Genomic DNA, 243793 nt, shown 5'->3' with positions numbered 1-243793 from the left:
AAATACCATTATATTTGTATATATTCACCCTATTGTTTGGAATATTAAATAAGTTGGGCAAATACTCTTGTTGTTATTATCTAATGTTTTACCCATCCACCAGTAAATGTCCATGGGTGCTAACATTAAGAAGAGAGAAGCAGCGTGGCCTAGTGGATGGAACATGACACAGTATGAAGTGTCGAACACTGTACTAAACAGTGGCAAGATGCAAGATCGTCAGGTTGGACACAGTCCCTGTCCCACACGATGCTCACAATTTAAGGAGGAGAGCAAACTGGTATTGAATCCCCATTTTACAGATGAGGAGATGGAGGCATAGGAAACTGAAGGGAGTTGCCCAAGGTCACACAGCAGACCGGTGGCAGAACTGGGGTTAGAACCCAGCTCAGGGAGTCTCAGGCCTGTGCTCTTTCCAATGGGCAGTGCTGCCTTCCTGTGATACACTCCTGCCATCAATATAGAGGGACGATGATGCTAATTCTTTCAAGGATTCTTCTATATGGCCCCAGGAGGCTAAAAGGAGATCCTAAAGAATAATGTAAGGTGATGGACTCCTCACATCCCTCCTCTCAGGCAAGGGTAACTTTGTGTTCCTACCAAAACCAGTTTTCTGGGATGGTGAAAGACAACTTCCCCCTTTTTCTTTCTGTCTTCGCCTGGTCTTTCACCAGTAGAGTTCTTCTGAGGTAACTGTTTAACTCTAACCCTAAAGTAATCCTCTGTGCCTTATCAGCTCAAACACTTCAGAGTTCAGACCAAGGAGCCAAAGTCAATTTTTGCAGAGTCTTTTTCAAGGCAAAACCACAAACACCAGAAAGGGCCGTCAGAGGGGGTGGAACGGAACCAAGGGCAGGGATAGGAGTGGGAGACGGGAATGAGGCGGCCGGGTTGGAGAGATGTTTTTGGGCTCTGAGAGTGAACTTTAACCTTAAATCCTTTGTCAAGGGGTGAGTCCTCCCTTCCGTCATAAGAGCAGCATGACCTAGTGGAAAGAGCAGAGCCTGGGAGTCAGAGGACTTGGGTTCTAATCCCTTCTCTGCTGCGTGTCAGCTGTGAGACCTTGGTAAGTCATTTAACTTCTCTGTAGTTGTTCCCGCATCCGTAAAATGGAGATTATGCTTATGAGCCCCACGTAGGATATGGACTGTGTCCCACCTGATTAGCTTGTATCTACTCCAACATTTAGTGCAATGCCTGGCACACAGTGAGTACTAAACAAATCCTTCCATCCTTCCTGTCTCACAAGCCCATAACTTTGGCATTATCCTTGACTCCTCTCTGTCTCATTCAACCTGCTGATTCAATCCATCACTAAATCCTAACGTTCACGACACTGCTAAAACCCACCCTTTCCGCTCCATCCAAACTCCTTGCTGACCTCCTTGCCTCCCATCTCTCCTCACTCATCCATGCTTATCTGTGCTGCCCGGATCATTTTTCTACAAAAATGTTCAGGACGTGTTTCCCCACTCCTCAGGAACCTCCAGGGGTTGCCCATCCACCTCTGCAACCAACTCTTACCTTTGGGTTTTAAGCACTCAATCACCTTGCCCCCTCCTACCTCACCTCACTACTCTTCTACTACGACCCAGCCCACACACTTCACTCCTCTGCTGTTAACCTTCTCACTGTAGCTCGTTCTCATCTATCTCGCCGCTGACCTCTTGCCCACATCCTGCCTCTGGCCTGGAACGCCTTCCCTGCCTCATATCTGACAGACAATTACTCTTCCCCCCTCCCCAACCCTCAAAGTCTAATTGAAGGCCCATCTCTTCCAAGAGGCCTTCCCTGACTAAGCCCTCTTTTCCTTTTCTTCCATTTCCTTCTGCGTCACCCTGACTTGCTCCCTTTACTCACCCCCCGCCTCCCAGCCCCACTGCACTTACCTACGTATCTGTAACTTTATTTAGATCACTGTAAGTTGTTGTGGGCAGGGAATATGTCTGTTATACTGTTATATTGTAATAATAATTATGGTACTTGTTAAGTGCTTACTATATGCCAAGCACTGTTCTAAGTGCTGGGGTAGATACAAGTCATTCAGCTTGGACACCGTCCCTGTCCCACTTGGGGCTCACAATCTTAATCCCTATCTTACAGTTGAGGTAACTGAGTCTCAGGGAAGTTAAGTGACTTGCCCGAGGTCACACAAGACATGGGGCAGAGCTAGAATTAGAACCCAGATCCTTCTGACTCCTAAGTCCGTGCTCTATCCACCACTGTACTCTCCCAACCGCTTAATACGATGCCCTGCACACAGTATGCTCTCAATGAATATGATTGACTGACAAACAAATATATATATATATATATATTTTAAAGGAGCAGATATCTGAAAGACTGTCATCTCCCAGCAGTCTGATACAGAGCAGTTCCACCCATTCCTCTGGGTTTGGGACAGGGCAAATCCACCAGTGGTATTTATTGAGCACTTACCATATGCAGAGAGCACTGTCCTGAGTACTTGAGAGAGTACAGTACAACAGAATTAGACATTAAGTGTTTACTATGTGCTTACTATGTACTATGTTTCCTTCTCATAACCAGTTTACAAGTTAGACTGATATTCTCTTCGGGGGGTGTCCAAACAAGTCCTGGAAAACCCCCGAAACCCCACTGGAGGACAAATTTGGTATGAGTCTCATCTACATAACGGAAACTTTAACCCTAGAGCTGACCGTTCTGCCTTCCTCACGTCAGGTATGACTTGGAAGTAAGAAGCGAGGACACTCCGGAGGTCCCAGGTTTTAGTGCAATGCCTGGCACATAGTAAGCACTTAACAAATACTATAACTATTATTAATCATGATTATTATCGAGCATTTATTATGTGCAGAGCACAAGAGTTGATACACATTCCTGCCCACAACAAGCTACTCTTTGCTCTCTTCCGGGACTACTAAGTGACTTTCTTATGCTCGTTCATCCTCTTCTCCACCTCTAAAGGAGGAATACTGGTATAGGGAGGTACAGAAAGAGAAAGCAATCATGCCTATTAATACAATTGTAATAATAATAATTGTGTTTTTTGTAAAGCACTTACTCTGTGGCAAGTACTGTATTAAGCACTGGGGTAAATACAAGATCATCAGGTCCAACATGGAGATCACAGTTTAAGTAGGAGGGAGAACAGATGTTGAATTCCCATTTTGCCAATGAGGGAACTGAGGCACAGAGAAGTTAAGTGGTTTGCCTGGGGTCACATAGAGTCAGGATTAGAATCCAGGTCCTCTGATTCCCAGGCCCATGCTCTCTTCAGAAGGTCAAACTGTTTTTCTGTACACTCCCAATTGCTTAGTAGAGTGCTCTGCACAGAATATGTGCTCGATAATGCGACTGATCGAAAGTAATCAACCAGCGGCAAAAATGGGACTCGAGTATGGGTCATATCAACCAGTGGTGTGTACTGAGTGCTAACTTTGTGCAGAGTACTATATTAAGTTCTTGGGAGAGAACAACCCACAGAAGACACGGTCCCACCCTCAAGGAGTTTATATCCTAATTGGAGGCAGGTAAGGACAAATTATTTATTCACAAATAGTGGGAGGAGGAGGTAGAACAAAGATGCAAAGGGAATAGCAACTCTACTATTGAACAAAGATCAATAGACTCGAACACACTTCCTAATGCCCAGTCCCCCAGACTACAGGGTTGTTTTTATTTTTGCCACCAAAGTTCATTTTTTTATCCATTCTGTGAGCATGATTTTTTTCTTTCAGAGTTCCACAGACAAAATTCAAACGTAGTTGTGCGTAAAGCCTAAAATTTTAACTATCTGGCTTCACTTTTATCAGCTAATCTGTGATTTCTCACTTGTCAATATAGATATTCTGATCTGTCTTCTGAATTTTTTTTTTAAGGATTTACTGTGTATAAAACACTATTCTAAGTACTGGTGTAGACAGAAGTTAATCAGGGAGGATAGAATCCCTGTCCCATTTGGAACTCACAGTATAGGAGGAGGAAAGGTATTTATTCCCCATTTTTCAGTTGAGGAAACTGAGATTCAGAGACATTAAGCAACTTGACCGATGTCACACAGCAGGCAAGTGGCAGATCTGGAATTTGAACCCAGGTCCTCTGACTTCCCATTAGGCCATTCTAATGCTCTCTGGCAACATCAGCATAACTTTCAATTTAAGTATCCTTTTAAGTTCTCTGAGATATGAATTCTATCTGGCATCAGCTCATTTCTATTTAATGGCTGTAACTATAGCTGTCCTCTGTTTTCTGAAGCTGACACTTCTGGTGGTGAGATCTTATCTGTGTATGTGAGGGTGGCTTGGCTTTAAAATTGCAAGGTCTTTGAGGGTGGTGATTGTATCTCACCTCTCTTACGTTCTCTCAAGTGCTCAGTACAGTGCACTGCACCCAGTAAGGACTCAGATACCATCGATTGAATGAAAAAGCCCGATGCATGTTAGACACTTCCTAGATATGCTAATGCGATGTATCCCATTCAAGACTGTCTCTGTTTTACAGTTTTCCTCAATGTCCTGATCTTTGCAAAACCTCTTTAGGATGTGGAAGCCTTTATCAGTGTCCTCCCCTCGGGTTGAGGTGCCTGAGACCCTCAAACTTCATTTGACCCTGTGGTTTATCTCTCATTTTATGTATTCTCAGCTGGAGAAGCAGTATGGCCTAGTGGAGAGAGCATGGGTCTGGGAGTCAGAGAACCTAGGTTCTAATCCCAGCTCTGCCACTTGTGTGCTATGTGATTTTGGGGCATGTCATGTAGCTTCTCTGGATCTCAGTTACCTCATCTATAAAATGAGGATGAAATCATGCTCCCTTCTCCACTGTGAGCCCCAGTTGGGACAGGGACTGTGTCCTACCTGATGACCTTTTAGTAATAATAATGTATTTGTTAAGGGCTTACTATGTGCCAAACACTGTTCTAAGCACTGGGGTAGATACAAGGTAATCATGTTGTCCCACATGGGGCTCACAGTCTTAATCCCCATTTTATAGAAATAAGTAACTGAGGCACAGAGAAGCTAAATGGCTTACCCAAGGTCAGACAGCAGACAAGTGACGGAACCGGGATCAGAACCCATGTCCTCTGACTCTCAAGGCCGCTCTCATTCCACTTGTACCTACCACAGTGCTTAGTACAGCGCTTGGCAAATAGTGAGCTCTTTGCAAGTCCCATAATTACTTATTTTGCCCTCCAAATATCCCCTTTTATTATTACTTCGTGGTGTGAAGTTGTCCTGTTGTCACCACCCTCCATCTTGCAATGTGCCTGAAGCCATGCTGGTCTTCTTGATTCTGCTGGCTCCCTATCTGCGTGTCTTTTAATAATGTTGGTATTTAAGTGCATACTATGTGCCAAGCACTGTTCTAAGCGCTGGGGTAGATACAAGGTAATCAGGTTGTCCTACATAGGGCTCACAGTCTTCATCCCCATTTTACAGTTGAGGTAACTGAGGCACAGAGAAGTTAAGCGATTTGCCCAAGATCACACAGTTGACATGCAGCAGAGCCGGAATTAAAACCCATGACCTCTGTCTCCAAAGCCTGGGCTCTTTCCACTGAGCCACGCTTGTCTTTTGGGTCAGGCACTGGCTTGGTGTCAGAAGGCTTATGTGGCAAAACCTTGATTGTATGATGGTTTTCAGGGTGAAACTGGTTCATAACGTGGTTATCTTCAGCAAACAGTACTGTACTGAATCTGCAAAGCAATTCATTAATATTTGTTTGTACACAAGTGCCTCAATTTTTTTATGGTATTTGTTGAGTGCTTACTCTGTACTGTGCCCTGAACTAAGCACTTGGGTAGATACAATTTAATCAGGTTGGCCACAGTCCCTGTCCAACACAGGGCTCATGGTATTAATACCCACTTTAAGATGAGGTAACTGAGGCACAAAGAAGTGAAGTAACTTGCCCAAGGTCACACAGCAGACAAGTGACAGAGCCGCGATTATAACCCAGGTCCTTCTGACTCCCAGGCCCGTGCCCTATCCACTAAGCCAAGCTGCTTCTCACAGTGATTTTACAGAATAGCCTGAGCTTCTTTCTCCAAGACTTTTGAGAATGCTTTTAACCTGCTGAGCTGCAAGAGTTTCCTGAGGGATCAGAAGCATATTGTGATTCCTGCTTTTAGATTCCCTTGTAGCATCCTCAAGTGCGATATCATTAGAATGGAATAATAATAATAATGATGGTATTTAAAGAGTTACTATGTGCCAAGCTCCGTTCTAAGTGCTGGAGTAGATATAAGCTAATCAGGTTGGACGTATTGTGATTCCTGCTTTTAGATTCCCTTGTAGCATCCTCAAGTGCGATATCATTAGAATGGAATAATAATAATAATGATGGTATTTAAGGAGTTTCTATGTGCCAAGCTCTGTTCTAAGTCTGGAGTCGATATAAACTGATCAGGTTGGACACTCCCACATGGGGCTCAAAGTCTTAATCTCCATTTTACAGATGAGATAACTGAGGCACAGAGAAGTGAAGTGACTTGCCCAAGGTCACGGAGCAGACATTAATAATAATAATAATGTTGGTATTTGTTAACCGCTTACTGTGTGCAGAGCACTGTTCTGGGAGCTGGGGTAGATACAGGGTAATCAGGCTGTCCCACTTGAGGCGCACAATCTTAATCCCCATTTTTCAGATGAGGTAACTGAGGCACAGAGAAGTTAAGTGACTTGCCCACAGTCACACAACCGACAAGTGGCAGAGCCAGGATTAGAGCCCAGGACCTTCTGATTCCCAGGCCTGGTGCTCCCTGGACTGGATTCACTACACCACTCCTGCTTCACTTGGACAGTGACAGAGAAAGGGCCAGACAGGGAACCTTCAACCTAACCTAACCATGGGGCAGTAGCCTAAAGATCTTGAGGAACCTGAAGCCCAGGCAGGTAAACTGACTTCCCCAAGGTCCCAAAGCAGGCAAATGGCAGAGCTGGGATTAGAACCAAGGTCTGTTGCCTCTCGGTTCTGTATTCGGTACGCTAGGAAAACTCAGAAAATGAATGATTCCATGATCTCCCGCATCCTAGGGAGAAGACAGAGTAATAATGATATTTGTTAAGCGCTTACTGTGTGCTTCTCAACTTGGAAGTAGCCTGTTGTATAAAAATCTTATCCTTGCTCTTCATCCCCTCCCCCTACCAGCAGCATAAATGGTCTATCACCACGTGACCCGAGAAGGCCTTTAACCTACAAGGAAACAATCACAAGGGGCCCAGATGAAGGGAGTGTTGAGATGCTTTTTGTTTCTGAATCTTTTGCTGTGCCCTCATCAGACCCCATAGAGTTAAACAGACACACAACAAAACACATTTTGCTGAGTGTCCCCTCTGGAAACTCCCAGGGTTATTGGCAGGGAGTTTGGCATGGAGAAGGTCAGTGACAGCTCTAAGATCCATGAGGAGAGTTTGGTAACTGAGGCTGGAGCTCTTCCAACCCGTGAATGTGTGCGATGGCCAAGAATTCCGCCATGGGCCGGGGCCGGGGGAGGAGCTATCCTGAGGACAGAGTGCTTTCTTAATTTCCGAAAGAGCCCAAGGATTCAAGTCCCAACTCAGACGGCTGCCTCAAGGTAAACTTGGGCCCTTTCCCACTGCTTAATTTAGAAATCTATTCCACTTCTTCCCTTTGTGCCTATCCAGATGAATTGAACGTGGCAGGCTGAAATCTTCAAAGAACGGCTATTGTGATGTAAATAATACAACTGCATTTCTCTTTCCGATTTCATCCCAAACACTAAGAACGGCAACACAGATTGATCCTTGCTGATGGAAACAACAGAAGGGATAAAGAAAATGACTGAGTAAACACAGAAGTTACACACGTCTCGAGCAAATGTTTGAGAAGCAGTATGACCTAGTGGCTAGAGCACGGGCCTGGGAGTCGGAAGGAGCTGGATTCTAATTCCGGCTCTGCCATTCGCCGGCTGTGTGACCTTGGGCAAGTCACTTCGCTTCTCTGCGCCTCAGTTCCCTCATCCGCCAAATGGGGACTAAGACTGAGCCCCCCATGTGGGACAGGGACTGTGTCCAACCTGATTGTTTTGTATCTACCCCAGTATTTAGAACAATGCCTGGCAAATAGTAAGCACTTAACAGATACCATTATTATTATTATTTTATCTTCTCCCTGGGATGGGGAGGCTCATGGAATCACTAATTTTCTGAGGTTTTTTTAAAAAAACTTGGTGTAATACAGTTGTTTATTTCCAGACAGGCTATGACTGGGTTATTCTTGGAATCTGAGTGAGCACAGTGTGATGAAACATGTGGTAAGGACAGAGACAATCTGCTTCAATCCTCGGTAATAGCGTATTCTAAAAGCCCTGCCCGCTGTGTGTAGTCTTAAAAGTGGAAAGAAGCCCCTGGGTCAAATTGGATTGGTTACAGGATAAAGTTGGTCCCTTCAAAGGCAGTCTTCTTTGCATCCTAGGAGGCTCTTAGCAACTGCCGGCTTGGCATGGTAGATTGGTGATGCAACAGGTTAGAGAGTCAGCCAGCACCTAGGGTTATCTTGCATTAATAATAATTTCGGTATTTAAGCACTTACGGCCAAACACTGTAATAAGCACTGGGTTAGATATAGAGGAATCAGGTGGGACACGGTCCCCGTGCCCCATGGGGCTCCCAGTCTTAATCCCCATTTTACAGATGAGGTAAATGAGGCACGGTAAAGTAACTTGCCCAAGATCACACAGCAGAATCATGGCTGAGCTGGGATTAGAACCCATGTCCTCTGATTCCCAGACCAGTGCTCTTTCCACCAGACCGTAAATATGGGCTTCAACTTCTCCCTGGGATACAGCCTCGTGCCCAGCTAGAATAATGTTGAATGCAGCAAGTCTTTCATTCCCCCTTGGGACAGATTAGAAGCTCAAGAAGCAGTGTGGCCTAGTGGGTAGTGGAGGGAGAACAGGCCTGGGGCTCAGAAGGATCCAGGTTCTAAGCCCAGTTCTACCACTTGTCTGCTGCATGACCTTGGGCAAGTCACTTCAGTTCTCTGTACCTCAGTTCCCTCATCTGAAAAATGGGGATTGATGTGAGCCCCATGTGAGGCAGACTCTGTCCAACCTAACAACCTTATATCTACCCCAGTGCTTAGTACAGTGCCTGGATCATAGTAAGCATTTAACAAATACCATTAAAAAAAAAAAGCAGAACCCTCGGGACTCTCCGGGCAGCAATAATGACCCCCACCCACCCTCCCTCATAAAGGCCTTCTCAGGAACTGAGGGTGGGCAGAGGGGAAGAGAATTTTGTGTTTGTCCGCAGACAGATTAATTTAGCATCCACCATCATTCTGTCTTGGCATAGCCGTCCTGCAGAAACATGATGAAATCACCGCACCTATTCCAAAACTGTTGACTTCCACCCCCCACAAAGAACAGAGATGGCTAGGTGAAAGAGACTCAGTGACATGACATAACACCTTAGATTTATATAACGCCTTTCATCTGAGGATATCAAAGAAATTCAGTAACATTAACTAATTATTCCTCCCACCTGCCTTGAGAGGCAAGCAATTGACAGGTATTATTAACCCCATTACACTGATGGGGAAACCAAGGCACAGAGAGGTGAAAGGCTAGTGCTTAGGTCACAGGGAGAATTATGGGAGACTTGGGAATCAATGCATAACTCTTGTTTTTTGGGGTGTTCTGTGGGCTTTTTTGGTGAAATCCAACGTTCTCTATTACATCACGCCATCTTTTTTTTGACTACGTCTCTTGGGATAGATTCTTCATTCTCACTATTTCTTAGACTCAATCCTCTCTTGTTGAGAACAGAAAGTGACTTCCTAGGGAGGGCTTGAAATTTAAGGAAACCCCATCATTCTTTGTTGAAGAGGGCCATTTGATTACTTTTCCGTCACCTTAAATGGGCCAGCTCATTCTTTTTCTCCCTTCCCACAGAAATGTACTTTAGTGATCACCTGGAATGTTCTGTAGAATTGTTACTTTGGGTTGGAAGTACCTAGGCCAAGCACGTCTAATTCCATACCAAAGCAACTGGGAAGAGGTTTTAATCGAAGGCCGTGAACCTCACACTCTTCAACGATTTAATCCCCCTTCCCTCCCCACCTCAGATCTAAGATGGATTTTCTCTTGGCAGTCATTGTGTTACTAAGTCTTTTGGTGTTTCTGATCTATCTTCCCAGTTGAAACTTAACTGTAAAGGAGTTATTGTTTCATCTCCCCTATTTCAGTCCTTGACTGTTCAGCTATGATACTGCCTCTGAAGAAATGCCGAGTACGCAGGGATTGTGTCTTTCAACTGTACTGTACTCTCCCAAGTGCTTAGTACAGTGCTCTGCTCCCAGTGCTCAATAAATTCCACTGATGGATTCATTCATTCATTCAATAGTATTTATTGAGCGCTTACTATGTTCAGAGCACTGTACTAAGCGCTTGGAATGTACAATTTGGCAACAGATAGAGACAATCCCTGCCCAATGACGGGTTCACAGTCGAATCGGGGGAGACAGACGGCAGAGCAAAACAGAACGAAACAAAAACAAGACATTATCACGATAAATAGAATCAAGGGGATGTACACCTCATTAACAAAATAAATAGGGTAATAAAAAATATATACAAATGAGCACAGTGCTGAGGGGAGGGGAAGGGGGAGGAGCAGAGGGAAAGGGGGGCTTAGCTGAGGGGAGATGAAGGGGAAAGGGGGAAGAGCAGAGGGTGGAGGGGGAGCAGTGGGAAAAGGGGGTAGCTCAGTCTGGGAAGGCCTCTTGGAGGAGGTGAGCTCTCAGTAGGGCATTGATTCCAGACTCAAGAAGAATATGGAGATGTAAAGTCATTCCCTTGAGAAGTATTGTGGTAAAGTGGATAGACCGTGGTTCTGGGATTCCAAAGAGCCTGAATTCTAATCCTAGAATTCAGTACAGTGCTCTGCCACTTATCTGCTGTGAGACCTTGGGCCAGTCACTACACTTCTCTGGGCCTCAGTCGCCTCATCTGTAAAATGAGGATTAAGACTTGTGAGTCCCAGGTGGGGACATGGACTGCGTTCAACCTCATTAGCTTGTATCTACCTCAGTGCTTAGTACAGTGCCTGGCACATAGTAAGAACTTAGCAAATGCCATTTTTTTTTTAAAGATACAAGTCCCAAACCAGGACAATCGGTTCCTGTTGGTGTCTTATTAAACTGGAAACTGGACCATTTATCAGTCCTAAGCAACTTAACTCTCACTTCCTAAGCGCATCTGGTACGTGCAGGAGCTGAGACTCGACGTTTTAGGGAGAAAACTTCCCCAGATGGAATTATGTCCAGACGGCACTACTGGAGGCCATAAAAGGACCTGGGTTTGCAGGAGGATGCACCAGGGAACGTCACCGTCTCCTGATCTGTCTCCCCCGTGGAACATCCGTGTCACAGAGAATGGAGGAAGCGGAGACCATGTCAAATGGCTCCAGGAGCAAGATGGGGTTGGGCCATTTCAGACACGGCACTGCAGACCTTTGCTGATTTATCCAAAAAATATCCTCCAGGGCTTCCAGGAGTGTGAAGCTGATAGTGAAGGGGCCACGGGAGAGTGAGTCACAGTCCAGTCTTCAGAGCTGAAGACTGGGGAGGATGGAGCACCGCGACATGTTTATTCTTGGATTGGGAAACAACTGGAATGTTCCACCCTCCAGAAAGGAGCATTAGTGAGTTTTAGTAGACATGGTACAGAGAAGCAGCTTAGTCTAGAATCAAGAGCACGGGCCTGGGAGTCAAAGGACCTGGCTTCTAATCCCTGCTCCACCACGTGCCTGTGCTATGAACTTGAGCAAGCCTCTTCACTTCTCTGTCCCTCAGTTTCCTCATCTGTGAAATGGGGATTCAATTCCTGTCTCCCCCCTTAGACTGTGAGCTCCATGTGGGACCTGATGATCTTGTTTCTACCCCAGTGCTTAGTAGAGTGTTTGGCACACAGTAAGCATTGAACATAAACCACAGTCAATTAACAAAGAATGTTCTTGGGCTTCCCAGCCAACCACAGACTTGTCCTAACATCCACTTCGCCTACCCCGATGAAGTCGACAACAGGGTCAAGTTAGGCATTTGTTCCAACACCTGCGCCAATGGGGCCCTTGTTTGGTTCCCAAAACTCTGGGAACCTGGAGCAGACAGGGGCAAACTTATGAGGAAGCGAAGACTCAGACAACTGTTCAAACATCCAATACATCTACCCATTAAACAAATAAAGAAAGTATTTATGTTATGCACCATTATTCGTGTGGGATAGTCATGAAGAATGAAAAAGGAACTATGTGAATTGCCTGCTCTGAGTGGAAAAGAAATCACACTTCTATAACCCTTTCTCTCTTCCCCCTCGCTCCTTTCTGTCTCTCCCCTTGCTCCTTTTCTCCATTTTTCTGTTTCCCTCTTCTCTTTCTGCCCCTCTCTGTGACTTTCTTTCCCCTGTCCCAGCTTGAGTTCCAGGAAACTCTGGTCTCCTTATCCTGAGAACCAAGATCCACAAAGGGAAAAGGCCTGGTTTAATGGAAAAGCATGGGGACCAGATTACCTGCCTGGATCTTGAGCAAGTCACATAACTTCCCTGCTTCAGTTTCCTCATCTGAAGACCCTTTAGACTGTAAACTCGTTTTGGGCAGGAAAATGTCTACCAAATCACTTATGTTGTACTCTTCTAAGTGCTTAGTACAGTGCTCTGTACACAGTAAGCTCTCCATGATCACTGATTCATCTGCAGAACGGGGATTCACTGCATGTTTTCCTTCTTGATCTAAGAGGGACAGGATCTGTCTGACATGATTATCCTGTATCTACCCCAAGGTACCACCACTGTTATCATTAGCTGGATTAGAGCTGAGAAGCCTGCACTCTGGATGTTTTAAAATGACACTTGCTTAGCACTTACTATGTGCCAGGCACTGTATTAGGTGCTGGGTTAGATACAAGCTAATGAGGTTACAAAGTCCATGTTTCCCCATGGGGCTCCTGTCTTAATCCCACTGTACAGGTGAGATAACTGAGGCACAAAGAAGGAAGTGACTTGCCCAAGGTCACACAGCAAACAAGTGGTGGAGCTGGAATCAGAACCCAGGTTCTCCTGACTCCTAGAGCCATGCTCTATAATAATAATAATAATAGCATTTGTAAAGTGCTTACTATGTGCAAAGCACTGTTCTAAACTGGGGGGGACACAAAGTGATCAGGTTGCCCCACGTGGGGCTCACAGTTTAAATCCCCATTTTACAGATGAGGTAACTGAGGCCCAGAGAAGTTAAGTGACTTGCCCAAGGTCACACAGCAGATAAGAGGCGGAGCCAGGATTAGAACCCATAACCGCTGACTCCCAAGCCCGCGCTCTTGTCACTAGGCCATACTCCTTCTCTGCTCTATCCACTAGGCCTTGCTGCTTCGTTGGGTGTTTCCCTTTGGCCACTTCTGAATCTCTAGTGAAGTGCCAGAGATTCAGGGCATTCCTGGAAGGTGGCTGACCACTGCTGTTTGGAAAGACTAGGAGGATGGTGTGCGTGTGTTGGGGGTGCAGGGGTGCGTTTGTGTATGTGTGTGCGCGCTATTGATGCCTGTCTACTTGTTTTGTTTTGTTGTCCGTCTCCCCCCCATCTAGACTGTCAGCTTGTTGTTGGGCAGGGATTGTCTCTATCTGTTGCTGAATTGTACTTTCCAAGCGCTTAGTACAGCGCAGCGTGGCTCAGTGGAAAGAGCATGGGCTTTGGAGTCAGGGCTCATGAGTTCGAATCCCAGCTCTGCCACTTGTCGGCTGTGTGACTGTGGGCAAGTCACTTAACTTCTCTGTGCCTCAGTTCTCTCATCTGTAAAATGGGGATTAAGACTGTGAGCCCCACGTGGACAACCTGATTCCCCTATGTCTACCCCAGCGCTTAGAACAGTGCTCGGCACATAGTAAGCGCTTAACAAATACCAACATTATTATTATTATTATTACAGCGCTGTGCACACAATAAGCGCTCAATAACTACGAATGAATGAGTGCGTGTGTGCGCGTGCACTCACACACGTTACCTTAAGAGCTCCTAGCTAAGGAGAGGCCAGGACAGTGCTCTGCATACAGTAAGTGCTCAATAAATACGATCGAATGAATCAGTGAAGGGTATTCATTGTGTGCTTATCGTGAACAGAGCACTGTATTAAGCTTTTGGGAGAGTACAATGTAGTAGACGCTGAGCCCCACTTCTCCTCATCTCCCAGTCCCTTCTGTGTCACCCCGACTTGCTTCCTTTGCTCTTCTCCCTGCCCCACCCTCCTCATCCCAGCCCCACAGCACTTATGTACGTATCTCTAATTTTATTTATCTAAATGTGTGTCTCTCCCCACCCCACCACAGACTGTAAGCTCATTGTGTGCAGGGAATATCACTGTTTATTGTTGTTGTATTGTACTTTCCCAAGCACTCAGTAAAGTGCTCAGCTCACAGTAAGTACTCAAGTATGATTGAATTAATGCACGTTTCCTGTCCACAGTGAACTTAATCTAGAGGGGAAGACAAGACAGACATTAATATAAATTAGTTAGGGAAATGTACACAGGAGCTGAGGGAGGGGTGAATAAAGTGAGCAAGTGGAAGGGCGATGCAGGAGGGAGTGGGAGAAGAGATGAGGAGGGCCAGATCAGTTCCTGATGCCCGCTCTTGGGGCTGTTTATCAGAAGCTTGTTTTCAATAAGAGAAACCAGAACTCTCCTCCCTCGGCCATCTCTGCGACCTGCGTAGCCTAGTGCGGATTGAGTTCTTCGGAGATCATGCCTTGGTGGTTTTCCGTAGATGCAGGTAGATAGACACCGAAGCAGGGCCGGGACACGAACGTCTTGCCCTTTTCGGTAACTGTGCTGTGTACCAGCCTGCCCTACGCAAGGGGAAGCTGGGGAATTGACAGCTCACATCTCGCACATGCTAATTTCAAACCACATCAATCGTATCTATTGAGTGCTTACTGTGTGCAGAGAACACTCACTAAAGTACTTGCGAGAGTACACATGACAGAGATGGTAGACGAGTTCTCTGCCCACAAGGAGCGTACTGTCTAGAGGGAATTCCCAGAACACCCAGCTGTGTACACTGGGGACGTACTGTTTTTAAGTCCCGTATCTGGGGCCGAGAATACATCCATCGGAAAAGGAGCTGCAGAGTTCCGGATCGGGCACTGCCACCTTGGCAAGGCTGTGATGTCGCCTCAGAGAGGGGCATGCTAGTCGGTCCCAGGATCGCTCTTTCTCTGAACTAGAGCGTGGCTGTGGTGACTGAGGCCGGAAGGCATCTCCAGGAAGTAGAATTATGACTGGGTTCCTGAACCCTGTATCCTGGTTGGGAGAACTGTGGTGTTTTCCTTCTGGGCATTTTAAATTTAGTGGTTAGATTCTTTGAAAGTTGCTAACTTCCCTTAACTCTGGGCCTTGTCTCCTCCCCCTCTAGGGTATGTGAGCCCCTCAAGGGCAGGCATGTTTCAGATATGAACAGACACCTCAATCAATCCATGGTGTTTATTGAGCACCTACTGTGTCCAGAGCACTGTACTAAGTACTGTACCAAGTACTAGAATTGATAGATACAGTTCCTGCCCCTAAGAAGCTTATGGTGTAGAGGAGCATCTAGTTCAACAATAAATATTTGTTACTGATCTCATCCTCACTGTCAACAATTATTGAGCCTACTGGGGTCAATAAGGGATGGGGGGAAAGGAGTCAGGAGAGAGAGAGAGTGTAGCACAGTGGAAAAAGTTCTAGCCCTGGCTTTGCCACTGGCATATTTACTTTATGGGGACAGTCACTTCTCTAGGCCTCGTTTTCGCTAACTGAACAATGGGTACAATAGCATCTGTCCCTCTCTATTCCTCAGGGCAGCCAGGCATTATTTCACGGGAAGACCAGAAGGGAATGCAGTTTTGTCAGTGTGCCCTCTGTCACCTTCCCAGAGGCACTGAGGGAAGCTCAGAGATAGCCATTGCCCGTATGCTCTGCCTGCTGCTCTCCCAAAGGATCTTCTAACCTCTTTGATTAGATTTTTTCTACTTCCCTGTCGGATGGGCCTGGAACGTGAATACCAACTCTAGTGATTGAACTCGCCCAAGTACTTAATACAGTGTTCTACCCACAGTAAGCACTCAATAAAAACGATTTATTCTAGGGTCGCATTTATCTCCATGTTGCCAGGGAAGAGTTTTGGTTATGTTGAAGGGTTTCCCTAGGGCAGACTGATCTATAATTTCAGTTTTCTTCAGACTTGGCAGAGCGATCTGGCAAAGTGTTTTTTTCAAGAATTTACAAAGCTTCTTGGGTGAGTGAACCTCTAGGCCACAGCTATCCACATTTAGCAACTCTTGAGTAATAATTGTGTTATTTAAGTCCTCACTATGTGGCAGGCACTGTACTAAGCACTGGGGTAGATATAAGTTCAGCGGGTTAGATACAGTCCACGTCACACATGGGGCTCACAGTCCAAGGCGGAGGGAGAACAGGGATTTCTATGACCAGGCTAATCTGTCTAGTTGAAATAATAAGCTGCAATTTGATATTAGAAGATCTTGTGCTGGAGCCCCATGGGAATAATGCAATTGTTCGAGCACTTCTGGCCAACAATTACCTTGGATTTGCTACCTTTTCTTTCAAGTCATAACTGAGAGCTCCAACTGATCTGTAAATCATTCTTTGAGAGGCAAGGAGAGAAGCAGAGTGGCCTAATGGATAAAACACAGGCCTGGGAGCCAAAAATCTGGTTCAAATCCCATCTCCACTACTTGCCTGCTGTGTGACCTTGGGCAAGATATTTAACTTCTCTGGGCCTCAGTTTCCTCAACTGCAAACAAATGGGGATTCATTACCTTCTCCTTACTAAACTGTGAACCCCAGTTAATCCTGCCTGATTAGCTTGTATTTACCCCAGCGCTTAGAACAGTTCTTTACACATAGTAAGCGCTTAACAAATACTATAAAATAGGAGTCAGTCACTGAGACACCTTACAAAAATCGATTCCTAGAGTTATCAGTGTTCTCCTGCTTTGTGAACAGCTCCGAGCCCAAATGACTGCTTGCAATTCAACAGTTATTCAGTTAATGGCAAAGTGGGAACACAGAGGCTCATATTGAATGTATAATTCCCAAGACAGCAATCATCATTATTGCTCCGCTAGAGAGCAGTGGAAATTTACGAAGCACCCACGGTGCTCTACTAGGGGTGGGGAAAATTATTAGGAAGAACAGATCCTCACTCGGGTTTTCTGAGCACGGTGCAAGGAGAACACAGTTCCAACCACTTGAAGGATTAACCAGGACAAACCAGATGCATTCTCTGCCTTCCCAGGCACTCCTAAATGACAAACCACCCCTCATTCCAGGGATGGAATATATGAAACAAGAGAAAAACAAGTTTGTTTTTTTTCCAGGGGGTAATAACAGTTGGGGTGTTCGTTAAACAGGCACTGTGTGCCAGACACTGGGATGGAAACAAGATAATCAGGTCGGACACAATCTCTGTCCCAGTTGGGTTCACAATCAGGAGGGAGAACAGGTATTGATTCCTCATTTTGCAAATGTGGAAACTAGGGCCCTGAGAAGTGAAGTGATTTATCCAAGGTCATACATGCGGCAAGTGGCAGAGTGGAATTAGAGCTCAGATCCTTTGTCTCCTAGGCCCATGTTCTTTCCCTGAGGCCCCGCAGTATTTGCTCACATCTTTGTCTTTTTAGAATGCAGATTCCTAAACTATGTTTCTGGATTTATTCTGAGCAGTTCAAGCACAGTCTCGTGTCTATTGAAGAATGCTGTAAGCCAGAATTCTGGGGCAGGAATACATTAGACTCCTTCTGACAAAATTCAAAAAGTAACCATAGATAATTTATACATTTTCAGGTTCTGATATGTAGTTACCTTATTTACTTTCTTTAGAAGCAGCGGTGTGGTTTTTCAAGCAACATTTATCAAACAGTGAAATGGGAAATCTAGAATACAAAAATGAATCTCATGATACAAATGAAATATCCAAAATTCTAGAATGGGAAACCAAATCTGCAGGGCCCAGGGACAGGCAGTGACCCTCCTGGGTTTGTTTTTGTTTTTAATATGGTATTTGTTAAGCTCTTATCATGTACCAGGCACTATACTAAGCACTGGGGTAGATACAAGCTAATCGGGTTGGACGCAGCCCCTATTTTCCACATAGAGCTCACAGTAATAATACTAATAATAATACTGATGTTTGTTAAGCGCTGTTAAGATGCCAAACACTGTTCTAAGCCCTGGGTTTGATACAAGGTAATGAAGTTGTCCCAAGAGGGGCTCACTGCCTTAATCCCCATTTTAATAATAATAATAATAATAATGTTGGTATTTGTTAAGCGCTTACTATGTGCAGAGCACTGTTCTAAGCGCTGGGGGAAATACAGGGTCATCAGGTTGTCCCACGTGGGGCTCACAGTTAATCCCCATTTTACAGATGAGGTAACTGAGGCACAGAGAAGTTAAGTGACTTGCCCACAGTCACACAGCTGACAAGTGGCAGAGCCGGGTGTCGAACTCACGACCTCTGACTCCGAAGCCCGGGCTCTTTTCCACTGAGCCACGCCGGGATTAGAACCCACAACCCCTGACTCCCAAGCCTGTGATATTTTACCTAAGCCACGCTGCTTCTCGGTCTTAATACCCGTTTTACAGATGAGGCAACTAAAGGCCAGAGAAGTAAAATGATTCGCCCAAGGTCACACAACAGAGAAGTGGCAGAGCCACGACTAGAACCCAGGGCCTTCTTACTTCCAGGCCTGTGGTCTATCTACTAGGCCTCGCTGCTTCCCTTGCCAACGTCCATTTCACTCCATGTCTGATCTTAATCCATCAACCATATCTGAGTGGTTATTGTGTGCAGAGCACGGTACTAAGCACTTGGGAGAGTACAATATAACAAAGTTGGTAGGCATGTTCCCTTCCCACGACAAGCTTACAGTTTAAAAGGATGAGCATGACCTGAAGCATCAACAGAGAATATATCCTGGTATAGCGTGTACTGTCCTGGTTCTGCCATTTACCTGCTGTGTGACCTTGGGCAAGTCACTTTACCTCTCTGTGCTTCTGTTTCCTCAACTATAAAATTGAGATGAAACCTGCCTTGCCCCAGTTGTTAGATTATGATCCCCATGTGAGTCAGGAACTGGGTCTGATCGGATTATTTTGTATCTTTGATAACAAAGGTCTACAAGCAGAGATGGATTTGTCATTTTGTTGCCCATAGGCTAAGCTTTTAGGGTTTTTTTTGTTTTTGCTTTTCTTTTAAAAAAAAGCTTTTTCTCACACAGACCACCTTGCCACTCCTGGGGCAAGTTTACTTCAAAGCCACGGTGGTCACACGAAGGCTCTCGCTGCTCTGGTTATCGGTGTCTGTCATGTGGAGCACAAAACTGAAATCGAAAGAAACAGTCTTGGCACCTTGGGTTAGTAATTGAAAAGTTTTCATTTTTTAGCTTTGCCTCCCTGAATTGTGGCTGGTTATCGGGTTCTATATCAGACAGTCTGCTTTTCAGCTATTCTGCCCCCTGTCCTGAACGAAAATGGGCCGGATGCTTTCTTTCGACTGTTTGATTTTAGCGTTCAGTTTCCTATCATCTCAACTCCTTCCTCCCAGTTCCATGGCTCAGATGCAGCCCCAGAGTTCATACAGATCTTGGAGGGAAACACAGACACACTGAATAACGTTCTACGGTGGAAGCAATGGGGTCTAGTGGAAAGAGCATGGGCCTGTGAGTCAGAGGATCTGGGTTCTAATTCCGGCTCTGCCAATTGCTAGCTGTGTGACCTTGGGCAAGTCACTTAGCTTCTCTGTGTCTCAGTTACCTTGTCTGTAAAATGGGGAGTAAATCCTCTTCCCTCCAACTTAGACTGAAAGCCCCATGTTGGACAGGGCCTGTGTCCAACCTGATTATCTTGTATCTACTATAACACTTAATAGGGAGCTTGGCACATAGTAAGTGCTTAACAGATACTATTTAAAAAAGAATAAGGTCATGCAAAATCCGTCTATTCCTGCAAAATAGTGTGTGTGTGTGATGTCATCAATCTTATTCACTGAGTGCTTACTATGTGCAGACCACTGTGCCAAGCTTTTGGGAGAGTACAATATAACAGAGTTGATAGACATTTTCCCTGCCCATAACAAGCTTTCAATCTAGAAGGAGAGGCAGATATTATCCTCAAGGGTGTTTGCTGAGAGATCACTGTGGTGAGCACTGTGGTGAGTGCTTGGGAGAATGCTATACAGCAGAGTTGGTAGACACATTCCCTGCCCACAATGAATTTACAGTCTAAAGGGGCAGAGAGGCATTTTTGTAACATACACATTATTTATAACGTGTAGGTATGTGGCCAAGTGTCATGGGGTGAATATCAAATGCCCAAAGGTCGCAGGTCTAAGTGCATAAAAGACACGGAAGGGAGAGGGAGCTGGGGAAAAGAGGGCTTACTCAGTGAAGGCCTCTTGGAGGAGATGTGACTTTAATTAATAAATTACACATCAGATGTATACGTAAATGCTGTGGGGCCGAGGGAGGGTCGAATTAAAGGGAGCCAATCCAAGTGCAAGGGTGATAATAATAATAAAAATAATAATAACGTTGGTATTTGTTAAGCGCTTACTATGTGCCGAGCACTGTTCTAAGCGCTGGGGGAGATACAGGGTAATCAGGTTGTCCCACGTGAGGCTCACAGTTAATCCCCATTTTACAGATGAGGTAACTGAGGCACAGAGAAGTTAAGTGACTTGCCCACAGTCACACAGCTGACAAATGGCAGAGCCGGGAGTCGAACCCATGACCTCTGACGCCGAAGCCCAGGCTCTTTCCACTGAGCCACCCTGCTTCCCCAGCAGAAGGGATGCTGGTGATGCAGGAGGGAGTAGGAGAAGGGAAAAGGGAGTAGGAGAAGAGGAGATGAGGAGACGAGGGCTTAGTCACTGAGTTACTCTGTGTGCCCGGTGTGATATCTGTGCCCTCCTTAAGAAGGTTATTTATCGAGCGCTTAACATGTGCAGAGCAGTGTATTAGCCCTTGGCAGAGTATAGTACAACAGAATTTGAAGACTTGCCCCCGTCCAGTTTTTACGAAGGACATCAGTGACTTATCTGCGCAAAAAATGGCCATCTTTCAGCCACCCTGACTGAGAGTACAGAATCCTGAGCTTCACCTGAATGATGGGGTGGAGATGGAAAAGATGCTCTTCACATTTGCAGGAACCAGAAATGCCCTCTTGAGTCCAGAGGAATGTCTCAGAACAATCAATCTGAGCCTGTTATGTTTAGACTGTGAACGCATTATTGGGCAGGGATTGTCTCTGTTGCCGAATTGTACCTTCCAAGTGCTTAGTACAGTGCCCTGCACATAGTAAGTGCTCAGTAAATACTACTGAATGAATGAATGAATCAATCATATTGAGTGCTTACTGTGTGCAGAGAGCTGTAGTAAGGGTTTGTGAGACTGCAGTGTAACAGAGCTAATAGACAGGTTCCCTGCCCCAAATAAGCTTGCATTCTAGAGGGGGAGACTGACAATATAAATAAATTACAGATATGTACAATAAGTGCTGTGGAACTGAGGGAGGGGTGAATGAAGGGTGCATATCTAAGTGCAAGAGTGATGCAGAGGGGAGTAGAAGAGGAAATGAGAACCTGCACTGTAAGCTCATTATGGCCAGGGAACGCATCTGCTAATTCTGTGTAGTGGGCTGTCCCCAGTGCTTAGTACAGTGCTCTGCACATAGTAAGGGCTCAATAAATACGAGTGACTGAGATGTGCTTCGATAAGACTTTGTAATGGGGGAGAGTGATTGGCAGATATGAAGAGGGAGGGCATTCCAGACCAGAGGCAGGATGGGGGCAGGAGGTTGGAGGCACGATAGACGGGATCGAGGTATAGCGAGTAGGTTGGCATTAGAGGAGTGAAGTGTTCAGGCTGGTTTGTAGTAAGAAATCAAGGAGGGGAAAATTGACTTGATGAAAAGGAGAGTGGCAGCTGAGTAAAGTATGGACTGGAGTGGGGAGAGTCAGGAGGCAGGGAGGTCAGCAAGGAGGCTGATGCAGTAATCGAGGTGGGATAAGATAAGCGTTTGGATTAACACGGTAGCTTTTTAGATGGAGAGGAAGAGGTAGATTTCGGCGATCTTGCGAAGGTTGAACCGACAGGATTTAGTGACAGTGAATATGGGGGTTGAATGAGAGAGATGAGTGGAGGATAATGCCATGGCTGTGAGACAGGGAGGTTGGTGGTGCTGTCTACAGTGACAGGAAGGTCATGAGAAGGACGGGGTTTAGGGTGGGAAGATAAGGAGTTCTGTTTTGGACATTAAGTTAAAGGTTTCGACAGGACATCCAAGAAGAGATGTCCTGAAGGCAGGAAGAGATGCGAGACTACAGAAAAGGAGAGTAGGCCGGAGATGTAGATTTGGAATCCTCCACATGGTGATGGTAGTTGAAGCCTTGGTAGCAAAATGACTTCTCCAGGGGAGTGGGTATAGACAGAGAATAGAAGGGGATCCACAACTGTACCTTGTGAGAAACCTACATTTAGGGGGTGAGAGGCAAAGGAGGAGCAGACAGGGAGATAGGAGGAGAACCGGGAGAGGAGAGTGTCAGAGAAGCCGAGGTTGGTTATCGTTTCCAGGAGGAGGGGGTGGTCGACAACGTCGAAGGCAGCTGAGAAGCCGAGAAGGGATGGGATGGAGTCGAGGCCGTCGGATTTGGCAAGAAGGAGATCACCGGTGACCTTTGAGAGAGCAGTTAATGTGGAGTGAAGGGGAAGAAGCCAGATTGGAGGGGTTCGAGGAGAGAATTGGAGGAGAGGAACTGTGCTAAGTGCTTAGGGAGAGTACACTACAACAGAGCTGATAAACACATTCTCTGTCCAAAACAAGTTTACAGCCTGGAGTGGGGGGAAACAGCCATTAATATAAATATTAGTCTTTATCTATCTCGCACTGCAAGCCAGACCTTCCAGTCAATCAGTGGTCTTTATTAAGCGCTTACCATGGGCAGAGCACCGTACTAAGCGCTTGGGAAAGTACAGTGCAGTAGAGTTGATAGACGGGATCTTTGCCCCAAAGGAGTTTACAGACTACAGGCCCCCTCCCTCCTTTCCTCTCAGGGTTGCATCAATTGAGGGTTCAACTGAGTCTAGAGTAGGAGATGAGATGGGGGGAAGGGAATTAGGGAAGGGAAGCTGTGGAGGCAGAGTGACCCTCTGGGTCTGGACGGAGTGGATGGGGGAGAGCATTCTCTTCCTCGTTCCTTGAGCCAGCAGCTCCATTCTTCTTCGCAGTTCACACTCGGTAGCCTGTAGACCCATGCATGTCCACTTAATATTTAACCTGATTGAACGGAAGCAGCCGTTTCAAACAAAGATGAGAGTCCACGAAAGGTTGTTGAAGTGTTTAGCTTGGAGTGACGTAGAAGCCAAGAAATGCCAGAACGTGGCCTTCTCAAAAGGCCTGGTAAACATGAGGGATGAAAATGGAAGAATGGAGTAAGAGGAAGCCTTGTGGGCAATTTTTATCTTGTGTTGCAAGGTCTGCACTTCTAGTTCCCTCACTGAAAATCCCTACAAGACGCAGCTACTTATCACCAACTCCGGAAGGGAGGGGGGAGGAGAGAAGGGAGGGAGAAAGTTAAAATTCTTAAGTGTTGTAAATACACAGTTTGTTTTACTTTTTCTGTTATAATTGCTCTTCCTCTTTTTTCTCTCCATCTCCCTCTTCCTTTTTTTCCTCTCTCATCCTCCCTCACTCTTCTGTCTCCCTCCCTGACTCCCTCCCTGTCTCCCTCTTTGTCTGTTACCCTCTCTGCCTGTCTTCCTCTCTGTCTCTCTCTGCTCTCTCTTTGTCTCTCCCTCTGTCTCTCCCTCTCTTCCTGTTTCCCCCTCTCTCCCTCCATTCTATCTCCTCCGTCTCCTTCTCCCCCCTCTGTTTACCACCCCCATCTCTCCCCATCTCTCCCCACTCTGTTTCCATCTCCTGGCTCCCCCCATTTTGCCCCTACCTCCCAGCCCCCGTGTCTTCCCTCTCTCTGTGTCTCCTCCCCATCTCTCTCTCTCTCTCTCTCTCCGTCTCTCTCCCTCCCTCTCTCTCCCCACTCAACTCCTTTGATATGTTTAAACTTGTTGCTGTGTTTTTCCATAGTAAACTCTTGTGTCAATGCCAGTACATTATGTTCCTGGTAAGGCTTGTGACGTCAAAGGTATCTGGACTAGGGCCAAGGAATGTTGCTGGGAAGGAATGAATGAATGGATTTTCAATTCACATTGTAGTGTTCTACTTTCCTTGCCCAGGATCATTTTCTGTCTCTGGCTTTCTGGGAATGGGGGTCTCAGTAGGGAGGTTTTTGTGTCCATTAGCCTAGAGGAAAGGTGTGTGAACAGCGTCCTAAACAACTAAGGTGTGAAAAACAGGAAAAAAAAAGGCTGGAACTGGTTGCTTATTTCCGTCTGCATTGCTGGGAACTGAATTTCAGACGCAGCAAAGAGGAAATGGGGCAGCAGCCAGGGCACCAACTTCCAGTGACGTTTCTACCTCTCATTCCCCGCAAGATCTGAGAAGTTCTTTCCAGATTAATTACCAGATGTCAGATCCTTCTCTCCAGCTGGGTCTCCTCTGGCTCAACCGAAAATCCATTTTCAACTTTGACTGGACCGATATGTAGTTCTCCTCAGATAAAACATGTTTAACACACTTCCTTCTCCCTCGGACTGTCTCCGTCTGGGTCCTTCTCTGTCTGTCTGTCTTCTCTGCCTGTCTGTCTTCCTCCCTTAGATTCTGAATCCTATGTGGGACCGGGACTGTGTCTGACTGTCCTGTATCCACCCCAGTGCTTAGCACTTAGCCCTCAAAAAGTACAATTATTATTAGAGACGATGGGGAGGATTGGACTAGAGAGTGGAGAGACTCAAATCTCTCCACCTGGGAGCACCTTCTTTCCCCACCCCTGAATCAGTCAGTCAGTATTTACCAGGCACTTACCATATGCAGAGCACTCTACTAAATGTTTGGGGGAGTATAATAGATTTGAAAGAGACAATCCCTACCTCCAAGAAGTGTACACTCTATCAGGGATGGCAGACAAAAAATAATTTATAGAAAGGAGATTAAGGAAAAATAGATATTGAAGGGAACGTGCCTACCAACTGTTATATCACACTCTCCCAAACGTTTAGTACAGCTCTCAGCATACAGTAAAAGCTTAATAATTACCATTAAGTGCTTAAGTTATAGAGCATGTAAGAGGATGTGTCAGGAGTTGCTGAGGGTGGTCGTGTGGGCATAAGCGTGGTAATGACACATGTGCGGAGGTCATCATTTTGAGGGTATGATCTAGGGAGAAGATTGACCAAGACCGTTTGGTTATGGGTTCGAATCCCAGCTCCTCCACTTGACAGCTGTGTGACTTTGGGCAAGTCACTTAACTTCTCTGTGCCTCAGTTACCTCTTCTGTAAAATGGGAATTAAGACTGTGAGCCCCACGTGGGACAACCTGATAGCCTTGTATCCCCCCCAGGGCTTAGAACACTGCTTGGCACATAGTAAGTGCTTAAGAAATACCATCACCATCATCATCACCTTCTGGAGGAAGTGGAATTTGAGAAGAGAGCAGCAGATGAGGAGAGCTGTCATCTGGAGATTTTTAAAGGCAGAGGGAATTGCAGGCAGGAAGAAGGGTGTAAGCAGGGGAATGGCAATGAGAGAGATGAGACCAAGGCTCCGTGAGCAGGTTGATGTGGGAGGAGAAGAGTATGTGAGCCAGAAGACTGCAGGAGAAGAGAGAAGATCAATTACCAATCAATGGTATTTGAGTGGTTAATTTGTGTAGAGCACTCTATTAAACCCTTGGCAGAGTACAGTATGACAGAGTTGGCAGACATGACCCTGTGCATTTGGAGCTTACACTTTAGAGGGGGAGACAGACCTTAAAACAAATTCTGGATATTTACAGCGCTTAATACAGTGTCTGACACATAGTAAGGATTTAACAAATGCCATAATTATTTGCTATTACGTAAATTTGACGCCGAGATTGTGGGATACAGAAACAGAGATTATGGGAGCATTGTCGATTATGATAGGAAGAGTGAAGCAGAGGAGAGGATTTGGGAGAGGAGATGACATGTTGAGCTCGAGGTGCTGGCAAAATGGCCTAATGAAGGCGTCCTGGAGACAAGAAAAAATGTGAGATTATAGAGGAGGTAGGAGATCTGGGGCCATGAGGTAGATTTGGGGACCATCCATGTCGAGTGATGGTAGTCGAAGCCATGGGAGTAGATGAAGTCTCCGAGGGAGTGAGGGTAAAGGGAGAAAAAACATGCAACAGAGCCTTGAAGGACACTAAGAGTTAGTAGAACAGGGGAAGGACACTGAGAAGGATTGGTCGGAAGCAGCAGCTTGGACTAGTGGATAAAGCCCAGGCCTGGAAGTCAGAAGGACTTGGTTTCTAATCTCTGCCCTGCCACTTGTCTGCTATGTGACTTTGGGCCAGGCACTTCATTTTCTATGCCTGTTAACCTCATCTGTAAAATGAGAATTGAGACTGTAAGGTCCATATGGGACATGGACTGTGTCCAACCTGATTATCTACTATCTACTCCAGCACTTAGTACGGTCCTTGGGACATAGTAAGTGCTTAACAAATACCATAATGGGAAAAAACCAGAAAGCTAGGAAAGAGGAAGACAAGACAAGCAATTTGCTGGCAAAATTCATTTATTCAATCGTATATGAGTGCTTACTATGTACAAAGCACTATACTAAGCGCTTGGGAGACTACAATATAACAATAAACAGACACCGCCCCTGCCAACAACGAGCTTATGAATCAAGGTTAGGTAGCATTTCCAGGAGGAAGGAATGGTCCACAATATCAAAGGCAGCCAAGAAGTCTGAAAGGATTAAGATGGAGTAGGGTTCCTTAGATTTGGCAAGGCTAAGGTAACTGGTGAAATTGGAGAATGTGATCTCAGTAGAGCAAAGGGGACAGAAACCAGATTGCAGCGAGTCAAGTAAGGATATGTGAGAAAAGGAGCACAGGGATGGGATGACCACAACACATCCCTATTCTATTTTTTTTCCTGGTATTTGTTCAGCACTTACTTTGATTCAGGCACCGTACTGAACGCTGGGGTAGATACAAGATAGTCGGGTTGGACACCGTTCATGTCCCACGTAGGGCTCACAGTCTTCATCCCCGTTTTACGAACGAGGTAATTGAGGCACAGAGAAGTGACGTGACCGCTTGCAAAGATTCCCCAAAATTTCAGAGAGTAAAGCTGCTATTCCCTTTTATCAGATGCACCCTTCGCTCCGGCCACTTCCTGGCTTCTCTGTCGTCATTAGAACGCCCAGCAACAGTCAAGCAGTCAATTCACCATCGTCATCGACAACAGTATTGATTAAATACCGACTCGGTACCGAGCGCTCCCCTCAGTGCTGAGGGAATTAAAGAGGGAGAATGGAGACGAGAGACTTGCTCTCCAAGAATGTACGGCCTGGGGGATTATTCAATTATTCTCTTTAATAGTGGTGCGACATCAGGAGAAACCTGAGCCCCTGGAGTTAGAAGGAGGTGGCGAAAACTTTCTGTCCATAGGGAGAGGCCGTGCTGGTTCCAACCGAGCCTAAAGCCGGTCACTTTTAGAAGTTGGGGGTGCCTGCCCTAATCTACCTGGGTTAAAACAATCTCTTAAAATGGTTAATCCTTTCATGGATAATTGAGAATTAATTTTACCTTTCTGAAAGTGAAGCAGACTAACTGATGACTTTGAAAGCCTCACTGGTGTTCATAATCTGCATTCTTTGTCCGCCTTTCTCCTTCACCGTGACCTTCTGGCAGTCATCTCAGACTTAAAGCCCCTATGTACACATGCGGATTGGTTTTACCAATGCACCATTTCTTTCATGGAACTTTAGGGAGGAAGCCTTGCCTAGTGGAAAGGATAGGGGACTGAGATTCAGAAGACATGGGTTCTGGTCTCGGCTTTACCGCTAGTCTGCTGGGAGACGTTGGGCAAGCTATGCAACAAGAATGATAATGACTGTGATATTTGTGAAGTGCGCATGATGTGCCAGATGCTGTTCCAAGTGCTGAGGTGGATATGAGCAAATCAGGTTGGATACAGTCCCTGCCCCACATGGGGATCACAATCTTAATCCCCGTTTTACAAATGAGGTAACTGAGGCACAGAGAAGTGAAGTGACATGCCCAAGGTCACATAGACACGTGGTGGAGTCTGCTAACTTTTGACTCCCGAGCCTGTACTCTATCCACTAGGCAATGATGTCTCAGTTTCCCCATCTGTAAAGTGGGGGATAAAATCCCTACTTCCCCAGCCTTGTAGACTGTGATCCCCATGTGGGACAGGGGCAGTGTCTGATCTCAGTATTCTGTATCCACCCCGGTGCTTAGCACAAAGTGAGGCGCTTAGCAAACCCTTAATAAATATTAAGGAAGTTTTTTCTGACATGGGAAGCAGCGTGGTGTAGTGGGAAGAGCCTGGTCTTGGAACTGAGAGGACATGGACTGTAATCCCGGCTCTGTGATTTACCTATGTGATGTTGGGCAAATTAAGTTCTCTGTGCCTCAGTTTCCTTATCTATAAAATAGAGATTCAGTAGCTATTCTCTCCACTTCTTAATCTGTGAGCATGATGTGGGACAGATTAATTTGTGTCTATCCCAGTGTTGAGAACAGTGCTTGACACATAGTAAGCATTTAACAAATACTGTAATTATAATTAATTATGCTATATATCAGGCGTGACCTCTATTGCTTATGATAGATAAACAGCTCATCGCTCTCACCGTGGAATCCTGAAAACTGATAGCCACACGTTAACTCGAGATTTATTGAACGACTCGCTTCGCTGAGCCGCCCCAAAGGGTGGGGAGTGAGGGAGTGGGGAGAGAGTTGTATAAACGGAAAAGTCAATAAAGATTTTTAAGCCACACACAACAAAAGTTGGAGAAAAAAGTTAAAGCTCCCTTCTCCCAGGCGTGTAAATGGATATCTGCATATTTCCGTACCTCTGGTTCTGTGAACTTAAGGAGATGCCGGTAAGAGACAAGGATATTGAAAGAAAAACACACCCAGCGTGTGGGAAGCAAGGTCAGGAGCACAAGGACATTTCTGTGAGTTGCTCCCAGCGACTGTCTGTGACTGAATGTTCTGTTTGGAGAAGAGATCCGTGGTCAGAGGGGAAGGTGGCTGACCACGAAACCTGATACATTGTCCAAACACGGGTTCCCTCGGCTTCGGGGACAACATCCACGTGACTGTGGCCTAGGTGCAGGGTCAGAATTCTGCCTGAAGGGACAGAAAGAGGAAAAGCTGATCAGGAAGGGGCTGCCCTCTGCAATGAGGGACAGGCCTGGGAATAATTGAATTACGGTACTCAGAGCTTACCGCGAGCTAAGCACTGGGTTGGGTACAGGGCTATGAGATTGGATTCAGTCCAAGTCTCCCTTGGGGATCACAGTCTGAGGGAAAACTGGTATCTTTAGCCACATTTTACAGATGAGGAAACTGAGACCCAGAAAGGTTAAGAAACTTGCCCTAAATCACACAGCAGGACTAGAACACAGGTCCCCCAGCCCCGACTTCTTTCCACTCGGCTCCAAGGGAACCTGCAGAAGAGAATGGATGGCACTTTCTGTTTTCTGTTCACTTTCCTGCACAGGTGAGCGATAGTTGGCCAGCAGAAAGAGGAAAGAGGGCCCTTGGCTGGAGTTTCACCAATCTCAGTTTGGTCGCTGATGAGTCAGTTGGGTTAAAGTTTATCCCCCTGGGGGTCCGGCGGATGGTTTTGCATTCCGGAGGTCCGGAACTTAAGATCTCGGCCCATTGCCTGGACCCACCCTGACTCTGGACGCACAGAAACCAAGCACCTAAACAAAGCACAGCCCCTTGGTTTGGCCTTGGATTCTACTCCTTGGTTTGGTCCTGACCGCCCTCTAGACTGTGAGCTCACTGGAGGCAGGGAATGTGTCTGTTTACTGTTGTATTGTACTTTCCCAACCACTTAGCGCAGGGCTCTGCACCCGGTAAGCGCTCAATAAATATGATCGAATGATGTGGGTCAGGAATTGTGTCCATCCCGATTTCCTTATATCCATCCCAGCGCATAGTATAGTGCCTGGCGCACAGTAAGTGCTTAACAAATACCACTATTATTATTATTATTATTATTAATAAGTAGAGCCCTGTGGTGGCATGAAGATGGGAGAGGAATTTTCTGGGGCCCCACTTGGTCTCTCCTTCCACTTCGCTCTTACCAAGTCAATTCCTCCCTAGCATGAACCCTAGATCAAAATTGAAAACTCTTAGCTCAGGAGTGCCTATGTAGTGGTGGAACTCCTATGACTGCCTTCAGATCAAGTCGATGATCACAGCGAGCTCACTGTGGGCAGGGAATGTGTCTACCAACTTTTATCTAGCGCTTAGTAAAGGCTTTCCGCCAACAGTCATTGGTTGATATCGAGTGCTGCGGCTTGTGTGCAAAAGCATAGCTCATTCTAAACTTGTGGGATCAGGTGAAGTGGGGGTGAGGAGAAGCCCCGCCCTTGAATCAGTCGTGACATGTGAAAATAAATAGTCCTTGTTATAATGGGAAAACTTTATTTTAAGATTTTTGATAAGAATATATCAGGTAGCCCTGTTGCCAATGTCAGAGGCGAAGTTAACTCTTGATTATTCATACAATCATATTTATTGAGTGCTTACTGTGTACAGAACAATATATTAGAGAAGCAACATGGCATAGTGGAAAGAGTACAGGCGTGGGAGTCAGAGGATGTGTGTTCGAATCCTGGCTCCACAACTTGTCTGTTGTGTGACCTTGGGTAAGCCACTTAACTTCTCTGTGCCTCAGTCACCTCATCTATAAAATGGGGATTAAGACTGTGAGCCCCATGTGGGACAACCTGATTACCTTGTATCTACTCCAGTGCTTAGAACAGTGCTTGGCAAATAGTAAGCGCTTAACAAATACCATCATTATTATATTATTATACTACTTTCCCTCTCAGGGTAGCACCTGGAGAGTTTCCAGTCCTCTATCAGTCTCGACTACAGGAGAGAGAGTCAACCAGAGGACTACCCATTCCATTCCTAGCGTGGCCAGTGGCTAGCAAGTGGCAGGCCATCAGCTACGGGTCAAAACTCCCCTGTGCTGGGCAGCAGCGGCACGGGAGAGAGTCGAGGGCAGAGACTCATTTACTGCACGCACGAAAGCAATGGTAAAGCACTTCCGTATTTTGACCAAGAAAACTCTATGGATCCGCTTCCAGGACAATTGCAGATGGAAGTGGGGCTTTCTGGGAGAGATGCATCCATGGCCTCACTATGGGTCGGACATGACTCTACAGCATAAGACAACAACAACAACATTATACTAAGCATTTAGGAGAGTACAGAATAAAACTAAACAGATACATTCTCTGCCCACAAAGAGCTTACAGTCTAAGCAGTGCTCTAGACTCTCACCAATGAAGAGCTCATCTTCCACAGACTTCCTCCCTGGTCACAGCACGGTCCTCTGAAATGAGGGTTCACTCTAGCCACCACCAAATGGGGCTCATCTCTCCACTGGGGCTCAAGCCGCCTCACCTGTTAAATATTATTTACCATTTATATTCGCTCCCTTGTTGGATGACAATGGAAAAAATCCACTCTATTTTAAATGCATATATGTATGTCTTGTTTCATGCCATTGAATCGTCTCCGACCCATAGTGACACATTGGACCCATTTTTCCCAGAACGCCCGTCTCCGTCTGCAATCTTTTTGGTAGTGGATCCATAGAATTTTCTTGGTAAAAAATATGGAAGTGGTTTATCATTGCCTCCTTCCGTACAGTCAACTTGAGTCTTCGCCCTTGACTCTCTCACGTGCTGCTGCTGCCCAGCGCAGGGGAGTTTTGACTTGTAGCAGATGGCCTGCCACTCGCTAGCCACTTTCCAAGCTAGGAATGGAATGGATAAGCCTCTGTTTGACTCTCCCTCCTGCAGTCGAGACTCGTAGAGTACTGGAGACTCTCCAGGTGCGACCCTGAGAGGGGCCATATATGCACACTGACAGCGAATTCAAGACTTGTAGGCAGCCTAAAAGACTTTACCCCTATCCCATCTATCAGCTCAAGGAAGAAACCGTTAGGGAGTGTCAGCTTGGGCTTCACGCATGCCTTGTGATCTATTATGCTAAATTATGTCGTGTCACTAGATACGACTTATAAACTTAGCCCTGACCTTTCCAGAGCAGAGTGAGGGAGCAATATTTAGATTCCATTCCCCTCCCACTCCTCCCCCTCCTAAACAAAAGAAGCGTGGGGAACTCTACAGCTTTGTCAGTGTTCATAAAGGACAAAATACAATATTGGGATGATAACATTGCACTTGGCTTCCCTCCTGTTTCCTCCCTCACTCGCTTGAACACCTCTGAGTTCTTTAATAGCCGATGAGCCGAGCTGCATTTAAACCCCTTGAGGAGTCCTCTTCCAGAAGACCAGACCGGGGTTGATCCGGAGGGGAGCCGATGGTTCTGATTCATCCTTCTCCGAAGCGTGAGTCAGTATTCAGTTTGCGAAGGAGATGGCTGCAAATTGTAACATCCCACTTGATCAGTATGAATTAAAGGAATCCATTTTGTCCCGCTCTTCATTTTTTTATGATATCTGTTATGCAGATACTGTGTGTCAAACATCGAAGTAGGTACGAGTCATTTAGCTTGGACATAGTCCCCGTTCCACATGGATCTCACAGTTCGAATGAGAACAGGAGAACTGAAGCACAGGGATGTTCAGTGACTTGTCCAAGGTCACGCGACAAGCAACTGGTAGTCAGGATTCGAAAGCAGTTCTTCCAACTTGCAGGCCTGTGCTCTTTCCCTTTTGTCATGCTGCTTCTCATTCTGACCATCCACTCTCATGCCTGACCTTGATTCACATTTCAAGCCAACTCTCATTTCTACCAATAAAGTCGTTCCTGCATTATGATAAAATGAGGGGAAAACCAAAAGAATGCTTTCATTTTAACAGGAAAAATGCATTTTTGATAAATCACACCCTCAGCCCTTGAATACTTGTGTATATATCCATAATCTATTTTGTCTGTCTTCCCCCTCTAATCTGTAAGGTACCTGTGGGTGGCGAATGTTGCACTTTCCCAAGCGCTTAGTACAGTGTTTGCCACAAAGTAAGTGCTCAGTAAATATTACTGATTGATTGGCCAGGAGATGATTCCATTCTAGCACCTTGATCAGCACAATAACCAATCAATATGTCAAGGATTGTACCTATCAAACAGGGGGGCCAGGAGTTACTAATATAATAATAATAATAATTGTGGTGTTTAAGTGCTTTACTATGTGCCAGACACTGTACTAAGTGCTGGGGTAGATATAAACTAATTGATTGGACACAGTCCCTGTCCCACGTAGGGTTCACAGTCAATCCCCATTTTGCAAATGAAGCAACTGAGGCACAGAGAAGTGAAGTGTTGAAGTGACTTGTCCGAGGTCACACAGCAGACAAGTAGCAGAGCTGGGATTAGAACCCAGGCCCTTCTGACATGGACTTTAATACCATGTTCTTATTTCTTAATTCCATCGCTCCAGGGTTTCATGACACCTCAGGTCTGCATGCACCCCACCGCCTTCCCAAGGCCCCTGGTTGGTGTCTCGGGTCACTGCTGCTTTTTCTTGATGACATTTGCTTTTGCTTGGGGGGACGGTGGTCCTGGGGGACAACAGGATGATCCTGGAAGCAGTAAGAATCCCCCAAACCCGGGTATGCTGCACACTGCTGTATGGGGGTGGGGCGGTGGGGGGCACAGCCCCTTTACCTCTCCCACGGGTCTGCCCCTTCCTCCTTCCAGGAAATGGCACAGCCAAGAAAGTCACCCGCAATAACTGTTGTGCAACCCGTACGAATAACTCCAGTTACATGCCGGGCCCTACCAAGAATACAGCAGCGATTGCTTAGTCAGTCAGTCGACGGTACTTATTGAGTCCTTACTGGGTGCAGAGCACGGTACTGAGCTCTTGGGAGAGTACAATAGAACAGTATAACAGATACATTCCTTACCCACAAAGAGACAGACACTAATATAAATAAAATGAAATTACAGATAAGTAAGTGCTGCGGGAGTGGGAGGGGAGTTGAATAAAGGGAGCAAGTCAAGGTAATGGGAGACAGTTGGACAGTTGTTTGCATGCTATCTTTTTTATTAACATCCATCTCCCTATATAGACCGTAAACTCTCCCAAATGCTTAGCACAGTGCTCGGCACATATTGAGTGCTCAGTTGATACCCTTAATTGACTGGAGACATCCAGTCCTTATACTGCTGTCAGCGGGAACGGCAAAGACTGAATCAGCCACTTGTAGACAGATAGATCTCAACCCACCTTTCTCTACTCCTACAGCATTTGATGGTTCGGTGTTTGGGCCAACAACTGGATAAAAATGAAAGCTTGGATAGAGAACTCTCGGGAAAAGGGAACTGGAAATAAGAATCTCCAACAGATGGCCGGTGGCTCGTGATTGAGAGACACCAAGTGACATGAGGTAAGAGGGACATCTTGGGATTCCGTGGAGCTGAATGTTCCCACTCTTCAGACGGGGAGCCATCCGAGATCTCGGTCAGCAAAATTCCGACTTAAGACGCCGCGTCAATGAGCTAAGTGCAATATGGGCAGAGCCCTCAGGGAGCCCGCATGCTAAAGGAGACAAGAAAGATAAGAGTGGCATTCATTGCTTTTATGGTACTTTCTTCCGGTGTTTTGGATTCCTTTGGATTCCTCTGGATTCCTTCCCTCCCTCTCCACACCCAATCTGTGCTACGGCGATCGCTGCTGCTAATGAGGCAGCAGCGGGTAATCAATCGATGGTATTTACTCATTATTCATTCGTATTTATTGAGCACTTACTGTCTGGAAAGCACTGTACTAAGTCCTAGGGAGAGTTTTTTTTATTTTAAATTAAATGCCCCTGAGCCGTTTCCGATTCACAGCCACTCCATGGATATGCTTTCTCCAGAACGTCCTGTCCTCTGCCATAATCTGCAACCTTACTAATGGTTCTTCCATTATCGTTGTTATGGTCTCTATCCATCTAGCTGCTGGTCTGCCTCTTCCACGTTTTCCCTGGACTTTTCCTAGCATTAGTGCCTTCTCCAGAGAATTAGTCCTCCTGATTATGTGTTCAAAATTTTCTAATCTAAGTTTAGACATTCGACCTTCCAAAGACCACCTTGGTTCCATCTGCTCTAAAATCGATTTGCTCTTCGGGCAGTCGATGGTATTTGCAAAAGCCTCCAACACCACATTTCAAAGGAATCGATGTTCTTTCTACACCTTTTTTTTCCACTGTCCAGCTTTCAGATCCATACACTGTCACTGGAAACACCATAGAGTTGACAATTTGTATTTTTGTGGCAGTTGTTACATCAGCACATTTCATGACTTTTTCCAGGCTCTTCATAGCAAGTCTTCCTAGCATTAATCTTCGGTGTATTTCTTGGCTACTAGTTTCTTTATTATTGGTTATCAATCCCAGGAGGGAAAAATTGTCAACTATTTTAATCTTCTCTCGGTCCACTACAAATGTGTTAAAACTTCCACTTGTCATAATCTTTGTTTTTTTGACATTCAAATGTGGGCTCATCTTTTTGCTCTGTTTCTTAACTTTTTATAATAATGCCTTCAAATCTTCTTCACTTTCTGCTAGTAGGGTTGTATCATCAGCATAACGAAGGTTGCTTATATTTCTTTCTCCAATCTTTATTCCCTGTTAGTCTTCATCCGATTCAGCCTCTATCATTAGGTATTGGGTGTAAAGGATGAACAGATAAGGTGATAAGATACATCCTTGTCTTATACCCTTAATGATGGGAAACCAATCTGTTTCTCCATATTCTGTTCCTATTGTAGCCTCCCGTTGGTCATACAGGTTCCATATTAAAGCAATTAAATGATCCGGCATGCCCATTTTCCTTAATGCGCTCCAGAGTTTCTCGTGATCCTTGGAAGAGTACAATATAATAATCAACAGACACAGTCCCCGCCTGCAACGAGCTTATGGTCTAGAGGGAGAGAGAGACATTTAGTGCTTACGATGTGCAGAGCACTATACTCTCTGGGAGAGTACAATACAACAGAATTAGCAGACACGTTCCCCGCTCCTAATGCGCTTGCAGTATAGAGAGGGAGGCGGACATTAATATGAATAAATAAGTAATTTATAATGTAGTGGACTTTAGCTAAATTGTCGACATCCAGGAGCCCTCCGGTTTGAACCAGAGAGATGGCCTCAAACCCGGTTGTCCAGATCAACAAACGTGCCCCAAAATAACTGCATTGATCTGTCGAAGGGGAAGAAGCGGCACATTCTGTCCTCTCACTCGGCACTGTGATTGGAGGTTGTTTACTTTGCTTTCCCAGCTCTGTTCCAGCTCTGTAAGTGCATGGCCTGAAAACAAGCTGTGGCATCCTTGGAGGGAGGGCAGCAGGGCTCTTAACCTGCGGGAAACAATAGCCACTCCTCTGCATCTGCAAGGGCTGACTGAAGTGGAGGTTTGCGTAGCAGGAATGCTTTCCAACAGTTGTAGACCAATCTAATTATGGTTGGGATGCTTCGGGCAGGGAACATCAACTTCTCTTATTCAAGGGCCCTGGATCTGGAGGGGGGTGTTTCTCCAGGGAGTGATAGCTCATTCGGTCTGTTCAAGCTATTGAGTGAGGCTCTCGGTTGATGGACTTTCAGGGGGTGGAGGGATTCCTTCGGAAAGAGCCGGTGGGGATAAGAAGATTTTGAAGAGACTCAGTGACCCCATCAGTGTGGTCCAGGGGGTTCAGAAAAGACCTTTTTGAGAACCAGGAGTATCACCCCCTTCCCCGACTAACTCCCTACTACTAGCCACGAGATGCAGGGACTCAAATGATGATAGTAATAATAATTGTGGCATTTGTTAAGCGCTTACTATGTGCCAAGCGTTGAACTAAGCACTGGGGTAGATATAAGGTAATCAGGCTGGACACAGTTCCTGAACCACATGGGGCTCCCAGTCTTAATCCCCTTTTTACAGATGAAGGAACTGAGGCACAGAAAAGCGAAGTGACTTGCCCAGGGTCACACAGCAGACGTGGCAGAGCTGGGATTAGAGCCCACATCCTCTGACTACCAGGTCATGCTATGTCTCAATCAGTCAATCAGTGGTATTTATTGACTGCTTACTGGTTGCAGAGCGGGCCAGAGAATAACATTGCCCAATTAGACCTAGCTGCCTGTTATCAGGGCTGAGGGTTCTGATGGGTTTTAGAATCAAAGGAGAGAAAGGGATGTTTGTTTGCTTTTTGCAAAAGGACAGAGATAAAAAACAGTCTTCCCCCAGAGAAGTATGTGAGGTTAAAGCCTGTTCAAACCCAGAACCCTAAATGGATTGGGGAGGAGGAACAGGGCTTCCTGTCTTCCCTGCAACTCAGACATTCTGTTTTGGTTAGCTATGATTCACTTCTAATATATTCTTTTTTTTCCCCTCCCTTCTGGAAGAAAAAAATGGAGTGGAGAGTTGAATAACAGATAGGAAACTTCACTCATAGGGAACTTTTTTATTCCAAGGTAAGATAGGTTTTTCTGCTCTGCCATCTGGCCAGGGAGCAAATAATGTTCTCTGAAATTTAGAGCAGGTGGAAAGGCCGAGTGGCATCACTCATCCCAAAGAGGGCATATTCTGCCCAGGACAGTGGTGGGGAAGTTGAATTCCTTTGCTGTGTTTTCTTGGGTTACCATTAGAGAGTTTGAAAGACTTGCTGAATCCAGTATCTGCTGACATTTTTTCTCAGCACCTGGAATCTGAGCGTGTCTCTTCTCCCTCCCTCCCCTGTGGGAATGGTCTTGTCTTATGCCGTCGAGTCGTCTCCGACCCATAGCGACACCGTGGATACACCTTTCCCAGCGCACCCCACCTCCATCTGCAATCGTTCTGGTTGTGTATCCTAAGAGTTTTTTGGGTAAAAATCCAGAAGCGGTTTACCATTGCCTCCTTCCGTGCAGTCAACTTGAGTCTCCACCCTCAGCTGTCTCCCCCTCAACTCCCTCCCATGCCGCTGCTGCCCAGAACAGGGGAGTTTTGACTTGTAGCAGATTGCCTTCCAATTGCTAGCCACTGCCCAAACTAAGAACGGAGTGGATATGCCTCTGCTTGACTCTCCCTCCCATAATCAAGACTGGTAGAGTCCTGGAAACTCTCCAGGTGCACCCCTGAGCGGGAGATTGTGGGCATTAGATTAAAAACTTTCCCACTACCACTATGGTATTCCATTGTCTGACAATGCATCCAATTTCCTTCAGTTCTTCCTGCCCCACTGTGGCTTGATGGAATTAATAAATATAATAATAATAATAACTGTGATATTTGTTCAGGACTTACTATGTACCAGGCTCTGTGTTAGGGTGATACAAGCAAATCAGGTTGGACACACTCCCTGTCCCCCCTGGGGTTCCCAGTCTTAATCCCCACTTTATAGATGAAGTAACTGAAGAGCAGAGAAGTGAAGTGACTTGCCCAAGGTCACACTGCAGACAACTGGCAGAACTGAGATAACCTGCCTACCCTTTCCAGAGATTAAGTGGTTGGGTTTGCCTTTTAAGGCTGGAGCCGGTCAGTCATCTCCAGGTATCTCTGGGTGGATAGAGCATGAGCCTGGGAATCAGAAGGTCATGGGTTCTAATCCCAGCTCCACCACTTATCTGCTGTGTGACCTTAGTCAAGTCATTTCACCTCTCTGGGCCTCAGTCTGTAAATGGGGATTGAGAATGGGAGCCCCACGTGGGACAGGAACTGTTTCCAACCCCATTTGCTTGTAACCACCCCAGCGCTTAGTACAGTGTCTGGCACATAATAAGTGCTTAACAAATACCATAATCATGATTATTATTATTATTATGGAAGCACTGTGGTTCCGCTGGAACCAGAGGACAGATTAGCCAAAAAACAGTTTACCCAATATAACTGAATGACCGACCACCCTAGTGCTGGCATTCAATATAGGGCAGACACCTGGGGCCCCACTTGTGGGTTTGGTCAGGGGTCACTCACTACACTGGTGGTGTCCAAGGAGTTAGTAGTGTAGTAGCCCCTCTCCCCAACTTGGGCCTAAACCAAGACTTCCCACTTCTGGGAGTCTGGGAGTTATACCAGCTGATTTTCTTTCCCTTTTTTTTCCTCCTCCTGGCCAGTGGCCTCATAAGATTGGCCACCCTGGGTGACTGCCCACCTCTCTTGTCCCTAAAAACCTGCTCTAATCATATGAGGTACACAGAGGGTCAGGCTGGAAATTGCCTTGGAGAAAGGAGGACTTCAACAATCCAAACAAAGAGAACACAATGCAGAACCAGTACTGGCTCCAATTAATAATTTAATAATTATCTCACCTGAGATTCTGCACTGACAGAATATTTGGAGGAACTTGTGATGGGCCACCTAAATCCTGTTGCTTACAGTCATGTTCTCTAGCTTCTCTACTGGTCCCTTGGGAAATAATAATAATGTTTATGGTATGTTTTAAGCACTTACTTGTGCCAAACACCATTCTAAGCCCTGGGGTAGATACAAGGTAATCAGGTTGTCCCACGTAATCGCCATTTTACAGATGAGGTAACTAGGGTACAAAGAAGTTAAGTGGCTTGCCCAAGGCAACACAACAGACAAAGAGTAGGGATTAGAACCCATGTCCTCTGACTCCCAACCCGTGCTCTTTCCACTAAGCCACACAATATGTTCCTCTCATCCACGGATTCCTCCAAACCCTTCTCGAAACTGCTGATATTTTCAGCCTGTGCAGCTTCCTAGGACAATGAATTCCATATGTTTACCACCCATTCGGATAACAATTTGGTTATCAGAGCAGAACTCCTCAAGCAAGAGATAGCGTAAACTGGAAAGAGAAAAAAGGAAGGAGTTGATCTCGGACATTTTTAACTTGCGTGGAATTGCAAGCATTTAAGAGAGAGTGGTTAATTTTTCGGAGCACTCAGTCGGAGAGTCGATCTGCGGGCTTGAACAAATCACTTACTCCCTGTTCTCTGCTTCCATTCCCTTGTTTATATACCAAGGGGAGCTGGAGTTATGAAGGAAATGGTAGCCAATGTGCATGAATAGGGAGGGAATCCAAAAGCCCAATTCTACCAGTGCTCAAGTGAACTATTCCCTGGCAGTAAATTTGGGCATTTGGGGAGGAACATTCATTTTTTTCCCCATACAGTAAGGGATTTTTAAAAAAGTTTTTTTATGATATTTGTAAAGTCCTTATTTGCCAGGCACTGTACTAAGCACTGGGGTAGATAAAAGCTAATCAGGTTGGACACAGTCCATGTACCATATTGGGCTCAAAATCACATCCTGGTTTTACAGATGAGGAAACTGAGGCAGAGAAAAATTAAGTGACTTGCCCAAGAACACAGCAGACAAGTGGTGGAGCTAGGATTAGAACCCAGATCCTTTTAACTCACAGGCTTGTGCTTTATCCACTAGGCTTCGCTGCAGTCTCCCAGCAGTTTAAAAGGATAATACTCTCCCCAAAGTGTCCACTTTACTACCAGGAAGGAAAGCTAGGCCCTGGCAGAATTGAACTCCTTAGAAACCGAATGAGAAAAGCAGAGGTCTGGATGAGAAAGCTGGCTCCACCCTGAACTATGCTGATTGACTTTAATGAAGTCACTGCCTCTCTCTGTGCCTCAATTTCATTGTCATCAACACTATCCATTAAGTGCAGGGGGAGGGAAGTGGTCAACTGGGCTTCTGAGTCCATGAGGTTGTTAGGAAATTAATTAGAAAGTGATTTTAATGAGCTCTGGATCCTTTAGACCCAAGGCATTCTGTTCATTCCAATTATTCCGTGGCACTCTCATCCCCAAAGCTTTTGGGATATCTTTTCCGGCTGCGTGCTGACCAGTGAAGAGCCTCCTATTGGCTAAGGCCATCCGTTCCCTCCTCCTCCCCCCCTTCCACCGGCTCTCCTAGAATCCCAAATTTGAATTTTTATTTTTAGTGAGAGTACAGACAAAGCTGCCTCTCCCCCTTTTAAAACTCAAACAAACACATTAGGCAATTCAAAATCCGGTGGGAAAGTAGGTCATTCCATTATTGGACTTGCACCAGATGATAAGGTTTCTGTTTATGCTTAATAAAGCGAGCAGCCATATTCATGACATAATTTGTAACGGTGGAGAGGAAACAACAATTAAAGTGGGATTGTGCAATGGCTGGACACAGTCCCTTTGCAGCTCCAAAATGCAGCTAAAAGAATAAAAATAAAAATTATGGTATTCATTAAACGCTTATTAGGTGCCAAGCACTGTTCTAGGCACTGGAGTAGACACAAGGTAATCAGAATGGACCTAGACCCTGTCCCACATGGGGCTCACAGTCTTAACCCCCCATTTTACAGTTGAGGGAACTGAGGCTCGGAGAAGCGAGTGACTCACCCAAGGTCAAACAGCAAACAAGTGGGGGATCCGGGATTAGATTCCACATTATCTGACACCCGTGGCCGTGCTCTTGCCACTAGGCCATGCTGCTTCTCTGGAAGGAAGGAAAGGAAGGAAATAACATTCCCACATCATGCCCAGCAGTCCGGGGACCTGTTGGAAGCAGCGAGAAAGGGAGCAGGGGATGGATGTTGACATCTGGCTGGCTCCATTTGAGAAGTCAAATAAAATTTCAGCTTTCCAGCAGTCGGAAAAATTGAAGTCCCACATGGCAAAGATTGGGTCGATCAGATAATGAATCAGTTGCCTTCTTTTTTCACATCTTTTTGTTTTTGTGGTATTTGTTCAGCACTTACTATGTGCCAGGCACTGTCCCAAGCACTGAATGGCCAATTCACTTGACTCAGAGATGACTGATTTCTGGCTGGAAAATTGTGACGTATGAGGGAAAACTCACTCGGTGACCTCCCTTGGCAAGTCAGAGCCCATCACCAACTCAGCAGATGCTGTGTGATTGACTGCTTCGTGGCTGCCCACAAGGGCCACGTGGAATTAGGGCAGAGTTGAAGGTCCAGCAACCCCGTCTGCCCTCTCCTCTGCGTCGACTCTACCCTTGACTGTGCCCCTCACCCCTTTAAGCATTTTGATCCTAACCCTAGCCCCACAGCCCTTATGCTCGTATCCTTATATTCTGCTATTTCCCCTATCTGTAATTTTTCTTTTTTAAGAAAAACCATCAAACACTGTTCTAAAGGTTGGGGTACAAGTCGCTTAGGTTGGACACAACCCGTGCCCTGCGTGGGGCTCACAGACTAAGTAGGAGGGAGAACAGATAATAATAATAATAATGATGATGGCATTTGTTAAGCGCTTACTATGTGCCAAGTACTGTTCTAAGCACTGGGATAGATACAAGGTCATCAAGTTGTCCCACATGGGGCTCACAAGCCTTAATCCCCATTTTACATATGAGGTAACTGAGGCAGAGAGAAATTAAGTGGCTTGCCCAAGGTCACACAGCAGACAAGTGGCGGAGTCAGGATTAGAACCCACGTCCTCTGACTCCCAAGCCCATTCTCTTTCCACTAAGCCACGCTGCTCACCCAAGGTCTCACAGCAAGCAGTGTATATGTTTCAATGTCCGTCTCCACCCGTAGATGTAAGCTTCTTGCGGTCGGGCGTTGCATCTGCCAACTCTTTTATTGTTCTTCCCAAGTGCTTACTACAGTGCTTTGCACTCAGTAATCAACCAGGAATGCTATTTGATTAAATTCTGCTGAACTATGCTCAGGGGTTTGGTTGTATAGAAGCCCGTGTTTCACCAAAGGGGTCCCTGACTGTTGCCTCAAGGGGCAATGGGAGTTATTCATGTTGTTTGCGTGTTGTTGGCTAACATCCGTGAGGCACACCCTACCAATGAATGTAGCAAAGAGTGGGAAACCAATTTGGATTTTTGCGGCATGGAAATTCTTCCTGCATCACCTAGACTGTAAGCTTGCTGTGGGCAGGGAAAGTATCTACCAACTCAAGTGTGTTCTACTCTCCCAAGTGCTTAGTACAATGCTCTGCACATAGTAAGCGTTCATTAAATACCACTGACTGATCATTATCACCTGTATGATCACTCTGAGACTTCTCTCAGCCCCACCAAATCAATCCACCAATGATATCATTATTATTATCATCATCATCATTATTATTCTTACATGTGTTAAGTGCTTACTACATGGCAAATACAGTACTAAGCTCTGGGTTAGATACTTGCCAGCTGTGTGACTGTGGACAAGCACTTAACTTCTCTGTGCCTCAGTTCCCTCATCTGTAAAATGGGGATTAATACTGTGAGCCTCACGTGGGACAACCTGATTACCCTGTATCTACCCCAGCACTTAGAACAGTGCTCTGCACATAGTAAGTGCTTAACAAATACCAACATTATTATTATATATTTCTTCCGTGCTTATTTTTAAGATACTGTTTAGAGTGATAATAACAATGGTGTTTGCTAAGCACGTACTATATGTAAAGTTCTGTCCTAAGCACTGGAGTAAAGACAAGTTAATCAGGTTGGACACAAACCTTGTCCCACAGGGGGCTCACATTCCTAACCCCCATTTTACAGATAAAGTAACTGAGGCCCAGAGAAGTAAAGTGTTTTGCCCGAGATCACTCAGCAGACAAGGGATGGAGCCAGGATTAGAACCCAGCTCCTCTGACTCCCAGGCCCGGGCTTTAACCGCTAGGTCACGCTACTTAATTAGTTATAAAATAATCAGGTTAGGCAGGTTCCTTGTCCTACGAGATCCTCTCTGTATACAGAGCATTCACTGTAAAAATAATAATAATAATAATAATGTCGGTATTTGTTAAGCGCTTACTATGTGCAGAGCACTGTTCTAAGCGCTGGGGAGATACAGGTCATCAGGTTGTCCCACGTGAGGCTCACAGTTAATCCCCATTTTACAGATGAGGTAACTGAGGCACAGAGAAGTTAAGTGACTTGCCCATAGTCACACAGCTGACAAGTGGCCGAGCCGGGAGTCGAACCCATGACCTCTGACTCCGAAGCCCAGGCTCTTTCCACTGAGCCACGCTGCTTCCCCGTGTACCACATGATTGGGAAAGTACAATTCAATAGAGTTGGTGGACACCATCCTTGTCCACATTGAGCTTGCAGTCTCCGGGGGGAATGCCTATATATGTATATATATCTATTATTCTATATGTCTATTTTGAGGCTAATGATGCCTGTCTACTTGTTTCGTTGTCCGTCTCCCCCTTCTAGTCTGTGAACCTGTTGTTGTGTAGGGATTGTCTCTACCTCTCGCCGAAATGTACTTTCCAAGGGCTTAGTACAGTGCTTTACACTCAGTGAGCGCTCAATAAATACGATTGAATGAATGAATGAATGTCCCCAGGGTGGCCGATCAGGGCTCAGTGCTTCTCAGAACATACCGTGAAGACCCAGCATGAATTCACCGATGACGAACACGATGAATTCACTGATGATTGAACAAAGTCCTTTCTTGCATTCTTTACATTTGTGGAGTTTCTCTCTAGTATGAATTCCCCGGTGGATTCCTGTTCCAGGTTCTAACACCTCAAGGCCTTATTAAAGGCCCACTTCCTCCAAGAGGCCTTCCCTGACTAAGCCCTCCTTTCCTCTTCTCCCACTCCCTTCCGTGTCACCCTTGCACTTGAATTTGCTCCTTTATTCAACCCTCCCTCAGCTCCACAGCTTTTGAGTCCATATCTGCAATTTTTATTAATATCTGTCCCCCCACCTAGAGTATAAGCTTGTTGTGGGTAGGGAACGTGTCTTCCAATTCTGTTACACTGTACTCTCCCGAGTGCGTAGTACAGCGTTTGGCACAATAAATAGGATTGATTGATTGATTGAAAACTACCTCCCAGTGAGAAGGATTAGTCTGGGGACCCCAGCTTCCCAGAGTTTACACAGGTTTTTTTTGTTGTTGTTGCTGTTGTTAAGTAATCACTGTGTGTGAAACACTGTTCTAAGCACTGGAGGAGGGGCTGGGACTGGGTGAGCTCCAGAGAGATGAGGCAGGAAGGCCTCCAGAAAGCCGAACTTCTGGGAAAAGCCATCGGCTTGTCTTTCCGATTCGATACACATGTCGGGAAGCTGAGTCCAGGCTTGGATGGGTCCCTCTGTCCATGGACACTGTTCCACGGAGTATTCTCCTGTGGACAGAGATTTGTTGCCTTCCGAGAACCGGGAGGCTTCTCCTTCTCTCATCTTCCATGAACCCCTCCCAGATTAATCCCACATGATTCCACTTCAGAGGTGTTAGAATTCCACTCTTTGGATATAACGGTTCCTCCGTCTGAAAATGTTTAAATGTGTCTGTTAATTCTATCCCATCTGGTAGTTAGAAATGTTTTAGTCCTTTCTGTCATCGGTGACTTTTTTATGTTTGTAGGTTTGGGTCTGTGCTGTCTTCCCCTCCGCCACCCCCCACCCCAACCACCCCACCTTGTTAAATAAGACCACATTCATTCATTCATTCATTCAATCGTATTTATTGAGCACTTACTATGTGCAGAACACTGTACTAAGCGCTTGGAATGTACAATTCGGCAACAGATAGAGACAATCCCTGCCCAACAACGGGCTTACAGTGTAAACGGGGGAGTCAGGCAACGAAACAGAGCAAGTAGTCTGGTGTTAATATCATCAAGATAAATAAAATCATAGATATATGCACATCATTAACAAAATAAATAGAGTAATAAATAATATATACAAATATGCACAAGTGCTGTGGGGAGGGGAAGGGGGAAGAGCAGAGGGAGGGAGTAGGGGGAATGGGGAGGGGGGAGGAGCAGAGGGAAAGGGAGGGCTCAGTCTGGGAAGGCCTCCTGGAGGAGGTGAGCTCTCAGTAGAGCTTTGAAGGGGGAAAGTGAGTTAGTTTGGCGGATGTGAGGAGGGAGGGCATCCAGGTCAGCGGTAGGATGTGGGCCAGGGGTCGGCGGCGGGACAGGCAAGAACGAGGGACCGTGAGGAGGTGAGTGGCAGAGGAGCGGAGTGTACGGGGTGGGCTGTAGGAAGAGAGAAGAGAGGTGAGGTAGGAGGAGGCAAAGTGATGGAGAGCTTTGAAGCCAAGAGTGAGGAGTTTTTGTTTCATGCAAAGGTCGATAGGCAGGTTTTTGAGGAGGGGAGTGACATAGACTGGTCGATTTTCTTGTTCCTCTTGTGTAATCTTTTCACTGTCTTCTACCGTGGTTTTTTTTCCCCCACAGAGGGGGTTCAATAAAAGATGTACTCTGAGCAGCAAATTAACCCACCCTTCATATCCTCGGTCTTTATCACGTTCCCAGCAAGGTCAGAAGAGCAAAAGGGAAAGGAAACCCTGGCTTAGTGGAAAGAGCGTGGGACTGGGAACCAGAGGACCTGGGTTCTCATCCTGACTCTGCCATGTGCCTGCTGTGTGACTTTGGGCAAGTCACTTAACTTCTCTGGGCCTCTGTTTCCTCATCTGTAAAATGGGAATGCTCTCCTTCCCCCTTAAGCCCCTTGTGGAAAGGGATCAGCGTCTGACCTGATTATCTTGTATCTATCTTATACAGTGTTTGGCATTAAGCGCTTAAGTACAGCGCTCTGTACACAGTAAGGGCTCAGTAAATACAATTGAATAAATGAATAAGAAGTGCTTAACAAATATTATTATTATTATTATTCCCGTGTAATGTAGGATCACAAGAAAGACTGATGTGTGGTTCTCCTGAAGAACCCATCTCTTTTGTTTGGCAGCTCTATCTGTGGCTTGAGGGCCTTTAGATGCTCACTGTTCTGCTCAGACCCTGCCCTCTGATATCTAACATCTGAGCCCCAAGTAAATGGGAACTTCTGTGATCTATAAGTATATTAGCAGGAAAAGGAAATGGTTACAACTAAAGGGATGAGAACTAGTGCTGACCTGTGTTCTGGCCCCACTTGCCACCATGGGCAGAATTTGCCAGGCAAGATGATTTATAGTGATGGTGCTTTGCACTGCACAATCCACACTTCTTTGCTGGATGGCCAGGCAAATAGTGATAAGGGCTGAAGAGTGTTCCCGGAGGGCCCCCACTCCCAGATTTTTCTCTGGGAGGAGGTTGCTGGCAGACTCATTCTCTAACAGTTCCTACCTGCCAGAGCCCAAAACACTGCTAATTTTATCACCTTCAAAGCAATATACCATGGGGAAAAACTGAAACAACAGAAAGAAAGTTCTAAGTCAAAGTGTTTGGAAGGAAAAAAAGGTCTCAGAAAACAAAGAATATTTACAGGGATTGAAATGTTTAGACGTTTCCAAAAATGAGACAAAAAAAATTCAGTCCATGAATAATGTTAGTTAGTATTTGTTCAGCACTTACTATGTGCAGAGCACTGTTCTAAGCACTGGGGTAGATACAGGGTAATCAGCTTGTCCCACGTGAAGCTCACAGTTTTAATCCCCATTTTACAGATGAGGGAACTGAGGCACAGAGAAGTTAAGTGACTTGCCCACAGTCACACAGCTGACAAGTGACAGAGCAGGGATTCGAACCCATGACATCTGATTCCCAAGCCCGTGCTCTTTCCACTGCACCATGCTGAACAGACTCAAGCCTTCAGGAAACTGCAAGTAACTGAGACTCAAGACCAGCAGTAGGTCCTGGGAAAGTCAGAAATGGTCCAGGAGGAAAATTTCAAGCTCCAGAAAGACTGGAAGAAAGGGACTTGATCAAAAAATAAATAAATAAATAAATAAAAAGATGGGGAAAGGCAAGCTTTGCCATCTTGACATGGGTGATGGGGAATTGATAATAATGATAACTGTGGCATTTATTAAGTCCTTACTATGTGCCAGGCACTGTAATAAACACTGGGATAGATACAAGCAAATCAGGTCTGACACAGTCCCTGTTACATATGGGGCTCACGGTCTTAATCCCCATTTTACAGATGAAGTAATTGAGGCACGAGAAGTGAAGTGACTTGCTCAAGGTCACCCAGCAGACAAGTGGCAGAGCCTGGATTGGAACCCAGATCCTTCGGCGTGCTCTGCTCCAGAGTTGGCCCCCGGGTAACCCTCAGAGTCATCAAACAACCCCGTCTTACCAAGCTAATGCAGTTGTCAAAGGGGGCCTTTGACTCACACATGTTTTCATTTTCTCCCATCCCAGCTGTTCGGGGCTCTGGAATTTTTTTCTTGGTCACAGCTTTCAGCACCGTGGACTTGCCCCTTCTGTGTTCCATCACCTCTGTTCTTCAGGAAGCCAAGTCTTCCTTTCACTTGCTTCACTGCTCTTCAAAGCAGGGATGAAAGTCACTCGTGGTGGAGGGAAGAGAGGGATTTAAACGAGCTGCATATTTTGGGTCCAAATAGGCCTTCGTGCATACAACTAAGCTAGTGAGGAGCTGCCCAGCTCGCCTCTTCTCCCCTCCGCCTACCCCTGGGCCATCCGACCACTGTGAAATCACCAAGTCAGTTGGGACCATTGAGGCCTAGTCTTTTCCCAGTTCCTCCTTCCGGACCATTCCACCCCTGCTCCTAAGGAACAGGATTAATTCAATCAGCCAGTGGTGTTTATTGAGCCTTTATTGTGTGTACCTACTGCTCGGATGAGCACAATATAACAGGTTCCCTCCATGTCCTCTGGAAAATAATGTGTTTGCAAGACACTACTCTTGGGCAAGTCACTTCACTTCTCAGTTATTTCATCTGTAAAATGGGAATTAAGACTGTGAGTTCATTGTGGAACAGGGACTGTGTCCAATCTGATTAGCTTGAATCTTACCCCAGTTCTTAGAATAGTTCTTACACATAGTAAGCGCTTAACAAATGCTATGATGATGATTATTATTCTGATTCAGCCAGAAACTGGGGGTTGGAGGGGCTCTTGACTGACAGTTTGACCAACCCCTTTGTCCAAGGAGACCAGGGGACAAAGGGGTTGGTCAAATTGTCAGTCAAGGAGGCAGAGTCAAAAACAGCATCAGGCATCACAGATGGTGACTGGGCTGCCAATAGAAGGATGGTATTCCCACATTCCCGGAGACAAAATCCAGATACGCAGGGAGGCACCGTGACCTAGTGGAAAGAGCCTGGGCCTGGGAGTCAGATGATCTGGGTTCTAGTCCCCGCTTTGCCATTTGGCTACTGTGTGGCCTTGGACAAGTCCCTTAACATCTCTGTGCTTGTTTCCTCATCTGTAAAATGGGGATAAAACACCCGTCCTTCCTCTCGAACTGTGAGCTATATCTGGATCCCATCTAATTATCTTGCATCTACAGCATAATGTTTGGCCTACACTAAGTGCTTGATTATTATTATTATTGTTATTATCCGTCTTTGGCCTGCTCACGCGCAGGGCTTGTCTTTCTTTTCATCATGGAATTATAAGTCTTTGAAAGTACTCAGCTTAATGAATGGATCAAAATACACAGCACTCTGTAGGTGGTCAGCCACGGTACACCATCCTTAGCGCAAGCTTGCCCATCCAGTCTGCCACATTTTCCTTTCTCCCACAAGCTATTTAGTATGGATTGATTGCTATGCTGACGGCCCCGCGCCAAAAACCCGAAACTAGGAATAAAGGGCGCTGGATCCAAATTCCTGGCTCTAGGAATCAGGAAACCTGGGGGAAGCAGCATGGCTTAGTGGATAGTGCATGGTCTTGGGCGTTAGAAGGACTTCAGTTCTAATCCCGGCTCCACCACTTGCCTGCCGTGGGACCTTGAGCAAGTTACTTAACTTCTTTGTGCCTCAGTTCCCTCATCTGTAAACTGAGGATTAGGACTGTGAGCCCTACTGTGGGACAGGGACTGTGTCCAAACAGATTATTTTATACCTCTCCCAGCACTTGAAAAAATGCCTGGTAAATGGTAAGTGCTTAACAAACATCGCAGTTATCATTATTATTATTTGCCTGGTTCTGTAAGTAGGAGAATCCATTGCCATCATTGTTTAGTCACTGCTGCTGATCGGCTTTGGGACTCCCTCCGCTTGGTGCCAAATCCTCTTACTGTCAGCCTGGTTTTGGAGGGAGCTTCTTGGTGTGCGGTATTCGTTCTGACATTATTATTAACAATAAAAATAATAACCTCGTTGTGGACGGGGAATGTGTCAAATTGCCACATTGTACTCTCCCAAGTGCTTAGTACAGTAACCTGCACACAGTAAGCACTCAATAAATATGATTGATTGAATTGAGCATTTACTATGTGCAGAATACTGACCTAAGCACTTGAAAGAATACAATGTAGCAGTACAACAGAGGTGGTAAACACATTCCCTGCCCTCAACGAATTTACAGTCTAGGTGGGTTAGTTAATAATGCCCAATTAATAATTATAATTCTGGCACTTAAATGCTACGTGTCAAACCTCGCACTAACTGTTGGGGTAGATACAGGATAATCAGGTCGGACACAGTCCCCGGGGGCGGTCGAAGAGGGAGGGAGATCAGTTATTGAATCCCCTTCTGACAGATGAGGGAACGGAGGCACAGAGAAGCTAAGGGATTTGAGCCAGGTCACACAGCAGGCAGGAGGCAGAGCCGGGATCAGAAGCCTGGTCCTTCCTACTCGCAGACTCGGGCTCTGTCCACCAGGCCGCCCTGCTGCTCGAATGTGCCTCAGAGGGAGACAAAGCAGAAAGAGACAGGGCAGGAAAGCTCTTTCCTGCCTGCCTGAGCTGAGAGCGAGAGTCCCACGAATGGATTGTCGACAGGTGGAATTCTCCTGGCCCCTTCCAGCAAGCACGGGGTTGGCCTGTGGGACTGGCTGGGGACCCAGAAATAATTTGTACTCAGCGAGGGAGGAAGAACAAGCATGAGGACTTCCAAAAAAAAAAAAAGAAAGGTCACCTGGTTTGGCAGGGAACTGCTGATGAGGCTTGACCCAGTGATCTGAGCTGCTCGGCCTTATGGACGGAAGCCAGGGGACACAGTGTTCTGATCCGAGCAGTGTCACCGACTCCCGGGGGCAATCCTCTTTGACCTCCTTCCCGGAGCGATAGAGGGGCAGTCGAATCGGTGGGACCCGATGCCCGACAAGGGGCGAGGCTCATCCTCGACTGTCGGTGGCCAACTCCCTGACCCCACCGTCCCCTAAGCCCGGGGGAAAGCCCGGACGTGCACTTGCAGAAAACATATGGCTGCAAGCGGCTCTGTCGAACGGTGTAGTGAAACATCCAGGTCTTTAACCGCAAGGAGCATTAGCCGTCAGAGGTTCCAGCCAGTTCCTGACAGCCTCACTTCCTTTTGAGTCAGAATTCGGCAACTCGGGGCTCCCTCTGACATCAGCTCGGTTCTTGGTCCCACACGGAGCGGATTTTCAGTGAGAACAGAGGAAGGAAGCAGCTTCTCACCCCACCTCTCTATAGCGACAGGCTGCTCCGGAGAGTCACAAAACACAAGTTCATGGCATCCTGACCCAGGACTTTCAACCAAGGCCGAAATGGGGCTGTTGTTTGACGTTGGCTTGGGATTCTCACCCGGGGCGGACCTGTGAAACGTGGAGCCTCTCTCGGTTGCCTTTGGAAAACAAGGGTTGTGGCTTTACTGAGAAGGTCAGGTCTCTTCCCTGAGGGTGGGGAACTTGAGCCATTTTTCCTCAGAGGCCTCTCTGAAAACCGATGAGGCTTGGAGGCGGGGAAGGGCTCCCAGAGGGCTGTGGCCAGTGAGGTCTGGTGGAAGAGGAGTTAGATTTAGGAGATTGTGGGGTGGGGGGCAGACGCTCTAGACCGGACTGCCCCTCGCCCCCAACTCACTGCATGGCTTTGGGGAAGCCATAATCCTACCTGTATCTAAGTCTCTCCCTCTGTAAAATGAGGTGAGTCATTCCTGACCCTTTTCTTGATGGGGGTATGAGGATAGTAACCAGGGCCAGACAAACTTTTGGTTGAAAGGAGGGGGATTATAGCGTTATGGTGAGATTATTCGTTCATTCATTCCATCATCATATTTACCGAGCACTTACTGTGGGCGAAGCACCGTACTAAGCACTTGGGAGAGTACACAATGGAATACCTGTCAAACATCGTATCGTGAAGTTAGATCATTTTTTACCCAATAAATTATACTCTCCCAAGCCCTCAGTATTCTGCTCTGCCCAGACCAATGACTCAGTGAATACCCTTGATTGATTAATTGATTGAAAACCCCCCTCATTTATTGAGCACCTTCTTCAACAAGCACTTCAATAATCTATAAGTGATATTTACTGAACATCTGCTGAGTGTGAAACTCTAAGCTCGGTGCTTGGGAGAGTACAACCTGCCCTACCCTCAGAGTTCACAGTCCTAATGGTGAAGATAGGTAGGAGCTATTTATAAATAGTGTGAGCAGGACCTGGATTCTAATCCCACCGCCTCCACTTGCCTGTTGGGTGGTCTTGGGCAAGTCACTTCACTTCTCTGACCCTAAGGTTTCTCATCTGTAAAATGAAAAGATAATATTTTATCCCCCTCCTACTTATACTGGGAGGCCCATCGTGGGCAAAGACTCTGTCCAACCAGTGTGGCTTAGTGGAAAGAACCCGGGTTTAGGAGTCAGAGGTCTTGGGTTCTAATCCCGATCCGCCACTTGTCAGCTTTGTGACTTTGAGCAAGTCACTTAACTTCTCTGTGCCTCAGTTACCTCATCTATAAAATGGGGATTAAGACTGTGAGCCCCACCTGGACAACCTGATTACCTTGTATCTCCTCCAGTGCTTAGAACAGTGCTTGGCACACAGTAAGAGTTTAACAAATACTATCATTGTTGCTATTATTATTATTATTATCTTTTATCTACCCCAGCACTTAGTCCAAGTGTTTGGCACATAGTAAATGCAATATTACTGCAAGTAATTCCATTTTCTCAGGATGAAATAGCAGAACAACTATTCAAATATACAAATATACATGTGTACATAAGCGCTGGAGATAGGAGTGAAATACCTCGGTGCTAGGAGTGACTGTTGGGTGGGCGTGACTGGAGTGTTGTGAAATATTTGGGGAAGGCTTCCTGGAGGAGGTAGCATTTCAAGAGGGTGCTTGGGGAATATACAAATGGAAATTTTTGAGAGGTCAAAGAGCGGGAAGCTGGAATTCAGGCAAATTGATAGTGGGGTAGGCTGATGGAGAGAAAGGAGCCCCTAAACATCTCAGCTGGGCCAGGTGTTCTGGTGATGCCCTAGAAAGCCAGCTCAGAGGGCTGGTAGCTGGCCACTTTAACAAAAACAACAACAACAATAATAATAATACTATTTTACAGATGAAGGAACTGAGGCATAAGGAAGTTACGTGACCTGTCCAGAAAACTGGCGGAGCCTGGATTAGAACCCGAGTCCTTCTGACTCCCACATCCATGCTCTACCCACTAGCCCACACTGCTTCTCTGCTTCTTATTGTGACTGGAAGCTCAAACTAAGCAGCTCATGACCTCCTTAGACTGTTAGATATCTGAGGACAGAGATCACTTCTCATTTTGATCTCAGTCTCCCAAGCACCTAATCCAGTACTCTCAGTAATAATTATGGCAATAATAATTAGGGTACTTGTTAAGTGCTGTGTGACAAGCACTGTTCTAAACACTGAGGTAGATACAGGTTAATCAGGTTGCACAAAGTCTCTGTCCCACTACAGGGCTCACAGTCACAGATGAGGTAACTGAGGCATAGATTAAGTGAAGTGACTTGCCCAAGATCACGCAGCAGATAAGTAGCAGAGCTAGTATTAGAAATCAGGTCCTTCTGACTCGCAGGCCCCGGGTTCTACCCACTAAACCACGCTAATGTAAGACTACCGCCCCGTTACTTTATCTTGTTGATTTCCTTTTACAACGCAGCCCACAGCCTTCACTCCCCTAAAACCAACCTACTCACTGTACCTCATTCTCATCTATCTTGCCACCGACCCCGTTGCCCACGTCCTCCTTCTGGCCTGGAAATCCCTGCCCATTCACAGCCGGCCAGATCGCCACTCTCCCCAACTTCAAAGCCTCATTCAAATGACATCTCCCCCAACGAGACCTTCCTTGACTAATCCCACATCTCCCCTACTCCTATTCTTTCTGCGTTGCCTAGTCACTTAGATCTGCACCCTTTAAGCACTTCTTAGTCACCCCACCTTCTTCCCCACAGCAGTCATGTACATATCTGTAATTCCTTTTAATGGCCATCTCCCCCTCTAGACTAAGCTCCTTATGGGCAGAGAATCTGTCTATCAATTCTGTTGTGTTGTACTCTCCCATGCGCTTAGTACAGCACTCTGCACGTGGTAAATGCTCAATAGATGCCATCGATTGACTGAGTGAATGATTTCCACCACGCCATAACCGACCAGGCCTCGCCCTCTGGAGTGAGGCTGAGAGTTGCTATTATCCCGCTGCATTATGGGCAAGGCACAGGCCGCCTGCTTTTGGCCTCCAGAATGGTACACACCTAGCCGCTTTTCAAGTGTTGAGGTAACAGGGCTCCGGGGACCAGAGGAGGGAGGTGAAGGGAAGATGAGGAGGGAGGAGGTGAAGGGAAGACGAGGAGGCAAAGGGCAGGCCCAGCTGGGCAGGGGGTGATGTCACTGACTGTGCTTGTTCCCCACACGCTTCGCTACTCCATTTATTGCTCTTCCGGCTTAGCCATGGGCTTTCCCTTTCGCAACAGGACACTCCCAGCCCCGCTACCTGAGACATGCCAGCAGTTGCGCCCAAATGACACCTCCCTGACAGCTCCAATTGCTTTTTTATGGGGCAGTTTGGCAATGGGAGGAGGTGCCCTTCTCACCACCCTCCCGCAAACAAGGATGAGTAATAATAATAATAATATTTGTTAAGCCCTTACTATGTTACAAACACTGTACTAAACACTGGATGATACAAGAGCATCAGGTCCTACATAGGGCTTACAGTCTAAATAGGAAGAATCAGGGAGCAGCATGGCCTAATAGATAGAGCACGAGTCCGGGACTCAGAAGGACCTCGGTTCTAATCCCAGTTATGCCACTTGTCTGCTGTGTGATCTTCGGCAAGGCACTTCACTTCTCTGTGCCTCAGTTACCTCATCTGTAAATTGGGAATTAAGATCGTGAACCCCATGTGGGTTATGGACTGTGCCTAACTTGATTAGTTTGTATCCATCTCAATGCTTAGGTCAGTGCAGGACACATAGTAAAAAACAAAAACAAACCCCAAACAAGTATTGAATCTCTATTATGCAGATGAGGGAACTGAGACACAAAGAAGCAAAATGCTTTAGTCAAGGTCACACAGCAGCCAAGTGGCAGGGCTGGGATTAGAACTCAGGTCCTCTGACTCTTAGGCCCATGCACTTTCCACTAGGCCATGCTGCTTCTCCATGTGGCATTTCCATCTAAAGCTGCCAAGTCACTGGGCCTGGGTAGGGAGAAGTGACAGGCTCCACTGTTCACTTCCCCGTGCTCATCGACCAACGCTGATTCTAAGACTCTGCCGAGTGTGGCTCACTGTGGAGCGTTCATCCATCTCTAATCCCAAGCAAGGACTGTTGGGTATTCAATCTTGTTAGCCGGGTGCGTGTTCTATCTGTTCTTAAAGACTTCCTAAAATCCTGTCTCCTCCAACAGGCTTTTCCACATAATTTCCCATTTGGAAATTGGCATGCACTTGATATCCACCCCACCTTCAGTCCCCCAGTACTTATATACAGATCCGTATTTTATTTATTTATTTTAATGTCTGTCTCCCCCTCTAGTCTATAAGGGGGGTACATGCAAGGTAACCAGATTGTCCCAGGTGGGGACTCCCTCTTAAGGACCGCCTTAACTTCAGAAGAGTCAATCCCTCAGTTGGGTGTGGGGGCTTCTCAGCTTCCTCTTTCCCTTTTTCCTCAAGGGGAGTTAGGCAAGAGAGAGACTGTGACTTCCACTGGACTTGCCCTGTGTACCCAAAACATCAATCAATCAATCAATCAATATGTGTAAAACACTGTACTAAGTGCTTGTAAGAGTTCAGTACCAAGCAGCAGACAGGCCCAAATCCCTCAAAATTTGAACGAGCTTTGCTTCGGCATAGGGGGGGTCACCCGCTTGCTTAGAGAAGTAGCTTAGCCTAGTAGAAAGAACTCAGGCCTGGGAGTGAGAGGACCTGGATTTTATTCCTGGCTCTGTCTGCTGGGTTACCTTGGGTAAGTCACTTCATTTCTCTGGGCCTCAGTTTCCTCCACTTAGTGAGCTTCAGGTCAGGGGCTGTGTCTGACCCAATTATCCTGGATCTACCCCAGTCCTTAGGATGGTGTTTGCCACATAGTAAGCACTTACTAAATGCCACTGTTATGATTATCCTCTTTCCTCCCCACCCCTGCTTCTCCAGGGGCATCCAGAACTCAGCCTGGAGCAGCAGGAGAGCACACAGCTTCGGTCAGGTCTTATTCTGTCTTCTCCCTTGGCACTACCCACCCCACGTGGCATGGCTCATCATGTCACTGACTTGAAGCGGAGAGCGGCACAAAGAACCTCTAGTGGTTGCCCATTCACCTCCCCCTCCATCAGAAACTTCTCACCACCTTGCCCACCCCTACCTCACCTCGCTACTCTCCTACTACAACCCAGCCCACACACTTCACTCCTCTAATGCCAACCTTCTCAATGTACCTTGATCTCATCTATCTGCCTGACAACCTCTCGCCCATGTCTACCTTCTGGCCCGAAATGCCCTCCCTCCTCATTTCTGACAGAGAGTTACTCTCCCCACCTTCAAAGCCTTATTGAAGGCACATCTCCTCCAAGAGGCCTTCCCTGAGTAAGCCCTCCTTTCCTCTTCTCCCACTTCTTTCTGTGTCACCCTGATTCACTCTCTTTATTCATCTCCCCTCCCGGCCCCATAATATTTATCTCCATATCTGTCAGTTATTTAAATTAATGTCTGTCTCCCCCTCTAGACAGGAAGCTCATTGTGAGCAGAGAATGTGTCTGTTTATTCTTGTATTGTACTCTCCCAAGCGCTTAATATAGTGCTTGGCACACAGTAAGCGCCAATAAATACGATTGACTAAGAGGGAGATATTAGAGAAAATGCCCAGGGGAAGGGAATGTTATAGCTGCCTGTACCATCCCAAGAGCTTAGTACAGTGCCCTGCACCCAGGAAGTGCTCAACAAATATGATCAATTGACCGAGTAGACTCATATTGTTGAGCTGCCTCGAGGCCTCAGAAAGATGGTGTCGAAGCCATGGGCTCCTCAGGACCGTCAGGTGACAACTTTAGAGGTTGTGGGTGAAACCACATTGGAGAAGGATAGAAAAGGGAAAAGCATTATCCTAATCTGTCCTTAAATGGTTAGCTCATTCCATCTGCTCTGGGAAGGCCTCTGGCTTCAATCACCCCTCAGAACAGGCCTCCATTCTCTCCCACGTCCCAGCCACGACCCCACTCGGGCTCGACTTATCCATTTCCGTAAAGCCCACGACGCATCATCTGGGCCCACGGACAGCAGAGGCACTGAGCCTTCATAGCGTGGCCGCCGAGGGCATTAGAGAATGCCAGGAGTCCCTTTGCCGACCCAGAAGTGAAAGAGGAGTGTTCCCGGGACAGCAGAGCGAAATGTAATGGTTCCAAAAGGACCCATGAAAAGCAAATCTATGAAACACAGAAAGTGTGGCCAGGAGACCTGAGACCTCTCTTTTGCTCCAAAGTCATTCTGTTCCTCTTCCGAGTCCCCATAAGCCTGAACGCTGCTTCCAGCACATCACAGCACTAGGTGTGGAGGTAGAGAGAGGCTGGGAATTTGAAATAAAATCAATCGATGGTATTCATTTTTATGGTGTTTTTTAAACACATATCTTGTGCCAAAATTTGTACTAAGAACTGGGGTTGAAAAGATCAGATTGGACACAGTTTCTGTCCCACATGGGGTTCACAGATTAAGAAGCAGCATGGCCTAGTTGAAAGACCAAGGTCCTGGGAGTCAGAGGACCTGGGTTCTAATTCCAGCTTCCCACTTGACTTCTGTGTGATCTTGGGAAAGTCACTTGACTTCTCTGGACTCCGTTATCTCATCTGTCAAATGGGGATTAAGACTGTGAACCCCACGTGGGACATGGACTATGCCCACCCTGATCAGCTTGTATCTACCCCAGCACTCAGTACTGTGCCTGGCATATAGGAAGTGTGGAACAAATACTTTAAAAATAAAAATAAAGCAATCTGGAAGTATGGCCATCTCGGGCCTCATTAAGGCCAATGTGCTCAGCAGGGATGCACTGTTTCCTTTTAAATCCTCTGTTTCAGCTGCCAAGCCTAGCCCAGTGGAATATTCCTGGTTGGGGCAGGAGGCTGTTATCCTTGAAAAGAGACACCCCCCACCCCGGCCACTCCTATCGTGGGACAGTTGCGACCCAGGCCCCGCAAAGCACTTTTAAACACCTTTGTCTTTTCCAAGAGGCCTTCTCTGACTAAGCCCTCCTTTCCTCTTCTCCTTCTCTCTTCTACGTCCCTTCATTCATCCTCCCCATCCCAGCCCCATAGCACTTATGTACATATCTATAATTTATTTATATTAATGTCTGTCTTCCTCTCTAGACTGCAAGCTCATTGTAGGCCGGCAATGAGTCTGTGAATGTGTCTGTTAATTGTTATACTGTACTCCCCGAATGCTTAGTTCAATGCTCTGCACACAGTAGGCCCTCAATAAATATGATTGAATATGAATATAAAATGCTCTGATGCCAGTAACAGTGAGCCAAGTGAACGCAGTCAGAATCAAGGATAGTTATGCTGACCTTTAAAGAATTGTTCAGTGACGTTATGGATTTTTAGCAACTTCTTTTGTCCTGCAGCCCCAATTTAAGGACTCTGCACACACTCCAGGGAGTCTAACCTTCTCCTAATGACGTCTGACTTTCGACTTCTTCAAAAAAATGATAATGGGGGCCAAGGCCGGCTCCCCCACCCCCATCCCCACCGGCACATGGTAACACCAGTCAGATGTGAATCGGTGGCACGAATTGTTTTTTAGATGACGTTAGCTGCTCGGTGAAGAATCTTTAACCAGATGAAAGTCAGAAGCTTTCAAAAGAAGCTGCCCTTTGGAGGAAACGGGGAAAATTCAGTCAGAGGAAGTGATTTTCAGAAAGCTAAGGATCATTGGAAACCGGACATTACTCCAAGAATGGTCCTGCAGCCATGAAAGCTGGGAGAGGGACCATTTCCCTTCTTGGATGAATTCCACCAGTCAAACATCCGATTGACCAGTAAAGACATTTCTGATTTATGATCTCTTGACTTCCAGCCCCAGTGTGCTTTCGAAGGATTTTCTAATTGTTTTGGCAAGGGTTTTGCTAATGACATTATGAAATCTCTTTTGCAACAGATACATTTAGCAAGCAGTAGTTTCTTTTTCTTCCCCGCCTTCTGAGATAGGATAGGATTGAGCATTAGAAGCTGCTTCTTGAGATCTGTATTTTTAACCCTTGGTTGCTTCCCTAAGGGATGACTGCTTTCTTTTAAAGCCCTAAACTGTTTTCGTTTTCACCTTCTCTTAGATGGTACAGGCTCAGAGCTTCCTTGCCAGACGGGTGTTTACATAAGACGCTGATTTGATTATATCGTTCGACCAATGACAATTTTTCTTAGAATGTAACAGCCAGAGACGTATAATCAAAGACACTAACTGTGTACTAAAGACTCAACCTACTCCGAATTTCCCACCAACTCTAATAACAGTTTTCCAGGCAAAATGAGTATGTGGAAAGGGGTTTCCAACTAAAATGGCATGAAGGAAAAGGCGGTCAAGGAAGACTGATGGATTTTCCGGGAATAGAGGCGCTGGGGTGAGTTACATCGGAGAGCGTCGAGCAGGGTCTGGGAGGGAATAGAGGTGACAGCCCTGTGTTCCCGTGGCTTTCGTGACATCTACAATGGGAGATTGTTGCAAGAGAACCCTTCTTCCTGGAGAGGACGGGTGCTACTGAGAAGGGAGGGTAGCAGGCTCCGTTGCTCTCCCTGCAGCTTCCGCACCAACCAGAGGAGAGTTTTCTCACTCGTCATAAACCTACCTCCAGTTCTTCTCTTTTGGGTACTGAGGCGGACGAAGTGGAGGTGGAGATGGAAGTAAAAATCAGGTGGAAGACAGGGCAACAGTGTCTTAACCAAGTGGCCTAGCGGAAAGAGGCTGGGCCTAGAAGACAGGTGAGCCTGGTTCTTGTCTCAACTCTGCTGGCTGAGTGACTCTGGGAAAGTCTCTGGGCTTCAGTTTCCTGATCTGTGGAAAGGGGGTAATAGTAATACCTCTTCCCCTACCTCACAGGGGTGTCGGGAAGATGAAATGGGAGAACTGCCATGAAACTGATGTGGTGTTCTCCCTCCCATTTGGGCCGTCTGCCCCAAATGGGACAGAGGTTGTGCCTGTTCTGACTGTCTCGTGTCTACCCCAGAGCTCAGGACAGTGCTTGATGCACTTAACAAATACCATAAACAAACAAACAAACAAACAGTTGCTCAGAAAGATAAAAAGATGGTACATAGGACAGGAAATCATAATTCTATCTGCTATATTGTGAGCTCCTTGAGGGCAGGGATCACGTCTGCTAACTAGTGTACTCTCCCAAATGATTAGTACAGTGCTCTGCACAGAGTAAGCGCTCCACAGATTTATTTCAATAGATCTGCCTGTCATGAACACACCACATTAAAGGCTTGGGGCTGTGACTTTGCCAAGCCTGCAGATGAAATCAATATTGATTGCTAATCTATGGATAATACTATTTGTGTTTCTAATGGCTTCTTTATCAATAAATTATGAGCATCTCTGTACATTGTGTATCTATTTATAAATTCTGTCATAAATTATTTATAATAACATCTGTCTCTCCCTCTAGACTGTAAACTCAGTGTGGGCAGAGAATGTGTCTACCGACTCAGTTGTACTGTACACTCCCAAGTGCTTAGTGCAGTGTTTGGCACACAGTAAGCCCTCAATAAGTAACATTAATTGATTGATTCTTCACTCTTATCATTGTCATCACAGAGGTATTTATTAAGCACTTACCATGGGACAAGTTCTGGGGTAGATATAGGATGATCGGAGCAGGCACAATCCCTGCCCCACAAAGGACACCCTGTCTAAGGGGGAAAGAGAATAGATGTGGAATCCCCACTAAGCAGAAGAGAAAACTGAGGCCCAGAGAAGTTAAATGACTTGCCCAGGAGCTCGGTAAGCATCAGCAGCGAAAGCTCTGGGCTTACTTAGGCATCTGCCTCCAGAATGAAGCTCCGCTTCTTCTCCAGTCACAGGTCATTTAACAATAATAATTATAATAGTTATTATTATGGTATTTATTAAGTGCTTACTATGTACCAGGCATTGTACTAAGTCATGGCACAGCAAATTGGGCTGGACCCAGTCTCTGTCCCATGTGGGGCTCACAGTCTCAATCCTAGTTGAGGTAACTGAGGCACAGAGGAAGGGAAGTGACTTGCCCAAGGTCACACAGCAGACAAGTGGCAGATGTGGGATTAGAACCCATGACCTTCTGATTCTCAGGCCCATATGCCATGCTGCTTCTCAGAGTGGTCACTCTGGAAGCCTTGGTCTGGGCTGGGAGGGAGCTGAGCTTCTAGATGGATACAAGAGAAGCAGTTTAGCTTAGTGGACTGAGCCCGGGCCTGGGAGTCAGAAGGACCTGTCTTCTAATCCCAGCTCCACCATATGTCTGCTCTGTGACCTTGGGCAAGTCACTTAACTTCTCTGGGCCTCAACGACCCCGTCTGAAAAATGGGAATGAAGATTGTGAGCCCCATGTGGGACAGGGACTGTGTCCAGCTTGATTATCTACCTCAGTGTTTAGAACAGAACTTGGCATATAGTAAGCGCTTAACAAATGAACAATTATTATTATTATTACAACAACCCCTGCCCTTAGGACTTGAGTCTGCACTGCCTGCATTGCAGCTGACTTCTCTGGCCTCAAATCTAGTTGTCTGGTTGCTTCACTGGTCCTGGTCAGAAGGTGCATTTTCATTCCCCTTGCATCAGGCACTTTTTTCTGGACCGTAGATTGCGTCAAAGTGGGTTGCCTATGTTTTTAGCTTGATCTCATTTTTTTCTCTGTTTCTTCCTGGCCAAATTTAGGGCTGGGGCTTGGCTCAGGGTGATGTCACCACGGCCTTTGCAAGCAGCTGGGTTGGTTGGGAGAAGACTTGAGGGGAACAGGGGGAGGAGAGGAAGAGCCGGAACAGGACCAGCAGTGGAGAGGAGAGTTCTGACCTGAAGCCAGACCTCAGAGCCAAGAGAACAGAGAGGAAAGAGACCAACGAGGAACTGGGAAAAGCAAGAAAAAGCAAGTTTGGAGGGGTTCAGAAAGATGGAGAAACAGCCCTGAAAAAGCTGAACCTGGAGGGGAAAGTAACCCAAGCTAATCTCCTCCTTGGTCTTCCTTCACTCTCCTACTTTCTGTATCCACCCTTTCCCACTCCTGCCTCAAATCCACCCAACATCGTCTTTCAGAGTCATGTGTTGCTTTTTTTTCAATGGCATTTGTTAAGCACTTACTATGGGACAAACATTGTTCTAAACGTTGGGCTAGGTACAAGTTAATTAGGTTGGACACAGTCCCTGTCCCACATGGGGCTCACAGCCTAAATAGGAGGGAGAACAGATATCCCCATTTTACAGTTGAGGAAACTGAAGTACAGGGAAGTGAAGTGACTTGCCCGTGGTCACCCAGCAAGCAATTGGCAGAGCTGGGATTAGAACCCAGGTCCTTCTGACTGCCAGGTCAGTGCTCTTTTCAATAGGCTATGCTGCTTCTTGAAAAAAACACTCCCAGAGGTTTTTCCCCAGCTAATCCCTTACTAACCTGAACTAGGGCATCTCATTAGCTGCCCCTATCATTTCTCTATTCATTTTTGCTTGCATTTCTTTTTTCGTTCTACTTCCTTCTTTGTATACTGTGTCTGCCTGCCTCCACCAAAAGATCTCAAGCTCCTTAAGGGTAAGGGACAGGGTCTTTAACTTCTATCCTACCTATCCCAATTGCCTTGTACAGTGTTCTGCAAACGGTAGGCACTCAATAAAGACTGATGATATTGATGTTGATGACTGTAAGTTCCTTGAAGGCAGGGATCATGCCTACTAATGCTTTTATATTCACCCACACACAGATGCTGCAAATGTAAGCATCTAATCAATTCCAGTGATTGATGATGATGATGAATTCTACTGTACTCTCTCAAGGGCTTAGTACAATGCTCTGCACACAGAAAGCGCTCATAAAATAGGAAAAGCAGCATGGCCTAGGGGGAAGAGTATGGGTCTGGAAGTCAGAGGACCCGAGTTCTAATCCCAGCTCTGCCAAATGCTTCCTGTGTGACTTTGGGCAAGTCACTTAACTCCCCCATGCCTCGGTTCTACTTCCCTCCTACTTAGACTGTAATCCTCATGTGGTATAGGAACCTAATTCACTTGTATCTATCCCGGCATTTAGAACAGTGTCTGACACATAGTTAAATGCGTAACAGATACCATTAGAAATAAGAAAAATTAAATGCAATCGATTGATTGATTGCTGTTGAAAGCTGCCCCGAGACAGCACACCAAAGGGAACAGGTGGTTGGCAAGAGCGAGGAATGCCAAGGTCTTACATTTCCCACAAGCTGAGTTGGGAAGAGAGTCGCCAGGGTGTTTCGTTCCTTCGAGACCTAATTCCGAAGCAGGGACAGGTGGGTTCCCCAGCCCTGTAATGTTATCAGAGTCATGGGTCATGGAGACGGGGAGATGTGCTGAATTCACTGCTGCCAACAGCCCCTTCCTCACCCCCTCCTCATGGCGTGTGGGACAGTGATGCCAGCCAGGCAAGGAGCAGAGGGGCATGCTTTGTGAGGACGTGGGCAGTCCATTCTCCTCTGTTTGTCAGGATTTCTTAATTGTCCTGCAGACTAATTTTATGCTGCTTTCATGCTCTGCTTGTTCTCTTTACCCCCATGCTTCTTTCCAAAGTAATGTGGTGGCTTGAATTAAGAAAGATCATTACAGCAACCTACACCCGGGTCAGAGATGGTCATCCAATCCTGAAAATCCTTAAAATTTAAGAAAAAGCCATGTGGCCTAGACGAAAGAGTATGGGCCTGGTAGTAGGGAGATCTGAGTTTCCATCCCGACTCTGCCACTTGCCTACTCTGTGATCTGGGGTGAGTTCATTCATTCATTCAGTTGTATTTATTGAGCATTTACTGTGTGCAGAGCACTGTACTAAGAGCTTGGAAAGTAAAACAGATAAAGACAATCCCTACCCAACAACAGGCTCACAGTCTAGAAGAGGGAGAGACAGACAACAAAACAAAACAAGTAGACAGGTATCAATAACAAGTCCCTTGACTTCTTCGGCCTTCGTTTTCCACACCTTTAAAATAGGGGTAAGATAGATCTACCAATTCCTTTTCCTTATTAGAGTTTGATTCCTGAGTGGGACGGGGCCTGTATCTGATCTGGTTGTACTGCATCCATCCTGGCTCTTAGCACAGTCCTTGACCCACAGTAAAGGTTCATTGACTACCTCAGTTATTATTATTATTAAGGAGCAGTAGAGTTTTCTCAGTAGGAGAAATCTGTGTCCCACCATTTCGTCGGTGAAGCCTCGCAGAGTGTCCATGGGCTGCTGGAGCTCGCTGGCGGGCAGGAGTCAGTCCTCAAGCTCTTCCCCGTCAGCGTCAAGTTGCCTTCTGGGGCCTGCCAAGGGACTCCGAGAAATCTCACCTGTTGAGAGCACCGTGATACTAGGCTTCAGAGTCTTTCTCCCAGAGTCCTTCAGCTGAGGAACTGTGAAAAAGTGGGGAGAGGAAGGAGAGAGGGAGAGAGAGACAGTGTGTGTGTGTATGTGTGTTTATGTGAGCGAGTGCACGCCTGCTTTCTGCACTCTTGTGAAACTCCTTTTCCCCAGCACTCCCAGACCTGTGTAGCGCCAGCCCAATTTCCCGGAGGCCTCCCACCCTAATTGGCAGTTGCCGCGGGGAGGTTTGCGTGGGCTTCCAGCGGCGGACACACCAACTAACCGGGGAACCAGGCGGGGGAAGAAGCAACCAGATGGAGCTTCACATCTAGAGTTTGTTTTTCTTGTAATTAAGTGAGGAAAAGGTTAGTTGTAATTAAACAAGGGAAATGTTACCAAAATCCCTTCCTCCCCCACCGTATTGCTCTGAGAGCCCCTCTGAGGTAGCTGAGCACTGGATTTTATAGTACTCTTTGTAGGGTGAGATGCAGCGTGGCCTAGTGGAAAGAACAGGGGCCTGGGAGTCAGAGGATCTGGGTTCTAATCCTGACTCCGCCACTAATACACTGGGTGACCTTGGCCAAGTCACTTAACTTCACCGGGCCTCAGTTCCCTCATTTGCAAAATGGAAATTTAATAACTGTTCACCCTCCTACTTAGACTGTGAGCCCATGTGGTGATTGGCACATAATAAATGCTTAACAAACACAATTATTATCATCATCATTATTATTACTCTCTAAGCACTTAGTACAATGTTCTGCACAAGATAAGCACTCAATAAATACCACTGATTGATTCGATAAGCGGGAATGGGGAAACCAATCTGCTGGAGATGACCGGGCTTAATATGGTACTCTGCACATGATAAGCATTCAATAAATATGATTGATTGACTGATTCGAACTTGGCTGAGTCAGTGACTGGCAGCCTCAAATCCACCCACACTCTAATAAGAATAGTGGTATTCATTAAGCATTTACTATGTGCCAAGCACTATACTGAGAGCTGGGGTAGAGACATGATAATTAGGTCAGACACAATCTGAGCTGATATTTCATTCTCCCAAGGTGGAGAATAGGCAAGAAGAACTTTGGTTCAGTGTAATTAGAATCCTCTTAAGTGTAACTCCTGAGCTGCTAATGAAAATAATAGTAATAGTGATAATATTCATTCATTTGATCGTATTTACTGAATGATTACTGTGTACAAAGCATTGTACTAAGCACTTGGGAGAGTACAATATAACAATAAACAGATGTGTTCCCTGCCTGTAACGTGTTCATAATAGTAATGGTGGTGATGGCATTGGTTAAGCACTTGCCATGTGCCAAGCACTGTGAGAAGCAGTCTGGTCTAGTGGATTGAGCAGAGGCCTTAGAGTCAGAAGGACCTGGGTTCTAATCCCAGCTCCTCCACTTGTCTACTGGGTGCCCTTGGTCAAGTCAGTTCACTTCTCTGGGCCTCAGTTACCTCATTTGTAAAATGAGCATTAAGACTGTGAGGCCCATGTGGGACGTGGACTGTGTCCAACATGATCCTCTTGTATCTACCCCAGAGCTCAGTCCAATGTCAGGCACATAATAAATGCTTAAGAAATACCATAAAACAGCACTGCAATAAGCTGTGAAGTAGGTACAATTCAATCAAGCACGGTCCATCCCCAGGAAGTCTCACAGACTCAGGAGAGACTCACAAAAGTCTTCCTGTTCATGACCTCCCCATATCTGGCAGAGAACTGGTGAGATCCAATTTTCAGCCAAGAAATTGAGGCGCAGAAAGGGGAAAGGGTTTTCTGCCCAAGCATATCCAGTGTGCCTAAGAGCCAAGGGAGGACACTCATCTATTCCCTGGACAGGACCTGGGCTTCTACGCCCAACGACCAGTTTCCCAGCGCTTTAACGTCCGACTTGTACATGCCAGGATCACTTAACTACCAAAGCTTTGGGATCTTGGGTCCTTGTCCTCATCCAGCCACCCACCCTTTCAGAAACGGGGACATCAAAATGACTAGGTATATCCCCATTCAAGCATTTTTATGTGGAGGCCCAAAGTTGTCAAGTCTCCCTCCTTTCAGACCTGTATCAAAGCTTCCATCTCCTTGTCATTAACTCTGGTAACTGTTGGGGAACGCCCATTAACTGTTTGATGCTTGCCATTGACTCACCTGTTTTCCCAGTTAACTCTGGGTCTAATTTTTCCTTTTTTTTTAATTCTCCCAGCTTGAGAGGATGGGAGTGAAGCATTTTCTCACACACTCAAAGCAAAGTAGGTGCACGTGTGCATGACTCTGTGTGTGGGTGTGTGGGTGTGTGTTTCCATGAAGTAGACCCAGGTGAGTTTCCTCTGCAGTCTAAGTGGGCTTGTTGCATCCTGGGAATGATATAATGAAACTCATTTTAGTTTTTAAAAAAGAAGAGAAAGAAAGAACAAATGAAAAGTGGAAAGAGCGTAGGCCTGGGAGTCAGGATCTGGGTTCTAATCCCAGCTCTGCCTATTGCTTTCTGTGTGACATTGGGCAAGTCACGTAACGTCTTTGGACCTCATTTTCCTCAACTGTAAAATGGAGATGAAATACCTGTTCTCCAATCTACTTAGGCTGTGAGTCTTTTGTGGCTCTGACGTAACTAACTTGTATTTAGCTCAGCTCTTAGAACAGTGTTGAACCCATAGTAAGTGCTTAACAGATATCATAAAAAAACCCCAAAACAAGTGCAACTTCCTTGACTCCCTGATCACCCCAGATAACATGGCTAAAGCCCAGGTTTTCAGAACCATAGAATGTTGCCATTCTCAACTGGAGAAACCGTACCTATCGTTCAGAATCCTGTTCAGAAAAAGATGTTCAGTGGGAGGCTGAATTATCTAACACTGTGATTCCCCTATATGCTGGAGGGGGATTTTACTTAGATTTCAGAGAAACTGCTAGAGAAGTCAGGGCTTAGTTTCAGGGTGTTTAGCAATAGTGACTTCTAAAGTTATACTGAAGGGAAAAGAACAGCAGCTGGTGATTATTTGGGGGCAAGCATAAAACAGTGGAAGGAAATATAGTCACGCATGTTATTTCCTAAAAATGCAGACATATCACTCTCCTAAATAGTACAAGCCCACCAATCCATCAATCAATCAAGGGTATTTATTGAGTATTTACTGTGTGCAGAGATTTATCCCAAGAGCTTGAGATAGTATAATGCAATAGAGCAGGTAGATAGAAACCCTACCCACAATAGAGAAGACCTTAAAACAAATTACTGGTGGATGTGTACATAACTCCCTCCCTCAACAGCCCTGGAAATGTCAATTTTATCGCTACTGCCAAACTCTGTTTTGGGGTTCAGAGAGTCAGTTAGTGAAAAGTGTGTGCAAAGAGTAGTATAGAACTGTGCAGTCTGTGAACATTCCAGAAATATTTTCTGATGCCATGATCTCATCTTCATCTCTAAAGAAATCTGTGTTTCCATCACTAGGTTGATGAACAATAGTCAAGTCTTTCCTATGTGAACTACCGGCTCATATTTTCAGCCAGTTGTGGAAATTTCTCAGCCACCAAAATCTGCACTCAAATATGAAACGGGTTGAAATGCCCCACGTTTTTATATAAAAACCACAATCTCACAGGGGGGCAGGGAACAGATCTAATGACTCTGTTGTATTGCACTCTCCCATGAACTTAGTACAGTGCTCTACACAGAGTAAGCACTCAATAAATACAATTGATTGATTGATTGTCCATGATAGTGCATCCAGCAGCATGACAATGAGTTTCTGACTGATCAAGAGTCCCCTTCTGGTCGGAGGTCTGCTCTCGTGCACAGCAAACAGGCAGACCACTTCCTTGCAGGAAGGGGTTCTCCTTTTCATGCTTAACCTGTAGGTAGTGAGGATGGATTTAAAAAAAAAAATCACAAAAGGACCCCCCGACATCAGGACATGCTGGCCCAGGAGAATTTAGGGAGGGAAGGGAATGGAGGGAAAGGAACTGGGGCTCATTCTTGGGATTTTTTTCTATGAAATGGCTGAAGACCCCAGAAAATTAAACTTCCTGGGAACCAACGAGAAGCCGGGGGTGACTACCCAGGGACACCAGATTTCGGGTTCTACCACTCTTGTCATCATAGGCCGCAGCCCATCTCAAAGTTCAGAAGGCGAAGCCCCCCTCCTAAACAGACCATGCTGGGACTCGTCTGGGTGATGGCTATCTTTGGATGAATCACACCAAATACCCAGAAAGGAGTCCAGAATTCTTCTCGGAAAGGAAAGGGAACAGAGTCCATCAGTGAACTGGCTCCGTCAGGCATTAACTAAGCCGTTTAAACAGAAACATATTAAAATAGAAACCCTGATCCTAAAACTCCCAGCTCACCATGGCAGCCCATTGCCAGCAATTGGCACCACCAGAAAGGAAGTAACTTGGGATTCCAAAATTTGAGGGGAAAGGGTGTGGGAGAATGAAATCTTTCAATTTAAAAATAGATCTTGTAGACTGTAAGCTCGTGTGGGCAGAGAATGTGTCTGTTTATTGTTATATTGTACTCTCCCAAGCACTTAGTACAGTGCTCTGTACACAGTAAGTGCTCAATAAATACAACTGACTGACAGATGCCTTAGTTGTCTTCTCGATGGCACTTTTCTCTTGGGCCACCGGAATGATATTTCTTCTCCCCGCAGAAGTCCATACCGAATGGGTGGACATCTCACTATCCCCGGAAGCCTTCTGTCCTAATCCACCTGCTAGCAGACAGGATATGTGTATGTGGCATGAACCGACAGAAGAAAGAGAGCAGACTTCACAGGCCAAATTTCCTACCTGATGGCTGAGCGACCTTGGGTGTCATTGGCCAGAAACAATAGTGGGATTGCAGTGAGTGTGAGCAGCTGGGGAGGAACACAAAGGCGAATTATGAAATGCCCAGTGGAAAAAACAACAGTTCTCAAGACATTCCCTGCCCAGGTGAGCCACTTTATGGCAGTGCTCTTTGCCCCACCATACGAGTTTTTAGGCTGATTTTCTTTATAGAGCCATCTTTAAAAAAAAAAAGTTGGTATTTGTTAAGTGCTTACTATGTACAGAGCACTGTTCTAAGAGCTGGGGTAGATACCAGGTAATCGCATTGTCCCACGAGAGGCTTACAACCTTAATCCCCATTTTACAGATGAGGGACCTGAGGCACAGAGAAGTTAAGTGACTTGCCCACAGTCACACAGCTGACAAGTGGCAGAGCCGGAATTCGAACCCGTGACCTCTGACTCCCAAGCCCGTGCTCGTTCCACTGAGCCACGCTGCTAGACCACGGACCTGGGATTCAGAAGGACCTGGGTTCTCATCCCGGCTTCGCCACTTGTCCGCTGTGCGACCTTAGGCAAGTCACTTCACTTCTCTGTGCTTTAGTTCCTGCATCTTAAAATAGGGATTAAGTCTGTGACCCTTTGTGGGTCAGGGATCGTGTCCAACCTGATCAATTTGTATCTACCCCAGCGCTTAGTATTGTGTGCCTGGCACACAAAAAGTACTTAAGAAATACCATAAAAAATAATAATGGACCAATGGTCATTATTCCGATTCAACTTGCCACTCAGACATTTGATGTTAAAAGAAGCTGCCGTGCAGGCTGGCAGGTTAAGCAGGCAACTTGAAAATGCTGAATTGGAATTCCAGCTCTGCCCTTGGCTGGCGGAGGGACCTCGAGGAAATCATTTAACCTTTCAGTGCCTCGAGTTTACTCATCTGTAAAATGGGGACAGTAAAGTGGCCCTACTTCAGAGGGTTGTTGTGAGGAGTACACAGTGTGATTCAAAGCAATTAAATGTGCCACAGTCTTTCTTCATTGTAAAGACACTGAGATTTATGCCTGATAATAAAAAACAAATTAGGCTAAAAATAAAGAAGAATTAAGTAATGAAGGGTTAAAAATTGATCATGGAGCACATCGTAGAAGCACGGCAAAATCCCATTATAATAAACCCCTTTATTCCAATACCTCATTAAGATGAAGTTTTCTATTGGTTTCTGCCATTTACTGTGCAATTTTATTTATTTTTTAAAGTAAAGAAATCCCCCAAATCGACCCTTTCAACTTCACCATAAAGAGATTTTCCTGAACTTGGGTTAAACACTCTTGCCATGTGAGAGGGTTAAATATCAGAACGATCATCTCTGTTTCTGGCAGCTCTTTCTGAATGAAATAGCCCGCCAGTTCCAACATGTTGACTGCCGAGGAATTTAGCCCGAGTGAGGAAAGGAACTTAATCTCATGGAGCTATTTTTTTTCTAGTTTATACAGCGTGAAGCAGTCAATCAGTGGTATTTATTGAGCTCTTCCTGTGTGCAGGGCACTGTCCTAAGCACTTGGGAGAGGACAGTACAATAAAGTTGGCAGATACAATCCCTGCCCACAAAGGGCTTACAAGGTAGGGTTTCTTTTTGGTTTTTTGATCCAGTGGTCCTCACCCTGAGGCCTGGACCACTCCCTCCCACAACCAGCATTGCAGGAACTAGTGTGAAGGAACTAGTGTGATTCTTCCCTAGATTCCTTTAAGGAAATTCCTGCTGCTCTCCCCCCAACCTGTTTCCCTCAAGCCCTTGGAGGGCCACAGATGTGCACCCCCACCCTCCGTCCTACCCGCCAGGAACCGGGGCCTAGCGCTGCAGGCATCGAGGCGGGAAGTCAGACCTTAGTTATGTTCCCAGCCCCTACACGGGTTTCTCTTCAGCCCTTGGGAACTGGGGGCAGGTGTTCGACGCAGCCGGGTCCTGGGCCCCTGGGTTCCCATGTCCTGGAATGTTTGAAGTGGCCCCCACTCTTTCTCCAATTTGGTCCCAGATAGGTGAGTCTCACCTATCTCTCTCCTCACTGTCGACGCCTCGGTCCTGTCCCCCCTATTGCCTGGAGCTTCCTCCCCCTTCATTTCTGACCAGACCAGGTTCCCCCATTTTCAAAGCCCTACTAAAATCACATCTCCTCCATGAAGGCTTTCCTGACTCTCGCTCATCACCCCCACCCTTCTTCCTCACCATTCACTTAGTGTCACTAAGCTTAAGCACTGAGGTATTCACCCCATCCCCACCCCCACAGCACTTAATGTACGTATCCAGATACTAGGTCATTTCCTTTACTGATAATTTATTAGTATTTGTCCCCCATGTTAGATCGAAAGCTCTGAAGCAGGGAACATATCCACTATCTGCATTGGAATCTCCCAAACACTTAGTACGGTGCTCTGCACAAAGAAAGCACTCAGTAAATACCAGTCATTGATTGAGTCCGAGCTTGAAGTTTAACTTTGAGAAGAAGTACCATTTCTGCCCATCACCACCACCCTCATATGCACACAAACACACACTAAGCAGCGTGGCTTGGTAGATAGAGCACGGGCCTGGGAGTCAGAATCCTGGCTCCGCCACACGTCTGCTTTGTGACCTTGGGCGAACCACTTAACCTTTCTGGGCCTCAGTTACCTCGTCTGTAAAAAATGGGGATTAGGAGTGTGAGCCCAATGGAGGACTGTGTCCAACCTGATTAACTTGCATCTACCCCAGCTCTTAGAAGAGTGCTTGGTACATAGTAAATGCTTAACAAATGTCATAATTATTATTATTATTATTAGGCCCTATTCTCTTATTGTCCAGCTCCCTAAACTGATATAGTACAATCTGACTTGGAAGCAAACTTGGAAGCCAGGAGTTTCTATTTCTAGCAGAAGAGGGGTGGCAAAGATGAAGAGGAGGGAGAGGAGAAGGAGGTTTCCTTCTCTCAGTCTCTCTTTTTCATTTCTGCCAGTCTTCTCTCTTTTTCTCTTTTCTTGCCACAATTTTAGAGGGAAGAGCAGAGCCAGACAGTTGTTCAGGGGGCTCTGGACCTCTCAGTCCCCTCCCCACCCCGACCAGACCCCTGGACCCTCTGAAAACTGCACAGATTTTGTGAGCCACAGGATTGGTTAAAAAAAGGATTAGAGCACTGGATCGACTTCCTCTGCAGGAGTTGACTGACTGACTCAGGTCTCTTCCAACCCAGTTTTTCTGGGATTTCCATAACTGACTACTTTTCTTAGAAAGATTTCTAAATTGGCAGCATGTATCTTTGTTAAATGCATTAGACTAGGCAAATACTAAGCGCCCCTCTAGGCTGTAAGCTCATTATGGTCAGGGAACGTGTCTGCTAATTCTCTTGTACTGTACTTTCTCAAGCACTTAGAACAGAGCTCTGTACATGGTAAGCGCTCAATAAATTCCACTGATTGACTGATTGATCGATTAAATTGCTGCCCGTGCCGGCAGAATGACATTACTGAGAGATTTGCAAAAGTCTGTTTTTTAAATCAGCTTGCACTCATGTTGCTGGCTCTGTGTTGCCCAAGGTGGTGGATTGTGTGTGTGCACGTGTCTGCGCTGTGCATATGATCTGGGTGTGCCCTCCGTTGTGAAAGCATACTGAGTGGGAAGCAGCGTGCCCTAGTGGATAAAGCATGGTCCTAGGAGTCAGAGGACCTGGATTCTAATTTCGGCTCCGTGACCTTGGGCAAGTCATTAAACTTCTCTGTGCCTCAGGTACCACATCTGTAAAATGAGGATTAAGACGTGAGCCGCATATGAGATATGGACCGTGTCCAACTTAATGAGCTTGTATCTTACCCCTGCACTTAGAACGGGGCCTGGCACATAGTAAGGACGATAAAAGAGAGTGAGAGTACTCACTCACTCCCCAGCTAAAGGCACAGCATGAGGCTTCTGGGTCTCTGGGAAACCAAAAGGAAGAGTTTTTGTAAAGAAGGGATAATATGCGCCATATGTCTATGTGGGAGACTTCCTGCGTGGAGGACATGTACCTAGTGGGAAGAGCATGGAACTGGAAGTCAAAAGACATCAGTTCTACACCTAGCTCTGCAAATGGCTTGCCGTGTGACCGAGGTAAATCATTTCACCTCTCTGTGACTCAGTTGCCTTAACTGTAAAATGGGAATAAGATTCCTGCTCTCGTTGCTTCTTAGATTGCCATGAGGGACAGAGAATGTGTTAGTCTGATTCTCTTTAATCTAACTCAGAGTTTTGCCACGGAGCTTAATAAATATTTCGAAAAACAGATGCCGTCATGAATGACAATTGTGGTATTTGTTAAGCGCTTACTACGTGTCAAGCACTGTACTGAGCAGTGGGGTAGATGCAAGATCAAGTCCCACATGGGGCTCACAGTTTAAGTAGGAGGGAGAACAGGTGTTGAATCCCCATTTTAAAAATGAGGAAACTGAGGAATAGGGAAGTGAAGTGAAAACTGATTCTAGAGAAGTGAAGTGATTTGCCCAAGATCACACCGCGAGGCAAGTGGCAGAGCCAAAATTAGAACCAGCCTGACTCCCAAACCTGTGCTCGTTCCATTAGGCCAAGCTCCTTCCCTTGAGCCCAGAAAGCATTTTGCTGGTTCCCCGGGGGAACCTCTGGATCTAGAGGCCAGATCTGTCATCTGCCTCTGCAGCAGCCCCTCTGCCTGGGGAGTGGCAGGTTAGGCTCTGGAGCAGGATTCTGGGTTCTTTCCTGTAGGCCATGCTGAAATTAAATGATATCATTTGATTGGATGTTGCTCTTTAGGGCTTTCCTAAACTTTGAACCTAGTGTGAAACGATCACCTGAAGAAGAAAATAAGGAGCAGGTGGTGAACAGGTGAAGGGGCGTGTGAGTTCAGGTGTGTGGGACTGGGTAGGGTAACTGAGTTAGGGAAAGCAAATCAGTGTTGTGTTTCAGTGATTGTCCCATGGATATGACTTTCTGCTTTTCTTAGAGGGCAGATGAGCGGGATTCAGGGGATCTGCCTTTAAATCCTGGCTCTGCCACATATCAGTTGTGTAACCTTGGGCAAGTCCATGTTTCAGTCCATGCTTCCCCACTCCTCAAGAACCTCCAGCAGTTGCCCATCCACACCCGCATCCAACAGAAACTCCTTACCTTCGGCTTTAAAGCACTCAATCGCCTTGCCCCCTCCTACCTTACCTCCCTGATTTCCTACTATAGCCCAGCCCGAACTCTTGGCTCCTGTGATGCCAACCTACTCTCTGTACCTCAATCTCATCTATCTCACTGCCAACCTCTCACCCACATTCTGCCTCTGGCCTGGAATGCCCTCCCTCTTTATATACAACGAATTATCACTCTCCCCACCTTCAAAGTCTCATTAAAAGCACATCTCCCCCAGTAGGTCTTCCCCAAGCCCTCATTTCTTCTTCTCCCACTCCCTCTGTGCCACCCTTGGACTTGGATTTGCTCCCTTACCTCTTCCTCAGCCCCACAGCACTTGGTACATAGCCATAATTTTTTTATTTATGTGTCTGTCATCCCTCTAGACTGTGAGCTTGTTGGGGACAGGGATTGTGTCTACCCACACTGTCATATTGTACTCTGCCAAGCACTTACTACAGTGCTTTGCATACAGTAAATACTCAGTGAATACTATTGAGTCATTCATTGACTGAAGTCAATTAATTTCTCCGGGTCTCAGTTCCCTCATTCGCAAAATGGGGATTCAATACCTGTTCAATCAATCGTGTGCAAAGCATTGTACTAAGCACTTGGGAAAGTACAACACAACAATAACAGACATATTCCCGCCACGCAACGAGCTTCCAGTTTAGAGGGGGAGTGTTCTCCCTCCTACTTAGAACGAGAGTCCCATGTGGGACCTGATTATCTTGTATCTATTCCAGTGATTAGTCCAGAGCTTGGCACACAATAAGTGCTTAACAAATACCACAATTATTGTAATTATTGTTAGTACAGTGCTCTGCACACAGTAAGCACTCAATAGGAGAAGCAGCATGGTCTAGTGGATGGAGCACGGGCTGGGAGTCAGAAAGACCTAGGTTCCAATCCCGGCACTGCGACTTGTCTACTGTGTGACTTTGGGCAAGTCAGTTTACTTCCCTGTGCCTCAGTTCCCTCATCTGTAAAATGGGGATTAAGAGTTTGAGCCCCGTGTGGGACAGGGACTGTGTCCCCCCGATTACCCTGTATCTAGCCCAGAGCTTAGAACAATACCTGACATATAGTAAGAGCTTAACAAGTACCATAATTATTATTACTATTATTACGATGGTCCTCCAGGAGTTTCATGTCCCACGCCACACGGGTAAAGTCATCACTTTCTTTTTCTTGTAACTGGAATGCAAATCTTTTTGAAGTGGTTTCACTATTAGCTCATCCTGGGCTTAACCCAGTGAATTCCAGTAAGTGTTCAAGCCCCTGAAGGGGCAGATGGCTTCATCTTCCTGGAGGAAAGAAGACTGAAATTGCATCTTACAGGGTGGCTATCCCCTTCGAAGCCTTCATGAAGGCCCATCTCCTCCAAGAGGCCTTCCCTGACTAAGCCCTCCTTTCCTCTTCTCCCACTCCCTTCTGTGTCCCCTGACTTGTTCCCTTTATTCATCCCCCCTCCCAGCCCCACAGCACTTATGTACATACCTGTAACTTCTTTATATTTATGTTTCTCTCCCCCTCTAGGCTGTAAACTCGCGTGGCAGGGGATGTGTCTGTTTTCCATTATAAGGTCCTCTCCCCAGCGCTTAGAACAGTACTCTGCACACAGTAAGTGCTCAATATATACAATTGCCTGACTGACTATTAAAGTGCTGTTGCTGTTGATTTTTCTCCCGCTCTTTCCTCTCCCACTTCAATCTTTGTGGTCTTTGGTTTTCCGTCAACATCAAATGTGAAACTCGAGGCGTGTCAATGAAGAAAAGAGTAAATGAAAATTTATGAACTGTGGTTTGGTGGAGGGTATTCTTAGTAACCTGCCTGTAAAATTGATTTTACTGACTTCTCATTCTAAATGCAGACTGCTTTTCAGTAAATTTGCAAAAAGGAAATGGCACCCCACCTCTGTCTCCTCTACCACCCCGTCCCCGACTCGGCCACATTATCCCCCTGCCTCGGTGCCGGCCGGTGGACGTGGGTTGTGAGTATAGGCTGCATCGAGTCTTGTAGCCCCGGCTTATCCTCCCGGAGGAAAGGCACGATCTTCCCCTCCCACTGCTCCCTCCCAGTAGTGAGAAAATCAGCTGTACATCAGTCACCAGGGCAAGCTGGAAGAAGAAGAAGAATGGTAGTTGTTAAGCACTTACTATGTACCGGATACTGTTCTAAGTGCTGAGGTAGATACAAGTTAATCGGGTTGGACATTGTCCCTGGGGCTCACAGTCTTAATCCCCGATTTTACAGATGAGGTAACTGAGGCCCAGAAAAGTGAAGTGACTTGCCCAAGGTTACACAGCAGACACGTGGCAGAGCCAGAATTAGAATCCAGATCCTTCTGACTCTCAGGCCAGTGTGCTTTCTGCTAAACCACGCTGCTTCTCTAACTGCATGTCTACAGCTGACCTCTCACTTCGGTTTCCAAATTCCACGGGTTAGGGCTGGGACATCTTCATTGTTTTTGATATTTTCAAGGTTGTCCTCTAGTCTGTAAATTCGCTGTGGGCAAGGGACATATTTACCAACTCTGTGACACTGTTATATTGTATTAGCCCAAGCAGTTGGTACAGTGCTCTGAGCACAGTAAGCGTTCAGTAAATACCATTGCTTGTTGCTATTGTACTCTCCCAAGAGATTAGTACAGTGTTTTGCACACAGTGAGTCCTCAATAAATACCATAGAGTGAAAGAATTCAGGCTGGAGTTTGTCCAGGTACACCTCCCTCAGTGGCCAAGGCTAGCCAGTTTCAAAGACCCTGATCCTCACCCTCAGTCCAGTAATCAGTCAGTCATTTGTATTTATTGAGTGCTTACTGTGTGCAAAGCACTGTATTAAGCATTTGGGAGATTACAATATAGCATCAGATATATTCCCTGCCCATAATGAGCTCACAGTCTCAGCTGATAGTATTTACTGAGCACCTGTGTGCAATCCACTATTCTAAATGCTTGAGAAAGTTCTGTAGCTTCAGTAGACATGATTCCCTACCTTCAGATTTCTTCATACACTTGTCACCACTCCTATCTGTGTGAGTGCTCACATTTTTTTTGAACACTTGAGTGGTAAATGTTTTTGTTTGTCTCCCCTGTTAGCTCCTTGTGGGGAGGGAATTTGTCACTCTGTTATTCAGTTCTTCCCAAGTGCCTGGAGCAGTTCCTTGCATCAAGTGCATAGGCCTGCTAGTCAGACGACCTCCATTCTAATCCTGGCTCTGTCCCTTGTCTGCTGTGACCTTGGATGAGTCACTTAACTTTTCTGTGCCTCAGTTACCTCTTCTATAAAATGGGGATTAAGACTGTGAGTCTCATTGGGAGAGGGGCTGTGTCCAACCTGATTAGCTTGCATTTACTCCAGTGCTTAGTACAGCATCTGGTACATAGTAAGTACTTAAATCCATTAAAAATAAAGTGGATTATCAGTAAATGCTAACGTTACTTCTGCAGGTACTATGACTACTACAACTAATATGACTACTATCAAGAACTACTAATCAAAAAGCTCCCAATCTAGCAGGGGAGAAGGACACTAAAATAATTTAGATGGGCGGAAGAAAGAAAAGATGGAAAGTGCATGAGTTAGTGCTTAAGTAATAGGATAGTGGATAGAGCACGGGAGTCAGAAGGTTGTGGGTTCTAAACCTGGCTCTGCCACCTTTCCACTGGGTGACTTTGGGCAAGTCACTTCACTTCTCTGGGCCTCAGTTACTTCATCTGTAAAATAGGGATTGAGACTGTGAGTCCCACTTGGGACAGGGACCATGTTCAGCGCGATTTGCTTGTATCCACCCTAAGGCTTATTACAGTGCCTGGTATATAGTAAGTGCTTAACAAATTCCATAGTAATTATTATCATTAATTACTATTATAAATGGAGTGGGAGGTTGTGAATCCACAAGCGGTTAGGTAACAGGTGTTCAAGTGGCAGTTGGGGAGATATCATTATTATTATTATCGTTATTATATTTGTTAAGCACTTACTATGTGTCAAGCACTAAGTGCTGGGATAGATACAAGCTAATCAGGTTGTACACAGTCCCTGTCCAGTATGGGGCTCACTTTAAGGCTCCACCTTAACTTCAGAAAACCTGATTTTCTTCCCTCAGCTGCCAGCGACTGGGTCGATCTGAGAGTCAGCAGTCCAGGCACTTTGAGGGCAAGAAGACATCGGGCCCGCCCTCTTCAGCCCGCGAAATTCCATCACGGGTTTCCTGTTTTTCAGGTGGGAATACAGAGAGTTCGAGGTCAACTAGGAAAGGAGAGGGAAGCGCTCACTAGGTGTGTGGGGTGTTCGTGTGTGAGTGTGTGCGTCTGCATGTGATCCTGGCTTATGCAAGTTGTGGAGGTCCCGGCGAGGCTCCATCTCTAGTCATGATCTCGATGCACCCCTAAATTCCAGACACTGCCCCTGGGAGATAGTGAGCAGAGTCCTGGCTTTGCTTTCTGTAGCAGTAAGGGCTCAATTTTCCCATCCAAAGGCATTCCATTTTCAGCCAAGCCAGAGGAAGTGGCCTCCATTTTGTTTGCCTCTGCCTCCCCTGGCCGGCCCCAGATCGCCTCTGACCGCGAGGTGCTGGGGAGGACGAGAGAGGGTCTTCTCGCCACCCGCTCGCCACCTCTCTCTCCTCACATGGCTCAGCCCACATCTAATTTAAGAAAATGGGGACAAAGCGGGCATTAATCTAGGTCTCGGCTGGACCGGAGACTTCTCACAAAAAGGACAGTTCAGACTAAACTCGATGGTCTTCCTTAGTAATAATAATAATAATAATTGTGGTATTCGTTAAGTGGTTACTATGCGCCAGGCACTGTACAAAGGCCTGGAGTGGATACAAACAAACTGGGTTGGACACAGTCCCTGTCCCATGTGAGGCTCACAGTCTTAATCCCCATTGTACAGATGAGGTAACTGAGCCACAGAGAAGTGACTTGCCCAAGGCCACCCAGCAGACAAGTGGCAGAGACAGGATTAGAACTCATGACTTCGTGACTCCCAGGCCCGTGCTCTATCCACTACACCATGTTGCTCCACGACCGTGAGCTCCACGTGAGACGAGGACTTTTTCCGATCTGACTGTGTTGGAGCTACCCCAGCGCTTAACCCAGTGCTCGGGACACAGTCAGTGCTTAACAGTGCTGCAGTGATTATAATTAATTACTGCGCGCGGTATCTCCATCTTCTACTCCCTGGCAATTCTCCTTTCAAGAAGATAGTTATATGAGAAAAGACCGATCTCTTTTTCCTTCAAGTTGACTGGGGTGCTGACAATGGGCTGGAGGTTTTCTTGGGGGCATGGGCCAAGGGGATGGCCAGGGTCGGCAGGGTGCGGGGTGGATAAGGGAAGAGTAGAGAGAGTCTTTCGGGACCCCCCTCCCCAGTGACCTCACTGTCTCCGCTCAGCCTGTTGGGGCCTCCCCAGTCCCCTCCGCCCCCTCGTCCATGCCTGGGCCGACTGGGCAGGGATGCCTGAGTAGCAGAACTGTCTGGCTAAGAGCACGATCAATCAATTGTATTTGTTGAGTGTTTAATGTGTGCAGAACACTGAACTAAGTGCTTGGGAGACAGTTGGTAATAATTATAAGAATAATAATAATAACGGTTTTTGCTAAGTCCTTACTATGTGACAGACACTGTACTAAACACTGGGGTAGATACAAGGTGATTAGGCATGGCATAGTGAATGAAGCACAAGTCTGGGAATCAGAAGGTCATGGGTTCTAATCCTGGTCCTGCCACTTGTCTGCTGTGTGACCTTGGACAAGTCACTTAACTTCTCTGTGCCTCGATTCCCTCAATTGTAAAATGGGGATTGAGACTGTGAGCCCCACGTGGGGCAGAGACTGTGTCCAACCTGATTTGCTTGTATGCACCCCAGCGCTTAGTACAGGGCCTGCCCCATATTTCTAAATCGCCAGGAGTACACAATGGACCCAGGGACGAGGTGTCGAAATGCAGGACCAGTCTGCTATTTTCAATCAATCCATCAGCCAGTCATTTACTGTGGGTAGAGCCCTGTACTAAGCGCTTGGGAGGGTTCACTATAGCAAGTTGATGGACACGCTCCCTGACCACAGGGAGCTGACAATCAAGAGCTGGAGACAGACATTAATGTGCATTTCAAAAAATTATAGCGATGTACATAAGTACTGTGGGGCTGAGGGTGGGGTGAATATCAACTGCTTTCAAGATTCATTCATTCATTCAATAGTATTTATTGAGCGTTTACTATGTGCAGAGCACTGTACTAAGCGCTTGGAATGTACAAATCGGTAGCAGATGGAGACAATCCCTGCCCTTTGACGGGCTTACGATCTAATCGGGGGAGACGGACAGACAAGAACAATAGCAATAAATAGAATGGAGGGGATGAACATCTCATTAAAACAATAGCAAATAAACAGAATCAAGGCGATGTACATTTCATTAACAAAATAAATAGGGTAATGAAAATATATACGGTTGAGCGGACGAATACAGTGCTGAGGGGATGGGAAGGGAGAGGGGGAGGAGCAGAGGGAAATGGGGGGAAAAGAGGATTTAGCTGCGGAGAGGTGAAGGGGGGCGGTAGAAGGAGTAGAGGGAGAAGGGGAGCTCAGTCTGGGAAGGCCTCTTGGAGGAGGTGAGCTGTAAGTAGGGAAAATGCTTGATCTTCTTCTAGACAACTGTTGTATGACAAGTTGTGGAGTAGTTTCTCTCAATTGTCTTGGCTTGGTTTTTTGTTGCTTTTTTGTTGGTTGGTTTGCTTGTTTCTCCAGGACAAATTATCTCATTATGGGCAGGAAACGTGTCTACCAACTCTGTTATATTGTATTATATTGGGAAACAGCATGGCCTAGTGGAAAGAGCACGGGCCTGTGAATCAGAGGACCTGGGTTCTAGTCCTGGGTCTGCCACATGTCTGCTGTGTGACCTTGGGCAAGCCACTAAACTTCTCTGTGCCTCAGTTATGTCATCTGTTAAATGAGGATTAAAACTATGAGCCCCACATGGGACACGTATTGTGTCCAACCTTATTATCTTGTATCTACTCCAACACTTTAGTACTTTATCTGGAACGTAAGTGCTTAACAAATATAAAATATTGTACTCTCCCAAGTGCTTAGGTCAGTGCTCTGCACATAGTAAGCACTCAGTAAAGATGACTGGTGGATCAAACAGCCAATCCTCAAAAGAAACATTAATTTTTCATTTTATTTGTGCAAATGTGCATGGTGAGAAAAATATCCTTCTCATCAAAAAATGCTTTGTTCTTAACACTGTGCAGTGACCGGATAACTTCACTGTTTCATTTCCTCGTTTTTGTCACTGAAACTCCTGCATCAACTCTAGCCAGAGTACTTGTAACTTTCGTTTATTCTGGAGAAAGAGAGAAAAAAAAAAAGAAACAAGAATGAGTGTTGAAGAGAAAGGAGAGAAGAGAGTGAGTGGGTCAAGAGAGAATGAGAGAAAAGATAGAATGAAAAGGAGAAAGAGAAAGAGAGAGGAAAAAGAAAGGAAGGATTTAGTAAAGGACAAGCTCAGTTGGAGACTTTTTAGAAGCTACTCTATTTTACAATCATTCCCAACACATCCAGGCAGCTCTGTCCCTTCCTACAAAGTTGCTCGTTTGTTGCAGAAGTGATGAAATAGCATTTGAGGAAATGTTTTGGGAGGTGACATCAGAAAGTATAATTCTATTTATTTATATTAATGCTTATTTACTTGTTTTGATGTGTATATATGTATAATTCTGCTTATTTATATTGATGCCTGTTTACTTGTTTTAATGTCTGTCTCCCCCATTCTGGACTGTAAGCCTGGTGAGGGTAGGGATTGTCTCTCTTTGTTGCTGAATTGTACTTTCCAAGCGCTTAATACAGTGCTCTGCACACAGTAAATGCTCAATAAATACAATTGGATGAATGAATAAATGAATGGAATGGTATGCAGAGCAGTTATTAAGCACTTGGGAGAATCCTATACCATATTATTGGTAAGCATGTGCTTAGTATAGTGCTTTGCACACAGTAAGCGCTCAATAAATATGATTTATATTCCCTGTCCTCAAGGAGCTTCTGGTCTGAAAGTGTGGGAGAGATATTAAAATAAATTACAGATGGATATGTACGTGGTGCTGGGCGTTGGGGGAGGGGTGGCTATCAAAGTGCATAAGGAGTACCTACCCAAGTGCATGGGTGATGCAGAAGTGAGATCTTAGTCAGGAAAGGCTTCCTGGAAGAGGAAGTGTGAATTCAGAAGGGCTTTTTGAAGATGGAAAGAGAAGTGGTCTGAAGAGGGAGGGAATTCTAGGCCCGTGGGAAGGCTTGAGCGAAGGGTTGGCAGCCTGAGAGGTGAGAACGTGGGACAGTGAGCAGTTGCATTAATGGGTCTGTCTCATAAAGGCACCTACTCTGTTTTCAAGCTTTCCTCTACTAACAACTGGGCTAGATACAAGATAATCAGGTTGGACACAGTCCCCGCCTCCACATGGTTCTTATAGCCTTGGTGTTGGTGGGGGAAAGGTATTTGATCCCCATTTTACAGGTAAGAAAACTGAAACACAGAGAAATTAAGTGACTTTCCCAAAGTCTGCCTGCAGAGAATGGCAGTCGGAATTAGAACCCAGGTCCCCTGATTCCCAGGCTTATTCTCTTTCCACTAATAACAATAATAATGACAGTATTTGTTAGCACTTACTATGTGCCAAGCAATGTTCTAAGCGCTCGGGTACATACAAGGTAATCAGGTTGTACCACATGGGGCTCATAGTCTTAATCCCCATTTTACAGATGAGATAGCTGAGGCACAGCGAAGTTAGGTGACTTGCCCAAAGTCACACAGCTGACAAGTGGCAGAACCGGGATTAGAACCCACTACCTCTCACTCCCAAGCCCACGCTCTTTCCACTAAGCCACGCTGCTTCTCACTAGACCAATCTGCTTACTTATAAACCCTTTGTTGAAGGACAGTGACCCCTTCTCATGATTGCTGGATGCTGGGTCTCCCAACAGACCCCTGTTATTGCTTGAAACTCTCCTTCACTAAGACTTTACATCATTTATTCAATTCCCCCACAGTTTACGTGTCTTCCCTTTCAGTTCACCTTTCAGCAGATGCTTGGGAACCTTGCTGTGAATTCTCCTCACTGGTTCTGACTCTGAATCTGAGTCGCCGTTCTGAGTATTGCTTCAAGGCTGGCATGCTGACTGCATACCAACACCTCACAGTTTGTAAACGTGTCCTTCCATTTGGTGTTGAGCAGGGTTTCTGAGTATTCATTCATTCAATCATATTTATAGAGCACTTATTATGTGCAGAGCACTGTACTAAGCCCTTGGGAGAGTACAGTTTTATAATAAACATTCCCTGCCCACAATGAATTTACAGTCTGGAGGGGTAGACAGATATTAATATAAATGATTAAATTACAGATCTGGACATAAGTGCTGTGGGGATGGGAGGGGGGACGCATATAGGGAGCAAGCCCAGATGAAACAGAAGGGAGTGGGAGAAGAGGGAAGGAGGGGTTAGCCAGGGAAGGCCTCTTGGAGGAGATGTGCCTTCACTAAGGCTTTAAAGCAGGGGAGAGTCCTTGTCTGTCGGATACGAAGAGGGAGGGCATTCCAGGTCAGAGGCAGGATGTGGGCGAGAGGTTGGAGGCGAGATAGACGAGATCGAGGTACAGTGAGAAGGTTGACATTAGAGGAATGAAGTGTGGGGCTGTGTTGTAGTAGCAGAGTAGTGAGGTGAGATAGGAGGGGGCAAGCTGATTGAAAACTGTTGGTGGGGCTGTTCAAACCACTGGACTTGTCTTCTATAATTGGTTTAGGCCTCGCAGCCAGAGAAGAGTTCAATTTCCAGGACGGCTTTAAAGGGCTTCCATTTGGCACGAAGCTTGCTGGCATTGCATTCGCTATTATTATCTGCCCAACACCATACAGACTGCCTTCATTTGCTTTCCCACCTCTCTGGCTAACCTCACACGATTGGAGCCCGTACTGCCCAAGTAGCAGAATTCAGAGTCAGGATTAAGTTTTGTGTTGCTGATGAAAATCTTTGCTTCTATGTCGAACTCCCGGGTTTAGGTAGGTGCAGGTCTTGAGTTCCGAGCTCTGGGCCAGATCTGTAAAACAACATAATCACACACGTGTCTTCTTTTGTAAGTGTCTCAAGAGCAGTCAGTCATATTTATTGAGTGCTTACTGTGTGCAGAGCGCTTGGAAGGGTACAATATAGCAATATAACAGACACATTCCCTGCCCACAACAAGCTTATAGTCTAGAGGGAGCCGTGAACCGATTCATTGGCTCAGTTAAGTTCCTGAATGAGTGTCTCAAAAACTTGTGACACTCTTAGCCTGCTGAGCTGGAAGAGTTCCCCAGTGGATTGCAATCATATTCTGACTCCAACTTCCTGGTGTTTTTACTGCATCCTCAAGCATGGACCCAAATGGGGCTCACAGTTTTAATCCCCGTTTTACAGATGAGGGAACTGAGACACAGAAAAGTGAAGTGATTTGCCCAAGTTCACACAGCAGACAAATTGCGGAGCCGGGATTAGAAGCCAGGTCCTTAAGACTTCAGGCCTCAGCTCTATCCATTAGGCCATGCTGCTTGTCCATGCTGCTTATCTTTCTCTCCCAGGCTCCCAGTACACGATAAACACTCAATAAATACCATTGGTTGATTTCTCAAATCAGCCTAATATACTTAACAATTTGCCAGAGTCAGTCTGCTGTTGGTATCAGTTGCTGTTGCAAAGCTGTGAAGTCCGGCTAAAGGCCTCGGGGTTGCCCTCGGGACATTTTCTGTTATCTGTCACGCAGCTAAGATCAGATCTGCCCAGTGGCCTTTTGGTCTGAAGATATATGAAGATTTAGGGTTGACCAAGTTCTTCAGGTGTCTGTCTAGAAGGATTCTGGCTAGGATCCGGCCAGAAGTGAAATGCGGTGAGTACCCAAAGCTGCTTTCTCAGTTGTCTCTCTCCCTTTCTTCCTTGAAGATGGGGATTATAGTGGCATCTTTGAAGTCCCGTAGCATGTCCTCACTATACTATATATGGAGGAAGAGCGGGCACAGAATTTTGAAGATTAACTTCTCCTCTTTGCATGTAGATTTCTGCCGGAATGCCACTAGAGGCCAAGTTACTGACTAATCTCTCATCTCTCCACCCTTTCTCCCTTCCTACTAATGTCACGTATGCCCTTGAATCTGCACCCTCTAAGCCCTTAAGCACACCGCCACCACATACACATGCATACGTATCCTTATTACTCAGTTGCTTCCCCTATCTGTTATTTATTTTAAAGTCTGTCTCCCAATCCTAGGTTGTAAGCTCCTTGATTAGCAGGGATCATGTACAGAAACGTACAGAATCCTGTACAGAATAAAGTCTTTCGACTCTATTGTATTCTCCCAAGCTCTTACTCTAGGGCTCTGCACAGAGTCAGTGCTCAAAAAATACTACTGCTTAATTATTTTCTCAAAAGCGAAAGCTAAGACCCTTCTTTTGCTTTCGGTGCTTTGAAAACCCTTTCGATGGTAGAAGGAATGTTCCAAATTTGTTTCGGTTTTCTTGACATTTGTATAAGGTGCCCTCTTTTTAACTTGGGTGATTCCATCTACCAATTCATATGAAGTCACAAAGCCCCAGGCACATGATGAATCAATCAATCAATCAATCGATGATATTTATTGAGCACTTATTGTGTGCAGAGCACTGGAGGAAGCACGTGGGAATATACAATACTCTAGAGTTGGAAGAAGAAGCCTGGAAGTAAGCTCCTGCCTCCAAGGAGCTTACAGTCAACAGGAGGAGAAAGACATTAAAATAAATTACAGTTAGGAGAAAATTATAATAATAACAATAATTGTGGTATTTTATTATGCTCCAAGTCCTGTACTAAGCATTGGGCTTAGAACAGTGTTGGCACATAGTAAGCGCTTAACAAATACCCTCATCATCATCATCACTGGAGTAGAGACAAGATAATCAGGTCCCACATAGGCTCACTGTCTAAGTAGGAGGGAGAACAGGCACTGAAACCCCATTTTGCAGATGAGGGAACTGAGGCACAGAGAAGTTAAGCGACTTGTCCAAGGTCACGCACCCCACACGTAGCAGAGCCAGAGTTAGAACTCAGGTCCTCTGACTCTCAGGTCAGTGCCTTTTTCACTCGGCCACTCTGCTTCTCTAGTAGAAATAGTAAAGAATAAAGATACAGATGTGACTTCTGTGGGAATAGGGTAATAGAACGCTTTGTTTGATGGAGGTCAGCCTGTCCCTGAATCTCTTCAGCACCCCACCCTTCCCTCCCCACCACCCCTCCCTCGTGTTTCTTAGCTCAATCCGAATAGTTCATAGCACGTTTGGGGAGGCTTCCATCTTATTACGATTGTGAGCTGCTACTGTGTTGATGCATTTTTTTGTTTGCTTCAATACCCTTTTTTAAACTGAGTCATTTTCACCACGCCCATCTTGATGGTGTCTCCTTGCCTAAGAGCGTCTCAGAGAAGTGCCCATTTACTGTCCACCTCATGATTTGTAGCTGGGCTCCCTCTTTCAACAGGGTTGTTATAATGCTTCATGCAGGCTGCTTTTTTGCCCAAAAGCTTGCTTGCTATAAGTCTTCTGGATGATTCAAATGCCACTTTTGACACTTGGGTCATACGTGTAACTCAGATTGGGAATCTGTGAGCCAGTGGTCAGTCCATTATATGTTCAGCCCCTTATATGGTCAGTCCGTTGGATGGTCAGTCTACCACATGTTCAGTTCCTTATATGGTCAGTCCATTGGATGGTCAGTCCATTACGTGTTCAGTCCCTGATATAATAATAATGATGGTATTTGCAAAGCGCTTACTATGTGCCAGGCACTGTAATAAGCTCTGGAGTGGATACAAGCAAATCGAGTGGGACACAGTCACTTTCCCACTTGGGGTTCACAGTTTCATTCCCCATTTTACAGATGAGGGAATTGAGGTACAGAGAGTGAAGTGACTTGCCCAAGATCACATAGCAGCCAAGTGGCAGAGGCGGGATTAGAACCCATGACCTTCTGACTCCCAGGTCTGTGCTCTATCCACTACATCATGCTGCTTCGGTTAGGACTGGCCTCTCATTTGGTTGAGGTGGTTCATGCAGCTTGCAAGGTCCGCTGATGGTTGGTGCTAGAATCTAGGAGATGCCCTTATGTTCGAGACCTTTCTTCACTCCAGCAGGCAGTAGAGGTGGTTATTCACAGACACGAGGGCCGATGACTTTATCACTGGCTTTTTAAATCCATCCCACTGGGGTCTGTTCTAAATGGATTTCTAGGCATGTGTTTGAATCCACTTAGCACGTTCTAGGACTGTGCGGGTATGAGCATATTTTGAGGGGGGCATAGCCTTCTTTGATGTAGCAGCATGGCCTAGTGAAAAAAGAACAGACCTGGGAGTCAAAAAGACCTGTGTTCTAAATCTGGCTTCATTACATGTCTGCGGTGTGACCTTGGGCAAGTCTTTTCACTTCTCTGTTCCTCAGTTACCTCATCTGTAAAATGGGGATTAAGACTGTGAACCCCATGTAGAAGAGGGACTGCATCCAACCCACTCTGCTCATATCACCCCAGCACTTAATAAAGTGCCTGGCACAAAATAAGTGCTTAACAAATACCACAGTGATTATTATTACTATTATTATCAACTATTATTATTATTAGCTTCTCCATTCAGTGCTGGAGAGCTACTCTCCCAGAGAGAGTTAGGGCGATGGGACTGAAATCATTCTTTGAGGTGGAAATGGGGAAGGAGAGTTTCTAGCCTCAGCTCTGTGATCTCAGGTGTACTGCTCAGCTTCTCTGTGCCTCTATTTCCCCCTCTGTCCCATGGGAGTTAGGGCCTGGAGAGCATGCCTTCTGCGAGGCAGGGTGAATCATTGCCAGGCTCATGTTCTAAGAGCCAAGGTATCATCCAAATAACACCATTAAGGGAGGATGAAGGGGTCAGGTCCTCTTTTTCCTCTGGGCTTCTGGCTGGGAGGACCGTCAGAAGTCTCTGGCTTTGGCACCCTCTGTTGCAAACTAAATTAATAGACCCTGAATTGCCTTGTAGCCGAGGAGCCATATGCGCTGGGATTTTCCCCGTCTGTTGCACGAACGTCACCGAGTGACCCTGCAAGCCAGGGGTTTTGCCTTATTCCAGCCTCTTCTACTAGCGTGGCCACATTCCTCTGGCCCAGGGGAGGAGAGGGAGACAGCACCCTGAGCAAACGGTTGTGCACAAGGTACGCAGTGGGACCGATGGGGATGCATCGGCACATAGGTCAACTCTCTGGCCCAGAGCAGTACATTTTAGGGAGCAGAACAAGCATGGCCTAATGGAAAGAGGATGAGCCGGGGAGTCAGAGAACCCAGCTTTGAATCGTGGCTCTGCCACTTGTCTGTTGTGTGATCTTGGGTAAGTCACTTCACTTCTCCGTGTCTCCATTCCCTTATCTGCAAAATGGGGATTCAACACCCATTCTCCCTCCTCCTTAGACTCTGTGAGACCTCTTGTATCTACCCCAGCGCTTAGTACAGTGCTTGGCACATAGGAAATGCTTTACAAATACCATGATTATTAATACTGTATAAGTACTTTATACTGTAAGCTCCTTGTGGGCAGGGAATGTTTCTACCAACTTTGTTATGTCATACTCTCTCTCCCAAGTGCTTAGTACAGGCTCCGCACACAACAAGCACACACAGTAAATAAAATTGTTCAATTTATTTTTTTTAATGGTACCTGTTAAGAACTTACTTTGTGCCAGTTACTGTACTATGTGCTGGGGTAGATAAAAGCTAATCAGGTTGGACACAGTCCCTGTCCCACATGGGGCTCATAGTCTTAATCCCCATTTTAAAAGATGAGGTAACTGAGGTCCAGAGAAGCCTACTTAATTTTGCTCTTGCTATCCAGAATTTTCCTTATGGAGTGTATGGCCCCAAATGTTCAGGAAAGCCTTATGTCCCAGGAGTCCTTGCGTAAACTTTCAAGTTCCCTTCCCATCCCTGACCCATTCCCAAACATGGCAGATCAGGGTAACTGCCGTGAAAAAGAGAAGGAACTGATGGGAAAGATGTAGTCTCTGGCCCAAGGTCTGATACAGTTTTAAATGCACTACCATCCTGGGGTCAGACAGTGCCGAGACTTTATTGACTTCCCACAGGCTCTTGGGGCTGTACCAGATGTTTGGGAAATATATGAGACAATGGGATTGGTCCCTGCCCCGTAATGCGGCACTTGCCGAGCATAAATCCAAAATGCATCCGTATCGGTGACCCCTCCTCCCCCTGACTATTTCCGTAAGCTTCCTTGGCCCTGTCTCTAGACGGTAAGCTCATCTTGTAGACGACTAAGCTCAACCTCTAGGATGTAAGCTTGCGTGCGCAGGGAATGTGTCTGATTATTGTTATATTGTCCTCTCCCAAGAACTTAGTACAGTGCTCTGCATACATTCATTCAGTCATACTTATTGAGCACTTACTGTGTAGAGTACTGTACTAAGCGCTTGGGAGAGTGCAATAGAACAATAATAAAATACATTTCCTGCCCTCAACGAGGTAACAGACAGTAAGCGCTCAATAAACACGATTGACTGGCTGATTGGTGACCAGCCCAGTCCTCAAAGTGGGGTAATGCTTCTCCAAGTCTTCCTTCCTCTCACTGCCCTGCACACAGCCCCCACTGCCAGGATCTGGAGGAGGGAAGGTCACCACTGGAAAGAACATGGGCCTGGGAGTTGGAGAAACTGGATTCTAATTCCGGCTCTGTCACTTGCCTGTTGTGTGACCTTGGGCAATTTTTTTTTTCCTATGGTATTTGTTAAGTGCTTACTATGTGCCAGGCACTATACTAAGCGCTGAGGAAGGATACAAGATAATTGGGTTGGACCTAGCCCCTGCCTCACACGGGGCTCACAATCTTAATCCCCATTTTCCAGATGTTAAATTAAGTGATTTGCCCGAGATCAAACAGTAGACAAGTGGCATAGCTGGGATTAGAACCCAGGTCCTTCTGACTCCCAGGCCTGGGCTCTATCCACTAGGCCATGCTACTTTTCAAATCACTTCACTATTCAGTGTGTGTTTCCTCCTCTGTTAAGTGGGGATTCAACACCCGTTCTCCTCTCCTCCTTAGGCTGTGAGCTCCTGGTGGGACAAAGACTATTTCTGATCTGTTTATCTTATATCTACTCCACCACTTACTATAGTGTTTGGAACATAGTAAGCACTTAACTGCTGCCATTATTATTATTCTAACACATAGTAAGCACTTAGCCAATGCTATTATTATTATCATTATTATTATTGTTAGTATTTCAGTAGCCGAATCTCCACCCCCAGCTACGGTGCCAAGAAAGCTAAGCTAGGGGAGTCTGCCATTCCTGTCCCACCCCTTCAACCTGGCATTCAGTCAAACCAGGCCAGATTTAACTCCAGTCAGCAGCTAGGATTCATCTTCAGAGTCGTCCTAAAATCGCATCTCCTTCAAGAAGCCTTCCCTGATTAATGACTCATCTCCCCCAGCCTACTTTCCCTCCCTAATGTGTCACCCATGCACTTCATTCCTCCCCACCAGCCCAAGAACTTAGAGACCCCCTCCACCCCCCACCCCCCCCCCCCCGTCTCTTCTCAAATTTATGTACATCTCTTTAATTTTGGCTGCATCCCCTACCTGTAAATTATTTTAGTGTCTGTCTCCCCCACTCAAGTGAAAGTTCCTTGAGGGCAGGGAGTATGCCTATTAATTCTATGGCACTCTCCCAACTGTTCTACATAGAGTAAGTGCTCACTAAATACAATTGATTGATCTCTGTAGGCTTCAAGCTCGTGGACAAGGATTATATCCACCAACTCTGTTGTGTTGTGCTTTCCCAGGTGCTCAGTTCAGTAAATGCGACACATGGTTAGCGCTTAATAAATAATAACTGTGGCATTTGTTAAGCGCTTACTACGTGCCAGGCAAGGTATTAAATGCTGGGGTGAATGCAAGCAAATCGGGTTGGACACAGACTGTGAACTCACTGTGGGTAGGGAACGTGTTTGATGTTGTATTGTAGTCTCCCAAGTGCTTAGTACAGTGCTTTGCATTCAGTAAGCGCTCAATAAATACGATTAAATAGAATGAATGTATGAGGCTCACGGTTCTCATCCTCATTTTACAGATGAGGTACCTGAGGCCCAGAAAAGTGAAGTGACTTGACCAAGGTCACACAGCAGACATTTGGCAGAGCCAGGATTAGAATCCAGGACCTTTTGAATCCCGGGCCCCGGCTCTATCCACTAAGCTATGCTGCTCCCTACTACTGATTGATTTAGGATGGAAAATGTGCATGAGGGGCAAGGCTCTGGCCCTGAAGCTCAGTGACTCCCTGGGATGGCTGCTCACCCTACCCACCCAGTCTGGACGGTTCTGTGGGTAGGCTGACCTTGGCTGGCTGCCCCCTCCCTCTAAGGCTCTTCTTCTCCCGAGAGAGCAGATGGGGTCATCGCTCCAGGCGGGGGCCTAAATTGGAGAGGAAGAGGGGGAGGCGGGGGAGGAGAAAGGGGAAGCCTTCCTGTGTGGTCTCCTGGAAGAGCCAGGTTTTTCCCCAAGAAGCCCGGGGCTCATTCCCCTGAAGGCATGACACCTCCAACTCCAGACCAGCCAGTGCCGTTGCCAAAGCAGACTTTGGCCACGTCCCCTTCTCAGATGTAGCCTCAAGAGGCAGACCCCCCCAACCTGGGAAGCAGCGGGAGTCAGTCTGGGAGTCAGAGTACTTGGGATCTAATCCACCCCGGCCACTTGCCTGCTGTGTGACCTCTGGCAAATCACTTTACTTATCTGGGCCTCAGTTAGCTCATCTGTAAAATAAGGATAAGATACCCATTCTCCCTCTCCCTTAGACCGTGAGCCCCATGTGAGACAGGGACTGTGTCCAATCTGATTAACTTGGCCCTCCCCCAGCGCTTGGCACATAGTAGACACTTAATACAAACAATTATTATGTTATTATATTATTAAGTGAGGCTAAAAGGCTCCTGAGACTGTTTTGAAGGTGAACAGGTTTGGAAGGGCAGACTAAGAATCAAATTTTCAAAATACCCTCAACCCAAGTCCTGAATTGTCAAAATTACTGTTTTAAGGGCAGGGGAGGAGAGCAATTCCTGCTACATTCAGGAATTATTATGGTATTTAATACTCTCTATTAAGCGTCTACTTTATGCCAAGCCCTGTGCTGTGTACTGGAGTAGCTACAAACTTGGGCCACCTGGGGCTCACAATCTAGGAGATGATGAATGGGCAGCCCCTCCTCCTTCATCTTCAGCACGTTGGTATATATGTTAATTGAAGCACTTAGTACAGTGTGCTGCACCTAGTAAGCACTCAATAAATACCCAATGATTGATTGAATGAAATGCACATTCAATTATTTATTTTTTATTTATTCTGTTCTATTTCTATTTATTCTATTTGTCCATTTTTTTAATGTCTGGCCCCTCCCCTGGAGTGTAAGTTCCTTGCAGGCCGGGAAGTGTCACTTCTTTCGATTCGTTCTGCCCAGGCCTCCCTCTCAGTGGGTACCTAATAAAAACTCCGACCCTAACAGCTACTACTACTGAAGCCTCTTTAGCCTAGAAGATCCTGAGATGGTAAAAAGAGATAAAAACAAATCCAATAGAATACGCCAGAAGCAGCATGGGGTAGTGAATAGAGCAAGGCCCTGGGAGTTAGAAGGTCATTCAATCTAATCCCGGCTCTGCCATTTGTCTGCTGTGTGACCTTGGGTAAGTCACTTTACTTCTCTGTGCCTCAATCACCTCATCTGTAAAATGGGGATAGTGACTGTAAGCCCCACTTGGAACAGGGACTGTGTCCGTCTTGATTTGCTTGTATCTATCCCGGCGCTTAGTACAGTGCCTGGTACAGAATAAGCACTTTAACAAATATCATCATTATTTATTTTATTATGTTGTTGGTCTTCCCGTAGAGGGAGGGGGTCCATCAAAGCCAGATAGATGTATATGTATGGCTTCCGAGTTCCCTTCCAAATCCGAAGTTGGATTCCGGTTCCCGTGACCCTGGGCCCACTCCCAAGACTTTTGTCACCGGGAAGGAGAGAGATTAGCCAGTTAAGGCCGGGGCAGTGAAGGGCCAGTCTAGAGGGTGAGCGGGGAGAATCATAATAATAGTAATTTTAGCGGTGTTTGTTCAGCATCTAGCATGGGCCAAGCACTGCGCTAAAAACTGGAGCTAGCTGTAACGCAATCAGGTTGGCCTCAGTCCCTGTCCCACATGGAGCTCTCCATCCCAGTGGGAGAACAGATATATAATCCCCATTTTAAAGATGAGAAAATTGAGGCCCAGAGATGTGAAGTGATTTGCCCAAAGTCAAACAGCGGGAAAGAACTAGAGGTCTCCTGTGGGTCACCGCCAGATTCGGGATTCTGGGATTTTATCTGGTTTGGGGACATTGGGAACTCAGGTGACTTCTGACCCAACTGGGAGTGAGAGGTGCCACTTGGAGCAGGAGCGTGGCCTAGAGGATAGAGCATGGGCCTGAGAGTAAGAAGGATCTGGGTTCTAATCCCTGCTCCACAATTTGTCTGCTGTGTGTGTAACCTTGGGCAAGTTATTTAACTTCTCTGTGCTTCAGTTACCTCATCTGTAAAAGGAGATTAAGACTGTGAGCCTCATGTGGGACAGGAACTGTTTCCAACCTGATTAGCTTGATTAACCCCAGGGCTTAATACAGCACGTTGCACATAGTACTTAACAAATGCCATAAAAAAAACCAAACCCACAGTCCACGTCCCACATGTGTCTCACGTTTGCAGGGGGAAAAAAGATGTATATTCCCCTTAGAGAGATGAGGAAATTGAGGCCCAGAGCTCTCCAATGACTTGTGCAAAGTCACACAGGAGGGAAGAACGAGAGGTCTCCTGTGGGTCATTCATTCAGTCGCATTTATTGAGCACTTACTGCTTGCAGAGTACTGTACTAAGTGCTTGGGAAAGTACAAAATAACACCATCAGCATTGGGATTCTGGGACTTTTATCTGGTTTGGCGGCACCGGGAGCTCATGCACCTTCTGACCCAAGTGGCAGTGGGAGGTGAGAGGGAGGTAGTATCCCTGAATTGGCAGCAGGTACCAATATTCAGTATTGGTTGGGAAAAGGGCCCAGGGAAGCCCGCTTTGGGTTTCAGCAGACCCGGCTCAGACCTTCTAAACCGTGAAAGCCTCCATCATGTTATGCCCGCCAGCTCTGCTGGGCCCCGACGCAAAACTCAACAAGATGCGATTCGGTGCTGAGCAATAAAACTGATTAAAGACCTGAAGGGTGGGATTTACGAGGGAAGATGAGCAGAACTCAATGCTTAAGGCTTGACTCAGCAATGACTCAGGTGGGGAAGGGAGTGGGAGGGAACATTAGTGAAGGAAGAGAGGAGGGGCATGAAAAGAGCCTGATATATTGATGTTAGTAGACCTGAATGCTGAGGGAGACACTTCAGAGTCTGGTCAAGGAGGTATCCAGTGGGGAAGAGCCCAAGAAATTGGGGGAGGGGGTGGGAACAAGGAAAATGCAAGTTAGAAAGGGGGGTGGTGGGAGGAGGGAGAGAGGCTTGTGGCAGGAGCCTGCAGGCTAGCTGCTCAGAAAACAGGGTGGCTACCTGGGGGGCCCTCACTCCTCACAGGAAGCCCATCAGACAGCTCACTTAGGTGCCTCGTGAAGTTTTCAAAAATCAGTAGTTGTGATAAAATAAAATCGTGATTAAAAAACTGGTAAAATTATATGCCTGGAAATTAGCTCTGGCCCCTCCCTCTTTTCCCATCTGAATAAACTCAGTAAACCCCAACCAGCATCAGTCTGGAGTGAATCCATTGAGTTCCCCAAAAAGCATCACCCCCAGATTACGGCTGAGCCTGGGTAAGTAGGGGCTTGGAAAACCACCATGGCACTGTGCCCCGATGCTAGGCTGGGCAGCAGCACAGAGGGAGGTCTGGGATTGCTGAGCCGACCAGGATCTAACTCCCCATCTTCCCTGCCATCCTCTTCCCACCCCACCCAGTCTCTTAGACTGTGAGCCCTGGCTGAAACAGGAACTGTTTTCTATCTCATTAACTTGTGTCTACCCCAGCACTTAGAACTGCGCTTGACACATAATAAACATTTAACAAATACCACAAAAAAAGTAATAACAACACTGAGGCTTCCCTAGAAACAGCAGATTGAGCAGGCAGGTGTGGGTTTCAAAGCATTATTAATATCATGTCTCCTCCAAGAGGCCTTCCCTGATTGAGCCCTCTTTTCCCCAGGTACCTCTGCATCATCTATGCATTTGGATCTGTGACCTTTGGGCATTTGATATTCATCCCACTCCCAACTCCACAGCATTTATGCATATAACTTTAAATTATAGAAGGGGAACCCAGATCAGAAACTCGAGGGACCCCCTCAGTTAAGGGGTGGGAGGCAGAGGAGGAGCCTACAAAGGAGACTGAGAATGAATGGCCAGAGAGATGAGGAGAACCAGGAGGGGACAGAGTGAAGCCAAGGTGGAAAATGTTTCCAGGAGAAGGAAGTGGTCGTGTGCAGGGAATGTATCTGTTTATTGTTGCATTGTACTTTCCCAAGTGCTTAATATGGTGCTCTGCACATAGTAAGTGCTCAATAAATATGACTGAATGAATATACTCTAAATTATTTATTCATACTAATGTTTGTCTCCCCCTCTAGTCTGTAAGCTCCTTACAGACAGGGAATGGGTCTACTAATTCTGTTGTACTTTCCCAAGCACTTAGTACAGTGCTCTGCATATAGTAAGTGCTCAATAATTACCACTGATTGATTGATTGTTTAACCACATGGATGGCACCTGTGTCTTTCCCCACTGTTTTAGGCGGCTCCATCGCTGCCCTCCATGCCAAACCCACACCCCACATGCCTACAGTTAAAGGGATCTTAAAGTTAAAGTTCAAGCTCTCTCCCCACTACTCATCCTCGCTCCTCTCCCACGACCCCAGCTCACACTCCTTGCTCTTCTCAAATCCAACTGCTCATTGTGCCCTTAAGCTCCTTTTTAGTACGGAATTTAAGCACTTACTATATTTCAAGCACTGTTCTAAGCACTGGGGTAGGTACAGGTTAATTAAGTCGGACTCAGTCCCTGTCCCACATGGGGCTCACAGCCTTAGTAGGAGGGAGAACAGTTATTTAATCCCCATTTTCCTGTTGAGAAAACTGAGGCATAGAGATGGGAAGTGATTTACTCAAGGTCACACAGCAAGCAACTGGCAGAGCGGGGATTAGAATCCAGGTCCTCTTCTCCCAGGCCCGGGCTCTTTCTATTAGGCCACACTGCTTCTCTTATGAACTTATATCGAATATAAAATGCTGAATCACCTCAAGGGGCTACCACCAGTGAGGGAGAGAGATATTCGGCCTTCCGGATGGGAAGACCCACCCCTCTCGGGCCGAGGCAGTGTCCTTCTGCCTTCACTGGGCTTTCCAACCATCCAGCCGGCCTGCTCTCCTCCATTCCAGGAACACCCCGCTGTGGGAACAGGGGAGGGGGAGTTTTACGGAAAGGGATCATGAGGCCCAGTCCTGAGGAAAACCCGCCCTCCCCACCTCTGACGGTGGAAGGGCCTACGAAGGGCTGCACTTCTGCTCAGAGGGAGGAAGGATCCATTCCAGCCAGGCCACTGCCAAAGAAAACAAACGATAGGCTTCGGCGGTAAAGGTGAACATACTTGAAGAGTTTGAGTCTGACAAATTATTGACACAGGTGTTGGCCAGGCTCTTACCGCGTCCTTATTCTTTTTCCCATCGGTGCTGATTGATGGGCTGGAGGAGAAAGGTTAGTCATGTGTACCTGCCCTTTGTCAGTCAGTGCGCCTGGGTGAACAGCTTCAGGAAAAGCAGGCACAGGGACCTGCCTCGGCAAAATTGCCCTCTGAGAGGCACATTCCCTGCCCGAGCCATCCCTCCCCAATCAATTACGGCTTAAGGTTTGCAGGGCACTGTACTAAGCGCTTTGGAGAGTACCTAGAGAAGTGCTTAGAGAAGCGGTGCGGTCTAGTGGATAGAGCTTGTTTTGGGCAGGGAATTGTCTGTTACACTGTGTACTTTCTCAATTACTTAGTACAGTGCTCTGCACAAAGTAAGCCTCAACAAATACTATTGACTGACAATTGATTCTAGACCCATTTCCGCCACTTGTCTGCTGTGTGATCTTGGGCAAGTCACTTCACTTCTCCATGCCTCAGTTCCCTCATCTGTAAAACGGACATTAAGACTTTGAGCCCCATGTGGGACACGAACTGTGTCCAACCCAATTAGCTTGAATCTACCCTAGCACTTAGAACAGTGCCTGGCACATAGTAAGTGCTTAGCAAATACCACAATTATTACGATATAGTAATCTAACAGGCACATCCCTGGCCACAGCAAGCTTATAGTCTACAGGGGGAGACAGACATTAATAGAAATAAATTACTGATAACGTACTTAAGTGCCGTGGGGCTGAGAGGGAGGGGTGGTGAGTAAAGGGAGCAAGTCAGGGTGACGCAGAAGGGAGTGGTAGAACCGGACCCGGACACGGTTGGAGCAGGTTGTGGGATGGACTATGGTGAAAAAGGGGGAATCACTCTGGTGGTGGAGTCTCTGTGGTGATTTGGGTGGGTGGGGGCTGGGCTCTACTTCGTGAGGTCTAAGGGACAAATGTGTTTCTGAGGAAAGAGCACAAAACTTATTCCAGCTCCACCATTTGCCTGCTGCGTGACTTTGGGCAAGTCACTGCTAACTTCTCTGTGCCTCAGTTTTCTCATCTGCAAAATGAGTATCACACTTTTCCTCCCTCCTGCTGAGACTGTGAACTCTAGATGGGAAAGGAACTGGGTCTGACCTCAGCACTTAGTACAGTGTTTGGAACGTGGTAAGTGCTTAGCAAATACCACAGTTAGTTGGAGTTTTTTTTGGTATTCATTCTGCTGGGGTGGGCCAGATGGGCCCTGGATTGGGGGAGATGCCTGGGGCAAGAGAATGACCAGGTCTGTCAGCAGGTGTGTGGGGAGGGGGTCCCCCCAGGGAGAGAAGGGTGTGCCTCTCGTCCCACTTCCTTCTGCATCGCTCTTACATTTTTTCTTTTCTTTCCTTTCAATAGTATTTATTGAGCATTAACTATGTGCAGAGCACTGTACTAAGCACTTGGAATGTATTACACTTGTATTTGCACCCTTTATTCACTCCTCTCTCAATCCCACAGCACTTATGTCCACATACATATTGTATTTATTTATATTAACGTCTGTCCCCCACCTCTAGACTGTAAGCTAATGTGGGCAGGGAACTTGTCTACCAAATCTATTGTATTTTACTCTCCCAAGTGTTTACTACAGTGCTCTGCACACAATAAGAGCTCAATAAATTGGATTGATTAATGGATTGAGTCATTTACACTGTGAAAACCTCCTCTCCCTATGGATTGTGGGTATCGGGGGACTCGTCAGTCATTCTCCCTTCTCTGAAAAAAAAGGGCTAAGAAGTCAAAACATCTGGGAGAGGGGCCAGGAGGAGGGAGATGGAGGTGATACCTGGACATTCTGCTCGCTGCTCTATCTGGCCCTTCTGACTCTCCAGTTTCCCGAGGAACTAGAGAAGAGAGTGTCTCTATTCTGTCCCCTGCCTTTTTTGTATGATGCTTGTTAAGCGCTTACTCTGTACCAAGTACTCTACTAAGGGCTAAGATCATCAGGACAGACACAGTCCCTATCCCACATGGGCTCACAGTTTAGGAGGGAGTAGGATTTAATCTCTATTTTACAGAGGAGGAAACTGAGGCCCAGAAGATTTCCTCAAGATCATACTGCCGAGAAGTGGCAAGGCCAGAATTAGAAATCAGGTCCTCTGACTCCCGGGCCTGTGCTTTACCCTTGGCAATGGGAGTCAGGGGGCGGGAGCCAGGGTAGTGGAGGAAAAGAAATTTCCTGCCAGTTTGAGAGGGAAGGGGAGAAAGTGTTCTGAAAGAGTCAAATACGCTTTGAGTTATTGCTCAGAGACACATGGCAACAGAGGATCTCACTGTTGGAGAAACTGAATGAGGGAAAGGCAGCAAGAGAAGTGATGGGCCATTGGGCCTCTCTGGGAACACAAGCAGAGAGGCGCTTGCCCTCAGTTTAGGTCTGTATGACTGAGTGTGAGGGAGGGTTCTCACCATTGTGGGAGGGAGTGCTCTGTGTTGGGTGAAGGAGTGATCTCGCTGTTTTGTGAGGGAGCGTTCTCCATATTGGGTGAGGGCGTCCTCTGGCATTGTGTGAGGGAGTGATCTCTGGGTTGTGTAAGGGAGTCCTCAGCATTGAGTGAGGAAGGGCTCTTTGTGTTGTATGGGGAAGTGCTCTCAGTCCCCCCAGGAGGCAGGGGAGGCTCTTCCACAGATCAGCAGCGAAGACAAGAAACATGAGGTTGGAGACAAGGTAATGGTGGATCCCAGACTTGGGATCCTGGAGCGAGGGACATCATAGGCCCACCCACCGGGCCGAATAGGCTCCTCTTATATTCCTCTTCTGCACTACCCAGACCTGACAGGATCTCTAGTATGCATGCGAGCGAGAGAGTGTGTGTTTGTGTGTATGAACTTCCTCCCCTCTCCAGCCAGGCACCTAGATCCCAAGACACGCATAGTTACACGTGCTGCCTAAGCAGGCCAAGAGGCCAGGCGGTGGCTGCTGGGATGAGGCAGCCCGCCACTCAACGAGAGGAGGGAGCCCTTTTAAAGTCTCGCCCATGTCCCTCCCTGCATCCTCTCAACAGGTAGTGACTTTCTTGGCGAAGATGCAGCTGGTGACACATGCTCTCACTTCTCCCCAGCTGAGGTCACTTCCGGGTGTGAGGAGCGACCTGCCCCGAAACGTTTCTCACGATCCCTGGACGCTGCACCTTTGGAAACTTGGCCCAGGCTGGACCCCATTTCCCTGGTTTGCCTTTTTTTTATGGTCTTATTTTAAGCACTTAGTGTGTACCAGGCACCATTCTAAGCGTTGGGATAGATACAAGCTAATCAGGTTGGACATGGTCCATGTCCCACATGGGGCTCACAGTCCTAATCCCCATTTTACAGATGAGGTAACCGAAGCACAGAGAAGTTAAATTACTTGCCCGAGGCCACACAGCAGAAAAGGTACGGAGCCGGGATTAGAATTCAGCTCCTTCTTGACTTCCGGGCCCTTGCTTTACCCACTAGGCCATGCTTGCCTTGTGGTGGGTGACCGTGTGTGTATGTGTGTGTGTATGTGTATGTTATTTATTCATATTAATGCCTATCTCCCCCTCTAGACCATAAGCTCGTTATGGGCAGGGAACATGTCTACTAATTCTGCTGTATTTTACTCTCCCAAGCACTCAGTATGTAGCTCTGCATACAGAAAGAGCTCAATAAATGCCATTGATTGATTGTGTGTGTGTGTGTATGTGTGTGTATGTGCATGTTTGTGTACACAAGGGTAGGTATACTGCACAGGGTTCTGGGTGACTTACTCAAATGGAAGGAACCACCAGTCCTGTGGGGTAATTAACTGTTTTCCATTATTTGGTTACATTTAGTGTTTGTGCCTTTCTCAGATGCCTCCACTATTAGTCAGAGACAGAGTCTCAGACCTGGGACATCAGGGTACGTTTCTGCTCCTGATCCACTTGGTAATCTTGGGGAAAGTAGGTTAGATGTTCTGTATCCTCAGTTTCCTCTTCTATAAAATGGGGGTATTAATAACTGCCTCTCCTTACCTTGTTTTGAGATTAAAGGTAGAACACCACTTGGAGAAATCAAAGTGCTGTATCAGTGCAGCATGGTCTCCTCTTCCCCAAAGGAGGGAGAAGCTGGCTTGATTTTTTTTAAAAATAGTATTTGTTAGGCAGTTACTGTGTGCCAGGCATTGTTCTGGGGTAGATACAAGCAAATCAGCTTGGACCCAGTCCCTGTCCCACTTGGGGCTCACAGTCTCAGTTCCTATTTCACAGATTAGGTAACAGACACAAAGAAGTTAAGTGACTTGCCCAAGGTCACCCAGAAGACAAGTGGGGGAAGCCAGGATTAGAACCCAGTTCCTTCCGACTCCCAGGCCTATTCTCTAGACGCTAGGCCACGCTGCTTCTCGCTCGATGTCTGATCTTATCCTCATTCTGGGCTACAAGTACACAACAGCGTCAACACTCCAGGTAGTTCAGGAGAGAATGGGGATTATTTAGGCCTGAAATATCCAGGTGATTGGAGCCAAAGAGTAGTTTTGCACCTGGTTGACCGGTGCTTGTCCGGCCAGTGTGTTGTGGGAAATGAGTCCTAGCTAGATGGAAGGTGGACTCTCGTCCCTAGTACAACCCAGCCTACACCCTTCTCTCCTCTAATGCTAACCTTCTCGCTGTACCTCGATCTCGTCTATCTCACCGTGGATCTCTTGCCCACGTCCTGCCTCTGGTCTGGTAGGCCCACTCTCCTGATATCTGACAATTACTCTCTCCCCTTTCAAAGCCTTTTTGAAGGCACATCCCCTCCAAGATGCCTTCCCTGAATAAGTCCTCCGTTCCTCTTCTCCCACTCCCCTCTGCATCACCCTAACTTGCTCCCTTTATTCACCCCCCTCCCAGCCCCAAAGCACTTATGTACCTATCTGTAATTTAATTATATTAATGTCTATCTCCTCCCGCTCGACTGTAAGCTCATTGTGGGAAGGGACTATGTCTATAGGTCGTTACACTGTACCCTCCCGAGCCCTTAGTACAGTGAACTGCCCATAGTAAGTGCTCAATTAATACGATTGACTACTGACTACCTTCATAGTTGGAAAGAGTATATGGCACTTCCTCCCTCTTGCTGACCCTTCATTCAGCTCCCACCCAGCAGCCCAGAGCTAGAGAGTCTGGGCTAGTGGCCCCCTGGCTGCTGGGGCCAGTGAATGAAGCCAGGACAGGACCTGGGCAGGCCCCCCCCTTAGCCTGGGGGTGGGCAGAGTTTGAGGGTCCAGCCGCAGCTCGGCCGCTGACTCACTGGGTGACCCCGAACAAGTTGCTTAAGCTTTGAGTCCTCAGTTTCCCCACCCATAAAGTGGGAATTATGGCCCGTTCCCGCAGCACTCCAGAAAGGAGCCGCGAGGGCTAATTAGGGTTTGTGAGGTCTTTGAGATCCATGATGAAAGGCAGTGCAGCTGTGCGGTGCTATTAACACACACAAAGGATAATTACCAGGTGAAGTGACTGTCCAGCTCAAAGGCCGATAAGGTGTTTCCGCTCTCTGCCTCTGTGCAGTTCAACTTTTTCTCTCATGGCTCTCCCCCTTCCTCCCCTTCTTTCCCCCCTTGTACCCTTTCTTTTTATCCCCCTGTCCCTCTTCTTACTCCTGCCTCTCTTGCCTTTGTCTCTCTCTGCACATTGTCCTTGTCTCCCTCTCACTCCCTTCTTCCTTTCATCTCCTTGCCTGTGCTTCATTCTCAGTTCCTGCCTGAAATTCCAGCTCCATCCTCCCATTTTCTCCTCCTCCTCCTCCTCCTTCTTCTTCTTTCCTCCTCCCTCCCCTCCTCCTCCTTCGTCTTCTTCTTTCCTCCTCCCTCCCCTCCTCCTCCTCCTTCTCCTTCTTCTTCTCTTCTCCTCCTCCTTAACAGAGTTTCCCCAGCAGCTGTTTTTGATTCAGTTCTTCACGTACATGTTTCCAGATGTGAAGGGCTATCACGCTAACATCTGGCAGTGCCACTGTTTGTAGTTTCCTATACTGGGCCAGGCAACATGGTTGTTTTCTCTCTAGTGCTTCCATTTTCTCCTCCGCTTGCTCTGTATTGAAACTGCTACATCTATATATATCAGATACATCTGAGAGCTCGGAGGGCTCCCCTGAGCCATGGGAGAGGATGGGTAGGTTCATTTTCTGGGGAATTCAGGGCATTCCCTGGCAGGGCAGGCTCACCGTGGCCTCTCGCTGCTGGGAGCGGCAATGCCAACTGACTTCCTCTGTATTCCTGGCTGACTCCCCATTTTTTCAGATGCCATCATTTTTCTCTGTCGGTCAGCTTTAAAGAGCCCTCAGTGATTTGAGGGCAGTCAAGACCCAAGGGCTCTCCCAGATTCTCATTTTTTTTGCATGTGTGGTACTTGTTAAAAGCGTGACTTAGTGGAAAGAGCACAGGCTTGCGAGTCAGAGGTTGTGGGTTCTAATCTCGGCTCTGCCATTTGTCAGCTATGTGATTTTGGGCAAGTCTCAACTTCTCTGGGCCTCAGTTACCTCATCTGTAAAATGGGGATTAAGACTGTGAGCCCCAACTGGGACAACCTGATAACCTTGTATTTCTCCCAGCGCTTAGAACAGTGCTCGACACGTAGTAAGCACTTTACAAATACCGTGATTATTATTATTACTTACTATGTGCCAGGCACTGTACTAAGCACTGGGATAGATACATGATAATTAATTTGGACCCAGTCCATGTCTCAGGTGGGGCTCACCTGAAGAGACAAAGTAGACAAAGTACTTTGTCTAGAAGTAGACAAAGTTCTCACACCACATCGCCTTGTAATTTATTTATTTATATTAATGTCTGTCTATCCCTCTAGCTTGTAAGCTCGTCGTGGATAGGAAATGTGTCTGTTATATTGTTGTATTTTATTCTCCCAAGGGATTAATACAGTGTTCTGCACACAGTCAGCTCTCAATACATACATTTGACTGACTGACTGACTTTTGTTTTTTAGACTTTGGATTTGGTTTCTGGGATATTTGCACAGATGTTGTAGAGAGATAGACTGTGGCTAATAGCTCAGAGTTGCTCTTGATAGCCTGAGACAGCCTTCTTCCTTCTGACAGGGAGCTTAGGAGGTGGAAATGAAATCAAATAGACCGGCTTCTTGGGATGTGAGAGCCAGCTGACGCAGTCTTTCCAGCTTTGTGCTGGAAAAAGTTCAGTTGGAGTTCTTGGCCTAAGAAAACAGAGCTGGAAGAGGAGTTTGGAGCCAGCATGGCAAAAATACCCCAATTTCATCAGCGTGACCAGGACGGGCAACCAGCCTGTTGGAGAATGAGCTGTACAAACGTGTCCGTGTCATCTGAGGGCTTTGGACCTGTAGAAGTTGTTCTGATGGACAGGCCATCCAGGTGTACATGCTTTCCTGGGGTACATGCCATTCTGCTTACACTTGCTGTCCAGCTTGTACATGCCATTTTGCTGCCCTTGCTTTCCTGGTGTACATGTCATCCTGCTTGTACTTGCCCTGCTGCACATGCCTTCCTGGTGTACATGCCATTCTTCATGTATGTGCTATCCTGCTTGTATGTACCATCCTGCTTGTATTTGCCACTCGGGTGCACATACTTCCCTACCATATATTCCTTCACTAAGTCATATTTATTGAGCGCTTAGTGTGTGCAGAGCACTGTACTAAGTGCTTGGGAGAGGACAGTACAACAGTAAACAGACACATTCCCTGCCCACATGAGCTCACAGTCTGGAGGGTGAGCTCATGCCACTTTGCTGTATATGACATCTTGGTGTATATGCCTTTCTGCTTGTTCAGAGAAGAACAAGCAGAGAAGCAGAGAGAAGCAGCGTGGCTCAGTGGAAAGAGCACGGGCTTGGGAGTCAGAGGTCATGAGTTCAAATCCCGACTCTGCCACTTGTCAGCTGTGTGACTGTGGGCGAGTCACTTAACTTCTCTGTGCCTCAGTTACCTCATCTGTAAAATGGGGATTAACTGTGACCCTCACGTGGGACAACCTGTATCTAACCCAGCGCTTAGAACGGTGATCGGCACATAGTAAGCGCTTAACAAATACCAACATATATTCATGCAGTCTGGGTGTACATGTCATTCTGTTCTTACATGCCATGAGGATGTACTTGCTGATTATCTTGTATCAACCCCAGTGCTTGACACAGAGTAAAAGCATAACAAAGAATACAATTATTATCATCATAATAATAACAATAATAACATTTGTTAAGCGCTCACTATGTACTGTTCTAAGCACTGGGGAGGATCATTATCGTTACTATTATTGTCACTATTTTCAGTGCCCTGGCTTTAATTTATTTCTCCTAAGTGTCTGTCCTCTCCGAACCAGATTGTGAGTTTCTGTGACAAGGATTGAATCTGGATTCCCTAACTTTCTATTCTGCTCAAATCTTAGTTCAATGCTTTGCACACAGCAAGGGTTCAATAAATACCAGTATTACTACTACTACTATTGGGCTATTTTTATGGGTTAATTATGCATTTTTTTTACCACTTGGGTAAGCAGTACCGTTACTCTGTATGAATCTCTAATTTTGTTTGCTCCTCTGTTTCTGCTGCAACCCCCATCAGACGGTAAATTCTTTGAGGGCTGGAATGATGTCTCATTCTTTCAATCTGTGTTCTGCAGTGTCTAGTACAGTGCTCTTTACCCAATAAGTGTGCTCTACAGACAGCTGACTGACTGGTTGGCTAGCATGCCATCTCCCGTGCAAGAAGCAGCATGGCCTAGTAGAGAGAACATGGGCCTGGGAGTCATAGGGTCAAAGATTCTATGATGGCTCTGCCACTTGTCCGCTGTGAGACCTTGAGAAAGTCATTTCCCTCCTCTGTGCCTCAGTTCCTTCATCTGTATAGTGGGGATTGTGACTGAGAGTCCCATGTCGGACGGGAACTAAAATATAAATAAAAATAAATAAAATAGAAATAAAAATAGAATACCAGAGCCACTCTACTCAAACTCTGAATCGGGTTTAGTTTCTGAAAGTGAAAGTTTTAGGCTGAGTTTAGAATTAGAATGTATTTCATTCCTTCCAGGTTAACCATTTCCTTTGAATTTTCCAGCAAGATTCCAATAGCAGATATAGTGCATTGAATGGACAGCATTAGATGTTGAAAGTGAGTATTAAGAAAAAAATACCTTTCGAAAAACCTTTCAAAAATCTGACTGTTCTTTGTGAATGAAGTGTTGGATTAGCTGTAATTTCATAAAATTAGCTTTACCACACTGTTAGGAGATAAAAGAAATGTATCTGTATAGTGGGGATTGAGACTGTGAGCCCCATGTAGGACAGGAACTATCTCCAACCCAAATTGCTTGTACCCACCCCAGCGCTTAGTACAGTGTCTGGCACATAGTAAGTGCTTAACAAATACCATCATTATTTGGTGAGACAGGATTTTAGAAGTTCAAAAGTCTCACCCAGACCACTCCTGTCAGTTTTACCCCTTTCCTGGGGTGATAATAATAATAATATTGGTATTTGTTAAGCGCTTACTATGAGCAGAGCACTGTTTTAAGCGCTGGGGGAGATACAGGGTAATCAGGTTGTCCCACGTGAGGCTCACAGTCTTAATCCCCATTTTACAGATGAGGGAACTGAGGCCCAGAGAAGTGAAGTGACTTGCCCACAGTCACACCAGCTGACAAGTGGCACATGCGGGATTCGAACCCATGACCTCTGACACCGAAGCCCGGGCTCTTTCCACTGAGCCATGCTGATAATTCCCAAGTGTAACTACCAGTTTCCTCTCCAGGAACGCTTCCCCAACCACCCCTATTTTTCTTCATGGAATCCTTCCCTCACGTCTCTCAGGAGAAGCGAGGGTTAGTGAAAACGGTCTGGAACAGCAAGTCCGAGGACCTGGGTTCTAATGCCGGTTCTGCCACTTATGTGCTGTGTGACTTCGGGCAAGTCACTTGACTTTTTTGGGCCTCAATTTCCTCATCTGTAAAATGGAGATGATAATAATAATAGCAGTAGTAATTATTGTTATTATTATTATGGTACTTGTTAAGCACTTACTGTGTGCCAAGCAATGTTCTAAGGGCGGGGGTAGATACAAGTTAATCAGGTTAGACGCTGTCCCTGACCCTCATGGGGCTCAGAGTCTTTAACCCCATTTTACAGAGGAGGTAACTGAGGCACAGAGAAGTGAAGTGACTTGCCCAAGGTCATACAGCAGACGTGTGGATTCAATACCTATTCTCTCTCCCCCTTAAACTGTGAGCCTCATGTGGGACAGAGAAGTGTCCAATCCGCATATACTGTATCTACCCCAAAGTTTAGACCAGTACTTGGCATACAATAAGCACGTAGCAAATACCACAATTATTATTATTGTCTCCAATATTTGCTTTCGATCAGTCACACTCAGCTTCTTCCTCCTTCCCCAGTTGGCTTCGGCGGTTCCTGCCTCCGTGCATACTGTGTCCTTCATGGTGCAGGCCTGACTCTTTCTCCTCCGCTTCTAGCCCAGTGTGGAGATCAGAGATAACCATGTCAGGCTGTGTGAATCCGAGATGTTCTCCAAGATATGCGGCGGGGACATCATTCAATAGATATGGCCAGCGGGAGATTTCCAGGGTCCTCTCTTTGACTTTAGAGTTCAAATAATAGGAATAATAATCGTGGTATTTGTTGAGCTCTTATTATGTGCCAAGCCCTGGTGTAGATGTTATAATACATTCTAATCAGACTCCCTCCCAGATGAGGCTCACAGTCCAAGAGGAGGGGAGAATAGGTACTTAAGCCTCATTTTACTGACAAGGAAACAGAGGCCAAGAGATGGTAGGTGACTTTTCTTTATGGTATTCGTTAAGAGCTTACTATGCTATACTATGCATTGAAGTAGATAGGAGGTTACGATTGAATGAATGAATGGATGGTCAATGTTTCCTCTCCTGGGGTTTCTCATGGGGCTCACAGTCTAGGAAGGATAGATCCAGATTTAATCTCCATTTTACAGATGAGGAAACTGAGGCATGTTCCTTTTGGTGAAGAAGATTGTTATGTGGATCCCCGTGTGGATTTCTGTGTCCTTGCTTCCCCTATCCCTAATAATATATTTTTTAAATGGTATTTGCTAAGTGCTTACTAAGTCTGTGGCACTGTAATAAGCTCTGGAGTAGATACAAGCTTATCGAGTTGGACACAGTACCATAGTAAGCACTTAACAAATTCCATAATTATTAATCCCCATTTTACAGATGAGGGAAATGAGGCACAGAGAAATGAAGTGACTTGACCTTGGTCACACTGCGGACAAGTGATGGAGCCGGAATTAGAACCCAGGTTCTCTGAATCCCAGACCCGGACTCTTTTCATTAGGCCATGCTGTCTTCCTCCTTGGTCCAGACTCTCATCAGTTGATAAAACTCCTCTTGGTCCTAAGTCCTTCGCTGCTTAGAGTGTGATTGACAAGTAGCGACTAGGAACCCCTTTTTAAGCCACTCACAGCTGCGCTTCAATAAGTTAATCAATCCATGGTATTTATTGAGTGCTTACTGTGTCCAGAGGACTGTAATAATAGTAATAATAATGATGGTAGTAATACTTGTGGTATTTGTTTAGTGCTAGCTATGTGCCAAGCACTGTACTGAGCAGTGGGGTAGATACAAGATAAGCAGGTCCCATGTGGGCTCAGTGTCAAAGTAGGAGGGAGAACAGGTGTTGAATTCCCATTTTGCTGTTGAGAGAACTGAGGCACAGAGAATAATAATAATAATAATAACGGTATTTGTTAAGTGCTTACTATGTGCCAAGCACCATTCTAAGCATTGCAGATAGATACAAGGTAATGAGGTTGTCCCACGTGGGGCTCACAGTTTTAATCCCCATTTTACAGAGGTGGCAACTGAGGCCCAAAGAAGTTAAGTGACTTGCTCAAAGTCACACAGCTAGTAAACGGCGGAGTCAGAATTAGAACCCATGACCTCTGACTCCCAAGCCTGTGCTCTTTCCACTAAGCTACACTGTGACTGTTTCCAGGGCCACACAGCAGACAAGTGACAGAGCCAGGATTAGGTCCCAGGTCCTCTAAATCCCAAAAGGAGTCTTTCTAAGCGCTTGGCAGAGTGGTTCATGGGCAGAGTCCAAAACCTCCTCTCATAGATTGGAAAATGTGTTTTTTCCCGGAAGAGCTGGCGGGGGGCTGTTTTCTCTTTTCTTGGCCCTTTCCCCATCCTGGAATGGAGCCTCACCTCTCCCCAGTTTCATTTACGTAGGATGCCACTGGACCCCTAATTCCCTGCTCTTCTCTCCTTGACGCTCCTTTCGCCATTGGATGGGCATGTGTCAGGAGACTGGTGACACACAAGGGGTTTAAAGAAAGTGAGGTTGGGGGGATGGCCTAGGGAGGAGCCAGACACGCCCTCTTATCCCCCTCCCGTCCCCCACCTTGCTGCCTCCTAATATTCCTTGGATAATTGCTGGCTTCCCGCCTTTTCCTGGTGGGGCATAATTGGACTTTGTTAAGGATGAATCAAGCACTTCATTGTGGATGGCGGCAGCTGGCGCTGGGGAGGAACCTGCCAGGTGTGATTGTTGTCAAGGGGAGGGTTCCTGCTTCCTGTCAGACTTTTACCTCAAGGAACTGGATCTGCTCCAGGCTGGGCCCTTTCCACTCTCAAAGGCCTCAGCGATGAAGAGCCTCTTGTTCGGTGAATTCCAAGAGGAGGCTGGGGTGGGGCTTCTGGAGCTGTGGAGACCTTTCTTAGAGCGGGGACCCCATAGGTGGAAGGAGCAGGGGATGGAGGAAGGTGAAAGTTGAGGGGATCGAGTGGCGGAATCACAGCACCGAAAGAGATCTGTAATAACAGGCATCCGGTCCTTTCTCCCCGTCCTCGGTATGGAATTGCACTTACGTCAGGCCGGAGACTAGCCCCTGGTTTTAAAACCCCAAGAGAATGAATAAGCCACATCTCTGAGACCTTAATAGCAGCAAATGCCACTCTGCTCTCACCCATTTGGGCTTGCTAATGGTGCTCTTTGCTTTTTTCTCTTCGTTGCAAAAAGCCAAGGAAAAGCCAAATGAATAAGGAAACATAAAACAGCTTGGGAAATAGTTTGACCTAGTAGAAAGAGCACAGGCTCGGGAGTCAGAAGACCTGGGTTCTAATCACCACTCTACTGCTTACAGGCTGTGTGACCTTAAGCAAGTCACTTAACTTCTCTATGCCTCAGATTCCTTATCTGTAAGATGGGGATTCAATACCTGTTCTCCCTTCTACTTAAACTTTGAGCCAGATGAGGGACAGGGGTCATCTTGGATCTACCCCAGTGCTTAATGCGGTGTCTGGCACATAGTAAGTGCTCAATAAATACCACGATTATTAATCATCCAGAAGTCCTCGTAATTGGGAATAGCTAGCTGCTAAAGGGCAGGAGCCAGGCCATGTGGAAAGGGGCTGGGACTACGGGAAACGGGAAACTCAGGTTCTAACCTGGCTCTGACACCAGCCTGCTGTATGACCTTGGAAAAGTCCCTTAACTTCAGCGGGCCTTGATTTCCTCATCGGGCAGATGGGGATGAGATACCTGTATATAGTGTAGGTATGTAGTACATAGTAAGCACTTAATAAATGTCAAAAATAAAAAAAGATCCACAGTATTCTTAGCATATTCTGGAAAAAAATAGTAAACATCGAATTATCCAGGACTGAAAAACTCAGAAGACCTCAAAATGCATTTCTTTACCTGTCTGTGCTACAGGGCTGTTTCAAAGAGCGAACTCAAAAGCAAATAAATTGATCATTCAGTGTTGTTTATTGAGTGCACACATGTGCAGAGCTCTGTACTAAGTGCTTGGGGGAGTACAGTACAACAGAGTCAGGGGACATGTTCCCTGCCCATAAAGAGCTGACAGCATAGAGGATTCGCATAGTTCTCACCAGTTCTACCACCTAGTATGTGATGGTGTTAATAAATACAAATAGAATCCTACTCTTCTTTTCCGAGTGCTAGAATTCCAGAATTCCTTCCTTGCTGCACTTCCTTCAGGCTTCTCCTCCACCACCAGGTTCCCTGTCGTCCCTCCCTGCCCCCTGTCCACCCCCCTTGGGGAGGCATCATGAGCGCATCTTTGTTCCTGGCGGAAACGTTCTGGGAGAGAGGTTGGTAAGAGCCACAGGGAGGGAGGGAGGGATTTTCAGCCCTCAGATTTACTGTACATGATTCACAGGCACTGCCTGGTTGTGAAATTTGGGAATCTTGAGGGCGGAAGGGGAAAACCTGGCTCCCCGGGGAGAGCTGTCCGGAAGTGGGAGCCGGGGGAAACGGTGAATGAGGCCTGGGCCGCTCCTTCACAGCTGGGAAGAGTGGGGCCCCGAAAGGCCACAGGCAGAGAGGAGGGCCGGAGACGGGTCCAGCTGGAGCCTGCTGGAATTCCACTCATCCTGGCAACTGGCCTGTGGTCTCAGGCTGTGACATCACTTGGTTTTGCGTCTGTGCGAAATGCCGGCACTCAGCTCCCCATCTCCCCTTCTGGCACAACTCTTACCTCGTTCCCTGCACAACAAGATTCTCCGAGACCTGGCTGAGTTTCTTTTCCTTTTGTTTTGAAATGGCCGGGAGGGATCGGGGACTATCCAGAGGCAGGATTGAGTTGCTTTTTGGCCGGGTGAATGTCGGGCTGGGTCCTGTGTTCAACTCCTCTTGACTCCAAGGACTCTGTGTGACCCTGGTGCATATTACTGCCCCTCTCTGAGCCGGGGGGCTTGGCGGTGAGAGAAAGGGAAGGCTGGAAGGGGGCTTGGATGGAGTTTTGATCCATCAGTCGTATTTATTGAGTGGTTACTGTGTGCAGAGCACTGTAATAAGCACTTGGAAGAGTACAAAATAACAACTGGTAGATCCTTTCCCTGCCCACACGTCCCTGAGTCTTGAACCTATCCTTGCCTCTCACAAGGAGGAGCTGAAAGTAATAATAATAACTGTGGTATTTGTTAAACACTTACTATATGCCAAGCACTGTACTCAGTGCTTGGGATGGTACAATAGAGTTGGCTAGACATGACCTCTCCCCTCAAGGAATTTACAGCCTATCTGGGGAGAGAGTTGCCATGGCTGTTTTGAGTCCTTCCCAAGCTGAAGCAAGGGCTAATACTGTGTGTTTGGAAACATACACTAGAAGTAAACCCTGTGGACAGTTGTGGGACGGGGAGACAAGTGGATGAAAATTACAGAACACACAATAGGAAGAAGAGGGAGAGAGCACAATCACCAATGTTAAAAACAGGAAGGAGCAAATAAATCCGTGCAATAGGTAACAGATAAAAAGGTGAGTATACAAACACATATTCATGGCGTAGTGAACAGAACCAGGGCATGGGAGTCAGATGGGTTCTAAAAGTCCCAGCTCCGCCACTTGTCTGTTGTGTGACCTTGGACAAGTCACTTCACTTCTCTCTCCCTCAGTTACCTCCTCTGTAAAATGGGGATTGAGACTGTGAGCCCCACATGGGACAGGGACTGTGAACACCTCAATCTGCTTGTATCCACCCCAGTGCTTAGAACAGTGTCTCACACTTAGTGCTTAACAAATACCATAATTATTAGTAGTACTATTGTTATTATTATGACCAGGGTTGAAGGGGTGGGGGAAGATTAAGCAGACAGTGTTTCTCAGAGAAGATGATTTTTTAGGGAAGCTTTGACGATAGGGAGGGAGCCGGTTTGGCCAATTTAAAGGGGATAAGGAGTTCCCCGCAAGGGGTAAGGAGCACAAGTGGGGTTGGAGATGGGAGAATCTCAAGAGAGAACTGGTGAACAAGTGAGTTTGGGAGGAGCTAAGAGTACAGACTAGGCTGAAGTGGGAGAGGAGAGTCTCGCCTTGTCTTATGCGTCGAGTCGTCTTCGACCCATAGCGTCACCATGGACACCCCACCTCCATCGGCAATCGTTCTGGTTACGGATCCATAGAGTTTTCTTGGTAAAAATACGTAAGTGGTTTACCACTGCCTCCTTCCGCACAGTAAATTTGAGTCTTCACCCTTGATTCTCTCCCATGCCGCTGCTGCCCAGCACGGGAGTTTTGACTTGTAGCGGATTGCCTACCACTCGCTAGCCACTGGTCAAGCTAGGAATGGAGTGGGTCTGTCTCTTCCTGACTCTCCTTCCTGCTGTAGTCGAGACTGGTAGAGTACTGGGAACTCTCCAGTGTGACCCCGAGATGGGGAGAGGAGAGTAGGTAGGTATAATTCTGCAACATCTGACAAAAAACCTCAAAGCCATTGGTTAGGAGTTTTTGTTTCATGCCCACAAGTGAAATGGGCAGCAATCAGAGGCTGTGGTGGAGAGGCGGAATGTTAAAAACGCAGAGTGTCATTTTTAAAAAGATAGATCGGGGCGGCTCTGTACGGAATGGACCTTGTAGAGTTCTGGCAAGAGGCGGGGAGTACTGCAAGGAGGTTTCTGAAGAGTCCAGGCAAGAGGTGGTAAGACTTGAACCCCGCTAGTGATCATGAGTGTAGAGAGGGCAGGGCTGATCTTTGAGATAATAATAATAATAAAAATTATTAGTATTATGGTATTTGTTAAGTGTTTACTCTGTGCCAAGCACTGTTCTAAGTGCTGGGGTAGATACAAGGTAATCAGGTTGTCCCATGTGGGGCTCACGGTCTCAATACCCATTTTACAGTTGAGGTAACTGAGGCACAGAGAAGTGAAGTGACTTGCCCAAGGTCACACAACAGACACGTGGCAGAGCTGGGATTCAAACCCACTCTCAAGTCTGTGCTCTTTCCACTAAGCCACGTAGAGACAGACTGAATGTGAGAGGTACATTTTAGAATAGAGATCTATCCCATCTCTTTGCTAGGATCAGAAACCAAGTTCCCTTTGGCTCTGATGGATCTTGAACTTTGAGCCATGTCCCCATTTTCCTCTCCCCACCCCCTGGGAGACCAAGAAGCCTGAGTGAGGAGAACTGAAGCCTAGGACCCTAATGATTTTTCCTTTGCCCAGAAGGCGTCTTCATTAGGGAACATGTTTTTGTTATTAAACCGCTCTTGGAAAACAATGGTTCAAATTAAGCAAAGAAAATGTTCTTGAAATGCAAAAATGTTTTGTAACACAAACCAAGAGAAAATGACCATGGATTTCACCTACCCCCCCCCCCCAAAAATCTCTCCTTTTCCCTTTATTTGGAAGGTGAGTTCCTTCCTCTCACAGTTTCCGAAGACAGGAAACATTGCTGTAGGCATTTTCCAAGCATCAGGACTTCCCTGAGGTCAGGCTAATAATTGCGGTATTTGTTAAGCACCTACTATGTGCTAAGCGTTGGGGTAGATAGACGGCCACACTGGGACTCTGAGCTTTTCTTGCATGGAAGCTGCATGGTCTACTGGTAAGAGCCCAGACATGGAAATCAGAGCGCCTGGGTTCTAATGATGCCCTAATGGATTGAACCAGGGCCTAGGAGTCAAAAGGTCATGTGTTCTAGTCTCATCTCTGCCACTTGTCTGCTGTGTGACGATGGACAAGTCGCTTCACTTCTCTGTGCCTCAGTTACCTCAATTGTAAAATGGAGATTGATACGGTGAGTCCCTGGTGGGACAGGGACTGTGTCCAACCAATTTCCTTGTATCCACCCCAGCGCAGAGTACAGCGCCTGGCTCATAGAAAGCCCTCAGGAAATACCACAGTTATTATTATTAATCCCAGCTCCACCATTTGCCAGCTATGTGACCTTGGACAGGTCTTTTCATTTCTCTGCATCCCAGTCCCTTCATCTGGAAAATGGGGATTCAGTACCTGTTCTCCCTTCTTCTTAGACTGTGAGCCCCAGTTCCACAGAGTAGACCACGTGCGACAGGGACTGTGCCTGGTGGGATTTTCCTGTATTTACCCCAGGGCTCAGCTCAATGCTTGGCACATAGTAAGAACTCAAACGATACCATCATTATTAGCCAACTCAGTCTTTCAGAACAGCCACAGACAATAGCATTTATTGACCACTGCCAGAAGTGAAAGTAAGCCGGAAACCCCCGGAACAGCTAACTGATAAAACAAAAAGTGTCAGCGCTCTTGTTCCAGCATGAAAAGCACCCTGTGAGAAGCAGCATGACCTAGTGGACAGAGAAGGGGCCTGGGATTCAAAAGGATCTGGGTTCTAATCCCAGCTCCACCGCTTGTCTGCTGGGTGACCTTGGGTAAGTCACTTCATTTCTCTGTGCCTCAGTTCCCTCATCTGTAAAATGGGGATTAAGACTGTGAGCTCCATGTGGCTCGTTGACTGTATTCAACCTGAGTAGCTTCTACCTACCCCAGAGCTTGGTACAGAGCCTGGCACATAGTAAGCATTTAACAAATACCATTAAAAAAAAAGAATTCTTTCAAAGTGTCCTTTTTTTGTTCTTCAGGAGCTTCATCTTCACCTTTTCACGCGATCTCTCTGGGACCCACTTCCTCTGTTCGCCATTCCATTAAAATCCATTTTTTTCACTTTCACCTCGATATTGCTGTGGGTTGAAGCCTACTCAGGGTACTGTGGGGAATGCAGAGGGAAAACAAGATGTAATCCCCATTCCCAAGCTTACCACCAGTTAGAGGTGATAGGTCAGACCTGGAAATGCAAGTAATCATTTCAGAAATGGAAAGGGCAGAGCATCAGAAGAACACAAAATCCTGTCATTTACAGAGATTCACCCAAGTACCAAGAGGCCAGTAGGGATGACTGGAGAGAACAGAATTAAAAGAAGTAATCTGGAAAGGCTTTGTGGATGTGGATCATCATTACCAATGGTATTTATTAAGCACTTACTTTGTGCAGAACACTGTACTAAGTACTTGGGAAAGGACAGTACAGTAGAAGTGGTAGACACATTCCCTGCCCACAAAGAACTCATCATCATCAACATCATCAGTGGTGCTTATTGTGTACAGGGCACTGTACTAAATACTTCAGAGAGGACAATAGAACAAAGTGGGTAGACATGTTCTCTGCACACAGCGAGTTCATCGTTGTGATCGTCATCATCATCATCAGTGGTATTGCAGCAGTATGGCTCAGTGGAAAGAGCCCAGGCTTGGGAGTCAAAGGTCATGGGTTCTAATCCGGGATCCGCCACTTGTCATCTGGGTGACTCTGGACAAGTCTGTGCCTCATTTACTTCATCTGTAAAATGGGGATTAAGACTGTGAGCCCATGTGGGACAACCTGATTACTTTGTATTCCCCCCACGCCCTTATGCTTAGAACAGTGCTTGGCACATAGTAAGTGCTTAACAAATACCATTATTATTATTATTATTTATTGAACACATACTGTGTGCAGAGCACCGTACTAAACATTTGGGAGCCAACAATACAACACAGTTGTAGACATGTTCTTTGTCCACAACGAACTCATCATCATCATCAATGATATTTTAGTGTTTACTGTGTGTAGAACACTGTACTAAGCACTTAAGAGAGGACAATTCAATAGAGTTGATAGACACATACCTTGCCTGTAATGAGCTTACCGTGTAGAGGGATCATGGTGAGGGCAAGCACAGAAGGACGGAAGGCAACATTTCAGCAGAGAGAAGGGAAGGTGACGTTTCAGGCTCACCTCCTCCAGGAGGCCTTCCCAGACTAAGCCCCCCTTGTCCTCAGCTCCCCCTCCCCTCCGCGTCGCCCTGATCCCCTCCACCTCCACAGCACTTGTGTATATATATATTCTATAATTCTGTTCATTTATATTGATGCCTGTTTACTTGTTTTGATGCCTGTCTCCCCCCTTCTAGACTGTAAGCCCAGTGTAGGCAGGGATTGTCTCTATTGCTGAATTGTAATAATAATAATGATGATGATGGTATTTGTTAAGCGCTTACTATGTGCCAAGCAATGTTCTAAGCACTCTACTTTCCAATTGGATTTCCCAAGCACCTAGTACAGTGTTCTGCACACAGTAAATGCTCAATAAATTGGATTGAATGAATGAATTAATTAATTTCAGGTGAAAGACAGAAGGCAGCCTGACAGCTCAGAGTTCCCTGAGCGAGTCTTCAGGGTGCCGACCGATTGGATGGCATCCTGTTGAAGGGGGCGGGGGAGGAACGGGAAATAGCCAAATTTTATACTATAAATTTGTTCTCTTTCCCCACTCAGACTATGAAACCAGCTCACTTGTGGGCAGAGACTGTGTCTGTTTATTGTTCTATTGTACCATTCCACATGCTTAATCCAGTGCTCTGCACATTATAATCGCTCAATAAATATGGTTAAATGAATGAATAAAAAGCTCATATTCTGACTTCCGGCTTGCCCAAGCCACTGACCGTAGAAACAGGACAGAGGACAGAGGAGTTAAAGAAGTACAAGCTTTTGAAGCTGGCACCAGTGAAGCCAGCACAGACTAGGAGAAGGAGAAGGACTCTGCTTTTGCAGCCAAAGGATATTTGCGGTTCTGTAGTGGAGGGGAAATGATAATAATAATGGTATTTGTTAAGTGCTTACTATGTGCCAAGCACTAGTTCTAAGCTCTGGGATAGATACAAAGTAATCAGGTTGTCCTGCTTGGGGCTGGCAGTCTTAATCCCCATTTGACAGATGAGGTAAATGAGGCACAGAAAAGTCAAGTGGCTTGCCCAAAGTCACACAGCAGACAAATGGCGGAGCCAGGATTAGAACCCGCATCCTCTGGCTCCCAAGCCCATGCTCTTTCCACTAAGCCACATTGCTTCCCTCAACGTTCTGCTCAGCTCTGATACATATATATATATATATATATATATATATATATATATATATGCACACACATAAATATATTTTCCAGCTCAGCCAGTGATGATGTTTTTATGCAGATTACATGATAACATAATCACCAATTCTGGCAGCTACTTGTAAAGTTGGGGACTTCTCTCCAGATTGGAGGACCATCCCACCCCTCCCTCACACATCCCCTAATAGTGTCTTGTGCCGGTGGAAAAGCTGAGATAGTATTTCCTTTCCATCAATGGTATTTACTGAGCACTTACTGTATGTAGAGCTCTGTTATGAACTGTACTGAGAAGCAGCATGGTGTAGGGGATAGAGCATGGAACTGGGAGTCAGAAGGTCACGGGTTCTAATTCCAGCTCTGCCACTTGTTTGCTGTGTGACCTTTGGCAAGTTACTTCACTTCTTTGGGCCTCATTTACCTCATCTATAAAATGGGGATTTAAACTCTGAGCCCTATGTGGTACATGGATCGTGTCTGACCTGATTAGCTTGTGTCTGCCCCAGTGCCTGGCACATAGTAAACACTTAACAAATACCATAAAGAAAAGCACCCAAACATAATTCCCTTTCTGTGACTACACAAAAGACTGCCCAGCTCATTTTATGTATGACCTCGTGCAAGTCCTTTAACTTCTCGACACCTCAGTTTTCTTTTGTGTGAAATGGGGATTTACTCGACACCTGTTCTCCCTTTCTTTGAGACTGTTAGTCCCATGTGCCCAGGCTGATTATCTTGTATCTACTCCAGCGCTTAGTTTTCATTCACTCATTCATTCGATCATATTTATTGAGCGCTGACTGTGTGCAGAGCACTGTACTAAGCACTTGAGAAGGTAAAATCAGTAGTCAGCCAGTCAGTCGTATTTATTTAGCACTAATTATGTACAGACTACTGTACTAAGTGCTTGGAAAAGTACCGTATCACAATATAACATATTCCCTGCCACAGTGCTTGACACATAATACGCACTTAACAAATGCCACAGTTATTAGGACATTGTCCCTCTAGACCTGTAGAGTCTCCTCGGTGGCAGCCTCATCTTCAAGCTGGAGGAAAACTCTACTATTATTATTTCGTGCCGTCGAGTCGTTTCCGAGTCATAGCGACTCCGTGGATGTACTTTCTCCAGAACGCCCTCTCCTCTGCCATAATCTGCAACCTTTCTGAAGGTTCTTCCGTTATCATTGCTATGTCTCTATCCATCTAGCTGCCGGTCTGCCTCTTCCACGTTTTTCCCTGGACTTTTCCTAGCATTAGTGTCTTCTCCAGAGAATTAGTCCTCCTGACTATATATCTAAAATACGTTAATCCAAGTTGAGTCAACCGGCCTTCCGAAGACCACTTTGGTTTAATTTGCTCTAAAATCCATTTGTGTGTCTTTTGGGCGGTCCATGGTATTCTCAAAAGCCTTCTCCAATACCACATTTCAAAAGAGTTGATGTTCTTTCTATCCTGTTTTTTCCCAGTCCAGCTTTTGGATCCATAAATTGTCACTTGAAATACCACTCTGCTGCTGCTAGTACTAGATATGATCCAGGATGGATGGATAGCAGAAAAGTGCCCTGTCCCTCCAGCTGTCCTCCCGGTCACGAGAAGCTGTGTTCTAATCCCAGCTCCTTCACTTGTCTGCTGTGTGGCCTTGGTCAAGTCACTTCACTTCCCTAAGCCTCAGTTACTTCATCTGTAAAATGGGGATTCAGACGGTGAGCTCCATGTGGGACAGGGGCTATGTCCAATCTGATTAACTTGCATCTACCCCAGCGCTTAGTAAGATGCCTGACATAGAGTAAGTGCTTAATAAATACCACAATCACAGTTGCTTGGAGCCAGCCCATTTAGGCTGGCTACTGGTAAGGAGCAATGGCTGGGGTATCGTGCGATCATCTAGTTTCCTTGTCTGTCCCGCCCCGTGAAGCTGTGTTGCGATGATCATCGTTGCCTTGATGTCGGTGGACCGACTGCATTCCAGGATCTCATGTGTCGGAGATCTGGTACCTCTCCGTTTGCTGTTAAGTTTGGCTCGGAAGTGATGCTAATGAAACTGCTCTAAAAACCCGATGGGCTTTCTCTGATAAATCTCCCTGGTGAATAGAGAGTTGCCTGCTACTTCAGCTTTATTATAGTAATAATTCTGGTACTCCTCCCAATCGATCAACAGTGCTATGTATTGAATGCTTAATGTGTGCAGCGCAGTGGAAAGAGCACGGGCTTTGGAGTCCGAGGTCATGGGTTCGAATCCCGGCTCTGCCACTTGTCAGCTGACTGTGGGCAAGTCACTTAGCTTCTCTGTGCCTCAGTTACCTCATCTGTAAAATGGGGATGAAGACTGTGAGCCCCACGTGGGACAACCTGATTCCCCTGTGTCTACCCCAGCGCTTAGAACAGTGCTCGGCACATAGTAAGCGCTTAACAAATACCAACATTATTATTATTATTATTATTACTGTGCACAATGCTCACGACAGTACAAAAGAGTTGGTAGACACAATCCCTGCCCTCGAAGTGCTTTCGCTGAAGCAGGGGAGACCGGCATTAAAATAAATTTTAGGTAGGTGAAGCAAACGAGTTAAGGGATAATAATAATGTTGGTATTTGTTAAGCGCTTACTATGTGCCGAGCACTGTTCTAAGCGCTGGGGTAGACATAGGGGAATCAGGTTGTCCCACGTGGGGCTCACAGTCTTAATCCCCATTTTACAGATGAGGGAACTGAGGCACAGAGAAGTTAAGTGACTTGCCCAGAGTCACACAGCCGACAAGTGGCAGAGCTGGGATTCGAACTCATGAGCCCTGACTCCAAAGCCCGTGCTCTTTCCACTGAGCCACGCTGCTTCTCCATTTAAAGGAGGCAGAGGGGAGAGTACGTAGGTGTTAGTGGGTGACATTTAGTGGAAGGCCAGTTTATGGGAGGATTGAGCTCCCTCCCTCCTTCCCACAGATCAGTCCGGCCTGCCCTTCCCAGTGCTGGGATTAGGACATGTCCATCTGAGGGTCGGCTCCTCTGCTTCCGTTCCCCTGAAGAATTCTCTCCTGATGACAGATGCCACTGGTGCCCGTCACCGTTCGTAGGCCCAGAGACCCCTCCCTGGGGCACTTGGCATAACAGAAAGTTGTCATATGAGCCAGGTTTTAGGCCACCCGAACCCAGAGGGTTTCTCTGGGTGGGTGGGAGGGTACGAAGTGTGGGGTTGGGAGACACCTCTGACCTCCTCAACTCGTTCCATAGCCACCGCGTTCCCCTCCCAGGTCCCCGGGGTGCGGCTGAGGTGTGGCAGAGGGCAGCCAGGCCCTGAAAATGCAAATTCTGGATATAAAAGTAATTCCAGGCTGTGTCCAGTCCAGACGGGGGCAGACCAGCTGGCAAATGGATTGTCCATCAACAGACCAGAATGATGGCCACCCTAGCCAGAGGACAGCTTGCTGGACTGCAAAATGGGAAACCTGATTCTAATCCTCCCTCCCCACACTGACCTCTGACCCCCTCAATGATCTGGAGCAGTTGATGGACCCTGCTCAACTCCAGGTCTCAGTTTCTTTCTTACCACCGGCTTCCTCTTAGGCCAAGAGGATGAACAGTTTTTTTGTTGTTCTTTTAATGGTATTTGTTAAGCGCTTACTCTGTGCCAAGAGCTGAACTAAGAGCTGGGGTAGATACGAGCCAGTCGGGTTGGACGCAGTCCAAGTTCCACATGAGGCTCGTAGTCTTAATCCCCATTTTACAGGTGAGGGAAATGAAGCCCAGAGAAGTTAAATGATGGTTGAGCTGGGATTAGAACCCAGGTCCTTCTGATCTCCAGGCCTGTGCTAGTAAATAATAACTGTAGTATTTTTTAAGTGCTTACTATATGCCAAGCTCTGGTGTAGATACAAGATGATCAGATTGGGCACAACAGTCTCTGTCCCATTTAGGGCTCCCAGACCACGGTGGAGGAAGAACAAGTATTGAATCCCCATTTTACAGATGAGGAAACTGAGGTACGGAAAAGTTGATCGAGTAGCCCAAGGTCACCCAGAAGACAGTGCCAAGGAGAGGATGAGAAGCCAGGTCCTCCGCCACCCAGGCCCGGGCAGTATCCAGTGGGCCCCGCTGCTTCTCGATCCAGCGATCACAAGAATCTTCTTTCAGCTAGTAACCGGGAAGCCATTATCTGAATAATAATCGTGCGATCCAATTACTCTCAGCCTGACCGGGCATGAACTGGAAATTCCCTATAATATTCTTTAATTAAATTATCCTTCACCTCCTCCCCTTTTTATTTGACGCCTCCTTCCCTCGTTTACTCAGCTCCCAAAGCACCTCCGTAGACCGTCTAGAAGGTGTTTTACTGCTCCAGGAATACCCAGCTGGCCCTTTCCTCCCTCCGCCCCCACCACCCCCTCCTCTCCACCTCCGGGATAGACTCGATAGGAAAGCAGGGCCCATAGTGTTTTGCGTACTGTAAGCGCTCCATAAACACCATTGATTGATTGATTAAGCTGGTAGCTCCCGGTAGTCAAACGGGTTGAGCGAGGGAGAGGGTGGAGGAAGAGATGGGCAAAACTCCTGACCCCTGGGGATTGGGCAACAGGAAGTCAGGGTGATGGGCCACTGTGGGGAGAGCAGATGGGAGGATGTGTTGGAATGCCCTTCCTGGTTACTCACAGGGTGGCTCGTGGGCAGGTTCAAAGACACCGATCGTCCACAAAGAGTTTTGACTCCCCCTCCACCTTCCCCCGCGTGCCCCAGCTGCCCCAGCCAGGCCTCGGAGCCGCAGTCGCCCGCAGACGGGACTGGCTTGGAGTCAGAAGGTTCTAATCCTGGCTCCATCACGTGTCTGCTGTGTGACCTTGGGCAAGTCACTTCACTTCTCTGGGCCTCAGTTCCTTCATCTGTAAAATGGGGATTAAGACTATGAGCCCCGTGTGGGACAGGGACTGTGTCCAACCCAATTTGCTTGTATCCACTCTGGTGCTTAGTACAGTGCCTGGCACATAGTAAGTGCTTAACAAATACCACAATCATTATTATTATTATCATTATTAATGCCTGCCTGCTGCAGTGGTCTTTGAACCTGGGGGGGGGGGGGGGTTGATTAAATCCTGGAAAGTCACCAACTGACCATACTGGCTCCTTGAGAGGACACTCTGCTGGACGACTTTGAGGACTTTTTTCTCTATACTGTAAGCTCGTTGTGGACAGGGAATGTGTCTGTTATATCGTACTTTCCTAAGTGCTTGGTACAGTGCTCTGCACTGTAGGTGCTCTGCACCTAGTAAGTGCTCAGTAAATACAAATGACTGACTGGGTAGATGTGCTCCCTGATGTCCGGAAGGCAAGGAGCAAACCGCAGTACTGAAGTAGTGGAAGTGAAGAAACACGATTTAATTCCAGTTCTTCCGCACGCCTCTTTTTACACACCCTGTTCCTTAAGTGTCCAAATCCACTTTTTCTTCTGTCTTCTAGCCGATAATTATTTCATGTCTGCCCACCCCACTGGACTATCGGCTTCTTGAGGGATTGAATCTACTAATGCCCTTGGGTTTTCCCAAGTGCTTAGCTCAATGCTCGGCTTATGGTAGGCATTCAATAAATGTAATTGATTGATTGATTGATTGATTGAACTGTGGCATTTTCTGAACTGCTTTTCCAGGTGGCCCAGAAAGGAAGGTGGGGTGGGGGGTGGTCAGACCTGGGCCCAATCTCTCTCTCCCACTCAGAGCCCTGGGACTTGTCAGAACAAGAGGATTAGGAAAGAGAAATTCAAATGAGGGTATGACAGTAGTCCTGTTTTGGCCTTTCCCACCCCCTGCCCTCCTCTCTCTTTGCCTCTCTCTCCTCTCTCTTTTCACACCTCTCTCTCTCTCTCTCTTTCCTTCCTATAAGGAACATTACAATCTAGAGTCCAGAATTCCCAGATTGGGTCAGTGGGACTGCCAGTTCTGGTTAGCTCTCAGCGAGATAGCCAACTGCCTCTGCGGAGGGCTGTGGATCCAACAGTCAATCAGTAATAATAATGTTGGTATTTGATAAGCGCTTACTATGTGCAGAGCACTGTTCTAAGCACGGGGGTAGACACAGGGGAATCAGGTTGTCCCACGTGGGGCTCACAGTCTTCATCCCCATTTTACAGATGAGGTAACTGAAGCACAGAGAAGTTAAGTGACTTGCCCAGAGTCACACAGCTGACAAGTGGCAGAGCCAGGAGTCGAACCCATGACCTCGGACTCCAAAGCCCATGCTCTTTCCACTGAGCCACGCTGTTTCTCTAGTAGTGGATCAGTAGTGGATCACAAGCAACTACTGTGTGCAGTGCATTGTGCTAAGTGCTTGAGAAGGTATAAGTGACTCAGTAGATGAGATCCCAGACCTCAAGATGCTTCCGGTCTAATGGGGGAGAGAGACACAAATATATTACAGATAAGAGGAAGAAGGAAAGTGGAAAGTGCCTATTAATTCTATTCTATTGTATTCTCCCAAGAGCTTAGTACAGTGCTCTGCACACAGTAAGTGCTCTAGAAATACCTTTGAATGATGTGAGGGTGAGTTCTTAAAAATAATGACTGTAATAATTGTGATATTTGTTAAGTGCTTACTACGTGCCAGGGACTGTTCTAAGCACTGGGGCAGATACAAGCTAATCAAGTTGGACACAGTCCATGTCCCACATGAGGCACACAGACTTAATCCCCATTTTACAGATGAGGGAACTGAGGCTCAGAGAAGTTAAGTGACTTGCCCAAGGTTACACAGCAGACAAGTGTGTGTGTATGTGTGTGTTTGTGTATGTGTGTAACAGGGTATGCGTGCCAAAGTGCTAAGGGGGGTTGTGATTACACAAGAGCACAGTTGGTGCAAAGTGGGGTGTTTGGAAAGCGTTGAAACCAGCCGTAATATCAATAACAATAGATTTGGTATTTGTAAAGTGCTTACTGTGTGCCGATCACTGCGCTCAGCACTGGGGAAGATACGAGACAACCAGACCCAACAGACTCCCTGTCCCACCCCCAGGGGTTCGCAGTCTAAGGGGCCATGCTTTGGGGAGGTGCAAAGGGTGAACGTGATCAAAGTTCCAACCCTCGAGGGACTCCACTCTAATGGGTGAGCGGGCAGATACACCAGTGGAGATGCGATGCAGAACTCTTCAATGGGCGGTGGGGCAGGGGAATCATGTGCGGAGGATGGAGGGCTGAGGAGCTTGCCTGGAGTGGAGCCGGCTCGGCTGCAGGGGCTCCCCCTCCCGCGCTGGCCTTCTCCCCCATCCAAACCCAGAGTAAACTGAGAGGCTCCCCGAGGGCACGAGGGCATGGCTGTGGGTACCAGATGCCCACCCACTGAGGAAGAGTTCCTGTGGGTTGGCGGCGGGTGGGGTGGAGGAGAGGTGGGGGCAGGAAGCCAACAGCCCACAGCTTCCTGTCTGCTGCCTTCTGGATGAGCCCCCCGATTGACTCTCGTTACTTTCCCTCTGTTGTCCTTGAGCCCGTGGGCTTTGGAGGGAACCCCTTCAACGCACCCCGGCACATCGACACACAGATAAGGCAAACATCCCCCTTCCCCTCTCTCTCCCCGCCTCAAGTAGCCCCAAGGAGGTGAAGCAGGGCTTGGGATGGGCTTTAATGGCAGGGGCTAAATGAAATCAAGGCTTTCTGAACTTGGATCCGTCCCCCTTAAGCACTCTGATACTCAACCTGCCCCTGGCCCCACAACGCCGATGTATATAATCATTCTATTGTATTTATCGAGGGCTTGCTGTGTGCATAGCACTGTACTAAGAGCTTGGGAGAGTACAATATAACAATAAACGGAAGTGTTCCCTACCCACAACTTACCCTCTGCCACATACCGTACTTGTAAGTTCTTTTAATGTCTCCAGCTCATTATAGGCAGGGAGAATGTCGCTTATGCCGTTATATTGTCCTCTCCCAAGTGCTTAGTATAGTGCTCTGCACATAGTAGGTGCTCAATAAATACTACTAATTGATTGATCGATTCCCTCGCTCTCCCCACTAGACTGTAAGCTTGTATAGGGCAGGGATCATGTCCACTAACTCCGGGGATCGTGTCCACTGACTCCAAAGTATTGTACTCTCCCAAGAGCTTAGTGTAGTGCTCTGCACTCAGTAAGAGCTCAGTAACTCCCCCTGATTAATCGATTTTCCCTCCTCACCTCCCCTCTCCTAAAGTATCCTGAATCCTTGTAGATCTCGCCTTACGGATGGACCTTAGATTGGAGGTGGGGGGCAAGGGGAAGGATCGAGTGGCACTGGCTACCGGCCACTGGGTCAGCAGGTCTGAGAGACCCGGTGGAGGAAGGTTGATACCGAGGGGTCCCGGGACTCAGCGGGCGTTGCCGGGCACCACATGGGCAAATGGAGTGCGTTGAGTTAACATCGCCTGCCTGGGCTGTTTCCAGGCTCCTCTTCTTCCTTCTGCCCTCCAATGCTTCCTCGCCTTGTCTCACCTCCTCCTTCTCCCCCCAGACTTTCCTCAGTCTCCTCTGGGGCAGACAGTTTGGGAGTACGAGGTGAGTGGGGGGGAGCACTCCTAGGGACCCTGGGGCCAACCCCCTTAATAACAGTCTTCTGGTCTCTGTTGGGTTATTACAGCCTTGCAGACAAGTATAAAACATTTTTACCAGCCCATGAAAGCGCTCCGGTGGTTCCCACACTTCCCGTCTAATAGCCGGGAGCGACAGCAGCCTGGAGGAGAAGAAGGGCTTTACTACTCTAGAACATAATTTCCGGGTTTTACTGAAATGCTGATTTGCCCTCAGCCTGCTTTCCTTCTGGCCCAGCTTAGTTTCTGTCAGGCTGAGTCTGGGGGTCCTTGTTGATTTGGCACTAGAGTAAAGAATCAGCCGATTGATGATAATTACTGAGCACAGTAATAAGAACTTGGGAGAGTACATGACAACAGAGTTGGTGACCACATTCACTGCCCTCAACCTTATCAACAGCTCCCTCCTCCCAGGGAGGGAGAGAGGCAGTGTGGCCTATTGGAAAGAGCATGAGCCAGGTAGTTAGAGGACCTGGATTTTAATCCTGGCTCCTCCATTTGCCGGCTGTGTGACCTTGGGTAAGTCACTTGACATTTCTGTGCTTCAGTACTTCTTTGCTTCAGTTTCCTTCTTTGTGAAATAAGGGATAATCTTAAATCTACCCCAGCACTTAGTGAAATGCTTGGCACACAGCAAATACTTAAAAATGATCACAGTTATTATTATTATGGTCAGGAGAGAGAATGGAAAAATGGTCTTGAAGATATTCAAAAGGACAACTCGAGGGAATGGTAGTGTCTCCTTGGAAATATTTAAGCGAGGAAGAGGCTGGGAAGAGAAGGGACTAGCTAATAATAATAATTATCATTATTATCATTATGGTATTTGTTAAGCACTTACTACGTGCCAGGCCTGTACTAAGCGCTGGCATGGATACAAGCAAATCGGGTTGGACACAGTCTTCGTCCCACACAGGACTTACAGTCTTAATCCCCATTTTACAGATGAGGTAATTGAGGCTAAGAGAAATGAAGTGACTTGCCCAAGCCCACCCAGAAGACTAGTGTTGGAGCTAACGCCCCAGGGGCTTCAGGCTTTGGGGCTGAGGAGCTATGAAGTTCCCCCTGTGGTTAGATGGTAATAATAATAATAATAATGGTATTTGTTAAGAGCTTACTATGTACCAGGCACTGTCCTAAGCACTGGGGTGGATACAAGAAAATAGGGTTCCTGGTTCCACCTGGAGCTCACGGTCTCAATCCCCATTTTACAAATGAGGTGACTGAGGCACACAGAAGAGAAGTGACTTGCCCAAAGTCACACAGCAGACAAACGGCAGAGCCGGAATTAGAACCCATGACTTTCTGACTCCCAGGCCCATGTTCTTTAGATCTGTGGGATGAGGCTGGGGCTCTGGCTGATTTATGGGCTGTGCTCTCTGCCCTCCATCCCGGGGCTCCACACACGGTTTCCCAGCTCTGTGTGCTGGGCCCCTCCCAGTTCTCGTAGGTGTTGCTGTCTGGGGGGGGGGGGGGGAAGGCGGAGTGGAGAGAGGAGGGCGCCCCGAGGTCCTGGCTGGCCTACTTGGAGTTGCAAATCCCCCCCACCCCCGCTCCTCCTGGACAAGCTCTCTGTGGGAACCCTCTCCAGCTGCCCGCTGCTTCTCCGACACACGATCGCCCCCGGGAAAGCCCTGCTTATTCTGACCCACTTTCATTCATTTATTCAATCGTATTTATTGAGCGCTTACTGTGTGCAGAGCACTGAACTAAGAGCTTAGCACTGTACTAAGTGAATATCAAACGCTTAAAGGGTACTTGTCCCGCTGCACAGGAGAGAGAGAGAGAGAGAGAGGCTGAAGCAGGAACATCTTTTCCAGGTGGTCTCCTCACCGGCCCAGAGGAGGGGAAGGGGTAAGATTTTGCAATAGCCCCTGCCCGCCAGGCCACCCCCTTCACCCACCCAGTATCCCATGCTTGATTCATTTTCAGATGCCACCTGGTGCCAAAAATGGGCAGTTGGCACTGGGACTACTAAACTTTCCCTCCTTTTAATTGGTGCCAGTTGGCTCTGGGCCACTAATTCCTCTCCCTGAGGGTGAGGTCCCAGACTCATAAAAGGGCCAGGGCAATGGGGTGGGAGCGGGGGGCCCCGATAGGAAAGGAGCTCGGGGAAAGGTGAGAGTCGAGTCGAGAGGGTGGCCCCGAGCCATGTGAATGTCTGTCTGTCTGAGTGGGACTTTCTACTCCCCCGAAGTAAAGCCAAACATGATAATAATTAATATCATTAACCATGACACACCACCCCAAACCCCAGACAAGCCCAGCCTCCCACACCTCTCAGCCACCCCCGGTTTTTGGCCCCAGTTGAGCATCCAACTAAGGCTGGAAAACAACTCGGGGGTCAGAGACCTGGGGGCAAGAGGCATTTGAGGAGAAATGTGGTCCATCCCTGCCTTCCTCCCCATTCCCTACCCAGGGGACCCCCAATCTCTGGACCAACCCAACCACTCTACACACACATACACACACACTTTGCCTTTGTCTGTCTCCCCCGATTAGACTGTAAGCCCATCAATGGGCAGGGACTGTCTCTATCTGTTACCGATTTGTACATTCCAAGCACTTAGTACAGTGCTCTGCACATAGTAAGCGTTCAATAAATACTATTGAATGAATGAACGCACAAACACACACACCCAGGTCCCTCTGATCCACATCTACGTTGTTCCCCAGGGTAGCCTCAGTTTCCTCATCTATAAAATGGAGATAAGGTACCTGCTCTCCCACCCTGTTAGACTGGGGGCCCCTTGTGGGACAGGGGCTGTGTTCAATCTGAGTGTCTGGTATCTACCTTAGGGCTCGGAACAGTGCTTGGCACATAGCAGTCAATCATTTCTATGGTTGTTGTTAAAATCCACAGGGGGTTAGATAGCATCCCAATGGACAGGGGTCAGATCTGTTCATCACCATCTCCAGGCTTGAAAAATAATCACTATGGTAGACGTTATAAACTATATAAATTATGCATCATAAATTATTTATTTTACATAATGTCTGTCTCCCGCTCTAGATGGTAAGCTCATTGAGGGTAAGAATGTTTCCATCACCTCTATTGTACTGTACGCTCCCAAGTGCTAAGTACAGTGCTTTGCACACAGTAAGCACTCATGAAATAGCTTTCATGATGACGACGATGTTTTGTTAACCGCTCACTGTGGGCCAAGCGAAGCACCAGGCAGGCGCTGGCATAGCTAAGACACAATTGAGTCACAGTCTTTATCCCACACGGGGCATGTCCTCTAAGTGGGAGGGAGAATGGGTATCTTATCCCCAATTTAAAATGAGGAAGTTGAGGGCCAGAGAAGTTAAGTGACCTGCTTAAGATCAAACAGAAGACAAGTGGTAGAGCTGAGATTAGGAACCATACCTCATGATTCCCAGCTCAAAGCTCTGCCCAACTAGGCTTTCTTCTCCGGTCTAAAAACGACAACTCTTCTTCCTACCTGAAGTTCATTCATTAGTTCATTCATTCAACTGTGTTTATTGAGCACTTACTGTGTGCAGAGCACTGCACTAAGCTCTTGGAAAGTACAAATCAGCAACAAAGAGAGGCAATCCCTGCCCACAATGGGCTCACAGTCTAGAGGGAGACAGACATCAAAACAAGTGAACAGGCATCAAGAGCATCAATATAAATAGATAATAGATATATATATATACACATCAGAACAAGGAAACAGGCATTAATACAAACGAATAGAATTATAGGTAGGTACATATATACACAACTGCTGTGTGGTGGAGGGGGGTAGAGCAAAACGGGCAAGTCGGGGTAATGGGGAGGGGAAGGGGAGCTGAGAAAAGGGGGGCTCAGTCTGGAAGGCCTCTTGGAGGAGGTGAGCCTCCAGTAGGGCTTTGAAGGGGGGAAGTGTGATTGTTTGGCGAATTGAAGGAGGGAGAGCGTTCCGGGCCAGAGGTAGGATGTGGGCCAGAAGTCATTGGCAGGACAGGCGAAAACTAGGCCCCGTGAGAAGGTGAGCCGCACCAGAGGAGTGGAGTATGCGGGCTGGGATGGAGAAGGAGAGAAGGGAGGTGAGTTAGGAGGGGTCAAGGGGATGGACAGCTTTGAAGCCAAGAGTGATGAGTTTTTGCTTGATAAGGAGGTTGATAGATAACCACTGGACACCTACACTGTCCCTTCACGATCCCTCTACACCTACATCACCCCCTTCTCTCTCCCATCACACCTACCCTGCTCCTTTATGTTCCTGTCACACCTATACCAACCTTTCATTCTCCCATCACACCTACATCTCCTCTTCACACTCCCATTTCACCTACACTGCCCCTTCACACTTCCATTACACCTACACCTATTTATTTATATTAATGCCTGTTTACTATTTATTTATATTGATGCTATTATTACCTGTTTACTTGTTTTGATGTCTGTCTCTCCCCTTCTAGACTGTGAGCCCGTTGTGGGCAGGGATTGTCTCTTTGTTGCTGAATTGTACTTTCCAAGCACTTAGTAAGGTGTTCTGCACACAGTAAGTGCTCAATAAATACGATTGAATGAATAAATGAATGAATGAACCTATACCTCCCCTTCACACTCTCATTACACCTTCATGGCCCCTTCACACTCCCATCACACCTACTCTGCCCTTCCATGCTCTCATCACACCTACACTGAACCTTCACCTTCCCTTCACACCTACACTGACCTTTCGCACTCCCATCATACTCCCAACCACCCCTACACTGCCCCTTCTCACTTCCATTGCACCTACGCTGCCCTGACTCTCTGTGATCCAGATGAGGATTAGAAAGAGGGAAAGGAAGGAAGGAATTTCACGGCCCAGTAGAAGAGCAGGCAGGGGAGGAAGATGTGTTAAAGACTTGACTCTAGAGGATCCAGATGCCGGGCAAACACTGAGACTCAGGGAGAAGCCGCCCAGCACCTTCCCACCCCCATAAAAACCCAGACATGCAAATCTTCCCCAAAGAAACCACTTCAACAAGTTTGACAGCCTCCAAAGTGAAACTACAATAGGCCCTGTCAAGCTTCCCATCTGAAGTGGTGCGATTGGCTGCTCCAACCTCCTCCCGGCATCCTCACTCCTTCTTGGAAAAGTCTTGCCCCTCGCCAGAAATCCCAGGCCCCGTCCAATAACCACAACATCTGGAACCAATCCGAGGAGCCGGTCTTGGCCGGGTCAGACCTAGGGGCACCGGAATCACCGAAATCACCCTCCAGCCAATCCAAGGAGATGGTCTTGGACAGTGTGGTCTTGTCCAGGTCAGACCCGGGGTCACCAAAGTCTGCTGGCTCACCCAGGCCCCTCTGACCCCAGGCTGAGGCAGAACCAGCCTAGCAGAGCCGGTTCCTGCCCTGGGCTGAATCCACAAGGCAGAAAACATTTCATAACCCACTGCCTTCGCTCCTCTCCACTCTAAAAGAATGAGAAGGAGCCTGGGGTTGAATCCTCAAATTCCAACCAAACTGCCACCAATTCCAGGTCCTGGGGTGCTGCTTTCTCACACAATAATAATAATTATTATTAAAGTACTTAAGTGCTTACTATGTGTGGAACACTGTTCTAAACACTGGGGTAGATACAAGATAATCAGGTTGGACACAGTCCCAGGGCCTCAACTTCTCCCTTGGTAGAGTGGGTTGAATGAGTCTATGCCTCTAATTCCCTGCCTCTCCGCCATGCTGGGAGACCCTAGGATCTCTGGCCTGTGACGGGCTCTGAGTTGTAAAAACTGAGGAGGAGCTGAGAGGATTCTCTGGAGATGGTTTGGCTCTGGGGTTTTCCCAACCTGAAGGTGTGTCAGGAAGATGTAAGGGACACATCAGTCTCTTGGGGCGGGGACAGTGACAATCCGAGCTTTTTCTTGTAGCCTCTGGCTGGCAGCAGAGTGGGTCTGGCTGAGTAAGGTCAGGTGGGCCAGGCCGATGGTGGGTGCAGGTCCAAATGAGGGGGCACTCGGGGGGTGAAGCAAGCACACCCACATTAGGCTTAAAATCCACTTCTTCGTCCCAGGAACATTCCCAAGAGATGGGCCCGGAGGAAGTCGCCGGGGCAGAGGGAAGGACAGAAGGAGGGAGGAGGCGGGAGAGCAGAGGGAGGAGGAGTCGAAGGGAGTAAGAGGAGTAGGGAGAGAGAGAGAGAGAGGGAGACAGAGAAGGGAGGGTTACAAAGAAGGGGGGACAAAAGGAAGGAGGAAGAGAAGTGGGGAGGCGGAGTAGGGGGAGAGAGGAAGGAGGGTAGGAGGGGGAAGAGAGGAGGAGGGAGAGAGGGGGGAGGAGGGAAGGTAATGTTGAGGAGGGAACAGAAGGAAGGAGAATGACAAGTGGGGCGGGGGAATAAGAGGAAGAGAGGAAGGAGGAGAGAAGGGGAGAAAAGAGGAGGGAGGAAGAGAAGGGAGAGAGAGGAGTGCACCTTTTATTTACCCCACCCTCAAACCCACAGCATTTTTTTACGGTATTTGTTAAGCACTTACTATGTGTCAAGCACTGTTCTAAGACCTGAGGTAGATACAAGTTAATCAGGTCTGACACACTCCCTGCCTCACATGGGGCTCATGTAGGAGGGAGAACAAGCATTGAATCCCCATTTTGCAGCTGAGGAAAATGAGGCACAGAGAAGTTAAGCGATTTACTCAAGGTCACATAGCAGGCAAGTGGCAGAGCTGGGATTAGAACCCAGGTCCTCTAGATCCCAGTTCTGGGTTTTATCCACTAGGCCATGCTGCTTCCTGCTTGTGTACCTATCTGAAATTCATTTATTTATATTAATGTCTTTTCCCCTTCCTGTAGACTGTAAGCTCACTGTGAGCAGAGATTGTGTCTGCTTATTGTTCTATTGTACTCTCCCAAGTGCTTAGTACAGTGTTTTGCATACAGTAAGTGCTCATTAAATATGATCGAATGAATTCTATTGTACTCTCCCAAGTGCTTAGTAGAGTGCTCTGCACATAGTAAGTGCTCATTAAATACAATTGATTGAGTGATTAACTTTTCTGTGCCTCAGTTTCCTCATCTGTAAAATGGGGTTTTAATACCTGTTCTTCCCCTTATTTAGACTGTGAGTCCCATACGGGACAGGGTCTGGTTAACTTGTACCTACCCCGGTGCTTCAAACAGTCTTCGACACATAGTAATCGCTTTCTAAATGCTATTATTACTATTCGGAGGAGGGGAGAGAAAGAAGGAAGGAGAGAAGCAGGAAGGAAGAGCAGGGAGGGAGAGAGAACCATGGACTGGACCATCGAAAAGAGACATTTCCCTTGGAGCGGAAGAAAATGCCCTGGGGGAATTGGTGTGATTCATGAGGAGAACTCTCAGGCCCACCGCCAACCGGCCGGCCCTGGGCCAGGACTGGAGCCCTTAGCCTTTCCGGGCAGGGTAGAGCAGGCCTTCGGGCTTCGGCCTCTCTCGGCCCACATCTCCAGGCCCGGAGGGGGAGCCCAGCGCAACGTGGCCCACGAGGGAGGTCGCCCTGGAGCCAGCGAGTACAGTACGAGACCTTTCGTGTCTAGTCAGAGTAGGGCAGTCTGTTTGGATCCTGCTAGACACGTTGTACTGTACTCTGATTAATCACTTCCTGCCTCTGCCCTTTCAGGCATCGGACGGACGCCACTGATCCGGAGCAGAGCGGGGCCGGGGTTGGCTCCGCACCCGTCCGTCCCCTCACCCCCGCAATGTTTGCACGCCCCGAGCCCCTAGCCCTGAGCCCCAAGCTCGGAGCCCCATCCTGGCTGGCGCCCTCCCGCCCGCCGGCCCTCCTCTGCCGGGAGGGACCGGAGGCTTCTGTGCAGTTAAAGTGCTGTGTCATCCTTTGTAGCATGTGGTTCTTCGGTCATTAATAACCAAGTTCTGGGAAACTCAGGGGCGGATTCCAGGAAGGGGGTCAGCGAGTTCAGTAAACAGATTTTTATTAGAGGTTGGAGACATGCCAAACGTTTTCACAGATCCCGGGCCTTTTTCTGGTCCATTTGGGAGGAGAGGCGCTGGGTAGGTGGGGCTGGATCACCTCAGCACCTTTCCCACAGGCCCTGCTTCAGCCCCTTTTTTAAAAAATTATTTTCCTTCATTCCATTCAGTCATATTTATCGAGTGCTTACTGTGTGCAGAGAACTGTACTAAGAGCTTGGGGGAGTACAATAGAACGACAGACACATTCCCTGCCCGCAACGAGCTTAAGGTCTAGAGGGGGAGACAGAATTAATACACATTAATAAATTACAGATATGGACATAAGTCCTGTGGGACTGGGAGAGTGGAATGAATAAAGGGAGCAGATCAGGGCGACACAGAGGGGAGTGGGAGAAGAGGACCGGGGGTCTTAGTCACGGAAGGCCTCTTGGAGGAGATGTGCCTTCAAAAAGACTTTGAAGGCGGGAGAGTATTTATTAAGCGATTACTATGTTCCGGACACTGTACTAAGCTCCGGGGTAGATACAAGATCATCCGGTTGGACACGGTCTATGTCCCACACAGGGTTCACAGTCTTAATCCCCGTTTTACAGATGAGCTAATTGAGGCCCAGAGAAGTGAAGTGACTTGCCCAAGGTCACACAGCGGACAAGCAGTGGAGCAGGTATTAGAACCGAGGTCCTTCTGGCTCCCATGCCCAGGCTCTGTCAACTAGGCCACGCTCTTCCCTGGCAGCCAGAGCGATGGAATGTTGGACAGCTCGGATCGCACCACGGGATGGGGGCTCGAATTCCTGGGCCCTTTTTCTGCATCGATGGCTGACCGCCTCTGTGAACCACAACCTTCTGGGCCTCAGTTTCCCCATCTGTAAATATCAGACCCCCTATGTACGGCAACTGGACGGCGGGTTAATGGCTGCTGGATGATAGGTCTAGTAACGTGTCAACTTGGTAAGTAGGGTGGGGATGAATGGAAGAAGGATATTAATTTGTTTTACTGTACTTGTTAAGAACTTTACTCTGTGTCAAACACTGTACTAAGTGCTGGAGTAGGTACAAGTCAATTAGTTCAGATGCAGTCCCTGTCCCACATGGGGCTCACAATTTTAAATAGGGAGGGAGAACAGGTATTGAATCCCCATTTTACAGTTGAGGAGTCTGTGGCACAGATAAGTTAAGTGACTTGCCCAAGGTCCCACAGCAAGCAATTGGCACAGCAATTAGCAGAGCCGGCATTAGGACCCAAGTCCTCTGACTCCCAGGTCCGTGGTTTTTCCACTGGGCCATTCTAGGAGTAAATGGGTTATACTCCTAAATAGGGTTATGCCCACATTAAGGAAAACTCATTTTATAGCTCACGCTTCTCGGCCGACCCGGTGCCATTAATAATAATAATAATAATGGTGGTATTTGTTAAGTGCTTACTGTGTGCAAAGCACTGTTCTAAGCTCTGGAGGGATACAAGGTGATCAGGTTGTCCCAAGTGGGGCTCACAGTCTTCATCCCCATTTTACAGATGAGGGAACTGAGGCACAGAGAAGTCAAGTGACTTGCCCAAGGTCACACAGCTGGCAAGCGGCGGAGCCCGGATTTGAACCCATGACCTCTGACTCCCAAGCCCGGGCTCTTTCCACTGAGCCACGCTGCTTCAGCACAGCAGATTCTCCGGCATCGCATCGCGGTCCGGTCAGTGGGAAGAATGCTCCCTCTATCCCCGAAAGTGCTCTCTGCAGAAATTGGGGTGAAAATACCCCTTAGAGAAGAACTGAATACCTTAGAAAGAAGGCTGTGTGAATCTGTTGTCTCCTGTCAGGACACTGGCTCCTCCTGGGTAGAGAATGGATCACTCGAGACCCTAAAAATCAGCCAATCAATCGTATTTATTGAGCACTTACTGTATTCTAAGCGCTTGGGAGAATATAACAGATAGTAAGTTCGTTTTGGGAAGGAAACATCTGCCAATTTTGTTATATTATACTCTCCCAAGCATTTAGTACACTGCTGTGCATACAGTAAGTGCTCAAAAAAATGTCATTGATCATTGATCATTGATCATGATTGTGGTGATGATGATGAAGAGACTGTAAGCTCCTTGTGGGCCGGGATAACATTCTACCAACTTTGTGTTGTGCTTTCCCAAGCACTTAGTACAGAGCTCTACACAGTAAGTGCTCAATAAATAACACTGATTGACTGGTTGATTGAGAAGCAATCTAAGCTAGTGGACAGAGCTGAGTCCTGGGAGTCAGATGATTTGGATTCTAATCCCGGCTCTACCGCTTATTTGCTGTGGGACCTCGGGCAGGTCACTTAACTTCTCCAGGCCTCAAATGCCCCATCTTTAAGCTGGGAATTCGATATCTGTTCTCCCTCGTCCCTCTGTGAGCCCCAGATGGCACATATACACATATTATTATATATATATGTATGTATACATATGCGTGTGTGTGTGTATATATATATATGTGTATATATAGTAGGGAAGCAGTGTGGCTTAGTGGAAAGGGCACAGGCTTGGGAGTCAGAGGTCTTGGTTCTAAACCCGGCTCTCCCACTTGCCAGCCATGTGACCAAGTCACTTCACTTCTCTGTGCCTCCGTTCCCTCATCTGTAAAATGAGGATGAAGACTGTGAGCCCCGCGTGAGACAACCTGATTACCTTGTATGTACCCCCGTGCTTAGAGCAGTGCTCGGCACATAGGAAGCGCTTAACAAATATCATCATTATTATTATTGATGATAATCAATGTGATGGGGAAGCAGCGTGGCTCAGTGGAAAAGAGCCTGGGCTTCGGAGTCAGAGGTCATGAGTTCGACTCCCGGCTCTGCCACTTGTCAGCTGTGTGACTGTGGGCAAGTCACTTCACTTCTCTGTGCCGCAGTTATCTCATCTGTAAAATGGGGATTAACTGTGAGCCTCACGTGGGACGACCTGATTACCCTGTATCTACCCCAGCGCTTAGAACAGTGCTCTGCACATAGTAAGCGCTCAACAAATACCACCATTATTATTATTCTGAATCCATTCCAGAGGTGAGTTTGGTGTTTGGCAGCTAGTGAGCACTCAACAAATACCAATATTATTATCCTGTTTTGGTTTTTTTCCCCAAGCACTTAATACAGAGCAATGGACTCAGTAGGGGCTCCATAAATGATATAACTGCAGCTACTATTACTACTAGTATGACTACTGTTTCTATTACTAATATTATTATTACTATTAGTACTATCACCATGATTACCATGACTATCACCAGAGCTTAGAACAGCGCTTGGCACGCAGTAAGAGCTTAACAAATGCCATCGTTATTATTATTACTACTGCTGCTATTTCTGCAGTATTTCTGTATTACTTGCACAGCTAGCAATACTACTAGTACTAGCAATCAATCTAATTTATTGAGCACTTAATGTGTGCAGAGCACTGTTCTAAGCGCTTGGGAGATTACAATATAACTGACTTGGTAGACACATTCACTGCACACTGTGAGCTTATAGTCTAGAGCTAACTATATTACTTCTAGAAACTTTTGGAGCCCGGGTTTGGGAGTCAGGCGTCGTGGGTTCTAATCCCGGCTCTGCCGCTTGCCAGCTGTACGACTTTGGGCAAGTCACTTAACTTCTCTCGACCTCAGCGACCTCATCCATAAAATGGGGATTAAAACTATGGAAAACCTGATCACCTTGTATCCCCCCAATGCCTAGAACAGTGCTTTGCTCATAGTAAGCGCTTAACAAATCCCACCATTATTATTATTATTACATTTCAGGGGTGAGAAAGTGTATTATGCAGTTGAGAAAGTGTATTATGCAGTATTCTCAAATCAGCTTCCCTGTAAAGTGAAATGCTATGCAAAAACAGAGTAAAATCATTACCAACCCCGTCATGACCCTCCTTGTTGGGAGCAACATAGCCAAGTGGGAAGAGCATTAGACTGATAGTGAGGAGACCTGGGTTCTAATCCCAGCTCCACAACTTGTCTGCTGTGTGACCTTGGGCAAGTCACTTCACTTCTCTGTGCCTCAGTTTCCTACTCTGCAAAATAGGGATTCAATACCTGTTCTCCTTCCCCTTAGGGGCTGAGAGCCCCATGTGAGTTTCTGGTCTGATTGCACTATATCTACCCCAGATCTTGGCACAGACTAAGTGCTGAACATGCTTATTGTTATTAGTGTCTTGATTAATTTATTTCATTTAAGAGAAGCAGCATGGGATAGTGGATAGTGCATGGGCCTGGGAATCAAAAGGACCTGGGTTCTAATCCCGGCTCCGCCACTAGTTTGCTGTGGGACCTTGGGCTAGTCACTTCACTTCTCTGGGCCTCTGTTCCCTCATCTGTAAAATGGGGATGAAGACTGTGAGCCCCACGTGGGACAGGGACTGTGTCCAACCCGATTAGTCTGTACGTATCCCAGGGCTTAGTTCAGTGCCTGGCACATAGTAGACACTTAGCAAAAGCTATTAAAAAGAAAATATTAAAAATCCATCACACCATATCGAATACCAAGAGGTGTTTGGACAAAGAGGCTTCGGAATGAAGAATGAGGCATTCCAGAGGCCAAAAAGTGAAAGGGGAAGATACTTTTCAGTGAGAAGCTGCAGGGGAAAAATGTCTTTCCCGACCCCCACCCTCCCACCCTGCACAGTTCAGGAAATGCAATGGGGGAAAAGAATCGAAAATAATCTCCCTCCCTCCCAAGTGCAGGCAAGTGGGTTGGAATCAGAGCTGGAAGAGCAGGCGCCCCCTGGCTCGTTGAACAACAGACCATCCCTAACTGGAGAATGGGGGAAGGTGAGAGGTTCTGGAAAGGGGCAGGATTTGATTGTCCCTCCTGGTCCCTGGCACTACTAACCCAGGGAACCCTGCCTGACTTGTTGCTCCAGTGATCTGGTCCAAGTCAACTCTATCCTTGGGCCTCCATCAACCTCAAATTGGATCCAGCCATTTCTCAAAACGGGCCACAGAGCTAAAGTGAGTTCCCCTCCTGCAGAATGACTTCCATTTTCTCACTCAAAGCCACCAAGCACAAGGCGCAGGCCAAGAATCACAGATCTCACCTGAGGAGGCCAGAGCCAGTGGACAGAATCGGCTTTTGTCTCTCCATATCCAAATCCCACTTCAGATTCCCGAAGACGGTTTCCTGGGTACCGGATGGTGCTTTTTGTGGAGCACTCAGGCCAGGTCACCAAGTAATTATTTATTATATAAACTAATTCACTCATTTATATTAATTTCTATTTCCCCCTCTAGACTGTACACTTGTTGTGGGCAGGGAAAATGTCTGTTATATTGCTATTGTATTCTCCCAACACTAGGTACAGTGCTCTGAACACACTAAGCATTCAATAAATACGATCAACTGACTGACCAAGTGCTGTTTCTGCCCCTAAACTGGAAGTTTCTTTTTCTTTCCCCCTGAATGGAATTTAAGTGCTTACTGTTTGTCAAGCACTCTTCTAAGCGCTGGGGTAGGCATTAGCTAATCGGGTTGGACCCAGTCCGTGTCCCACATGGGAGTCACAGTCTTAATCCCATTGTGCAAATGAGGTAACTGAGGCCCAGAGAAGTTATGTGACTTGCTCAGGGTCACACGGCAGACACACAGTGGAGCCAGGATTAGAATACAGGTCTTTCTGAGTCCCAGGCCCATGCTCAACCCACTAGGCCATGCTGCTTCTCACAGTGCTTGTGGTATTGTATTCTCCCAAGTGCTCAGTATTGTGCCCTGCAGAAGGTAAGTGCTCAGTAAGTACCACTGATTGATTGATTGATTGATGAATGGAGTGGGCTCTTTGCCTTACTCTATGACAACATGCTTGTTATCATCTGACTTTTGGGAATCATCCACTCCCCAGATGACTTTTCCAAAGCCAGAGAATGAATGTACAACTGATCACCTGCTCACCAAGGCATAAAATAACATCACTAACTAGCAAAGGGGATAGGTAGAGTTTCTCCTCTCTTTCCAGTCAGTCAATCAGTCGTATTCATTGAGTGCTTACTCTGTGCAGAGCACTGTACTAAGCACTTGAGAGAATGTGATACAACAATAAACAGACACATTCCCTGCCCACAATGAGTTTACAGTCTAGCGGGGGAGATCCTCTCTTCTTTCCCATTACACCCCAGCTCACACTCCTCATTTCTCTCAAGCCAACATCCTCACTGTGCCTCGTTCTCATCTCTAATGATTAGTAATAATTTTGGTATTTAGTAAGCACTTACTATGTGCCAAGCGCTATTCTAAGCTTTGGGGTAGATACAAGGCAGTCAGGTTGGACACAATCCCTGTCCCATGTGGGGTTCACAGTCTTAATCCCCACTTTACAGATGAAGTAAGTGAGGCCCAGAGAAGTGAAGTGACTTGCCCAAGATCACACAGCAGACAAGTGGCAGAGCCGGGATTAAGAACCCACACCCTCTGACTCCCAAACCCGTGCTCTGGCCACTAGGCCAGGCTACTTCCCAGTGAAGCAATCTCTCTCACCAATTACCCACTGCTACAGCCCTCCCTGCGGCCTGAAGCTCTCTCCCCTTTCATATCCAACAGACCATTGGCTTTCCCTATCTTCAAAGCCATTCTGAGATCACACCTCCTCCAGGAGGCCTTCCCCAATTAATTCTAAGCTCCCCACTTTATAACCCCCAACTACTGCTCCAACCATTCCAGGACACCAAAACACTACAGTTGCCACAACCCCCATAGCTCTTATATATGTAGCTTAGATCTTATATTCTCTTTTACTTCCTCCTGCAATTCAATTTGGGAAGCAACGTGGCCTAATGGAAAGGGTATGGCTCTGGGAGTCAGGGGACCTGGGTTTTAATTTCCACTCTGTCATTTGTCTGTGTGTCACCTTGGACAAATCACTTTAATTACTCTGTGCCTCCATTCCCTCATCTGTACAATGGGGATTAATGCTGTGAGCCCCACATGGGACATGGACTGTGTCCAACTGGATGATTTTATATTTACCCCTAAACTTTGTACAGTACCTGGAACATAGTAAGCGTTTAATAAATACCATTAAAAAACAAAACAACAAAAAAACTTCATTAGATTGGAAAGTCCTTGAGGGTAGGTCTGTGTCTTCTACTTTCATTTCCCTCCCCCAACGGTCTAATGCGGTGCTGCAAACATAATAGAGGCTCAGTACATAATGATGACGAAAACTGCCAAGAGCAATAGTTTCCAACCAATGAGTCGCAGCTCACTGGTGACACTTGGTACATTTCCTGTCAACGGCCAAGAATTTTGGGGTGTACATGCCTGGCTGCTCTTTCCCACACACTCAGTCAAATCAAAGGTGGTGGCATGCCAAAGGAGGGACCTTGTGGTATGTCAGGAACACTTTGCCCTTCCGGTTTCTAGGGATGACTGGCTGAGATGAGGCACAGTGCTCCATGATCTTTGCTCAGAGAGCACCTGCCTTAGATTATCCCCTGTGGGAGCCAGAGATGGGATCTGCTGCACAATCTTTGGTTGTACCGGTTGTGAGCTCTGCCCCAGCAACCCCTGTCCCCCTCAGAGTCTGTCTGAACCTCCAGGGTCCCTTGGAATTCCGCACCATTTCTTGGGAAGCAGAGATCAGGAATGAGAGACTATTGGACTGTTTCGGTGCCACTGACATGAACGTCCGAAGCAAATGGAGCTGCAGTGTCCTGTTTATGCTTTGTGGTCTTGTGAGTAACAGAGTGGAAAAAAACAAGAATGAAAAGATAACAATTACAAATAAATTAAATCAAATAAACCAATGACTCATTTATAGAACAGTAAAAACAAAAAACAAGCGGCTTTCGGGCACAATGAGGGCAGAAAAAATTTAAATTATAAAAAAGACCACAGGTTTAATTGTATAGATAATCCGCGACTAGAAGACAATTAGACAGAGGGACTAAAGATGTGGAAGGGAAAGTCCTCTGGTCCCAGCCAGGCAAGGCGGGAACTGTGAGAACCACAGAGGAAATAACCAGGGAGTAATAATGATATTTTTTTTTATAGAATTTGTTAAGTACTTACTAAGTGACAGGCACAGTACTAAACACTGAGGTAGTTGTAAACTAGTCAGACATAGTGCTCACAGTCTTAATCCCCATTTTACAGATGAGGTAACTGGGGCACAGAGGTTAAGTGACTTGTCCAAGGTCACACAGCAGACATATGGCTGAGCCGGGATTAGAACCCAGGGTCTTCTGATTCCGAGGTCCGTGAGCTATCCACTAGGCCACACTGGTGGTAGTGGGATTTATTCAACACTTACAATGGGCAGGACACGTACTGAGCTCAGGGGAGAAATACGAAGATAATAGATTCAGACATTCTGCTCATATAAGGAGAACTCCTTCACAGACTCACACACACACACACACACACACACACACACACACACACACATTCACCCACTGTGGGAATAATTGGATAACATCAACAACTTCAACAAGTCAACACTCTTCCTAATAACTTCAGCAGCACTCCACCCTCTAAACTGTAAGCCCCTTGAGGGTAGGGATCATGTCTACCAACTCTATCATATTGCATATCATCTGCAAAATGGGGATTAAATCATTAAATCCTACTTAGATTGCAAGCCCCATTTGGGACAAGGATTGTGTCCAACCTGATTATCTTATGTCTACCCCAGCACTTAGTACAGTGCTTGGCACAAAGTTAGCAATTAAGAGAAGCACCACTGAAAAGAAAATCCCCAGCTCCCCTCACTGTCTCCCTCCCTAACCTTTGGTATTGAACTGGTAGGCGACACTGGAACCCTTAGTCAAGAACTTTCCAAAGTTTCTCCACCACCTCCTCCTCCTCCTCACTGTTGTACTCCGCCCTCCTTCTTTCCCCTGCTTCCCAACTGTTTCTCAAGAGATCTCCCACCTACTCTCTAAATTCACCTCTTCTACCTGACCTATCACCTCTCACTTCCTAAAAACACCTGCCTTGCGCCTTCTCCCTTCCCTCTCTGCTCCTTGGTTTGAGTTCCGCTATTCCAGGGCCGTTTTGCTTCCAAGGTCAGGAGGCTGATTTCTCATTTCTTCTCCACCCTTGGTGCCCTCTCTCCTACTAAATTGTGCTAAAATCACAGCTCCTCCAAGAGGCCTTCCCCAGCTAAGCCCTTAACTTCCCAGTCTTAGCTCTCCCTTCTGCATCGGCTAGGCATGTGGATCTGTTCCCCTTAAGAACTTGAAAGTCACCCCTCCTCCAGCCCCACAGAATTTATATTCATACCCATCTGTAATTTATATTAATGTCAGTCTCTCCCTTTAGTCTGTAAGCTCCTTGTGGGCTGGGATTGTCTATACCCACTCTGTTGTATAGTGCTCTTCAAAGCACTTAATGCAGTACTCTGCATATAGTAAGTGATCAATAAATTTATTTTGATTGACTGATTGATTGCTTCTCCCCTTCCTCTCCCTTATGTCTTTTTCCCATCCCCTTTTTCCTCCCTTGTCCCCTTTCCTCCTGTCCCCTCTCTCCTCCCCCATCCTCTCTCCTCGTCTCCTCTTTCCTCCCCTGTCTCTTCTTTCCTCCTCCAGTCTCCTCTCTTCTCTCCTCTATCTGTCCTCTCTCCTCTTCTGTCCCCTCTCCTCCTGTCTCTTTTCCCCTCCCCTGTCATGTCCTCCACCCATCCTCTTTCCTCCATCCTCTCTCCTTCCCTGTTCCCTCTCTTCTCCCTCTTCTCTCCTCTCCTCCCCCATCTTCTCTCCTCCACATCTTCTCTTTCCTCCCTTGTCTCTTCTCTCCTCCTCCTGTCTCCTCTCTTCTCCACTCTCTCTGTCCTCTTTCCTCCCCGACCCCTCTCCTGCTGTCTTCTCTCCTCCCCTATCAAGTCTTCCACTTGTCCTTTCTTCTCACATTCTCTCTGCTCCCGTTTCTTTTCTCCTCCTCCTGTCTCCTCTCTTCTCCACTCCATCTATCCTCTCTCCTCACCTGTCTTCTCTCCTTCTTTTTCTTCTCTCCTCCACTGTCATGTCCTCCACCCATCCTCTCTCCCCATCCTCTCTCCTCCCCCTTCTCTCCTCTCCTGTGCTCTCTTTTCTCCCTTGTCTCTTCTCTCCTCCCGTGTCTCCTCTCTCGTTCCATCTCCTCTCTCCTCCCCCTTCCTTTCTCCTCCCCTTCTCCTCTTTCCTCCTGTTTCCTTTCTCCTCCCCCTTCCTCTCTCCTCTATCTTCTCTTTCCTCCCCTGTCTCCTTTTCTCCTGTTTCCTCTTTCTTCCCCAATTCTCTCTCCTCCCCCTGTATCCTTTCTCCTTCCATCTCCTCTCTTCTCCTCCTGTCCTCTCTCTTACCTTGTCCTCTCCCTCTCCAGAGTGGAGCCACGTTTTCCCATAAATGCCAGAGTGACGGGAGCTTTCCGGGCAGTGAGCAGCAGGTGTCTGGTGCTGTGCCCAAGCTGTCCCTCTCACTTTTTGGGTGACCTCTCAGCTCCGACCTGGAAAGACCTCTGGATTGGCACTTTGTGAACCCCGGAGTCCAGAAGAAAGAATACTGAGCTGCAAATGGGAATAGAGGGAACTGACTTACTGGGTGACCTCAGACCAAACACTAAACGTCTCTGTGCCTCATCTTTCCCATTGAGAAGACAAATGTGCCAATGAGTGGGAAATAGCTTAAACTTTTCAGCTGCTCAGTGAAAGGGAGAAGAACAATTCAAGGTTGCTCTTTTTTCTCCTATGGTCCATCTAGACTGTAGCTGTCCCTCTAGTCTATAATCTTTCTGTGGACAGGGAATGTGTCAACCAACTTTGTTGTACTGCACTCTCCCAGCCTCTTAGTACAGTGTTCTGCACACAGTAAGTGCTCAATCAATGCCCCTGATTGCTTGATTGATTGAGCCCTCCCCTTGGTGATTCAACAATCTGAATGAATGGCAGAAAGTCAGCTCTCATCAGTGTCCTGCGTCGGACTTGCTTTCACCTTCTTCACCTCCGGGGAAGACTTTATTTAGCTTCTTTATTCAGAGCAGTGAGGCCTCGTGGAAAGAGCACAAGACTGGGAGTTAGGACGTCTGGGTTCTAATCCCTGCTCTGTCCCTGGACTGCTGTGTGACCTTGGGTAATCACTTAACCTCCTTGGGCCTTGGTTTCCTCATCTGTAAACAGGGGTACAAAATACCTGTTGTCCCTCCCCCTTAGACGGTAAACCTCATGGGGGACAGGGACTGGATCTAGTCTGATGATCTTGCATCTCTCTCAGCGCTCAGCCCAGTGCTTGGCTCATAATATGTCCTTCACACATACCACGGTTATTATTAGATGATCCCTCCGAGTCTGTGGGACCTGAGATTCCCCTCATCTGGCCAGTGTTCTGCGTAGCCCCCTGCCAGGGCAGTTATACAACGATCCCAGGCGCATTGCATAAGTGGTGTCTGAGTCACATGGGCATCCATCTCCTACCCCTAGGTCCCCTCCCCATGAGGAACCTAAAGTTCCTTAAAAAGCCTTGGCTCCATTAGCCACTGCAAAATGTCCTCTTTATCCTCTGCCCGACTCCAAGAGACTCCGGGGCCAGGGGCTGTTTGGCCGGGGGACCCTTGGGTGTCACGGGATCCTCCCAGCAGCCTCGGCACTGAGCTGTGTGAGCATGATACCTGCACCCCCACCACCCAGTCAATGGCTCACCTCCGCTCCTTGTGAGTTTGTGTCGAAGGCATTAACTGGGCCTTTTAGGCACTGGGTTTGGGTGAGCCAGAAAGACCTTCGGTGGTGACATCGTCCACCTCCTCCTCCTCTTTCTCCTCCATTACTTTCCCACTGTCTTGGGCACTGAGCCCGAAAGATCATGTTTATCCACTCTCTCGCCTCTTCAGAGATCCATCTGTCAGACCCAAATTATGGAATCACAAAGACGTAAAGGATCCTGCAAGGTCATCTGGACCAGCCCCGTCTCCCAGTGCGTGAATGTCTCAGTGTGCTCCAGTCCAGGTGGTTTATTCCTTCCTTTGGGAGCACTCTTCTGAGAGAAGCACTCAGGACACTGCTAGCTAACTGATCAGTGATCCAAGAGGCTCAGAAAGGGGACCAGTGTCCAGACGCCTGAGAGATCCTGGAGTGGGAGCAAGGACTGTCAATGGTCTGGTTTGGAGGGGTGGGGGAGGCGGGCACAGTCTGAGATTTGCAAAGAAACTCCAGCCACCATGCCAACCAGCCAGGAAGCCAGGTGGAATGTCTGCCATGGCCTTCTGCCTCCCTTAAACAGCTTGGGTTGGTAGCTGGCAGCCACCAGCCTCCTGCTTAATAAACCCTCGGAGATTAGAAATCACAGTAACAGCTAAGAAGCTGACCCGGCCAGGACACAGAACACTAGCCTGGATGTCAGAACATCTGGGTCCAATTTCCATCTCTGCCAGTGCTCCATGGGGGGCACTGCGAAACAGAGAAGCAGCATGGCCCAATGGAAAGAGCACCAGCCTGGGTGCCAAGGGAGCTGGGTTCTAATCCTGACTTTGAGGAAAAAGCACAGGCTTGGGAGTCAGAGGACGGCATTCTAATCCCGGCTCTGCCACTGGTCAGCTGTGTGACTTTGGGCAAGTCACTTAACTTCTCTGTGCCTCAGTTCCCTCACCTGTAAAATGGGGATTAAGACTGTGAGCCCCATCTGGGACAACCTGATAACCTTGTATCTCCCCTAGCGCTTAGACCCGTGCTTGGTAAATTGTAAGCGCTTAACAAATACCATTATTATTATTATTATTATTACTGCTCACTGAGTGACCTCAGGGAAGTCAATAAATCTCTCTACGCTTCAGTCTCCTCATCTGCCAAATGTGGATTCAATATTTGTACTCCCTCCCACTTAGACTGCACTTGGGAAAGCATGTTGTGTCCAATATGCTAATACTGTATCTACCCTAGTGCTGGGCACATAGTAGTAAGTGCTCCTCTTTGTGGGCAAGGAATGAGTCTGTTTATTGTTATATTGCACTCTTCCAAACAGTACAGTGCTCTGCACACAATACGTGCTCAATAAATATGACTGAATGAATGAATGAATGCTTAACAAATGCCACAATGATTATCTGAGCTTCCCCATCCACAAAACAGGAAGAGATGGTCCCCCTTTAGGAGGTAGTATTTTGGGGGGGGGGGCGGGAACCTCTCAGGGAAATGGGCCAGAGAATCTCCATGGGGAGACTGGGCTGGGTGTGGGAGTGGGGAGTGGAGAATGATTGTTCCATAAATTCCATGGGTCTAGGAGAGAGGTGTTCCATGTTCCATGATGGGGGAACATTGGACCTGAAAAAGGGGGCAGATCAGGGATGTTGTGCCCACCCCTTACCTTTCCACCAAACCTTGGACCAACTCTCCGGGCCTGTATCCAGCCCCCATTTCCTTCCCCGAGCCTCCGCTGCCAGATGGCTGAACATCACTTTAGTCAATCCAACCCGGGAAGATTCTCTCGAGTTTTTATGGAACGGATGCTGTTTGGCAGCTCTGAGACATGGGACTGGGCCGGGCTTTCCTGGGCCTGGGACCAAGACCTGAATTTCTGATTTTGCATTTCAGGCTAATTCCATTTTCCCGGGGAGCTTTAAATGTTACTTGTTAAGTGCTTATTACGTGCCTAGAACTGTTCTAAGATAATAGTGCATCAGGTTGGATAAGGGCCCTGTCCCGTGTGGGGCTTGCACTCTAAATCCCCATTTTACAGATGAGGTAACTGAAGCACAGAGAAGTTAAATGACTTACCCAAGATCACATGGCAGACATGTGGAGGAGTCGGGAATAGAACCCAAGTCCTTCTGACTCCCAAGCCTGGGCTCTATTCACTAAGCCATGCTGCTTCTCATTTTCTTAAATGAACACCAAATGCCCAGGAAAGGCCCATGGCCAGGCAAAGGAAACCCACCATGGAAGGGAGCAGGACTACTCCGCGAGACTCAATCGATCAGTCAATCGCTGAGTGCTTACTCTGTGCAGAGCACTGTACTAAGCACTGAGGAGAGTACAAAGCAACAGAGTTGGTGCCCACCCCTTACATTCCTAAACTTACTTTGTCTAAATTTACAGTCTAGAGGGGGAGACGGTTCTCAATAGAAATAAATAAATTATGGATATGGACGTAAGGGCTGTGGGGCTGAGGGAGGGGTAAATAAAGGGTGCAAATCCAAGTGCAAGAGTGATGTAGAAGGGAGTGGGAGAAGAGGAAATGAGAGCTCAGTCCGGGAAGGCCTCTTGGAGGAGATGTGCTTTTAATAAGGCTCTGAGGGTGGGGAGAGTGATCGTCTGTCGGATATGAAGAGGGAGGGCGTTCCAGGCCAGAGGCAGTTTATAGGCAAGCTGTCAGCAGAGAGATAGATGAGATTGAGGGACAGGAGTAGTTTGGCATTAGAGGAGCAAAGTGTGTGGGTTGGATTGAAGTAGGAAAGCTTTGAGGTGAGGTAGGAGAGGGCAAGGTGATTAACTGTTTGAAAGCCAGCGGTAAGGACTCCTTCCTCATCGCTGACCCCTCAGGCTTCTGTCCCTCCGCCAGTTCGGAGTCCGTTCTGTGACAAATCTTAAGAGGAGGAGCCTTTGCCTGCTGCCCCACTGTGGGTATAAACCATCCCTGAAGGAGCACACCCACAGGTGGCCTGGTGGCATTGGTCTACTGGTCTGCTTCACACCGAAGCAGCGTGGCTCAGTGGAAAGAGCAGGGGCTTAGGAATCAGAAGTCATGGGTTCTAATCCCGGCTCCACCACCTGTCAGCTGTGTGACTGTGGGCAAGTCACTTGACTTCTCGGTGCCTCAGTTACCTCATCTGTAAAATGGAGAGTAAGACCTTCAGCCCCACATGGGACAACCTGATTTACCCTGTATCTGCCCCAGCACTTAAACAGTGCTTGGCACATAGTAAGTGCTTAACAAATACCAACATAATTATTATTATTATTCCCCCCGCCCAACCCCTTCCAACAACATCCAACCCTTTCCTGGAGATGATCCAGATGCTGGTGGGGGGGTGCGCTGGTGGGCTGGACAGCTGCCCACCCCCCGTGACCCGAGGGAACCATGAGGAGAAGCAGCGTGGCCTTGCAGATAGAGCACAGGCCTGTAAGTCAGAAAGACCTGGGTTCTAATGCCGATTCTGCCACTCATCTGCTGTGTGACCTTAGGCAAGTCATTTCACTTCTCTGGGCCTCAGTTCTTTCATCTGCCAAATGGGGATTAAGACTGTGAACCCCAAGTGGGACATGGCACAAAGTAAGTGCTTAACAAATGCCGTAAAAAATAACCTGGACGCAGCCTTCTAGCCCTGCTGCCCTCAGGAGTTCTAGGGAACCCCTCAAGGGCTTCCAGGGACCACCAGGGACTTCTAGGGTCAGGGAGAGATTCCAGAGAGTATGATGGAGCGGTTGGCTCAGTGCTGCCAGGACCCAAGGATAAAGTTCAACACTATTTGGGGATGCTTAGGGAGAGATGTCTGCTCTCGTTCTCAGGGAGCCCATTTCAGTCACCCAGATCTTTACTGAGCCTAATAACTGTGCTATTTGTTACATGTTGACTCTGTGCCAAACACTGGGGAAGATGCAATATGATCAGATCAGGCCTTGTCCCGATCCCCCATGGGACTACTCTCCCACTCACTTCACTTCTGTAGACTTCAGCTACTTTATCTGGAAAAATGGGGATTAAGACTGTGGGACATGTGGGACAGGAACTGTGTGCAACCTGATTGTCTTGTATCTTCTCCAGTGCTTAGAATAAAGCTTGGCACATAGTAAACACCTAACAAATACCATTATTATTATTTCATTATTATCAAGGGGCAGGGATAGCTGGTATTGAACCCCCGTTTTCCAGCTGAGGAAACTGAGGCACATAGAAATGAAGTGACTTGCCAAAGGCCACATTGCGAGCAAGTGGCAAGGCTGGTCACTTCTCTGACTCCAAGTCCTTTAACACACTGCACCCTACGGGCAAAGGGTCACGTAAGTACTAGTCGTAACTAGCGTGGTAGTATTCCCACAGCTTTGGCGACAAATGGGTTAACCTGCCCCGGGAGCTGATCGTTTCCTCCCGTAGGAAGCCAGCCAGGCCCTGAGCAGAGCTGCCCAGCCACCCCGCCCCTGCTATGTCCTGCCTGCTGCCCCCAGCTAGGGTGACCGTCCCTCGGGCCAAGCATCCCAGGAAAAGAGAAACATCATGTGTTCCCATGGGCAGGACACAGAGTCCCTGAGATGAGGCCCCTCAGAATAGTAAGCGGAGGGAGCCATGCCCACAGAAATGCCAGGGGCGGGGCAGGGCAGGGCAGGGCAAGGGAGGGGACGGAGCATTGCCAGGTCAGGAGGAGCCGGGGGAAGGCACCGGGGCTTCTTCGGGTCAGTACAGAAATGCCTGGAAGGGGCTCACCTGCTGGAGTCACGGCAGGGGGAGAGGGGAAGGGCTGCGGCCCAAGGGGGTGGGAGTGGAGGTTGTCAGGGGGAGGAAGAGGACGAGGATGAGGTCGAGGAGGAGGAGGAGGTGGTGGGAGAGGCGGGAAAGCAGCATTAAACCTCGGCATGAGGAAGCACTCCAGAGGGAAGGCACCCTCAGAAGGGAACGGACAGGGAGGAATTGAATTCCAACCTAGATTCAGAGAGGATGTTAGCCTTGTAGGTGGGTGGGGTGTGTGTGTGTGTGTGGTGTGTATATGTGCTGTGTGTGTATTGCGTGTAGTGGGTGGGTGTATGTGTGGTGTGTGTGAATGGTATAGGTAGTGTTCTGTACAGTGTGTGTGGTTTGTGTGCGATGTGTTTGGTATATTTGTGGTGTGTGTGTGTGTCTGAAGGGTGTGGTGTGTGTGTAAGATGTGTGTGGTATGTATGTGGATTTTGTCTGTGGGGGTGAGTGTGTGTGTGGGGGGGGGGGGTGAGTGTGTGTTTGTGGGGCGGTGTTCAGGGTGTTGCTAGAGTGGCCCCAGCCCACAGCTAGGAGCACAAGGGTCCCAGCTCCCAGCCTGTTCCGTGTCAGGACTCACTGTGACCCCCGACCTGTTCTGGTTTGGCGGAGACAGGGAGAATGGGACCAGAGCTGGAGCCAGTGTGGGAGCCAGTGCTGCGGTCAGGCGGGCCTCAAGGATACAGGTCCAGAATGGCTCTATGAGGATGATATTTGTGAGCATCTGTGGAACACACATGTGGCTACATCTTGGTCTTTGGATGGGGGTTGGGGGCTCAGGTGTATGTTTGCAGGTTGTGGGAAAGGAGGTCTGTGTGCTATGCGTTTGTGCCAAGGGCCAAGGAGTTGCCCAGGCACCCATCTGGGTTCGGGGGCAAAGAGAGAGAGCAGGAGCTCTGCGCCCCTGTCAGACTGCCCAGAGTCACGCCTCATTAGCAGTTGGCATTGCTCGGAATGTCTCTTTTCCGTTCTGGGAGGATGTTCCCGATTGCCCATCTCAGTTCCATGCTCTGGCCTTGGAGTTCTCTGCCAGAAAGCGGTTCAGTGTCAGTTGTGCCCAGGGCCCTGTGTGCCCAGGGTTCCAAGTTCCCAGTATCTTGTGTGCCCAGGATCCCATGTGCCTATTATCCTATGTGATCAGTGTTCTGTGTGCCCAGTGTCCTGTGTGATCAAGATCCTGTGTGCTCAGTGCCCTCTGTGTCTAGTGTCCTGTGTGCCCATTGTCCTGTGTGCCCAGCATCCTGTATGTCCAGGGTCCCATGTGCCCAGTGTCCCGTGTATCCTGTGTCCCGTGTGCCTGGTGTCCTGTATACCCAGTGTCCCGTGTGCTCAGTGCCCCATGTGCCCATGCTCCTTATGCCCAGGGTGCCATGTGCCCAGTGTCTCATGTGCCCATTTATCCAGGGTGCCCCATATACTATATGCCCGGTGTCCCTTGTGCCCAGCTCATTTGTAGACTCTGGCTCAGGAGTTCTCTGCCAGCAGGGAGCTCAGACTCAGGGAGGCAGCAGAGGAGATGAGACTTTCTCGGCTGCCTCCATCTCAGACCAGGGCTGATCCAAAGGGCATGTCAGGAAGGGGCCTGACTGTATGGGGGTGGGGGGGTGAAGGGGGCCGGGCGAAGACAAGCAAGACCCCAGAGCCACAAGGACTCCAGGAGGCCCGATCACAAAGCAAGCCTTAAACCCCTTTAAGGCAGGGGTCCCGTTGCAGGCCAGGGGTCTAGCTCCCCAATTATCTCACTGCCCGCCTGAGCCAAACTCAAGTATTGCCTTCAGACCCTTGTTTTCCTTGTCCGGGGAGCTGGAGCTCAGGCCTGGAATGGAAGGGTGTCTGCCTGGGAGCAATGGACGCCTCAGCCCAGCCTGGGCCCCTGAGGGGAAGGAGGGAGCGGAGATCCCTCCCTCTCTTGTGGAAGGTTCAATCGGGTGGAGCAGAGGGCTGCCTAATCAATAGATCCAGGGCATTCATTGAGTGCTTACTGTGTGTCGCGTGGCCTACTGGAAAGAGGTAGAGAAGCAGCATGGCTTAGTGGAAAGAGCACAGTCTTGGGAGTCAGAGGTTGTGGGTTCTAATTCCTGCTCCGCCACTTATTCATTCATTCATTCAATCGTATTTATTGAGCGCTTACTGTGCGCAGAGCACTGTACTAAGCTCTTGAAATGTACAATTTGGCAACAGATAGAGACAATCCCTGCCCAAAACGGGCTCGCCAGCTGTGTGACTTTGGACAAGTTGCTTAACTTCTCTGTGCCTCAGTTACCTCATCTTTAAAATGGGGATTAAGACTGTAAGCCCCACATAGGAAAAACTGATTGCCTTGTATCTACCTCAGCATTTGGAACAGTGTCTGGCACATAGTAAGCGCTTAACAAATACTATCATTATTATCATTAGTATTAGGAGAATCTCAACACCTGGGTTCTAATCCCGCCTCTGCCACTTGCTGGTGTGACCTTGGGCAACTCACTTTCTCTGTGCCTAATTTCCTCATCTGTAAAATGGGGATCCAATACCTGTTCTCTTTCCTTCATAGACTGTGAGTCCCATGTGTCCAACCTGATTATCCTGTATCTACCCCAAGTTGGCACAGACTAAGTGCTTAACAAACACCACAATTACTATTATTATCATGAATTAAGTGCTTGGAGTGTACAATATAAGAGGGTTGGTAGACACACCCCCTGACTTCAAGGAGCTTCCAATCTGCAGGATTTGTTGCGTGAACTGAAGGTAAGCAGGGCTGGGAGAGAAACAGGGGAAGGATGTCAACGTAATCAAATCCAATTCAACAGAAGGAGGCAGGATCCCTGTCCTATGAGCAGCACCTGGAGAATTGGGGCTGGAAAACTGGACTCCTGGCTTCAGTAGCCAGTCTGTTCCTGAAAACCAGGAGCCCTCAATCAACAACTAATAATAAAAAGCATCCATCAAGTGCTTAGCATGTGCAAAGGCACTGTATGGAAAGGATTCATGGATGTCAATTCCACAAGGGGCTCACAGGAAGTAAAGAGATGGAGGGGGAGAGGAAGAGAGAGAGAGCGAGAGAGAGACAGAGAGACAGAGGGACAAGGAGACAGAGAGAACCAGCCAAAATGAGCAGATCACTATCAGCATTAGCAATAACAGCTGATTAATTGGCTAGGAGATGATCTGTGATCTGTTCCTCACTACTTCAATCTCAGCCACACTGGTCCATACATCCAGCATTGTGAATAATAATAATAATAATACTAGTAGTAATAATAATGATATCTGCTAAATGCTTACTATATGCCAAGCACTATTCTAAGCATTGGGGTAGATGTGAGATAATCAGGTTGGACTCAGTCCTTGTCCCACACAGGGCTCACACTCTTATCCCCATTTTACAGATGATGTAATTGAGGCATAGAGAAATGAAGTAACTTGCCCAAAGTCACACAGCAGACAACTGGTGGAGCTGGAATTAGAACCCAGGTCCTTCTGCCTCCCAGGCCAGTGCTCTATCCACTAAGCCACGCTGCTTCTCCTTCCAGAGGCTTCCACCAGGCCCGTGTTTCCGTGGTGAGGCTGGGCAGGGCATTCTGGCTGGGCGGGCTGTCCCCTTGTGACCCCTGTATGAACCCTCCCCCCCCCCCCCTTCCAGGAGTGCTCAAAGCTGATTATTCCTCTTTTTACAGGAGGAAGCTGTCCCAGTTACCACCCAAACCCTTCCTCGGGCTCAATTTGAGGAGAAAGATCTCAGAAAATTACTTTGCTGGTGAGTTGAAGAGCCACTTCCTAATTTGGGACCTAGAGACATGTGGCCTCAGTCCCGTCACATTCGGAACGGAGCAATATCCAGGACTCTGCGTTCACTGGTGCTGGTCAGTGCCCTTTGGAATCCTTGATCCCAATCCCAGGGTGGCTCCACAACCACTCCGTGGAGGAGGTTGGGCGGGGGAAGGTCAGCCATTTGTCCAAAGACATATTACACCGCATGTTTGAGGCATGAAGCAATGTCTCTCTGTAACCCCGAAGCACTCTCCGGCAAGGGTCAGTTTCCCTGAAGAAGTGGAGACTCATCACTTTCACCACCAATTTGGATTTATTACCGAATATTCTATAATGCACTTCCCATGCATCCGGTCCCTACCTTCTGGGCACTTGCAGTCTAGAGCAGGCAACCCTGAAAGGGATAAATAAAATTTATCATTCAATCGATAGTATTTATTGAGTGTTTCCTCTGTGCAGGCCACTGTACTAAGCCCTTGGGAGAGTTCAGTAGACTTTGTAGACATGAGCCAATTAATCTGTGGTATTTTTTTAGAATGCCTATTCTATGCAGAGCACCGGACTAAACACTTGAGAGTTCGATAGAGTTGCTAGTTTATAATCTGGAAGGGGAGACAGACATTAAAATAAATTACAGATAATTATAAAAATGGTAAAGGTAGTAATAATACAGATGGGAAAAACTGAAGTATAAGGATGTAGAGAGAAGCAGTGTGGGCTAGTGGATAGAGCACAGACCTGGGAATCAGAAGGACTGGGTTCTAATCCATTTGTCTGTTGTGTAACCTTGGGCAAGTCACTTAATCTCTCTTTGCCACAGTTACCTCATCTGTAAAATGGATATTAAGAATAATAATAATAATTGGGGTATTTGTTAAGCACTTATTAAGTGCCAAGCACTGTACTAAGTGCTAGGGTAGAAACAAGCAAATCAGATTGGACACCGTCCCTGTGAGCCCCACATGGGAAAGAGACTGTGTCCAACCTGATTAGCTTGAAGCTACCCCAGGGCTTAGTACAGTGACTGGAACATAGGAAGCGCTCAACAAATACTATAAAGAAAAAAATAAAGGTTATATACATACTTGTGTGTTATCCCTATGTTCAAGGAGCTTACAGTCTACAGGAACTTTAAGGACAAAAGCTTCAGTATGACCAACCAGATCTGCTTGCAACTACCCCAGAGTTTAGTATAGTGTCTAGCATACAGTAAGCACTTAACGAATACCACAGTTATTACCATTATTATTAAGAAATGATATAAAGACATGATGAAGCACAGTTTCAGGCAATGAGCCATGGCAGGAAACTGTGGGAAGACCAGGAGGAATTAGGTGAGACCTGACTAGCCCCCCAACAGGGCTTTGAAAAAATTCAACCACAAATGAGTAGAATTGAAAGCAGACACCAACGCCATGAAGAACAAGGCACCGGCATATCGAGAAATGATCTTTTCGTGCATAGAGTGTGGAAGGTTGTGTCATTCACGTTTGGGTCTTCTCAACCAGTCCTACACACTGGGAGAGAATCTCACCACATAATCGTTGAAAATAGAGGTTGGCCCTGTTGTAGAGAGCGTAGGGCTGAGCGCCTGGACACGGTAAGCACTCATGGAACACCTTTGACTGATTTACTGGTTGGTTGATTGAGTAATGGGGGGGTCTGATGTTAAGAAAGGCTATGTATACATAGCTGTGATTTATTATGCAAGTACCAGTCATCTATTTATTGATAATAATAATAATGGTATTTGTTAAGCACCTACTTTGTGCCAAGCACTGTTCTAAGCACTGGGGTAGATACAAGGTAATCATGTTGTGTCACGTGGGGCTCACAGTCTTCATTTCCATTTTACAGATGAGGGAACTGAGGCACGGAGAAGTTAAGTGACTTGCCCAAGGTCACACAGCAGATAAGTGGAGGAACTGGGATTAGAACCCATGACCTTCTGACTCCCAGACCAGTGCTCTATCCACTAGGCCAGGCTGCTTCTCCACCCCTCCCACCCCCGACCTCCTCAGAAACCACACATCCCAGTGGGACCTTGATGAGTCCTGAAATGACAGCTTCACGTCCGCTCCCCTCGCTTATTCTTGACTTTCTACGACTTGACATTTGGAAGGAACAAGCTGCCATTATATTCTGGGCATGGGCCCTCAACCTTCTCTCTCCGGTGTTTCCCTTTGTGACACTCCCCAGCGGGTCCGGCTCATAATGGCCCCCATTGTTCACCTCTTCCCAGAGCATTCCCCGTCAGCTCACCCGGGCAGACACAATGTCTCTATTGTTGCCATCCACAATGGTCCCCCATGTCTCTGAGCCCTGGAGGACTCCTCCTCAGGGAAGAAGTGGGGAGCAGGGGCTGGGGGGGCCTCACAGCCCCAGAGGCTCCATCCATCAAACCCAGGTGCCCCAGGGGAGCCCACCTGTCAGAGCGGGAGAGGCGAGGGGGAGGGCACATGAAGTTTCAGAGAAGTGAAGTCAGTCAGCCAGTCAATCGTTTTATCAAGCGCTTACTGTGGGCAGAGCACAAGGTCACACAGCAGGCAAGTAGCGGAGCCGGGTGGAGAACTAGGGTCTCCTGACTCCCAGGCCTGTGCTCTTTTCACTGGGAAATGGGCAAGGCAAGACGTTCGGTCACACTGGCATTAAAATATCCCCATTTTGGCACCTTCTGGTCATGGGAGGGCTCAGTGAAAGGCTGACAGCCTGGTGGTGGAGTCAGGGAGGGGTCGGAGGTGTGTGGAATGGCTACTCTTTTGCTCTTGGGAAAAGCTGGTTTACCTTACCCTGGCTGATCAGCCCAAGGAGGCATGTTGGAGGCAGAGTTTGAGGACTAACTGGTATGTCTGACCAAGACATGTCAGTTGTTCGGCCATAGCATGTCAACATGCAGTTGATGTGTGTCTGGGGCATGGTGTGGCCTGTTTGGGGCATGGCTGAGGCTATTGTGTGTCTTCCCCGACAAGCCAACAAGTCAGTGCGTGTCTTAAGGAACAACAGGTAACTCACAAATATCTCGCTTTTACCAGTTCCATGCAGCTCCCAGATCTACCCCTCATTTCCTGTGTCCCCCAAAACACTTCCTCTCTTCTCCCAGAGCTTCTTTCTCCCAACATCTTCCCCTTTATAACATATATAAACATTTATTTATTTATTTATTTATTTATTTATTTATTTATTTATTCATATTGATGTCTGTCTCCCCCTCTAGACTGCGAACTTGTTGTAGACAGGGAATATGTCTGCTTGTTATTGAATTGTACTCTCCCAAGCATTTAGTATAGTGCTTTGCACACAGTAAATACTCAATAAATACATTATTTTAATATTCTGAGATCCATTTCAAGGGTTTAAACCATTCCAGTTAGTCTTTTGGGCTGTTTTCTAACATGGCTGAATCTGGAAATAATTCATCATCATCAATGGAATTTATTGAGCTCTTATTGTGTACAGAGCACTGTGCTAAGCGCTTAGGAAAATATAATACAGCAGATATGGCAGATACCTTCCCTGCCCCCAAAGCGCTTACAGTCTAGAGGAGGAGACAGGCATTAACATAAATCATTCATAATGTATAATGAAAGAAGTATACATAAGTACTGCGGAGTTGAGGGTGGGGTGAATATCAAATGTCCAAAGATCACAGTTCAAATCGGGGAAGCCCTCTTGGTGGAGATGTGACCTTAATAATGCTTTGAAAGTGAGGAGAGTGGTGGTCTGGTGTATATGGACGGAGATGGTGTTCCAGGCTATGGGGAGGATGTGGTAAAGGGGTCGGTGGAGAGATAGATGAAATCAGGGGGCAGTGAGGAAAGTAAAGTGTGCAAAGTCTGTAAAAGTGTGTAAAGTGTGAGGATAGTGTGTGGATTGGGTTATAATAGGAGATGAGTGAGGTAGGAGGGGACAAAGTGAGCGACTGCTTTAAAGGAGTTTCTGTTTGATGCAGAGGTGAATGGGCAACCATCGGAGGTTCTTGAAGAGTGGAGAGGATCTTATATTTTTCCCAATTTTTTTTCCTCTTCATCTCCATCCCATTACTTCCCTTACCTACAAAGCCTTATTAAGGCCACTTCTCCTCCAAGAGGCAATTGCCCGATTAAGCCCTCTTTTCCTTGGCTCCCTCTTCCTTCTGCGTCATCAACACACTTGGATATGTACCGTTTGGGCATTTGGCCTTCACCCCACCCTCAGCCCCACAGCACTTATGGACAGATTTATAAATTATTTATTAATATTAATGACTGCCTCCCTCTCTAGACTGTAAGCTCATTGTGGGCAGGGAATGTGTCTACCAACTCCTTTGTATTATACTCTTCCAAGTGCTTATTACAGTGCTCTGTAAATAGAAAGTGCTCTTGACATGAATTCTCATGCTGGCACTTATACACCTGGATTGTGTGAACAGCTTTGTTTATTTCCTGTGCATCCAGTTTCTACCAAAGCTTTATTGCCCAGCTGTTTGATTATTCTCAAATGATAGTCATTGTAAACATATCCTTTTCTACTGCAAATCTGTCCTTTTCTATTTTACCCTCCTGTAATCTTCCCACACAATAGTAATAATAATCACTGTGGAATTGGTTAAGCATTAACTATGTGCCAAGCACTGTACTATGCACTGGGGTAGATACAAGGTAACCAGTTCATAACAGCCCCTGACCCATAAAGAGTGCACATTCTTAAGGGAGAGGGGGAATAGGTATTTTATCTCCTCTATCAGGAAACCAAGGCCCAGAGAAGTTAAGTGATTTGCCCAAAGTCAGACAGCAGGCAAATGGCAGAGCGGAAATTGGAACCCAGGTCCTCTGACTCTCAGGTCTGTGTTCTTTCCACTAAGCGATACTGCTTTTCCTCTGAACAGTGTAAATTTAACGATAATAATAACGTTAGACCTCCAAAGAGATCATTAATTATTTCAGGCACGCTGTCTAAGGCATATGACAAAGAGTAATCTAACCTGAAATCTGAATTGAACATCTTTCATGTCAATGAATCTTTTAAAATCCCCCTGCCAGATAAGATATGAGAAATTTTGGCACAGCCTGCACATTAAGATAAAGTTAAAAAAAGATGAATGAAATTGTGTTGGGCTGGGTCACAAAGAGAAATCTAAGGAAATAGGTCAAAAGTATCAACAGTCATTATGAAGGACGAGCCATATTTTGGATCGAGAAACACTGATCCCTTGGCCAAAGGAGGAAATTGCCTTTTTTACATATGGCACATGGTTCCTAACCATTCAAACTCTGGGAGAGATGGGACTGTTTATTCCAGGGGTGGCAATAACTAGGGAAATGAGGAGGAACCTGGAAGCTACTCATTCTAGTGGGGCTGGCCTGCTGCTTTTCTCGTTATCACTGTACTGTTAGGTTCACTGTGTTGAATCAATCAACTGTGCTTAGTGAGCAATTACTGTGTGTAGAGCACCGTACTAAGTCCTTGGGAGAGTACAGTACAATAGAGTTGGTAGACACATTCCCTGCTCACAGGGAGTTTATAGCCTAGTGAATTTTGCTTAGTTATTTATCTTAGTTATTTATCAGAAGATGTGGCAGAGACAGGAATAGAACCCAGGTCCTTCTGACTCCCAGGCCCATGCTCTGTCTGTCCTCATCACTGGCCTCCCTCTGGCAGTTTAAGATTGGGAGCCTCCTGTGGGCAGGGATTGAGAAGCAGCATGGCCTAGGGGAAAGAGCACGGGCCTGGGAGTCAGAAGGTCATGGGTTCTAATCCTGGCTCTGCCACTTGTCTGCTAGGTGACCTTGGGCAAGTCGCTTCACTTCTCTGGGCCTCAGTTACCTCATCTGTAACATGGGGAGAGCACGGGCCTGGGAGTCAGAAGGTCATGGGTTCTAATCCTGGTTCTGCCACTTGTCTGCTAGGTGACCTTGGGCAAGTCGCTTCACTTCTCTGGGCCTCAGTTACCTCATCTGTAACATGGGGATTGAGATTGTGAGCCGCATGAGGGACAGGTACTATGTCCAACATGATTAGCTTGCATCTACCCCTACGCTTAGAACGGTGCCTGGCCCATGTTAAGACCTTAACAAACTCCAAAAAATAAAAAGTCCATTCTCCTGTGATTTCTGACTGTCTTCAAAGCACAAGAACGAGAGTAAACACTATCTAATGGAAAGAGCACAGGGCTGGGAGACAGGAAACCTGTGTTCTAATCCCGGCTCCGCTTCTAATTAATAATATAACTACTAGTAATTGTAATATATTTTAAGTACTCTATACTGAGTGCTGGGCTAGATACAAGGTAATCAGTTCAGAAACAGTACATATCCCACCCGAGGCTCACTCTCTGGTGGGGAGGGAGAACAGGTATTTAATCCCCATATTACAGATGAGGAAACTGAAGCCCAGGGAACTGAAGTGATTTGCCCAAGGTCACACAGCAGGCAAATAGTGGAGCCATGATTAGGATCCAGATCTTCTGACTCTGGAGCTATGACTCCTTGCATTAGGGATCTGAGCAGGATCTTGTGTGGAGCTAATGCGTCCTGTAAGCTCCCCGCTTCTCACCTCAGTCTCCTTTCCCCCTCCCCCTCCAGAGCCTGGTCAGTATCTCTTGCTGCCAGCTGTGAGAGTCCATCAGTCAATGGTATTTATTGAGCACTTACTGTGTGCACAGCACTATACTAAGTGCTTGGGAGAGGACAATAGAACAATAAATAGGCACATCCTCTGCCCATAACGAGTTTACAGTCTAGAAACAACCAACATATCTAAGTGCCTTAGATTGGCACATAGTATGTGCCAGGCACTGAACTACGTGCTGGGGTAGATAAAAGCCAATCAGATTGGACCCAGTCCATGTCCCTTTCGGAAGCAGTGTGGCTCAGGGGAAAGAGTCCGGGCTTTGGAGTCAGAGGTCATGAGTTCGAATTCTGGCTCTGCCACTTGTCAGCTGTGTGACTATGGGCAAGTCTCTTAACTTCTCTGTGCCTCAGTTCCCTCATCTGTAAAATGGGGATTAAGACTGTGAGCCCCACGTGGGACAACCTCATTCCCCTGTGTCTCTTCCAGTGCTTAGAACAGTGCTCTGCACATGGTAAGCGCTTAACAAATCTCAACATTATTATTACAGGGACCAGATTCCCCCACAAGGCATCCCCACATTCCCTGGCGGGGCAATCTACGCTTGTTGCCCTTTCCCAGGGGCAGGGAGGAGGAAGCCATGCCACTGGCGGCCTCCAGTAATGTCACCGGGAAGAGCAGAGGTCCCTTTCCCACACCCGGGGCCCTGCCCCTGACGCCTCACCCAGCAGCTTGGCATCACGGGAACTGGTCCAGCCTGCCAGGTGGATGGGGCCCGGCCCTGGCACCGACTGTCCTGTCAGCTATTCCCCTTTCCGGAGCCGGAGCCAGAGAGAGGAAGTGAGCCTGAACGGGAACCTGCCCGACTCATCCTGTCCTGCTGTTCGCCAGAGAACAAGGCGAAGTTGACTTTGGAAGTCAGACTGGTTCCTCTGGCCATCGGGATGGCCAGGGTTGGAGTTCTTGCTCCCCATGCTCCCGGGGGCAGTGGGGGAAGATAAGCTCGGTATTTCAGATCTGAGATGGCTGGAGGCTTGTGGAAAACATCATCTCTGGGACCGGCCCCGGGGCCCGTGATGGCCGGATGGCCCTGGGCTGGCTCCTGAACTACTGGTGGAATTCCTCGGGGTCGCTGGCCTGTCTGGGAGAGGCGGGGGCTGGAGCAGGGGGTAATTATGGGTCTCAGAGCTGAGGGACAGCATGGCCTAGTGGAAAGAGCACGGCCTGGGAGTCAGAAGGACATGGGTTCTAGTCTTGGCTCTGCGGCATGTCTGCTGTGTGAGCTTGGGCAAGTCACTTCACTTCTCGATCTCAGTTACTCCATCTGGAAAATGGGGATTGAGACTGTGAGTCTCTTGTGGAACAGGGACTTTTGACCAATCTGATTATCTTGTATCTACCCCAGTGTTTAGAACAGTATTTGGCACATAGTAAGTGCTTAACAAATACCATTCATTCAATAGTATTTACTGAGCATTTACTATGTGCAGAGCACTGTCCTAAGTGCTTGGAATGTACAATTCGGCAAATACCATCATCATCATCACTTTCATTCAATCGTATTTATTGAGTGCTTACTGTGTGCAGAACTCTGTACTAAGTGCTTGTCTGGTGCGTGACCTTGGGCAAGTCACTTCACTTCTCTAGGCTTCAGTTACCTCATCTGGAAAATGGAGATCAAGACTGTGAGCCTGATGTGGGACAGGGACTGTGTCCAACACGATTTGCTTTTATCCCCCCAGTGTTTAGTAAAGTACCTGGCTCACAGTAAATGCTTAACAAATACTACAATTATTATTGTTACTACTAGGGGAACACAGCCATTGCGGGACTTGGGACAGCCATGGTCATGCTAGGGAAAGCCTACCCTTCCATTCTGGGGCAGGAGAGGGACGACGTTTATTCTTCACTCTGGCAAGTCAACGTGACCTCTGGCCACAGTCAGCCTGCATACACACTAGTGTTGAACCAAATCCCCCAGCTATTTCCTACCTCAAAGTCTCCCAACTGTTTTATAGTACCCAAATGAGAGAGAAAATCCAACCTGGCACACTAAAATTCCAAAATAGCTCAATAAGAAAGCGTTCGCTGTGTATCAACCACCATTCTTAGCACAGGGAGAGTACCTTGGAGTTGGTAGACAGGTTCTCTGTCCTTCCGGAACTTCCAAGTTAGTGAGGGAGACAGACAAATAAATGCAGAGAGGAGAATCAGCAACAGCAAAGGCCTGCATTGTCAACAAGGGATGTGATCGTGTCTACCAACTGTATTATATCCTCTTAACACAGTACAGTGCTTTGGCAAAGTAAGCGCTTGGTAAAAAATATTAAGAACACCTGAACAAAAGAGGTGCCCCTCACCTTCCCCACCTATTCAGCCCGAGGCCACAGCTCGATTAGAGAATCGGAGAAGGGGCCTTCAGAGGTCACTGGTCCAGTACCCTGCCTCTAGGATAACGCCCGAACCATCTGGGATGGAGGATCATCTGATATACTTCAGAGTTCCCCAGAAATGGAGATTCTGCAAAGTGACTCTCCCAGAACTCTTCCTTATATCTGATGGGTCTCTCTCTCCTGCTGTAATGAAACTCTAGTTGTTTTATTATTATTATTATTATCATTGTTAAGCATTTACTATGATCTAAACTCTGGGATTATATAAAATTTAATCAGGTTGGACACAGTCCCTGTCCCAAATGGGGATCACAGTCTACGTACAGGGAAGAACAGGGATTGAATCCTCATTTTATGGATGGGAAACTGAGGCAAAGAAAAAGGAAGCGACTTTACCGAGGTCACACAGCAGGCAAGTAGAGGAGCTGGGATTGGAACCCAAAGCCTCTGACTCCCAGCCCCAGACTCTTTCCACTAAACCAAGGTGATCCTTGTTGCTTTTGGAAGCTCGGATTTTTGGGTTTTTTAAAAAAATAAGTTATATTTGTCAAGAGCTTACTAGGTGCCAGGCACTAAGTTCTAAGCACTGTTTTAAGCACTGGAGTAGATACAAAGTAATCAGGTTGGACACAGTTCATACCCCACGGTTGGGCTCACAGTCTTAACCCCCATTTTACAGAAGAGGTAACTGAAGCACAGAGAAGCAAAGTGACTTGCACAATGTCACACAGCAGACAAGTGGTGGGGGCAGAATTAGAACTCAGGTCTTTCTAGCTCCCAGGCCCACGCTCTATCCACTAGCCCACACAGTTCCTCTTCGTTCTAGGCAAGGAATGTGTCTACTGATTCTGGCGTATCTTGTACATTATATTCTTATATTATATGATAGTATTATTCTATAATATTATCATATAATTATGCATAATATATTATCTTGTTATATTCTCTTATTTTCCCAAGCATTTACTAGAATGTTCTGTAATCATCAATCATCAAACAATTAACCGTATTTATTGAGTGCTCTGCATACAGTAAGCACTCAATAAATATGATTAATGGACCGATGATTGCTTGACTGGCCCCCTTAGTCCAGCGCTCTGCACACAGTAAGAGCTCAATAAATAAGATTGAATGAATGAAAAAGATCCCGATCAGCTCTCTCCTTTTAAAAGCCCCTTACAGACTGGAAAATGCTTTCTAAATCTTCTCTCCAACTCTTTTTCTCCAGGTGAAGCAAATAACAGTAATGTAATAACTGTGGTATTTGTTGAGCACTTATTCTGCGCTAAGCACTGCACTAAGCTCTGCTCTTTCCACTAGGCCACGATGCTTCCCAACCCCAACGCTTTTACCCATCCTCTTCTACTCCCATTTTCCATCTCTTCGTTCATTCTGTTGCTCTCCTCAGAAATCTATTGTTCAAATGTGCTTCCTGAGGTCAGGGATCGTGTCTACATTCATTCATTCATTCATTCATTCATTCATTCATTCATATTTATTAAGTGCTTAATGTGTGCAAAACTCTGTACTGAGAGCTTGGGAGAGTACAATACAACAATAAAGAGACACATTCCCTGCCCACAACTTGCTTACAAGGACAGACATTTTTAATCAATCAGTGGTATTTATTATACTCGATTGTATTCTCCCGAGCATTTAGTACCGTGCTCCGCACACCCAGTCAGTGTTTAGTAAATCCCACGGATTGATAGTCTTCAAAACTGCTCCTCCCAAAGCGATCTCAGGAGGTCTGGAACTGAATCTCTGGATGTTTCGGAAAAACAAAGTGGTGGCCCAAATGATCATGGATGCTTTCTCCCAGTTCTCCCTGCCTCCGGGAAGACGTTGCCCAACATCGGATGCTATTTGGGGAAGCGGAGGTGAAGTAGAAGGAACTGTCTGGGGAAGATTCAGACCCAAAATCCTCTTGCTGACTGGAACGGTGGCCAGTGACCTCTGGCCTGAACCCCAGGATCTCTGCCCCCGGGGGTGTCGGGGTGGGGGGAGGGGAATTGCCCTGGGGCTGCCACATCTTGCACAACAGGGGAGTCATTGGCTGTCAGAACCGAGGGAGCGGCCATGTGCTGCTCTCCCATGCCCGGAGGCTGAGGCCAGGGGCCCAAGGGTTACGTGGACGCCCAGGGGCCCGGGGCTGTCGCAACTTCTGCCCGGCTGGGAGGGGGTGGGTCAGAGGCCTGCACCCTGACTTCTTGAAATCCAGGCGCTGAGAAGGGGAAAGGAGAAGTCGTGTCACCATAGTTACGGAAAGACGACCCATCAGAGGCCGGGCCTCCGAAGATACATGCTTCCGCATCCCCCTCTCTCTTATTCATCAGTTTCCTTCTCGGTGGGCCACGCCTGACTCGAGTTAGAGTGGGGACAGGAGAGGGGGAGGGAGGAGTCTCCGGTCCCAGCCTCCACCAGCTCTGGCTGCCTGGGAACTGAAGGCAAAGGTCATTGCGGGGTCGGGAGAGGAGGTAGGGCTTCCAGAGGACTATGTCTTTCCTCTGGGAACTCTGGGGGGAGTTTGAGGTTTCTGTTTTTCGACATCAAAAACCATTTTCATTAGGTACCCGCAGGGTATAGATCACTCACTGTACAACACATTTCTCAAGTTATTGCCATGATTCATACAACCCAGGGCTGCAGTCAATATAGCCAGATATTTTACCCCTAGTTACAACCATCTCAAGATCCATACAACCCAGGATTACAGTCGATATTGCTGGATACTTTACCCCTGGTTACAACCATACCAGGATACATACAAGACAGGGTTACAGTCGGTATTGCTAGGTATTTTACCCCAGGTTGCCATCATCCCGTGATATACAATTGTCCTTTGTATTGGAAGAAGACACCACTGCGGGTGAAGGTCACCTATGAGAAAGAGAGTGTGTGTGTGTGTTTGTGTGTGTATGTATGTGGGCGCACGCATGTGGCTGAAGTGGCCAATGAGATTACACAAAAAGGTTGTGCCAAACTCCTCTAAAAGATTGTAAATCCTTGTGTCCAAATATGTGACTACAACTCCATGATACTGTATTATCCCACGCACCCAGCACCGTGCTCTGCACACAGTAAGTGCTCAATAAATATAATGATTAATGGATTGATTGATTTAACCACATTACGACAACCCATTTTACAACCACCCCAAGAGACAACCTTCCTAGATTGATGCCCTACCACACGGCTCGATAGCATTCGTGTTCCTGACAAGTATTACGCCACGTCATTCGGTGAGTCAATTGTATTTATTGAGTGCTTACTGTGTGCAGAGCACCGTACTAAACCCTTGAGAGGGTACAATGTAACAGACAAATGCCCTGACCTCAACAAGCTTACAGTCTAGAGAAAATCCCTTCCCCAAACCCCCTCAACCGGGACTGAGATTAAGCAGTAGGCAGTGAATGGGTCTCGGAGGAAGATTTGCCCACAGCTTATATCAGATTGTCAAGGTCCAGCTGAGACCCCTGAGCAGACAATCAGAGGAGTTGTTAAACTGAGAAAACCACTTTGTTTAGAAAAGGTTGATGCTGATGAGTTAACTCCAGCTCATTCAGAAGGACTGGAATCCAGCAGGACCTTATTAAATCATTCAGTCAATTGGAGCTATTTACTGAGTGCTTATTATATGGAGAATGCCTTACTAAGCAGTTGGCAGAAAACAATACAACAGAGTGGTGATCACATTCCCTGCTCACAAGGAGCTTACAGTCTAGAGAGACAGGGAAACAGTGTGGTCTAGTGGGAAGAGCACAAGTCTGGGAGTCAGAGGATTTAATCCCGGCTCTGTCACTTACCTGCTGTATGACTTTGGGCAAGTCATTTAATCAATTAATTAACCCATGGTATTTATTGAGCCCTAAATTCTCTGTGCTTCAATTCCCTCCTTCGCAAAATGGGATTTAATACGTGTTCTCCCTCCTACTTAGATCATGAACCCCACGTGGGACCTGATAATCTTGTGTCTACCCCAGAGCTTAGTACAGTGCTCAGCAGATAGTAAACACTCAACAGATACCACAGTTACCATTATTACTATTACTCATCACCCTTTGGTATTGCTGCTCTCCACTGTCTACTCTCTGCTGTTCACCCCCGCCCATAGTCACTCAGCTCAGTTGAAGTTGGTAGCGGTGGGCATTGATTGGCAGCTGTCAATTATCTTATATCTACCCCAGAATTTAGAACAGTGCTTAGCACAGAGTAAGCATTTAACAAATACCACAATTATTACAACAGAGTGGGTAGTAACGTTCCCTGCCCACGAGGAACTTAAAGTCCAGAGGAGATCCCACACAGGAGGACCCTTAACCCCCTCCTGTCTTCCCAGACTTATTTCACAGAAGTCCTGTACTTTGTGTCAGTGTCTTATGAGCTCTACAGTCAGAAATTTCTTCCTGGTATCTGCCCTAAATCCCCTAAACTTCATTCTTTTCATTTCCTCTTGTTCTGCCCATGAACATCCTGACCCCAGCCCAAGTCCTAACCTTTCCCAGTAGGGTGGAGGCAGATGTCCTGTGACCATCACTCTTGGAAATTGATTGTGGGTATGCAGGGCCCTGGGAGCCTGGGGTTCTGCATAGTTGGGTTCTATCTCTGCTTCTGGGAGGTAGAAACATCCAAATATTACTGTGAGAGCCATAGCTTCCCATCGATCAGTGGTATTTATTGAGTGCTCATTATGCGTAGAGCACTGTGCTAAGTGCTTGGGAGAGGACAATACAACAGCACTGGTAGACGTACTGTATCATCACCCCCTTCTGTTGGACTCACCTAGTGCAAATCAAGCCTGGCAAACTGGAGATTTGGGGCACACCCCAGGAGGGATGTTCAGTCTTAAAAACTAGTAGGCACTGGGATGAGTTACCACAGTGCCAGCAAACATCCCTTTCAGGGTGGTCCCTTTGACCTGAGAAGGTTGGAATGCCTATAAGGTCTTTGAGAGCAGGTATTGTGTCTTCTGATTGTACTGATTCTCTAGATTGTAACCAGCTGTTTTTTTATTGGTATTTGTTAAGCACTTACTATGTGCGAAGCACTGATTAAAGTACTGGATAGAAACAAGTTAATCAGGCTGGGCAAAGTCCCTGTCCCACACGAGGCTCACAATCTTAATTCCCATTGTACAGATGAGGGAACTGGGGCACGGAGAAATGAAGTGATTTGCCCAAGGTCACACAGCAGACAAGTGGAGGAACCGGGACTGGAACGCAGGTCGTTCTGGGTCCCGGGTCCCTCTAGACTGTAAGCTCATTGTGATCAGGGAATGTGTCTGTTCTACTGTTATACTGTACTCACCCAATCGCTTATTGCAGTGCTCTGTACAAGGTAAGCACTCAGTAAATACAACTGACTGACTGTCTGACATGCTTCAGACTCCGAGGCCCATGCTCTAGGCACTAGGCCATGCTCCCTCTTCTTGTGGGCAGGGAACATATCTACCACCTCTGTTGCATTGTCATATTGATGGTATTTGTTAAGCGCTTACTATGTGCCAAGCACTGTTCTAAGCACTGGGGTAGATACAAGGTAATCAGGTTGTCCCACATGGGTTTTCACAGTCTTAATCCCCATATTACAGATGGGGTAACTAGGCACAGAGAAGTTAAGTGACTTGCCCCAAATCACACAGCTGACAAGGGCGGAGTTCTCCCAAGTGCTTAGCACAGAGCTCTCACACGGTAAGTGTTCAATAAAGGCCACTGATAAATCGATTGATTGGAGAGGCTTTCTTTCAGAATGATTCCACCGCTTTTCCAGTCAGTGAGTTGTGGCCAGTGCTGAATAACAGCATGGCCTCGTGGAAATAGCAGAGTCAGAGGAACTGGCTTCCTCCGCTTATCTGCGGTGTGACCTGGTCAAGTCACTTCTCTGGACCTCAATTACCTCATCTATAAAATGGAGACTAAAACTGTGAGTTCCATGTGGGAGAGGGACTTTGTCCAACCTGATTAGCTTGTATCTACCCTAGAGCTTAGTACAGTGCCTATCACATAGAACGCCCTTATCAAATACTATTAAGAAAAAAAGATGCTAGATATAGGAGGAGGGGAATAGAGCTGTCCCAGAGCCTGGGGAAGCCTCAAGGAGGAAGGGTAAAGAACTTAAATGACAGAACCTGGAACCAAGGTCCGGCACCCCTCAGGACCCAATGAGTTTCAGAAGTATTCGAGAATGCCTGCCTCTCCCCTCCACTTCCGCCGCCAGCTCATTTGAAGAGGATTTATTTTGAGACATCCTCGGTCTCGTTGTCGCTTTTTGACTCTCATATGGAGAGGGCTCGTTTCGAGACACCAGTGAACTTGGTGTCACTCTCTGACTCCTCACCATCATTCACCCCATCCATCCAATCAACTGCTAAGTCCTACCAGTCCATCCTCTGGAACATTTCCTGGGCCTGCCCCTGCTCGCCACCCAAGCGGCCTCCACCTGGTTTGAACGCTTGTCATAGCACAGTTAGATGTCTGCATCAGCTTCTTCACCCCTCTCCCTGCTTCCAGTCTCTCTTCTTTTCAGTCCCTACTCCACACTGCTGCTGCTGCTGCCTGGATCATCTTCTTAAAACATCGCTCAGCAAACGTCTCTCTGTTCCTCAAAAGCCTCCCCCAAGGACAGTCCCACCACATCAAGAAAACGGCCGGTGTGCTGGCTCAGGCTGTGCCCACGGTGACTCCTGGAGATGGAGAGTGTCAGAAATATGTCTGTTATATTATTAGGTTGTATTAATAATCATCATTATTGTTAATAACAATAATAATTGTGGAATTTGTTCATCGCTTACTCTGTGCCAGGCGCTGTAATAAGCCCTGGGGTAGATACAATCAAATCAGTTGGACATAGTCCCTTTTCCACATGGGGATCACATTCTTAATTCCGATTTTACAGATAAGAGAACTGAAGCATGGAGAAGTAAAGTGATTAGCCCAAAGTCATTCATTCATTCATTCATTCATTCATTCATATTTATTGAGCACTTACTGAGTGTGGAGCATTGTACTAAGCAGTTGGGAGGGTACCATTCAACAGAAACAGACACATTCCCTATCCACAATGATTTTACAGTCTAAAGTGAGGGAAACAGACATTAATATAAATAAATTACAGATATGTACATAAATGCTGTGGGGCTGAGAGAGGGGAAGAACTAAGTGAGGGTGGCACAGAAGGGAGTGGGAAAAGATGAAAGGGAGGGTCACACAGGAGAGAAGTGGCAGATCAGGATTAGAACCCAGGTCCTTCTCACTCCCAGACCCACGTTCTATCCATCAGGCCACGCTACTTCTGGGGCTGGGCTGGGTTAGGACTGGGGCTCGGGCTGGGGCTGGTGGCCACAGGGAGGAAGAGAAGTCTTGGTCACTGGGGTTGCAGTTTGGAATTTCCAAACAGCTGGGGAAAGTAACGTGACTCCCAGAATGTAGGTCATGTGGAGGCAAAAATGAAAACAAATGCAGAGCGAATAAACAAATCCCCTTCCTGGCCCTGCGCCAGCCCAGGCTGAGCCAGGCAGTGGGATCTGGCTGCTGATATAGAAATTGATCAAAATGCTTAAAATGTGGGCAGCTTGGGGTGCAGGGAGGACCTGCGGGGAGGTCTTGGAACTCCAACAAGAAAAGACACCCATTCAAAGGACCCCTTCTAGGAGATAAGGAGCGTGGCCTTGCGGATATCGCACGGGTCTGGGAGTCAGAAGAATCTGGGTTCTAATGCCAGCTCTGCCATTTTTCTGCTGAGTGACGCTGGGCAAGTCACTTCACTATTCTGCATCTCAGTTTCCTCGACTGTAAAATGGAGCTACCTGCTGACCCTGAGAGCCCCTTGTGGCCAGGCTCCGTGACTGACCTAATTAACTTGTACCTACCTCAGTGCTTACAACAGTTTTGAACACATAGTTAGCACTTAAACACCATTAAAAAAGGGAGGAGAGGCAGGAAGCTGGGTGGGCTGTGGGCAGAGACCCCAGCAACGTGGGCTGTTCGGGCCCTGGGATGTTGAGCTTAGCTGTGGGGGCACAATGGGACCAATCTCTCTTTCTGTATTATTTGGCTCCCTTTGCCCATCCTTCCTCTGAGGACTTCCTGTCCGCTCCCTGTGAGCCGAGAGGGCCCCAGATGGCGGAGGGGTGGCGGCCTGGGGCCGGCATGGGTGAGGAGGGGACGAGAGGCAGCTGGCGGAAGCTTCCGGTGTTCTCCAGCCTGGCCCGAGTGATGACCTTGCCAGCGCCGCCCACCACAGCGATCAGCTCCAGGGCTGGAGGGACAGCCTGAATCATGGGATGCCGGGTCGGTTACCACCTGCCTTAATTGCAGTGACAGTAAGTCATTGGCATCAGCGTCATGTGTTTCTGGTTACAAGAAGCCGAGCCGCTTGCTCTGGACTGGGGAAATCCCCTCCTGGCCTGGCGCCGGGCTGGGCTGTGACGGGGACTGGGGGAGTGCGAGGGTCCTGACCAACTCCTCTGGCTCTGAGAACTGAGGCCTAGATGGAGACCACCACCCAGCCTGTTCTGCAGGGTCTCCCCTTCTGTCCCTCTGGCTCCTGACCCCTGGTTACCTGCCCCTGTGCCTGCCCCCGCCCCTGATGATTCAATCAGTGTTATTTACTCAACACTTACTGTGTGCAGAGGACTATACTAACCGCTTGGGAGAGTACAATACAACAGAGATGGTAGACACATTCTCTGTGCTTATGGGGTGCAGAGTGCTATATTAAATGCTTGGGAAAGTACAAAACAACAGGGTTGATAGATACCCTCCTTTCCCACAAGGCACTTTTAGTTTGTTCATCTTCTGGACGGTGCTGAAATGAACCAGACCCATCTCTTTCCAAAGCCCACTCCCCACACAGTAAGCACTTAAACAGATACCATAATTCTTATAATATTATTATTATTGTTCATTATCATTATTATGAATACCAAGTGCAGGGTCATGGCAGTGGGCCTTCAGTACAGGCCATTGTGTGAATGGTGTGGCCAGAGAAATTTGGGGTGATGGCTGTATCCCTGTGGGGTTTCTGGGATTTTATCCTCTAGACTGTAAGCTTGTGGGTGAACGTGTTTGCCCTCTCTGTTGGATTGTACTCTCCCAAGTGCTTACTACAGTGTTCGGCACAAATAAGCACTCAGTAAGTATCGTATCATTGATCAATTATCCTACCAAGAGTACCCCTTTTGTAAACTGCATAGCCCTTACCTTTTACATGGTTTGATGGTTTTTATGGCTTGATTTTCCCTCACCTGCCAATTGCCAGTCTCTTTCATAATTCTAATGCTAATTCTCACCTGTGCATTCTTCCCCAGCACTTAATGCAACCAACTAATCAATCAGTAGTATTCACTGAGTGCTTACTGTGTGCAGAGCACCGGATTAAGTGTTTGGGAGAGCACACTACAATCAAGTTGGAAGACACGATCCTTGACCAGGGGAGCTCAAAGTCTACAGAGAGAGAGAGATTGTGCTCTGCACGCTGTAGGTGCTCAAAAAATAATCAACCAGTGAAGCAATGGTATTTACTGAGTGCTTATTGTGTGCAGAATACTGGACTAAAGTGCTTAAAAAGTATAATCAACAGAGTTGGCGTACACGATCCTTGCCCACTACCACTATTACTACTGCTACTACTACTAATAATAATAATGATGATGGCATTTGTTAAGTGCTTACTATGTGCCAAGCACTGTTCTAAGTGCTGATGTAGATACAAGGTCATCAGGTTGTCGCTCGTGGGGCTCACAGTCTTCATCCGCATTTTACAGATGAAGGAACTGAGGCACAGAGAAAAAAAATGACCGTATTTGTTTAGCGCTTACTATGTGCCGAGCACTGTTCTAAGCGCTGGGGTGGATACAAGTTGATCAGGTGGTCCCACGTGGGGCTCACAGCCTTCACCCCCATTTTCCAGATGAGGGAACTGAGGCCCAGAGAAGTGAAGTCAGTTGCCCAAAGTCACACAGCTGACAAGTGGCAGAGGGGGAATTAGAAGCCACGACCTCTGACTCCCAAGCCCAGGCTCTTTCCACTGAGCCACACTGCTACTACTGTTACTGTTACTGCTACTCCTGCTGTTATTACTATTGTCCTACTACTACTGCTACTTTACTCCTGCTGCCACGGCTGCTACCACTGCTACTGCTCCTGCTACTACTACTAGTGTCACTACTACTGCTGCTGTTACTACTACTATTGCCCCTGCTACTACTGCTGCTGTTACTATTGTCGTATTACTGCTGCTCCTACTATTACCACTATTACTATTGTTACTACTACTGCTTCTGTTACTATTGTCCTTCTATTACTGCTGCTCTTACTATTACCACTAATATTGTCCTACTATTACTGCTGCTCCTACTATTACCACTGTTACTGTTGTTACTACTATTGCTGCTGTTACTATTGTCCTACTACTAATGCTCCTACTACTACCACCACTATTACTATTGTTTCTACTACTGCTGCGGTTACTATTGTACTACTGCTACTACCACTACTACTACTACTGCTGCTGTTACTATTGTCCTACTACTCCTGCTACTGCTATCGTCCTACTACTACTGCCACTATTACTACTGTTACTACTACTGTTACTACTATTACCACTATTACTACTGTTACTACTACTCCTACTACTGCTACTGCTGCTGTTACTATTGTCCTACTATTACTGCTGCTCCTACTATTACCACTAACACTATTGTTACTACTACTGCTGCTGTTACTATTGTCCTACTATTGCTGCTGCTCCTACTATTACCACTAACACTATTGTTACTACTACTGCTGCTGTTACTATTGTCCTACTATTGCTGCTACTCCTACTATTACCACTATTACTATTGTTGCTACTACTGCTGCTGTTACTATTGTCCTACTATTACTGCTGCTCCTACTATTACCACTATTACTATTGTTACTACTACTGCTGCGGTTACTATTGTCTTACTATTACTGCTGCTCCTACTATTACCACTATTACTATTGTTACTACTACTGCTACTCTTACTATTGTCCTACTACTACTCCTACTACTACCACTATTACTATTGTTTCTACTACTACTGCTGTTACTATTGTACTACTGCTACTACTACTACCACTACTACTACTGCTACTACTACTGCTGTTATTATTGTCCTACTACTACTGCTTCTGCTATCATCCTACTACTACTGCCACTATTACTACTGTTACTACTACTTACCACTATTACTACTGTTACTACTACTGCTACTACTACTGCCACTGTTACTATTACTCTTACCACTACTGCTACTGTTACTATTGTCCTACTACTACTGCTCCTATTACTACCACAGCATGGCTCAGTGGAAAGAGCCCGGGCTTCGGAGTCAGAGGTCATGGGTTCCACTCCCGGCTCTGCCACTTGTCAGCTGTGTGACTGTGGGCAAGTCACTTAACTTCTCTGTGCCTCAGTCACCTCACCTGTAAAATGGGGATTAACTGTGAGCCTCACGTGGGACAACCTGATTACCCTGTACCTACCCCAGCGCTTAGAACAGTGCTCTGCACATAGTAAGCGCTTAACAAATACCAACATTATTATTACTGCTGCAGTTACTGTTGTACTACTACTACTGCTACTACTACTGCTGCTCTTACTATTGTACTACTACTACTGCTACTGCTATCATCCTACTACTACTGCCACTATTACTACTATTACCACTATTACTACTGTTTCTACTACTGCTACTACTACTGCCACTGTTACTATTGTTACTACTACTACTGCTACTGCTACTTTTGTCCTACTACTACTGCTCCTACTACTACCACAGCGTGGCTCAGTGGAAAGAGCCCGGGCTTCGGAGTCAGAGGTCATGGGTTCGACTCCCGGCTCTGCCACTTGTCAGCTGTGTGACTGTGGGCAAGTCACTTAACTTCTCTGTGCCTCAGTCACCTCACCTGTAAAATGGGGATTAACTGTGAGCCTCACGTGGGACAACCTGATTACCCTGTACCTACCCCAGTGCTTAGAACAGTGCTCGCACATAGTAAGCGCTTAACAAATACCAACATTATTATTACGGCTGCAGTTACTGTTGTACTACTACTACTGCTACTACTACTGCTGCTCTTACTATTGTCCTACTACTACTGCTACTGCTATCATCCTATTACTACTGCCACTATTACTACTATTACCACTATTACTACTGTTACTACTACTGCTACCACTACTACTGCCACTATTACTATTGTTACTACTACTACTGCTACTGTTACTATTGTCCTACCACTCTGCTACTACTACTACCACCATTACCACTCCTGCTACTACTACCACTACTACTCCTACTGCCATTACTACTACTGCAGCGTGGCTCAGTGGAAAGAGCACGGACTTTGGAGTCAGAGATCATGGGTTCGAATCCCAGCTCTGCCACGTAGCTGTGTGACTTTGGGCAAGTCACTTCGCTGCTCTGTGTCTCAGTTCCCTCATCTGTCAAATGGGAATGAAGACTGTGAGCCCCTTGTGGGACAGTCTGCTGACCTTGCATCCTCCCCAGCGCTTAGAATGGTGCTTCGCATATAGTGAGCGCTTAACAAATGTCATCATTATTATTATTATTACTACTACTGCTGCTAGTACTATTGTTCTACTACTATTGCTACTGCTATTACTATTACCACAGTTCCTAGCAGCGTGGCTTAGTGGAAAGAGCCCGGTGAGTCAGAGGTCATGGGTTCTAATCCCGGCTCTGCCACTTATCAGTTGTGTGACTCTGGGCAAGTCACTTAACTTCTCTGTGCCTCAGTTCCCTCATCTGGAAAATGGGGATGAAGACTGTGAGCCCCACGTGGGACAACCTGATGACCTTGTATCTACCCAGCACTTATAAGAGTGCTTGGCATATAGTAAGGGCTTAACAAATGCCATCATTATTATTATATTACCGCCACTGCTGCTACTACTGCTATGATTGCCGCTGCGGCTATGGCTGTTACTACTACTTACAACAAATGCTCTATGTGAGGTCCCCGCGTATAAGGGTTGACCACTGCTTGGCTCTCCTGGGAGGGCAGACCACCCCTCGAGGACCACCCTTGACTTCAGAAGAGTCAACCCCTCAGGCGGGTGTGGTGACTCCTCGGCTTCCTCTTTCGCCGTTTGCTCAAGGGAAGTCAGGCAGGAGCTGGGACTCAGCCTTGCCCACAGCCCTCGGACCTCTCTCCCCTCCCTCCACCCACTCCCTTGGTCACTCCCCGGGCCTAGGACAAGTTTTTTCCATCTCTGGCTGGGTCCTGTTGAGGTAAGTTCCCTCTTTCACTTTTCCATCATAATAAAAACAGTAATAGTTGTGGCATTTGCTAAGTGCTTACTATCAAGACAATCAGGTTGGATAGAGTGCCTGTCCCGCATGGTACCTGAGGGGAGAGAGGATATTTAATGCCCATTTTACCTGTTCAGAAACTGAGGCAGAGAAAAGTTCAGTGACTTGCCCAAGGTCACCCAACAAACAAGAGGTGAAGCCAGGATTAGAACGCAGATCTCCTAACTCCCAATGCCAAGCTCTTGCTACTAAGGCACGCTCCTTGAGGAGATCCTGGGAAGGAACTAGTTTCTGTCTCCCTCATAGAATCAACCATGATTTGAGGAGGGAGAGGAGGCTGGTTCTGCTCCGCTACCCACCTCTGCCCCCTCAGGGCCGCCTACCCCACAGCGCCCCAAACCTTGGCATCCCCTGCATCCTTCAGGCCCAAGCTGGGCTCTCCTAGTAATGATGGTATTTGTTAAGCACTTACTATGTGCCTAGCACTGTTCTGGTATCACGTTCTGTCACTGTTCTGCTTGGTGTCATGGCAGGTGACTGGCTCAGTGCCAGAGCCTGATTTGAAAACTCAGATTTGAGGTTCAAGGCTGCCCAGAATACAAGGAGCATCTCCCTGGGCCAATCTGCTGGGCTCTCTCCTCTCTGCCCTGCCCTGCCCGGGCCTGCCCAGCCTTTCCTTTCCCACCCCAGCCTCCTCCTCCTCTTCCTCCCACCAAAAGCATCTGTCCCCATCCCTGACTCCCCAGAGGAAAAGTAAGTCTGGCGATCTCTGCCAGAGGCCATCACCGGGCCTTCTATTCACTCGCCACAACACCCAGCACAGGGCCTCGCTGCCCAGGCCAGTTGAGCTGGGAAAGAAATCAGGCCGGGACTGAAAGAAATCAGACTCCAGCGTCCTAAACCAGAGCAGCTGTGCAATCCGGCATGGTGTTGAAAAATCTCAGAGGGGGCAGCCAGTTTGTTGCAACAGGAGCCTCGCTTGCTCCTCGCTCTGGGCAAGTGGTGCCGGCCTCTGAAAATAACCTTCTCCTCGGGACAGACGCCGGGCAGGCTACCCCCGGGCTGGGCATCGGCCATCCCTCTGCCCACCCTGCCGCTCGCCCTGCTGACATTTACCATGCCCAGGACCACCTGCTCCCTGGACGTCCTTCCTCATCCTCCCCGCCCCACCCAAGGACCCTGACCCTGGCCCCACCTCGGGATGGGGTCAGTGGGGATGGGACGAAGGTCCCGGGGGGAGGGTCTGGGCCGGTTGAGGGAGCGAGGCCTGTCCGGCAAGGAGAAGTGACCCATCCTGAGCGACCGGGTGAGTCAGAAGGAGGAGCCAGGAATAGAAGCCAGGAGGGCTGTCACCACCTCCCCCTCCCGCTCCGCTCCACTGACGCTCGCCCAGCCCGGCCCAGCCCTCCCCGGGCCCCCCACCCACTCGCCCCCACGTCTGCACCCTGCCCCCGCCGGCAGGGTCCCGTGGACTTGAATCACTCTCCCTCCCCATCTCCAAATCCCTGGCTCAGAGCCTTTCATTTCTACTTTGGGCTATTTAAAGTAATCTCCCATTTGCCCTGGTTGTCGGAACCACCGGCTCGAGGCCTCAGTGCCCCGGTGCCACCCTTCCTCCCAGAAAGCCAGGGAAGGCAAGGGATCCCAGACAGGGAGGGAATTGGGTGGGCAGGGCAGAGGGGTGAGGAGGGAGGATGGAGGAAGCCATGGAGGCACTGATCTGATGAGCCTCCAGATCTGGACTCCAGGCCTGAGAGGGTGGGGACTGAGGGGAAGAGACCGTCCAATTGGGCACCTTGACTCTTCCGTCTGGCAGAGGGGCAGCTGCTCCTGCCTCCTGCCTCTGTCTCGGCGAGCATTGCCACTGAAGTCAATCACTCAGTTAATTGAATTTATTAAGTGTTTACGGTGTACAGAACATTTCACCGAGAAATGAACAGGAGGGACAGGCCCTAATTCTGCCCCCTGCGGGCTAGGGCCATGGCTTTGCATCCCTAGAGCCAACCAATCGATCGATCAGTGGTATTTATTGAGCAGTCCATCTTTTCCTCCTCCGCTTCTTCTACCTGTCCACCCCTACCTGGTCTCCCCGGGCCACCACATGGTCCGCCACCTCCATCCCATCTGGCTTCCCCCTCCCATCCCCTTCCCCCCACGATAGCCTGCCAAGTCTCCTTTCTTCTGCATGTTTTCTTCCTCCTCACACACACCCCTTGAACCTGCTCAACTTCCGTGCTGCTCTCCCCTCCAGTTCTGTGGGCTCATTGTTTGTGCCTGGCCGGGGTCCAGGTGAGGAGATCTTCCCCCCAGGCCAGCAACCCGACAGACTTCCGGACCGGGTCCAGCTGGCCCATAGCCGGGCTGTCTTGACCCCGGTGACCCTCAGTCCTCCCTGCTGCCCCTCAATTTGGGGTCTGGAATGAGAAGCAGCTTGGCCTAGTGGATAGAGCATGGGCCTTGGAGTCAGAAGGACCTGGGTTCTAATCCTGGCTCCACCACATGTCTCTTGTGGACCTCGGGCAAATCACTTAACGTCTCTAGGACTCAGTTCCCTCATCTGTGAAAAATGGGGATAAGACTGTGAGCCCCACGTGGAACATAGACTGTGTCCAACCTGATTAGCTTGCAACTACCCTAGCGCTTAGAACAGTGCCTGGCACAGAGTAAGTGTTTAACAAATACCATTAAAAAAATGTTCTTCTAGGTCTGACCCTTGGGGTGGAGGACAGAGTGGAGACCCTCCCTGGAACTCTCAATCCCTCCCCACAATTCTCAGACTTTCCACTCTCCAGGTCTCAACTTTGAACCTTCCTGACTCCTGCATTCTACCCCGATTTCCTCTCTTCCTCTCTTCAAAAGCCCTACTGAGAGCTCACTTCCTCCAGGAGGCCTTCCGAGACTGAGCTCTCCCTTTCCCTCTACTCCTCCTCCCCTCCCCATTTCCCCTACTCCCTCCCTCTGCTCTACCCCCTTCCCTTTACTTGTGTATATTTGTATATATTATTTATTACTCTATTTTATTTATGATTTGAATATATCTATGATTCTATTGATCTTTTTTGATGGTATTGATGCCTGAATACTTGTTTTGCTGTCTGTCTCCCCCTTTTAAACTGTGAGCCCATTGTTGGGCAGGGATTGTCTCTATCTGTTGCCGAATTGTACATTCCAAGCGCTTAGTACAGTGCTATGCACACAGTAAGCACTCAATGAATATGGATGAATGAGTGAATGAATCCATCCATCCATTGGGAGCATTTACAGAGCACCTATTTAGTGCAGAACACTGTACTAAATACTGGGAGACTGGAAGCCCATGTGGGACTGGAATTGTGTCCAACTTGATTGTCCTTATCACAGCGCTTGTCACAAGGTAAAAGCTTAATGAATACCACAGTGACGATGGTTATTACCAAAGAAGCAAGCTACACGTTGCCTGCTTTTGAGGAGTTGACACTGGAACTGGGAAGAGAATATTTACTAGTAGTGAAAGCAGGGAGAAGAACAAGGATAGAACACTTAGTCTAATGAAGATATCCAGATGGAAGCGCTGAGTAAATAATTGAAATATATGAAAAATAAACACATGTACATACGTGTCCCCAGTCTCTGTCCAGCCTTAGGGTCTCCATGGCTCCTGGGTTTCTAAGCTTCTGCTGGGCCTGTGGTGCTCTCGTGTGTGAAGTGTGGGGCCCAGGCTTAGCAGAGGCCCAAGGGTTGTGTCAGACAGTGAGAGGAAACTGAGTCAAGAGTAGCAGGTTAATAAGACAATCTCAGAATTTGTAAGACTTCTACAGGGTGGGTAGTGGAAGACAAAAAATGGACAAGGGGAGGGAGAGGGGGAGAGAAGAAGAGAGGGAGAAAGAGAGAGAAAGAGAAAAAGAAGGGGGGAGGGGAAGAGGGAGAGAAGAACAAGGAGAGGAAGAGAAAGGGAGTTTCCAGCAGGAAGTAGCCTAGTGGAAAGAGTGCAGGCCTGGGAGTCAGAGGACCTGGGTTCTAATCCTGGCTCATTCACTTGTTTTGGGCAATTCACTTCTCTGAGCCTCAGTTTCATCATATGTTTACTGGGGATTAAGTTCCCATTCTTCCTTCCTCTTAGACCATGAGTCCCATGTGTAACTTCCCCAGCACAGTGTTTGGCACATAGTATTTAACACATACCTCCATGATTATCATTGTGACTCCTGGAAACGTGTCTACTCTTTAAGGGGGAAGAAGGAGAGGGAGGGGAAAACATTGCTTCTTCCATTTTACAGAAGGGAAAACTGAGTTCCAAAACAACCACACCAGTGTCACTCTTCCTATTCAAGGCAGGGCCGGGGTTACATTCCAGGATTTTGGGGAATCAGAAAACCTGACTTGATTCTGAAATTAACTGGAAATGAGATTAAGATGATAGAGGCTGAGTCTCCACTTAATCATTATTTTATTTGGCCACTTTTTCTGAGTGCTTAGCCCTTTGTTCATGCTCAAAAATGTTCAACAATAATCACAATATTGCAATCATAATATATGATGATAATGACACTTGTATTTCAGATCAACAATTTAACCAGATTTAATTCTTTCCTCTGGATTGCATTCAAGGTTTGGTTTCACTAAACAGGTGCTAAATCTCATCTCCACTCTGGACTGTCTATGTGAACTAAGGTGAGTCACTAGCACAGTGCTCTGCACACAGTAAGCGCTCAATAAATGCGGTTGAATGAATGAATGAATGAATGAATGAATAATAGCCTCTGGGCATCAGTTTCATCTACTTAAATTGGGGAGACTATGACCTGGGGTTTTTTGTTGTTTTAAATGATATTTGTTGAGCACTTATTATGTGCCACGCACTGTACTAAGTTTCGAGGTAGATACAAGGTTGGACAACAGTCCATGTCTCACAGGAGGCTCAAGGTCTTAATCCCCATTTTACAGATGAGGTAAATGTGGCACAAGACGTTAAATGACTTGCCCAAGGTTACGTACCAGACAAATGGCAGAGCTGAGATTAGAACCCAGATCCTCTGACTTCCAGGCCCATGCTTTTTCCACACACAAGCACACATATGTATTATAGCGCTGGGGTAGATACAAGATAACCAGGTCAGACCAGGTCTCATAACCGGGCCATGGGGCTCACAGTCTGTCTATGTAGCGGGTAGAAGAGGTATTGAATCCCCATTCTGCTCAGTTACCTCTGAGGCCCAGAGAAGTGGAGTGACTTGACTAAGGTCACACAGCCAGCAGGAGGCCAAGCTGGAATTAGAACCCAGGTCTCTGATTCCCCAGCCCACGCGGTTTCCTCTAGACTCGACAATCCTTGATGAAACCTCATTCAGCAGAAGCATCGGTCGTCCTGCCCTGCCCAGCTACCACGTCATTGTTGATCTCTCCTGATCACAGGGACGGGGCCCTGGCTTCAGAAAGAGAGGGATCTGGTCTAGGTTCTCCCCATCTAGATTGTAAGCTCGTTTTGAGATGGAATGAGTCTGTTACATTTTATATCGTACTCTCCCAAGTACTCAGTGCAGTGCTCCGCACACAGTAAGCGCTCAATAAATACGACTGACTGACTGACTGATCCACTGGGAAAGCTGCCTCACTGCCCTTTGCTGCCCTTGCTGCCCTTGCCACCCGGTGCTTGGGGGACCCTCTGCCTTTCGTCCTCCAGAAGCAGCGTGGCTCAGTGGAAAGAGCACGGGCTTTGGAGTCCGAGGTCATGGGTTCGAATCCCGGCTCGGCCACTTGCCATCTGTGTGACTTTGGGCAAGTCACTTAACTTCTCAGTGCCTCAGTTACCTCATCTGTAAAATGGGGATCAAGACTATGAGCCCCACGTGGGACAACCTGATTCCCCTTTGTCTACCCCAGCGCTTAGAACAGTGCTCGGCACATAGTAAGTGCTTAACAAATACCAAAGTGAGGGTTCTGGGCTGGCTGGAAGCCACAGCTATAGTCCTCCGACCATCCTCTCTCTCTCTTTCAATCCCCAGCTTTGCCACTTGACCCTTATGTCACTGAAAGAACCTCTGTTACTGACTCTGATAACAGGTGCCATTTTTCATTAACATAATAATAATAATGTTGGTATTTGTTAAGCGCTTACTATGTGCAGAGCACTGTTCTAAGCGCTGGGGTAGACACAGGGGAATCAGGTGGTCCCAAGTGGGGCTCACAGTCTTAATCCCCATTTTACAGATGAGGTAACTGAGGCGCAGAGAAGTTAAGTGACTTGCCCACAGTCACACAGCTGACAAGTGGCCGAGCTGGGATTCGAACCCATGACCTCTGACTCCAAAGCCCGTGCTCTTTCCACCGAGCCACGCTGCTTCTTCACCTCAAGATGTCAAGACATTCTGCCCAGACCCTACTCCCTTCTCCCACTGCTCCTCAACCCAGGCTCTGCAGATTGGACTGGCACTGCCCAGGCACCTATTTGTTAGGCCTTGCCTGGATGGCCCCTCTCCCTGCCCTTCCCAACCTCTGCGGCAGAAGGGTCTGGTCCCATTTGGACCTCGTGCTCTACTCTGGTCTCTCCTGATGTGGACGTGACCATGTTCCCCTTAGGCAGGTGAAGAGCCTGCTCTTCGCAACTGACTCTGGATGGAGACCACATCCTGCCCACCTTTGCCACTTCATGAAATTAGAAGAGTCTAGAGGAAAGAGCCCTGGCCTGACAGCGGGAGGACCTGGGTTCTAAACCCGACTTTGCTATTTACCTGCGGTGTGACCTTGGGGAAGTCACTACATTTTTCTGGGCTTCAGTTTCCTCCTCTGTTAAATGGGAATTCAATAGCTATTCTCCTTCCTATTTAGACTGTGAGCCACCCAATATGGGAGAGACTGTGTTCCACCTAATTATCTTGAATCTATCCCAGTGTTTAGGACAGGGTTTGGCGTGTAATAATCACTTAACAAAGATCACGAGCAAATGTCTTTATTAGTACTATTATTAATATTATTAGCATAAGGGAGCCCCTGCTGAGTCAAATCATTAGGCCAGCAGGCCAGTCTCCAGTCTCTGGCCGGGGTCCTGAAGGATGCTGGGAGAAATGGGGTGACGGAAACCCTCCTGGGTATCCATCCCTTTAATTGTCACAACGGACTTCTCAGCTATGAATTAATCCAACCCCTTCCTGAACCTCCAGATATTTTTCCATGACACCATTTCCTCTGGTAAAGAAATCTATGTTTTTACCACCCATTGATTCTTTGGCCTTGTTCTGCCTTTACCACCATCAACTTCCGCTAGCTTCTCCAAGCCTCAAGCCCCAGAATACAATTCACAGAAGCCCCAGACCCGTATCTCGTCTCCAGAGATGTTCATGGGGCCGAATAAGACCACCTTGTAAATAAGTACTCCAGAGTACCAGCCCACCCCTCCCTCTCTTCCTCTGCCTTCAGAGTCCATGGATTCTCTCTTGGAAGGAGCAGACAAGGGGTCAACAGCAAGAAGGAGGGGAGGGGAGGGAACTCGTGGACTGAACTGAATGAAGGAAGAGCTGCTCAAATTTCTCCACATCCAGACCGCCGGAAGCCGATGTTTGTGTTCTGATCGTGGTCCAGCTGTTTTTCCCTGTAACAAAATCCATCAGACAGAAAGCCTTCCAAGAGGGTGGGCCCAAATCTCTCCTTCAATTATAATATTTCCTCCCTCCATCGCCCCCCCCCCCGACCCCTTCCCCCAAGCTGTCGGTGTGGCCACTGGCTGGGAGGAGGACAGGTGTAATCCGACGCCCTCTCGACCTGTTGGCGGTTTTCAGTTCTAAATGCGCTATCACAGCCTGGGGTCTGCACGCATGGATGCCCCTGTCATCCCCAGAGATTAAGCTCCCTCCTCAAACAGAAACCAGGGGCTGAATAAATAGCCAGCATTGTCCTGGATCCAGCCCACTATGGGGGGCGGGGGGGGGGAGAGGGAGAGCCCCAGGGACCTTGTCCTTCCGGCAGACAGGAGGGTTGTACCCTAAACTGGCCTGGCCTCTGCCGAGGGCACGAGGCAGAAGAGAAAGGATTGGAGGCGATGGTTTATCCAGGAGCTTGGGTTGGCATAGTTCTGGGAAGGTCTGGAAATGGCATGCCTCTCTGCGATGTTCCTGGACTCTCAGAAATTCCTGGAAACAACTGGCACAGAGGGACCTTGTGTGGTCTTTCAAGCCATTCCTCTGCCTCTAGGCCAGTCTAAGCCAAAGCCACCCTGGACAGTCCAGCCTCCTTGGGAGGAGAGGGAGCTTAATGTTTGGTTCCCAGAGGGCACTGAAGAAGCGTGGGGGCTGCTCAACCCTATGCCACATGCCTGATGCTATTTTTCATTTCATTTTTTAGAGCTGTTGGGTCACAGAAGGGAAATTTACTGCACACATGTTGGCTCCATTTCCTATTTGCCTGCACTTCCACATAAGGCTCAGGCTGAGAGGAGAACGTCATCGCCTTAGGTATCGGCGTCCACCCAGGCCAGACCCTCCCCACCCCCTGCCAGATGGCTGGATTCCCTCCTGGCCAGGCAAGAGTAAGAGAGTGGAAAGTGGGGCTGATTGAGGGGAAGCTGTCAGAGTGCTTGGGAAAACCAAGGCATTCTTGGCCTAGCTCTCGAGTCCCCATTCAGACCCTTCCGCGAGTAGGCCCCTGCTCTGGGCTAGGACCAAAAGCCCCCATTTAAGAAGGGGCAGGGGCAGGGTTGGGGGGGGGGGGCATCCACTTCACACTATAATCTCCCCTGGAGCAGGAACTCTTAACTTGTTCTATACAGTACCCAGACAGCAACCCCCAAACTAAGCACAGTTTGATAAGGAGGAGGGGGGTGGAGCAGGAGGAGAAGGACAAGGACAAGGAGAAAGAGGAGCAGGAGAAGAGGAAAAGGAGAGGAGGAAAAAGAGGAAGAGGAGGAGGAAAGGAGAAGAAGGAGGGGAAGGGGAGGAAGGGAAAGAGGGGGCAAAGAGGAGGAAGAAGGAAAGAAGAAAGGGGGAGAACCTGACTGCTCTGATCAATGCTTGACACAGTAAGCACTTCACATATACCACAATTAGTATCATTATTAGTAGATTAATTAATAATAATACATTCATGCTGTATTAGAGGATCAATCAGTGGTATTTATTGAGCACATACTGGGGACAGAGCTCTTTACTAAGCACTTGGGAGAGTGTAATACAACAGAGTTGCTAATAATAGTAATAATTACAGTAATTATGGCATTTAAGTGCTATGTGCCAAGCATTGTTCTTAGCACCGAGATAAATACAAGGTAATCAGGTTGTCCTATGTGGGGCTGATGGTCTTAATCCCCATTTTACAGATGAGGTAACTGAGGCACAGAGAAGTTAAGTGACTTGCCCAAGGTCACACAGCAGACAGGTGGCAGAGCTGGGATTAGAACCAATGACCTCTGACTCCCAAGCCTGTGCTCTTTCTACTAAGCCACGCTACTTCTCCTAAATCATGGTTTCCTGCCAACGAGCAGCTTCCCCTCAAAGCAGCTGAGGATTCTGTCAGTACTAAACCCATCTGGCTGCTCTCAGAACTTCAGCAAGCCAGTTGCCCCACTGGGTACAGACAACCTCCCCTGGGCCTGCTGGTTCCCTGAAAGGCTGGCTTTCTGCTGCTGGGAGGGGTCTCCGGTCACTCGAGACCCCAGGGAGAGCAGACGAGCGTCCCGTTGGCTGAGTGATAGTTGAGACCAACTTGATGAGTCTGAGGTGAAGTTGAGCCCCCAGGGAACATGTTCACCAACTCTGTTCCATTGTACTCTCTCAAGTGCTTAGTAAGCACTCAACAAATACCACTGATTGATTGATTGAATAGGAAGGAGAGTATGTCTGGGGCAGCCCAAGCATGGGGAGAGAGAGACGAATCTCTCCTCAGAGAAGCTGGTGGCTCTCTGGTCGTTCCCCAGAGCTGAGGAGGATCGGGCTCAGAGATCTGGAGGCCTGGGTTCAGCTGCCTCTTCCCCAGGATTCCAGAGCACTGGCCAAGGGGCAGGCGATCTCCGTCTTTGACCTCAGTGGTCTCACTTTCGAGAGCAGAGAGGAAGGAGGGCCTGGTGGGGCAGGGAAAGTGGAAGAAGGACGAAGGAGGATCGCACGTGAGTGAAGGAGAGACGGCAGCGGGGCTCCCGGGACTAAGTCCTCGTGAGGAAGATCAGAGTCATTCAATCATTCAGTTGTATTTACTGAGCCTTTACTGTGTGCAGAGCACTGTACTAAGGGATAGGAGAGTATGACCTGGGAGGAGGGAGGAGAAGGGGCTGAGGTTCGGAGTCCCCCGCTGGACCTCTGACCCTCTTCTACTCCTCTTCAGACACTGTTTGTCCTCAAGGAGGTGGAGGATCACAGTCACACATATTTACATGTACACATACACACACACACAGGCTGCACTTGCACCGACACGCGTCCTCACACACGTGGACTCCGGCACATTGACGTTCATAGACACAAACACTCCCCAGTCGACACGCTCGCTTTTCCCCAGTCGCTCTCTGACGGTGCCCGGTGGCTGATGGGCTCGGCTCGGCCTCCTCCCCCCAGGTGCTCCCAGGACACCTGTTCCTGCTTGGCCTCGGACAGGAAACAAAAAGTCCCACATTAAAAGTCAAAGGATGCAGGGCCTGGGTGGGAGAGAAGAGGGAGAGAGTAGGGAGGTAAGGAAGGAGAGAGGAAAGGGGGGAGGAGGGAGGCAGAGGAGAGAAGGCAGGTATGGAATAATAATAATACATAATTATGTTATGCTAACTCTGTTTTATCGTACTCTCAAGTATGCTCTGCACATAGTAAGCACTCAATAAATGCCATTGACTGTGTCCTTCCTAATTAACGTGTATGTACCCCTGTGCTTAGTAGAGTGTCTGGCACATATTAAATGATCAACAAAATCAAATATAAAAAAAATTGATCGATTAATATTGGTACTTATTAAGGGCTTACTATGTCTCAAGCACTGTTTTAAGTGCTGGGGTAGATACAGGTTAATCACATAGGACACAGTCCCTGAACCACATGGGACTCAGTCTAAATAGGAGGGAGAACAAGCACTGAATCCCCATTTTGCAGTTGATTAAACTAAGGCACAGAGAAATGAAGTGACTTGACCAAGGTTACACAGTAGGGAAGTGGCAGAGCCAGAAGTAGAACCCGAGTCCGCTGACTCCCAGGCCCGGGATCTTTCCACCAGGCCACATTGGAAGAATCTGTGTGTAGAGAAAGCCCTCAGGGTTTCGCGTTGAAACGTCCTACATCCTGTTTTGCCTTGACAACAGATTGGTTTCCACATTACAGCACTAGCCTCCTTATCCTGCCCTCCCTCCTAAATGGTGAGCCCCATGTGAGTCAGGAACTGATTGGGTCTGATCTGATCATCATGTATCCTGCCCAGCACTTAGCGCAGTGTATGGTGGGGAGACAGTCAGAGGAGAGAGAGGAGCAGAGGGATTCCAGGGGTGGACCAGGGCTGGACTGAGCAGGCCAGCTGTGCCTGTGGCCTCACTCCACTCTTTTTTGTTTCTTGTTTTTACAAAAATGGTATTTGTTAAATGCTTGTTATGAGCCAGGCTCTGTACTAAACACTGGGGTAAATACAAGCTAATCAGGCTGGACACAGTCCATGTCCCACACAGGACTCACGGTCTTAATCCCCATTGTATAGATAAGGTAACTGAGGCACGGAGAAGTAAAGTGACTCATCCAAGATCACATAGCAGATGTGTCGGAGCCAGGATTAGGACCCAGGTCCTCTGACTTCCAGGCCGGGGGTCTTTCCATTAGGCCACGCTGCTTCTCCGGATAGGTTCCGCTCCCAACTCGGGTCATTAGGCTCCTCAGGAGGGGCAGGCTGGCCGGGGACTTGCAGAGGCACCTCACTCCGCTGCTCTCTCTGGGCACCGTGGACCAAGTTTAAGGGGGAGGAGAAAGGCCAAGGATCAGGATGGGTGAATGCCAGCCTCCGGGAACAACTTCAGCCTGCTAGGCGCAAACCAAGAGTAGGTTGTTTTTGTTGTAGTGACAGAAAAGGCCTAGGTTAGCAGACTTCTCCCATTTCCCAAACTGGCTTTAGAAGCAGAACAACTGCCCGCCAGCTCCTCGCAAAAGATGCTGGGACCAAAATGGCCCCAAAGCTGAGGGTCCCCAGGAACAAAGTTGAAGGCAGCCCCTCTGGACTGAACTCTCCGAGAGGAGTACGGACCATTCATTCATTCGATCGCATTTACTGAGCACTTACTCTGTGTAAACACTGTACTAAGCACTTGGGAGAGTACAGTATAATAACAAAAAGACACATTCCTACCCATAGAGAGCTCACAGTCTAGAAGGGGAGACAGACATCAATATAAATAAATAAATAAATTGCAGATATATTCGTATGTGCTGTGGGGATGGGTGGGAGGACGAATGAAGGAGCAAATAAAAGCGGCACAGAAGGGAGTGAGAGAAGAGAAGAGGGGGGCTTAGTCAGGAAATGCTTCTTGGAGGAGATGTGCCTTCAATAAGGTTTTGAAGTTGAGGCGAGCAATTATCTGTCTGATATAAGGAGGGAGGGCGTTCCAAGTCAGAGGTAGGATGTGGGCGAGAGGTCAGTGGTGAGATAGACGAGATCGAGGTACAGTGAGAAGGTGAGCAATAGAGGAATGAAGTGTATGGGCTGGATTATAGTAAGAGAGTGGTGAGGTGAGGTAGGAGGGGGCAAGATGATTAAGTGTTCTAAAGCCAGTGGTGAGGAGTTTTTGTTTGATGTGGAGGTGGATGGGCAACCACTGGAGTTTCTTGAGGAGTGGGGAAAATGGTCTGAACGTTTTTGAAGGAAAATAATTCCAGCAGCAGATTGGAGTATGGACTGCAGTGGGGAGAGATAAGGGGCAGGGAGGTCAGTGAGAAGCCTGATACAGTAATCGAAGTGCTTGCATTGATTTGATAGTTTGGAAAGAGAGGAAGGGGTGGATTTTGGTGATGTGGTGAAGGTAGTGCTGACAGGATTTAGCGACGGCTTGAATACGTGGGTGGAATGAGAAAGAGACGAAAAGGACCAGGCAGTAACCCCTTCCGGCGGAAATGGCACTGGAGCAAGAAGAGAAATGCCGGGATCCTAAAAAGACCCAGCTGGGCCCAATTAAGTCCTATTGCCTTGCCTTGTCTTTACCCCTCAGCTTTCTTTAAAAGCGTCAGATGAGGTGAAGGCAGGATTGGACCAATTGATCACTTGGAGTATTTTGCAACTCTGGGTTTCTAAGTTGTTCTCAATGTCAGAGAGAGAGAGAAGAAAAAAAAAAAACCACCTCTCTTCATCCTCTCTATCTGCCAGCCTGGGCTGGCTCCTGTGGGGCTGGGCATGAAGGCTGTTAGCAGTAGGAGATGAGAAGGGCAACTCTCGGACAAGAAGCTACTTGAAGGTAATGTATGTTCCACTGATACTGGTGCCTCGTTTTTGGCTGCCTCCATTCCACTCCCCAAAAAGGTCCCATGTCCTCTCTCTCCCCCATTCCCTCTCTAGACTCCCCCGTTTCCCCTTCTTCTGTGGATCAGAGAGGGCACAGCCTCAGCAACCTCATCTGACTCCTTCGGCCATTCCCGTTCTAAATGGAATTCTGCCGAGGGAGGAGAAGAAGGAGGTGAAGAGTAGCATGGCCTAGTGGAGAGAGCACAGGCCTGGGAGTCAGGAGACCTGGATTCTAAATTCTGGCTCTGCCACTTGCCTGCTGTGTGACTTTGGGTAAGTCATTTAACTCTTCAATGCCTCAGTTTCCTCATCTGTAAAATGGGGGCTCAATATTCATTCTCCTTTCCCCTTGTGAGACAGGAGTTGTATCTGACCTACTTATCTAGTACCTGTCCCAGAATTTAGTACAGGGCTGGCACCTAATAAGTGCTTAAGAATTATTAATATTATTATTATGAGGGTTCTTCCTGGCTGGAGATTCAGTGATTCTTGTTGGGGGCAGGGGGAGGTGAGGTCTTGAATTTTTTTTTTTTTTTGTGGTATTTGTTAAGCACTTACTATGTGTCATGTACTGTTCTAAGCACTGGAGTAGATACAGTTTATCAAGTTGGGCCCAGACCTCGTCCCACATGGTGCTCATAGGCTAAGTAGGAGGGAGTTGGAAAGAGCTTAATAGATACCATACTGAAAAAAACCCCACTGTAATAAGCGCTGGAGTAAATACAAGATAACCAAATTAGACACAGTCCCTGTTCCACATGGGACTCAGCGTCAAAGTAGGGGGAGACTAGGTATTGCATCCTCATTTTACAGATGAGGATACTGAGGCCCAGAGAATTGAAGTGACTTGCCAAAGGTCACACAGCAGGCAGATGATGGAGCTGCCATTGGAACCCACGTCCTCCATCTCCCGGGCCCAGGCTCTTTCCACTGGGCCATACCGCTTCCTTGGAAAGGCAGCATCGGCTCAACGTGACCCCACCCCCGGGGGCCCAGAGCAGGCCTGGCTCCAGAGGCAGCCGGGCCTGAGTGAAGAAATCTCTCAGGTCAGCCGCCTCCCCTGTGACTGGGACCCACGCCCCTCCCCCGCCACCCAGCCTGTAATTACGGCACCTCCTATCCGCTCATCTCTTATCGGCCCATCGGGGCAGGTGCTGCTTCCCTCTCCCCACGGCCAGTGGGGTGCACGTAAATAACCCAGGTGCTAGACAGGAGCCGGGCAAGCCCCTCCTGGAGACAAGGTTCCTTTCCGTCAAGAATCCATCTCTCCCTCTCCGGGAAGCGTCGGGCCTCCCGATGGGGGCCAGCCCAAAGCGGAGGTGGGAGAGACAGGGGACAAGCAGGTTGTTCCCTCTGAGATGCCCAAATCTGGGCCCTGGCACGGAAGAGGTGGGACTTCCTGCTTCTGCCAGCTGGCTCCGAGGCCTGGCCCACCTGCCTTTCCTGTTGGTGCCACCCGGCCCCCTCCCACCTCCAGCTCACCCACAGAACCGGACCAGATCCCCCCCAGCCAGAGCCCCCGGCACTGCTCACCCCATGTCCCCATCGTCGGCAATCAACTCAGCCCTTCTCTCATCTCTAGAGGTGGGCCACTCCCATCACCCTCTGGTTTCCAGGGTCTGTGGGCTAAACTGACACCAGCTCACAGTAGTCTAGACCTGACCGACGTCTGCCCGACCCTCGACGGAATATCCACCGGATTAAGGGATCCCTTCTTTTGGGAGGAATGTGGATGGCTCCCAGGAAACCCTTCTCATTGTGCTTCTCCATTTGGCTTTTCCAACATCCCTATTACCCCTTCCCCAAGGCCCCATTTAAAGGGAATGAATTCTGGCAGAAGAGGGGCTCGGAAGACCAGGAATACGATTCTCCAATGAGACGGAGGAAGGTGGCTCCAGGTAGAGGTACCAGTGGGTCGTGTCTTCCAACTTTAGTCTACGGTCTTCTCCCGAGCACTCAGTACTGTACTCCACACACAGTCAGCACTCAGCAAATACCACTGGTTGATTGATGGTTAGCCGCTCCTCCTCACCCCGTCCCCCATGCCCACGCCCGGAAACGAGAGGCTGCCACGTTTCCCGCTCTCACAGCCATCCAGGACTCCACACTTCCAGGGTCCCTGCCCCGCTTAACAGTCCCTCTGGGAATTTTATGGAGGGATCCCCAGATTAACCATGCCCTCCCCTCCCCTCCCCCTACCCAACATTTCTAGTCTCCTGTTTATTGTTTTAAAATTAATTTCCAAAGAAGGCCGCCTCTGCGGGAGGCCGCTCGAGAGACCTGTTCTACCAGTCTGTGGGCAGGCTGGAAGCTTGACATTTGAACCAATTATTATTCTTCTTTTCCCCTGCAGGGAAAAATGAGGAGCGAACATCAGGACAGGGCTGAATCTAGACTCTAGAGAAGACAAGGCCTGGAAAATTTCCCCTTTCCGAAGGACTGAATTTCCCCTTTAATTTGGGGGTTGGCGCAGGCCTCCCTTGCCCCAAGGGTCTCTGCCTCCCCCCCCCCAGCTGTCTTGGGGAGAAAGGGTGTCTACTCCTCTGTCTTCCCAAAGAGCAGAGTATGACCGAGCCCTGGGGCCCTCTCTCGGCAGCAGGGATTGTGTCCCTGATTGTGGGCAGGGAACATGTCTACCAACTTTGTTATATTGTACTCTCCCAAGGGCTTAGTACAGTGCTTGGCACACAGTCAATGCTCACTAAATACAACTGATTGATTGATTGATTGAGACAGATGGTGGAGAAGGGCTCCTCGGCAGGGCTGGGGGCCAGACTTAGGCCGAGGCTTAGACCGGGGTGGGGATTGAGGCCATTTGGGGTTGAGCTGGGATAGGGGCTTGGGGATGAGGCCTGGGGGGCAGAGTCTGGGTGCGGTCGGATCCCCAGATTGGGCTCAGGCCCAGGCTGGGACTGGCTGCCTGATGTTGTTACCCTGCGAGAGGCATTTTTCCCTGGAGCAGAGTCAGAATCAGCCAGTCAGTTATTTGTATTTATTGAGCACTTACTGTGTGCAGAGTACTGTACTAAGCGCCTGGGAGAGTACCATATAAACTGTAACAGACACATTCCCTGGCCACAGTGAGCTTAGTCTAGAGGGGGAGAATCTAAACCAGATTTCTCTTTTCCTGAAGACAAGCATTGAGCTCCCAGAAACCCTCTGGGCAGAAGCAGCCCCCCAAAGCCAGGATTCAGCTCGGTGTCCCACCTGGGGCTGAGGGACTAGTACAGCCAAAAAGCCAAGGGCTGGAGCCAGTGCTTCCTGGGTGCCTGTTTTACCAGAGAGAAGTTTAGAAGCAGCGTGGCTCACTGGAAAGAGCACGGGCTTTGGAGTCAGAGGTCATGGGTTCGAACCCCGGCTCTACCACTTGTCAGCTGTGTGACTTTGGGCAAGTCACTTAACTTCTCGGTGCCTCAGTTACCTCATCTGTAAAATGGGGATTAAGACTGTGAGCCCCACGTGGGACAACCTGATTCCCCTGTGTCTACCCCAGCGCTTAGAACAGTGCTCGGCACATAGTAAGCGCTTAACAAATACCAACATTATTAAGTTTAGGAGCCCCACTAAACCTAAGCAGGCGACAGGTCCCAAGCGAGGCCCAGCCACGATCAAACCTGCTGCACTTGGCAGGCAACAGACACCAAATGACCGTGTTCTAATTCCCCGTTTTGGTCATTATCGTGATTTCTCTTCAACAGTTACTGAGCACCAGAAGGAACCGGGGAGCTGTTCGGAGTCCCACCCTTGCCCAGCAGGGTCACGGCTGGTGGCCGCTGGTACGGTCTGGTGGGAAAGGGCCAGAATCACTCTGGGGAAGGAGAGGCAGGTGGGGAAGTGTGTGCTCCCTCTTTGCTGCCCAAGACCATCTGCCAGCTGAGGCATTTAGGGGCCTCGAGAGGTCGGAGCCTGCCTCTGAAGCTGGAAAGTCCCCACCCTGACCCCCTGGCCCGGCCGAAGAGGAAGAGAAAGTTCTCTTTGAATCCTCCTGGACCCCTTTTCCTGGCACCCAACAGGTCAGGTTGACCAAGGGGTGGAAATGACACCCTTTCCCTTGGGCCAGGACCGGGATCAGTGCCTCTGGGGAACCATGGTCAGACACCTGGCTTCCCGCAAGCAGGGCTCAGAGCGTAAAGCCCAGGGAGAGCCCAAGGCCAATTGGATGGGGACAGCTCAAACCTTGCCATGTGTAGTGAGGATTTGAGGGTTCGGCTGGGGCAGGTGAGTCACCCAGTGCCCCGGGGGCGGGTGCCACGGCCTTCCTTAGGACGCGGGGCTGAGTGACTCAAACATAGTGACAATTCCGGGAGAAGCCAGCGGGCCAAAAAGGTCAAAAACCAAAGTTTGTCCTAGATACACGGACACCTAGCTCATATAAATGTGCTGCTCCCAGCCCTCCCAGAGACAAAGACCCACATACCCATATACCCACACATGACTAGGGACACACTGACACAGTGTGTGTGCCATGAGCCTGCATGTCTGAGCACGCCGAATAGCATACACCCCCATGACGTGTCCCTGTATTCCTGGTTGGCATCTGCAGCATTGAGAAGGCCAAGGTGCAAGGTGAAACCAGATAAATTATTTATTTCTATTAATGTCTATCTCCCCCTTTAAGCTCGCTGTGGGCAGAAAATGTGTCTACCAATTTTGTTGTATCGTACTTTGTTGTATTGTACTTAGAAGCGGCATGGCTTACTGAAAAGAGCATGGGCTTGGGAGTGAGAGGATGTGGGTTCTAATCCCGGCCTCACCACATGTCTGCTGTGTGACCTTGGGCAAGTCGCTTAATTTCTCTGTGCCTCACTTACCTCATCTGTAAAATGGGGATTAGGACAGTGAGCCCCACGTGGGACAACCTGACTATACCTTGTATCTACCCCAGTGCTTAGAACAGAGCTTGGCACATAGTAAGTGCTTAACAAATATCATTATTATTATTAATCTCCCAAATGCTTAGTTCAGTGCTCTGCATGCAATAAGCACTCCGTAAATACAATTGATGATGATGATTTGCCCATCCACCTATTAACAGAATCACTTAATTGTAGTCACCCAGCCAAGCACTGTGCAGGATTTTCAAGACACCTCAAACCAAATTACTTCAAACAAGATGGGGAAGATAGGAAGAGCCAGATGCAACATCACCTACAAAGTCTCATTAACCCCATGTAGCAACAGCACAGGACCCACCTCCAGCCATGTATTTAAAGACTAAGGAAATTCACCACGACAGAATGACTGACATGAGTTCTTTCATTCATTCAATCATATTTATTGAGTGCTTACTTCGTGCAGAGTACTGTACTAAGCTCTTGGAAAGTACAGTTCAGCAATAGAGACACTCCCTACCCACACTGGGTTTACAGTCTAGAAGGGGGTTGAGGGAGGCTGACAGGGAGAATCTGACTGAGGCGGGTGGGCCGGGGGGAGAATCTGACTCAGGTGAGTGGGGCGGGTGAGGAAAATCTGAAGTGTGAGTGGGGCAGTTGGGGTGGATCTAACTGTGGTGCGTGTGGCCGGGGAGAATCTGACTGAGGGGAGTGGGGCAGATGAGATCTTACTGGAGTGAGGCAGGGGGAAGACTGTCTGGGATGAGTGGTACAGGTGAGGAGAATCTGACTGGAATATTTATTGAGCATTTTCTGTGTGCAGAATGCTGTACAGAGCACTTAGGAAAGCACTGAACAGTAGGGTCGTAGGACATAATCTCTGCCCACAGGGAGTTTACGGTCTAGAAAAGTGTGGAGAATCTGGGCACCTTCTGGGAAAAGATGCCTTTTGTGGGGCACAGAGGAAGAGAATAATTTTTTGTCGGTAACATCTCTCCCAGCCTAGGACCTAATCTGGCCCCCGGGGTCTGAGGGCCGCCCCTTCTTCTCCTCCCCCCACCTCCCCACCACCCAACCCTACGGCGAAGGGTGTGGCTACCGGGACTTTGGCTGCTGGGCTTCTCCCAGCAGTGTCACCAGTGGCTCTGCCCCCTGAATCGGCCTCCACCAAATGTGGGAGGCAGACAGCTCCCTTCCCCGGAGACGTGGTATGCGTCACCTTCTGACACACCTTTGCTCACTGCTCCTAGGAGCTGGGCTTCCCAGTGCAGCCTGTTCCCGGCTGGGCCATATTCTCTCCAGCCTCAGGCCAGGTATCCCATAGAAAAGAGCCCCAACCACCTCCCCTGCACCTCTCCCCGTCCCCCACCCCCCCACCCCAGCTGCTGTCTGGCCTTGTCTGCAGCCCCATTCTAAGATTGAGTAATAATAATAAGTATTATTATTATTATAAACTGTGGCATTTGTTAAGGGTTTACTATGTGTCAGACACTGTCTTAGATGCTGGGTTAATTAGCAGCATTACTCAGGTACCAGGGTAATCAGCTCAGATATGGCCTTAGTCCCACGTGGGGCTCTAGGTCTAAGAGGAAGGGAGAACAGGGATCGAGTCCCCATTTCACTGATGAGCAAAAAGAGGCCCATTGAAGTGAAATGACTTACCCAAGGTCACACAGCAGGTAAATGGCAAAGCCGGGATTAGAACCCAGGTCTCCTGAGTCCCAGGCCCATGGACTTTCCACCAGGCCACACTGCCTCCCCCTTCTTATGCTTTAACGGGGTGGGTGGGGACACAGGGCAAACACAGATTCAAAAATATACAAGAAAAGAGGAAACACAAGTCAGACAAGGATCAGGGTCTATGCTCATATAAAGATAACATACAATTACAAGTATTTAAAGCCTAAAATTTCTATAATGTATAAAACTCTGTCTAATATAGAAATAAAAATTTTTCAGAATTTCTATAAAAATCAGAGCTCGGGGTGAAGAGAGTGACTGGAGCTGATGGGAGAAATCTAAAGAAATCTATTACTCCAAGCACTTAGTACAGTGCCCTGCACATAATAAACATATAGTAAATGCTATTGATTCACTGATTGAATGTTAGGAAGATTTCTTGTAGAAGATTTGTCTCCCTGATGTGGAAGGGAGTAAAGGAGGAAGGGAAAGGAGGAATGAAGGAAGGAAGAGGGGGAGGGAGAGAGGAAAGAAGGAAGGGAGGGTGGGAGAGAGGAGGCAGGAGATTGAAAATCTACCAGTGGGGTGAAGGTTGCCCATGATCCTTCCCCAGTTAGCCTGGAAGCTGGCAGCCAGGGACTTCGACTCATCTCACCATCCTGTACCCCAGAAGCCATTTGGTTCATTCCCGCTCATCCAGAGAAAGCAGGGGTGTAAATGGGGTCTCCATCTTCCTAGGAAAGGCCCGGTGGGCTTCTGGCAACCACCCAGAGTGTGGCCCCGGGGACGGATGGCTCTCTTGCAGGAATCAGGCCTCAGCCCGACACAGACCGCAATCACGTTAGGCAAAATGTCTGGATCTGCCCCTGGGTTCCTCCACCGACCTCCTTCGGGAACAATGGGCATCTTTGTGCTGAAACCGTAGGCGGGTTGTCAAGGTGAACGGAAACTGGCCAAGGGCCCCATTGTCTCCCTGCGCGCGCCCAATGGAGATGGAGCGACGGCATTATCGGGAGCACATGCGATGAATGGGGCGGCCCAGCCTGAGGGGGGTGAGTCACGTGATCCAGGTGAGCAGCGGTCGGTCAGCTGCTCGGCGGGGCTTCTGCCCTCCTGCGCTGCTGGAGTTGGAAGGCCAAGCCGGGTCGTCGGGTCCCAATTTACTGGAAGATCCGGAGGCCTGATGGATTGATGCGGAGGGAGGGGATGAAGGCAGGAACCCCCTTTACTGCGTGATCAGGGCCTGATCGTACGCCCAATAGTCGGGGGAGGGGGCTTCTGTATGTTTTTGTGGGCTGGAGTGTGATTGTGTTTGTGTTCTGGAAGTGTTTGCGCACCAAAGAGAGGAATAACTAATGCCCACTTGAGGCCAACACCACAAATTCTGAACTTCTGAACTTCCGAGCTGGCTGTCCCTTCTCAGAGGCAGGATAGATGTTCTAATAATAATGATAAAGTAATTGTGGTATTTGTTAAGCGCTTACTATGTGTGAGGCACTGTATTAAGCACTGGAGTGGATACAAGTAAATCGAGTTGGACACAGTTCCTGTCCCACATGGAGCTTGCAGTCTCAAACGCCATTTTACAGATGAGGTAACTGAGGCACAGAGAAGTGAAATGATTTGCCCAAGGTCACAGCATACAGACAGATGGTGGAGCGTGGACTAGAACCCATAATCTTTTGACTCCCAGAGCCACGCTCTATTCACTACACCTGAAGGGCTCCATCTGGCCAACATGCAGTGCTTGGGGGCTGCACTCTGGGCTTGGTTCAGGGCCGGAAGTCACAACTGAGCCAGATGGGTACATGAGGAGGCGACGTTTTCTCTGGGTCCTCCAGGTTGGACCAAAGCCAACTGCAGGTGGATGTCTTGTGTTCCTCCCCTGTCTGACTCTTGGCTTCAAACCCATCTCCTCCAGGAGGCTTCCCTAATCAGTCACTCCTCCCCCTGGCGCAATTTTTCCCCCACAACTGACCCTCCAACACTTCCATGCCACTCAACCACTTGGGCACCCCACACCCCAGTGGCATTTCCACACCTACATATACACTCCATTGCTTTCTCCTACCTGTAATTTATTTCAGTGACCAGTCTTCCTCACTAGGCTGTCAGATCCTGCTTATTAACTCTGTTGTACTCCCCCAAGAGCTTAGCCTGATGTTCTGCACATAGGTGACAATCAATACCTCTGATCAATTCCCGAGCCTAAAATGTGTTGGGTTTCTACATTTCATGAAGTTAACATCAATTTTTAATATTTTTTTCACTATTACCAAACTTTGGGAGGAGGGAAGCAGCGTGGCCTAGTGGATAGAGAATGAGCCTGAGAATCCAAAGAACCTGGGATCTTATCCCGGCTCTGCCACTTGTCTGCTGCGTGACCTTAGGCAAGTCACTTCACTTCTCTGAGCTTCAGTTATTGCATCTGTAAAATGGGGACTAAGGCTATGAGCCCCCTGAGGGTCATGGACTGTGTCCAACCTGATTCGCTTGTATCTACCCCAGCACTTAGCACAATGCCTGGTACATAGTAAGCACTTAATAGGTTAGATACAAGATAATCAAATCCCACATAGGACTGACAGTCTAAGTAAGAGGGAGAACAGGTATCGAATCCCCATTTTACAGTTGTGGGAACTGAGGCCCAGAGAAGTTAAGTGACTTGCCCTAGGTCCCACAACAGACAAGTGACAGAATTGGGATGAGAGCCCAGGTTCTCTAACTTCCACTAGGCCATGCTACTTCTCTAGTATCTCAGCAAGCCCCATTTTCTCCCGTCTGGTGGTTGAAGAGTCACTCTTGCCACCGCCAGGATAGCTGGTGGCCAACAATGGCATCTGTCCAACATGGTAAGGGGGGTTGGTCACATCTGGCCACATCAAGTAGCCATGAATGGTAGGAGGTGGCAGAGGAAGCAGCGTGACCTAATGGATAGAGCGTGGGCCTGGGAATCAGAAGGACCTAGGGTCTAATCTGGGCTCTGTCACTTGTCTGCTATGTGACCTTGGGCAAGTCACTTCACTTCTCTGTGCCTCAGGTACCTCATCTATAAAATGGGGATTAAGACCGTGAGCCTCATATGGGACAGGGAGTGGGTCCAACCTGAATAGCTTATACCTATCCCAGTGCTTAGTACAGTGTCTTGCACTGTACTAATGGACTAATGGATTAATGTACTGTACTAAGCTACTTAACTTCTCTTGTGCCTCAGTTACCTCATCTATAAAATGGGGATTGAGTGTGAGCCCATGTGGGAATACAACCTGATTACCTTGTATCTATCTTGTATCTACCCCAGCACTTAGAACAGTAGTTAGCACATAGTAAGTGCTTAAAAAATACAATAATTATTATTATTATTATTGCACATAGTAAGTGCTTAACCAATTCCATTTTTTGAAAAAAGGAAGAGGAAGTGATGAACGTCTCTCTGTCTCTCCTCCCCTCCCTGTCCCATCCCCACCCCCATCTGCCTTTCTCCTCACCCCCATTCCCTTTCCCCTCCTCTTTCCCCTGCTTCCCTGTGTCCTTCGCTCTTCTCTCTCCCTCACCTCAGTCTAAGTAGTAATAGTATTTATTAAGCATTTATTATGTGCAAAGCACTGTGCAAGAATACACTGATGAGAATTGGAGAGGGTCCCTGACCCTCAAAGAGGCCTGCTTCTCTAGTTCTTTTTCTCCTCCTCTCTTTCCCAACCACTAGAGCCCCTGCCCCCTGACCCACCTGGAACTCCAGGTCCCCTTAGGCCCATCTCAACAATACCCTGTGTGGCAAGGGTGAAAAAGATGGCAAGAAGGGATATGACTGGGGTGGGAGTGAGACATGTCTTATGGCCCTTGGTTTTCTGGGACTTTTGTCGAGATCTCATTCTGGGCATCCCTTTTCCCAGAGTCTGGGATATTCTAGAGGAGCCAATGAATTGGTTGTGGTGCTGACGTTATGGGGAGCCCAAGATAAGGAGATGGAAGCTATTCCAAGGCAATTGGAAAATCCCTGGGTCTCTTTACCTTCAGCCCCCTTTCCTAGCTGACCCTTCGAGACAGCCCTCCAGACACACCTCTGTACAAGTATATAGAAGCAACATGGTCCAGTGGAGCGAGTGAGTTCAGGGCTGGGAGTCGGGAGACCTGGGATCCTCCACTTGCCTGCTGTGTGACCTTGAGTAAGTCACTTCTCTTCTGGGTGTCTCAGTTTCCCTCTCTGTAAAATGAGGATTAAAATATATGTTCTCCTTCTGCCGTAGACCGTGAGCCCCATATGATCCAGGGACTGTGTCTGATCTAATTGTATCTATCCCAGAGCTTAGCACAGTGCTGGACACATAGTAAGAACTGAACAAATACCGCAGTGACTATTATTATGGTCACTCTTCCTGGAGCGGAGCCCAGTTTTACTGCCAGTCATCGCCACCAGGCCAAGGGCCCGTCTTTGGGGCACAACAGTCAACTAGCCACAGAGCACGCATTGGGCTGACTGGAAAGAGGAAGCCACCTCCCTCCTACCCTCCCACCCTTTCTGCCTGGAGCTACTTGGGTGGAGGAAGGCAGGCATGGCGGGGGGGGCCTCCAAGGGGGACCGTGGTGAGATAGATGAGTGAGCAGGTTGAGGGGGTGGTAGGCAGGACTAGGGTGTTGCAGAGTGAGGGGAGACAGAGAGAGAGACCTGGGAATCCCCCCCGCACATCCAAGGCCTGGCCACTTTCCCAGTAGGGAAGGAGAATCCGTACCTCGTCCAGACATGAATGTCCCTAGCGAGGACTGTCCACAAATCAATCGGTCAACCAGTAGTACTTATTGAACACTTAATGGGTGCAATGCACAGTACTAAGCACTTGGGAGAGTAAGACAGAGTAAGTAGGCACAATTCCTACCCTAAGGAGCTTTCAATCTGTGAAGCGGAGGAATAGAATGGCAAGGGTCTGGCCACTCCGGGGATTCTTACACTTCTTCCCCCTCTTCCCTTGCCCCTTTCCAGCTCTACTGGAAACCGAGAGAAGCCAAGGAGTGGGGGGGAGGTGCTGAGTCCCGTGGGTGCCCCAGGCCAGGGTGAGACGCCATGGGCCCCAGCGTGGGAGTTACCCAGGGGTGGCGGGAGACCAGTCCAGGGCCTGCTGACTCACCGTGCCCAGCCCAACGGAGGGAGGCGGCCTCAGCGGCACTCGTCCCAGGGACTTCTGCCCCGCTCCCCGGCCCTGCCCCCATCTCCCCTCACCCGCCAGACAGCTCTCCAGCTGGACCCAGGACCCAGCCAGGCCCGCCCCCGCCCAGACCTCCTGCCCGCTCCGGGGGGTTCCCGGGCACCGGTTTGGTGAGATCCACGGCTGCCTCGGGCCCAGACGTTTTCCCATCAGGAGAACCAGGGGGCTCTTGGCACACTCTCCTGGAGGCTGAGGGTTAATTATCCCCAAATTAGGGGCTAGGCTTGGGCAGAGGTCAATTCCATCTGCAACGGCCACCACGGTACGAGAATCGGTCAGATGGAGAGACAGTTGGAGTCGTCCGTCAGAGGGTCGGAGAGTCAGGGAGAGCAGAGGGAAAGGAGAGGCAGAGGAGAGAGCGGGCGGAGAACCAATGGAGATGAAGACAGAGACAGCAGCCTGGAATGAGACCGGGGAAGGAAGGGCAGGAAAAAGAAGGGAGATTAGCAGAATCAAAGCGGGGGGGAAAGAGACTGCAAGGGACAGAGACAGAGGGGGTTCAGGATTGTCACCCCAATCCCTCCTCTCCTGGAGCAGGGAGCCAGCTGCAGGCTGGACTCAGCTCAGAGCCTCCCTCTAGACCCTTAAAAGGGAGAAGGAGCATGATCTAATGGGGCCTGGGATCCAGGACCTGGGTTCTAACCCCAACTCCCCCACTTGTCTGCTGTGTGACGTTGAGCAAGTCACTTCGCTTTTCTGGGCCTCAGATCCCTCATCTATAAAATGGGGGTAAAGACTGTGAGCCCTATGTGGGACAGGGACCGTGTCCAACCCGATTATCTTGTATCTACCTCAGCACTTAGAACAGTGCCCAGCACAAAGTAAGTGCTTAACACAACCCACAATTATTAATTGTAATTTATTTGTTTATATTAATTTATAATCTGTGGTTTATCTATTTAAATATCTGTCTCCCCTTCCAGACTGCAAGCTCGTTGTGGGCAGGGAGCATGCCTACCAACTCTGTAATACTCTCACAAGCACTTAGTAGAGTGCGCACAGTATACACAGTAAGTGCTCAATAAATATGGTTGATTGACTGATGGGGTAGAGGTCTGGGGTGGGAGGGAGATGGTAGGCCATGGGGATAGAGTTGATTAGAAAGTAATGGAAGGGTTTTTCCACACCTCTGGGGCAGGGATGCCCAGATAATTTTGGGCTGGGCAGGGTCCAGGGTCAGTTGGCATTTGGGGTGTCACAAACAATCCCATGAATTTCTGCCTCTTGGACTCATTTTGGGGGGATGCTTGAGGCCTGGTTGGCAACCAAAGGAAGAGCCTCCTCTCCCCATTCATCAGTTGTGAGGCCCAGTTAGGCAGGAGAGTCCAGGCTGGAGAGTCCAGGCCAGAGAACTCAGCCTGGAGAATTTCCTCATTTGAGAACCGGGGTTCTGACTGCTCAGAGCCAGGAATGTGCCCTGATGGAGCAATCCCAAGCCCCGTCCGCCTGGGCAACCTCTGACCTATCAGAGCATCTGGGCAGCACCAGAGAGGCCAGCGTGGCCTGCAGAGACACCCTGCCTGGGGCCGGGCTCCTGGCCCAGCCCGCCGGGTCCAGGTCCACTCCTTCCGTGGAACCTATCGGGGCCAGCCCGCCCTGTACATTCCTTCCCCTGCGTGGGGGTGATTCTGGAAATCCGGCTGAGGGGAGTATGGGGCCCTCGGGAGGTTTTCCTGGGGTTTTCCAGGGAGCTCGGTCACTGTGCAGGAGGTTGGGGGAGGGGGAGGCGGAGAGGGAGAGAAGGGAAGGCCGGACCCAGGACAGGGCACCAAATCTTGGTAGTTTTCTGTCTGGAGGCTGGAGGTGGAGGTTCAGACCCAAATCTGCCTCCCTCTCGACCTTCCTGATGCTTAGCTAGCCTCTCCTGGTTGGGCCATATCCAGGGCTCTTGCCCTGATTCCACTCCCTGCAGTCATGAGTCCACCAGAGACAGCGGATTGGATCATCTAGCTTGGGCAGGCCTGCTGAGGGAAGGGGGAAAAGGGAAGGGGGGGGGGGGTTCTTTCCCATTTTGCACCATCACAACTGCATAACTCTGGGGCTGTGGGAACTTTTACAATCAGTGTGGGGTGGGGAGTAGGGAAGGAGGAAGGGGGACGGGGAGGAGGGGCAGGGAGTGGGAGAGGAGGAGTCAGGATGAGGAGGAACTCCAGTTCGGGAATAAGGTTGGGATTAAGGTAGAGTTAAGGTTAGGGTCAGGGTCAGGATTAGGTTTAGGTTTAGGGATAGTGTAGAGTTCAGGTTAGGGTTAGAGGTCGGTCTGGAATCAGGGTCGGGGTTAGAATTAAGGTTGGGGATAGGGTTAGGATTAAGATTAGAGTTCGGGTCTCTATCTTCAGTCATCCTCTCCAATAGTGATAATAATAATGATGGTATTTGTTATGTGCTTACTATGTGCCAAACACTGTTCTAAGTGCTGGGATGGATACAAGGTAATCAGATTGTCCCACGTGGGGCTCACAGCCTTAATCCCCATTTTACAGATGAGGTAACTGAGGCACAGAGAAGTTCAGTGATTTGCCCAAAGTCACACCGCTGACAAGTGATAAAGATGGGATTAGAACCCACAGCCTCTGGCTCCCAAACCCATGCTCAACTAGAGCTCCAACCAGAACTCCAGGTCAAGGGAGGAGGAGACAGCAAACGGGGACCACTTCTGATTGCCGATCCATGAAGAGACCAGAGCCAAGACAGCTCTGAGGAGGGAGACCTTGATGATTATGGTATTTGTTAAGCGCTCACTATGCTAAGTGCTGGGGTAGATACAAGATAATCGTGTTGGTCACAGTCCCTGTCCCACATAGGGCTGATGGTCTTAATCCCCATTTTACAGATGAAGAAACTGAGGCATAGGGAAGTTAAGAGACTCCCCCAAGGTCACACAACAGATAAGTGACAGATTAGATTAGACAGGGATAAGAACCCATGACCTTCTGACTCCCAGGCCCTTGCTCTATCCACTAGGCCAAGCTGTGAGCAGGGTTTCTGATTTGGAAGAGACTTGTCCTTGGCAGGAAAAGGGAGAGTTGGAGAGAGAGAAAAAGAATCAGACAGAGGCAGAGAGGCAGGCAGAAGCCGAAACAGAAACAGAGGCAGCTAGAACCAGAGACAAGCAGAGCGAGAGGAAGCGAGGCAGAGGCAGAGAGGAAGAGAGAGGCACAGAGACAGAGACAAGCAGAGGCAGAGAGACAGAGAGAGAGACAGAGCAAGAGAGAAGGAGAGAGACAGAGGCAGAGAGACAGAAAGAGGGGAAAAGAGACAGACAAAAAGAGTTAGGCAGCAGCTCCAGAGACCTGGATTCTGACAGAGACCTCCCTTGGTTTGGTTTAGCTGATTGGAGCCAAGTTCATTTGGACACCAATATGTGGAGCGTTAAAGAGATCTCCTCCCGTTGTCCCCAAAGGCCGAAAGGTCCCCGAGAGAGGCCAAGGAGTGAAGGGTCTGCCTTTTTCTGGATCGCTCCCCTCGTTAGGGGCAGCCGGGCTGCATGGAGCTCGGCTGGCTGGGGTGTGCTGGAATTCTCCAGAAGGGCCTGAGCCGGCCGGGCTGGATGAGGGATGGCTCCGCTGAGAGCCCGCAGGGTATGCAATCTGACTGAGGAAGTAAGACTGGGGGCGGAGGAGGGGGCCTGTCCATGTCTCCCCACCAATTCCTATCCCAGGCAATCCCCCCGTGGTTCCCTGGACACTGGACCCTGGGGGGGGGGGGTGTCTCTGCCTATGACCCACCATTTTAGGATTTTCTTCCTCCTGACTTTCTTTTCCTCCCTTTTCCCTCATCTCAGTGTTCCTTTGTTGACTCATGGGAGAGAAAGATCCATCCCTGCCATCACCTGGTCCATCAAATGTGCCAAATCCTTGGTTGAAACGGAACAAAATCCTCACGAGACTAACATGCCCCACTCTGCCCTCTGTCTCCACGGTTCCCAAATCCTCTCTCCGGGCCCTCTAGGGCCTGAAACCCTGTCTGCCCCGGGGAGAAATCAAGGCAGGCCCTGGATGAGGGAGCTCCCTCAGCCTTGCAGATAGCTACCTACCCGGGGCCAAGACTGACGACCAGGGCCAATAATAATGTAGATATCGGTGATGGGTTTTTTTTTAAGTACAAAGACAGGTGTGTGTGTGTGTGTGTGTAAAAACAGGTAACAACGAACCTTGCTGAGAGTCTCCCATCTCCAGTGCATAGATGCAGATGGCATAGCCTGGGGAAAGGGGCCGATGGGAGATCTGGGGGTGCTGAGCTGGTAACAACTGGTTCTGCTCCTCACGGCTGCCTACTGCCATCTTGGGAGACCAGTATTTCTCACTCCGAATTCACCCTGGCCCTGCGGAGGACTGCTTTTCGGGGGGAAGGGCTGGTAGTGCCCATCGTGACTGGGGCAGAAGGTTGGGGTGTGGCCCTCACTGCTGCTGCTTCACTTTGGGCAGGGTGTGGTGGGAGGGGAGGGAGTGGAGGGAGGAGAGTGCCAGGCAGGGCACAGTGTCAAGCTGTCCCTTTGGCACTGTACATGTCCCTCGTCTCCAGTGAGGAGCAGAGGCCACAGCAATCTGAGAAGAAGCGTGGGGCCAGACTGGAGGCCCCCTCTGCCCGGTAGCCAGTGGCTAGGCCCATCCTGGGGTCCCCAGAAGGCTTCCAACAGGGCTCCCTTTTTATGGCATTTGTTAAGCACTTACTATGTGCCAGGCACCGTTCTAAGTGCTGGGATAGATACAAGCTAATCAGGTTGGACATAGTCCATGTCTCATATCAGGCTCACGGTCTTAATCCCCATTTCACAGATGAGGAAACTGAAGCACAAAGGAAGCGAAGTGACTTACTCAAGGTCACAAAGCAGACGCATGGCAGAGCAGGGATTAGAACCCAGGTCCTTCTGACTCCCAATCCGTGCTCTATCCACTGGGCCTGGCCGCTTCTCAAAAGCATAACCTTCTGGCCGAGGACCTCCAAGGAGCTTTCCCCCCAGGGACCCCCACTCTGGGTAGGGGGCTGGGGGTTAGGGAGTGGGAGGAAGAGGCACAAAGCTAACAAGGCCAAGGATCCCTCAGCATCTCAGAGCCTCCGAGGGGGTGGGGAGAGATGCCCCAGGGGTGGCTAATATCCATGGCTCTTGTTTTTTGATTGGATTGTTTACATCATTAAAAACCCAAGAAGCCATCTTCCTGCCATCTGCTTATTCTCACACACTTCTCTTCTGGTTCCCAAGTTTCTTTGGCCACAGGTAGGACCAGAGACGGGGAGAGAACCGACCGCCAAGAACTGGCTTTGGTGGGGGGTGGGGGAGTGGGGCAGAAGAGTTTCTCTGACATTTTCCCGTCCACCTAACAGCCCCCACGGGCAACCATTTGCCCCCTCCCAGCCGGAAGGTATTCCAGGGTGATCCGGTGCTCCTGGAAGTAATGGGCCCGGTGACCTCGGGGGTCTTGGACTCCTTGCACTCCCGCCTCCCCCCAGCCTCCCCACAGAGGACTATGGCACCCGGCCATCCAGCTTCTGCTAATTCCAGGCCTGCCCAGCCCACGAAACTCACCTCACCCAGAACTTGTTTAAACTTCTCCAGCTGTTCTTGGCAAGCTCTGAGGCCTCATTAAATAATGCCAGTGCCTCCCACACATACAACAAGAAAGAAGAAGGAGAAGGAGAAGGAAAAAAAACACAACAATAGGTAATTTATGGAAGAAGAGGAATTCACACTGGAGACTACAAACAAGAGACTCTTCCCCTGTCATCCCCCTTGATGCTTCCAGGGCAGAGGAGTTGACAACCCCCCAAAGCAGAGCCCAGTTGTGTGTGGGGTTCGCAGCAGCAGGGTTTTTTTTTTAAATGGTATTTGTTAAGCACTCACAGTGTGCCAGGCACTGTACTAAGCGCTGGGGTAGATACGAGCTTTCAGGTTGGACCCAGGCGCTGTCCCACATGGGGCTCCAGTCTTAATCCCCATTTTACAGATAAGGTAACTGAGGTGCAGAGAAGTGCCCAGGTCACACAGCACACAAGTGGCAGAGTCAGAATTAGAACCCAGGTTATTCTGACTGTCAGGCCCATGCTGCTTCTCAGGATTGCCTTCAGACCTATCCCCCAGCAGTTGGAGAACTTTCTCCGCCTCCTGAAGAACCCACGTTCTATGACTTTGGGGGTCCCTGGATGTGGGAGGGAAGTCGGTTGGGGAGGGTGGGGGAGGGCACCCACCTTCTGCCAGTTTCTCCCACACCCCCCTGTGAGGGTTGGCCTTCCCCAGGGACCACATTGAGCAACTGGGTGAGGCTACACCACCTGCTCTCCTGGAAGAAACTGGACAATCCCATCCATGGTCCAGGGCGGCCTGGGGCAAGGGGCCAGCGAAAGCAAGTGGCCACCAAGATTGTCTGAGCCAGAGTTTCTTTTACTACCCTGTCAGCTCATTATGGGCTGGGAACATATCTGCTAATTCTGTTGTATTGTACTCTCCCAAGTGCTTAGTATGGTGCTCTGCAATAACCTCTGCCACTGGCCAACCGGGTGGCCTTGAGCAACTCATTGGGCATCTTTGGGCCTCGGTTTCCCTGGATGGCATCTTTCCATAGTGAACTGATAGACCTGATTTCTGACATTTTGTCAAAGGCTCAGAGAGCTGGGAAGTAGGGCAGATTCCCATTATTATTTCCAATCAACACTAAAGGAAAATGCGCTGGGGTGTGGCTAATCCCATAATGACCAAGATGAATACAGAGATCAAGATAAGACATCCAGGGTGGATTCTCAACTGGTCCAGCCCCCGCCCTCCCCCCTCTGCAGTTCCCACTGAGCAATCCCCAGATTTTCTGGCATTCAAGGTAGTGGGAGGTAGGGGAAGTGACCAACAAGTGAGCGAGAACCAAGTGGACTCCTGGGGTCTTTGCCGTTCCCTTTTGATTTTTCGGGTGACTGTTATTGGGTCTTCAAGTGGGTCTTTTTTCCCAGAACCTAGGAGTAACAGCAGTTATAGCAGCAGTAGTAATACTGGCAACAGTAATAGTCATCATAGTAGTAATAGGAGCAGCAATAGCAGTAGTAGCAGAACAGTAGTAGTAATACTCATATTTGTGGTATTGGTTAAGTGCTTTCTAGGTGATTACTAGTACTAGTAATAATAATAATATTAATCGTATATGTTAAGCCCTTACTGTGTGCTTACTAGTAGTGGTTATAATAGCAGTGATAATAATAGTAAAAATACAAATTTTCAATTCGACGGTGCTCTCAGTGACAAGGTATGAATCCGAAAGCCAGACAATGAAAAAACGGGATAGAAAGAACATAAAAAGAACATCGGTTCTGTTGAAATGTGATGCTGGAGAAGGCTTTCAAGAATACCATGGACTACCCAAAAGACAAACAAATGGCTTTTGGAGCAAATTAAGCCAAAGTGGTCTTCGGAAGGCCAATTGACTTGACTTGGCATATTTTGGACACATTATCAGGAGGGCTAATTCTCTGGAGAAGACACTAATGTTAGGAAACGTCCAGGGAAAGCGTGGAAGAGGCAAGAAGGGCAGCTAGATGGATAAAGACCATTACAACGGTAACTGTTAGAAAGGCTACAGATTTTAGCAGACGACAGGGCATTCTGGAGAAAATACATCTGGGGTCTCTATGAATCGGAATCCACTTGACAGCACTTGATAATAATAAAGTAATAATAGCAGCAATAGTAGTAATAACATTTGCAGTATTGGTTAGGCACTATGGGCATGCTAAGATTTGTTATAGTATCGTTATAGTCCATGGAAGTAGTAGCAACAGAACTCATTGTGGGCAGGGAATGTGTCTGTTTATCGTTATAGTGTACTCTCCCAAGCAGTTAGTACAGTACTCTACATAGTAAGTGCTCGATAAATAGAATTGACAGACTGACTGACTAGTAATAATGATAATTACTATAATAATAATTACTATTATTATTATTACTAGTAGCTGCAGTAGTAGTACTTCAACAGCAGCCTTGTCTTATGCCGTTGAGTCGCCTCCGACCCAGAGCGACACCATGGACGCATCTCTCCCAGAACGCCCCACCTCCACCTGCAATCGTTTCAGTAGTGGATCCAAAGAGTTCTCTTGGTCCAAATCTGGAAGTGGTTGACCATCGCTTCCTTCCGCGCCCTCGAGTCTCCGCCCTTGACCCTCTCCCATGCCGCCGCTGCCCAGCACGGGGGAGTTTTGACTTGTCGCAGATGGCCTGCCACTCGCTAGCCACTGGCCAAGCTAGGAATGGGTGGCCTCTGCTTGACTCTCCCTCCCATAGTCAAGATGTAGAGTACTGACGAAACTCTTCAGGTGCGACCCTGAGAGGAAACACTAGTAGCCATAGTATTGGTAATAGTAGTAATAGTACTAGTAGGAGTAATAGTGGTATTATTGTATTATTAAATGCTTGGGAAAGTACAACAGAAACAATTCATGTTCGCTGAGCTTACATTCTAATGGGGGAAACAGGCATAAAAATATTTCTGATATCAGTCCCACTCAACCGCTAGCACGAAAACTCCTCGAGGACAGGCCTCATATCCAGTAAATCTGCCGGACTCTCCCAAGCACTTGGTATTGTGCTCTATGCCACTGGTCAATAATAATAATAATTATGGTGCTCGTTCATTCATTCATTCGATCATATTTATTGAGCGCTTACTGTGTGCAGGGCACTGTACTAAGTGCTTGGGAAGCGCAATTCAGCAACAAATAGAGACAATGCCTGCACACAACGGGCTCACAGTCTAGAAGGGGGGAGACAGACATCAAAACAAGTAAACAGGCATCAGTAGGATCATTACAAATAAATAGAATTATAGGTATATACACATCATTAATAAAAATAAATAGAATTATAAATATGTACATATAGACACAAGTGCTGTGGGGCGGGGGTGGTTAGAGGAAAGAGAGTGAGTCGGGGCGACAGGGAAGGGAGGGGGAACAGAAGGAAAGGGGGGCTTAGTCTGGGAAGGCCTCCTGGAGGAGGTAAGCTTTCAGTGGGGCTCTGAAGGAGGGGAAGTGTACTAGTTAAGTGCTTGTTAAGTGCTTACTATGTGCGTGCCAAGGACTGTTCTAGGCACTGGGGTAGATACAAGTGAATCAGGTTGGACAGAGTCCCTGTCCCACGTTGGGCTCAAAATCTTAATCCCCATTTTACAAGTGAGGGAACTGAGAACCAGAGAAGTTAAGTGATTTACCCAAGGTCACACAGCAGGCATGTGGCAGAGCCAGCATTAGAACCCAGATCCTTCTTACTCCCAGGCCCACGCTCTACCCACTAAGCCATGCTCCTTATCCTATTAACTGAAATCCATAAGACTATTGACTGATCGATTTCAGGACAGCCGCTTCCGGGGTAGGGTCTGGCTGGATCCAGGCTATTTTTCCCCCTCGAAGGGACATTCCAGATACTTCCAGACTCCAGGTCCCAGAGGAGTCAAACTCAGGAGGTCGGGATGGGAGTCTTCGGGTGTGCTGGAGGAGGAGGAGGTCGGCCCCGGAGCCGGTCCCAGCCCAGCCAAGCCGAGGGCTTCAGGGGCCTCGGAGCACACCCAAGATGAACCCAACCCAACCCATGGTTTCCAGGTGGGCCAATCCTCCGTGACTCACCTGGGCCTGGGAGGGGGCGGGGGAGAAACACTGGGAGACACTGGGGGTTGGGGGAGTTGCTGTGCTCTTAGAGACTGACTGAATAGCATGCAATCAGCATGCAAATCCCCAGGCAAATGAGCACCTGGTTGTTGGAGTGCTAAGGTTTGGGCAGCGTGAGTAATAGGGCTGAGTTAGTGACCAGCTCAGCCCATGTGAGAGCCAGAGATGGGGAAGGAGAGAAGAAGGATTTCCTACCACAACCCGGCCCACACACTTCACTCCTCTAATGCCAACCTACTCACTGTACCTCGACCTCCTCTGTCTCGCCAACGACCCCTCGCCCACACCTGTCTCTCTCTTCCTCTAAACTGTAAGCTTGTTGTGGGCAGGGAATGTGTCTGTTATAGTGTTATATTGAACCATCCCAAGTGCTTAATACAGCTCCTCACACAGTCAGCGCTCAATAAATACAATGGACTGACTGACCTAAAATTCCCTCCCTCTTCATGTCCAACGGACCACCATTCTCCCCATCATCAAAGCCTTATTAAAATCACATCTCTTCCAAAAGGCCTTCGTTGGATAAACCCTCATTTCATCTACCCACCTTTGTTTCCGGGCCGCCTATACCCTTGGATTTGTATCCTCTAAGCACTTGATAATCACCCCACCCTCAGCCCCACAGGATGAAGCCCATATCTATAATTTGTTCATTTATATTAATGTCTGTCTTCCTTTCTAATCTGTAAGCTCCTTGTGGGGGGAGTGTGACTACCAACAATATCATGTATTTTCCTGAGCACTTAGTACAGTGCTCTGCACACAGTAAGCGCTCAATAAATACCATTGATTGATGTATAATCGACTGATTGAGATCAATCACTCTCTAAACTGTTAGCTCGTTGTGGGCTGAGAATGGGTCTGTTATACTGTCCTCTCCCCAGGGTTTGGTACAGTGCTCTGCACATAGTAAGCCCTCAGCGTGGCTCAGTGGAAAGAGCCCGGGCTTGGAAGTCAGAGGTCATGGGTTCAAATCCCGGCTCTGCCACTTGTCAGCTGTGTGACTGTGGGCAAGTCACTTTACTTCTCTGTGCCTCAGTTACCTCATCTGTAAAATGGGGAGTAACTGTGAGTCTCACGTGGGACAACCTGATGACCCTGTATCTATCCCAGCTCTTAGAACAGTGCTCTGCACATAGTAAGCGCTTAACAAATACCAACATTATTATTATTAATAATAATAAATACTACTGACTGACTGACAATTATCAATCAATCAATTATTCATAAATAGATGGCATTTCCTGAGTGTTCACCATGTGCAGAGCACTGTACTAAGCATTGGGGAGAGTACTAATATAACAGACACATTCTCAGCCCACAGCAGGCTTATGGTCTAGCGATTGACTGATCAATTGATTGACTGATTGATTGGGCCCCTGGGCCTCCCCGTGACTGGCCCAGGGACTCCATCCAGGCCCCAGTCATCCCTGTTTGTGACCTCTAACCCCGATCTGGCCTTGCTGTCCATGTGTAGGTCTGAAGAATGGACTCAGATGGGCCCGGCTTCCCGTGCTGACCAGAACCCTGGCCAATGAGGTGGCATGGCCTTGCTCTCTAGGCCTTGGGCCTTAAGCTTCATCCGACAGAGTCCTGAGCCCTAAGAAGGACTCCAGTTGCTCATCTGCCCACCTGCCTAAATACCCTGCCCCTCAATCGATCGATCAATCCCATTTATTGAGCACTTACTGTGTAGGTAGAGCACTGAATTTAACACTTGGGATAGCACCTACAATGGAGTTCTTAGACATGCTCCCTGCCCACAAGGTACTTACTTTACAAGAGGAGAGGGTCATTAAAATAAATTACAGATATAGGGGAAATGGCAGAGTCTAAGGATATTTTATATAAACCCTTGCCGGCCCCGCCCCTGCCGGCCCTGCCCGGTTTCGGGAGCTGCAGGGCTGCAGTCATGCTCCAGTGTTCCGAGAAGAGTTTGGATCTGGGTCCTTTTGTGAATGACTGGGAGAAGACACAGGAAAACCCTGGAATCTGGAAGTGTCTTCCAGACCTAGAAAGGATGTCCATAATCAGTGGCATTTATTGAGCTCCCACTATGTGCAGGGCTCCAGAAGAGGACAGTACAATAGAGTTAGTAGAACTGAATAGATAATAGGAAACAGAGTGATCTAGCAGAAAGAGAAACAGTGTGGTCTAGTGGATAGAGCACAGGCCTGGGAGTCAGAAGGAGCTGGGTTCTAGTCCTAGCTCTGCCACTTATCTGATATGTGACCAGTCATTTAACTTCTCTGAGCCTCAGTTACCTTATCTGTAAAATGGAGATTAAGACTGCAAGCCCCATGTGGAACAGGGACTGATTAGCTTGTATCTACCCCAGCACTTAGGACAGTGCCTGGCACAGAGTAAGCACTTAACAAATACCATTTAAAAAATAAAAGGCCCAGGCCTGGGAGTCTGAGGATCTGGGTTCTAATTCTTGCTGTGCCTCTTGCCTGTTGTATGAACTTGGGCAAGTCATTTAACCTCTGCGTGCTTCAGTTTGCTCATCTGTAAAATGGAGATTCAATACCTATTCCTGCTCCCACTTAGACTATGAGCTCCGTGTGGGAAAGAGACTGTGTCCAACCTAATTATCTTGTATCTACCCCCAGCTCTTAGTACAGTGCTTGTCACACAGTAAGTGTTTAAGAAATACCACAAAAAAGGAAATGATCCCTACCCTCTTACAGCTACTTAAGGAGCTTACAGTGTAGTTGGTGATTTTCAGAGGCATTTAATCCATCCTTCCCTCTATAAGGGGACATACACGTAACCGTTCCCAGAAAAGTAAGAAGCCTCTGCTATTATAAACCAAAGAACCACTCCTAACATTGTCATCCATGATAGAGGAGACCTTCTGTATAGGTTCATCCTTCCCCAAATTTTGGACTTAGAATATACTTATATTAGACTGTCCTGATTAATTTTATTGTATTTTCCAGAGTTGGAGTTTTGGTTTTTCAAACAAATATTTAAATCTGTGATGATTAATCACAGGTCTTTCCACAAAAATATGAATCATTTATCTCCAGATTTCCTGGGAAAGTCTGGTTGCCTTTATTTATTGTTATTTTTTTTAAAACCACAGATGTCAATCATAAGGCCCAGAGGCCAGAACCAACTGGTAGGACAGATATGGCCCACAGAGGGCTGTCATGTAGCCCGCAGACCATTTAAAAACATTTAAATCTAATTACAAATAATAACCTTGGCTCGTCTATCCCCGCAGGCTCTGGGCATTCCTGGGTAGATGAGCCGGTGGGACAGGGAAAGAGGAGGGAAGAGGAGGAGGAGGAGGAGGACGGAGAAGAGGAGGCGAAGGAGGAGAAAGAGGATGAGGAGGAAGATGGGATGGAGGAAGGGAAGAAGGAGGAGGATGAGGATGAAGAGAAAGGTGGAATGGAGGAAGATGGGATGGAGAAGGATGAGGAAGAGGAGGAAGAAAATGGGGCGGAGAAGGGGGATGGTCCTGGAGGCCAAAGGGACTGAACTGGCAGATGGCATTAAAGCACTCTGAGGTCCAGAGCCAGCCACAAACCACAGGTGGTCCAGACAGGGCAACCTTCCTCCCCAGTCCTGACCAAGCTTACCTGCTTTCCTCCACCCAGGCACAGGAACTCCTGAACCCCACCTTTCACAGTTGGCCACAACTAGAGCAGCAGCCAGTGTCTGTGAGGGATCTGTGCCTAGTAAAAGTCTGTGTCTGTGAAGGTTTGTGAAGCACAGGCCTGGCTCAGTGTGTGTGTGTTTAGATAACTGAGTCTGTAAGAGTGTGTGTGTTCACATGCGTGTGTCTGTGTACACATGTGGGTGTGAGTGCTCAAAGTGCTTGGGGGAGAGTATGTGTGTGCACAGATAGCTTTGTGTGTGTGTGTGTGTGTGTGTGTGTGTGTTGTGTGTGCGCACATGGACTTGGGCAAGTGACTGAGTCTGCAAGAGAATGCGTGCATGTGTGTTGCTGTTTGAATCTGGGTGATTTTGTGGAAGTGTGCTTGTATGGAAGAGTCTGCCACAGAAGGAGGGGCAGACCACTGGTGCAGAAGCCGGGGCCAGGGGAATCGGGGAGAGAAGAAAAGGGAAAGGAGTAGAAGAGATGGAAGGAAGGAAAGGAGATAGAAGAGGGAAGATGGGCAAGAAGCAGGTAGAAAATGGGCAGGGCAGGAAGGAATGGACGGGAGGAAGAACAGACCATGTTGGGGGTTGGGAGAGAGACATGAGACCTAGGAGAGATGTTGGGGAGAAGACCAGTGCTGGGCCTTGGAGGACCTGGATTCTAATCCCAGCTCTGCTGCTTGTCTGCTGGGCGACCTTGGACAAGTTATTTTCTCTGGGCCTCAGATTCCTTATTTGGAAAATGGGGATTCAATAGCTGTTCTCCCTCCTCCTTAGACTGTGAGGTTCTACCGGAACGTGTGTTCCAGAGAAGAAATTTTCTCCTTGGCTTTCACTGGAGTTGTAGGCTACAAGACCTGTGGGGGACAGGGACTGTGTCTGATGTGATGCTCTTGTCTTTAAGACCAGTGCTTAGCTAAGTGCTTGGCACATAATAGGCAATAAATATCGTTACTATTACTTGAGCTTGACATTCCTATTTTAAACCATCAAATTCCTGTCCGAACAGGGAGTCCTTAACTTCAGGTTACAACAGACGGCACTTGCAATGTTTCTCATTTTATGCTCTGTTTCAGCTTTCCTAGCTTCCTTTATGGCAATAGCTTTTCTCCCACCTCAGGCTGTGAGTCCCATATGGGACCTAAATTATTCCGTGTCTACCCCAGTGCTTAGTACAGTGCTTGGCAATCGCTCCTCTAATGCTAACCTTCTCCCTGTGCCTCGATCTCCTCTATCTCGCCTCCGACCCCTCACCCACGCCCTGACTCTAGTCTGGAATGCCCGCCTTCCTCCCAATTACTCTACCCCCATTCAGAGACTTACTGAAGGCACATCTCCTCCAAGAGGTCTTCCCTGCCTAAGCCCCCTTTTCCTCTTCTCCCACTCCCTTTGGCATCGCCCTGACTTGCTCCCTTTGTACTTCCCTCCTTCCAGCCCCACAGCACTTATGTACATATCTGTAATTTATTCATTTATACTAATGTCTGTCTCCCCATCCTGCCTAGATTGTAAGTTCGTTGTGGTCTGGGAAGGTCTCTGTTTATTGTTGTATTGTACTCTCCCAAGCACTTAATATGTGCTCCGCAAATAGTAAGCGCTCAATAAATACGACTGAATGAAGTACTTAACAAATACCACAAATATCATTATTATTAATTAATTATTATTCATATAGAGCTTCCATACATCCATCCAGTAGTAATTTTTCAGTAGTAGTAACAGTATATATTAAGTGCTTACTGTGTGCCACACACTGAACCAAACTCTGGGAATGAATGTAAGTGCTGGGGTAGATACAAGTTAATCACAGTCACAGTCCCTGTCCCATAAGGGGCTCACCATCTAAATAGAAGGGAGAACAGCTATTGAATCCCCAATTTAGAGATGAGGAAACTGAGGCCCAGACTAGTGAAATGACTTGAAGCTCATTGTGGTTAGGGAACGTGCCAACCAACTCTGTTATACTGTACTCTCCCAAGTGCTTAGTACAGTGCTCTGCACATAGTAAGTGCTCAATACATACAATTGATTGACTGAGGCAAGAAGGTCACAGAGCAAGCAAGGAGCAGAACTCGGATTAGAACCCAGGTGATCTGACTCCTAGGCTCGTGTTCTTTGTACTAGGCCACGTGCTTTGTTGGAAGGGCACCAAGGATGGTGGAAATTGGTTAGGGAACCTGCCTTGATCATATGAATTATACAATATCCATCCTCTCTCAGGGAGGACAATTATCACCAAAAAGTGTTCCTCAGACTCACCCAGTTTCCTTCCCACCCCACTTCCAACGATATCAATCAATCAGCCAGTCCATCAGTCATATTTTACTGAATGCTTATTGTGTGCAGAGCACTGTACTAAACTCTTGGGAGAGTACAATATGATGGAACTGTTAGACACATTTCCCTGCAGTTAGTACAATGCTCTGCATAAATTAAGCATTTAATAAACATTGATTGATTGCCTACTAGGAGCTTACAGTCTAGAGGAGGGGGAACAATAAAGCCTGGAACTCTCTGCTCCAAAATAAAATCTCAAAGGCCTCACCTTCCCAGGCCCCTAATAATAATGCTATTCACTAAGTGCTTACTCTCTGCCAAGCATTAGAGTAGATACAAGATAATGAGATCCACTCCAGGTCCTTGTCCCACATGGGACTTCCCATCTAGGAGGTACAGAGAGCAGATATTTTATCCCCATTTTATAGACAAGAAAATAGAGTCCCAGAGAGGTTAAGTGACAGGCCCGGGGGTCACAGAGCAGGCAAGTGGCCGAGTTGGGATTAGAACCCAGGTCTCCTGACTCCCAATCCTGGGGTCTGTCCACTAGACCACATTGCCTCCAGCAAGATCTGGCTGAAATCCTACAGCAGAGATGCCCTGGAGCCAAGATCATCCTCAGAGCTGGAGTTACCCAACTATGTTGATTCAAGGCCGAAGTGACTCCCACCCCGGTTGAGCAATCTCGTCGAGAGGCACCCCGCTCCCTTCTGCAACTAACCTGGAAAATTGCCTCTCCCCTTTGTCCGCCAAACTTCCCCGTTTCTTCCAGGAAGATGGTTCACAAGGACTGGAGGGAGTGGGTAGAAGGCACCTCCTGGGTCTTGGGTGTTCCAATCACAGCCCAAGTCTCGGGAGGGTGGTCAGGCAAGACTTGAAAAGGACCACAGTCATCACACAGAAAATACTCGATAAATATGACAGATCTATTGACTGATTGATCTGTCAGGGGGATGGCAGAGACTCCATATCAAGCCATGGAGCAATTCCAACCTCCCTGGGGTCTGCAAGATCCATAATCTCTTCACGGAGTATGGGAAGCAGCAAATGGGAAACATGGATGTGTTGAAGAAGGCAAGATGGAAACGTTCAGGAGGTTTTTTTGATGCTTGCGGTTAAATGGGGGATCGGAAGGGCTGTGAGGTAATGACTCAAGAGTGATCTCCAGTCATCCAGCTCTGACTCCTGCCTCACCTCGGCCTCTGGTGGAGTTTGAAGTTTAAAATACCAATGGAGAACCAACCCCATTTAATAATAATACTAATAATTGTCTTATTTGCTAAGCACTTATTAAGTCAAGCAAGCAGTGTACTAAGCGTTGAGGTAGCCCCATTTAATAATAATACTAATAATTATCTTATTTGCTAAGCACTTACTATGTGTCAGGCAAGCACTGTACTAAGCATTGGGGTAGATACAAGATAATCAGGTCCCATAGGGGACTTAGAGTCTAAGTAGGAGGGAGAACAGGTATTGAATGTGAAGTGACTTGCTGTCATTGTGAGCTCGTTGTAGGCAGACAAAGTGTCGCTTATATTGTTATACTGTACTCTCCCAAGTGCTTATACAGTGCTCTGCACACAGTAAGCACTCAATAAATATGATTTACTGGTTCACTGACTTGCCCAAGGTCACATAGCAGGTACGTGGAGGAGCCAGGATTAGAACTCAGGTCCTCTGGCTCTCGGGCCCGTGTCCTTTCCACTAGGCCACACTGCTTCTCATTTGGCCAGAGAAGTCACTAGGGAAGGAACACTCCAGCCTTGACTGCCAAATCAGTCAATCAGTTTTTAGAGCTCCTACAGTCTGCAGAATGTTATACAGACTCAAAAGAATAGAATAGATTTGGGAGATATGATCCCTGCTATCTAGAAGCTTAATATTTAGCAGAGGAGAACAGAGCTAAAATCACTTGTAGATGGAAAAACGAAGAGAATGGAAAGATGGATGTGTGAAATGATAGAATATATAGTTGACATGTACAGCAGTTCCCCAGGTGGTGGGGAGTGTGTATATGGGGAGGTGAAACAAAAGTGTTGAGGTGGCAGGAGGCAGGATATGATCTATGGATGAAGAAAAATGAACCCGGGAGGGCTTACTGGACGAGGTGAGAATTTCAGAAAGACTTTGAAGCTGGGGAGATCGGTGGTCTGGTGTATTTAAAGGGGGAGGAAGTTCCAGGCAGGGAGAAGGGCTTGAGCAAGGAGTCAGAGGTAGGAGAGATGAAAACGAGTCACAGTGAGTTGGGCCAAGAGGAATACCATTTTTGAGCTGGGGAGTAGTGGGAGAGGAGTATGGTGGCACCAGGATGCCTGAGACCACAAAGCAAAAATTGGCATCTGCCGCTTCCGGGGGAGGCTTCTGAGGCAGGATTCTACTCTCCCCCTGCAAAATAAGCACAGATAAGAAAAGAGAATGGAAAGATGGCTATATGAATAACTAGACTTTGACTGTAAGCTCCTTGTGGTCAGAGATAGTGTCTACCAACCCTACTGCATTTGTACTCTCCCTAGTGCTTAGTACTGTGCTCTGCACACAGTAAGTGCTCAATAAATGCCAATAATTGATTATTTACTTAGTAGATTACGTGCAGCTCTGGGTTTAGAAAAGATCTTTCTAAATGGAAAATGGCTTCCAAACCTTCCACCAGCTGATGCCCTAGAACTCAATGATCCCTGCTTTCCCCGCTGCCCCCACCACCCCACCCCAGCCCCAGCCAGGATGGAAATTCTCTGTTCCTTCACAAGAGAGACTGAGTCCTGGAACCATGAAGTCACTGCTCATAGCTAAGAATGGGATCCAGGCCGAGCAGAGAAGCCTGCATCCCCCAGCAGGCTGCTCGCTCACCAGAGAAATCCACTCTGGGGCCAAGGTTCTGACAAATGTCTCTGTTCCAGGTGGGTGGGAATATCCCACTCCTTTCTTCCTGATGACTTTATTCAAGTTCTCTGAACTAGGTGGCCATGGAGACATAGGCGCCATCATAAATAATCTGTCACAGTGCCAATCAATCACCTGACACGAGGAATGCAACCGTCGTGAGGAGAGCTCAGGTGAAGGTTTGTGTGGACTGGTGTCCCTTTGATTTCAGGGGAAGGGGAAAGGAAGGAAAATGGTGAGTAAGGTGTGGGGAGTGGGGGATGGTAGGGCATGTGACTTCTGGGATTATGGTTCCTTTCTGAGATGCTTTCAATCCTGGAAGCCCAGCACAACATGTTAAGATGAGGAACCAGGGAGCCAGTTCAGAGACAATAAAATCGGGAGCCAAGCCTCTGCTCCTAACTCCAAGCCCGTGCCCAGGCTGGAGCCTTTCCCAAAGAGACGGGGAAAAAAAGGCTCATTCGTGGTTTTTTTCATGGCTTTACTTGTTTGTTTCCCTTTGGGGCTCTCCCTGCTTTAAAGGAAGAATTGTGGGGGAGGCTGGGGATCTGAGGGCAGGAGGAAAGGCCTGGGTTCAGAGAGGAGGGAAGGGGCTCTAAGGACGGGGAAGAGGAAGGGGTTTGAGAGTAGTGTCAGAGTAGACTCCTGAGCAGAAACTATCTTGTATCTCCCCCAGCTATTAGTACAGTAATACGTAGTAAGCACTTAATCACCTTACCCCCTCCAACCTCACCTCCCTATTCTCCTACTTCAACCCAGCCCACACACTTAGCTCTTCTGGTGCTAACCTACTCACTGTGCCACCCTCTCAACTGTCTCACCGCCGACCCTTCGTCCACGTTCTGCCTCTGGCCTGGAATGCCCTCTCTCCTCAAATCCAAAAGACAATTACTCTCCCCCTGCTTCAAAGCTTTATTGAAGGCACATATCCTAATTACAATAATAATAATAATGGTATCTGTTAAGCCCTTACTATGTGCCGAGCACTGTTCTAAGAGCTGGGTTAGATATGTTAATCAGGTTGTTCCACATGGGACTCACAAGTCTTAATCCCCATTTTACTGATTAGGTAACTGAGGCACAGAGAAGTTAAGTGACTTGCCCAAGGTCACACAGCAGACAAGTGGCAGAATGGGATTAGAACCCACATCCTCTGACTCCCAAGCCTATGCTCTTGCCACTAGACCAAGCTGCTTCATTTCCTCCAAGAGGCCTTCCCTGATAAAGCCCCTCTTTCTTCTTTTCCCACTTCCTTCTGCGGTGCCCTGGTTTGCTCCTTTGTTCTTCCCCCATCCCAGCCCCTCAGCACTTATGTACATATTTGTAATTTATTTATTTAATTTGTGTCTGTCTCACTTAGACGGTAAACTTGTTGTGGGCAGGGAATGTGTCTGTTTATTCTTGTATTGTACTCTCCCAAGTGTGTAGGACAGTGCTCTGCACACAGTAAGTGCTCAATAAATACAAATGAATGAATGAATACAGTGCTTGATACACAGTAAGTGCTTGATGGATACCATTATCATCATCACCATCATCAGGAGCTCCAGGGGCCACTAGAGATCAGGGACCCACTCAGATATTCTGCCCGAGAAACAGGCACAGATCTCTTGCAACTCAAGCCCCCCCAGCCTAGAACCCACTGTGTCCGTTTGGACACAGTTCCTGTCCCACTTGGGACTCACAGTCTTAATCCCCATTTTTTAGATGAGGTAACTGAGGCACAAGACAAGTGGAGAAGCCGGTATTAGAACCCAGGTCCTTCTGGCTCCCAGGCCCCTGCTCTATCCATCAGGCCATGCTGCTTCTCACCTATTGTGTGCACAGCACTGTACTAAGCACATGGGAGAGTACAACAGAGAAAGATTGGGCAGCAGCATCAAGGGAGAGAGTCGAGGGTGGAGTCTCGAGTTTACTGCGTGGAAGGAGGCAGTGGTAAACTGTTTCTGTATTTTTACCAAGAAAACTCTATGGATCCACTACCTGAAAGATGGCAGATGGAGAGTGGAGCGTTCTGGGAGAGATATGTCCATGGTGTCTCTATGTGTCAGAAATGACAAGACAAATGCTTAGTATAGTGCTCTACACATAGTAAGTGCTCCATAAATACCACTGATTAATTAACAATAAGCTTTCCCCAATCAATTCTCAACTCCCAAGTTGAACCTACAACAAATACCCTTAACACCTAAGCATTTACACCCATTCTCAGCCCTTCTGTACATGTGTATAATCAAGCTGTGTGGCCCAGTGGATAAAACAGAGGTCTGAGAGTCAAAGTACCTGAGTTCTAATCCCGACTCCATGGCTTGTCTGTCATATGACTTTAGCCAAATCACTCCACTTCTCTGTGCCTCATCTGTAAAATGGGGATTAAGATTGTGAGGCATGGACTGAATCTAACCCGATTAGCTTGTACCTACTCCAGCACTTAGAGGAGGGCCTGACTCATAGTAAGAAATAAACAAATACCATTTTTTTAAAAATCACTTATTTCTTCCATTATTCCATACATGGGCTACTGTGGTATCCTTGTTCTCTCTCCAGCAGCCTTTGTAAGTAATTTGCCAGTCTGCATCCATTAGATTGGAAGTCCCCTGAGGTCATGGACCTTGTGGTTTTGCTTCTGATGGACTCTCCCAAGGGCTCAGCACCTGCTCTCCAACCACTCCAGTCGGCACTCGGTCGATAGACCGATTTGTTACCGGGTTGATGGATGTAAGGCAGAGAGGAAGAACTGGGGATTGGTGAATGGTGGGTAGTCAGGGAGGGAAAAACAAGGAGAGGCGGTGTTCCTGAGAGGTGAAGGGGGCAAGGCCAGATAGAGGAAGAAGACTAGGTATTGGAGAGCAGAAGGAGCCCCATCTTGAGGGACAGCTGGGGAGGTCTAGGACAAGGATGGGAGAAGGAGAGTTTGGGGCAGGTGAGAGCTCATGACAGTCATCCACAATGGGGGAATTGGGATCCTTCCCCTGTAGACTGTTACCCTTCCCCATTTAAATGATTTTGGAAACAGTGCTGAAATTGCAGCAGGAAGGATATAGGTCAGACATGAAGAACACCCTGGCTATACAGGCGGTCAGACAGTGGAATGGCCATCAGGGAGAATTTGTGCAATCTCCTTCCCTGGAGATTTCTAAGAAGTGGAGACATCCCCTCTATGGGGCCTTCTAGGGGCAGGGGGATTGCAAAATGGCTTCAAGAGTTCAAGAGTCAGGCCATTTATTCCAGATCTTCCCTTGTCACTCCCTCTGCCTCCCTCTGTCTTCCTTCCCCCAGCTGCAGAATAAATGCGAAATGGAAAAAAAAAGGAAAGGGGGGAGGGGGTGACTCATTTGCTTACTGGTGTTAATTAGTTACTAAGCTAGAAAACTCGGTTTCTTTTCTTTTTTTCCCTTTGCCCTTTGTGAAGCAATTTGAATTCCAAACATTCTTGGTGTAAAAGTGTGTCAAGTTTATTTTTAGTAATACACATGACTGCTGGAACCTGTTGCTAACTTCTATTCATACCCACGTCAGCAAAAGAGACGGGCGAATGGGCTCTGGATCCTGCTAATATCATTCAGATGTTCACCCGTCTCAGTCCCCCGTGTGCACTCCTGCGACGGAGGGAGAGACAACAGAGAGAGAGGGAGCTCGTTGTGGGCAGGGAATGTGTCTGTTCATTTTTCTATGGTACTCTCCCAAGCTTGTGGTACAGTGTTTTGCACACAATAAGAGCTCAATAAATACAACTGATTGTCCCGATGATTCCAAGGCTCTGCCTTGGCTGGGTTGCAGTGCCTCGGGGGCGAAGTGAGGAGTAGCGTGGCCAAGTGGAAAGGGGACGGGCCTGGTTGTCAGAGGACCTGGGTTCTAATCCCAGCTCTGCTACTTGTCTGCTGAGTGACCTTAGGCAAATCAGTTCATTTTTCTGGGCCTCAGTTTCCTTATCTGTAAAGTGGGGATTCGATACCTGTTCTCCCTCCTACTTAGACCGTGACTTCATGGGGTACAGGGACTGTGTCCGATCTGATTCTCTTATATCTACCCCAGCAGTAAGAACATTGCTTGAAACATAGTAAGTACTTCATAAAAATAGTAATAATAATATAACCCCACACAGGCAGCCATTGGAAGAGCGCAGGTCAAAAGTGAGGCTTTCGATCCCCATGACTGGGAGTATGTCTCTAGTAGGGAATGGGGCAAGATGGGGAAGTCATGATTCATTCATTCAGTTGTATTTATTGAGCACTTACAATGAGCAAAGCACTGTACTGAGCACTTGGAAGAGTATAATACAACAACATGAGAAAAGCAGCATGGGCCTGAGGTCCCCACTGCCCTCCACACCTTCCTCTCCCGAGCTGGAGTCCCCCAGAGCAGGGGAGATACAGCTAGGAAAGAGCAGGGAGAAAAACAGGCCTCAGAGTGGGAAGGATTGCTATGCCCAAATAATATGAACTCTGATTTTTGTTACGCGCTCACGACGGGCTTAGCGCCAGGGTAGATACAATGCAATCTAAGGGTGGAGGGGGAGGGGGAAACAGATTTTTAATTCCCGTTATACAGGTGAGGAAACTGAGGCACGGAGAAGCAAAGTTACTTGTCCAAGGACACGCTGCAGGCAAGTCGGGGAGCCGGGATTAGAAGCCAGTCTCCCTATTCCCAGGCCCGGCCTTTTTCCATTAGGCCTCCCCACTAGCTAGAATGGGTCAGGCCACCGGTCCATCCTGAATCCCCTGCCTTGCCCTCACTCCTCCGGGGCTAAATCTAGGATTGGAATTAGTGTGAATAATAATAATAATAATTATGGTATTTATTAGGTGCTTACTAAGTGCCAAGCACCGTATTAAGCGCCGGAAAAGAACCCGACGGGGTCAAGATCAAAACACTGCCCAAGATGGCTAAGAGGACTCCATTTTGGGTCTCTCCCTCCAGTCTGTTTCCAGGGCGGAGCACCCCTTTAGCAAGCAGGCAGATCCCCAGCTGGATCACCCCCTTCCGCTCCTCCAGCCTCCGCTTCCCCCCGCAGCATTAACCCCGTCTTGATTGCTGCTCCTGCCGCCGCCTGTAATTCTTTCTCTCCGTAGCTCAGAATTGACCATTCATTGTTGCGGCATTGCAATGGGCTGTCATCATGTTCTGCTTTTAGCTCTGCTCTGGAGAACCGATCCATGGCACTTAGAGAGCTGGAAGGGGGCAAGGGCCAAACTGGAAACCAACCACGTACGTGGGAGGAACGATTATCAAAGCCTTACAGTAAGTCTGCTATCATCAAGAGTCTGGGTTTATAGGCATGGCCTCCAGAATTTTCCCTCTACTTAATTAAAGAGCCAGATAAGTATCTAGGTGGAGGGTGTAGATGCGTTAAGAATGAGTTAGCGACTGTGGCTGGTTGATTCTATCTATTGTTAAAGCCAAGATATAATATCAGATTAGTGCATTTTGTGTGCCTATTATAACACTATGTCATTATATGACATGTTATAATTAAAGCTCGGGTGAGAAACAATTTGGCTAGGGATATGTTGCTTTTAAAGCTTTAATAGTTCTGGTTTCCATCTTCTTTTAACCCCTTGCAGACAAGACGAGGGCCCTCTGTGAGAGCTCCGGGGGCCGGGGCCTGCATCTGATCTGATGGCCCCTTACATACCCATTCATTCGATCGTATTTATTGAGCGCTTACTGTGTGCAGAGCACTGTACTAAGCAATTGAGAGAGTACGCTGTAACAATAAGACACATTCCCTGCCTGCAATGAGCTTTCAGTCCTGTGCTTGGCTCATAGTCAGTGCTGAACGAATACCATTATTTTTATTGTTGTTGCTGTTGTTGTTGTGATTGTTGTCGTGATTGTTCTGGTTGTGCTACCTATAGGGGTTTAGGTATCACTGCCCAACTAGGTGATATCATTCATTCATTCATTCAATCGTATTTATTGGGAGCTTACTATGTGTGGAGTTCATACTAAGAGCTAAGTATGTACTAAATATGTACTAAGTATGTACTAAGAGCTTGGAAAATACAATTCGACAGGAAGGCAGCCACTATGTAGGGGTTTTAAGTGGCAGTGTGCAGGGAGGAAACATGGAGCAAGAGGCCCAGAAGAAGACTTTCGTCTAGGACAAGGGTTAGTCCTATGCTTGTCCCGCTGACCCTCCCACGCACAGGACCTGCCCCCCCCCCCGCCTCCTCCCCTCCCCTCCCTTTCTCCCTGGAAAAATCAGTGTTCCCAAAAAACAGCCTCTGCCAATGCCCTTGCAAGATAGAGAGAGCCTAAATCCAGGCCCATCCTGAAGCCAGAGAGGAGTCGCAGAAGCCCTGTCCACACCACCACCAGGCGCGCAGGTAAGGAGACTGGCAAGGAGGCCGGCAGGCAAGCAGGCGAAGAGACAGAGAGCGAGGGAGACAGACAGGGAGGGAAGTAGTCAGGGAGAAAGGCGAGCAAGGAGGTAAGGGGCCAGATAGACACTGACAAGGGCCAGGCAGGCAGGAAGGCAAAGATGGAGTCGGGCAGAAAGGCAGGGAGGGAGAAATGAAGGCAAGGAAGGAGGTAGGCAGGGAGGGAGGGAAAAAGAAAGACTGGCAGGCAAGTAAGGAGGGAGGAAAGCAGACAGGCAGGCAGGGAGAAGCAGATTGGCCTAGTGAAAGAGCATAGGCCTGGAAGTCAGAGGATGTGGCTTCTAATCCCGGCTCCGCCATATGTCTGCTGTGTGACATGGGTAAATCATTTCACTTCTCTGGGCCTCAGTTCCCTCATCTGTAAAAATGGGGATTAAGACTGCGTGCTGTCCGACCTGATTACCTGGTACCCACCCCAGTGCTTAGAACAGTACTTGGCACATAGTAGGTGCTTAACAAATACCAAAATTCATTTAATTAATTAGGGAGGAGGGAAGGCAGACAGGGAGAGAAGGAGTGAGGCAGGCAAGCAAGCGGGGAAGGAGCTAGGCAGGAAAGGAGGGAGGGAGGCAGGCTAGCAAGCAGGCAAGACAGGAAAGGGGGCAGGGAGGACCCGCCCCACCACGGGATGACACAACATTTAATAATTTCCCCGACCCCATTTTGCAATGGACTTTTATAAAAAAAGAAGAGGGAGAGAGAGAAAGGGACAAAAAAGATTTTGCAACCGGTCTTCCCAACTCCAACTCGTGTTTTCAACTGAGGTGAACGCAGCAAGGAGCCAGCCCTGGGCCTTTATCTCCACAGATCAGAAAACAAACAGGTGAAAACAACGACAGCGAGTCCCAGCAGCCTCTAGCCCCAGCTGACTGACGGAGGCTGCTGGACCCAGACTCCTCCTGGTGAGGAATGGGTTCGAGCCGGCTGTCTGGGGACCCTTTGGAAGGGGAACACGTGCCGTCCTGGGGAAAGGTTTGAACAGCTAATCAAAAAATGAGGTGAGAGGCTCTACGCTCCTTCACCCCCTTTCCAGCAGAATTAGATTTTTTTAATCAGGTGTCCAACCTGATTAATTGTATCTACCCCAGTGCTTGGAACGTAGTACTTATTTAACCAATATTATTATCATTATTATTATTATAAAGCAGTCAGCCTTATCCTGGCTGGGGAGTTAGCACAAGACAGTATTTCTTGGATCTGTGATGTTTGGTCATTTGATATTCACCCCACCTTCAACCCCACAAGACTTATCTTTACCATTTATATTAAAAATTATTTATTTATATTAACGGTTGTCTCCCCCTCCATACTGCAAGCTTGTTAGGAGCAGGGAATGCATCGGCTAGTTGTGTTGTACATTACACTGTCAAGCGCTTAGTACCTTGCTCTGCACACAGTAAAAGCACTCAATTAATTCCACTGATTGGTACGTTAGTTGAAAGGTCAGAAGGGCAGACACCATCCCAAGCTAGTGTGACTTTTCCCCTGGGAGACCACAAGATGGGGAAGAGAGAGTAGGATGAATATGGGAGGATGAATGTGGGCAGCGTGAGATTAAAGCCCCTTTGAATCTCAAATGTCTGTTCTCCAAATCCAGAATACCTTGGGACCTAACCTAGGTATGGACCGCAAGCAGAGGCCACTCTGCATATGGAAGTCCAAGTTTTTTAAGTGGTCATGGTTTAGTCAGGTTAGACAGGGAATTCCCAATTCTAGGTCATTGGCATGTTTCCCTAATATAATTTTATGATAGCATAAAAATTGCTGAACTGTTTAAGCTAGACGGCAAGTTCCTGGAGAGCGGGGCTTGTGTCTACTAAATCCACTGTACTCTCCCAAGCACTTTGAATGGTGTTCTGCCCCAAATATCAATGAATCAACAACCAGGGGTATTTATTGAGCGCTTACTGTCTGCAGAGCACTGTACTAAGCATTTGGGAGAGTACCGATATGACGGAGTTGGTAGACACGTCCCCTGCCCACAAGGAGCAGCAGGAGAAGCAGCGGGGTCTAGTGGAAAGAGCATGGGCCTGGGAGTCAGAGGACCCGAGTTCATTCATTCATTTAACAGTATTTATTGAGCACTTACTGTGTGCAGAGCACTGTATTAAGCGCTTGGAAAGTACATTCGATAACAGATAGAGACAATCCCTACCCAACAACGGGTTCACAGTCTAGAAGGGGGAGACAGATAACAAAACAAAACAAGTAGACGAGGCAACAAAACCATCAAATAGATAAATAGAACCAAAGATAAACGCACATCATTAATAAAATAGAGCAACAAATATGTACAAATATATACAACTGCTGTGGGGAGGAGAAGGGAGAAGAGCAGGGGCAATGGGGAGGGGAGGAGGAGCAGAGGGAAAGGGAGGGCTCAGTCTGGGAAGGCCTCCTGGATGAGGTGAGCTCTCAGTAGTGCTTAGAAGGGGGGAAGAGAATTAGTTTGGCGGATGTGAGGATGGAGGGCGTTCTAGGTCAGAGGTAGGACATGGACCAGGGGTCGACAGCGGGACAGGCGGGAACGAGGCACAGTGAGGAGGTTAGCGGCGGTGGAGCGGAGTGTGCCGGCTAGGGTGTAGGAGGAGAGAAGGGAGACGAGGTAGGAGGGGGCAAGGTGATGGACAGCTTTGATCCTGACTCTTCTGTGTGACCTCAGGCAAGCAACTTCACTTCTCTGGGACTCAGTTTCCTCATCTCTAAGTGGGGATTAAGACTATGAGCTCCATGGAAACATGAGCTGTGTCTATCCTGAATAGTTTATGTCAACTCCAGTGCTTAGAACCGTGCTTGACAGATAGTAAGTGCTTAACAAATACCGCAATCATTATTATTACAACCAATCAGTTGTATTTATTGAGGACTTACTGTGTGCAGATCACTGTACTAAGCACTTGGGAGAGTACCAACATGACAGAGTTGTTAAACATGGTCCCTGCCCTCAATGAGCTTACAGTCTAGAGGGAGAGACAGACATTGATATAAATAAATTACAGATATGGACATGAGTACTGAGGGAGGGGTGAATAAAAGGGAACACATCCAAGCACAAGGATGATCGTACGATACGAGACCGGGGTCCTGATATGCCTGGGGCCTAGGAAAAGTGCTGACAGGCCTCAGTGACCCACAACCTTGAGGCGGTCTTACTTCAGGCCAGCTGGAAGGCCAGGGAAAAGTTCCGAGGGCTGCTGAGAATGCCTGCGACTAAGAAGCTTGTCTGCAACACTAGACGAACCCTTTCCTGCTGGCCTTGACGCCGCTGACAGAGGACAACTGGAAAACAGCGTGGTTTAGTGGCTAGAACCCGGGCCTGGGGGTCAGAAGGACCTGGGTTCTAATCCCGGCTCCACCGCTTGTCTGTGTGACCTCGGGCAAGTCACTTTGCTTCTCTGGGCCTCAGTTACCTTATCTGTAAAATGAGGATTAAGAGTGTGAGCCCCATGTGGGAACAGACTGTTACCTTGACAGTAATACCAACCCAGTCACCTTGTATCTACCCCAGTGCTTAGAACAGTTTTTGACACATAGTAAATGCTTAATAAGTACTATTATTATTATAACTATATAGATGATTAGCCCATCCTTGGGGCCTCCTTTCCCACACATCTCCCCCAAAGATAGCACCAATCAGTTAATCGGTGGGATTTACTGAGCTTCGACTGTGTGCAGAGCACTGAACCGAACGCTTGGGAGAGGACCATAGAGCTAGTAGACATAATAATAACAATAATTGTGGTATTGGTTAAGTGCTTACAAAGTGCCAGTCACTAAACTAAGCACTGGGGTAGATACAAGGGAAACGGGTTGGACACAGTCCGTCTCCCACATAGGGGTCACGGTCTTAATCTCCATTTTCCCGATGAAGTAACTGAGACACACAGAAGCAAAGTGACTTGCCCAAGGTCACACAGCATACAAGTGGCAGAGCCGGAATTAAAATCCAGGTCCTTATGATTCTCAAGTCCATGCTCTATCCACCAAGTCATGCTCTTCTGATATGATTCCTGCCTTTTAGAGGCTTACACTCCACCAGGGGAGACTCCCATGCCCCTAGACTCCCATGCCCCACTTCTTACGTCCTAGGAGGAGAAACTGTCCCAAGCCAGTTTGTCCTGAGAGACCTCGGAGAGGGAACCGTGCGTGGGAGAGACCATACCTCTTTTATGTGGGAAGCCCCAGGGAGGCCAGGACGCATGGGAATAAAACAGGCGATGTCCAACCCAGGCCTGCCAGGTCCCACTGTACCCCCAGGGAGACCTGGCATAGGTTCACTCCATGCCTCTAGCTTGCAATCAGAACTGGATATTCTCCACCCCAGGGATCTTTTCCAGAAATGATTTCTCGGGGACATAAGAGGAGCAGCGTAGGGCTGGAGAGAAGAAGCTTGGTTTAGGGGCTAGAGCACAGGCCTGGGAGTCAGAAAGACCTTAATGAAAAAAGCATGGGCTTGAGAGTCAGAGGACGTGGGTTCTAATCCTGGCTCCGCCACTTGTCTGCTCTGTGACCTTGGGCAAGCCGCTTTAACTTCTCTGGGCCTCAGTTACCTCATCTGTAAAATGGGGGTTAAGACTGTGCACCCCACAGGGGCCAACCTGATTACCTTGTATCTACCCCAGTGCTTAGAACAGTGCTTGGCACATAGTAAGTGCTTAACAAATACCATAATTATTAATCCCGGCTTTGCTGCATATCTGCTGTGTGACCTTGGACAAGTTAACATCTCTGGGCCTCAGGTACCTCACCTGTAAAATGGATGTGAGCTCCATGTGGGACAGGGACTGTGTCCAACCTGATTAACTTGGATCTACCCCAGTGCTTAGAACATTGCTGGGCACATGGTAAGCACTTAACAAATACCATCATTATTATTATTGGTAAGTGCTTAACAAGAATAATACCAAGAATAAGAAGAAAATATCAGTAAGGAGCTCCAGCAGCTGTCCCCTCCCCAAGACCCCAGAGGCTTCCGTAAATGTTTCCTTGGAGGCTGGGAAGGATCCATTCCTGGCTCGGAACACCCCTGGAACTACTGGAATTGCCGTGGTTCTGGATGCCACTTAGCAGAGTTGTCCTCTTCCTGCCCAGCCTGTGCCTCTGTAATCTCCTGAACCCACCCAGGAGGTGGTAGGAACTGTTCTCCTTCAAACTGATGGATGGTCCCTGACCAGAACTGTTCCTTCCTTGTCAGCTCTACTGACAAAAGCAGCCTGAAACGGGGCAACGTGTCCTGATCGTGCTCAGCCCAGGGAAGACAGGAGGAAGATTTCAATTAATAATAACTATTATTATTATTATTATGGTGCTTGTTAAACTCTTACTATCTGCCAAGCACTATTCTAAGCACTGGGGTAAATCCAACTTAATCAGGTTGGACACATTCCCTGTCCCACATGGGGCTCACATTCTTAATCTCCATTTTACAGATGAGGGAACTGAGGCATAAAGAAATGACTTGTCCAAGGTCACATAGACATGTGGTGGAGTCAGGATTAGAACCCAGGTCCTTTTGACTCCCAGGTCCGTGCTCTATCCACTAAGCCATACTGCTTCTAAACTTGTTCTAGCTTATGCCACTAGCTCTCCCTGTTATTTACCCACACCCCCGCACCCAACTAGATGCTTGGAACCAACGAAGTGAGCATTCTTCCATCTTTATAGCCGGTGATTGAGTTTTCAGCTGGCCTATCCTCTGTCCATTATAGATACAGCACTGGCTGCATTTATGTCCCATATTTTTATTTTCCATTTCCTGACTTTCGCAGCCAAGTCCCTGCAAGCGGTGTCTGTATTTATGGGGATCTGGGAGAGGAATGCAGAGGCTCTGCACTAAGTGGGAGTTTGGATGGCAGGGGTGCTCTAAAAGAAGTGCTCCAGATTGGAGGAAGCTTGGATGAACTTCCACAAAATGGTGCTCATGACACGGCTACACTCACTGCATACACGGCTTGGTGCCAGCCATGTTCCATGGGTCTGGGGATCCCACACACTTGGGAGTCGTCAATAGACACCCTAAGTCCAAGACTGGGAAGAGGCTTCTTCTTTCAGAAGGATCAGAGGGAAGGGTTGCCTGGGTTTCGGGATTGAGAAGAAATATCACCACCTCAGCATAATGGCCACCCAAGAGCAATTTAGAAAAAATGGAGGAATCCAAACTGTTCCAGGACCAGAAATGCCAAGCCTGGTTTTGGACCCTCAGTGATATCTGCCATGGGAATTTCTTACCCCGACCTTCTACTAATACCATTTTCCCCAAGTCAATATCCCCTCAAACCAATCCTGGTGTCCCTCTCTTCTTCCTATTTCGCTTCAGGCCGTTCAAAGAAGACGCGCTTGGGTATACAGCCGCTTGGCTTAGAAAGGACAGGGTAATTGGAAGCTTCAGATAATCCATAAAGCTCATTTTTCTACCTCCTCCCACATCCAACCTTTCAGCAGAGCTGCCGACAAACAGCCAGATTGCGTGCTTGGGATGTCACCGCTTTCCCAGCTGTCCTGGGGAAGAGCTGGGCCGCACCTGGGCAGGAGGCATCGAGTGCCTGCCTCTCTTCCCTGCCCCTCCGTCCTCTCCCCAGACCAGGCCCCGGCACCTTCTATCCTGATTGGGGTCTCAGGCAGAAATGGGGCACACAGAAAAGCAGCTAGATCCAGCCCATATGGATCCGGGACCACCTAGAGCTTCCAGTTTGGGAGGGGTCAGTTTGGGTGGGCTGGGGAGCAGCGTGGGAGTCGTGGGGGAGGCAGCCAGGAGTCTGGCCTCCAGGAACCTGCTTTTGGCATCCACAACTAAGTCTCCCGGGAAAACTTCCAGCACTTATTATTAATAATATTATTAATGATTTAAATAACGCCATAGATTTAAATGCTATCTTTTTTTTCTCTCTCAAGACTGGAGGTGAAGTAGCCAGCATCTCAACTCCCGCTCTAGGGAACAGCACTCAGGGGTGCCAAAGGTTGGGGGGGGGGGTGTTTCGGAGGGGATACTGGTGTTACCCCCCTTCTCAGGACTCCAGTCCCAGGCCCCCTTGACCCTTGAGTTGAACCATTTAGAGTTTCCGGGCCGTGGTTGGCGTGTGGCCGACACAGAGCATCCAATGTGGATGGGTTTGGCCCATTATGAAATCTTCTTCTTCCCCTTAGTCTGAGAGAGAGAGAGAGAGAGAGAGAGAGAGTGTGTGTGTATGTGTGTTGTGTGTGTGTGTGTTGTCTCTCTCTCCCTCTCTCTTCTCTCAGGGAAGGTGATTCACACTTTCCCATGTGTCCCAGCCTGCCTCCACTTCCCCAGAGCAGCTCAGATCCTGCCCCCAACAGCAGAGTGACAAACCTTTTAAAGAGCGTATTCTGCCTGGGAGGCAAAACTAAGACGGTGAGGAGATAAATGACTGTTGTTTTCCTTGGAGACCAGAAGCAGCTGAACAATGAAAGCTTCATTTTTTTCCATAAAAAAGAGCACTATTATTATCATCATCATCATTAGTATTAATGATATTGATACCAATATTAAAAGATTGTGAGGGAGTTCCTACCAACTTGCATCCAGTAATTTGGAACCCCAGATTTAAGTCTGAGTCTCTAAGGGACCTGCTGGGGTCAGGGCTGTGTGACTTTCCCCTCTCGATGTTCTCTGGGACATTTTATGCTTTGAGAAAATTGTATTTTGAAGCTTTTTTTACTCTTTGTGAAATTAACCCAGGCAAGCCTAGGACACCGGCATCCAGCTTGGTGCCTGATGGGCCTACTCGGCCCAACTCTTTCATCTAAGAATCAGATGGCAAGGTCCTGAGGAGGCCAGCAAAGACTACATTTGGTATTTTTACTGTACCCCTCATACGGTAGTCCGGCCCAAGTCATGCTCAATAAATAACTAATGATGGATCAATTAATTGATTAAGTGAATGGCTGAATGGGGAGGTTCCAGTGAGATGCCGAGATTTGTAGTTCCAGAAGCCTTCTGGGACAACCATTCATGCCTGTAATCATCGTGAGGATGTTAAGTGCTTAATATGTGCTAAGCGCTGAGGAAGCTACAGGATAGATGGATAGGTCACAGAATCATCCATTCCTCACAGTCTCTAAGAGGGAGGGGAAGCTGGTATTTTATCCTTAGGATGAGGAAACTGAAGGCCAGAGGGGGTTCAGTGACTTGTCCGAGATAATAATAATAATAATAATGTTGGTATTTGTTAAGCGCTTACTATGTGCCGAGCACTGTTCTAAGCGCTGGGATAGACATAGGGGAATCAGGTTGTCCCACGTGGGGCTCACAGTCTTAATCCCCATTTTACAGATGAGGGAACTGAGGCACGGAGAAGTTAAGTGACTTGCCCACGGTCACACAGCCAACAAGTGGCAGAGCTGGGATTCGAACTCATGAGCCCTGACTCCAAAGCCCGTGCTCTTTCCACTGAGCCACGCTGCTTCTCCAAGATCTCCGAGATCACCCAGCAGGCATGTGGCATAGCTGGGATTAGAACCCAAGTCCCCTGACTCCCCGACCTGTACTCTTTCCACTAGGCCACGCTGCTTCTATCATTCATGTGCAGCAGGCTCCCTCTTCCCTCCCTTCCCAAAATGAGGCCTGGGGCTACTTGCAGCACATACAGGACTCTGAGAGCCTGGTCCCTAACCCTCCAAACCCACCAATGGGTGTTTTTTTTTCCAGGTCCTCCTTCCCTATTCACATCCAAAGCCCTAACCTGAAGCAATCAAAACTATTTACTGAGCAACCCCTGTGTTTCGGGAGAGTGCTGTCCTAAGCTCTTGGGAGAAGACAATAGAATTCATTGACACTATCTCCAGACTTTAAGTTCTTTGTGGGCAGAGACCATGTCCACCAACTCTGTATATTGTCCTCTCCCAGGTACTTAATAGGGTGCTCTGAACATAGTAGTGCTTGGCACATAGTAAGCGCTTAACAAATACCATAATTATTATAGTACGAGCTCAGTAAATATCAGTGATGACCCAATTGGTTGATTTGCACCCTCTAAGGGGTCCCAATCTAGTGGGATAGGCCGACACTGAAATAGGAGGAAGTCTGCGTCTGAGCTCTCCCCGGAAAGCTGGCCCTGGCCGGATGTTTCCCTTTCACTGCTCGATCACATGGTTCCAGGGAAGGTTCCATGTCATTCCACTTGGAAGGAGATGGATCATCCTCCTTCCAAAGAGCTGCTCATTAATAATAATGATGGCATTTCTTAAGTGCTTATTCTGTGTCAAGCACTGTTCTAAGCGCTGGGGTAGATACAGGTTAATCAGGTTGGACACAGTCCCTGTCTCACATGGGGCTCATAGTGTTCATCCCCATTTTACAGATGAGGGAACTGATGCCCAGAGAAGTGAAGCGACTTGCCCAAGGTCACACAGCAGACAAGTGGAAAGGCTAGGATTAGGACGCAGGTCCTTCCGCCTCCCAGGCCCATGCTCTAGCCACTAGATCTTGCTGTTTCCAATTAGAGTTAAGAGCTTCTTGGCCTTTTGCACCCCTCTCCCAAGTACTTAGTATTGAATTCTGCACACACAAGCTCATATGATTGATTGATTGATTGATTGATTGATTGATTGATTGATTTGGCCCATGGCTGGCTGCCCTGTTCCCTCGGGGACAGCCACTGCTCCCCGGTTTCCTCTGCACCCACTAATCCATCTCAATAGACCACAAGGCTTGAGTTCTTTTGGGATCAGTGTCTCTTCTACTTCCAGCCCACAGTTATCAATATATCAATCAATCAATCAGTGTTATTTATTGAGCGCTTACCGTGTGCCGAGCACTGGACTGATTGAGCGCTTGGGAGAGCACAATAAAACAGAGTTTGTAGACACATTCCCTGCCCACAAGGAGCTTATGCAGTCTAGAGCGAGAGATAGACCTTCAAATAAATTGTGGATATGTCCATAAGGGATGTAGGGCTGAGGGTGGAGTGAATATCAACATCTTAGAGGGTAATAACTATAATGTTGGTATTTGTTAAGCGCTTACTATGTGCTGAGCACTGTTCTAAGCGCTGGGGTAGATACAGGGTAGTCAGGTTGTCCCACGTGAGGCTCACAGTTAATCCCCATTTTACAGATGAGGTAACTTAGGCACAGAGAATGAAGTGACTTGCCCACAGTCACACAGCTGACAAGTAGAGAACCAAGTGCAAGGATGACACAGAAGGGAGAGGGAGTAGGGAAATGAGGGGATGGTTAAGGAAGGCCTCTTGGAGGAGATGGGATTTTAGTAAGGCTTTGAAGGTGGGCAGTGGTGGAGTGGTCTGTTGGATACGAAGTAGATATAAGTGCTTAGAACAGAGCTCTGCACATAGTAAGTGTTCAATAAATACCATTGATTGATCGATAGAAGTATAAATAGTATTTATTAAACACTTTCCGTGTTTAGAACACTATACTAAATGCTGCAAAGAGCGTACAGGGGGGAATTAGACACAGCTAAGGTGTCAGGAGGGAGGGAGTTCCGGGCCAGAGGGAGGACGTGGATAAGGGTCAGTGGTGGCCCAGGAAGTATCCCAGAGGTTTCTCTGGTAGTCTGCTTTATATACAGTAGAAGCTTTTGTTATGGTTTTTGTTAAGTGCTTATTATGTGACAGGCACTGCACTAAGTAATGGGGTGGATATGAGCTAATTGGATTGCACACAATCTCTGTCTCATGTGGAACTCAAAGTCTTAATCCCCATTTGACTGATGAGGGAACTGAGGCACAGAGAAGTGAAGTGACTTGCCCAAGGTCACACAGAAAGGTGGTGGGGCCAGGATTATCAATCCATCGATCAATCGTATTTATTGAGCACTTACTATGTGCAGAGCACTGTATTAAATGCTTGGGAGAACACAAGCAGCGTGGCTTAGTGGAAAAAACCTAGGCTTGGTAGTCAGAGGACGTGAGTTCTAATCCCAGCTCTGCCACTCGTCCGCTGTGTGACCTTGGGCAAGCCGCTTGACTCCGTTGTGCCTCAGTTAACTCATCTGTAAAATGGGGATTAAAACTGTGAGCCTCACATGGGACAACCTGATTACTTTGTATCTACCCCAGTGCTTAGAACAGTGCTTGGCACATAATAAAGGCTTAACCAACACCATTATTATTATTATTACAACAGAATCAGCAGACATGTTCCCTGCCCATAATGAATTTATAGTCTAGAGGGAGAAACGGCATTAATATGAATAAATAAATGACATATAATTTAAAGACATGGACATAAGTGCTGTAGGATTGGGGTTGAGGCGAATATCAAGTGTCCGAAGTTGACAGATTGATGTTCATAGACAATACAGAAGGGAATGCGAGCTGCGGAAAAGAGGGCTTAATCGGGCAAGGCCTCTTGGAGGAGATGTGACCTTAGTAATGCAAGAACCTAGAACCCAGGTCCTCTGATTCCCAGGCCCGTGCTCTATCCACTAGACCACACTGCTTCTCTGGACTCAGTAAATCCCAGTGATTGGTTGACTGATTGATTGATTGATTGGTAGCCTAGCACTCAGATTGCCGACATATCCCCTCCCCTCCAATTTGCTTTTTTGTTTTGCTGCTACAAACTACTCCCTGGTCCCATCCCTGGCAAAGCGGACACCACAGTGGGATCCCCGGGAAGACAGCCGGAGTCACCTCTCTCTCCCAGGAACCCCTCCGAATTACCCACCCCGGGGCCGTCTACCCCTCGCTCTCTTGCCTAGAGAGTCCATCTCCCTAATCCCAGCCCCAGCTTCCCTCCTTAAAGCAACTCAACAACTACTTCCCCCATTTGCTTTTGCAACCAGTTTCAACCTGCCCTCCTGGTTGTTAAAAAAAAAAAAAAAAAAAACTTGTCCCTGGATCCCGGCCAGCCCCGGCCTTCTCCTTCCCCTCGGCTCCTTGCTCCCTCTGCTCTAGTCTGTGCTGGCCTCCTCCCACACACATATACATCATCTTGCCACAGCTTGGGTTGGGAGGGGGCCTTCTCCCCTCAGCCCCTGCCATCTGCTCCGCCCGGGCACCTCCGCCTTCTCCGTCTCTCCGTCCCTTCCTCCCCTCATCTGGCAGATTCCCTGGGGGGATGCTGAGCCACCTGGGAGAAGAGAAAGGTCATTCCCCAGAATCTGGGGGCTGTGGAGGTGCAGCGGGGTGGGAAGGGGTGGAGGGAGGCAAAGGACGTCTAACGCTCCTCAATCTCTGGGCCTTGTCACCCTCCAGAAGCCCGGCTCGGACGTCTGGTTGATGCGTGAGGTTGGTTCGTTGAGCTCCCGCAGGGAGGTAGACTCTGAAGAAAAATAGAGAGAGAAAAAGTTCTTGTCCTTCAGAAGTTCATCCTGTACCATGATGAGTCTGTTTTCCAGTGCAGTCAAGGAGATGAGATGGACCAATAACTTTCTCTTTTTGGACAGTTACACACCGAGAGCAGCAAACGTTTCTAAATGGTTTGAGGAGGCGTTTCCTCTCTGTAGTTTTTCCTGGAAGAGGTGGACTTGGAGAGATGTTTTGGATGAAGGGAGGAAGGGAAGAAGGGGAGGCTGTGATACGAAAGGGGCCATCTGTCAAGCCGTAAGAGAAGCTCAAGCGCTCAGTACAGTGCTCTGCGCACAGTAAGTGCTGAATAAATACAATTGACTGATTGACTGGCAAGCAGTGTAGCCTCGTGGAAAGGGCAGGGGTCTGGGGGTCAGAGGCCCTGAGTCCTAATCTTTTTTTTTTTTCCTTTTTTCTATGGTACTTGTCAAGCACTTACCAAGGGCCAAGCACTGTACTAAGCACTGGGTTAGCTACAAGACAATCAGGTTGGTCTCGGTCCCTGTACCACCTGGGGCTCACAGTCTCAGTAGAGGGAGTAAGATTTAATCCCCATTTTACAGATGAGGAAACTGAGGCACAGAGACCTGAAGTGACTTGCCCGAGGTCACACAGCAGACAAGTAGCGGAGCTGGGATTAGGACACAGGCCCTCTGATGCCCAGGCCCCGGCTCCTTTCACTAGCCCATGCTGCTTCCCCAGCTCTGCCGCTTGTCTGCTGTGTGACCTCGGGCAAGTCGCTTCACTTCTCTGTGCCTCGGTTTCCTCATCTGTAAAATGGGGATTAAATCCTACTCCCTCTACTTAGTCTGTGAGCCCCACGTGGGACAGGGACTGTGTCCAACCTGAATATCTTGTATCTACCCCAGTACTTAGTACAGTGCTTGGCACATGGTAAGCCCCCAACAATTACTGTGATTATTATTATCATTATTATTATTATTACTTTTATTATGTCAAGGCATTAGGGAAGGAAGTGAGGAGGGCCCAGAGGAAGGGGCGGGGCTGAGGTAAGGGTGGGCTCCGACCTCAGACCTGGATGGCGTCTTGCCCTCTGCTTCAATCACACCCATACCCACTTGGAGCAGAGCAGGCTTGCTGTTTGGGAAACGTTCTTAACGACATGCCGAGCGGAGATTTCACCATCCTGAATTCAGCCCGGTGCCAATCGGGAGTGAAGCCCGTCACTGTCATTTGATGTCTTACCCCCCTCCGGCCGACGGAGCCCCAGGGAGAAATAAGTAGCCTGAGTCCCACAGCTCCAGCCCATCCACCCCTCCTCCTCTGGGACGAGTAGCTTCGACTCCCTTAGCCTCTGACTTACTCTCCATCCTGCCACTTTAACGTGTATATTTGTGTGTATGTGTTTGGAGGCGGGTGGAGGGGGCATATTCTGGACTTCTCTCTTCTCTCTCCTTCTTGGGCTGGTTCTGGACCTTGCCACACCTGGACCTGAAGCAAAATTGACTGTCCAATTCCCTTGGACAGGTCAAAGCCCAATGAGAAAGGCAGAGTAGCAGTCATAAGCACTGGGGTAGACACAGGTTAATCAGGATGGACATAGTCCCCGTCCCACGGGGGTTCACGGTCTTAAATCCCCATTTTACGGATGGGCTCACTGTGGCCCAGAGAAGTTAAGTGAGTCTCCCAAAGTCACATAGCAGATATGTGGCAGAGCTGGGTTTAGGACCTAGATCCTTCCGGCTCCCAGACCCGTACTCTTTCCACTAAACCACGCTGCTTCTCAAGTGCTGTGGGGCTGCTGAGAGAGGAGTGCAAATCCAAGTGCTGGAGTAAGGGATGATAGGAAATCCTGTTGGCATGGGGGTGGGCAACTTCTCTCTTGCAGTCCGGTGGTGCCTGAGTGGCTGGGGTCAGAGTAGGTGTCAGTTCCTGGATGGCTTGATATCTGATCTCAGACCAAGGTTTCTGTATATAGATGTTTGCCTGGATCTGACCTCTTCTTAGTCTAACCAAATATTGGACTTTTATTCTAGGGATATATTTGTTCTATCTCCCCAGTCAGGCTGCCTGCTTCTCAAGAGGAGGGGCCCCTGCCTGAGCATTCTTTCGGACACTAGGAAGCGAATGAAAGAAGACACCTTTTCACAGCTCTAAAAGGATTAAATCCAGAACTCTCCCTCCACCCCTCCCCATCCCAAATCCCCGCAGCTAGACATTCTCCAAAGGTATGGGGCAAACAGTCCCCCTTTCTAAGGCTTCATTCCATCACTTAGGAACCGCCCCCACCCTTACTCACTCAGTCCCCCCCAGCCTAGAACTCTCTGACCACCAGTTGCTCCAGACCACGAGTCTCATCTTTAAAGTCCTCTAACCTCCAAACTCTTCCAGGAAGTTTTCCCAATTAATTCCCCTACATCCCAAGTTATCTCACCCCAAAAGCCACCCTGAACACTTCTGCATTTTTTCCCACACTCAGCACTTGTGGACTTACGGGAAGCAGCGAGGCCTAGTGGAAAGAGCATGGGCCTGGGAGTCAGAGGATCTGGGTTCTAGTCCCGGCTCCGCCTCTTGTCTGCAGCGTGACCTTGGGCAAGTCACTTCACTTCTCTGTGCCTCGCTTTCCTCATTTATAAAATGGGAATTAAACCCTACTCCCTGCTACTTAGACTACAACTCCCACGTCGGACATGGACTGTCTCTGTCCTGATTATCTTATATTTATTCCAGCACTTAGTATGTTGCTTGACATGGAGTCAATTATTATTATTATTGTAATTATTAGTTCTATTATTATTACCTGGATCTTTAACCGAATCGTAAGATCCCTGTGGGCAGGGATAGCATCTACCAACTCAATTGAATCGTATTTTTCCAAGATCTTAGTTCAGTGCTCCGCTCACAGTGAGCACTCAATAAATATGATTGAATGAATGAATGAATACATTTAAACCCCCTGCAAAGAATTAAAAACCTAAATTCCTAAAGCCTAAAAGCTTAAGAAATATAAGTCTGTAAACTCCTTGAGGGGAGAGATCATGTCTATTAACCCTTTCATATTTCCCCAAGCACTTAGTATGGTGTTCTGCACAGAGTAAGTGCTCAGTCAATACCACTGATTGACTAAGCTCAGGTACGTGCCTCCCACCCCATCTGTGTCTGAGGGATCCTGGGATTTGTTGAAATCCTGAATAAGCTGATGTTTCAGTCAGGATGTTTATTGTGCCCTTGGATCCCATCCTTGTGGTCCTTGCAAGAGAAAGAAGGAAGCATGGGGGAGCCAGGAGTAGGTGGCAGAGGAGAACAAGAAATTAAAGGGAGTTTGGCTTGCTACAGGAAAGGGCATGAGCAGCCCAACGGGATTTGAGCTGTTTAAGACTCTTGGTCAGGCTAACTGCCTCCAAGCAAGCTCAGATTCCTTAGAGCCACTAAAATCTCAAGATCGGTCCAGAACTGGATCTGTTGTTACTCTGAATTAAAGCTTGGAATAGGAGAAATCTTGTACACTAAGCCCTTTATTAATTAACTCCTTTAAAATGACGTCCCCATATAATGAGCTTTAAAACCCACGGTGGCGGAAATCTTTGGAAGGCCTCTCACGTAACAATGAGCTCTCATATTTCCAGCCTCAAAAATCAAAGTTCCCCCGCCACCCCAAATTTCTCCCTTCTGTTCTACTGTAGAGTTACCTTTGCTGATGGATTGTAGTCTCCTTGAGGACAGGAATCGTGTCTTCTAAATCTCTTGGAGCAAGTGCTTAGAACAGTGCTCTGCACAGAGTAGGTGATTAATAAATATTATTGATTAATGGATGGATGGATGGATTTCTTAGCTTCTTGCATTCTAGCAAAGCGATGTCCTCTAGATTGGTGGATGGTATTTCTAAGTTTTAGGCTTCATTGCTTGATCCCAGAACTATACCTACTCTTGAAATCAAATGCCCAACCTGGCCTTGGTATTTCACCAACATGCATTTGACCCCAAATAATTAACAAATAAAAACACCTTTTAGGGCTCAGTACAGCAAGAAGCAGCATGGCCTAATGGAAAGACTGTGGATCTGGGATTCAGAGGACCTGGGTTCTAATCCTGTCTCTACCACTTGCCTACTGAGTGACTGTGGGCGAGTCGCTTAACTTCTCTGTGATTTGGTTTTCTCTTTCGTAAAATGGGGATCTGATCCCTGTTCTCCCTCCTTCTCAGATTGTGATCCCCTTGTGGGGCAGGGACTGTGTCCTATCTGCATACACTATATCTACCCCAGTGTTTAGTACAGTGATTGGCATAGAGCAAGTGCTTAAAAATATTATTATTATTACAGTTATTTCTTCATTTGGGGATTGTATCTACCAACTTTATTGTACTCTCCCAAGCACTTAGTATAATGTTTGATCAATCATAGGTATTGGTTGCTTACTATGTGAAGGTTACTGAACTAAGCCCATCTGGTTTCCAACTCGGGTCAGAGAAGACTGGGCTGATCCAACTTACCCTTGGGAGAAGAGTTTGGAGCTCTACCCTCTTACAGTGTTCTAATACTGCATCTTCCCCAGCACAGTGCTTTGACACCGAGGAAGTGCTTTAAAAATGTCATAACTGTGCTATAGCTGTTAGAAAAGCAGCTGAGATTGGAGTTCTCTAAGGCTTTGAATCAGCACTGAGGTATCGGTGGAAAGTGTGTCATCCTCAGCAGACCTGTGTTTGCTTCCATGAAGTCTGGAGTAGGCTGAGCTGAACAAAAGCAACCTACTTCTTGGGGGTTGAGTTTGGGCCCATTTTG

At 47.7% G+C, this 243793-nt stretch overlaps 1 long non-coding RNA gene and 1 other non-coding gene across 4 annotated transcripts; one reads left to right on the top strand and one right to left on the bottom strand.

Annotated features, from left to right (window-relative positions):
* Positions 1-7321: 7321 nt before the first annotated feature.
* On the top strand, positions 7322-155059 carry LOC103171049. Of its 3 annotated transcripts, XR_005660294.1 has the most exons (4): positions 7322-7558; positions 34415-34556; positions 78737-78852; positions 154537-155059. It is a non-coding gene; the product is annotated as an uncharacterized LOC103171049 (long non-coding RNA). The 3 variants fall into 3 exon arrangements; XR_486568.3 differs by lacking the exon at positions 78737-78852; XR_003761408.1 differs by lacking the exons at positions 7322-7558; positions 34415-34556 and adding an exon at positions 76213-76248.
* LOC114814053 lies at positions 31914-32051 on the bottom strand. The gene has a single exon (XR_003761795.1). It is a non-coding gene; the product is annotated as a small nucleolar RNA SNORA7 (small nucleolar RNA).
* Positions 155060-243793: the final 88734 nt, after the last annotated feature.

Source organism: Ornithorhynchus anatinus, chromosome 8 (genome assembly GCF_004115215.2).
Source record: "Ornithorhynchus anatinus isolate Pmale09 chromosome 8, mOrnAna1.pri.v4, whole genome shotgun sequence".
NCBI lineage: Eukaryota > Metazoa > Chordata > Mammalia > Monotremata > Ornithorhynchidae > Ornithorhynchus > Ornithorhynchus anatinus.
The sequence above is the reverse complement of the archived record's forward strand: the minus strand, read 5'-3'. Positions and strand labels throughout refer to the sequence as shown.